The sequence below is a fragment of the Anarhichas minor genome, unplaced genomic scaffold, assembly GCF_050575085.1.
Source record: "Anarhichas minor isolate MPS153535 unplaced genomic scaffold, ASM5057508v1 ptg000031l, whole genome shotgun sequence".
In the NCBI taxonomy this organism is placed as follows: domain Eukaryota; kingdom Metazoa; phylum Chordata; class Actinopteri; order Perciformes; family Anarhichadidae; genus Anarhichas; species Anarhichas minor.
In genome coordinates this window covers 1-209,855 of record NW_027466477.1, presented here as the reverse complement: position 1 = coordinate 209,855, position 209,855 = coordinate 1, and the positions used below count along the sequence as shown (strand labels likewise).

The 209,855-nt window shown below is 40.3% G+C and overlaps 9 protein-coding genes across 9 annotated transcripts; 4 read left to right on the top strand and 5 right to left on the bottom strand.

Moving 5' to 3' along the window:
• Nucleotides 1-10,082: 10,082 nt before the first annotated feature.
• On the top strand, nt 10,083-14,306 carry tmem33 (transmembrane protein 33). The gene is made up of 8 exons (XM_076105254.1): nt 10,083-10,192; nt 11,167-11,239; nt 11,492-11,586; nt 11,675-11,862; nt 12,060-12,127; nt 12,378-12,511; nt 12,868-12,951; nt 13,239-14,306. The coding sequence occupies exons 2-8, from the start codon at nt 11,189-11,191 to the stop codon at nt 13,366-13,368; spliced, it is 750 nt and encodes a 249-aa protein (XP_075961369.1). The 5' UTR covers nt 10,083-10,192; nt 11,167-11,188; the 3' UTR covers nt 13,369-14,306.
• Nucleotides 14,307-14,446: 140 nt separating this feature from the next.
• bbs7 (Bardet-Biedl syndrome 7) lies at nt 14,447-22,619 on the top strand. Its single transcript, XM_076105252.1, has 19 exons — nt 14,447-15,682; nt 16,184-16,249; nt 16,378-16,440; nt 16,541-16,716; nt 16,812-16,992; nt 17,096-17,168; nt 17,262-17,369; nt 17,600-17,730; nt 18,007-18,091; nt 18,301-18,403; nt 18,529-18,721; nt 18,833-18,907; nt 19,001-19,069; nt 19,165-19,304; nt 20,192-20,356; nt 20,576-20,685; nt 20,786-20,889; nt 21,083-21,206; nt 22,051-22,619. The coding sequence occupies exons 1-19, from the start codon at nt 15,647-15,649 to the stop codon at nt 22,182-22,184; spliced, it is 2,136 nt and encodes a 711-aa protein (XP_075961367.1). The 5' UTR covers nt 14,447-15,646; the 3' UTR covers nt 22,185-22,619.
• Nucleotides 22,620-23,988: 1,369 nt separating this feature from the next.
• ccna2 (cyclin A2) lies at nt 23,989-28,914 on the top strand. Its single transcript, XM_076105238.1, has 8 exons — nt 23,989-24,498; nt 25,146-25,392; nt 25,518-25,624; nt 25,787-26,010; nt 26,125-26,329; nt 26,454-26,567; nt 26,697-26,830; nt 26,916-28,914. The coding sequence occupies exons 1-8, from the start codon at nt 24,274-24,276 to the stop codon at nt 26,965-26,967; spliced, it is 1,308 nt and encodes a 435-aa protein (XP_075961353.1). The 5' UTR covers nt 23,989-24,273; the 3' UTR covers nt 26,968-28,914.
• Nucleotides 28,915-35,427: 6,513 nt separating this feature from the next.
• Nucleotides 35,428-49,306, top strand: anxa5a (annexin A5a; the record flags this gene model as incomplete). The annotated part of the gene is made up of 11 exons (XM_076105190.1): nt 35,428-35,530; nt 37,263-37,357; nt 38,857-38,970; nt 40,487-40,577; nt 41,234-41,313; nt 41,629-41,679; nt 43,438-43,531; nt 45,426-45,521; nt 45,889-45,947; nt 46,954-47,076; nt 49,247-49,306. Coding segments are annotated over 11 exons (966 nt in total), but the record flags the coding sequence as incomplete, so codon positions are not given.
• A 6,753-nt stretch (nt 49,307-56,059) lies between these two features.
• Nucleotides 56,060-56,680, bottom strand: fgfbp1a (fibroblast growth factor binding protein 1a). Its single transcript, XM_076105210.1, has one exon. It carries the CDS (start codon nt 56,678-56,680, stop codon nt 56,060-56,062), a length of 621 nt encoding a protein of 206 aa, XP_075961325.1.
• A 2,440-nt stretch (nt 56,681-59,120) lies between these two features.
• On the bottom strand, nt 59,121-59,783 carry fgfbp2a (fibroblast growth factor binding protein 2a). The gene has a single exon (XM_076105167.1). It carries the CDS (start codon nt 59,781-59,783, stop codon nt 59,121-59,123), a length of 663 nt encoding a protein of 220 aa, XP_075961282.1.
• A 6,723-nt stretch (nt 59,784-66,506) lies between these two features.
• Nucleotides 66,507-126,851, bottom strand: prom1a (prominin 1a). The gene is made up of 28 exons (XM_076105237.1): nt 126,623-126,851; nt 103,751-103,809; nt 103,155-103,181; nt 97,637-97,842; nt 84,996-85,116; nt 84,362-84,425; nt 83,960-84,049; nt 83,765-83,788; nt 81,803-82,032; nt 81,506-81,580; nt 81,291-81,354; nt 80,987-81,146; nt 80,685-80,837; nt 79,958-80,081; nt 79,727-79,830; nt 78,934-79,018; nt 75,324-75,470; nt 73,654-73,725; nt 73,136-73,228; nt 72,208-72,225; nt 71,613-71,666; nt 71,447-71,527; nt 71,170-71,238; nt 70,365-70,454; nt 69,604-69,719; nt 68,858-68,881; nt 68,377-68,445; nt 66,507-66,576 (listed from the first exon to the last, which is right to left on the bottom strand). Exons 1-28 carry the CDS (start codon nt 126,849-126,851, stop codon nt 66,507-66,509), a joined length of 2,718 nt encoding a protein of 905 aa, XP_075961352.1.
• A 4,243-nt stretch (nt 126,852-131,094) lies between these two features.
• Nucleotides 131,095-149,760, bottom strand: tapt1a (transmembrane anterior posterior transformation 1a). The gene is made up of 14 exons (XM_076105232.1): nt 149,547-149,760; nt 148,262-148,392; nt 146,883-147,001; nt 141,946-142,108; nt 141,263-141,398; nt 140,801-140,898; nt 140,453-140,522; nt 139,380-139,460; nt 138,390-138,499; nt 138,179-138,238; nt 138,004-138,072; nt 137,778-137,854; nt 136,312-136,481; nt 131,095-131,872 (listed from the first exon to the last, which is right to left on the bottom strand). The coding sequence occupies exons 1-14, from the start codon at nt 149,734-149,736 to the stop codon at nt 131,565-131,567; spliced, it is 1,782 nt and encodes a 593-aa protein (XP_075961347.1). The 5' UTR covers nt 149,737-149,760; the 3' UTR covers nt 131,095-131,564.
• A 2,004-nt stretch (nt 149,761-151,764) lies between these two features.
• ldb2a (LIM domain binding 2a) lies at nt 151,765-198,279 on the bottom strand. The gene is given in 11 exon segments (XM_076105189.1): nt 151,765-153,648; nt 160,317-160,444; nt 161,236-161,289; nt 163,925-164,048; nt 168,093-168,176; nt 173,729-173,851; nt 183,246-183,371; nt 183,373-183,419; nt 197,301-197,376; nt 197,893-198,007; nt 198,251-198,279. Coding segments are annotated over 11 exon segments (1,137 nt in total). The 3' UTR covers nt 151,765-153,417.
• Between the last annotated feature and the right edge of the window lie 11,576 nt (nt 198,280-209,855).

Here is a 209,855-nt window from a genome sequence, read left to right as displayed (position 1 = left end):
GGCCCACTTAAGGTGTATCTTGCTTATATGTCTCACAGATGTCCGAGGTTTGGGAAAATGCAGTTGCTTTTACAGCTCTAATGTCTCTGCTGGATTCATTTCTGGCATGATCTGACGCAAGTCCTCCCTTAACAATCCTGTTTCTCAGTCTACTGTGGGACGCATTTCTCTATTTACTCAATCAAAGGATGGCCATTTATCATCGTGAGGGACAGCTTCGTATTCGCTACCTTGCCTGCTCGGTTCCAGCACCAAATTCAGCATTTTTATGGAAAACTGCAGTCATTTTGATTGATGAAATCCAAAGATGTCCAAAACAATCCGGGGGATCCCCAACTGTGGCGCACCGGCGGGGTGCTCCAGTGTTGTCATTGTTCCGCAGAAAGAAAGGAGCGCGTCCGGAGAACACCAGGGGGAGAAAAAAAATCACGATTTTCAGTTCAAAAGGGCCAGAAAAGCAGCGTTTCTTTACAGGCAGTGGGAAAGTGGAGGAAAACCTTTCCCCCCCCCCCAGCTTGATGCATTCAGCTATAAAAGACACGGGCTGATAGAAACAGGGCAGAATAGTGAATTGATTATTTTTACTGTGAGGGTTGATGTTATTTGTGTTCTCGCCTGTGAGCCGGCTGAATGGCTGGCACAACACATCCCCCTGCATTCATCCGATTTGCGCATATAGCCTCATTGTGTGTCATGTAGCATGCGAGAAGTAAGAATTCCTTGAAGCCGATTTCAGACCAGTTCTGCTCACAGCTTTTATTTACCCCGGCGCTTGTCTCGTTTGCGGTGATTCATAATGTCACAAGAAATGTCACCTGTCTGGCCCTAATTGGCACCTTCTGTTATTAATACCGGGGGAGTGTGGCTCCCCTTTGCACCCGCGGAAATGAGCCTATATTGCGTATACTTAATACAGCATCACCCAAAGGGAGATTCAATAAATCTCCCCTTTAACGGCGTTTCCCCTCGAAACTCCTTCAGGCGAGTGGAGGCCGTGTCAAGATTGCGATTGTGCGCCAGTGCTTAGGACCAGCTGCTCCCAGGACAGACAAGCCCTTGTCAATTAGGCGGTGACAAGCAGGTCCTCCAACTGCCTGCAGGCGCTAGACCAGCCAGCAGTGTACAGTCCCCGCAATTAGTATCAATTTCTGTCGAGACCTCCTTGGAGCGCGCAGACACAGGCCGGGTAAATGGCCAAACATTGTCCAAATAACACCGACAGCCACAAACGACAACGTGTAATGGGGCCAGTGTTAACCGCGCGGCGCTGTGCGGAAAGAAAAACGTTTGAATTTAGGAGGATCGGACATAAACTAAAGGGTTTAGTTTCTAAAATAAACCCCTCAAAACCTGCTGTGACCGCAACAACAGCACGTTAGCACTCATGTTCCTGTTCAGGTCAACACAGTTTACCTAAAACATTGTCATTTTATTACTCAGACTATTGTCAAGAAACACTAACATTGAGGAGCATTATTACCACTTATAAAGGGCTTATGTGTTGTGATAATGGCTTTATTAACGATTAATTATGCATTTAATAATGCTTTAGAGATCAGTTAAACCTCATGGACAAGAATTGGCAAGTTGTCAAACGTTCTGGGCAAAAGTCCACTTAATAACCTTTTATTAACACTTACAACCACAAACCTCATGATTAAAACCCTTATTTATGTATTTCTGACTATTGCCATAAAATACTTGAGCATGAGTGGATTGATTACCAACATTTATAGACAAAACATGAAGATATAACTTTATCGTTTTATCAATTTTGGGTACCAAAACAAGGCAGCCTTCATAAAGATCTTATAGTTAATTTATTAACGCTTTATAGAGCAGTTATAAGACATTAATAAGACCATGTTTTGGGTTGGCAGGTTGGGAAAAATCACTTTGGCTGTTTAGTATCAATGCAGTTCTAAATGCTTTTTGATGTCTGGTGTTCTAACAAGCCATCAAGTCTGCGGTTATGCATGTTAATAAATCATTAATTCAATCATCAGGTTTTGTAGTTGTAAATGATAATAAGAGATTGATAATTGTGTTTTGGTCCAGGTCATCTTCAGACCTGACGCTATGTTGCTCAGTTATGCCTTGCAACATAAGAATACATTTAGAGTTGGCAGGTTTGTGTTTACTTTAAGTAAATTAAGTTAGTGTTAATTAGAGGTTAGTTGGATTTTGGTCCAGATCAGCAGCCCAAGTGGTCAAACAGTCACAGAGAGTTTACAAAATGTGTCCTTATTACAGTAATATAAATACTGATCTATAAAGCATTAGAAAACGATTTAATGATTGATAGTTAAGCCATTAGAGTTTATAAACTATTCTAAAGGGTGCCCTAATGGAAATATTCACCCACTTTAGATTTAACAGCAGCTCGGAGATATTGGAAGCAAACTGAACTCTGTTGCTCACTTTTCAAACCAAACTGGCAGTTTTGGGTCCAATGACAGAGTAAATAAATGTCAAGCCAGCACTGTCACAACACTGACGCATTGCTCACCAAGCCCCCTTTGTAAACGGTGTCACCTCTAGCAGCTGGTGGTGGCATTCCCGGGCCTCGGACGCTGCCCTTTGGCCCCCGGGGGGGTTGGACTCCGGACAGGGCGGCCAAGCCGTCTCCACAGCGCCGTGATAGCTCGGGTCAGCGGGGCCACGTTTTCCAGCAGGAAAAGCTGGGGCAAAGTCGGCGAACAAAAACCCCAGAGCTCACCAGGCCAGTGGGATCATTAGTATGAGCGTTTGTTTAACTAATTAGCAAGCTGGGCAGCAGAGGGAGGCTTGTATAGGCGACATGGACGTCATATATGGCAAAGGTACATGGGCATCCGTCAACCGCGTCAACGCTGGATGAATTGTGACTGAAGCGCAGAAATCAAGTGACGGTTGTTTTGATTTGAAGCCCACAGTTTATAGGGGACATTAAGGACCAGCTATTCATCACATTTACCGAAATATGACAGCCACTATTAGCCAAACAGTGGCCCAGAGTAATATAAAAATATGGAGATACAGGAAGTTGTGCTTTTAAGGAGCTGAAGCCGCTGAGTTTGAGAACAATACTGCGTTATTTTCAGGAGCAATATTGTTCCGCAGAGTTCAAAGTACAGGACGGGGACAGGGCAGCGCACTGAAGTTCAAGAACAGTGCAAACAGCACATGCCAACAAAAGGAGCTGCACAGCATTCAGCTGTAGAGCAGCAGAAGTTGGGTGGGAGGGTGGTGGTGGGGGGCGAGGGTGCGGGTCCGCGTTAAATATGGTAAAGTTTTTGTGGAGCGAGGTCGACGGGTCAAGAAAAGTAAACAAGAGAGCAGTCTTGATGACAGAAGGAATTTAATATCAAAAATACATAAATCTTCAAGTGAGGGCAGGCGCATAATGGGCACAAAGGAGGCGAGTGTTAGAGTCAACACAGTTTTTTGTTGGCGATTAAATGGATCGGGCCAAGTTGTTAACATTTAACACAAAACGTGGGCACTAGAATAGAGGTTGAGCAGAAAAGAGGGGGTTTCCCCGGTGGAGCACGGCAGTGATGACATGCGGAGAGACGGCTCATGTGCAGGGAGAGATCTGGCGCTTAATTGTGCACCAATGCCGCACGCAGTTTGGTTTTTTTAATGATCTTAAATCCCATTTTAGTTGATTTTTTTCGGGTCTGTTGACATTTTGATACTTGCTCTTGTCGGTCGAGTTTACCATTTTGGTGGTAAATAGCGCGCTCTTGGCGTCGTTGCGCATTTACGCACGAATTTCTACGTGAATCCTCGTGGATGCACTGACGGATAATCCCACCTCATCTTGTTGAATCACATTACTGCATGGCTATCCTTCATCTGATACAATTAATCTTCCCATGTTGTAGGAAATAGGCCCACGTTTGTCTCCACGTCCCCTCTGACTGCTGCCACACTGGACGCAGCGCTGAGAACTCTGTCTGACCTTCGCCCTCGCCCCTGCGAAGCCCTGCAAGTTCCCCAGCAGTCGCAAACAACTCTGAATTCCATAATTCTTTGCGAAAAGGCACTATTAGGGAAAAATCCTTCCTTTTTGACAATTTAATAGTGCAAACTAATCATCTGGTTGACACGGGCCATTCATCTCCGTACAAGCGGACAAAGACAAGGCTTTTTCCAAAGGTTCGTCTGGACCCTGCAGTCAGACCAGCCTCTATTTTCAGATCAAGTGCACAATAAAAGCATTGTGACTGCTTAATGGCTATGTTTGTGAAGCCACCCAAAACCCAGTGTATTAAATGCTTTTCTTTTTTTTTGGACTAACGGCTGCATAACTGAGAATAAACCGGTTTCAATGAGAAGCAGAATGATATAAAACTTTGCACTTTAAAGCAATCAAACACGAAACAAAAGATAGACAAAAAAACCGGGGCGCCACAAAATTGCTTGAACCCCCCCAAGTTATGAATTCGTTTCTGAATCAATTTAGCGGTGCAGGCATTTTCCAAACATCCTCTTGCGGGAGTAACAAGACATGGAAATTGATCCGGTGAGACCTCACCTCTCGGTGCGCCTCAATAAAAGAGACACCAGCCTCTCTCGACGACTGTGTAATTTTTAATATATATGCAATAAATGTTCAATTTGTTTCCAGAAATGACGGGAAATAATAACGTAACATCTTAAAGCCATCCATTACAGCCACAACAATGCTCGTGCATACGTGCTGTGACGCAGAGTGCTTTGATTAATTCACGTTTTGATTGTGTTTGATGAAGCAATAACGTTACAAAGCTCGACTTTGGACCAGTTGGACCATTTTCCCTCCTGAAAAACAAAGATGACGGTGGCTGTGCTTTGATTATACATTCATATATACATATATTGATTTTATTTTTTTAAGCACATATAGATCACTTTTAACACTTTCTAAAGAGGTTTTTTCTGTTTGTTTTTCAGGTTTTGTCTGCTGCTGAACTTCAGGATCCTCAAGGGTGAATTTCCACACAAATTATCCAAATTATGAGTGACATCCAATTAAAGGTGTCAGCCTATTTCCCTAAGCAGTACTCATCAAAATAATTGTACATCTTCAGTCACAAAAACCCTCTATAGGATTCAAATATTTGATTTCAAAATGGGCTGCTATTGGCTTGAAATCCGTCAATTATTTGGGATGAATTAAATCTGCTAATTGTATGATTATAATTCCACCATTTAAATAATCAATTTATGTTGATGTGAAATCTGCAGACTATGTTATGTTGTATGTCCTTCACAGTCCTCTAAAGATCATCAAAAAAATCAGACTATTAAACTATTTCTCCTATATATCCAAGGATGGTAATTGCCACATATTCATTCCAGTGTAAACTCGTATTGAAACACCACAAGTCCCTGTAGGAATGTTAAAGTGATCATTTGGGAGATATTTTTAAGGATCCATTGAATAAAAGGTCACAATCACTTCAGTTCTGAGTGTTTTTCAGTCTGGTTGCAGCTCAGACGTGGATGTGTTCAAATGCAGGTATGAGGGGAGGCCGGGGGGGTCTCGGATCGCTGCAGACCTTGACACAAAGTGCATTAAGTTGGCTGATCTCTCTCAAACAGTTTGATTAATTCACTCCCATTCAGGCCCAAGCCAGCAAGGAGTGGAGGGGACGTGACCAATGACATAATAGGCTCTGTCAAGCAGCCTTGCAAAACGCCCAGACCATTTGTGGTGACAATCCTGATGCCATCGGTTCCATTATAGACCCCCATTCAACCCAGAAACAAACATAGCTTTACTCCCAAAAAAGGGAAAAGTCAGCTTTCTGGTGGATTCCCTTTGCTTTCTATGTCAATAGGTTTTGGCTCAAGGCCCATTGTGGGCATCGGACTCCCTCCAGCCCTTAAAGAAAGTGCTGTTTTTAGACCAAACACTAAATTAAAAAAAGAGATTGTGCAGATATATCCCCTCTAGGAATATTGATTACATTTGTTATGTGTATTACATTGTTAGTAATATTATTTTTAAAATATGAAATCATTTAAAGATAAGCACAAGGCTGCTCTTTTTCTGAAAATGCATTTAAGATAGCAATACAAACACAATGTTTGTGCACACTTCTCCTGTTAAGAGATGGATTCATATTTAACTCCTTACTTTATTTAAAACCTGCAGAAAGCTCATTTCCTTTTTTCCTGATTTCATTTCTGTGATAGTTGCATGAATCAGAAACAGGATTTCAGTGAAGGTTTCATCTTTGCACACATGCAGAGACAAGAGATTTATATAAAAGGAGTTCTGAGTTCTAGCACACAGTGAAGACCTTGAGTAAGAAAGAGAGGAAATGTAGCGGCATCAGACGCTTCATAAACCGTAGCCTTCTTTGTAAGGAAAACAAAGAAAAGCTCATGATGAAAGCTAAGAGGCCGAGAGTAAAGCCTGAATCTGGTCCCTGCTCTGTTCTCCCCCAAAAAAGGGTGTTATGTTTTCCTCAAATCAAGGTGGAACAATTTGGATGTCAATCTCCCACAGGATGACCAAACACCAAAATTCAACATGTATATATATATTTTTTTCATTTGAGCACATATGCTGCATGATCCGAAGAAAAGCAGAGGAGCATGTTTGTTTATCTTGAGCCTCTGAAGCTTCACATCTTCTGAAGCAACACCCTGCTTTTCTCTTTTGTTGCAAATATTGGATGTCAACATATTTGTATCAAACAAACTGGTTGTAATCTTCCCAAATAAAAAAAGGGAGTACATTAGGTAAACAACCAACTTAACTAATGAGCTGCAGCAATAAAGGGAGAGCCTTGACCTACATAATGTGACACTTAAAGAGGAGAGATCATCTTACAGGTTCTCCTGCAGTTTTAGTGATGAAGGTGTTTATATGGAGCGAGTATTTCAAATTGTTTGTTTTTTAACATTTTGGAGGCCTCCATTCTAAGAGAGAGCTTTACAGGGGAATTCATTCCCATCATGAGATAATGGTGTGAAACGCCTTCTCAGATCAGGCGACAGAGAGATAAAAGGCAGAGAAGCCTGTTGATAACTCGCTTCATTGTTTCTTTTACCAGTTCGAGGGAAATGCACCGTGTCCTTCTTTTCCTCCCCATCAAACCAGCTCTTTCTTCCCGTCGTCTTCCTCGCTTGTCCCCGATTTTCGTCCCTTCTACCACACCCTGTTTGTTTTGGGCCGAATGGAGCCAGAGACTGAGATAGAGCGATTACAAGCGCATTCCTTTGAGTACACGAAGGTTTATTTCTTTTAGAAAGCTTTCACTTCGGTCCGTCACTCACTCTCTATTCTTTTCTTTCTTTCTCCCGCGAGCTTTGAAGGAAAGGATGAAATAAAATGTAGAATGAAGTGAGCGCAGGTTGATAATCGTTTCGTTCTCGTAGAGAAAGCGAGGATTACTAAATATATTGATGTTATTATTAGGCCTATTATTATCGCAATAGTTTTATTTTTGCTGTGTATATAGTGGTAACAGTCTTCAATATTTCCATTACATATTATAATAATACGAATAATTATAACATAATAATAATAAAATAATAACAAAAATGTTCAGAATAATAACACCATCGTTGTTATTAGTATTATAATGCTGATAATAATAATAGTCTACAAAATAATTTTCTGACTTTGATTTCATTTAATTTTTTTCCGAAAATAACCCATAATTATGCTTTTAATTGTGTTTTCGATTATGGTGTTTATTTATTGTGTTTCTAAAATATATATATTTACCATATAGGATGTAGTAACATGTCTTTGTTCTAGAACTTGACGGAGAAAATAGGAAAATCTCAAAATGATGTCTGAAGAAAAACCTGAAGAACAATTTACCTCAAGTGGATTCTCCTTTCAATAGCATGTTCAACCCTGTATCTTGTTTTATAAAAGGCTGTATCGTCGTCATTATTCAAATATTTAGTTTCCTTTTCAGAAAACCAAAAACAGGATTTTATTTTATTTCCTAAAAGCTAATGCATATCAGGAGTGTTCGCATGATATTCCTACGTTTATAGGCTGTGTGTCTCTGACGCTCCTCGACGACTATTCTGCACCAATGTAACGTCCCTTTAATATCTGCGATACATATTCATTCTTTAGTATTTCTGGACACATTTCTCTGTCTAGAAACGTGTCTCGGGATCTCACAGTCTTCTCAGAAGCTCGGTCAAATTAAAACTCCCGCAGAAAATGTCTCATTTAAATTCTCACCGTGATCTCTCTAGTGACTGGTAATGGTTCGAGAAGAGCTGACGCCTAAAAAAACAAACCATCAAGCTCTATTCTCACTGTGCGCTACCTGTTTGCTGAGTAATGCCCGATGAATTAGACGACATTGTAAAGAACAAAAACAAGCAAACAGAAAATAGAGACAATGTTTTTGCAGCAGGCAGAATCATCAGTTAATAATAGAAAATGCATGCAAGGCAGGACGCTGCAGCCTTACTTACTCTGTGTGCTGAGTTGAGTCTCCGCAGTTTAATTACAAGCCCTAATTCCCAATCGCAGATAGTGTCAAAAAATCTGCGACTATTTCTCAGAGATTCCCTTTAACAAGTGGAAACTTAGTGTCCTCCTGCACCATTTTATACATGATGAGCCGTCAGTAATGGGATTATTAAACAAAAACGTTTCAGGCGCTGGCGTTAACCTTTTTTAATGCCTAATTAGGTTTTGCAAAGAAATAATTAGATTCTACAGTGCTTACACTGCCTATATTTTCAAATGGCATCTGCAGCAAACACATCATCCTGCGACACTCGTGCCAATAATCTGCGGATGTATGCGCTACAGCTGCAGTCAGATGTAAGATTTTAAAACATGTTGCGACCAAATAAGGTGCACTTAAAGCTAAAATAATCATCCGACGCAGGCTACAGGCAAACCTGCAGGAACATGGTAGTCTGGTCGAGTATGCCCTCTGGTGGTAGCCTGCAAAATAACATTTATATTCACCATTGAGGCATGACATCATTTGGATATTCGACAAATCTGTTATTTTGATTTTCTAATAAAAGCCAAATTATCTTTATTCACGCAGTATAGTTCTCGATTGGTGCCAAACCTAAAAAGAAAAGAGTCAGTTTGTTCTCTAAAATTGACGCGGTGTCCATTGCGCAGGCGCACACTGATGCTTTTTCCTTGTTCTGCGCATCTTTAGATGTGATGCACATGAGATCCTGAACACCATAGCATAAGTGTAGCTCTGTAGATCTTAACAATGCCTTTAGTGCAATAACACCATCTTAATTCAAGCTGATGAGGACTTATAACTGTGTAGTTATGTGATCCCTGAAAGAAGTGTCTTGTCTTTTTTAAGCTTCCATTATAATAAAGAAAACAAGCCAATCTCTACCACATATCTTTAAATCGCATGTTTGCCTATACAGCACAATGTAACAATAATATAATAAGTATATTCTGTTCCTTATATACGTTCTATAAATAAATAAAGATTTAAAAACAAACTAAAGATTCTTAATTTCTGCTGTGGCTAGTTTATGGATTTAGTTTAAATTCTGAATCCCACTTGTGTTGTTTTCTTAAACGAGGAACTAATCTGTCTGCTGTGTGTTTGAATTGTGTTTGTCTACACCTTTATACCGTACATTGTATTCTTGTCTCTTTAAAACAAAGCTAAACAGGGACAAGCAAACATAAACTAATAACAGTGTCCAGGCAAGTAGGTGAAAAATAGATACATATAAACTTTACAAACAACAAAGGGAGAACAAAATACATGACTGTTTACAAGTCAAACTGTTACTAAACTGAGTATACAGAGTTACAAAAAGTGCAAAAGTGCAAAGAGTGCTGGAATGAGGAGAGGACAGGTAATACGCTCTTTATATAGATAGAGTAAATGGTTTAGTAAATACAGCCCTCTTGGACTTACTTGTGACAATAATACATAATATTTAAATATAGTTTTTGCTCAATTTACATATTATAGTGTAATTTGTATAATTAGAGCAAAAATAGGGGACGTCTTGTTGCAGTTCATATGTTTTTCCACTAGAGGGCCCAATGATCCAAGAAAACGATCCAGGAAGTCTCGTTCTCAAATCTCGCGAGAGGCACTTTCTCTTTTCCTCCTCGCTCCCTATGCACGCTCTCAGAAGGTCAGCTGATCATTTACTTCATTCAGTGTGGTGAACAAGCAGCCTGTCACTCTTAAGCTAGCACACAACGTAACTGTTCGACGCTATAACGCTGGTAAGCTGTGTCTATTGTTCTCACTGTAACGTTGTATATATATAAACTATCAAACAGGAGTATTCAGTCTGTCTCTCCTTTTAGAGATTTTACGCTAGTAAACGGTATTTTACGTTAGTAAACGTCGCGAGGTAATAGCTAACGTTAGCGGAGGGTTTAGCTCGAATGCTAGTAACGATGGTAACGGAGAATATTCTAGAGGCACCTGCTAACGTTAGCTGGCGTCGCGTTAGCATTAATAAACCACCGACAGACGTCTTAACTGACTGTTTACAGACGTTGGTCTGTATTGATCCGGTTTGCAACAGTCCTCCGTTTATTTTAAGTAACGTTAAGTCATTACTCACCCAAACAAGCCAAGGCTAGTTGTGCTAGCTTAACCGAGCTAGCGTTATAGCTCCAACAATATTATACACATAATAGTCCATTCGCTTATATAGTAACCGTTCATGTGTTTTGTATATAACAATGTTTATTACTAAAGTAAATATTAAAGCTGTCAAGTAATTCTAGTGAAGTATAATTAACAATATTCTCCTCTGAAATGCAGTTATTGGAGTAAAAGTAGATAGAAAAGACTCAAGTAAACTACAGTAATGTACTTGAGTCAATGTATGTTTCACCTCTGCCATAAATATATATTTAAAATGATTTGTTTATTGACAGAAAAGTGATTGTAAACTATTTTGAAGAGGAATTCTTTCAGTCATTGTTTAAGTTTACTGATTCCAGCTTCCTAACTGTGAGGAGGTGGTGCTTCTCTTTGTCAAGTATGATAGTCTGGTTATCTTAAGGATTTTAACCTTTTCTCAGACAAACAATCAAATTGAATATGTCCTGACGGAAAGATAATCTTCTAAGAGAACAATCTTTAGTTGCAGCAGCAGCATAGGAAAGGTTTTAAGTAGTTACTTGTCACTCCTGTTGGTATGAGTTGTCAAATTGCTTCATGATGTAATGTTTTTCCCCAATAGAGCAACACAGGCACTCCCAAAGATGGCTGACACAAACCAACAAAGTCCTCCTCCTCCCCAGCTAGGACTTCTGGTAAGTGTTTGATCAACACACACTTACACCTTCCAACTATGTCTTACCTTGTAAGATGCACTCTGCTGATTCTACAGACAAAGATACTCATCATAAGGAATACTACTCAGCCTACACAAACAGTTGGTGTCCCAGCATTTTGCATCAAACACGAGCACAGCTACCACTGCACTCTACACCCTTCACTCATGATGACACAGGTTCAACTTTTATCAGCCCAAAACTCGTGACTGTATTTTCTTTTCTCCACAGCAATTTTTAATGAGCAACAAGCTGGAAACTGCAATGTGGCTTTCACGACTCTTCACAGTCTACTGCTCCGTAATGTTTATTCTACCAATTTTGGGGTGAGTACGATCAGTGACGGTGCACACCATCAACACACTGCTTTCACCCAGCTATGAATTAATGTCAGAATATATTTGTGTATTTCAGACCCTATGCAGCAGCTAACTTCTATCAGCGAGCCTTGTTAGCGAACGCCCTCACCAGCGCCCTCCGCTTGCATCAAAGGCTTCCACGCTTTCAGCTGAGCAGAGCTTTCCTGGCCCAGGCTCTGCAGGAGGATAGCTGTCATTACTTGCTCTACTCACTCATCCTGGTCAACTCCTACCCCATCACAAGTATCCTTTCACCTACTAATGTTGGGAGAAGATACGTGGATGCACTCAGTGGTTCTGATTAGTCTCATAATGATCCCATGTTTTAATCATTAAAACATATAATAATCCAAAAATATACAACTCTCATAACTGCACCAAATCACTGTGGGTGTGGGTTTCTCTATCTTTTTATGTTAATCCTTAACTTTTGTGTCCAGTGAGCATCTTCCCAGTCTTCCTCTTCTCTGTGCTTCACGCAACCACCTACACAAAGAAAGTCCTGGATGTGAGTATGAAGCAGCAATTATCTGCTCTGACATTTTTAATGCTGTTAGTTAAAAACGTATGACCCCATGGTTGACCCCGAGTAGAAAATGACCACCAGCCACATTCTGTTTTAATTATGTACTCAAGATACCCGAATTCAACCCTAAAGTCTCAGTGAAACTGAAGTTAGAGCGTCTGTGCATCACTGAAACCTTTGACTAACTGCCGCTTTGTTGTCTCGTCTGCTTCTGATGTTCTAATGTTTGCAGTCTGTGGGCCCCAGCAGCCTGATGTTCATCAGAAACCTGCTGGACAAACTTACGTCCAATCAGCAGAACATCCTGAAGTTCATCGCCTGCAACGAGATCTTCTTGATGCCAGCGACAGTCTTTATGCTCTTCAGGTAAAAAATGTTTCTTTCTTTTGTTCTTTTTAATTGTCGAGACATTGCAGATCCTGGATGACGATATGGTAGAAGTAGCGATTGTGTTCTTAGACAGTTTTCAGCTTATCGATCTGCTTACCGAACTTGTGTTGCCAAAGATACCTGGGAGAGATTATGAGGAACAAAACCAACCAGTTTTCCGTGTTGTCAAACCCCTTAAAGAACACACTGAAGTTGCCTTTTAGATTTGAATCTAGAAGTGCAAGAAAATGCAATCCTGGAAATCCCAGTTACCAAAATTCACCCCATGAGTCAGCTTTATTGAATAAGCTACAATTGTGTAATGTCAGTTTTCACTTTTATCTTTTTAACAGTGGCCAGGGAAGCTTGCTGCTGCCTTTCATTTACTACCGATTCCTCACCCTCCGCTACACATCCAGAAGAAACCCATACTGCCGGTGAGATGATGAATAATACAATCATTTGTGTTCGGGTATTTATGTCGATGATAATCTACAACAAGTTAGTCAATACTGCCGAATCAGGGGTGAAGAAACCATGAAAGTTTCTGTATAATTCTCAAAGTTTTTGGCTGCTGTTTACCTGTAGATATGTTTGAAGGTAATTCAGAAACAGTGTCGCAGATTGTTTGTCCATGAGAGTGCACTGTATGTCCTGTCAAAGCCAGTGTTGGTCAGACTACATGTGTTAAACAAAGTATTAAACAAATCTGTTTCCACCCCAGCACCTTGTTCACAGAGCTGCGAATCCTTCTGGAGCACTTCATCATGAAGCCCATTTGCCCCGCCTTCTTCAGGAAGATGTGCCTCAGCAGCATCGCCTTGATCAGCCGCCTCGCCCCCACGGGCGTCTGATTTTAAAACTACGTAGAGGTTCTGTTTTCTTTCCGTTTTTGGGTTTTCCACCATTTAAGATGTGACTTAAACTTTGATGAGGACAGACATTGCCATCAACAGAAGGACCTGTTTTTTGAATGTCAACTTTACAGCCTCTGCTCCTCCAACTTCTCTGTATATTTGAGTACAGTTGAAGAGCAGCCAGTAATGCACTGAAGTCTCATGGTGATGTTTCTTTTCCCATCTTCTTAATGTGACCTCATTCAAGCGGTGGACACCCCTCACTCCGTTACGTTCACTGAATGCAGCACAGCAGACATCAACTGTGATCTGTACCTACCGGCTGTTTTTGTTTTTTCCTAATGTCCTTATTTATTCATGAAAATCACGTATTCTATGATAAAAAAACATTAACAATCTGAGATTAGTAACTTAAATGAAATGTGCTTATACATAACTAATGTTCTTTTTTTAACATGATCATATTGTGCTTGGATAGATGGAGGATGGGGTTTTTATGTGGTCCAATTCCTTTTTCTTTTTTTTTAATGTGCAAAGCATCCAGTGCTCTGATTTGTTTAACTGCCTAAATTAAAATGTATTCTATCAATGCCATCAACACACTCTTTTAACAACTTGCAAAGATCAATGTACGTATGATGTCAAAATAGCTGTTGAATTGAAAAACAAGATATCTGCTGTATTTTATAGAATATTTTACGGTACCAGACATTTTGCTGTAGGACTCATATTTGAGGAGAGTTGCACAATGCCTGTTGTGTCATATTTCACCTTGTTGATCAGTTTGAAAGCTGTTTTGAATTTGCTCCATCTATTTGTTGCTCTGTAGTTTCTGCCGTGTTAAATGTGTTTATTTGCCTCCAGACAAACCACATTTTTATGACACGAACAAAATGATCTCTTAATTAAACCAATAAAAGAAAGATAGGAATGTGGTTTGAGTTTATAATTTGGTTAGATATCTCTAGTTGATCTTGGCCTTACAATCAACATCTTAAATTAATGAACCATTTTGCATAAAATCATAAATATGAAATACATTAATGTCTATGCTGACAGTGTGTATTGATCCAAATATCTACTGAGAGGCAGAAACACTACTTTATTATTGTGTAGTACACTACTACACTTATATTACACAAATACTACACTACTAATACAACACATACACACTACTACTACTACTATACACACTACTCCACTACTACTTACGTTTTTGTTTTTTTTACTTTACCAGCTTTCAATTCCATCTTTCATCAGTGGATGGATTTACAATGTTAAAAGTTTTTTTTTCTTTAATTATCTTATCGAATAGTGTGAACCCCATATTACATTTAGCATACATTTAGGTACACTATGCACCTAGTGGCCACTGTATTCAGTACACAATCTCCAATACAACTGCCATGAAGTACTTTTGTGTTTCCCATAATGTCCAAGTGTTTGTGACACTGTTATGTTAATTAAATATGTTTTAGCATTGAGGTAGTTAGTTGTAGTGTTGTATTGGACTGCATTATATTCAGAGGTGTTTCTAATATTATGCTCACCTCATGGTTGGGATTAGGGGGGATAAAGAATTAGAGTCCAGTTTAAGACCACATTAGTAAATCATTGATACATAACTTATTTTATTATACATAATAAATATATGGCCGATGATTAAAACAATTTAAATACTGTATTTTAATTCAAACATTTACCGCAATGTCATAAAAAACTGAACATCGTAAAAGCAAAGCTGTTATATTGAGTTACATTAGATACACAAGCTCAGAACCGACCAATAGAGCGTCATTGATAGTCAACCAATCAGGACACGGATACAATCTCATTCAGTCTCGTCCAATGGCGTCGCGGCTTGTTACTGCTGCAGCGTTGCCATTGACAACAAGTGCTGCGTTGATCCGCTTCTGAAGTGTTTTGAGAGAACTGAGCATAACTACCGCTAGTATCCGCGTTAAAAGAGGTTTATAGTCGATTTAACAATATTATATATGTATAGTTTTGCTGTTGCTACGTAGATTTAGTTAAAGATTATATATTTTTTTGGCGTGCGAGTAAATCGTGTTAGCCAATTAGCTTGCTAGCTAACGTTAGCACGCCGAGCTAATCTCCTCGCTTTAGATAATCTCCAGTCTCTCTGTTCACCGTTACTTTAAATTGTGAATGACATTAGGTGGACTGTAACTGGTGGTCTCTGCGGTAGTATGACTGGATAACCTGACGTTACTTTTTCATGTTCTAAGATAAAAACACCCAGTGGAGAAAGAAGATGGAAATCCACCTCAATCGAGTTGATTACATCCAGGTAACAGCAGAGTACTTTAGTCTTTTATTCCGACATTTACTGTCAGATCCACTGCTATCACCAGGTCTGTTGGTCTTTAGTCAGTTTTACAGAACAAGTCTCCATTGTTGTGCATTTTCTCATGTTATTGTATATTTCTTGCTTTGTTTTATGTAACTATAAGCACAAATAAATAGCTAAAAACCTAGAACAAGCAAATCTATATTATAAATATGTATTAAAAGACGTAAACAAAAGCAAGCAAAAAAGGTTATGGATGTAATTTACTTGAAAGTCACAGCAAACAATAATGTTTTACTCCCTGATTTAAATGAGCTGAGGTGCTGTTTTGCTAAGTCACCATTGAAGTAGTCTAGCCTGCTGAAAAATAAATGCGTGAACAAATGTATCTGTCTTGTTTCGACAGAAATCCTTTAATTCCTGCATTGTTTTCCAAGATGTTTCCCTCAAGGAACTTTTGTCAGTATGCTTAACACAATTTCTCCTGCTTTGTCCTCACAGGTCGGTGTGACATCCCAGAAAACTATGAGGCTGCTTCCAGCTTTGGGGAAAAAGGCAACTCAAAAGGTATGAATCTGTCAGAGCGATGTTTGTGCTTCTCCATGTGCCTACAGTTATAAGTTTGTAGCTGTGTATTGTGCTTTAATTAAAGGGTTTCATTCTACAGCTTCTTGGTCGTTGTCTCTTTGTTTCAGGTTGCTGTTGCTGATCATGATGGTATACTAACATGTTTTGGGATGAAGAAGGGAGAAGCAGTGGTGAGTGTTCAGATTTTTCTGTCCTTATCATACAGCCAGTTGTATCTTATCTTAATGTGTTAAATTTCAGTTTCTAATGTTGAGGACTCTTCTGTTTCAGCCCGTGTTTAAAACACTGCCAGGGCAGAAAATAGCCAGACTGGACCTTGGAGGAGCTGCAGGAACTCCCCAGGAGAAGATCTTTGTTTGTTCTGGTTCTCATGTCCGAGGATTCACCAAGAAAGGCAAACAGTTCCTCACCTTTGAAGCCAACCTCACTGAAAGCATTAACGCCATGTAGGAACCACCTCTCCCCTCTTCGGTTGACTTACACTGTTTGATTGACTCATGCAGAACTGTGTGAGTTTAACTGTTGATTATCTCTTTTCCAGGCATGTGTCCGGCGCTGACCTCTTTGTGTGCGCGAGTTACATCTTCAACCACTACTGTGACTGTAAGGACCAGCACTACTACCTCTCTGGAGACAAAATCAATGATATCTCATGTTTGTCTTCAGAAAACCTGTCTCGCCCCGTCCTGGCGTGCCAAGATCGGGTTCTCAGAGTCTTGCAGGTAGACAAAGATTATTTCCTATTCTGATTTTGATACGTTTTGTTGTTCTACGTCAAACAATTAGATGATATTTATTATTCTGTGTTGTTATTCTATTCTGTAGGGATCAGAGCTTGCCTATGATATTGAAGTCCCTGGTCCTCCATCTGTCTTGGAACTATACAACAAAGATGGAGGCAAGTTGACCTTCCTGTGTGCTGTGTACTAGAACAATAAAACATAAGACTGCTTTATAGGGATCTCATATAACGTCATTGATTTCTCTGCAGGTGAGGAAGTCCTCTATGGAACTACCGATGGCAAAATAGGATTGGTGCAGATCGGTGAGAGCGCAGCTGCGACCAAATGGGAGATCGACAACGACAAAAAGAAAGGAGGTTTGTTCTTTACATGATCACAGTAATGTGTTTTAGCTGTTTCACTACGAATCACTTCTATGTTTAATACCAACCTTTCCACATCATATGAATATCAACTCTTCAAGGTAGGGAAACAATAAAGGTTCATCCACAATTAATCTTCTTTATGTTTTTTGTTAAGGATACAATATTGCATGTTTTTTTTAAACAGTTTTGACTGTTTTGAGTATGATCTTGTCTCTCATCAGGAATTCTTTGCATCGACACCTATGACATCACGGGAGACGGCGTGAATGACATCCTGGTGGGCAGGGACGATGGGACGGTTGAGGTCTTTGGTTTCGACAGCTCCAGTGAGCCCACGTTACGCTTTGAGCATGTGAGTTTATGCCGAGCATCAATTTTACTCCCTCCCATTTCCAACCCAAATCACTCCGATTTGTATTTTTAAATTTACAATTTAATATATTATATTGTTTAACCACAGATTATGATTTTTGTTTTGTCAGTATCATGCAGCGATACTATACTGCATTCATACTTACTGTACAGTTTGATTTAAAACAGCTGATCCCTGTATATACTGTAGATACCTTACTGGCCTTTTCTATACCTTGTTATTTTGTATGTGTTTTCTGTGTTTTTCTGCCTTCAGGTGTTGTCAGAGAGTGTGACCTCCATCCAGGGCGGCTGCGTGGGGAAGGAGTCTTATGATGAGGTCTTGACTGCCACTTACACAGGTTTGATAAAAAATAAAAGAACTATGCACCTAATGTTCACAAACGTTCTCGCACTGAAGAAAACATGTCTTCTATCTGCAATACGTTGTATTCAATAGATGTACAGTAATTTCTGACTGTCTGACATTTACTGTTAATGTAAAGGAGTTGAAGGAGATCTGATATGCACAGCTTATTCTGCTTTGCTATCCTGTCATCACCTCTTTCAGGATGGGTGACTGGTCTGACCACTGAGCCCCAGAAGGCTGAGGCCGGCCCCGGAGACGAGGTCAGAATGAGCAAGGAGATCCAGTCCAAAGTAGAAGCACTCAGGTAACAGCAAAAAAAGTGCCTCAGTTTCTCATTACACAGCATGTCCTTGTGCTTTTTGATGCGTTTGACCTACCATGCGATGGTTTAAGTTTGATTTCAAGAGAGATCGTGTTGTTCCCTCCCAGGGCAGAGCTGGAGCAGCTGCAGGTTAAAGTCCTGCAGGGCCGAGAGCAGTACCAGCAGACCTCTCAGTCGAGCACAGCCGTCTCTGCTGTGCCCGTCTTCAGCATCAATGACAAGTTCACCCTCTGCCAAGACGATGCCAGCTACAGCCTCACTCTTGAGGTGCAGACTGCCATCGACAATCTGCTGCTGCAGGTCTGCTCAGTATTATAACCCCAGCCCTTTCAAACCTCTGGCGATGCCCTTGACCCCATGTCGGAGACATAAACATGCAAAATGTAACGTAAAGATGAATCTCCTCTGCAGAGCGACGTCCCCATAGACCTGCTGGATGTGGATAAGAACTCTGCTGTTGTCAGTTTCAGTGAATGTGATTCAGAGGTGAGCTGTTTAAACTCTTTCTTCACATGCTTTATAAAAAAAGGTCATGAACCTGCTCCTCCCAGAGGTCTGACGCTCTTATTCTGTCTCCAGCAGCCTAATGGGAACTTCCTCCTGGCCACGTACAGATGTCAGGCAAACACTACCAGACTGGAGCTCAAGGTAACACTTGCATCCAAACTCTGTTCCCTTTGCTTAAACTATTTGATGATTTACCTCAGAGAAATACCGCGTTTCATCCGTAATAACTGTTCCAGGTGAGGTCCATCGAGGGACAGTACGGGACCCTCCAGGCTTACATTACCCCCAGACTGCAACCCAAGACATGCCAGGTCCGCCAGTACCAGATCAAACCTCTGTCCCTCCACCAGCGGACACACAGCATAGACCAGGAAAGGTAAAAGGTTAAAGTTAAGAATATTCTAATTAGTTAGATTTGAATTCAGTAGTTAAGTCCTATCTTGAAGCTTTCTTCGGTCCTTATTTCTGTGTTAATGTCGATCCCACTGGAGTGCTACCCTGGTTCCAGACCTGTAAATGGCTGCACACGTTCCGAATGAATGAAGTGAAATGAAACGGCAATTCAGTCTGATTATAGTTAAAACGGCCAATACGACACAAAGTTATACAAAAAATAGTCTTTAGTTGTTTATTATAGGAGCAATGTATGACATTCGGAGCATTAATCCAGCAGCAAACAACTATTTGCTCTGTAATGATATAGTGGAGTAATGTCTGATCAGAGAATGAAGTCACTGGAGAGCTTTGTTAACATAGTCAGCCGCTGTGTGCATGTTCGTGCATGTTTGTTCACTACATTAGAGTCATTTAGCAGACGCTTTTATCCAAAGCGACTTACAATTCAGATTCTATCACATTTCTACACCGTAGGCACAACTACAGGAGCAATTTTGGGGTTTACGGGAGCAATTTTGGGGTTAAGTGTCTTGCTCAAGGACACATCGATGTGCTCAAGGACACATCGACATGCGACGAGCAGAGCCGGAGCCGGGGATTGAACCGCCGACCCTGATTGAAAGATGGCCTTGCTATCCACTTAGCCACAGTCGCCCACACGTTTGTGCATGTTCGAACGTGCATGTTCGTGCATTGCCGTTGAGAGGCAACCGAAAATACTCCCAACTCATATTATGCAATGTTTTGTCTTGAATCACTTATCATTATAATGAGATCATGTGACATTGGTGTCATCTGTCAGTTGTTTCCCCATGATTTTAACCTTACACATTATGTATGTTATTTGTCCCTCTATCTGTCATACAGGCCCATGAACAGGCTCAGTCTGGTGGGACAGTTCAGCTTCGCTGAGATCCACTCCTGGGTGGTCTTCTGTTTGCCAGAGGTGCCTGAGAAAACACCGGCAGGAGAGAGCATCACTTTCTATTTCCACAACACTTTTCTTGGGACACAGCTTGAAGCCACCTACTGGTAAACACAAGCACGGAGTGGAAAGAGTCTTCTTAAATAGCATAAACATGTGTAGGGATTATGAGATAACTGACATGGGATTGGAGCATTTTATAACCTTTCTGATGCCCGAGAAACATTTTATTTATGTTTTATATATCGTTTCCACTGATTCGGCCGGGACGTGTGTGATAATCTACTTGTAATCAAACGTGCTTTTTTTTGAATGTGTCATTTTAGCAAAGGTGAAGGTCACTTCAAGTCAGACAACATCTCTACCATCTCCATCCTGAATGATGTTCTCTCTAAAGAAGCCACCAAGAGGAAAACCAATCTGAACATTTCATATGGTCGGTGTATTATTATTATTCATTTTTAATGTCTGCTGACAAAAACATTCATGGAATAATCTCTAACAAACTAGACTAACTGTTCTTTTTAATCTTCCAGACATCAATGATGACTCTGTGAGCCACACTCTGAAGATGATACATCCAAAACTGCAGTACCAGCTGTTGTTGGCTAGAAAAGTTCAGCTTATCGATGCACTTAAAGTACGTATTGGTAAAATGTGTCGTCTTAAAGGACAAATCCTCTCATCCCGTTTCAATACATTCACTGTGTGTGGAGATGTGTTATGTCTGGTTTGGTTAAGAGCTTCAAGTTGAACGGCTTCTTTTGAAATTCATTTTGTTCGTGACTCACTTTCCTCCACCTCACTTCCTCTCTGGTTTCTCTGATTGGCAGGAGCTTCAGGTTCATGAGGGGAACGCTGACTTCCTCATCGCAGAGTATCGCAACATCTTGGATGAGTCCGCGAATCTCCTCGAGGAGTACAAGAAGCAGCCGGCGCACCTCGAGAGGCTTTACGGTGCAGCACTATTTATTTACTTGCACATATAGAAAAAAGACAATAAGAATTTAAGGAAATGTTTGTGCAGGAGAGGTTAGAAGTCAAAAATGGATGGTAAAAATATCATCCTTTTCGGATGTTTTTTGACTTACGATAATGTAGATGTTGATTGTAGTGATGAGAGTAGGTTGTTCCAGAGACATGATCCTTGATTGATAAACGGAAGTTCGACAATACGGAAGATAAAAGTCCTTGAAGTGTCTTAGTGATATATTAGTGAATGGCTCAGGAACACTTAAAAATATTCTGGGAAAGTGTCAAACATGTCACGAGTTAGTTGTACATATCTATACATGAATACACAAGTCTGGTATATGTTTACATAAAACAATGACAGGTTTGTATTTTCTGAAGAGAAGAGAAGATGAGTCACATCTTTCAGCAAAGATAATCACCAAAGAAATTATTTTGGATTTAGGAAAATCTTACTGAGATAAGAGTGACATGTTGCGGCTCAAGCAGTATGACGATACATAATATGAAGATAAATTAAGATGTAATAAATACAGTAATGATTAATCAATGAGCAAACTCTGGATACCAATTGACTTCAATCATAGTCTTCTTACAAACAATATGGTATTTTCATTATCCACTCATGTCCAGAGACACTTTCACTGAACTTATTTTCCTTCCTCCCTTCCATGTATCTTCTATTATTCTTTACATTTGTCAAGTTATTGCTAAAGAGACACGAGTACTGTTACCGGAACGGTAAAGTTCTACTACATGAACCTGACATTATGAAGAAGAGCTTGTTGGCTGCTTGTAACTCGTTTCTTTTCTTCTTTATTTCCTGTAGGAATGATCACAGACCTCTTCATCGATAAATTCAAGTTTAAAGGACAGAACGTGAAAACCAAAGTGTCCTCGTTGCTGGAGATACTCGACAATTATGACTTAAATTCTCTGTTAGACTTTTTCAATGAGGCATGATGTCATGTGGATCAGAGGGTATTTATTTACTTTGAGTGGCTTTATTTGTGCTATTTTTGTATTGTAAATACAAAAGTGTTGTTTTATTGTAGTTATTAGCAGTGTCGATGTCATGTTGTTGTCATTTAGCTGTTTTGTCCTAAATATGGTGTACAATATTTAAATATTTATAATATATTTTGATAGCATATACAACCAAGGTTGGTAATTAATAAACCACTACAAGGTTTCCAGATTACTGCAGGTTCCTCTTTTTATTAGTGACCAAATGTAAGCCAGAGAATGTATGTTTTTATATCATAATTATCATAGCACTGTGAGTTCCTCCAGTTGAAATAAAAGAGGTTATTTGTAACCTTTGTAAAAATCATTCGAGTATCGTGAAGAAACACAACTAAGAATATTAAATTCCACAGGAAGGAAAAGCTCATACGATACCGTGAGCCATATGTGACAAATTATTTTTCCATACCGCACACTTAGGTCTGCAATCAATTGATTGTTATAAATTATAAGTCAATGAATCAGTTACCATGCATGTTTCCTTATTTAAAATCTGTATCATCTTCACAATTTTTTAAATTTATGAACTTCCAAGAACCAAAAATAAGGTGGCACCTGGAAGATAGATAGATACTTTATTAATCCCACAAGGGGAAATTTGTTCGCTACAGCAGCATTATGATACAGGTAAGCAATCAAAGTAACAGAGTAAAAATATTGAGTATAAAAATGCAAAATATATACAATGAAATAGAATAATATTAAATGTTAAAACATCAATGTTACTGCAATACAGCAAGTATTTCATTTGAGAAAAATATTGAACTTTTTAATACATTTATTTGACAGCTGTGGTTTCAGTTTATGAAATACGAAGCCGTGTTAAAGACTAAACCACCCAACATGTAAAGTGGTTAAGATCATCCACACATGAACAAAAATAAAATGCTGGATTAATATTAAAGCGTTACGTGAGGATGTTATATTGCCAACAATGTTTCTATGTTAAATAACCTATGGTTGATTTAATTACAACACAACATGTGTTTGTGTGTCTGCATCAATGAACATTATCCAGTAGTGGAACATAACTAAGTAAGTACTATACTTAAGTACCATTTTGAGGTACTTGTACTTTACTTGAGTATTTCCCTCTTATGCTACTACTACATTCTGGATGCCAATTTCATACTAAATACACCACAACATTTATTTGATCACTTTAATTTCTGTGCAGATTCAGCTTGTTAATACAAAATATAAGTCAACTATATTATATATACTGTAACATATATATGATATTTTACTTTTAATTAAGCCAGCCAGCAGTATATAAAGTAAATAAAATGAGCTCTACCCGTATCAGCTTTATATTAATGCATTAATAATTATAATCCAGGGATGTCATGCATGTGATAATGAGTATTTTTTCACATTTTGATGCTCATAATTTGAATGCAGGACTTTACTGGTAATAATACTTAAGTATAAGCTCTGAGTACTTCTTCCTGCAGCTGTTAATTAATCCTAAATAACGTTCGCGACCATTACATTCAAATTTGTCAAACCGGTTTTAAATCTGCAATCAAGCGAACATTGCACTCTTTCGGCTCCCGTACTTCTTGTAACGTCACTACCTGTGTGGCCTATGATTGGTCCGTTTCAATCCTCGCGGGCTACTTGAACTGAGAGAAAGCAACATCTTTTTGTGCATGTTTCTGTGTTAGTGGACCGAGGCTAGCTGGGCTTCATGTGCAGGTTAGTAGTACTAATTTACAAACTCACGAGTATGGCGGCTTAAATAACACTTTTAACCTCTTGTTGAAACTTGTACCGCCATCTGTCCATTTTGTTTTTGAGTGATTTAACTCAGCAGTTCCACGAGTCGTTGCCATCTCAACAGCTTAGTTTTAACCTGCCTCAGCAAGGTAGCAGCTAATGCTAGCCTCCACATAATCGTCCACACGCGATCATCTGAAACTTTGTATCTATTTACGTAGTGTATGTACAAGGGCACACCTCGGCTGTAACGTTAGTACCTTTTAATAAGCAAACAGATACGAGTTTGTTTCTATTGAGCGCAAACATGTCCGGAGCTAACGTGAACAGAGGACAAGCTAGCGCGGCTAGCGAGCTCCACAACCAAGAGAATATGCTGTCAAGACTGAGAGGCTCGCTGAAACCCAGAGCTGCTGCAAACGAGAACCAGGAGAACCTTCCACCGAAACACGCAGCCGGCAGCAGAACCGTGCTGGGAGCTCTGCAGAACAACCAGCGGAGCAAAGCCCAGAACCAGCGCGGCACCAAACAGGTCAGTTCGGGGCAACTATGCTACATGGCTCGAGCTAGTGTTGGCTAATGATGGGACTGCTATTGTATTTATTTTTTAGGGGGCAACGAATTGCAGATGTCTTGCCAGTTAAAATGCATAAAATCTGCCCTTTTAAACGTTTTAAAACGTGTAAAATATATTGAAATGTAGCTTTAAAATTAGCTACGTCTGTTACTCAGATTGTCCGCCATTTTAATATCACAATAAGTGTTACACATTTTACTGCTTAAATTAAACTGCACACCGACCTGTTTTTGCGATACAAATATTTGAAATGATGCATTTCTCCCGCCTTCACTAGTGACAGTGTTAGTGTTAAACAAGTGCTCTCTGACATCCTATTAAGATAGTACTGGCGCAGATTCTAATGTTGTAAATGTTGTGCAATAATTGCTCCTGCCTTTTTTACTAAATAAACTGCCTCTTGGTTGCCTGAACAAGTTGGCACTTTGCTTCATCCCAAAGCATGTTGAGGCTTTAAAAAAAAAAAAAAAAAAAAAAAATAGTTATCACTGAATATTTAATTGTATTCCCCGGCATGTGTTGACCCAGAATCTTTATTGTTCTGCAGAAATGATAACTCTTTTGTGGGACAAGTCTGAACTAACCTTGTTTTCTGCTTTCAGGAGTCGTCACAGTCCTTGTCCTGCAAAAATGAAGACTTGGGCAAAAACTGCTCGGAAAAGCCCCCCACAAAGCTGTCCACTTTCCTGATCCATGTGGACGAGCCCGATGGAGCCTGCATCAAGAAGCCACAGCCGGTGGTCGATGCCGTCAAAGCAAAGTCCATCCCTGACACGATTAATGCTGCGGCACGGCTCCGACAGCCCTTGGCCCCCATTGATATGCCAGCAGCAATGGATCTCAGCTTTGGTGGGTTGTTCCGTTACACCTCTTGGCAACAAATGTTCTCTTTGCACTCCCAAACTTACTATTACATTATTTGAAGGGAAGAATCTAAAGATTTTCACTGTGCGATATCACTTTTCATTCCTCAGACTCGCCCATGGACATGTCTGTGGTTGAGGGGGAGGAGAAACCAGTCGATGTAAACGAGGTCCCAGAGTATGCTGCGGAAATTCACACGTACCTGAGGGACATGGAGGTGAGACATTAAGTGAAAAGCTACAAACTGCATCTCCGTTTTAACAATTCTTTTAGCCGCAGCGTGCAAGTTATAATATACTCGTCATGAGTCCTTTCTAGAAATGCATTTAATAATCTTAAATATCAACTTTGCCTTAAAGTACATTTCGATGCTCCACAGGTAAAAACCAGACCCAAAGCAGGCTACATGAAGAAGCAGCCTGACATCACAAACAGCATGAGGGCCATCCTGGTGGACTGGCTCGTCGAGGTTGGAGAAGAGTACAAGCTCCAGAATGAGACGCTTTATCTGGCCGTAAACTACATCGATCGCTTCCTCTCCTCCATGTCGGTCCTGAGGGGGAAACTTCAGCTGGTTGGGACTGCTGCCATGCTGTTGGCTTCGTATGTAGCCATTATATTCAGTCCGTTTTATTCACGCTACTTAAATTACAAAGTATATGTTACAAAATAGTCTTTCCTGCTGCGTAAGTGACTAATTATAATGTTCAAACGCAGGAAATTTGAAGAGATATATCCCCCGGAGGTGGCAGAGTTTGTGTACATCACAGATGACACCTACACCAAGAAGCAAGTGTTAAGAATGGAGCATCTGGTGCTTAAAGTGCTCTCCTTTGATCTGGCAGCACCAACCATCACCCAGTTTCTCACCCAGTACTTCCTTCACCATTCAGTTAACAAACAGGTGGAGAGCCTGGCAATGGTGAGCAAAGCATTTCGATTTTTTATATATATATATATATATATATATATATATATATGGCCATGCTACTTTGGCGATCAAAGAATAGTCTAGCAAAAGATCAACCTCTGAATTTTCTTTTCAGTACCTTGGGGAGCTCAGTCTGGTTGATTCAGACCCCTTCTTGAAGTACCTCCCATCACATACGGCTGCTGCAGCCTACACGCTGGCAAACCACATCGTGACTGGTGGCTCATGGGTAAGTTTGAGGTAGCATAGTCTAAATGGAGGAGTTAAGGATGTTTTGTGAAAGTGTCCGGTGTCCCCTGAACGGTTAACGGTGGGCTTGTGCTAACAAGCAAGATGACTCCAGTTGTCTCCTCCTCAGCCCAAGTCCATGACAGAGAAGACTGGCTACTCACTCGAAGATCTGATACCGTGCGTTGAGGATCTGCACCAAACTTTCCTCGGTGCTGCGCAGCACGCCCAGCAGTCTGTTCGGGAGAAGTACAAGGGCCCCAAGTAAGTTTGCTGCTCCTAAACTTTCATTCACTGTAATGTTTTTTTGGTCTGGCAAATGTTCTAAAGTGGTTTGTTTCTCTTCCAGATACTCAGAAGTTTCCCTCATCGATGCTCCAACTAAATTGCTGCTGAACTAACTTTCCCTCGTCCATGTAGAGTTTTGTACCCTGTCAGTTGTATCTTTTGTATTTTTTTTTGTTTTTTTTAATGATGTTTTTCAGAATTTAAATGACATGGCCTGCTCTTCTTGGAGTAGCGCTCAATGTTTAGAGTTTTTAAAGTATTTTTATATACTCAATCCTGACATTCATACCAGACGCTACTGTTGGGTAATCAAGCAGTTTTAATGTTTTACCTTTAATCGCAGACAAAATGTAAAAGTCTTTGATCTAGTGTCAAACTCCAATAGACCTGTGTACTAAAACCAAACTGTTCCACTTTTTTAAAGGTTGAGTTGATTGCAGTTAATGTTGCTGGTTCATCTTGAGAGTTGCAACCTTTAGGCCCTCATGGGATGCACATTAAAGTACATTTTGTCTGTAATGGAGTCAGCTGTCTAATTACATTGGTGTCTTAGAATTTGACACCTTTTTCAAGGCACCATCTGCACTGTAAAATATGGCTCTTGTAAATAAAATTCATTTAAAGTAAGACTTCATTTCTACATGTTCTATGGACTCATGGGGGCAGCAGAGGACCAGTTTTGGTCCTTAAAGGTTTCTTCTGATGGAACTAAACATTTTTAACAAAGTGGTGATTCTGTTTTGCGGTTTGGAAAACTAGACTTTGCACTATAGAGTGATTAACAACTGAGGCCACACTAATGCTTTATCCAGAAAATACACCGCCAAAGGTTTCTTTGATGAGCAGATCAGTGTTAAATACATTACAATGTTATGGACCAGACATTTTAAAAACTCAAACAAATGGTGTTAAGACAAACATTTATGAAGTCTGTCATGTTTCCACAATTAAAGGAGATGGGAATATAAAGGCATAAATGGGAAGAAAGCCAATGTTGCCCCTCTTGTCTGCTCATGGCTATCAATTAGTAAATGAGATTTTTTACGTCTCATTCGTCAGTGATTACATTTTCTCTGTGAACGTGAAGTAAAGGCAGCCGGTGGCGTAGAATTCCTCTCGTTATAAATTGGGAGGCTGGCTTTGTGAGGAGCCTCACAGGAGAGGAGGGGAAGCAGCCCAGCTGCAGAAAGCTCTCCCATTTCCTCAGACCATGCACACAATTGCAACAGGTTTGCTTTGACGCCGACTCCTCACATGTATGCCTAACTGGAGGACTGAACGCTGGGAACAAATGGGAATTCTATGACTTGGCCAAACCAGCTGGATACCTGTTTGAACAATGGCTTCTGCAGCAACAGCTCAGCATCTGTGTAACCCCTGAGAAGATCAGTGTGGGGAAAAGAGCTTTTCTTTCTTTTTTGGGAGCGGGGGCGGCGGGTTGCTGCCTTACCCCCATGCCTGCCCCCAGAAAATTTCTGGTGGCGTCCACCTCGCTGCCCCTGGCGCTGGACTGGGGTTGGAACCTGAGCCTGTACGTGGGGATTCTCCTCGGACTCCTGGTGCTGATGCTGCTCCTTCTCTGGATGCTCCTCCGGCAGCTGAGTAACTCGGTGGTGAAATCCATGCTGCAGCCTGGCCGCTCGTTCAGGCAGCCTTGCTATGAACAGAGGTTGCAGCAGGTGTTGTGAAAAATGGGGACAGTTGTGCTAAAACACTGCCAGGACTGAAGCTTGTTTGGAGTGCTTTGCTGATTCATGTAAGGAAATGAGTTTGAAAAATGTTTTGGACTCGATATTCTCTTTAAACTAATAAAAACCTCTTCATGTTAGTATTTATAGGAACCTGTCTGTTATTTTAACAGCTTCATCTTTTTTTTCCCACTGTGTATTTAATATGCACAAAATAGTCTTACCAATATCCTGAGTAATTAAAACCACGGTTAGTATTTCTTTTCATCTCTCAGACACAGCCTAGGTTAAACATTGCAGAGTAAAAAGCACAAGCCAAGATTAAATCTGCATCTTGACTCGTGCTGATTAAAGCAATGCATTCAGGAGGGCAATTTGCTCTCATCTCATTTATGAATTGGCAGGAGGGATGTTGAGGATATGCCACTGATGAGAAATATGAAAGGAGCTGTGTGCCACTTGGTTTCTCAAGTTACCCTTCTGTCCACCATGTTGGGGGACAAAGTAAATGAGACCCTTGAGGCATAAGGATAATATTAACAGGCTGAGGATAACACTATTTCTCAGGTATTTACAAGTGGTTACTATACACAGGTAGGGGCATTTGGTGCTTTTCTCTCTGTGTTGCATTTTTCTTTCATCATTCGTCCGGAGGTGGCCAGGCTGTCTTTGATTGAATGGTCTGAGAGGAATCAATAGCCCTGAGGGGAGCATGTTCATTACACATCGACTGATGATTCCTTAAAAGAGCAGCACAATAACACAAACATGGTCCAGACTCAGTGCTTCTGGGTAGGATGCCTCAGCATAGTTAACATTTCGTAAGGAGTATAAACAGTTTATATATAGGAACGAAACTATTAGTTTTAATCAGTGCGATGAAATTACTTGCACTTTTAAAAAAAATGTGTATGTAATGAACCCTGTTAATATTTTTATAGCATCTATTTTTATGTTTTTGTGGCTTCTGTTAAAGATAATATTTTCGGAAATACACTTTGGAGTTAGCAGCCGCGTAGCTTAGCATAAAGACTGGAAACAGGGGGAAACAGCTAGCCTGGCTATGTCTAAAGTTAACAAAATCCTTTGAGTAGTGTAAAAATGAAAATTTGCAAATTTTTCTTTAGCTCCAGACACACCCGGGCCAGCTAGCTGTTTGTCCCCGTATCCAGTTTTTGTGCTAAGCTAAGCTAATCAGCAGCGAGCTTCATATAACGTGTAAAGACATTACCAATCCTCTCGTGTAATTCTTGGCAAGAAAGCTAATAAGTGTATTTACTAAAATGCTGAACCTGTAAACATTTTCCCTCAGACTCTTTTAATGATCGCTCTAAAAACTCTTCGCGATCTCTTTACTGTTTTAAAATCTTGAGGGTTTTCTCTTGAGCAGGTTCTCTCAGAGTTTGCTGCCTTCAGCAAAAGACCTGTAGATTAATGAGGTCTGACACTGTGTGGATGGATCCCATGACTGCATGATTTTCACCTCTGTCGTGAGCTGAAATAGTTTCCTCTGGCACTGCTTGACCATTTGTGGCGTCTCAATCCTGTAATATATGCAGTGCCTTATGTCCGTGAATACAGCAGACACATGCAGTTCCAACAGAAAAGCCTGTGTCCTCTGTGGTAGCCATTTTTGTTTGTAATGCTGAATTCATTGTAAATATGTTGGTGTCTAGTAAATTGATTAATTGCAAATTTGTTTGGAAAAATGCAGCATCAAATCAGAATATTAAAGGAATAGTTTGACAGTTTGAAAAATATGTTTATTTGCTTTCTTTCAGAGAGATATCCATCTTCTCGTAACTTTCAGCATGAAAACTAATCATGTGTGTTTTCCCAACTGTCAAAATGGGCTAATCCATCTCCAAACATATAGTATATTGTTCTGTACTGAAATGTAATCTAAAATAGCAAACAGGCTACAGGCTATCTAACCAGCCAACTCCAGGTAGTGACTGTCGGTGCAGCTGATTTATTTTGTTGCCTCTCATGTTTTGAAGTAATTCTGTCGAAAAGCTGGTCTTGTATTCAAAATAGCCGCAAGAGAAAATAGAAAACAGAATAAATCCACTCTGACTCTCATTCTGAAGCTGCACGGTTCCTAACGTCAGAGTTATTATTCCCACAAAACTGCCTCGGATATCAGGATGTGCTTTTTGTAGTGGCCCTGAAAGGGTCCATGAGGCCAGGTGATGTTTGTTGAAATGGAGCTATTTTCATTTGATAACACCTGCCCTCAGCACAGAGGGCGATAACTAACCGAAGCCCATCAGTGGTGGCTGGAGAGGCCCATTGATTGATGACGGAGCTTATTGTCTGTCAGTCAGCACCCGACAAATTGAGCCGTCCACAGCTCTGTTTACCTGGCTGTCCCATGGCGCTACGCTCCGGTCTGGAACACTCACAATCATTTAGTTTGGAAGCTGAAAACTCAGGGATGCTAGCAGGAGGGAAAAGCAAAAGTCAGCAGTTTGCAGCCTCTGGGTTGGCAACTTTAGGCAATGGTGGCATGCGGGTAACTTAACCAATGTCACACTAGCAATACCTGTGCAAGAGAGGTTTTTTTCTACTTGTAATGCATCTTGGGAATTTGTGATAGAGACATGTTCAACCAAAACAGATGATGAAACTTAAGCAAATGATTTCATCTTGTGGGAAACATTTGAACCAAACATTAAAGGGATTGTTGAGCTTTTCAATTGCTTTTATGTGGAAGCAGTAAGATGTTTGGATAGGCTTAAAGGAATTACCCCAATTCTTTAGATGGAATATAAATCTCCATTTTGGAGCCTATTTTACGGGAGCTTTGTGATACTGAATATTCAAATGTTGCTGACATTTAATACCAACTTCCGAGTACTCAAAGACTGCTCAATTATGTGGAAAAGAAAAAAAAATCCAGACTTAATCTGATAAATTTGTTATTAGCTGCTCGTTTATAGCAATTAAAGCAAATTGGTTCCACTTCAGTCGGAGAAGCTGTGAGATGAAACGCCGAGCATCCGTAACTGGATACCTGCGAGATGGTGTTCACACTCTCATCTACTCACAAGTGCTCACTTTAATTAAGGTTTGCAGGGACGAGGACGGCGATGATGATATGTGAGCTGTGCTTCGCTCTGCTGATCCCTTCGCTCCTATCGAGCATCTCCTGTTTGTCTCCTGCCTGCCATAAAGACACATAAAGACAGGTAAAAGTCACCTCATCAAAAAATACATGTTGAATTAAGTAAGAATGACAACCTCACTCACAGATTCATATAATTAAGTGGTGGATAGTAACTAAGTACATTTACTCTTGTACTTAAGCACAAGTTTGAGGTACTTTTGTACGTGTGTATTTCCATTTCATCCCACTTTATACTTCTAATCCATTACATTTCAGAAACAAGGAACCTATAAATGATGCATTGGCTCCTCGGGTTGCAGTGATGATATCAGCCGACAGGAAGTACACACAGACCCAAGCTGTTGCCTAGCAATGCAACTCAGTTGAAACCCTCTAGACCTCTGGACCTTGTGGACCCTTGTCACTTTTATGGAAGGTCACACAAAGCAACTGAGTGCACGCGGGTCACGATCTCCCGTTTGACCGACAGCGAGTGAGGAAAAGTGTGTCTTGTGAGCTGCAGCCACCGAAAGGAGAAGAGATCAGGAGGTAAAGAGCCTCTACCTGAGAGCCGCAGATCACCTGTGAGGAGAGAGAGGAGACACACCTGTTGGTAAGAGCACTTACAGTTACGTATTCCTCTCTATTGATGCTTTGTTTTTAGACATGCTAACAATGGTAGATGAAGATACTTAAAAGTAACAATGCCACACTGTGAAAATACTCCACTTCAAGTGAAAGTCATGCTTTCAAAAGTATTATCAGCAAGTATGAAACATAAAAAGTACTTATTGTGCAGTAAAATGTTCTCTGTTAGTGTTTTACTATTATATATGATGTTTCTGGATTAACATTACTGCTGCATTCATGTGTATTTTACTGTATTTTTAAGGTTGTGCTAATTTTTTACTCCCTTATTTTTACTCTTGGCTAGTTTAATCTACAGCAATGCTTCATATTCTATAACAGCATCACATGTTTGTAGCTCGCTGTCCTGTGAGAACTATATATCTCTAAAAAGCCAACTTTTCCCGAGCTCAGAAAAACATCGGTGTGTTTTCTCAACTTTGTGATGATGTATTTTCCAGCTGATCCAAAAGGCTTTTTGCAGAGTTTATTTAGCTTAATGGATAGGATAAAGGAACCCCTTATCCTTAAGTTTATTACAAACATTTAAAATTCATAATCATTAAATTTGGAGATACATGGTATGAAATTAAATGTAATTCTGAAAAGTCACTAACTGAAGCTGCAGACAAATGTAGTGCAGTAAAAAGCACAGTATTTCCCTCTGAGGTGTAATGGAGTAGAAGTATAAAGTTCCATTGAAGGGAAATACTCAAGTAAAGTACAAATACCTTGAATTAGTTGTTAAGTACAGTAGTCACCACTCTTTACTACACTGCCAATTTAATCTGGAATCTGTTCCACTTTCTTTCAGTTTACGGCGGTTGTCTGCAATCAGCATAAAACGATGGTAAGTTCTTCCTTTCTTTGTTTTATTTTCTGTTAAATTCATTAGTGTCAAAGTATGATAAAGTAAAATACGTGAGAATGTACAAGAAACAACTTTGTTTTACACAAAGTTTACTGCACCAGGACTGGTTGTGCAGTGGAGTGTGTCTTGACACTTGAAAGGTCAGCGCCTTTCCAAGCCACACTGAGACCTGAACTGCATGATCAGTCTTGAACAATACAAATAACTGTCAGCACCAGCCTCTGATTGCAACTCTAGATGCTTTATATATTCTGAAAATTTGAATTTCCCTGGATCCTCATTTTTCCCATCTCTCCTACACTGTGGAGACTTGATGCGTACAGATGCTTCAAACTTCTGGATGATCCCTAATCCACTCACAGGACTTTCTGCGACAATACACTCATTAATAAAAACTTAGTGCTGCACAAAACGCAGTATACTCACATTGGCAGAAAAGAAAAGGAGCAGCTTCATTTGATATCCTGGATTTGTTTTAATCCTCTCAAGCTTGTTGAGAGATCTCAGACTGTCTTATGTGCATGAGTAGAATAAGAGGTAATGAAGAACTGATGACGGTGGTCTAATTTGTATCATATTGTATTATCATGTGCATGGAAACTGCAGGTACGTGTGTCTATTGTGTCCCCACCGGGTTTGAATTTCATCAAAGGACAGATGGGAGACAATGTTCCCCGATGGTGTTTGAATAGTTCCTACAACAGTCATTCTTCTTTGAGATTAGCATTGACTGTTATTTAACCATTGCTAAAAAACTACATAGAGTTTTGACTATTTTGATGTTATTGAAAAAGCTTGTATCTCCAAAATGATCAATTTTTGGGAAATTTGAAAAGTACCATTGTTGAGCAAATATTAGCGACTTTAGAGCCATGCTAGTTTCTTTGTGAGTCTCTACTTAAGCACAGCGTGTAGTGAAAGTTTCACTTGATGATGGCGCTAGATGAACGGCCATACGATCATCAAAGTCAGGATGATCAATCCTCTGGGGACCTTGAATATCTTTACCAAATTGCATGGCAATCCATCCAATAGTTGTTGATGTGTCTCATCCTTCAAACTTATGACCTGCTGGTGACGCTAGATTAAAAGCAATTGGGATTCATCCTCTGGGGACCTTAACATGTGTGTGTCTCACGTTTCATGACAATTCATCCAATAGTTGTGGAGATATTTCTGCTTAACATTACCACAATGATATCATGACAGCTTGACAGTTCTAACACTGATGTATTTGTAGAGGATGAATACTAAATGCTGTAATAAAAGAACATTTACTGAGCAATACGGGACGAGTCATCCCAGTAAAGAAATGTGAGTTTAAATAGCTCATGACTAATTTTACTCTCAAAAAATAGAGTGTATTGTGTCTTATTGTGCTTTGTTTCATGATGCATGCAGGCCGTATCAAAGCTGTGACAGTAACGTGTTAGAGTGGCACTTCAAGATAAGCATCGTCATGTTGCAAGAAGAGGTTATTCTCTTGAAAACTAATCAAAGAGATAATAAAACAGAAACCTTTACTGAGAGGAGGAGACAATATTCTTCCACTTCTACCACCTGCTCAGAGTTTGTTATGAGGCTGCAGCTGAGGCAGATATTTTATTGGCTTTTCTTCAAATTACATTTTCCCTGGAGAGCAGAGAGTGAGACGCATTTTTTTAAATTACCTGCGTAACACAAAGCAGCAACAGCTAGACTTGATTTAGAGAGACGACGTTCAAACCCAGGTGGGTTTTGATGGCCTGTAGAAATATTTTTATGTCATGTGCAGTGATCTTTTTTAAAATTATTTATGCCCATGGTTTTATTTTTATGAGGGCAGGGAAGCACTTGAAACTTATACCATCGGAGAGCACTTAAACCTTCTTCTTCTTCATTTTATTTTAGCATCTCTTAAAGGCACAGCAACCCACTTTGCCTATTATTTGATAAATTATTCTTTTTTATTTCCTTTCCAGGTCCATTTAGGGAGATCCATTGACAGAAATGTAATGCAATATTAATACCAGTATTTTCTTTAATGTATAATCATCTAAAAAAATAATTGTTGTGTTTATTGTTACCCTAGAATGGGCTGTTTCTATCTACATGAATAGGTCAATGGCCGCCATGTTTCTACAGTAGCCCAGAATGGACAAACCAAACACTGGCTCTAGAGAAAGCCATTTGCGTTTTCATGTCAGCCACCGCAGTTCTCCCACACGATTAGCACAAGTCTCAGTTGGTTGCAATGTGCAACTTCACCGCTACATGATGTAAAAATGTATTTGTTTGTTTTGCTCTCTTCCCACAGGAGTACAGAGGCAGCGTGAGACCTTTCGTCAACTTCAACGACCAACACGATGCTGAAATTCTCCATAAAGCCATGAAAGGAATCGGTGAGTTTTTATTAACCTTGTCCCACCGCTGTTTACTTTTCCCACTCACACTCATCATGTTATCCCACAGTGATGTGATATCTCATATAGGAAAGATGAGCATATCTACAGTTTCTTTCAGTTTGGAGTGTCATAGCTGCAGCAGGTTTATTTGCACATACCCACGAATGACAGTTGTGTCATGTCTATATGTCATTAGTATATATAGATACAGTCGTTTAAAAAAAAAAAGTATGATAATATTTCTACAGTGCAATTTATTGCCTGCTCTGCTCCAGTTCAGCAATAATAATGACACAGCTGTCCGGAAAGCTGTTCTTAACAATTAGTGCCATCCTCTGGTGCATGGGAAATAATTTCACTCTCTCCAGTGTGTTCGGTCTAATTGGAAGAGAAACCGAGTGTCCCCAAGTTTTACATTTACACTTTATAGCAAAAATACAAAGACATGTCAGAGCTCTAACACAGTTCCACAAAGTGCTCTGCAAAAACACCACGGTAATGAGCGCTTACTGTACCGCCAAACATAGAGACACAGAAAATAATTTATTTAATTTATATCCAGTTATGATATGATGGCAGAAGCAGACGGTGGACTGCTGGTTATAATGGTTTGAAATATTTGTGTATAGGCGTAGTGATAAAGTTATAACACAGGCAACATACAGGTGATACTAAACAAAGAAAGAATATTTTTCTAAGTGAAAATGAATGTATTTTGGTCACCACTCTATCATGTTTTCTGTAAAACACTTCAATAATACTAAAAGTCATGCTTGAGGGTTCACTGGTAAGATTAGTCAACAACCACAACAGCAGTTTATTTGTATTTACTAAGGCTATCAAATTGTCAACATTCTACATTTTAGTGTACATGCGTTGCTTAAAGGAAAAGTAGACGGCAGACAAAGAGCACAAACCAACAAAACTAAATGTCAGAAATCTGTTAACCTAGAGGCCATTTGTAAGAGATGAATAATTTACAGGATATGTCACATCATTTATGTCTTTGTTTGATGGCTGTTAAGATTAATTTAGATAAAGTTTTAAGAGTCTGACTTTTGACACCATTTTCCTCTCTCAATTTTAATTGGAGAGATGCAAAATGGGAAAATGTAATGAAAACGCAGCTCTGCGCTCATTAGTGTAAATCAATGGGCCCGATGACAACCAGCAATTTAAAGGTGTACTGCAGGTTTACATGTGACCATTAAAACCGCTGCTTCTCCTGCTAAATATAACCTTACTGACAATCTTTTATCTTCTGTTCTTGCTTCCTGTCAGTTTAGTCCTTTCACAATAAGAGCAATTATGCAGAATTTACAAAAGGGAAAAGTGAGGAGAACAATGGTGACCCAACATCTATTTATAGTCAGAGCCGTCATTACATATCAGCTGGGCTTCGAGCCATAATTACCTTGAACTAATTCAACACTTTGATCCCTCAGAGGAATTAACATGTGCTGCCCTACAGCCTGTTTTTCTATTGGAGCCGTTTTCTCTGAGGTGCTGGTGACTTTCAGGAGCTATTAATTGTTAATATAGGAATATATTGTAAGCTGTCAACTATTCTCAATAAGGTTTTCTGTTAGATGATGGGTGCAAATAGAATAATGCTTTATTAGCCTTTTAAAAAAAGAAGAATAATTTAGATATAAAGCTGCATGTGATTGTTTGAAGCTCACAGAGTATTTTTACATGTTACATAATGCTTGTTTGACTTCTGGTGCAGGTACACATGAAGATACGATCCTCATGCTTCTGTCAGCACGGAGCAACGATCAACGGCAGCAAATTAAGGCAGCGTACAAAAAGACCTACGGAAAGGTAAGCTGAGCCGCTGGGAACGAAACAGAGAGCTGATGACGACCGGCAGTCACACCGATGAATGGTTAGGGGACATTCTGTTAGTGCATATTCGTGCATGTGAGCGTGTCCCACTGGTTAGCTCACGGCCACCGTTCTGACTTTTTCCACCACCGGTGGCCTCGGCTTCACTAAGGTTTAAAAGTCATTCAGTCGCACAGGGAAACATTCATAAAAGAGGAAGCGGAAAGACCAATTTCTCACAGTCTCTGTGGACCAGAGTGCAGTATACAGAGCCGGGCATTCTTAACGCTCTCCTTCTCTTACTGTGAAGTTATTTTATGACCACCTGTGGATTGAAAGCAGCAGGTTAATTTGATTTCTGTGGAGGTTATGGAAAAGCAAATGTAAGTGCACCCTGAAGTTTAAATAGATGGACCTTGAGGTAAAAAGGTACATCAGAAAATCACAAAGTATAGCTCCTGGTGTTTCTCTGAATATTGCAGTGTTTTGTCAAATTTGTTTTCCAGAGGCTCTTCTATTACATGCTATAAAATGTGGTGATTGCAAGAGACAATAAACTGCTCGTCTGAAATGAGAACTGGTTGCAAAAAGTAAAGAGAAAAATGTTTATGATATTGAAAATGATATTTTAACAGTCAGATATATCTTATTTCTCTGCTACATTTTACTATTAGAGTGCGTCATTTCTGCTACTTTCACAAACCTTTTATGGGAATCTGATTTAAAATCCAGTTTTTATGTGCAAAGTGAGATGAATTATGTAATCTAGAAAAATAAAGATCTTCTGTTAGAGGGCTCACATGTTGAGCTGTTAAAGAGATGAGTGTTTGACCGTATATATTGAACCGGCCAAGCACAGTAGATCCTAGGATCCCTTGGGTGTTTTGTGTGTACAGACACACACACACACACAGATGCTATTACTCTTTTCACAGACTCTACTGGGGTCATACTCCCAGCAGCACCAGAATATGTCATTTATTGCATACAGAAATCAATGAAGCCATCTGTGAGAATATGTGCTGCTTGATTAGCTGGTAGTTTAAGGAACTATATATATATATATATATATATATATATATATATAGTATGTTTTTCTTTTCTGCGGGTACATTTCTCGTGATCATCCTCATTTCTCTGAAAATGTGGGCAATGCAGTGAAATGTCGCTTCATCTCCTTGACACAGGGAATGCTCTCTTTATATGTTCAAGCTTATTTGTAATAATTTACATAAATCTACATTTCTGGGAGCCCTAAAGTGTCCATGTTTCCTGTCACTATGCTGTTATGATATTCCTACTTTGCTGGTATCCAATATTTTTCACGCATTTTAAAGACTATTTCTATGAGTGGAGCTAAAAGCACCACGCAGCTCATTTGTTCTGTTTCTTTAATGTTTTACAGCATTTACGTTATGCAACATTAAGTTCAATACAAACACAATCAAAAATGTTTTTCCTTGCTCTATCATTAATCCTCTCTTCCCCACATCCAGGACCTGGTCAGCGCGCTGAAATCCGAGCTCGGTGGGCTGTTTGAGAATCTGATTGTGGCGTTGATGACCCCGCCCACCTCGTATGATGCTTCCCAACTGCACAAAGCTCTCAAGGTAACTAATGGACATGTTTCCTCAGATGCTCCACTTAATTGCAGGTCTTACATGCAAATGAGTTGAAACCCTCAGACGATGCGGTTTATTCAGGTATTTGTGCACAGATGTTCCAACAGTCATCTGAGCGATAGACTTTTTTAATGGCTCTCACTTCAGCTTGTCAGAGCAGGAAAACAGTGCTGAAGGCTCCCTTCCATTAATGCCTTGCCAATAAACCAGCATGCATAATACCAGTGCACTGCCACGTAGATGGATCTCAGCCATTATTGACTTTCTCAGTTTCAACTGCAATCTTGAAATGTTCAAATGCCTGCCAGCAGAAAAGACTGCTTCATGTTGGTTTGCCATTTAAAAGATGTCTAAATGGTTTATAGCCGTTTATGGTAAAACTACAGTACGTTACAATGCATTTAAAATGGCTAATAAATTGATATTTACAATTACCCAGAGATGGAATGTAACTACATACATTTACTCAAGTGCTGTACTCAAGTACAATTGAGGTCCTTGTACTTTTTAGTATTTCCCTTTTCTGATACTTTTTACTTCAATTCACCATATTTCAGAGGCAGCAATGCGCTTCCATAAAAAACAACCTGCTGGAAGCATAGCACCATGTGAGCCAAGGACTCAAGCAGCACTTTGTGCTCAATAATGAAAATCACCTTCCATGTGGTATAATGTTCTCAGTGTTTCTGCTTTAAATGTCATCATGCAATACGGCCTTATTATCTTTGCGACTGCCTCTCATCACGCGTTTTGTCTCCACAGTGCAGGTTGTGACAGAACAGTGTTGTGTATTAGATGTCTCTTCACATCTATCTACTGCTTCGTTAATTAATGTGGCTCAAACGGATGACATGTCACACTCATGTAGACGCATTACATCTGCGCACACATATTTATTGGTGCTGTAGGCTAGATATATTACCCAATTTATTTAATAGTTATATAAATGATTAATGTTTCAGATCTTATTTCTTTGAGGCATCACATACTTACCAACTGCTGCTTTTTATGCCATGCTGAAGCCATGCTGAAGGCCCATAAGGTCTGAAGGAAGGACAATATATTCAGTAAACTCCTGGATCCTCTTATAAGTTACAAATGGATTTATTGTTTGTTCTCATTATTCTTTCATTGCATTTACTTTTTGTATTACCAGCACAAATGAAATGTTCAATCAAAGTGAAGGCAAAGCATTTAGGACTTGACCTCGACATTCCCGTCACACCTGCTCCATTTGTTTGGCGTGTCAGACGTTTTTCTCGTGGGAGGTTAATTACAGCAAACAGAGGAGAATTGTCTTTAAGTCTTTCAACCGAGCGTATTCATTCTCTAATTGCATACTTCTTTTGTGTGTTGTGCTGACAAATTATAAAGTTTTTCTTCAAAGTTTGTTTTAATCACTAATATTGCTCTTTAACAAACATAAGACGGGATAATAAAACTAAATATTGCTCTGAGAAAATGCTGCCGCACTAATTTGTCTCTTATTGTGTTTGGTTCCCAGGGCGCCGGGACTGAGGACGACGTGCTGATTGAGATCCTGGCCTCCAGGACCGGCGAACAGATTAAAGATGTCATCAAAGTGTACAAGAAAGGTGAGTCACTCAGCTGTGAAAGAGAGCGAGAGAGCCAAAAACAGATAAACATGTCGGCTGTGAATGTTAGTTAGACTGATGTTTCTCTGTTTTATTTATGAGAGGGTGAAATGTTAAAAATAATTGATTCTGTTTTATGGGATTAAAAAACTATCTGAACTGTTGCTTGTAGAAAAGCTTGACAGTTGTTTTTATCTTACTTAATATAGATTTCTAGTATCTATAGTATTTACTCCAGTGAGAAAAAATAATAGAGGACTTCTTGTGCACAAAGCCTGTTTACAGCATATGGTTTCCCACTGTTACATGGAGGAGTTCTGTCTCTGGGGCAATTAATATACTGTACTTATATTAACACCTGTTCCACTCAAATATGTCGCAGCAAGAATGTCTCTTAACATACCAGCTTCAAATTACAACAAACCACAATGCAAAATTGTATGTGGCAACAAGGGCCAGAGGCAAAGAGGCCGGTTTATTTGATCCGGATAAAAGAGAAGGCCACTCTGTCCGTAGGCCGACTAATCAGATCTGTGCTGCCGCAGAAGCTCCTGCAGAACGGAGGACGGCCCACTAGGGTCGATTGCAACCATTAGTGACTGTTGTGGACGTGAAGTGTAAGCAATCTTCTGCCCCTCTTCTCCTCTTTCCTCCAGAATTCGACGGAAAGCTGGAGAAAGATATCTGCGACGACACCTCAGGTCACTATCAGAAACTGCTGGTGATCCTCCTGCAGGTACAGAGAGCAGCTGCTGGAGAGACTCATGTTTTAGTAATGTTTCCTGATAATGAGAGCCTCTGGTGGTGCCATTACGCAGTCACGAGAGGTTTTGGTTCAGCAGCAGTTGATTTCTCAAATGTGTTTCGGTTTAGAGACAGAAATGTAATCTTCTTGGCTCTGGGTCATTTAGCAGATAATGTCATCTTCAGGGATTCCCTCAGTTGAGAGAAGCTCATTGTCTTTCAGTTCACACTGACCTGATGTTTCCCTCCGTTTGTCCACCTGTGTGTCTGTCTCTCCGTTTGGTATGTCATTCGTCCGGCTGTGAAGGGGAGCAGGGAGGTGGGAGTAGACGAGGAGAAGATAGAGAAAGACGCTAAGGTGAGAAACAAGAACACGAGAAGAACATGGGTAATAAAAACAAAACCCAGAGTAACTAAGAAAAAAGTTCATTTACTTACTTACTTTAAGGTACTTAACTTGAGTAATTCCAATTTCTGGTACTTTATACTTCTACTCAGAGGCAAATGTTATGCTTTTTACTCCACTACATTGACTTGATTACTTTAGTAACTACTTAATTTAACGATCCTGATTAACAATACAAAATATACTGTGTTGACAAATAAAATATGATGTATTATTATAGGTTAAATTAAGTAGGTAAAATAAGCTTCAACATTAAAGTAACGAACACATTAAAGCATCAATAATCCAATAATATAATAAACATTATTCTGAAATGGGCCATTGTGCACAATGAGTACTTTTTATGTTACTTCTACTTAAGTAAACAACAAAGTATTTCTACACTGTGGTATTACTACCAGCACATAACCCTCCCAGTCTGGTGGCTCCATTTAAAGAAAAGGAAAATGCTACCGTGAGACCTGTTGAAGCTGCCGTACTTTCATTGTTTACAACATTCATAGTCTTTGAATGAATGTGGTAAGAGTTCAGTGATTATAAAATGCAACATACATATAGCTTTAAAAAAGATCCTGTGCAACCTTGTACAGTACACAACCTTTAAGCTGCAGAGCAACTTACTGTAATTTTACTGTCTTCTTTTAAATGTCACCATGTTGAGGGTGGGATCATATTTGTGAGGCTGCTCTCCGAAGTGCAGCTAAAAGCCAAGACAGCTCAGACGAATAGTCAATAGGATAAATTCATTAAAGCATGTCAACCTTCGGGAATGGAGCATCTTGTTTCCTATTAGACCATTACGGTTCATTGATATTGAGCTGTGAATAGAGATCTAATAATGGTAAACATTAAGGTACATGTATCTGAATGTAAAACTAATTATCAAGACACCGGTACTGCTTGACTCATGACAGCACCACAAAGATGGAAGAAGTACTCCGATCCTTTACTTCAGTTAAGGTAGAAATACCACAGTCTGAAAAATACTCCCATTACAAGTAAAAGTCCTGAATTAAAAATGTTACATAAGTAAAAGTACAGAAGTATCATCAGCAAAATGTACTTAAAAGATCAAAAGTAAAAGTACTCATGCAGAATGGCTCCTTTCACATTATTATTGATATTTTATTATTAAGTTTTTTTCACCAACAAATACACGTAAGAACATTTAATGGAGACAATTTTAGATACATTGTACCCTAGATTAGTAGTATAGTACTGCATCATATCAAATAAGCATGTTATTTTTTTAAATCTCAAACCCAAGTAACTAAGTGTCCAATAAATAGTTCAATATTTCTCTCTGAACTGCAGAGGAGAAAAAAATATTAGGTAGCATAAAATGGAAGCAAATGTACTTACATTCCACTGGTCATCACATAAGTAGAAGTACACAATGGATCCTAATCTAATTATTTGTATGAATTAATTGCTATTTCTCAATTTGCACAAATTAAAACTTCATCATCTGAACAACACGTTCCAAACTTCCACAGATCTGCAGGTGAAAGGACCTGACATCCAGAGTTTGTCTCTCATAACAAAGACAAATTGAGAAAAACAAAATGTTTCCGAGTTGTTTTGGCGCAGCACAAGGTCCTGCGTCAGTGCTTTCATTTGTGCTCTTCCTGTGTTCAAATAAATCACCTCTACCCAAGGTTTGCTGTGACGTGCAAGTTTGCACGTACAAGTGTGTGTCTGCCATTACAGGACTTGTACGCTGCTGGTGAGGGCAAGTTTGGCACAGATGAGGAAAAATTCATCACAATTCTTGGCAACAGAAGCGCAGAGCATCTCAGAAAAGGTGAGCTGGTTTGTGCCAGGCTGCTTAAAGGTTGTTATGTGCAGATGTGTGATTAGTTAGTCAACTGCTGAAGAGGGCCAGATCAAAAGTTGCAAACAACAACATAACATCAGCCTCCTCTCGTGCTATTCTTTATTCTTTTACATAAATAATTCAGACAGCATTTATAGGGGTTAGTTACTGTTTCAATAAATGTTAGAATGAGCAGTATGAGTGACTTAAACAACGTGTTTCTGACAAATGCATCAGTGACAAAAACGTCTCAGGGAGAAGAGTACATCCTGGCATTTCAATTGTTATTTTCACACAAAGAATAAAGAAGGAGAGGCCAATTTGTCCCAAGTGCACAAAACACAAAACTCAGACACACAAGGTGAGAGCTTGACAAAAAAAAAGAAGAGTTTGCAGGGTTTATTGGTGTGATCAACAACAACCACAAGCCCGCCGGCAGCAGTCCAAAAATGTCTCGCTGCAACAAACAGACGTCAGAGAGAAAATTGGTGAGACTTGTTCAAGCTGGTTAGTGAGTCAGTGGCACCACTCACTGGAAACTGGACTCGAGCAGCAAGAAACAGCAGCAATGAGCGACCACTGGAACAACATTGAGTTTATGCAACTGGAACCATAATGATAAACTTATTTCATTCGGTTTCCTTCAAAACAGACGTTACAAAGTGTTTTACGTGGGAAGAACAAAATAATAGAATGTAGTACTGTAATCAAAGCTAGGGTTGACAATCTCTGTACATCTCAAAAGAAATCAATGAATCTAATGCTTTGACAAAAATCAGACACCAGTGGTCATTGCGCATCGCCAGAGTCTTCCACAAGCTGCTAGCTTGACAGCTGTGGGTACGAACAACAGCCATGTTCGTTGCGTACGTTCATAATAGCTTTAGGCGAGTGGCTTCGGAGGGAGGCCTGAAGAGACGAGCTGTCAGAGTTGCAGACTTGGAACCTTTCTTGCAAGATTTAGTGACTTTTGGAGCTGGTGCTGCACCTTACCTTCATTGGAAAAGAGTTTTTCAGTTGTATGATTTATAAAATCTTGTGTATTCTTGCTGGTTTCTCCAGATTACCAACCCTATCTTTAAATAGATACAAATACAGAGAATTAAACAGTCAAATTAATAGAATAAGATACAATAGAATAAGTATGAGATGTGATGCGACCGTCACCTATTTTGTGGACCCAATCCTCCAACCTGACCTCTTCTTACTTAAGATATTTTACCACAGTATAACCACGTCATGATATTTCTGCCTGGAGAGAACACTAATTACTCTCCAGACCATACGAGCCGTTGTATGAGGATGCGTTGGTCAGGAATGCATTAGCGTAGGTTGTGGTGAGAGCCGTCTCTCTTTTGCATTCGCTCAAACATGACCTCGTCATCTCAAGGTGGTTGACTCTAATGGGCTCTCTCTGAATATTCACTCAATAGCGCTTGTTTAAAATATAGTGGAATGGATTGTTTCAGGCACCAGTAGACCACTTAAATAAGCCTCACATACATGTTTTATTCATCCATTCATATTATGTGTGACGCACACGTATCCAAGTCGTCTTGATCGAGTTGTGGCAGTAATATCCAAACGACTACGGCAGTTTTCAAAATCCCCCCTCAATTCATTTTGGTAACATTTGCACTTGAGCTATTTGATAAGTGTCGATCATTAAGTGTTATCAGTCATTTTGGGTGATAATGTTGTGCCTAATAAAGTGGATTAATTACAATACTATAGATCAATAAATGCAAAATTCAATGCAATAAAACTCTGTCAAAATGTCCTGTTCACATAATGTCAAGTCAAAATGGTCCTTTGGACTTTTAAATGCGTATAGGGTTTATTTTACGTTTAAATGTCGCTGTTATTGTTTTGTTCTCTGCAGCGTTTAATGCCTACAAGAAGCTCTCTGGCTCTGAAATAGAGGACAGCATTGAAGGAGAGACCACTGGGAATTTGGAGAACCTCCTGTTGGCTGTTGGTAAGTGTGATTTATCAGAATGACACTTGAGTGATCCCAAACAAAAGGAGGCAAAGAATGGGGCTTTCCCCCCCCCCCTGTTAGTGGTGTCCACACCAACAGTGCTTCTGCTGCCAGCCCTTCTCTCCACATGGAGTTTAACCATCAGGATGAACAGCATGTTTCATTTCATTTCATTATAATTTCATTCATCTTTTATTTTCTATTCTGTTTTATTTGCTATTCATTTAGGGAGCCGTGCAAGTCACGCGTGAGAATGAAATACAGCAGAAGATAAAACGTCAGCAGTAGAAATCAATGCCAATACCATGTCAGATTAAAATGAAAGAAATTAAACCTTGACATTATTGGCTTTTTGTCTCCTCAGTGAAATGTGCCCGAAGTGTCCCACAGTTTTTTGCTGAAGGCCTGTATAAGTCTATGAGGGTAGGTGTCCGTGCTTTACAGTATCATAGAGTTCTTCATACCTCCAATGAGTGTTTTACAGTATCACAAAATGAGACTTTCATTACTGTCCAATAGAATGTGTTTAATTTAATTGGTGCCTTGCAGTTCAACAAGCGTCGAGGAAGTCAGAGAGTCAAGAAATATTCCCCCATAAAACCACAACTTGTCGGTTTTTTTCACTTGAATTGAGCACATTAGATACAAAGTGTTAATTAGTGAGCTTTAGATGTGCTGGAATTCAGATGTGGTTTTTTTTAACATAAGCTGTTTCCCCCTGTGTCTGAACTGTTTAAAGAACCAAATGTGGTTGTGCATGTTTTAGAAATCAGACACACTTTATATCACAGCTATCTATATACAATCACTGCATAATGTGTTTTAGATGTATTTTTCCTACTGGATTCAATTAATTCATACATTATGAAAATCAATTGGCAGACTCTTAAAAACGTATTTGAGACATAATCAGTTGCAACGCTTGTCAAGTCTGCATTAATTACTGTGGTAATGCAGTTTAAATGAATAGTTCAACAGACTGGAGAAGATTGGTACCACTCTCTTAATTTTATGGTCAAGATAAAGCTACAGCCAGCAGCCAGTTAGAAAACGGGGAAGCAGCTAACCTGACTCTGTCCGAAGGTAATCAAATCGACCTGTTAATGGAATCAAGTTTCTCAAATAGCACTCGGCAAGAAAATGATCAAGCACAAGTTGTGATGAATCACTCTACATATTTAAAGCAGGATCTAAAGCGTGCTAATTGATTTTCAAATCTAAATTTGTACAGCATGCATTTGAAAATGATTTGCAGAAATACATACATGATTTTTGCAGTTATGCAGCAGCTTTGCAGTTTAAACTGCAGCATCTGAAAGAAGTAAAAAGAGAGATGTTTTACATTTTCTTCCACTAAAGAGCTGGTTGGAGATGTTGTTGTCTACACTATCAACTGCAGCTGCTAAATTTGGTTTGTTGTTGTGTTTAGCGTGCTGGAACCGATGACGGCACCCTAATGAGGATAATGGTGTCGAGGAGCGAGGTGGACATGTTGGACATCAGAGCCAGCTTCAAAAAGACTTATGAAGCGTCTCTGTACAACACGATCCAGGTACTCAAACACAGAGTTATTAAAAACCTTTTCAGTCTGTCTGTTTCTTTAATGACATGCACTAAATAATCCAATCCTTCTGAAGAAAATAAATTTGCTGTAATTCTCATCACAGTTTTCCCCCTGATGCTCTAAACTCATCTATTCCTCGGCATGTTTTAAAACACCAGCTGGGTGTACTACGGTTATGCTGCTAATACACTATCGTGTCAGCGCAGTGATGGAGTAGAGATTAGTGATTTGCTTTAAATGCCTTGTTCAGCGTGACGAGACGGACACGAGATGATGCTTCTCTGCTTTTCACACAAGCCGAAGTGAATTAGTCTATTCTCCGGGGGGCCAGATGTTCCTGCAGTGAAGAGATGTTGACATCCTCCTGTAGAAAAGGCCAATATTGAATAGATGAATAGTTATTTTTGCATTTTATTATTGCAATTATTAATGCAACAATGGCTTTGGAAGTGCTATTTTTCCCTGTGAAGCCATTTCACATCAGTTTTTTTAACTTTTCATGTTCATGCAGCTGATATTTTGACCTGTCAGCCACAAGTGTAACTAATAACATTAATTATGGCTGCACTCAATTTACAGGTATTTATATATTTCCGTGGCCATGATGGTTTACATGCCATGGCTTACTGGCTCTTTGAAATGAGCCAGAGCCATAATTAATGTCATTAGTTTCACCTGCCAAAAGTCTGTCATTCATGGTAATTGAATCCAGATTTATTACAGATTGATGGGCTGGATTGTTAATGCTGCTACTGAAAAGAGGTCTGCTTTGAAAACAGTCTATTGTTTTCACTGCTTCCTGCCTCCTCAACCGATCAAACCCTTCAGGCTAATTAGCACACTTAACAACTGCCAGCTACATTCTGTTACAGCTAAGAGAAAGAAACAACTCGTGTTTTTATTCATATGCTTAATTTCATATTATTCACATCAAAATTACCAGCTACCGAGTGGGAAAAACTGTTCACATCGTGAAATTCAGAGCCTTGACTAAGGACTTCTGACAGCTAGTGTTTGCTAACTCCCACGTAACGAAAATTAACTTCTGTCTAGTGGTGAAATGACTGCAAAGTGCCTGTCGTAGCAGTTACATCTAAATCAAAACTAAGCAAAACATGTTAGTATCATAAACATTTGTTTGCCACAGAGATTATTTTCTGCAATAATCTCAAATCTATTGGATAAAATCCCATCGGCTGTGAAATCAAGGGAACCAGTGTGATGCTAGCTTCTGGGGAAAAGATGTCATCCCTGCAGCACCTCATTTAAAATAATCTACACGCTGTTTTTACACGGTATCTAAATGGCGTAAATAGACTATTCTCCCTCCAGCGGCGGTAACCATTTTGCTGACATCGTGTGCATTAGAGTTTGATTCACTGCGATGTTTTTGAATTACAATTCTGTACAAGATGCTATTATTAACAGTTAAGTTAAGACTTTGATATCAAGGGGCTGCAGATGAAAACCCACTATTGGGAAGAATTTATGAATAATGTTGATTAATGCACATTGTTACTGATAGATAAATTAATAGATAGAGTTAGTAATAAAGTAAAGTAAAAAAATCTCAGCTCACAACCACAAAACTTGGTTTCACAGCCTTGTTGAGCTTGTCTCTGCACCGCATGTATTAACTGTAGCAGGTAGTCGACAAATCCAGAATACTTACTTCACGCTATTTTATACAATTATGTGGATCTCGCTAATGTGAGCTAGTTAGCTCAATTTTGGTAGCATTTGCTGAGCCTGCTAATAGAGGCTGAGGACACGTGATCGACTGAAGGGTGAGGGTGTGGAGATTCGTGACATCATCACATGACAATCATTTGGCAGACAAAAGCAACAAAGACAATGCAGAGCAGTTTGAGGTTCGGTGTCTTGCTCAAGGACACTTTTACATGTGGGGGGGGGGCAATCCAACCAGCCGAGCTACTACCGCCCACTTGCACAAAACGAGACAGTGTGACATTCATTGGAAAAAATACCAATAGAGCATTTTGAAATTAGAGCATATCTACAATGGAAAATAATGTAAGTGCCTTAAAGCTCAAAATAAGTTCTGATAATCGATCCAGAGTTTATTTAGCGAGTGAAGAGAAACCTTCTGAATTTTATAAGATGGATAAAATAACTCTGCGTCTGTTGTTTTTTGCAGGAGGACACAACTGGAGACTACCAGAAGGCTTTACTCTACCTCTGTGGTGGGAATGATTAATGCTGTTTTATGATGTGTTTTGCAGCCTGAATGATGAGTCATCATCATCATCATGCTCAGTGTTGCCAGATCGGATTGACAGTTTCCAGGCCAATCACAGTTTATAATCTGCCCTGTTCAGTAGAAACCATGCAGCCCGAATCATGAGCCCCGCCAGCATTACATACATGTGCAATGGAAAACACAGGATAAGCATACAAAGCTTCATATCTGCATCAAATAACCAAAGGTAAAATGTTGGATAAGAAGTCTATCGCAACCCACAAAGAGTGCAGTTTAAAAAACAAAAACACAAACTGCCATAATTTGAATGATGATGACGTCAGGGTAAGTACATCCTTCGTTATCTCTTACGATGATTGAATACAAAATCCATATTTCATCCACCAGCTCAATGCTATTTCTCAAGTTTTCAAGTTATTTAAAAGTAGCCAAATTGGGCGGAAACCAGCCCAATCTGGCAACACTGACCATGCTGCTACATGCATGTGAGATGAGCTTATTGATCTGGAGTTGTTGATTCTTTCTGACTTTTGCTTTTTATTGATTGAATTTGTGTGAATAACTCACCTGTCTTTTTTGACTTGTGATATACCTCTACATTAACAGCATCGACTTCAAAGATATTTAATATTTGTTTCCTATTAGACGTTATTTAAACAGCTCAATAGTGAGTGAAGGTGCAGTTTTTATTTTATTGTAGACGACAATGGTGGCGATGTTTGAATTAATTACGCTTTTGGTTATTTTTTAAACACTTCATTTGTGTTTGCCGTGGCTCTGTTGTTATGTTAGCAGTTGTCTGTCGTGCTCACAGCATGTATTGAAATGCAACATAGAAAAAACATCAACCGCTGCTGAATTATTAAAGCCTACATGTCGACAGCTCTCCTGCTCTCATTAATTACAAATGAACAGCTGATCGCGACTTCAATTACCATGCGCCTGTCAGTGATCAATAAGTAATGGGACACTATTAGACATTTGTTGACTCATATGAAGACATCTATTGCTTCCATGTCTTTCTGCATGAACTGGCTTGATGTCACACTAATTGCATCTTCAGATCAATAGATGGGAGATGACCTCACTTTGCTGGAGTTGCACCACAGGGCAGCAGCAAAGTTTAAAATGAGCTCACTGTTTCTCTGCAGTCACAGGGACTTAATATATTCACAGCATTTATGGCTCATTTACTTTGAGGACCATATATCTTTTGTAGTGACAGTGTATTTATTTATCTTCTTTTATTTGTCTTTGTTTTGTCTTTGTTCTGTTTTGTATGCACGTCCATGTGCTTCAGATACATTTTATGTCTTGAAAACTTTCCATCTGAACTAGACCTTAATACAATGTTCTGAGTTTGAGAAGTGCTTGTCCTCACAGCGGGGGTTTGCATTATGCGTTATATGAACGCATCAAAGTGTCGCTGGGATTGAAGACATTAAGATATCACTTGATTTTCATCTCTGTGATTCCAGTGGGATGCATAAACTGCACCGGTTTCTTCTGATTTTTAAAGCTAAATTCAAGACAGAGTGGTGTTTGAGTGGGTTAGAACAGTGTTTTTATGCGTATAGAAGTCTGAGCTCGGCTCCATACATTCATCCTAAAAATCGAAATAAACCTGAGTCAGTATCCCGGTTGACAAGCCTCTCCTCGTGTTCATCAAATCTCCGTCTGCCAGACGTGACCTATTCAAAAACGCCTGAAGGTTGAAGTTGGAAAATGTGTTCATGTGTTTGCATGCTTTCCTCCAGAGGCTCATGCTCTCTCTGCAGACGTGTCCAATTCTACTGCAAAAAGACTTTACTCAAATTGATGTTACCTTATAGCTGTCTGAGCTTTTCATTGCAGTTAATCTTATATGTTATTTTGTTTCAGATGTCTTAAGATAAGAGTGTTTTGCAGATAAATATATTTATTGATTGTAGAATGTGAAGATGAAGTTCAACCAATCCAAACAAACAGAAGTACTGTTCAACCGCAAAATAAACAATGAAAAGTACTTTAATGTCTTCAACCAAAATTACAACAGAATAAAAACAGAGAGAAAAATTAAACATAAGGTAAAAACGTACATATTAATGTTATCGCATGCTTTAAACATGTCTATCTTTAATGGACTTAACAAAAATCCTTACATTGATACAAAAAAACTCTCGTGAATATTGGTTAAGTATTGGAAAGTTTAAATTTATGTGGCATTCATGGAATTAAAATGAGGTATAGTATTGCCTGCTGCAGTCCTCTAATTTAAATGAGGTAAACCAGCTGAGTTGAGTTTGAATGCTCCCTTATTGGACACAACCGCAAATAACAACACAAACTGTATGATTTTATGCTCCTGTTCATTTTTTTTCAACGGATGCAATAGCTAAGATCTAAACCAAACTACGATACAAAATAATTATGATATGCCTCCAGTTTGGGTGGTTGGTACGGCTGTTAATCAATAAGAGTGACTCGGCGTTAATGTGGCCAGCAGCTGCGAATTCTAAATGTCATAAATCACTTGTGCTCTGTGCTGGATGCTCATTTCCACCGCAGGGAAATGCTGTAGACCAGCCACCACTGTCACGTTTCTTTCTCAAATAAAGGAAGATGAAGTTGCATAATTTACCCACAGTTTAGGATGGTTATATAACTTCCTGACCAAAGATTTCAGGTCAATCCCTGCTCTAAAGTTGCTCACTCTTTTCTGTGTTGAAAGTGTGACTCTGCCAGTTATAGTCCCGTTTATGTCGAGTCCTGGTGGATGCTGGTTTCTTGCTTGGTCCAGACCTGCGACCAGCACATGCTAATCAGTCTCATTTCACACTAACAATGTAATATTTGTGGCATTTCATTAATTCCCTTCAGGTCTTTGTATTCTTGGCTCCACCGAGGTGAAAGCTCTTTAAATGCCCAGGCATTCATACGAGTGTGTAAGCCTGGTTTTACACTGGCACACACACACACACACACACACACACACACAAATCTCCTTAGAGTCGATAGTAAACTTTTAGTTTGACCAAGGCAAGGCCCACGTCTCTCAGCCAATCAGGAGCCACAGGCAGTCAGGCCACCTGTAAATCCACAACACCCACAGTCCACTCAGGAAGGATGCTTTGTCTCGGCCTATAATAGGATATGAAGGGTTTTAACCAGCATGAAGTGCCAAACCTGAAAGAATAGCCAACAACGTAGAGCGACGCTGAGAGTCACTGACAGTGTTGATCCTCCAGTCCTGCATACTGCCCATGTTGACAGCAATATGTCTTTTCCACTCCAGTGTCTCTAGGAATTGTATCCAAATTGGACAATTTCACACATCATGATTTATGTCCAATGCCAGAAGTAGTGTGCCCTCGATAAAACAAGAGGGGAACTACATTATTGGAAGTCTGGTGGTGTGGAAAGCCCAGGAGACTAAACACATTTTAAATTGACCTCTTTAGTCATGCGTGTCTATTTCACATGTTTTTGTCCTCCTGGAGTGGTGGGTGAAGTACACCACAGCAGTTTTATGTTGGAGACCAGAGTTTGTGACTCATCACAAACCTGCAATTAAAGTTTATCTTTTATAATCGGATCACTATGAAGCCATAAAATATATACATGTGTACAGTGATTATACTATGGGGATTTATCTGCGTTATATCATAGATCAACATCATTACAAACACATTTCGGAGCAGTTCAAGTGCTTATTTTAGCTCTTGTGGCACAATACAACAAAAATGGAGGGGGATAGTCAGATTACTATAATAAAAACTGATTTTAGATACAGTACGGTATGTAAAATCTAAATTATTTTGGTTAGAACTGTTATTGAAAATGTTCTTATCCATTACCTGAAATTGCTGCACCTGCATTATAACTCTATTGTTCTGAGGATTTAATTAGCTAGATAAATCACAATGCACATAACAACACAGTCACTCTTTATGCTGGACGCCTTCATCCAAGTGTGCTCCAGGAGCACAATGCAGGAGTAGTCCAATGGCAAAAAGTGCCAAAAATAATTATATAATTTCATATTTGGTTTTAAATATGCTTCTCTTGAGAGGCCGCTGTACTGACAAGGGCCCCCGAATGTGGGGAAACTATAATGCGCATGCGCAAGGCTGATTGACTCCCGCCCCCGCTGCAATCTGATTGGCTGTTTGACAAGTATTGTTGTTGTCATTGGCTCGTGGTCGGCAGACCGTTCGTGTTTATTAATTAGACAAAGGAAGTAATTTAAACCATGCGTGACACGTGTGACCATGAATGATACAGATGATCTTCTACAGCACACAGTTAAAAGTCTGTTTTTTTAGAATTAAGTGAGATTAAACATCTCGGTGGGATATTGTTATAAACCAAATTGTTGGTAAAAATAACCACATTTAACATGTAGCGGTTCTTGGCCCAGAGAGGACGTTTTTGCATCTTTCCCGAGAGGATTAACAAACATGAAAGCAGCAGGACAACAGCGCGTAGCATTGCTCCTGCTCTGCAGAGCTAACGTGGCTAACGTCACTCAAACTGAGCAGAAACGTCACGAGGAGGACAGGTATGTGCTCACCTGGATTATTATCATCCGTGTTAAACTGTGTAGGAAATGTGAAACAGCGCATTATTAATAACAAATAGGTAAACTGTGTAATTGTGTGATTTTGCATCTGTCTAAAGTTGTTTGGACAGTATTATTCCCTCACTGGGACATGCTGCAGCATACTGTTGGACAGCAGTTCATTCTGTGTCTTTTTATTCAACATAGTTACTTTCTATTCTGAGAAAGCAGAATGTGGCACCACAGAACAGCTCAGAGTCATTGAAGTGCTTTCTGAAACGGATCTAGTTAAAGCCGAGGCATTAACATAACTGTATCGGAATATAACAACTAAAGCTACTTTAGTGCAGTTGTACAATGATGTATTTATTCACATGTCCTTCGTAATATTTATATTTCGTGGGTTGTTGCATTTGAAAGGACAGTTGGTGCCTAATGTGAAACTATTTTCAACAGCTTTGAACACTGTCAGTAGGTTATTTAATCAAATTATTACACAAAGTTGTTTATTTAATTAATAGGTGATTTTCTGTCACATTTAAAGTGGGAGTTGTTTTTACTGAGCGTCTGCTTTGCATCACATTTCTCAAGCTGCTTTTCTTGAGCAGTTGCTGTTTCAGAATCTTGCTTGAAAGAGAAACTCCTCCCTAAATGTCCTTCTATATTCCTGCAGTTATTCTGTGCGCTGCCCTCTAATTTACTTCTTTTGTTGCCATTTCCTACATGGCCCAGAATGCAACCTGCTGAGCGTTTGTGGATTTGATGGATTTCAGCTGTGGGTAAATGCGTTATGTTGCAGCAGGAGATGGAGCTGAAATAGCCATCAAGGAAAATGAGTCATTTGCCTTTCTCAGATCCCAGCATGATGTGTTCTGGTCTGTTGGAGCTGCTGTGGTGGAGAAAGTCGTGTCTGCCGCTTGTAAAAATCTGGATTGCTGAACGTTGGTACTGACGCATCATGTTTGATGCTGAGGATTCATCTAAATCCTGATGTGATATCACGTCACAAATTGTCAAAATATAGATGAGCTTTATTGTGAAGGGGCTGATTGACTTTTTTTCTGTGTGAGCCCTCAGGTCAATAACAAGTCGATGGTAAAAATAAGATTTCGTCAAACACAAATAACTGATACTAGGGACTCTTTCTCAGTGAGTGTAGAAATAACCCTGTAAAGTGCATTAACTGTATTTAAGTACAGTTTTGAAGTACTTCTGCTACTTGTAATTGAATATAATATATTTTGGACTTCACTACATGTATTTAAGAGCAATAGTTGCTATAAGACTTTAAATGCTAAACATAGGATCCTTTTATATAATATGATCCAATGTTACATATTAATCTACCAAAACTATGAAGTAGTTAAAATTAACGGCAAGGTAGAGGTATACAATGGAGGTATACAATAGTATAACACTGACACTAGCCTTATTATGAGTACTTTTACTTTTGATACTGTAAGTACATTTTGTTGCTGGTACTAAAGGAACATTTTGAATGCAGGACTTTTGCTTGTAATGGAGTGTTTTTATACTGTAGTATTTCTACTTTTACTTAAGTAAATTATCTCATTTCACCACTGAACATTAGTGACATCAACTTGGGGAAACTCTGCAACTATACCAGATTATTGATTTAATATCATGTAAAACAATTGTATGAAATGCAGTGGAAAGGTCTTATGATCCTGATACAAAACGCCAAACACAATGTACCTTGGGTTTAATCTGGCAAACATCCTTTGTTGAACAAGACCCCGCTGCCTTTTTGACTTTGGTTTTTGCAAGTTGAGCTTGTGTGAATTCAGAGGCTTGTCAGAGCCAAAGTATGCATGCCAAGGCTTTCTACAAATTACACTCCCTCTGGTTAAATTACTGTGTCAATACCCAACATGCTCAAACTGCTAATCTGCCAGCGAATACCTTCAGCAGGACTGTGCACACACATTTAGGAAAAGACAAAAGAGCTGAGACATTAACGACAAGACAGGGTTCTCTTGTTCAAGCGGGTTTTTAGTCATCAGCCCAGTAAATGCCTCCCAAATTGACAAATCGAACATTAAAGAATAGATAGAAAAAGTGTTAGTTTAGGGTTAGAATCATATAAGGAGGTGGAGAAATGCATCTTTAAATAATCTATAATAAGATAAGTATTGATGTTACTGCATAGAGAGCTGAATTCATTACTTTAGAAATTCACTTTTTCTGTCTCAGCAATCATCATCGTGCACCATAGTGAAAAAGAATGTGCAAAAACTCGACCAGGAGTCGTTGCAGTGCTCCTCAGCCAGCTTCTTGTTACCAGGCTGACAGGATTTGACAGCTCTGGGTGCTGAAGGTGGGGGAGTCTTCCTCTGATCATCATGGAGTCTGAAATGAGCCTCTCTGGCAGCTCCTCTGCACACACCCGCCCTGACCAACGCACGGCTGTCCTGGCACAAACTCTTCTGCTTCTTCAGCGCCCTGGCCACTTGCTTCCAGTACAGTTTGACGTTGGAGGCATACTGGTGACAGACAGCCGGTCTGGCGACATATTCACAGCTGAAGCTCCTGTCCCCCTTCTTGCAGGTGACACCCAGGGTGAAGATGTCCTCGCCCGTTGCTGCCCAGGTGCACGAGGACTTGTCTTTGGTGACCATTCGGCCCTTGAGGGGCTGTGCAGGGACGGCTTTGGACTGGCGGCCGACCCTCGGCCCCGCCTTGGCTTTGTGTTGTCCTCTGTCCACCCCTCTTCCCCGCCGTCCGTGGCTCTTCTGGCAGCTGCTCAACATCAGCTGATGGGAAATGCAAGCCAAGACCAGCAGGATGGCAACATTGGTGAGGAGAGCCATGAAAGCAGCACAAAACACCCTGCAGGAGGAGAGATTAGGATTTAGATGCATGACATTCAATCCCTTTCGTTTCCCTTCTTACAAAGAATCATTAAAATTCCCTATTAGACCTATATTTTAGACAAAAATGACTTCTTAGAATAGCATCTTTTAAGGCAAGGTGCTCCACTTTAAGATGTATACAAGATATAAAAGAAACACAAGACAATATTGAAGCGACATAAATTGGATGTGAAAAGAGTTAAATTATATAAGATAAACGTAAGCTACAAAGGAATACGTCAATAAAAAGAGGACTAAAAAGTTACAGTGGATTGAGAGATATGAATAAATATCCCTACTTCATCTAAACATGGCGGTGGCAAATAAAGTTTAGTTTAAAAGACAGCCTTGGATGAAACAATCAGAATAAAGGTTGACATGAATATAGCGATGGCATAGAAAGTAGATAAAAATAACAATACTACAATATGAGTGCAGACACACTCCTTTATAGTCACATAATAGTGATTTAACTGGAAAACCATGATGAATTTAATTAGTCAAGTACCATACAGGGCATTTGAACTAACTGTAGGAATTGTAGTAATATATAAGGCAGTAAGTAGCAGCCACACACACACACACACACTATAAGCCCTAATGCTATATTGATTCCAAAGTGATCCGTAATCGGGGATCATTACAGACTGAGCCCAGATGAAACGGAGATGACTTACCTGAAGTCTTCAGAGTAAACGTCAGTGTTCAGTCCCGACACGTGAGAGCTGAGAGTCTCCTTTACTGCACCTGCAGTTACAGTACGCTGCTGCAGAATGAGCCCTCCCCTTCACACACACACCTACACACACACGCACACTGCATGATTGGACGGCTTACAAAGTTTGTTGAGTTCATATTAGTCAGCCAGTAAAATGACGAGATATCTTGAGTTAAATTTCTGCGTGTTATTGTTATTAACTAATGAAATTATTCAGGTTAAATCAGATGAAATGTATTCAGAATCTGCTCAACAGTGAGCAAATTGAGATAAAGACACTTTTAAAAAGGACAAACATAGACTACTCTTCCTCACCGTTTCGTGCACTTTCACAACTATGTTCTCTCTGTTTTAGTTGGTCGCCAGAACTTTTAAATTAAGCAAGGGGCAAATACTTAAAACAGTTTTTGTTGAAACTTGTGAACACCAGATTGAGATATGGGGACTGAAAATAGTCTGTTTTGGTAGATAGTGCTGCCTGCTTTAAGAAGTCTCACCTGCTTTTATGATAACTTCACTTTTAAGGCATTCGTTTGACACAAATTCTTACAACTCTTAGTGTTTCAAACCTTCACGTCACCATCTGTTAGTACGGTGTGCCAAAGATAAAATGACTGAAAGTATCTTGAAACAAGCCAGACGTCCCTGCAGGAGAAAACCACTGATTGAACTTGGCCTGTTTTAATTTAAGCAACAGTGACACTTAATGGTCAAATGCAGTTTAGCAGGTGATTCCACTATTTATTGATGAGCATGATGAGGATTAATATAATAAATATTGACAGTTGTTTTCAATATTGCTGCTCTTTTGCTGTAAAATAGCACCTAACATTTTTGCATGATTTTTGTAGTTTTTCATCGAGACGGAGAAATAAAATCAAGCTTATCAACACAGAATAATTGAGAATAATGTTTATTTCTTTAATAAAATCATTTTCACATTCATTATATCTTTCTGTCAAATACACTAGTACATAAATGACTGCCTTTTTCACACAGTAATATTAAGTGATGCAAGTAGATTATATACAAGTAAACAATATATAATTACAAATACATGGCCAGTGAGTTATCTGTGTACTCTTCCCACTCCCATATATTGTTGAACAGGTTTGTGCAGCGGCAGAAACATTCTCACTAGTTAAAGTAGTGTTTGTACCATTTCATACATGTGTTTCACAGCCTGCTCTGTGAGCCATTTAGTTTGTTCTTACATAGTTAAGATGGATAGAGTTTTTCTAAGGCGTGACATTTGGAGGATGATGCGCGCAGGTTCACAGAGAAATCCATCTTCGTATGGTCACAGCAGTAGCAGCTCTTCCCCTGAAGAGAGCGCTGCAGTTCTTCCATCTCTTCTACCACATGAACAAACTGCTGGTCTGGAATATCCCTCCAAGGGCCGTTTTAATCAGATATCCGACATTATCATCATCAGAATTGTAAATCTGTGAACATAGCAGAGGCAGAAATGCACATACAGTTGTAATTTATGTGCATTAGTTATATTTTGAGCAAGTAAAAGACAAAAGTTTGAATTTTGCGCACAAACGCTGGAGGCAAACTAGATTTAAATATACATGATTTATCTTTCAACCAGAGTACTCTTAGATTAGTCCTGAGACAACACAATAAAAGCTGTGTGTTAATGAAGAGGCACCGTTCTGTAGCTCACCTCCCGCGTTAGTGCCGAACGAAACCGATGAAGTAGGAGCAGATGCCTTGAAGTGACCTCCAGCAGTACTGCTGAGCCATCCTCTTAGCGTTGCTCTCCACGGGGGTGGTTGCTGGTGGCGGACTGGCTCTCGGTGTGGGCTGCATTCGTGGCGGGACTCGAACGGTTAGCCTCGCAGAACCGGGCCTCGTGGGCGAAGGACGAGGCCTCGTGGGTGAAGGTCTGCCGGGCTGTGTGGCCGGTCTCATCCGAGCTGAAGCCTCTGCCACCGACCGGGGGAAGGAAGCGCCCGAGAAGACCATCTGAGACTCGTCGGTCGCCTTCCTGCACATGTGAGGTTTGATCTGCCTCTGCGCCAGGCAGGCGTTGTGGAGCTTTCTGAGGCCCCACATCATCTGGACGAAGTAGTGACGAGGGTTTTTGTTGTAGGGGCTGCAGGTGTGCGGCTTGCCCACGTATTCGCACCAGTAGGAGCGCTTGCTGCTCCGGCACAACAGCCTCAGCCGGGTGTATTCCCCTTGACCGGTGATGATCATGGTGCACACGTCCTTGGCCTGGGTTTTGAATTTGATGGGATCGTCCCAGATGTTTTGTCTCCTGTCGCTCTGGGCCTCGGCCGACCAAAGGCAGCAGGCGAGCAGAAGCATCAGAGCGCTTTCCTGGGTCCACATGGTGTCGGATGGATGCTGAGTGTCGGAGGTGGAGCGTTGGACTGCTCAAGCTGAGGGTCCCTCCTGCTATTTATTGTCTGAGCGGACAAAGAAGGAGTTTGTGGTCCTTCCTTCGGGAGGAGGAGAGCAGCGACTACATCATTTATAGCCGTCTGGAGAAGGCTAGAAGGGCCACATGAGATGTTTACAGTGATGCTCGTGTTTATCCAGCTGCTACGCAATGAGTGTACGAACTGTCGCACCCAAAGAAGAACAAAATAATGTCAATTGCATCTTCTTGAACATTTTCTATCGCTTTCTGTTCCGGAGGGCTTTTTGCAATCATGCAAACATCATTTTTTATAATTATCCTGTGTCTGTCGAGTAGATCTCAATTAAAGAGAAACATGGCATGTCTGGGAATACACTCGTGTAAAAGAGCCTTCTGAAGCCAAAATACTCTCTCACAAGAAAAAGGCATAAATTAATGATTTCACAGTACAAAATATTAACAGATATGTAATTAATGTATTAAACTAAAAGTACTTGTTGGTCCCTTTCGAACACTATGTGACATCACAACACAAATGCAGATTCTTAACGACTGTTTACTGTTGGATGGTTTAATCGACAACACAGGATCATATTTTATATATTGATCATATGTTTTGTTTATAAAAATGAAGTCTATGATCAAATTGAAATACTCTAGTAAAGCAAAAGTCCCTCAAAATTGTAAAGCATTTGAGTAAATGTACTTAGTGAGGACTTTCATGCTCATTCCAGCAGTCATTTTTTTTTGTATTTTAAATTCTTAAGCTACTGCAAAACCAGCAGTGTTTCTTTTCAAAGTCTCTTCTCCACCACCCGCTGAGCATATTCACCGGCACACTTTGTCTGATGCAAGTCTCTCTCTGTGTAAATGCATAGTATGCCGTCCACTGGTGTGCCTGATATTCAGTTCAATACAGCTTTATTCATCCCCGTAGTTTGCAGGGAAGGTTTATGTGGCAGCTCTTAACACTGGGCATAACACACATACGATAGACTAGGAAATAACAACAATAAAGTAAACAGAGGATGATGCATTTATGAGATCAAATCTGTGTGTATGTGGAGTTCATAAATATAAAGCTATTAGAATGAAAGCTCTATAATGTAGTGTGATATGTAAAGTTTTCTTTGCTGGCTCTCAACTAGTGAATTTTCCTCGTGACAGTAAACGGTTATGTATTTCAATTAGAGAATACTTTTCTCCATGCAGAGCCCCTTTTAAGTGCATATTATCATATAGCATGGTAGCTCCTGCTGGCAGTGTTGGTGTATGGCTCAACCCTCAAGCTACACATGGATTGTACACGCAGTAATGTACAACTTGTGCCGGAACTCAGAAATAACCATTCAAACACTGTTTGATGTGCAAGTAAACACGTTTAAATAGTTTTTTTTTTTTTTTCTCTAAACCACTGCTTCTGCTTTTGATGTTCGTCTTCTATACGAGCCTATTTTGAAGCAGGAACGAGGCTGCATGTGGTTTTGCTGGTGGTGTTTATTTACATACTGTTTGATGCCTCAGAAAACCTCAGGAGGAAGCTTATGGCTGAAGATAATCATCTCCTATTGAAAATAGCTGACCAGTAACGCAACCAGTGGGCTCCGACCAGCAGCGGCAGCACCACAAAGGAATGTGCAGTTTGTGTTAAAGATCTAAAATACACCATGAGCAAGACGTTTCATGTCACCAGTGGTGGAATGTAACTAAGAACATTTACTCAAATGCTGTACTTAAGTACAATTTTAAGATACTTGTACTTTGCTTTCCCATTTCTTGTGATTACCCTACATTTCCCAGGGTACTTTTTACACAGCTACATTTATATATACTAGCTTTAATATTAAAGTGATGTAATCATCAATGTATCAACAATCATAATTCCATTAAGTAATACGCATTCATCTGAATGGGACCATCTTTAGTACTTTAACTTTAATACTTTACTACTTGCTAATACCTGTGTACTTTTACTTAAGTAGCATTTAAAAATGCATGACTTCTGTGTTTTATTTAAGTAAAATATCTGAGTACTTCTTCCACCACTGTATGTAACATGTCATTTGTTTTTCATAAAACACATTAATCATGCAGTCATTGTCAGTAGCTTTTCACTATCTTAACATATAAAGCTTTAAATATATACAGTATAATTGCCCATTCTTGCTAAATGCATGTGCTATGCTGTTTTTTTTTTTTGCTTTACCAGAAATAATAAAACCAAAATGCACTGCTGATTCAATGCACAAAAATTAAAAAAACAAAAGTGAAAAAAGTGACGACAATAAATTGAATTTCAAAGTTTATTCACAATTTATACACTCTTCTCTCCACCACATAGGACGTTCCTATGGCTCCATCAGTGCCCAACTTTGGAGCGTCGCAGGTCAAACCAGTCACTGATGTGTCTGTCCTGAAGGTTCGGATACACAATATCTAGTTCAAGCACTTAAAAAGTAAAATCAGACCGTTTTTCTCCCAAGATGGATCACATCCAGACGCCAGCAGACATGAATGATAGTCCTGTAAAGTGAACACACTGATGCTTCGAAAAATGTCCATCTTAACAAGAAAAAAACAAAAAACTGTCAGCTAATTTTATGCTAACTAAAGCCTTTTTAAATTTATACCACAATAGTACTTCATCCAGATCACTGTTGTACCTACTACTACGTATACTGTAGTAGTTCTATGCAGTACTATTGAATGTACAAGTATATATGAGACCCACTGTATGTAAGACAGATAGCTAGCTTTCTAGCTGTAGCTACTAGCTAACAAGCCTAGGTCTCTGTGTGAAAACTTTCATCTGAAATGATTATATGATAAAAATGAGTAATTTGATTCATGAAATTAGTTTCAGTTTAAAAAAAATGTAATAAAAAGTGAATGCGGTTCATGAGATTACATGTTTTCTGTAGTTTCCATGCTAATTTGTTGGTTTTCATGGATCAAGTGGCACAACTTCGATGCTAATGGTGTGGGATCAAAAAGTGAGCATCAAAGTTACTTCGAAATCATCAAAATACATTGAAAATGTACATTGAAATGTACTTTACATTTATAGTATTAGTACTGTAAAGTTACATATGGTACTGCGATATATGATAGCTTATTCAGAGACAATTAGCTAAATACAACTTTCAGTGTTAAGATGGACATTTTTCACAGTTGCATCAACACCATCCATTGTGTAAACCATTAAGCATTCTACTGGTTTTCTACTTTTTGCATTGTCCCATGAATGGATTGTCTAAATCTAACCTGTAAACGTGGAGGCGAGTGGGGTGGGATGACTAGATTGGCCCATTGCGTTAATGATAAACAGTTCAGCATATTCCTCAGCCAACATCATCAAGTTATACAAAAGAAAAGATAGCTCTTGAATACATTCACTCGTTCCATATAGTCTCTCTTTATATATGTATCCATAGCTAGTGTGGGGTTTTAAAAAGCAGAAACAAAATAAGCACATCACTGACAGACCACTAACGACCTGAGACCTACAGTAAATTAAAAAAAATACAATTTGGCTTGAGAAAGTATTTCTCCACTTTAAACGCATCGTCACTATGAAAGCAAGAACTCAGTAGAAATGTCACGTTAGTGAACTCGACATGTGTTGTTAGCTCGGGAATAATCTATCAGCCTGACTAAATATTGCTCCGACTTTATGTAAATTAAAGGGAAAGTCCACCTCAAATACTGAAATCATTTGGGAAAGAAAAAGTAAAAACATATTTCTGTTCCTTATAAACACAATATTGTGTTTGTCTAATTTTTAAGCTGTCAGTTGACACTAACCAATCAATTGAATCAATGTAAGCCGGAAAAATCACTCTTTGGTTAAACTTCTTACCAGCCATTGACATTCACAACTTGTGAGGAGGGGCTACAACTATAAATTGCGTAATTTTAAAGAATTAATTGATTTGGTGTTAAAAAAAAAGATCAATCCCTAAAATGAAACACATTGACATCAGCAGTTATGTTACGCTTTGATAATAAATGATCCCACACTTTTTTATAATTTTGGGATTGTTTAAATGCATTTTGGGAAACTTGAGACGTGACACAAAATTAGATGACACAAATTAAGGGAAAATGCTAAAAACTTATATAAACAAATTTTTTTGGGGGGGGGGAGTAAAGAGTACAAACACTGTACCGCAAAATAATTGGTGTTTTTTGACTTTCCATGAGTGGATTCTCCCTTTTTAAGAAGAAGCACATCTGTCAAAAAAAGAACTGCGTGAAAGAAACTTCTGAAAGGCAACCAGTCATTTGCAATCCGTTCAAAAACCAGCAAAGACGTCTGGATGTTTTGTAATAGTGTAAACATTGATTTTTTTTTATTTTTTTTTTATAAAGTCATGCTAAATTTCTTTATATTAATCATAAAAATCCACCTGGGACAAACCTGTTTCTGTTTTTTTACCACTTTGTTCAAACCATCCAGCCATTTAAAAACACCGACTCACACATGCTGCAGGTAAAAAGGATGAGCCATTCAGAACCATTCTGTGCTTTTTAACACATTAAATGTCACGTTAAGTTGCACCTTTCCTTCCAGATGTATTGACCGACTGTTCCACTTTCTGTATTAGCATGTGTTGAATGTAATGCGTCCATTCTACGTGCAGTAGAAAAGGTTTCCTCTAGCAGCCGCCGTCTTCTTCAGCACTAACAAGTACATTAATATGAACAGGCATCAGAGTTATTGTCACGTACTCTCGCTGAATGTATTTTTCAGCTTGGTTTTGTGTCTGAACAAATGTAAACGCAGACACAGCAGTCCTCTGAAAAAAAGAAGCAGAACAAGCGTGGCTCAGATTGATGCTGAGGGAGAAGAGTTTGATGTCCTGCAGGTAGAGTTCCTTGGATGAGGAGCAGGTAACTGTTCTGTCATCTGCCTTGAGTTGAGTTACAGATAACACCCAAAGGGATTTGTGTGTTCCTCTTGTGTTGTAAAGAAACCAGCTTTTATTGAGCTTCTTCTGGTCCGAGGGCGTGTGAAACAAACAGCTTGAAAATAGATGAAAAGGTTATGATTAGTAAACATGAAATATACTTAAGTACCAATTTAGGAAAAGTTAAGGACAACTGCTTTTCTTTATTGTCTTTGTGTCGATGCTCTCTTACAATAATGATTGCTGTATTACTGTGAGGACTCATCACATAAGCCTGCTCTAATCAATCCTCACATTGAGTCTTGACATTAAATAAATAATAACAAAATGGCAACAAACTAATAGAAGTATCGCACTTGTTTCCAATACAACAGCTTTTTTCTTGAGACTTAAAAACTGTCATTTGGCAGACATTTTCTTCTTATTTTAAGAAAAAATGTGATCTTCAGACTCGATACGAGAGCATATTATTTGATGAATGGACATCTTGAAGGCAGAATGGGTAGGATTTGTGGTTTTTAAAGTCAACATTCAAAGGTGGCCCTTCCTCCCTGACTTCCACAGATTTCACGTCGCTATATTAGCATTTTTACTGAGTTGCATCCACCATTTGGCATCCCTCTTGGATGCTGGTCACGATCTGGTAACTGGTCGCTACGTTTTATGGGTTTAGGGTTATGCCCAAAAACATCCCAAACACTGCAAAATATTATTGATTTATTAATTTGTAGATAATTAATTATCTAGCCTACAAGTCTTAGGAAAATTCCACTCATTCTGCCTTTAACAATGGTTCTGAACCATTGTATTCCTCACTATTGATCCAGGAAAGTTGCATCGATTGCAACAGATTCAACTAAATGGCTTTAATCTAAAATGTAAGAAGGCAAACTTACTTATTATGGTGTATTTCAGTTCCAGTTTCCGAGGGCACTGGGAAGGCAAATATTTGAGAAAAATGAATTAGATTTATAAAATATTACGTGTATAATTCATGTACTGCTTTTTCCCTTCTTTTGAATGGCCCAGGAGATTAATGCAGCTCTGTCTGTGTTGTGAAGTAACACAAGAGTGCAGTCAGTTAAGTCTCTCATGGAGTGTTTTTAAAGACTGCATGGGGCTTATACTTGAAAAATATCTATTATATAGTAGTCTGATACAACCTGCTTTCTTCTCTGAATAATGCATTTAAAAGAGATATTAAAAGCTATAATCCAAAATGCTGTTTCATCTGGGAGAAACCTTGATATGTGACATTCAGGATATGAACAACCAAAAAATGAATGTACTTAAATAAAAATACGTTTTGTAAATGAGGCAGTTTTTAGAAACCTAATTCTGTTCTCAATAAGCATCACACAAAGCCCAAAATGGGCACATTAGCACATCCAGCTTCTCTCCTCTGCAGCACACTGACTAAGCAGTCACAAGTAGTCAGACATAAATACCATGAAGACATTTATGGTTCGTTAGTGAGTCCAAAATTAGCATTTCTCACCATGATGGTTTTCCTGCAAAGTCACTGTGAGCAGAAAAGCACTAAAACCAGCTGTAATGAAGTGTTAAAGAGTTCGGTTAGTAGAAGAAATGCAAAGGAATAAGACTACAAACAGTGGATGGAGATGGAGGGCGTGGTGACGGCAGGCACACAGCAGGACGAGGTGACAGCTGTGCAAAAGAGAGACTCAAGATTGGAAGGAAGGCATTAAATGAAACGGCGTTACAGACACAGAGGTCGGTTTTCAGTACCTTTCAGGAGCCAGAACGAGAGCCGGCTCTCTGTCACCAGTCGATGTGCCTCGGAGGAGCCGAGGCCCGCGGGAACCTGTTCATAGTGTCATATGTAGGGACGCTACCGGCACAGGAACACACACACACACACACAAGGGGAAAAACTTTAACATCACAATTCAACCATCACCATTGTGTGAGACCGTCGTCTGCTTCTCTTTTAAAGAAAAACAGGACGAGCGGTTCACAACGCAGAGAGCAGAACAGCTTCATCGACATCCTACCAAGATGGATAAACTCAAAGGGGCAATAAGTTAGGTTTATTACTGTCTGGAAGCACACGATAATGTTCATATTAGTTGGGGGTTATTTCACCAGGTTCAGAGATTTCTCTAAAATCTTAATTCAAACACTCCTGTTTTGTAAATAATATGGTTTGAAAAGAAACTGGAGGGCGAAGTGTCAGTGTTTCAGTAGCTATTGTTTGTTGATAAATGTCAATAGAGGTAATAAATTACTCGTTGCCCCTTTAAAATACATGCTGGGGTTTTGGACAGTGATTTTGTTGTGAACTTCTATCAATTTCTAGAAAATATAGAAGATAAAAGGTCTTTGAAAATGTTCTCTGTTACAAGAAAACGCTACAAAATGGTAATTTTCTTTTTTAGCTTTGGGTTTTGTATTTTCAGCATTTACTCAAAAACTGGATCGCTCCTTTTGGAATGATACTCCAGTCATGTGAAAGACAGGTTCAATTGGTTTAAAAGAGGATAATTGTGGAAGCAAAGATGTCTGATCTAGCTGTTTTGCTCTCTTCTTCTGTTACAGTAGGTCGTCTGCCCAAACGCATCCTCGTCGAAATGCAACTTAAAAAATACGTAACATGCAGTTAGACGTCTTGTTAGATTAAGAAGAAAATCAAAGGAGCATCATTCACAGCATCACACCAAAGCTTTGCATGCTTGCCTCTCTCTGAACAAAATGATCAGGTGTACATTCGACGGACTTTGGCTGACTCTAAATGAGAAGAAACAGGATGATTTTTCATTCACATGCACACACAGAACATGCAGTAGTTTAGTGAAACAGATCCCCCAGAAACCACACAGCAGAACATCTGGCAGGAAGACGGAGAGAAGTAATCGTAGGCGGACTGAGACGGACTGAGTAAAGAGTTTACAAAAGTAAATCACACCAGTCTTTACGGTAAACTCATCACCTCCTAACTCTAACTCCATACTCTAACACACAAACATGAGAGTGGTACCAATCTTTTCGCTAATTCTCTTAAACACAAACCCGTTCTCACTCCCAACGCGTCTTGGTCAGTGGCCCTCTGCGTCTGAAACCGACGCATCGAGGCTCCCTTGACATGCAGCGGGCTTTCAGCTATTTTAACCAAAACCACAATCTTTTCCTAGGCCTAACCGAGCAGTTTTGTAAGTAAACCTAAAACATATCTAAAAAAACTGATGCTAGAGGGGTAAATAGTGTGAGGTGTAGGGCCACTGACCAAGCTTCGGTATTTTACAAGTTACAAAGATAGCAAATATGTCTATTTCAAACTATTTTTCTAATTATTTCTGGACCTATCTGTCATATCTTATACCATAAAAGCTACCATTACTTGTCAGCTTTCTCATTATTGTTCAGTTGGCTGGCCTCCACATATTGTGTGTGTGTGTGTGTGTGTGTGTGTGTGTGTGTGTGTGTGTGTGTGTGTGTGTGTGTGTGTGTGTGTGTGTGTGTGTGTGTGTGTGTGTGTGTGTGTGTGTGTGTGTGTGTGTGTGTGTGCAATGAATCAACTCCTTCAAAGGCATGCACTGTTCGACGTCATTTTGCAGGTGAACACGCCCACGTCCCATAGCATGCCTCCACCTCCCATAACATGCAGTAACAGGATTATTATATGTATGTTTACCTTGTCATCATAGGGTTTGGGATACCTTGTTGGCTCTCACTATGATAACCATTATTACCAATTTCCATACTGAAAACAAAATATCGTATACAAACAAGGGGATGAAAAGTGTAATGAGGGAGACATGCTGATCGGTTTCCGAGTATAAATGCTTTCTTTTTCAGTAGTCAAACTTGTCAAGAATGTTAAGAGATAAATATTGTTTTGAGTATAAACCATGGTGTTTTATTTACACTAACTTACAAAAGACAGGTGGACTTGTAGGATAATGATTGCAAGAGCCCTTCATGAAAGGTAAGGGGCACTTTTCACAGGTAGCACACGACAAGAAGCCACAGTATCCACCCATAGGAGCAATTCCAAGCTTAAAAACGTAAACCAGCACCAATAATTTAGTAAACAAGTCTATGTACAAGATCCAGAGAAAAGCACAGAGTGATAGAAGTTGAAGAGGAGAGAGGAGGTGGATTGAATGTCTTACGTTTTCATGGGAATTGTCTCAATGCTATAAAGATACACACAAAACAAAAAACCAACATAAAAATGTTATTAAAAATGTCCAGCGATAGAAATGCACCATAAAGTTGTAACCCAGCACAGATCACATGACGAGAGACGCCACTGATGGAGACAATACGTTGTATTTGTGTTGTAAAGCCGTGATTTAGTGGACAAAGGGTCCATGAAGGAGAAATATAGATTGACAGATGCGTCAATGTTTCTTTGTAAAGTGCCAAGTGCTTGACAGAGAGGAATGTAACCAACAAAATAAAGATATGGAAGATGGAAATAGTGGAAATGGTTATCACAAAGTAAAATGCCAAGTCCCAGAAACAGAGGAACTACAAGGAAGAGAAGAAGGATAAAAACCACAAATCAACAATAAACCAGTAGAGCTACTGTGAACCAGAAATACCTTAAAAATAGTTATTTAATTTGTATTTAATCTGAAATTAAGATGCTTCTTATCGAAAATAAAATAATCTCAATGTTATCAAATAATATTCAAATTAAGTACGTGTTAGGAAGTAAATTAGCAATCTACAAACTGAAGAAGAAAAGAGTGTAGAAAATAAGAAGCTGTAGAGAAAGGAGGTCCTGCAACCATCAACAGCATATAAAATATTGATTGTAATGACTACAGACTGTAATTATATCTCGTTTTACTAAGTATAAGCTATGCAATAAATGTATATATGTAGTAGGATAACGAGTACAAGTACTCACTCATCGTAAACATCCTCTGTGTCCATCCTGCGGTAGAACTTGGCTAGTTTCACTGCGAGGATGATGCTGGGGAGCAGGAACAGAGTGCTGCAGCCCAGGCCCAGCCAGAAGGTGTTCTGTAGAGAACAAACAACAAATTAAAGCTCAAATGATTAGTCCATCAATTGATTTGTCGATGAACTGAATATTGATACACATTAATACAAGTATTTTGATAATCTATTAATCACGGAAGTCATTCCTCCAGCAAATATGCCGACTATTCCCTAGTTCCTAGTGATCAATTGTGAGGATTCAGTGCTTTTATTTGTCTTTTGTGATTGTAAATTTCATATTTTGGGATTTCAGCCAGTATTTGACTGTATTGTCTTACATTTTATAGACAAAATCCCGAATTGATTAATGTGGAACATAATGTGCGCTGTAAGCTGCAGTCCGTTTTTAAAAACAGTTGTATATTGAAGTCACACTTTTGTATACCCATATGTTGTATATTTTTGATCTACCTCATCACCGTGTGAAATGTCAACTAAGATTTGAAACAAAGTTCCAACTAAATGAAAAATATCCTGAAAACAACCGTTTCTGTGGCTTTTTATCCTCCATTATAAACAAAAGCATTGTGTTTCATTCAGGCTGTGACAAACAGACGTGGCATGTACCCCCCCAATGAGCTACAGCTAACCACCATAGCCTTTTAATACATATTTCTGCTCATGTTTAAACAGGGTTTGTTTTCCTACAATCCCTGATATCATTACCATGGAGTCGACCAAGAAACTGCACGTAATGATCTCCGCCGTGTCCAGCATGTTGCTGAAGGGCTTGCATGGTGCGACCTCCATCGCCAACTAGAGAGAGAGAGAGAGAGAGAGAGAGAGAGAGAGAGAGACTTATTCTGTATGTTAAATTATGTTTGCTGCTTACCTGTTGTGTCACCTTGCTGCACAATAGATCCTTGTACTTTAAGTGTTCTCGGAAAACAACAAAAACATTGTGATCGAAATAAAAATGTTCTATTGACAGCTCTGAGATCACTAAAACAGCTTCAGGCTTTGTTACTTTGTTTTGAATTTCTTAAGTTAACTACAGAAACCAATGAGCCACAAGGCAAATTCCTCAAATGTATAGTGGTTGTAATTGCTATATCTGTCTTCTTTATATTTTCTCCAAACCTCTTACGCAACATGCAAAGGTACTGCCAGCACTTAACTCTTGGTGTACCACCAGTGTTTGGATTTGACTAAAAACCAACATTGGACTGAACATAAATCAAAACTCAATCACGCTGAAGGAACAGTGTCTGTATAAGTTCTGATAATTTGTTTATTCTATTAAATCCAAAGTGTCAGAAACAAGAAAACTGCTCATATTTTTGTTCTTTCCTCTCCACCACCAGAAGTCTGCCACAGAACGTTTACTAATCCAGCAGGGAGGTGGGGCAGTCAAACAGCATCAGGATCCAAATTAAGATTGTGCGGACCCAGTATTGAGGTGAAATGTTGCCCCCTACCTGTCCAGGTACTACACTGAAGCGAGGTAACAAATGAACACACAAACACTTACTGATGTTTTGACCCATTCTATGTATTGATGGAAGTAGCCAACAATGGTCGCTGTGTATTTTCCCGTTTCCTGTGAAAGATTGAGACATAATGTGAGTCACAGATCATTTTACAGTTAACATTCTAAATGCGTCCCAGTTTACTTCCTGTTGCTGTGTGTGTGAATGATATCAGCTGACAGGAAGTAGACGTGGACCAAAGCTGTTGCCTTGCAATGCAATTCTGTTGCAACGGTCTATAAATTAGAATATAAACAAAGCAAGTGGTCCTTGAGTTACCCGATTGATTAGCTGTGTTGCATTGTGGGAGATGAGGTACTGGGCAGCTTCAATAGCATCAAGAACTGCTAAAACTTTGTTCTGCGGAGAAGAAATTAGAGATTTAGTTTGAGCTGAAATCGAATGCTGCGTGTCGGATTGAGACTGAAGTTGCTGGTTTACTTACTGGCAGGTCTGTGGCTGTTCTTTCCAGGAACCTCATACTCTGGTTCAACGCACTCTTTAAAAGGAAAATTAAGAGGACAAATTAACTGCAGAAATCCCAAAAGGTCATGAGATACAGTCAGGGGTCATAATACACCAGTGACACACAGAAGGAGACCAGGCAAGAACAAAACCCACTCTTGATGAACAATATTCTGCTTTAAGTACAGGCATGCTGAAGAATTTTGTCCCAAAATGAAATATCCACAATGCAAAGAAAGAAATGATTCACCTTTTCCTTGATTTTGCCACAGATGATGGAGAGGACAGAGCTGTTACCAAATGAATACCTGAAACTTCTTCTCTCAAAGTGGATATTTTGTAATATTTCAGTACAAAACCCTTCATGTTCAACACCACTCAGTATGTGACTTTTATATCAATTTAAATACAAGAACACACACACACACACACACACACACACAATATCCAACAATACAATGAGATATATTATCCCAGATTAATATATGTCATCAGAGAGATGCAATATCTCTCTAAGTGTTCCAAAATATGTACGGGGACACTAAATAAATACACAGAATGGAAACACAGCTTACCCTCGCTCTAACATATTTCTTGAAGTTCAAAGTGGAAAAAGAAAAACATAAAAAAGCTGTTGTAAAAGCTGTGAAGTGCATCAATGCCTGTCTGAATTGCCAGTAGCTGTAAATCCGTGGTGTTATTATATTGCCTTTGACAGAGAGAATAAAACTGAATATTCATGGTGTTCTTCTCAGACATGATGTTGGATGACACATCCCTGAGGGTCAAAAACACTCTGTCTTTGATGATAATAAATAAAACACCGAAATATGTTTTTCCCATCAAGGATGATACCATTCTTCTCTTAAATAAGCATTAGCACAAGAATAACACACCAATTACCACATCACAACCTTTCCTCTGAGCATTAGTACATTTTGGAGTAGACTAACTCTATTTTTTTTCTAGCCATTGAGGGTTGCGCAACAAGCTGATAACGTGTCTTTTCCCTCAACCGGCTTCATAGTCTGAAGTTTATTTATGTTCCTACATTTCCCAGAGTGCCTCTAAGCAACCCCTCCAGCCAAGAAGAGGTGACGATGTACTGCATCAACTTGCACTTGCAGCCAAATTAGAACAAGGGCTGTAAATGTTTCCCAACAAAAATCATCCCTTGGTTCAGTCGCAGACACAACGTGCCCTGCGGCTGCATCGCATTCCGGTCTTTTGAGGTCTTTTATCTGGGTGAGAAAGTTGGTTTATTCCTCGTCTACGCTGACAAAATGTTTGTCATTATCCTGATGTCACATTAGTTCATTGAATCCCAGTCAAAAAACACCAGATAACCAAATGAATGCAAAGCACATACGTTGCTGTTTTAAGTGATTTCGGGTGGATGTTTCCTTTAAACTAGACAGAAGATCTAACCAAAAACCAAGACAGCCACCCAGCCAGGCATGACTATCTGGACTGAAAACACAGAGACACACAGCGGGGCATTACCATGGCCTGCTCCATGGAGATGATCTGTTGAGCGTGGATCTGCCGCAGAGTGCCGGCGTGCCCTTTCAGAGCGGTCTGCAGAGCGCCTCTGGGCTGAAAACGCACACAGGCAGAGGAAATTTTGAGCCGATAAACTACAATTCAAGTCATGTCAGAGACGTTATGTATTGTTTCCCCTGCTGTAAATTCTAATCAATGTTTGTATTTCTTCCTGTGTGTAGACTCGTCCTTCTCCGTCCTTCTGGAGGATCCTGCAGGACTCGCCATTTTGAGGTGAATGAATGTGTTGTTACCTTCCTGAAACCCCCTGAAGGCATGAAGCCTGTCTCTATGTAGGCAGAGCTGTTATGTTTTAGATTACAACACCGAGCTTAGAGACTAAAGACATACAAATGTGCCCCCATGGCACTGTAAATAAATAAGTAAACCTAATTATGTGTCTGTGAACTAAGGAAACGATGTGAAACAGCACATGGGATGTTTGTAAATCAGCCGGAACGACACCAATGTCTTCTTACCATGAGGTCTGTCTGGGCCTCCAGCTCTCTGGCAAATGAGAGCAGGTCCATCACAGTGACTCCTTTGTTGACCTGAAGATAAGCCGTGTTTAAAGAGAGAAATAAATCATGAAAACATTCTTCTCTCAGTGGTAATTTTGAGGGCAAAGCACTCAGGTTAAGTGTAATTGTTTTAATGACTATCATCCATAATTACTAGCTACATAATTACAAAGCAGTTTCTTTTATTTCCGTTCATTGTGTTGCTTTTACGTTTAAAATAAAGATCCCACTGCACCTTGAAAATACTATTAAGTTAAAGAAAAATAAATAATCTGCTGTATTAAAAACAGCAGTACATTTTAAAACCCCATCAGTGCATATTCCTCCAGCATTTTCTTAAGAAGAGACTTCAACAACTTCATTTTAATAAAGAGTAGATATTTGTTATCTAAATAACAAAGAAATATAATCCATTTCATCAATTCTGTAAAGCTGCCAAGTAGATTGAAGTCACTTAAATGTTGCTCATGATCAAATCAGTGTTTTTAGCTGCAGATCTTAATTGAAAGTTATCAATAAAGTGATTAGAAACCTGTATACTTGTTTGGGTGCTTTCTGTGATATATGTTTTACCAGACTTTCCTCTAACATTCATACTATTATCTAACATTTGTTGGGCCTAAAACCTCTCATGCTGACTTTCGGAGGGTGGGTTGTGTATCCGGACAGGTGGTGCACTTGAATGGAGTCCTTAAAGCTTTTTTTTTTTCTCAGGAAATAAATCTAAGTGAACCTGACAGGTAGTGTTGTAGGAGACGGGGAATGCCATGTGCTGACTTGTTCCCACACACTCTTTGCCTTGGCAGGAATACTTTTGTGTAATCGGGCTTCAGTGATCCTCAACAGAACGCGGTGTAGTGTGTCACGTCGCAGCTCCTGTTAGGTGAAGCATGGCTGCCTGCTGTATGTTAACTGACAGCCAAGCAGGAGCCAAGCCGTGTCTGATAACATACCAATAAAGTACGCATGTAATACAATAATATTAGTATATGTATAGAACACTCTCTTATGAATGTTTACACTGATGTCTGATGTACTGATGTCATATAGCCAGTGGGGGAATGTACGTTTACTCAAGTACTGTATCAAATTTAAGGTACTTGCACTTGAATATTTCCATTTCATGCTACTTTGTACTTTTAGAGGGATTCAGAGGGAAATATTGTAATTTTTTATATTTTACCTTGCTAATTGCATCATTAACAATAATAAAATCATGCAAAATAAAACACTCACAGGGGTCATTTAAAAAAAAGTGAGTACTTTTACTTTTGGTACTTTTAAGTATATTTTGCTGATAATACTAGCAGGACTTTTACTTGTAATGGTGTATTTTCACGTGGTTTATGTGTTTTTTCAGCATGTTCCTTCAGTTTCTCAATCTGTGTTTGTGCCTGTTTGTCCCTTTTAAGTTCTGTTTCATTCATGCATATTTTTAGTGTGTCTTGTTTGTGCTTGTGTGTCCCCTTCACACTTATGGGCCTCCTCATTCAGTTTGTTTGTTTCCGAATAGATGAGATAAAACCTTATTTATCCCGAGGGAAATTGTTATGCAGCAGTGAACAGTGAACATGCAAATCCTAAATATAAACAAGCAGGTATCGGTTATGTGATGTGTTGTGTGTCACCTCTTCCAGGTAGTCTGCGTAGTTGATTTCTGACAGCCCTGCTTCAGAGAAATCCAGGAGGTTCTGCTTCCCCTCTGCCTCTAACAGGATTATTCCCCTCAGGTCGATCTTGACGCTGTCCAGCTGACTCACCACATCCTTCGTAAACTGTAAACACACAAAGGTACAGCAGCAGGTTGGATGAAGCCTGCGGGTAAAAACATTACATATTCATTGTTGATCTAAATACTAAAGCTTTAAAAGGAAGCTAGAAGTTTTTTACATTTTGTGTTGATTCTCAAACAGTTTTAACCGAAAAAATAACCGAGGTTTCTACCTCTATGTATGCCTTTTAGAAAAGCTTGTGAGTCACAATTTAAACTGAACTGCAGTACGGACACATAAACATTGTTAACATAATGAAAGGCCAACAAAAATGCAAAACAAATTTTGCCACGTATGTGGCTTGGATGAAATATCCCTTGTTGGTTCACATATCCTACTAGAATGGTGTTTCTTTATATTGCTTGCGTGAAGAGTTTCTCCTTGTTTCTACTGTAAATTGTTTGCGGTCCGTTTTATTGCATTTCTGCACACAATCCTTTTATTTAGTAATTTCTTTCATTTTCTATTGTGCCTTAATGCCCTTATGTGAAGCACTTTGTATTGCGTTGTTGTGGAAAATTGCTGTGCAAATAAACAAATTGGAATGCAAAACTCACATTTCTCTACAAACTATTAAACCAAGAGAGAGCAAACTATTCCCACTGGGCAGACATGAAGCAACATTTCTACAACGACTCCCAGTTTATGTGTCAATAACTATAAAGAACTTTGTATTATTGTTTGTTCATTTTTTATTATATTGGTTGTTCTGAAAGCCATACTCCTAGAGCAACATTTGTTGGCAAATATGATTTTTCCGCAAGGGATGTCTTGAATAGTAATATGCAATTTCACCAGCAAAAAAAAGAAAACTTATGCTTTTTTGAGGCACTATAAAGAAAACTCTTTAACTCTTCAAAAAATGTTGGCAATGAAGTTGTTTGTTCTGAAATGGATATACTGACACTGTATGTCCATGGGTCGGATTTCCCCAAAGGATAAAACAATCTCCAACATAATAAGTTATTGTGCTGGGGATACAAATTGTTTTTTAAAACAAGTAAAATCTTTAAGAACAAAGACATTAATAAAGTCCAGTTCACAGATTAGCTCCAAAAACTATCTTGAATCCAATGACAGTATTGTGAAGCATATTGCTTTACTGGTAACACTAAATGTATTATTATTATTAAATCTAAATAAGTCAAACAAATGTATGAATCTGGAGATTGAAGCTTATTTCGTGTAATTGAAATCCTAACAGGGAAATTGATATATTCAACAGTGACGTCATTTACGGTTCTCGGCTGCACGGAATCTGATTGGATGAACTCTGACCAATCAGCCTCGCTGCTGCCCGATAATCAACCAATCAATTCAAAGCACTACGACGCCGTGGCCCAGGGACATTATTCATCAGGTGTGCTCAACGGCTGTAGTAAGTGAATTATGATTCAAGTCAAACCATTGATTATTAAAATGATTTTGACAGTCATGTGACATATCACTAACTAATAACGTAAAATGGTATACTGTATTATCGTAAAAAGCTAGCGAGCTAGTTTAGCGGTTAGCTCCGGTAATGAGGGGGCGTGGTTTGGTCAGAACAGGAAACGCTCCGTTAGCTAATAAACATTAGCACAACATTAGCCTTAAGCTAACGCAGCTAAACAGCGTCAGCTAGCGAGTTAAAGGCTGGTGTTAGCCGCAAGCTATGTGGCCGGTTTGGTGATGTTATGGGAGAGATAACTATAACTCTTGTGAGAAGAACCTTTACTTAACTAACATACCATAGTCTAAAAATACTCCTTTGCAATTAAAAGTAACTAAGAGAAGTAACAAGATAAAGTTACTGAATTAAAAGTACAGAAGTATTGTCAGCAAAATGTACTTAAAGTATCAAAAGTAATATATTTCATACAAAATGTGGTTCCCCCTTGACAGATAAATACAAATAGTTTTTTTATCACTAATGGATATATGTAAGAGTATTTTAATGTTGAAACATCCATCAATGTGGAGCAACTTCTAGGTACTTTGTGTACCACTGTGGATTAGTAGTATAGTACTGCATCATGTGTTTTTATATGTAAATCGTTACAATAAATGTGAAATAGATGTGGAATTAAAAGTACATTATTTCACTTCTGAAATGTGGAGTAGTATAAAGGATACAATTGTAGTACAATTCTGTCAAAATTGTACTTATTGGCAGTACTTGTAAATTTATTTCTGTACCTAATATGTCCTTGTCCTTGTAGGTGATGTGTCTTCTACAAAGACAGCCTTCTACCAGCACATGGATTGGTAAAATATATGGATTTTGTTTAAAGACTTCAACACTGAGGAGAAATACAACACAAATGGACCAAAGGAATTACTCATGGAGCCTCTACCCAACCAAGAATGTCTGGTAAGTACTGTAAGATGATGTATATGTGTGTGTATACTCAAATCAAAAGGTTTCTCACAAAGACCAAGATAACATGATCCTTCTGTGGGTCTGAAATTATGCATGACAACTCGGGTCAATTGCAATCTCAGCATTAGTCCAATATCTCTATTTTCACAGTGAGCTGATAGAGAACCATATTTCAGCATGGGAATGAAATGTATTGTGTTAGTCAGACTAAAAGAAGGGGACCTAAATATGTGAGGTAGACAAGCTTTTACTATTTGAAAATATTCTAGCATAAAAAATCCAATACAATAGTCTTTTTTTGTTGACTGTTTTAAGATAGCCGCATCATTTTTTAAGATGTATTACCATAGCTTATACAGGTGATAAGATAACTCTTAATATGTATATATACAGTATATTGCTAAAATTCTGGCAGGTAGGGTGTCACATTTTTGGAAACTTAAAACATGTGCAGGCGCTAAATGAAGACAAATGACCAGTGTGCAGAAACAGATGCAGCATTGGACATATCAGCTGTTGGCTTAAAGGAGCCAATACATCCTTGCCAACTTGGCAGAAAAGTACTGAACATCTCAGGCAGGCAGGAGTGGCTGGCTCGGGGCCAAGAAGAAACAGAAACTTACATCAGTGTAACGTCTCAGGCATACACCGAGTAAGGGCTAAAGCATGTTAAAGCTATCAGCCGTCAGCACAGACTTTGTTTTGGCAGAAAATAAATCATTAGGTAATGCTAATTAGACGCTGCAGCCAAGGATGGAAATCTCCAGACACTCCGCCGCCTGTAGCTTCTAGAGCTGCATCTCCAAATTTATTCTAACCCTTGTTTGAGCATTTAGTACATTGCATTGATTTATTGAATATTAACTGTCCATAATAGTATTTTTATGAAGATTACGAGAGAGGAGTTTACAGCTAAACAGCTAAAGTACCAAACAGAGCTCCTTAACTGAGAGCTTACTTTAAACACACCATTTTAGTGAGATAATAGTACAATGACCTAGTCTAATATCTATCATATAAGGAATAAATCAATACAAAGACACTCCGATCGACCCTACAACATGGGATAGAATGCTACCAATGGTGTGTCTTGAGTTTACTGACCACTGTAGTGTTCAGGAACAAGGAGATGTTGAAGACTTTGTCCAGGCGCATGGCCGAGTAGATGCCTTTGTTCTCTTTGCAAGTACTGAGAAAGACACACGAGCACATACAAAGAGGTACAACAAAGAAAAAGTCAACTTAAAAGTTGCAGAGTGAAAATATTTGCTGCCATCAAGTGAAATTGACTGGAAGTACACGACGTTCCCTCATAGAGAACAGTGTAATATTCCTCAAAAGACTGGAATATTTGCTAATTTGTCAAAGACAAATATTCCACTGTAATTTCTAGCCAGCTACATAACATATAGACTCAGACAATGTACACAGTATTAGCACTGCTTGCTTTTTAATGGGCAAAGACCTGTTGAAGCAGCGCTGCTCTATTTGGAAATATAATGAATGCATGTCTGCCACCGCAGTTACTGAGGATATGCAGCTTCTCACTGGAAGGAGATGATGAAAGCTGATGTAACCACCGAGAAAGAGGCTGAAGAGAAAGCAGCACAGATAGTGTCGGAAAATCATGCTAATTAGCTTCTCAAGGTCAATAGAAACCCTCGCTCTCATTTGCATCCCCATCAATGGAAATAAAATATTCAGGCTCTTGATGCCTGACCCAACGCCTGCGCCAAAACAAAAATTATTCAAATTCTACAGCCTGTTATTGGATAAATGTCTTGTCCTGCTGCAGAACCCATTCAGTAAAATGTAGAGAAGACAGATGTGCAGTACTTCTGAAAGGTGGCAGGTGTACCACTGTCATCTAAATACATAAAAAAGGAGTTTTCTTTGCCTGTACAAGCTCTCTGCCGTCAGCTCCAGGTCGGAGTCGTTGTACATGTAGCCAGGGATGAAGTTCTTCCAGTCAGGGTTGACCAGATACGGGGTGTCCACAACCTGGAGGATCAGAGAAGGGAAAGAGGGAAAGAGGATGTGAGATTCCCATGGGAAGCAAGTGGGACCATGTGATCAAATGTGGCCTAATTCAATTTAAGACAAGTGTACTTCAAGACCATGAACTTACCTTGAAGACTTCTTTGGTGTGGAAGGGTTCACAAAATAGTTTCTCCATGTTTCCTCCAGCCAGGAAGATGGTGGTCACCACTCCCATCAGCACCCACGAGAAGATGACGGTAAACCCAACGCCGCTGTGGAGAACGACGCACAGGCCCTCAGGTACAGATAATACATAGAGAGCAATAAGAGACGGAAGGGTAGCAGCAGTGGAATGGGGGGAGGTGGAGGAAGAGGTGAACTACAAGGATTACTTTGGATCTGCATCTCAAATTTGATGGAACAAAAATCATGACATTTAAAGATCCATTGGTGGTTTTCAAATGATCAAAACTCAAGAAAAGTTGTTGCCTTTTGTATGAGGCCCCTGAAATCCCAAATATGACACCATTTTGCCATCAAATGTTGATGTTTTGCGAACAAGTTCTTCTTCTTTTCGAGACGGGTTCTGCATGTTGTGTCTTTAATGCTCCTCTTTTAAATGATTGTGATTATATGCTCTGGTCTTTGTCACCTTTTTATAAGTACTGCAGCATGTACAGTAAATAGTGACGCAGCAGTAGTTTTGGCAGTTATTGACGACTAGCAATTGAACAAGTAGTACTCAAATTCTCGTGGTAATGTGTGCCGTCCGAGCATCATCAAATTGACTTCAAAACCTTTTTTTTTATAGCAACACCGTCTTCAGCTTTAAATCTGTAAACGGACAGAGCGTGTCACGTGGACAGTTGACTCACGCCATGAGCATCGTTCCTCCCGTGTTGGAGATGCAGCCTCGCGTCGTAGGTGAGGCGTGCTTGTCGTATCCCAGCGTGCCACACAGCAGGCCCAGGTAGTTGAAGGCCAGGACGAGGACCACCATGCAGCAAAGAGCAATGCAGCCGATCCACCTGTAGGCAGCAGGCAAAGCTATGGAGTTAGAGCTTTCACTGAAGGTGGTGTCATCAAGATAGTGGACTTAATACAGTATTTACACTCTTTACAGTTTATAGGTATCTCTTGTTTCTTTCTTTCTTTCTTTTTTAGGAGGTTTGTTTACCTGTAGAAGTCCATCTTGTCTATTTCAGGGTAGTGGTCCTCAATCTTGGCGTGGGCATGGCTTATGAAGATAGTGAAGTTGGACAGGGAGCTCTGCACAGGGAATACCTTGGAAAAGCTGCTGATGTTATTGCCAATGCCGTCCACCAGACTCTGTACACCTGAGAGACGGATCAATCCATCAATCCATCAGTTTGAATAAATGGCCTGAGTAAAAGCCGGTAGCTGCAGCAGGAAAAACTTCACTACACGATTTAAAGATGGCAAACGCTATACTTTTTAAGTTGGATAGAATTCTCACTTACTCTCCACAAGACTTCTGGTCTGTTCCACCACCATATGTGGCGTGTCGTTTAAAGAGGCGTAGCCCTGTGAGAAGAAAAGGACAAAGTGTTGGGACATGGAGTTTCTGGGTCCATTTTTAGGGTGATTCTTCTTAATTTGAATGAAATGGGTGACACGAGCACATTAAATATCTCCTATTAGATATGATGTATAGATTTATAGTTCTGGCGCTCACCATCTGGACGATAGCACTGAGGTCTGTTCTCAAAACGTCGTTCATCTTTTTCAGCTGAGCGTTCACCTTGGGTAGCTAAAATGTGAACAGACAATGAAACATTAATAAACTTTCAGCAATGCCATGTCAGTGTTTTGGTGCACCCAAACGATTCAGTACGTATTACTAAGTTATCAGATAAGCAGCTGAGAACGTCATCTTCATAAAGGAGCTAGATTTCAGTAGTTCAGCAGTCATGTAGTAAGAATTGGGACACATGTAAGTGAACTTGAATCCCATTTGCATTCAGTTTCGTACCCGTGTATAGTTGGCGCCGATCTGCAGCTGGGACAGTGACTGGCGGATGTTGCGGCACAGCTGGGCAGATGTGGCGTCTGACTCCTCGTCGTGGCAGCCCGGGTCGTTGAGGGTCCGGTTGATACTGGTCCGGACCAGACTCAGGTTGAAGTTGAGCTTCCCCGCTCCTTCCTGGAGGACCTCCAGACCCACATTGACGTTCTCAAGGGCCTCCTTGGTTTCTCGCATGGCTGAATTGAAAGAGAGCAGAGATGAGATTGAACGTGTGTTCATCATGAGGGAAAACCATCAAAACTCTCTCAGAACACAATTTTCCTTCTGAAAAAGTAGAACAATGGAGTGAGACAATTTCCATTGTTTCCGTTGTAAACTTGTTCTTGCAACATTTAATTTAGGTCGAGCAGTCTTACTTACTCCACTACATTGAACAATAAATCAACTTTTCTCATTAGCTAACCTATATTTTGAGGTAGAATGTATATTGAATGAGTTGTACGGAAAGACGTTTTGCTGCAAAATGAATAATGAATATTTTATTTAAATCTTTTAGTTCTGTCCTGGGAAATCATGTGGAACTGTTAAAACAGGAAGTATATAAATGCACTCTCCTATTCAGAGCAGTAAAATAACTTTTTTGACAATGTTTCTGGGGCAAATACAACTTTCAAATACATTTCTGTTTTACAATTTAACAAAATAAATTGGCTTTTAATATCAACATCCACAGCAAGGGACAGTCTGTATGACAGTGGCTCATGTTACACAAAAGCACTCATACATGAAACAAAGTTTGCACTATTTGTCCGGACCGGGCCTGAGCCGAGTTTATCACACAGAGGCTCAGATCCGCTGTTCTCCTGCATCTGGAATTGGACTCTTGACTTTGCTTCTTCTCTTAAAGACGGTCGCTGTCAGTAGCTAACTCGTTCCCAAGCATTTGAATGCATCCCAAGTGAACAGCCACGGTTAGTTAACGATCACGGAGTAGCCTGCAGCAGCCGTTTAACATTAAACAGGATAAAGAATGCAGAAACACTGGCATCCTTGAACATATAAAAGATGCAAGAGAGTAGGAGAGGAAACTAAACTCTTAGCCGTACTGGAGGGAGTTAAACCGGGATGGATGTTTTTTCTTATTATGAATCTCCCGTATCTTTAGCATCTGATGAAACAGTATTCGTACGGGATGATAAGATCCTCTGGCTGCTCAGCTCAGCCCCAGTAGGAACACAATAGTACACACACATTAAGAACACAAACTGTATTCACACTCATCTGTGCTCAAGCAGTTTAACCACCTGAACTGTATATTCCATGTAGTGTTACATCCATATACAGCTGCTTGTTGAATTACATAAAGCAACTCAAAAAAAGATGATACCTACATCGTGAAATATTCAAATCGTTGATTAACTTACATGCGAGTGTGCTGTAATTTGTAATATGATTGGTCACAAAAGAACACACATGTTTACGCTCACTTCACAGAAGGAAAACACACGTGGAGAAACAGGGAGATGTCCAGGTGCAGGCTGATGTTACGTTGGGGTTTGGCAACATCTGGTTAACTTAAAATTGCACTAGGCAAGATTTTCTTTCATGGAAAGAAAATCATATCTGTAGAAAACTCTGTTTATTTTTCTGTTTGCCCATAAAAACAATGTATCTGGTGACAGCACTAGCAGAAACCCATCTGTGCATTCTGCAAGTGGTGCATTAAGAAACTGTAAGAAAACATTTATCCTAAAAGTTAGCAAGTGAACACTTAAATTCTGTGTCGTCAGGTTCGTCACACAAAGTCCGTCACCAGAGTCAGACGTTGCGTAGTGCAGTTTTAATACATTGATTGGTTGTTCATTTAAGACGCTCGGATAGGTCCAAGTACTCAGGGAAGATCACAAGGGAACAGATTAGGGGTCAAAGGATTGAGGGACCGGTGTGCAGTTACTGAGGTACTGTTACCTTTGATGGCTCTCTCGATTTTCACTTCACAAAGAAAGCATGGAATATAAAGGTTAAAAAAATAATCTGAATGATAATTACAACTCACAGCTTTTATTAACTCGCTGACAGCTGTAACCTGCGTTCAGTAGCAGCTTACAATAACCTGATCATATCGTATCTGAAGAGGAAATGAAAAGAAATACGCAGACGTACCTCCAGCCATATTGAGCACTCTGTCCAAGGCAGGACGGACCTCCTTATCCAACTGATCGTGTATCCTTCCACCCAATAATGGACCTATATCTGTAGAGAACACAGCATCAGATCCCTTTCTTTATTGTGTTTGCTGCTTCTGCAGGTGTTTAACTTTCAGGAAAGAGCTGCCTGCAACGCTTACTCAAAAGTAGGATGAATACACAAGGGATCCTCTATAACAGTTCCGGCTGTAGCTATCTAGACCCAGTTATGTCACAAATGTGTTGTGAAAACAAGTCGAGGAACAGTAGACCCAGTGAATTCAGATAATAAGCATGATATACGACCAATAGCAGGAACCCAGTGAATCGTTTCTGTCCACTTACTTCACTATCAGAGGCACAGAGGAGGTCTACTTACTATCTAGGTCGTAGATGACTTTGTTCTTGGCGGTGGCGTATTGGGATATTAGGTAATCAATTTGCTGCAAACAGGAAACACAACAGAGCCGAGCAAAGAGAAGCAAACAGAAGCAGATGAAAATCAGTATATTCGTCTCGTCGTAGTACAGCACAGTTTCATGGTGTAATGGAGAAAATGACAAAATATAAAATCGGTCTTCACAAACGGTTTGTTCTCAGTAAAGTAAAGTGAGAGTTAAAACCTGGGCTCCTGAAATCGAATGGAATGACAGAAGATTCTCTCTTTTCCCACATTGAAAAGATGACATGAATGAGGCATGACTAGAAACAGTATCGTTCTGAAACAACTCTTCTTGTTTGAGTAGATTTGAGCTTTTCATTCAACCATGACTGAACCCTTTTTTCATGCTTTCCCCACATCTTTACATTCGCTAAAATGTCCATAACTAGTAGCTATCTCTTCCTATAATCAGAAAATGATTTGCTGTCTATTTGAGGTTTGTTTTATAGAATTTGTAGGATATTTACACGATATAATGATTCCATTTGTATTGACAGCACATTATCTGAATTTCCACACTTTAACGTCGTGTTTTGGGCTACAAAGAGTGAACGACTCTGGTTCTTCTCACCATTGGCGTGTCGTTAGCGAAGGTGTGCAGGTCCCTCATGTTGCTGTTGACCAGCCTCCGTATGTTCTTCACCTGAGAGCTCAGGTTCTGGTTGGCAGCGTATGCACACAGCACTCCGATCCTGAACACATGACGAGCACACAGAGACACCGTTAACCTTTACGTCTCCATCTGTGCCACCGAGTGACCCCGCTGCTCCCACATCACCCAGTAGCCCAGGGGGGGAGTTTGACAGAACGGGGTGATGACATGCCGTCAACAGTAGGGGGCAGTGTGCACCACCACATCTACTTTTTTAACATTTTCTCTCTCAGCTTCCTCTGAGCGAGTGCACCTGTGGAATGAGCTTAATGTCCTCGACAGCCAGCTCTACCGCTCTTGTAATCACAGTTATGTGTGATGATCAACACATATTTGAAATGTGTCCCTTTCATGATGGCATACAATGTACTGTTGGACAAGCATATTTCTATTAGAGTGGCATACAGCACAATAAAAGCAGAAAAGAAGATCACACATACTCTTAACTGGTAGCACAAGCTGATAAAATGATGATGTTTATCAATATTATGTCTATTTGTCAGCAGACGGTGGTATTGTCTGCATTTTCAAGACAATAGATGACTTTCAGGACGACGTTGTTCTCTAAAGTAAATCCACTCATAGCAGGGGATGTAGGTGTCTCTACACTGAGCTCTGGTGTGTATTATCTGAGGTCCCTGGGTTGTAAACATGTTCAAATTGAATGTGAAAACAGAATTGCATAAAGCAGACCATTAAAGCGAGCCTCTCGCAGACTTCAAACAGACCTGAGTAGATCGGTACGAGGCTTAATTAGCTTGAGCAACATCAAGGGAGAGACGGCCCATAGTATTAAGCCCTTTCCATGACTCACACTCATCCCAGCTGAATCTTCAGCCCAGCGTATCACAGCCAGCGTAGTGTGTCTAAGTTTGTATTCATTGCTGCGTTGATGTGAGCGTGATTGGGGTTCGCCGGGTGATTAACTTCAGAACAGATGGTCCACGAAGCTTCTGTTCGCTGGAGTTGTGAGGCATCCAAACTCTAGACGGTACAGTTGTATAACACGGTGAATCTCATTTTTAGGAACGTTTCAGTGGAATAAGCAGCTTTATGAATGATGTTAGATGACTCGCAGAAAGGACTGACTCAGAGGCTACCGGGAAGGTTTAGATCAATGGCGATGAATCCGGGCGTTGTGACTCACTGTATAATAAGACAGAGGTCTCTGCATGCGGCCTGTTTATATGTTTCTGTGTAGGTGTTGCACAGCAGTTTGTATGCATGTGTGTGTGCCGACAGTGCATGCAAAGTGAGGTTATGCCCCATTCATAGTCTGAAGGGATGAAGAAGATGGTGCGTGTGTGTCCCTCTGTGAATATAATCCTGTTAATCTAACCTGCATTATGCTGCAGACATTTTGTCACATTAGGGATTGTTCAGTGTCTTCATACACTGAATGCACACAATATTAGACACCTGATGAGGTGGAACCAGATAAGAGCCAATGGACCTCATGCTGTTATTCTTTTCATAACTTATTCTTACTTTTTTTCTCGAAAGTTTGCCTAAAAATCCCACCGTCTAAGTCAACGTGTATCTTTTATCCAAGCAGTGTTGTCCATCTATCCAAGAGATTTAATTTACAATGATATAAAGGTATAACATACAGTGAGCGTGTCACGCCCGCCTTTACAGCTGCGTTGTGGATACGTCCGTTCATGCAACCGTGGTGTAGTTTGTTTATAGCATAACGTTAGCTTTTTACTCATGGCGATGGCGTTTACGCTTCAAAAATCCTAAAAGTGATAGAGGGAACCAGTGCGATGCTAACTTCCTGTTGGCCCACAATAATATGTCATCTCTGAGGCGCTCTATACTAATCGTAGAATCCCATAATTGACCAATCAGAATCAAGTATTCAACAGTCAAAACCTGGATGTCAGAGCGTCTTTTCATTAGAAGAACTGTCTTTGTCTAACAGACTGTTGATAAATGCTTGGCACATATCAACAGTGTTTTTTTGTAGTTAACAGGCATTTAAAATAAGCACAAATTACAAATATGTTGGAGCTCCATGTGCTGCCCTCGAGAGGGGAAACTCTCTTCATCTGTGTGGCATCGCGCTGCTCCCCGTCTGGAGGAACCGTAATGATGTTTGCCATAAATAGTGAGGAGGCCGACGCCGAGTAAACGCTGTCATCGTGTAAGTGGAGACTTAATGAGAAAAGTAGGCCAAACAACGAGGCTGGGACACAGTGAAGTGGAGCCACCCGGAACCAGGGGAAGATTCAAAATGGCCACTTCCACAACAAAAGCCTTTTGTCCAACACTTGTCTCTCTGTCTCTCTCTCTCTGTCTCACTCTCACACACAAGAACGCACTTTCAGACTTTTTCTTTTACTCACAGATTCACACTCACACACACCTTCCATCTCTCTCTGTCTGTCTCTGGTTGTCTGTGTCTTTATTGCCAAAACGTCCATTCGTTCCTCTCCAGCCTTTTCTCATTTGTCTTTCCGCTTTGGCTCGTCTGTTTTCATCTACGTCTCTTTCACTACACCTCTCAGACTTTAGTTTTGTTTCCCTCTCTCACTTCTATCTCTGATGCTTTATTTATATTTTTCTCTTCCCCCCCGTCTCCTCTTTTGCCCTCATCTCTCTCTCTCTCTCTCTCAGTCTCTCTCCTTGTATCCACCTCCCTCTTTTTTTCTTTGTCTCTCCCTCCCTCCCAGTGTCCATGCAAGGTCACTGGAATCTGCAGCCAAACAAAGACTCTTTGAGAAGAACGCCGAGCGCTCTCTGACGAGCTGTGCAGTACACGACTGTTCACCTTTGCTTAGTTCAGTTAGGTTTGAGTTCGGTACGCGTTGCTTGGTCGTAGTTCAGATGTGTTGTTTTGAGAAGTGGTGAAATTATATCCGGAGATAAAACCGACAGAAGAGGAAGAAAAATACACATTTGTGTAGGAACAGAAAATGATCAAACAAACAACAAACCCGAGGTGACAAGCACGGCATGCCGGAGCTGAATAATAGAAAATAGTTGAGCGCTGCTGTTGAGTGCGTCTGATTAAAGGCAACAGGAAACATGTCGGCCGCTGCAGATAAAGACAGACTTCCCCCCCGCAGTGGCACCTTTATTTCACCTTAGATTCAATATCTTTTATATCACATTTGATAGAGAGGTATTTCAGTGAATAGCTTTTTATAAGCAATGCCATAAAACTTGCTTATATGAGAGAAAAAAATACATGACAGCAGGCAAGAGAAGATTTAAAGTTTAGGCTTAAAATGAATAAAATATAACTTTTACCAACTTACACTTACTGACAAATTGAGGAGTCTCTTCCAAAATGTGATTTTGAAACTGATTACTGGCACAAAAAGTATAACGATGACTAAAATACTAAAATGTAAATGGATGTACTTAACCACACTTGTTTTCAAAATATTGGAAGGTAATTTTCAGGCAGCTGTTGCCCTTTAAAAAGCCGTTTATCAACTCAGCTGTTCACTTTGTGCAGACGAGTGCTGCTGTGCAGCATCATCACATTTCTCCGTGATCAGCAACTCCTAAACTGACCCGCCAGCTCAACCCTGCGTTCAACGGCTGCATGGCTGCTTGTTGTTACTGCGTCTCTTATTGACCGCGGGGGACAATTCAGACGCAGTGTGAGAAGGATTTACCTCCAGCGACGTTGTAAAAGGGCTGTAATTCCTGTTTGAGCGAAAGCCAAATGACACATGAAAGTCTCCCGCAGGGCGGAAACTCCACAACAGCAGATGAAGAAGAGCATCAAACTAGTGCATGCAGTGCCCCGGTATCTAGGCCACTACTGGGGGCTGAGCAGCGAGTGTTACATGGTCTGGTGGCTCCATAGCTTTTTACAAACTCGCAACAATGGCCCGCATTCAGCGCGGTGGTGGTCGGGAGGCTCGGGCAGTCGTCCTTCAGCTCCTCCCTGCTTTCACACTGCTGGAACTGTACCTCTATTATCCCGTCACTCAATTAGAAAATGATAATGTAGTCATTGTAAGAATTCTAAAACAAATAATACCGCCAACAATCACGCAAAATTGCTAACTAAACGGTGCTGTGCGGGAACTGCTTTTATTGCGATGACATTTTTTAGACCTACACCAGAGTATGACCTAAGGCATTCCATGCACATCTTTGAACATGAGAAGAATGGTATAATCAGCCTGACATCAGCGACCTGTATTCAAAAGCTCCTGAGAGACAGATAACATAGCAGCTTGTTTTTTCTTATGAATTTGGGACAATAGATCAGCTCATTACAGGAGCGTCTGTACAGGCATGCACAGTGCATATTATAATGTGCAGTCTTTGTATTCTGCCACTTCTTATTCCATATTTCCTCTTTTTATTCAACAGTATACACTCCTATTAAAGTCTTTATTCTATTAAGCCCCTGTTATATTTAATTTAGCCACCGATTATTTCATCTAAGCCTCCGGTTAGCTTGTTTATATTCCATTTAACTGCTCCCCCCCCCCCCCCCCCCTCCCCCTCAACCAGCCATTGTTACATCCCTTTTATGCACTGTTATGTTTGTCTTCTCAGAGCTTGCCAGGTCACGGTCTGAACTCGGCTTCCCAGTGCAGCGTTGTGTCCTATAAAGAATTTAACCAGACACTGAGAAGTTCTGACTCCGGGGCTTTTCGCTCCGGGCGTAGCAGCCCAGTAAACACGATGCTATTTTGCTCTGTTTTTCTTTCCGCTCATAAGGACGCCGTGTAAGTTGCTGTCTGTTCCGTCTAAAACTAGCCGCAGCGGTTTGATGGGAGACAACAGAACAGACCATTAATTCCACCGTAAACAGTCCAGGAATGATATGAATACTAAGCTGTGAGCCAAACAGCCTGTAGGGCTCAGGGCTGTGCAAACAGCCACAGAAGGTCACTGGAATACAGCAGTATTTTAAATACTCTACAGGGGCCAAAAGAAGGAGATGGTAGTGGTCGACTCAGTCTGAGCACTTGAGCAAGGCAGCAAAAGAAAAGTATAAATTACATCAGAGGACAGGTTTGGTTGAGGATTTTGGAAATTCGGATTCTACACGACCAGCCGCTGTGTAGTTTGTGACTCTTTTTAAATGAGCATATTAAAAACAGAAGGTGACACATTTGCTCTGCTCAGTAAATCATCCGTGGAATGAATAAGGTTATGAAAAATAATTAACCTTCCAAGCAAAAACTAATGGTGTGATTTAAAAATAAATGTCAGCTTTCCAAAACGAGAAATGACTGTAATTTACTCAGTAAACAGTAACTTCATAACAACTTCTTGCACTCTATTAAGCCTTGACTGAATCAGCTATGATTATTTAGCTCTCAGTCTGTAGTTACAAAGACTCTGGACGACCTGAAGTGTAAAACTGTCTTTGGTGTCAGTATTCAAAGTCTGCTTTCCAGGAAACTTAGAGTTCTGTAAAGACCGTGATTGGTTTTAATAGCGTGGTCTCTTTCCCATTAAGTTAGCTCAGCATGGAGCAAACACTGCCCAGAGGCCAGATGCATTAAACTTAAATTAGATTCGCGACAACGAAACGATGGCTCGAATGTAAATAAACGGATGATGTAAACATTGTAAACATGAGTTTATGGTCTCAATCTCTAGTTTCAAGTCTTCTTCAATACAACATGATGTTCATTTAGTAAATTATGGTCAATTTAGAGTCAAATAGACATAAAGCAGAGTATGCTTTAGGGCGGGGCTACACAGTGATTGACAGGTCTCTACCAGAGACGAATACGAGGTCTCTACGTCACTTTCAGTCAGCAAACCAATGGGTGACGTCACGATGACGACGTCCCCTTCTTATATACAGTCTATGGTCTGCTTCTCTACTTTGCACTCAAGTGTTTTGAATAACGACGTTTGTAAGACTAGTCATGTCACAGTGGAGAAACAAAAGGTTGATTGTGTTTCTGTGGACGTAAAACAACCTAACCAGTATAGAAATATAATTCCCAGAGATCCTAAAGAGGATTGAACAGAACTACAGAAGCCAGAGCAGCTGACCACCAAGCCAGTGAGTCATGTTTAAAAACATAATCTGGTGGCTTGGTGTTTATTCCGTTATCCCTGTATTAAAAATGCTGCTATTTTCTGGATTACAACCCCCCGCCGAGCCAATTGCACCTTTTTAGCTGGAAACGACATCACCGAGCCGTGCACATTTTCCCTCTCGTATCTTTTCTCTCTCTCCTGTGCAACAATGTGCCACATCATCACTTTTGTAACACAAATGTGTCCAATAAATTCCAAAAGAAAGCCTGACCAAGCTGTGAGCATCCATTAGTTTCACTATGTAGAGTTCCTGTTAGACTGTATTGATTTGTGGCCGTGCACACTACCAGAACCCACGGACCATAAAAGACCCCCGGACGAGGGAAAAAAATGTAATTAGTGAAGAAATAAAATGGATTTCCAGCTATAAACCAGCAGAAACAAAACAGGAGAATCAGAATGATTAGTGTGATGGAGGTCTCTCCAGGAGATGTGATAAATGATGGGATGCACAGGAAATACTGACAGCGACCTCTCTACTTAATTAGCTTGGCAGTGGTTTGTGTGAAGCTGCCATTGCGTGGCGTCTTCGTGCTGGGCAGCGATCATGCGTGTGTGCGTGGACGTCATGGTTTGTGGACAGGGAGAGAGGTTCATTAAAGGAAGTTCAACTTAGAAATTCAGCAACATCTCCGAAAACCTAAGACTAAAAGCTCAACACAGAGAATTCTTTCATTGATGTTAAAGTTATTCTAACACATTTAAACCTTGTCTTCTCAGTATCTTCATTAGTTGCTGTGGATGTACATTGAAAACATTTAAAATGGCGTCACTTTTGCTACGCAACATTTCATTTTGTTGGCTTTAACCGCTCCAAAACTCGGCTGAGCCCCCGGAAATGCACTACACGTGATGACACCCGAGTAGCTTTGACATTTAGTCAGCAAGTGACATCTTCATAATCGCTGTGGCTTCCTTCATGACAGAGTGAAGCTCATCTCACTATTAATGAATCCCCTAAAAATAGGCCGGCATGTGATGACTCCCGGCGGAGGCTGTTAACTGAGCGATGTGTGTGTTACAGGAGGAAGTGTGGGAATGTGTGTGTGTGTGTGTGTGACTGATTTGTGCGCCTGCTGTTTTGCATCTGAAAGCATGAAAGAGTGTGTTCATGTATTTGTGTCAACAGTCAGAAAGTGAGTGAGAGGTGTTTTAGTATTACTAGATAGTTTCGTGGCGTTTCGTTGAAGTATCAAATGTCCCTTATTTAGTTGTTAATTGTTATTTGGACTAGAACATTACTAACTTACCTTACATGTTACACACCCACCGTGTAAGTGAAGGAGTGTGTGCACAGATAGATGACATTAGATCTATTGTTTGTCTGTAGGCTGTGGCTGCTTTAGTGTAATAACAAGTGGACCGGTGATGAAAAGAGGTTCCTACTCATTAATTGGGTCACTTTATTAATAATTTAGCAGAATTCTGTGCTAATATTTTTTGGCACATCAATAAGAGGGGAGCTTTTTTAACCCCTGAAGGTCCATGCAGACTTAAGTAGTGTGAAACATACTGACTGAAGGTCTTGGCTCCTTAAGAGGTTATGTTTGAGCTCTATCATGTGATCAATCTTTAGGTTTCTTCATAATTCACTCTCTGGTTTTGCTCTTGAGGTTATGTATTGACATGACTATCCACCTCATGTCACCTCTAAAGAGGAGCAGCTGCAATAGCAGGAGGGTTACAAAAAGCAAGGGCCATCGAAATCAGAAAGGTTCGCGTGACAGTCAGAGAACAGAGCAGACAGTCGGACGTCTGTAGACATTAAAATGGGATCAGACATTTTTCTGACACGACACTGAACACAGCCTGAGGTCCTATTGTCTAGATCACTAGCACTTCAAAGCAATGTTATAAACAATATTTTTTAATTCAGAATATACTACACATCCCCTTCAGAGAGTTTTACATCATGTTGCTTCTCTTTTGCTTTATATGTAAACTAATGTTTGAATACTGAGTTTGTTTATGGAGTCGATTGTGAAACATCTCTTCTAGCATTGTTTTCCTTGTTTTCAACTTCCCACAGCCTCGACGTACTACCCACATTCAAATTAATGCCATTTTTCGCTGCGACGCCTGATCTGATGTGATTGCCGCCTCAGAGCCTCAACTGACTGATTAAGATTTAAAGTGCAGGGTGCTGAGTGCTCAGTTCACTGCCACATACATTATCATTAATTAGAGCACATATGATTAGCATGAATTACTAACCTCATAACGTTGGGACCTTTTGTGTTTAATAGTTCTGGACACCCAGCGACTTAAATAGACTGCTGAAATGCATGCTGGGTAACCGCACGAGGCAGGGGTCTTCCACTTGAACAGAGGGAAGGATCTTCAATTTGTCATTTTGAATGAATCCACGCATGTGGATTCGGAGCTGATTAGTGAAGACTGCAATAGCCACTGCTGTTGATTTAATAATGTCCTGTGTGGTCTTTTGATAGCTGGCGGGCCTGATGCAACATGCCGTTCTACTGCACAGTTCATGTATTAATGCACGAGATAAGACGTTATACGCTAGTAACAAACACACATGGGCTGGCGGGACAGATGTTGTTCATTTAAACTACCACAGCACCCGTGATCACATTCACATGAGGATCAACGGAGAGCAAATATTGAGATTTGATCGTACAGAAAGTAAATGGATCGTCTGCCATTCCTGTGATACAGAAGAAGTCCTATAAGTCCTGTATTTAGACCGGTCATTATAAACTCGCTGTGCAGCCAAGCGTCGTTCACAGCTACAGACACTTGTTTTAAATCTGTGGTTATTTTAAAATAGTGGAGGCAAAGTTTCCCCCAAGATAGCGCCGGACGGCATGCTGGGTACAGCTCGCTCTCCGTCGCTTGCTACATTCCATTCCAGAACAGATGAAGAAAGAGAGAACGGAGCTCTATGGGACATATTTATAAGTTTATAAGTGTATCGCTGAGGACCCAATGAAGCGCATTGTCCAGTGTTAGGTTTGGATGAGCGGAGAGAGACCAATCAATCGGCCCGATCCGAACAGGCGCGTTTTAAACGGACACTGCACTAATGTATGAATGTGAGTAAATGATGCACAAGACATGAAGAATATTCCCATTTGATGAAGCGCACCGCAGCCTTTAAACACACGAGGTCTTGACTTCAGATATTTCCCTGCATGTAGTGTGAACATCAACAGCTTCAACGAAAATCGGAAAGAAAGCAATACAGAAGATTGGAATAAGAGGGTCTTGTCAACGCTCAAGATACTTTATAGGAGTCGAGATGTATTCATATTGATGCAGATCTTCATTAATATGCACCAAATAGTACAAACAAAGCATAAACCCATACGATGTTTTGAGTAAATTGGGTAATTCAAGTTATGTAATTCTGGCTTCATCAGACCAAACATAACCGGGACAAGGCTGCAGACATTCATTATTGCTGCATTATCACTAATACTAACAACTAACAATTCCAGTTCATCTCACATTACACTTGTGTCTGAATGGCTGTTTGCAGAGCGGGATGTAATCTGTGACGCTAACATGTTTCTGGCTGTGCATAGAAACACTTCTGTTTTCTTAATCAGCCACAGCGCCGTGTGCCAAGATTAATAGCTCTGAAAGAAATCAGTCTAATGTAATTAGATGGCGCGGTAATTTGAGGATTTGCAATTAATGCCGGCTTGTTAATCAGGTTGTTTATTTAGATTTCAAGATTCATTCACCTGCTTTCAGCTGCGGAATCAGAGTGCTGCCTTTATCTGGTTCTGATTGAATCAATAGTGTTTTTGTAAATGCACTGATTGAATCTACAAAATTCCATTTATTCTGACAAAGCTAAATTTCTGCCTCTAGCACATAAGATACAGAATGAACTCTGTCCTGAGCTTCACATCTGCTGTGTGTTTTGGTAGATTTCATCACAGAGCATCTGAGCAGGAGTGTGTGCATTTTTCGGCATGACTTGCATCCGTGCGAGTCAAATCCTTCCAGCACTGCTCTAACCCAGTGAACATTATTCATTCATGTTTACAACCACAGCTTTTTGGCTGCTCCTCTGGGATTTGACCCTGCCACTTTCAGAGTAAAGGGGTGACGCAAGAGTTTTAGTTTTTCATCTCGTCTCCTGCTCTGATTCTGTCACATAAACCCCATGGAAAATATTATGAATAAAACTATGTGCTGGTCATGTGTTTGGGAAATTAGATAAAAGGGTTTTATTGGGTGAAGGGCATTAAGGTGAGAAACAACTGGAAGCATTGTAATGTCATGAGGGAGTGATTGTTACTTGTACAACAAGTAACTCATGGATTACATGCAGAGTGACAATAGTAGTTTATTGACCGCTGTACTGTCTGTCCTAAACGTCTGTCAAAGAATGTCCTGGTGTGATAAAACTCATTTTGTTTTTGGCATCTTCCCCCTCCTCTCTTATCCTGAAACATGTTATTGTCCCCCCCCCCCCCCCCCCTCGCTGGGTGTCTCTTACCCCTCTCAATCCGATGTCAACACTTCTTGGAAAATACCCATCACCCCTTTCCACTCCTCTCTGCCTCGCTGTTAGCTTTCTAGTGGCGGTAAAAAAAGCCGCCTGGGCTCGGTGCTCATCACTCTCCCGCCTGTAATTGCTTCATTAGAGCCTCTGCAGCGTCTCTGCCTGGTAGCTGGGGAGATTTAATAAGAGCTCCGAGGATGCTCTCAGACTCTCGCGTCTGGGCTTCTAGGATATTGCCTTGGAATTTCTAATAGCCGGGCTTCGTTCCAACGGAGACAAAAAGTCAAAGAATGTCAAACTAAGTACACTCCTGGATCCCTTCTGTTCTAATACGAGAGGCAAACGCAGCTCTCCCCAGCCTTTTGTGCTGTGGCTGCATCTCCAGCGGCTCCTGCTTCTTCTACCGCTGAGACTAAACAGAGTGGAGAGAGGGTTGAGTTTCCTCTGGTCCATTTTCTGAAAGATGAGATGCAGGAGGAGCCACATGATGTAAGAGGCAGAAGAAGCACAAAGTAAACCTAAAGCTTTGCTCCCAAAACATGTTTTAACCCACTCCTTTAGACGAATCAAGTGGTGTGTTCTGATGTCTTTTTAGCATTTAATTACCATTGTGTGTTTCTCTGTTGAGCTGCAGTGGTGCATATCCATAATTTATGACAGAAATATACAGGTGCATTAGAAACTGGATATTTTTAGGCTGCTCTGAACAGGCTCCGTAGCTTTCAATGTACTGTACACATAACTTTGGGTCTTGGTTGGTCACGACCAAAATAATTCACTAAAATAGAACTTGCTCTGGAGAAGTCTGGAGAGTTGGGACCATTTTAAGGCAACTGTTTTAAAACACTCCAATAAGGAATGTGAAAGTTCAGCAAAGTCATGACATTCTCCTTCAGTCATATTACTTAATTTAGCTAATGTCATTGAATGCTTTTAATTGGCCTTGAGCTGCCTGTTTACATGTAAAAGAAATCCACTGTAAAGTTGAACCAAACACTGTCTGTACTTGATAGCAGATGATAAAAGGAGTGGTCCAGGTAGAAACATTTCCAGTCCAGGAAATCAACCTATTTACCTCAATTTTCCAACATCAACAATTTCACTTCATGCTGTTTCTCTTCACTGCCATTTCTCATTTGCCAAGATGTTGGCTCTGCAACATTAGGGGAATGCACCCTAAGCAACTGTAGTAAAAAAAATAAAAATAAAAATTGCATCTGAAGTCACGATCTTCCTGCTGGCCGGTTTCCATGTATCCAATATGAATAAAATGTATATTATCTCAGTTTCTGTGCTGAAAATAGCAGGAGGTACTATCTATTGAATTCATAGATTACAATAATTATCACAGTTACTACAGTTTGAAACAGTAGGAATGTAGGAATTAATTTCTAGTGCTAGATTCACTGTGTTTCCCACGGGATAAAATCATCAGCCATGTGCTTAAAATGTGCATGTTAAATGTGGAAATGACAGCTGGAGCAGTTAATAATAAAGCCTGGAGGCAGAGTAGGTATTATACAAGAGAGCCAAGGAGAACAGGAAGGTGTAGAGACCATTTAAAACACATGATACATAGTCCTATAGATTTGATTTATTCGTACTTTAGCCAAGCGTTGACGTGAATGAAGACTTCCCACCACAGTTAATGAAAGCTCTGTGTGTGTGAATCCCCCTGCAGATTATAATGACCAGTGCTTAGACTGAATAAGTATGAAGGGTGCTGCCACAAAGTATCTACGGTAGGAAATTACTATATATAGCAAACAGCGTGGGGGGGATGGGGAAAGCTGATGGCCGTGCGTGTTTGTGTGTGAAACAGACTCACAAGATGACCAGAGGTGCATGCGTGTCCAGTGTGTTTTTGCCTGGATGTGTGTGCATGAGCACGACACTGTAAAAGACAGGTGTAGCTTGCATTTAGTTCCAGTATGCATGATTGTGCACACACTGTTTGCACCAGAAAATACACACATGCGTGCAAGCTGATACCCCCACGTGTGTCTCGTGTGTGTGTGTGTGTGTGTGCATGCGTCATACTCACGTGATGACCAGTGAGGTGGCAAAGAGCAGCGTTCCCAGCAGACCACGCTGGCAATCTGCGTTCTTCCTCTGGCGCTGGTGCATCTCGCCGCCGCAGTTGTCACAGCAGCGGCACATGCAGAAGAAGATGCCCATTATCGGCACCAGAACGGCGAACAGCAGGCCGACCGCCGCACATACTAGGAAGCCTATCTCGTAGTAGATGGCCTGTGGTCAGCGGGCGGGGGTGAGATGAAGAACGAGGGACAGTTTATTCAGGAAACAACATCAGAGGTGGGAAGGGAAAGGAAGGGAGATGAAACAACAAGAAGGGCAAATGGGATGGAGGGTTTGTAGAGCGAAAACAGAATTGGATAAGGAGAGGTGAGCAGATGAGTTGGGGAGTGAGGGAGAGAAGAAAGGATAGATTAATAACGGCATAAAGGAGAAGAAGGGAGGACACAAGGAGGCAGAGGATAAAAATGAGCTACAAATCTAAAAATATCAAGACGGATCCCACCGCTGGAAATTCTCTCTCTACTCTTTGTCCAAAAGGGATTTGTGGTTAAACAATAGACACACGTTGCGTAACACTACTCACTGCCGGAGAATCCTTTCTTTGTAATTCTTAAATACTACGAGTCAATTCAATGCACGGCTCCTTAACTACATTATTACACAACGTAAATGCCAAGACTCTCTTTCTTAAAACCGTTGAGGGCGACAACACTTTTCTCACATACAGTACCACTGTGAGCGGGTTGAGACTTACAGTAGCTTAAGCTTAACGTTGCTTTTTACATAAATTTCCAATAAACCGCAATATGCACTGAGAGGATAGCGACACGTGAAGGATGATGGGAAAATACTCAAAGGAGTCAGAGCCATCCATGTTGCCCTGTGGTGCGGTTTTTCCCTCTCTAATGAAGGAGAAAGACAGCATTTCTGATGAAAAACCTGCTTCAATAGGAATAAACTACAAGGCAGCACTGCTGCTCTGAGGAACTTCAAACTGGAATTGAGTCTTAAAATCCAGATACAAAGAAACAAATCTGCCCTTGGGTGAGATAATTACACCTGTTTGAGTGCAGTTCATCCCTTTTTAATTATTTTATTGCATTAAGTTTAGCAAAAAACAAGGTGCTTGACTCAACCAGTTCCAGTTTATTACCAGTTATCAAGAAACACGGAGAAATTATCTCGTGGCAGATTTCTGTCACTTGGTGCAAGATAGGATTTTAGTGATAAGATGTTGGACAAAAAACCTTACAACTCCAGCTGTACGCCTTAATTTAAAAGTTACATTGTCCCATTATAAAGGGCGAGTTCATTTGGTACACCCAGATAAAACTAATGCAGTCTGATATAACAGCCATAGATTCTACCTTCATGGAGGTTAGAACAATTCATCAGTCCCATTTAAGACTAGACCAACGATTAGATACAAAAATACTCATCATAATCTACAGCCTCCAAAATGACTATAAAGTAGAATCAACACATGAAGCATTGTGGGCCCGATCTTACCCAGCGCAAAGCGGTGCACTGTGCAGCTCATCTGTGCGCTCATCTGTGCGCCCATCGGCGTCTTGGTCTAAAAATAAGGTGTGGTCCGGCACTAAAGAAACTGGTCTGAAGTACATGAAGCAGTATTTTCCTGCTATTTACAACTGATATACATGCTGCTTGCTTCATGTAGCGAAAGCAATTTCCTCGTTTGAAATGCTAATGTGCCAGGTGCAGGCACACCTGGCTTTTAAAGTTAATGGGCGATGACACCCTGATTGGTTTAATTCATGTTATGCCCAAAACACACCCATGATTAATTAAGAGACTAAATACAACCCCTTGCCTCAGATTATGCGCCATTTAATGAGCGGAAGTGGAGGAAGACATGCAGCAAATTCACTTAGATTTAGTGTGTCCCAATACATTGAATGTCAAATTCTGTATGCTGAAAAATACAAGGACGTTCTACTGCATCCGGTCGCATTTTGCAGGTGGCAAGAGCGCATCCTTTTCTTGCCATTTTTACCCACAATCCTCTGCGCTATTAGCAAGAGGGTCAACGTTTAAGATGCAATGTTATGACAAAGTAGTACGTCCCAATTCAATGCTTAGAGCATGCATCAGTCCGTACTTTGTAAGGGCAGCGGTGGTACGTACCTAAAAGTAAGAAAAAGTATGCGGTGTGGAAGTCAGCGGAGAATCTATCGTGTGCTTGTTGTATTAGACCACATTAGTTTTAGCGAAGTGTAGCTAATGAACTGACAACTGAGTGTACATTACCTGTGGGACTCTAAAGAAAAAAAACCTGAACTTGACGGGACAAACTAGAAAATGGAAAGTTGTCAAGCTGAAGTCTTCTTTCCTTTTTTTCAAGAAATATAAGTTTTTTAAATGTACAAAAATTTGAAATGCAGGTACAGTATCGGCAGTGAACAGTTAGACTGTTAATAATAGTTATTGGACAGTTAGTAGGAGTGTAGTGAGGTCGTTATGGTGAGGAGCAGTAAGATTAGGATGGAGGAGAGAGCATAGGAATGCTGACTGTCATATTCGTCTATATGAATACTCTGTATTTACAGTTTGTTCTGCTTTGCTTCTCAATCGTCAGCTCTGAAATCCGCACATCCGTCATCACAAAGCTTCAATAATCCTCGACTTTGATTGAATATTAGAAATATTCAAGGTGACTCAATTTCTTTCAAATGTGCCCAGCTATATTGAGAGTGTTGAAATTGCTGCTGTTGGCAGGTTGTACAGTACTCCTGTCATGTACCACAGTGCTCCCTGTTAATCTGCCCCGTTCTGAACCACACTCGGCACAGGCTTTGGAAATTGGCAAAATTGAATAGGGGATTGGCCAATTCCCACACCGCATGTAACGTGTCACAATGATGTTCAATAGCTTCTCGTTATGAAAGGATCAAAGCGGGGCTGCTATCACCGCTCCTGAATGGACGAACTGCTCTCCCGGCTGATTCACACTAATCTTAATCGCCTCCATAAGTCAATGACCCGGCCTTCTCTAGAGACCTGCGGCTTTTCAGCTTTTTAACATGCAGGGTGAAAAGAAGTGGCTTCTGAACTCGTCAGAGAGGAGTATTCTTCTCTGGTTCATCCCTAAATCTCTGTGCAGAGTCTCAGGCGGTGGACATAATCCAACCTCCGAAAGCGTGTGTTTAGCTGAGTGAGGTTCCTGGATGTGCTATAAACATAGTTTATGAGATGTAGGAAGAAAAAGACCCCAATCAGACCGTTTCTGACCTAAAAGTTACTGCAAGGAACTTTCATTTTGTGTCGATTACGGTGGTCCCTGTGGACCAAAGTGGTTCAAGTGTTTCCGAGCACCAGATTCCCTTCAGGAAACCTCTCATTTTACTTCAGGAGTGTCTGACAGTGGGCTGAATCCGACCCAATGACAATTATTAAGAATAACTATATAGAAATAACCAATCTACTCGCCCATTGTCTGGTTTAATTATGTAGGTCCTAAAGAGACGTCGGTATTAATTTGAGACGGTTTCATAACCAATTAAAAGTTCCTCACAGTAACTTTAAAGAATACAAACAGGGAGGAAAAGAAGAATCCAACGTTTTGACGATATTGAGAGGCAAAGAAAGAAAGAAGAGAGACACTGTGTGTGTGTGTGTGTGTGTGTGTGTGTGGTCTGCCTTCTAACAGAACCAATGTCATTTTGCAAACTGAACGCTTGCATTGTCATTGTGCTTCTGGGCTCTGCTTGTTATTGGGTGAATCTTCACAAAAAAAAGGTCAAAAATGTTTTATTTTTGTTCCACCACCACTCTTCAACAGCCCGCAGCTCTGACTATTTTTGGACTAAAGCTTTGTGTTGGCAAATACCCAAAAGAAGAAGGTGACCTTCCTATAAGAGCACACCGAATGATGAGGTGGCATCGTGTCTGAGGGCTGAAGATTTTAAAGTGAAGATTTTAAAGTGACATCCTTAAGATGTCAGACCGGGTTGATTTCTCTTTGTGTGAAAGCAGTGGAGTTGTGCTTAAAGTTTAGTAGTCTGGAGTCTTGAATTCTGAATGAATTGACGTCATGGTTCTTTGTGTTTTTAGTGCTTCCTGTTTGGATTCATTGTTGTGCCTCAGATCCTGCTGCTTGATAGTGAATTGGATTGGATGCCACTTTGGATCCACAAGGGAGAACATCAGGCTTTATTCTCCATGATGTCTTTTATTAGGTAGGGAGGAGAAGTCAAGACTGCAACAAACATCAAGCCTTTGATCACAGCTGGACTATTTCAATCCACTGCAATGAGGCTTTTATTTAAACCAAGATTACACCGGGACATTCACTGATTAACCTTCTACTATCAGGGAAATGATCCACTCTACTCTGGGTTGAAATGGTCTTTTAAATCAGGACGGGTCTGATGTTCCGTTGTTTGGTGGAGACATACAGGAGATTGAATGTGAATTACACAAACCAATAAACCCTTTTGCTTGATTTAATATGTTTGTTGGTTTATTTTACATAAGCAATCAAGGGAATTAGCTCTTCTATGTATGTCATTGGATAACATTTCCATTTTGGGCAACGTAAATAATGAAAGTTGATCCTTTTCTGCCCTTTAAAAGAAAAGCTTTGGTGTCAGTTTTGACTTGGAATTACTGTCTTTGATAAACCAGAGTCATGGATCTAATTCATCTAAAATCCATCGGCTACAGAGTCAACACTGTAGATGTTGAACTATGAGTGTAGAAGTGTGATTGATCTGTCCTGATTGACATTAACATTGGTTGTTTGAGTGTATTTTTAGCTATTGTCATTGTACATCACACATTTCAAAAGAGACCAGAAAACTTGTTATCTCCTTCTCACTACCTATAAGGTGCAATGTGATGTTCATGGTTTAGTTTTGGTTATTTCTTTCTAGTGATGTGTTTGAAGCTCGCGTTTACGAAGCCCTATGAAGCTGTGGCATCGCTGTGTGTCAGAGGATCCACGTCGCTGTGTAGTAGTAAAAGAATTCTGCCGACATCAGCACACAAAAGATCAAGCGTTTGTGTTACGTGCTGGATTTCTAAGGGCCACAAGTCGCTAGTAGGAAACAAAAGATGCTATTTAACAATACGCATAACTTAGTAGAGTCGAGGCAACGACATTAGTGTGAAAGAATATTACAAATGGTGTGTAAAATGCATAGATTTCATTCTAGAGCACTAACACGCTTCCTTTGTGATCCAGTCAGCATGTTGCTCCTCCAGGAAGCTGAAGAGATCTAAATCAGGACTTAAGTGAGACAGAAGCTACAGTTTTGGCAAAGCTGGTGTTTGTAAGGTGGATAGGATGGCTGGGTGCGAGTCATAGGGCTGCACAACTAATCACACGTATTCAAATGATAAAGATGTTAAAAATAAATAAAATAATTAGTATATGGCAACTAAAGTGAAATGAAGTTAGTAGATTTAGCTGGAATTGTGCAGCCCTGGTGACTCGGGACAGTGGAGCATGATACAACGGGGGATGGGTTTCACTGTGAAGTCCAGTGTGCAGACGTTACCTGAAGGGTCAGCACTATGTTCTCTGGCTGAGGGAGATCAGATCAGATGGAGAGGGCATGCAGAAGACAAAGGCAACGCAGCGTCAAAGAAAGAGCAAAGCCACCAAACAAAAACGTGGATGAAATAGAACAACAACATAAAAAGAGAAATCAAAGGATTCTGGCATGCTTATCCACATAGTTGCATATTGAAACGCTGCACACAGACACAAAATTCTCCCATAAGTGAGAGGAAGGTGCAGAGCGAACCTTTTGATCTCAGGCAGTGAGAATAAAAATAGATCTTTGGTTATCAAGGTTGTTCCTTGTGAAATCTAAAGTGATGTTAAAGTGATGATCTCGTTAAATTCACAGGTTGTGCCAGTGAAAGAGATGGCCTTGCCTCGGCTTGTAAAAGCTTTAACACCTGAGAAGTGATGGACTCAGAGTGTCTCAGAGGTACATCTCTTCTGTAATATACATCACCAATCAGAAAAACATATTGCAATAACATAAAATAAAAAACATAAAGAAAAACAACCATTTTCTCACACACACACATACACACACACACACACACACACACACACACACACACACACACACACACACGTTACCTTTTGGTATTCCGTCTGAATGGCTCCAAACTTGTCCTTTGTCAGTTTGACAATCAGATCTGTAACGACAGAGAGAAAACAAACGCTACATAAAAAGACTGCTGTTTTCTTTATGCATCCATAACTGCATTGTATGCATTTAGCGTCTTTTATCTGCTCACACAGTGTGTCAGAGATGTAACCAGTCTTGTGGGTTATTAGCTTGTAAAGGAAAAAGACTTCAGTAAATGACGGCTACCTTGAGGGGTAGTTTTCTGATGAAGTTATTTGTGGTGTGCATAAAGCTTATGACTTTATTTTACAGCCTAATTCATGGTCATTTTCATCTTTTATATTACTAGTGAAGTACCCGTTCAGTCTTTCTCAAGGACCGTTCACCCACACAACCTCACACTCCACACTGGGTTTCCTTGAGCAATACACTTGGCAAGCTTCAGTCGATCGGATGAACGTTTGTTGAGGATATTACAAATAAATATGTCCCGTATATCTGCGGTCTGTCTTTCTTTATCTGTTCTAGAATGTCCTGTAGCGAGCTGTCCCCAGCATGGCGTTCGGCGGTGTAACAGTTAAACGTGGCCCCCTCTCAATAAAATAGAATCGCCAACTATTTTGATGATTGATTAATTGGTCGGTGACTTTTTAAAGGAAAAACAAAGCCAATATTCTCTTTAAATGTGAATATTTTCTGGTTTCTTTACTCCTCTGTGACAGTAAAATGAATATCTTTGAGTTGTGGTCAAGAAAAGACATTTGAAGACGTCATCTTGGGCTTTGTGAGACATTGATGGACATTTTCCCCCATTTACTGACATTTCTTAGACCAAATAACTAATCGATTAATCAAGAAAGTAATCGTCAGATTAATCGACAATGAAAATAACGTTAGTTTCATCCCCACAGTGAGTAGATAACGCACTAATAAATATGTTCGTGGATCTCACTCGACTCTGCACTTCCTTCCTTCAGCAATACAGCCGTCAAGTGTGAAGTCGATCCAATGATTGGTTGTCCAGAAAGTCTTACGGACGGACAGACGGACAGAGTCTCCTTCCATGTTAGTTCGACGAGCTTGTTATGGAAACTTTCCTCAGTCAGCTGCAGGAAAGTGCCGAATATAGTTAATGTCGGAAATTATTGCTGTCAAGCTGAAGCTGCAAGTTGTCATCTTTGACAAGATGGTGTCAGGAAATTCAGAGCCCAACTCTGACAGTGCAGTGCCCCTTCATCCCCATCTCTCCCCTCTGGGTTTAGACCGGGGCGACTCTGACACAACTCGTACTTTATTTATTTCTGGCCTGGCATCACGTTAGGATCCCGATGGTGTCGTTGACATTCTGGTTTCCTGTGGATCTCAGCGGAGCTAACAGTGAAACTCTATTTTCAGAATACGGGATTCTGGATGTAAAAGTAAATGCAATATTTTACCTGATTATAATGATAAACGGTTACAAATGTGTGGCTGCGAATGACATTCTTTCTGTAACAACAACTGATAAGACAACTTCAAAGAAGACGGAAACATTTAAAATGGATACTGCAAATTAATAATCTTAATCCAAATTTCCAGATGGGAAAAACACTTAAAGAACTTGCAACTGACGTGGTTCTGTTCACATGATGCTGTATTATCGGTTCATTTTGAAACTGTGGTGGGACAAATTAAACTATGGCGGTCTGCCGTCTCGTTAATACATGGGAAACACTGATTTTTATACTTAAATTATTATTTAAAAAATGATATAATGGTAATGGAGACACTGAATAATAGTTGTTCATTAAGGAAAGTGTCTGAAATTACATCACTTTTATTGTTGCAAGTCATTTTTCAACAATTCACTTCTATTCAACCCACTTAAACAATGGAAATCATACAGATTCAACCCAAACAAATGTATTTCCTATCAAACACTGCTCGTCTCCGTTCTCTTTCACATCTACACCTGGAGCAGCGCCGGCTGTGACTCATCACACGATGATGACAGAGACAGCAAGTCTTCTCAGAGGCAATCAGGCTCACGAGGGCTTCTTCCTCCTCCTGCAATGCAGTGTTTCTCTCTCTGAAGGAAGAACATATCCTGCAGATAAACTGTTGACAATGATTGTTTTAATTCATCACAAACAGGCTGATGATCCCTGCCTGGTATTCAAAGCATGAGACTTGTTTTAATGGGGGGGGGGGGGGTGCGCTCCGGGCTCATACTTCACCTCGTTATTACGGCTGTTTAAGAAGAGATGAGCTTATCTTTTTAAAGCAGTCGCGTCTAATTGCCTTTTATTCAAACATTTATTAATGCAGGATTATTTGACTGAGAGGGCGTTTAGTTTCTCAGTCAGTCTTCTTCACACTCGTATGATTCCACGCTTGGCCTGTCCGGTTCAACCACAGACTGGTTGTTACAGAACTAGTGCAGGTGCAGCTCAGGTGCCTTGCTTAAGGGCAGTTTGATAGTTGTTACAGTAAGCAGGTTGAAGGTTGTCATGCACTTTTTCCTGCCAGCATTTTCGCTCCAACAGTCCGTCACTGTTGTGTGTTTCAGCACTGAGCTGTAAACCGATCCGAGCTTTGAGAGGAAAATAGAGCACAGCGAGCCGAGCCCGGCTATCGTTTTGTCTTGTCGCGATGGCCCTTTTGTCTGCGTTACAAAGACGCTCCTGACCTTGTAGGGAATAGAAACTGTAACGATGGTAAATAAGATCTCTACAACTGCACAGTCAGCCTTCAGGCCCAACCATTGCAGTAATATACGTCAACATATGAGAAGGGCTGCTTCAGATTTGTGCAGACGTTTAGGAAGAAGATATCGGCTCTAAAAGAGGACGATTGAAACACAGAGACGGATCAATAGCACATTACTGTCAGCACTTTTGGGGAATATATATCCAGTGGAATAAGTATTCTACCAAATGATTACTGAACCCCGTCTCCTCTGAATTAAATACATATTGCAAACCCAAAACGTCGAGTCAACCTACTCGGAGTGAGAGAGGAAAGATAAGGCGGCTCCAGTCTGACCGAGAATGAATAAACGAATGAACAGCAGATTGATTACCAAAGAAACAAATCAACAGGTTTAACTCCGCTGAAGAGGCCGTAGGAGAAATATCTGCACGAGCAAAACTCCCAGCGTCTGGAAATATAATAAAGTAAATGAGCTTGTCTCTGCTGTAATCACAAGGAATAAAAGAAGCAGTACAGGATGGAGGGATATACGAGACGGGAGGGAGAAAGAAAGGACAGAGGAAGATCAAACACAGAGGGATGAGAGAGGAGGAAACCAGGAGAGGTGAGAGAGAGAGAAAAGCACCAAGGCGAGAGGGCTGGATTAGATCCAACCTCCGATTCTAGTGAGAGGCGTCTAATCCCTCTCCATGAACCAAAAGCTCACTCGCTGCTCGTTTCCACCCACGTTAACCACCCCCCCCCCCCCCCCCCCCCCCCCCCGCTCTGCTGCCACTCGTCATTTACAAAATGTGTTTGTCAGGACGCTGTGGCCTTTAACCCCCGCTGAGCTCACCTGTTGTTTGTTATAATGACACTATCATAGCTTCAGAGGTCTCCGCCGGATTGTAAACGGCTCTCTCAGTAAAAATGCACGGACAGTAATGAAAGCGTTCACGCAAATGTGTGAGTGAACAAATGTAAATGCGTAGCAGAGACCAGCTCCGGTAGCTTCTGAGCTCTGAACCAAATGGAAGTGGAGGTTTTTATAGCAGACCTAATGAAGCTTTGCAGGGAGCTCGAGATAAAGCAGAGCCTGGCGAGATGAATCTTTCATCAGTTTCACTAGAAGGGAGTCGCCCGCTCAGAGGAATCCAGCCGGCCTCTGTCTCAGTTTGGCTGCCGGGTTTCAAAATAGCAGAGGAAGGAGCTACCTTGATGGCCACGAACACTTTGTTCAAGGTTTCCCAGGGTGCACCTGGACCAGAACTTTATTCTCACCAACGTGGCTTCATAACTTGTGCAATTACACAGTTTCTATTTTGTTTGGTTCAAGCTACATTTGGACATTTGGTTTGTGGCGTTGTTTTGAAGTTGGTATGTTTGTGAACCGCGGCTTCTTCGTAGAACATGAGCTCAGCATGTTTATTGAACAGGTTTTGGTCGATCCTTCGTGATTTTGACAGCAGGGAGCCAAAACAAATCAGATTCCAGTCCATGTAACCTTATCTTAGCATCTGCATGGATTCGTCCACACTCCTCAAATTTATCATCTGCAGTGTTCACAAAAAGAAATAGCTTAATACGATCAGCCCAGAATGCACTTCACCCCTAATTGATTACATTTTGTTTATGCTTTGCTTTCCCTCTATCTGCCGGATAACGACATTATTTTCTATGTGCTAGAAGTATGATAAAATAACATATCTACATTGCTATAATGAGAGGCTGCTGTCTTTGAGGACACAATTCAAACTTGGAAAAAGACAAAAACACATTTTTAACCCAAGTCAAGTGTGAATTATAAATCAGATTCTGATTATTATTTATTAATTTAGGTTGTGATTTATTCCATTGGGAGCCAGTTTTCACTTTGTTTTAAAATAGTCTAAAAACTTTTCTTTTGTAAGCTCCAAGTTGTTTTTTGACAGAATACAGTGCTTTCACCTCATCTTACACCTCGTCATACGTCCACTTTTCATGTAACCATCACTTCATATTGAAAGCTATACCATAATCAAGTTCATTTTTATGATCATAAACTTTTAAAATCTCAACACTATGAAACAACTAGTAGATGAATTGATGAATCAGTAAACAGCAAAAATGTCGATGATTCTCGAGTTCCAACGTTACAAATGTGATGACTTTTTAAATGGAAAAGATATTGTAATTTGAATATATTTTGGTCGGACAAAAGAAACATACTGAAGATTTCATTTTATGGGAAATCGTTAAGTATTTTTTAGACTAAACAATTAACAGATGTATTAACTTTTTTATTTTCTTGTTTAATCAGTAACACAAATAATCGTTATTTGAAACCCTACAAAGATTAAAAACAAATGAAATAGGAGTTGGTGAAAGTAATTGACAGCTGCCATGTATTTTATTTGCATACAATACAACTTGCATAATAACTGTATACTGTACAATAAGACTTTGTGTTTAATTTGTTAATTAAAGAGATACAAGAGCAAAATCATCACAGCTAACAAACTGCGATGTGTGACCGCTAATCCTCCCAGCAGCCCCTCTGGGTGTCCGTGGAGACAAAGGCGATTAATGCCGCGGATTACACGATTTAACAGAAGAGTTGCAGCCTCCGCCTTCACTGACTGAATACAATAAACACACATGTCCATCTATGTGTCGATCGTCTATGAGGAGCAGCAGAAACACGCACAAACATTTACATACACCACATACTATGTAAACTTTTAAGAGTTTGATCAGAAGAGCTACAACAAGCAGAGCTAATCAGAGTTATCCGTATATGATTTTATGTTTGCTTATCTTCGTTCAGCTTGTTATCTTTGTGTAACTTTATATTTGTGTCCTCCAGTGTATTGAGAGTGACTGAAAACCGAGTAAAACTATCTTTTGTGTGTCGACATATCTTTTTCATTAAAAGCCAAAGTTGCCAAATATTAAATGTGGTCAAAATGCAAGAAGTCATACGAGACCTCAGCTCTAATAAAATAGTACTAAAATTGATAAAATTCTTATTTATATCAGAAAATATCTCGTCAAAGTTAGCAAACACTTTGTCTACCTCTCCAGACATTTGACGCCAGCTTTCAGTATTAATAGAGTACGACACCTCCACTCTGACCTGTTTCAGTAAGTAGAGACCAATGCATTCGCCTGAATCTAACGGCATGAGAGCAGAGCGAAGTGAAAACCAACGAGGATCTCGGGCGATATTGTGAAGAACACGCCGTCTACGACGCACAGCTTGACGCTTCAGTACAGCTTGACAGCGACACTCGCCCCTATTGTCTCTGTTCAGTGATGTTTATGTTTTTGAGTCTTTCCATTATTTGATAGAATTCCTTTACAGTTTTTGTTCTCATGGCAGTAGTTTGCACAGAGTGGCAGGGGAACAAGGATGTGTCTGTTATGAAGCAGTGAGTGTAATCAGTTGGACATCCTGTGGTTGTTATTGAAGCAGAGCTGTTGAGATGACTGACCTTTGTAAAGGCTGCGCTGAGGCTGCATGAGCTATTCAGGAATATCATGTATCATACCGTCCATGAGAAGCCAATAACCTCGTCCCCGTGGGAGATTAAAGCCCTTTTTCTTCTTCTAATAAACGTCACACAAAACAGGTCCGATTGACAATGAGGCTGCCTGGAGGGCGGTGAGACGAGTGATGAGTGTTGAAGGGCGCACAAAGCACTTTTCCCACTATGGTGCTGAAAAGAAAACGGATTTCTACTGAAGCTCGGTTTTAACCTTTCCCTTCTCTGCCAGACAAGCACATACTCCGTCTCTTCTACTTGGTCCAGTCACCGCTGTGACTTTGACACTCGGGCGTTCCCTCTTCTAGCCGGTAATGTTCTAAACCTGCGAATCTGAACCTCATCTGCAGCGGCTGCACTCGCTCTAAATCAATTTGGAAAGAAAAAGCCATGTGAAATTGCAAAAATGTATCTTTGTTAGGCCGTGCGTGACACTCATTCAGATGGCATCTTCATCTTGCTGCTATATAAAGACAGCGCAGCATAATACCTGCACTGTGAAGATATATTCGTTATATTTCAGTCAAATTCTTTACATCTGGTGATTCAATAATGAAATCCACTTTGCGAGCTGTGTGAAGCCTCTCTTTGTTTATGATATACTAGATATCAAGTCGATATCAAGCAGTTTGCAAATCCTGTTTAATACAGTTTAACACATAAAATGAACAAACAGTGATGAGGATCCCCTAAAAGAGGACTCCGTGAATAAACGATGTGCAGTTTAAAAAACTAAATATCAAAATCAATGCGTACTGCAGGAACTGGAATGGGAGCGGAGCAAATCTTACAGACGAGCGCTGCTTGCTGCTAGACGCTGTTAATGCTGCTGGTGTCACAACTGAAGCTTATTTTACGTCCTCAACTATTTTAAGTTGCTTAACCACCCCGACCTCCTACACACAAAGACTTTCTCTAGAAAGTGGCGTGTTACCTGTGCACCATTTGTGATATCAAGCTGCCAAGTCTTTACCTCCGTCTCTTCCTCTTTTACACTTTCTGCAGATTCTACATTTTCTCAAGCAAAGTCAAACAAACACAGGACTTTCACCAAGGAGACCGCTGTTTCCGTTTGAAACTAAAAGTCAACTGTTGACGTACTTACGTATGTAACTTAATTTACGTAACAAACATACTTATTCAAACCCAAACCTTGATGTTTTCCCAAACCTAACCAAGTAGTTTTGTTTGAATTCACAACATTAACAACATGTTTAAAACTGTGACGTGTTGGGACGGAGAACGGGGCATTAAATGTGTAGCCGTGACACGCGAACGGTCCTTAAAAGTGGCGTCTTATTTAAACGCCTTCCCATTAGAACACACTGCAGACGGACAAATAAAACCACAAGGAGAAATAATTCACTCTCTTAGAAGAGGAAGGACAGAAAGATGGATCGATATATCGATTAGTAAATAGATGCATAAATGATAGTTGGGTGGAAAGATTTAAAGATAAACAGATGAAGTTGGAAGATGATTGTCATGCTGTCTGTGCTGTATTTACTGACGGCAGTGTGGCTGGAACTAAAAGGGGGAAACAATTCCAATCAACTTGCTCCAGAAGCCAGCAGCCGAATCGACTCTGATATTCCCCCTCCTAAGCCCCGGCAGTTGTCTGTGACACCGTTGCTAACAGGCTTATTACAAATATAAATAAATAAGTAAGGAATTAAGCCTGGCCATGGGGATACACTTCCACACCACAAAAACTTCCTTCAGCCCTGCTCCGCTTGTAAGGCACAACAAAGCAGACAGACGGTCAGGGATTTATTTTTTATTTTCCTGAACAGAAGGTTGTGAACAGAAGCTGTTGCCAACTACGTAGACGCTCCCTCACAAAGTTATCTGGGGACACGCACTGAAAACGGGACAGGGCTTTATGTAAAGAATTAAATTCAGCAGGAGTTGTAACACTGATGTTTGGCCTCTTCGTCGCTTTAGTGACATCAAGGTGCCCTCATTTTTTACACTCCTGTGTAATAATGCACAACATTTTCATAAAGATACTATTATTTAAAGCTGATACAATCAATATGTTTGTATTTACAATGGATCAAATGACCACATGTGTGAGATCTCTACAGTTTCCGTCAGCTCTACGGAGTGTTTTGGCGTCTTTCGGCTCATAGTTTTGGTTTTACAGCCTGCAACTTTAACTGGTTCAGTCTCACCACTCGCATCAGCGTTGTTTCCAGATACAGCAGTTGGTGACTAGCTGGTGAACAAAGTGGAACATTTTGCCGCTAAGGAGCCAGATATTTCCCTCAGGAGTGTGTGAGAGCAAAAACAAGCCTAGATCAATGCTAATGTTGCTCTGGATCTCCTGCATGTGTATGAAGGCGACTGATGACTAAGACGTTCGACTTATCAACTTATCTTTTGTGTTTACAGTTTCTTACCGCAGCCCCCAAATCACCAAAATACCATTAAATGCAGATTTGATCCTCACACTTTAGTGAGTGTGCCGACAGCAAAGTATAGTTTTTACAGTTTATTCAACAGAAGTCAGGCAGGTCTTCTTCTTAAACACAAGACGCAACTCTGGTTTGTTTGGAATAAACAGAATAGTAACCGAGCAGAAGAAAGGAAATTTGAAAGGAAATTTGAACTTAAATTTGAATGAAAAGAGAAGTCAAGCGGAGTACCACCTCCGCTTTTTGGCAGCATTTAGAGCTCTGCGACCAAATTGAATATGTGTAATTAAACAGAAGATTTCAGCGTTAATAACTGCATATGTCACGGCAGTATGTTTAGCCTTTTGACACCTTCTGGAGGTGTCATGGCGGCCTCAGGCTGTGATCAGACACGAGGCTCTTCTCAATGTCGAGCAACAGAAGGAGCTGAATCCTTGCCAGGGATATTTCGTCATCCTTGTTGCTATGCAACGAAAAAGTCTTTCAGTATTTTGGGATAATGGCTTTTTTTTTTGGGGGGGTGTTTTCTAGAAAAGTCTTTACTGGAGTGAAACAAAAGGAGACAAACAAGAAAGATGGAGAGATGAGAATTGTGCAACTACAGTAAAGTCCTTAACATTATTCACATACTTTAAACAGCTGCATAGTTTACCAGCAATACAAACTGTATTACTGCATTTACAAACAACAAAAAACATGTATCTTAACCTCGGCTCTGTCGATTTTGACCACTGTGGGAGTGATGAAGAGACTACTGCCGTGGTTACTGTTGTCTTTTCAATGTGACTTTTATGATATAAAACTCAGCTGTGTCCCATAGACACTTCTTATATCATCAGAAGCTTTATGGTCTGTTTGACTCTAAATGGAACATAATTTACTAAATGAACATCATGCTGTATTGAAGAAGACTTGAAACTAGAGATTGAGACCATAAACTCATGTTTACATTGTTTACTGAGGTAATAAATCAAGAGAGAAGTAGAGTCATTTTCTCATAGACTTCTATACAACCAGAGGAGTCGCCCCCTGCTGGACAGTAGAGAGAATGCAGCTTTAAGACACTTCAGCATTGGCTTCACTCTTCATGACCGGAGCTTGCAGCCTGCTGTGTCCTCACTTGACACTTCAATGCAACCTGCCTGATCAGATATCGATCGTATATATATTGGCCGTATAGTGGCTGTAAAACAGTGGATAAACACATTTGGTTTCCGATAAATTCTTCCCACTGAAAGTCCTCCGTCGTTTTGTTATTTAAAATGTTTTTATTTGAAGCAGCAAAATCAGGAAATGTTGGGTTTCCCTTCTGTCTCTCGTTGGGAGAGAATAAAAATATCTAATTGAGATTATTTTGACTGTCATTTTCAATATTGGAGGGGAATAATGCTTTCTACATTAATATTCTCATTTCTGTTGAAAAACATGTTAAAGTGATGATGGTGTGATTTTTGTGGGGATCCGTCACAAACAAAGATGTTTTCTTCAGTCTGTAGATTATTATGTGTAGGCCCTCACATTAACCTGAGAGTACTTGGTTTATTTGGTCATAAACATTAACAAATAGGGAGTGTGAACTCTGATTTGGTGGGTTTTTCCTCCACTAGATTGATGGTTTCATCAGATCCGGTTTTGCTAAATGTCTTCCAGTGAATGTTAGTGACTTGACATTTAACTGAAATGTTTCTGATAAAGGACAGCAGGCAGGCCTGTGTGTGTGTGTGTGTGTCTCCTGACTGTTCGTATCAGAGATAACTTCCCATGAGCTTAGTGCAAAAACACCTCAGCACAAGGTAAACACTCTTGTTACCATAGAATCTGTAACTATGGAGAGAGAATCAGGCTCAGCTTTACACAACCAACAGACAGGAGGACACACACACACACACACACACACACAGACTTACACAACTACAAAGTGGAAAGGAATTTCATTTAAAACTGTTAATCTTTTACCTTGATGACTTGGTAACAGTGTGACTACCGGTGACATTTGCAGGATCAAGTTGAGAGAGTGAGAGAGAGATGTTGAGAGAGTGAGAGAGTGCCTCCTTCTTTTGTACCTACGATGGTGTAACTAATAAGAACGGTATTAGTTGGTCTTAACCTGTATCAGAAAGTTATCCCTCACATTTCAGTCGGTTTTGTCCTCAGCCTTTTGTTAGATATTAATGTTAATGCATCACACGAGACGTTTTCCATCTGTGTACATACAGTAAATGTATGCGAGTGGGTGTATGAAGAGCACTTTGTTGAGTGCTGGAGTCTGACACTCCGCTTAACTCTGTTTCCACACAGGAGCCACATGAGTAGCACACACATAACAACCTAACATCCTCGTCTCTTATCTGCTCACATGCGTGTTGTTGTGCTGTAAATACAATCCGGTCTGCAGATTTAGTATGTAAATAAACTTGACAGCCTCCCCTCAAGTGGAAATCACATTGATGGGTAGAAATGCATGACAGAGGGAGAGGCACAGACACACACAGACACACACACACAGATAAAAATAAATCTGGGCGACATGGCAACAGACGGTAATAAAGAATGATATGTTGCACAGGGACTTCAATCTGCAGTCTTATCCACTGACTCCTGTGAATCCTGTGTACCGAGGCTCTGAATGATAAACACGAAGTGGACCGATATGCCCGCATAGATGAGTAAAGTGTAGTCTGCTGTGTGTCACACTGTGTAGTTCAGTAGGATCATTAGTATTCTGCAGACGGCTGTTCATAAGAGTACTAGTAAAGATTAATCTGTTCAGTTCAGAAAGTACAATGAAGAAGTGATGCTCTGGTCTCGTTACATATTTATCTACGTTGACATTTGTTTTGTATTCTGTTTCAGGCTTCCGGCTCCTCGGTGCTGATTGAAGTGGACTGGACAACTTGTTACATCTTGAGAACACTGAGACGAACATCATCCAGGTTTAACAGGTAAACGTGGGACGCCTACACACTGTTCTATCGGGACATACCATAGTTTACCTTTATGTCTCAGAGCTCAGATTCATGCTTACGGTGTTCCTCATGGAATGCGAGAAATCCAGTAAATCAACATTTTTAGAAGCCATATCGCTCAGCCAAACACTCACCAGATCATAGTTTTCTCCTAACTATTGAATGGTGAGCTTTCTAAAGCTCTCTACTCTTAACCGTTAGGCTAAGAAGTTATTTAGGAGTCCAAGGACAAAAGGCCAAGCAGTCTGGTCAGTGCGCTGACTTCCGGACAGACAGCCAAGAGGATTGTGTCTGCGGTGTGGCCTCTGCAGGTAAACAACGTCCCAGATTACCACCAGATAATCGAGGCTGAAGCAAGGTTGCGAAGGTGACAATGACGGACAGGAAGTGTGTCCTGCAGACCAATCCGAGGAGACAATCTAACATCTTACCGCCGACAGTTAACGTGAGGAAAGGAGACGTGTTATTAGATTGTCTAAAGCAGAACTTCCTCAACAGGACCGCACAAAAAAAGCTAATTTTAGCCTTTTAGATGGTGTTATTATCACACATACTTGTATTGTGCAAAAGACGGAGAAGCTTTTGTGCTTTTCTTGTACTAAATAGTGTAAACTAGACAGTCGCTGGTTTAATTCCCTGGTCCAACAATCAACAGTCGGTCATCACTTTGCTAAAAGATTAATTAGATTAATTAATAATGGGCACACTGAGTATTGGTGCATCTAGTTTTAAGTTGTGATCCCATTCAAATAAAGGAGAAGTATCAGATGCGGTGGCGAAAAGTATCTTCTCTGAAAAGCAGTGCCGTTATTGATGAACTCAAACGGCACTCATCGTTTCTCGTGTGATGAAGTCAACCAGGGCTGTTTGGGAATGACCCTAAACACCTTATCATCAATGTTACCTTTGCTCGACGGAGCACATCTTGACACGCAGCTTGTCATTGTGAGCTACATCACGTGACACAGCCATGTTCCTCCTCTCCAGGGGAAGCGTCTGTTCACCTCTGAGTGACGGCTACAAACATCTTGTAAAGAGGTATGACGAGCGTCACCCCCCCCCCCCCCCCCCCCCTTATCACCACACATCTGCAATTTCAACTCGGCACGTCCCCGGAGTCGACTGGCAGCGGGCACCACTGCACCCGCCAATGAAGCGGAAAGAGGGGACACAGGACGCATGACTTGCCGTCCATTGAGCAGGACTGAGCCGCTCGCCTCTCCTGCTTGGCTTACCAGGCCTGACCCAAATATGACGTCCCCCGAATGAGACACGGCTTGAGCAGCACCCAGGGAAGTGGCAACTCTTACACCAACGCACCGACTCTATTTATTTCTTTTCTCTCTCCTCTGTCTTGGTTCTTTAAATAAGCTGATCTTCGCAGCCTTTTCTCGCTCCAGCGATCTTTTGATTTTGGCCTCTACCTGTCTACCGCCTGGCTTTGCCACTTTTCTCCGTCAGATAGCTGTGAGCTTAAGCTAATGGCGGCATTATAATATTACCTTGAAATGTCTCAAACTTTCGACAATCTTAATGCCATGGCTCTTATCTCCCACTTACTTAGTGTGCTGATATGCCAGCTCCTGGTGAAGCAAGCTGTCTAAATGAGATGCAACACTTTCCTCTGTGGCTTGTTAAGTCTATTGATCTGCCGCTTCCCCTTTTTACTGTGAGAAAGCACTTCAACACTGAAGCTCCGTGGCACAGTGAACGGCCTGTCACTGTTTAGATGTGTCATGCAAAACAGTGTGATGGAGTAATGCGGTGCTGCTTGAGTGTCTTAGTAAATGTTGACCAAAGCTTTATCGGTAAGAGAAGCACGTCCAATTATAAAAGCTTTTGTTTCAAGCACTTTCTGTCCCTTCACAAACACTTCATAACCACTGTGTAGTCATTTGAAAGCAAACAAAGGTCTTTGAGTCTGGAACAAAGCTCGTCTTAGGTTCTCTTTTGAAGGAAAACTGTGGCAGTAAAAATAAAATATTTTTAAAAAAAGGAAACAGTAGTACTGGCAAAGTAAAGGCCCAGACACCAAACCGACATCTAAGGACTGGCGGTAATGAAAGCTAATTATCGCGGCGCCTCTAGTCGCATGTGTCTTAGCCAACAAGTTGCACTTGGACACACCGCAAAGACTACAGCCAGGTGATTATGCAATAAAGAAAACATTCATAATAATATCATATTTCATTTCTGCCAATAGATCCCCTAAATACTACACAGTGTACCTTTAAGCTGAACAGTGAAGAGTGATTCCACCGCCAACTCAACATTCTTGAGAATAACAAATGAGTTGGCCGGGTGGCAGAAAGCTACAGTAACTGACCTGTTTATTATAGTACACCGATATTATCTAAAATAGCCAACGTCTTCTTCAACAGTTGCAAAATGCTAGAGGTGTTTGCTTCACAGAGCTGGTGAGGCATTGCAATACAATCCAGGACGTCCAGTTGTATGAGGTAGCAGGAGATCTGTGGTTTAAAGGCTTGTGAGAGGCACAACATGCTGTTTATGTGACTACAGAGGGATTTTACAGCTCATGCACTGATGTTACACACATCTGAACTCTTGACTCTTTGATGGTCTCATTACTAAACAAGCTAGCTTGAGAGCCATGGCACTCGTAAAGAAACGTTTGATGATCCCACAAACAATAACGAGCTCAGAAGTAGTGGTTCATGTAAATGGAGACATAATAGCTTAATGGACTGTAATTGCTAAATAAAACTACCACAGATTTAACGGATCCATAGTTTAGGACGAGTCCTCAGTCCATCTTAACTCTCCAATGAACCTTTGAGATGCTCAGCTTTGGCCTGTCTGTAGCCGTCTCCATCATTACATCAATATCTTTAAGCACAGGCATGTGTCGGTAACATCGTGCTCATTTTAGGGAACGATAATGTGTCATCAGGTGTTCTTGGGATCGTTAGTGTTTTGTATTATTTAAATGACTGAATAACCATTTTGGATTGAAGCGCTTCGTTCACAGCTGGCCACATCGTCTGGCTGGCTGAGCCTTCAGAAAGACTAATCCCAGATTTGTGGATCCATTTCAGGAGTAACAACATGTAGCCGAAGGCTATTTTGATATCTTTTCCCAGGACTGTAGCTGCGGGCGAGGAATTAAAGAGCCGTACAATGTTTCTTTTTGTGTTCTGATTATGCAGCGTGATGTTCTCCCACAAAGCCCGGGCAGCCGCAGCTTAAATGTGAAAGAAGCCGGCGTGCGACGAGAGCGTTACCGGTTTATATCTTTCAACCTGCGAGAAAAAACCCTGAAAAGCATTTCTCTCGCAACGACCAGCCGAATGCAACACAGCGTCCCATTTATTCTAAAACACAATAACACAGATAATTAGAAGATTATCATCCCCCACCACACAAGGTTTTTATGACAATAACACACATCAACATGTGCAAGCTGCAAATAATTTTATCTATCGATTAATCTGATATTTTGTGATCAATTTATCAAACGTTTAGACGATATAACAGCCCATCACACACATAGGACTTCATATTGAATTTTCTGTTGGTTCCACAGTCCAAAATACAAATATATTAAATTCACAATGATAGAAAACATCGTAACAAATCATCACATTTATGATGCTGGACGTTTTGCCGATTTTGCTTAATGAGTTGAACAATTCATTATCAATTCTGCTGATGGACTCATTGATTTAGTTCGGCTTTATGAATCTACTTCACGAATGTACACACGAGGGAAAAACGGAGACTGTAGGATAATTACCCAAATCTTGAGTTCCTGGTGAGTTTTCCACCACAACAAAGGAAAAAAAAGATAAAAGTTTGACATGATATAGATAAAAATACATGATATAATAAGTTAGTAATAAAATACAGGAAGTCAAAGTTTTGAATCACCATCTCATCTCAGTTTTGACTCCTCATGAGTATTGTTTTTGTCTACCATAGCCTTTAATAAATATCTCATTCTGTGAGAAATTAAGTTTTGAGATCAGAGGTTTCTGCCACACACACACACACACACACACACACACACACACACACACACACACTCACTCGTATACTGTTGCTATCCAACCATTAGTCGATACAAGAGGATGTTTGGGGCGAATATAAACAAGTAAAACGCAAAGTATCAGAATGGCCTGCACCGTGTAATCCTACTGAGGTGCAGAAATCCATTCATCGTGCACGCCGCACTTCATCTGCAGTCGAGTTTCATGAAATTTCACGAGATTATCCTGATGCCAAACGCACAGAAATGGTTTTTGAATCTTCAACTAGAGCGCGTCAGAAGCCAGCAGTAAATGATTTAATAGTAGTGAATGTGTGTTGTTTGAATGATAAGCAGAGCATCGGAGCGTAGAGTTTATCCAGCATTTCTCGGGTATGTATTTTGTACCACTTAATAATATATCTGTAAATATGAGCAGTAAGATAATGTGTGTCGGTTCTGTACGCTTTCACCTGCGACGGCCTCCTCACCTCTGTGCAGCAGTGACACATTGCCTCGAGTGATCAGCTGGCTTTATGTCGCAGGCCAGTGTGCCCGTTAGTGGTGCCGAGGGCCGTCACTGTCAGTGCAATGACATGACTGCATGTGGCGGCTCTAAAACACTGCAGAGGAACCACACACGTCGCTCTCTCTGTCGGGAAGATGCTACTACAGTATGACTGGGTCATGCTTGTGAAGATGCAACATTCATAATCAGTTTATTTATAGAGGGGGTTTATGGGTTTGCTTGGATTAACAATTGCAGATCTTAAATGCATGTTATTTGTTTATATCACACATGTCAGGATTGGTGAAAGATCACGATGTCTGGTTGGTTTGATACATAATTAGATGTCATATTAACCGGCCTTTTTTGCGCTTCTCATCATTTTCTAGTTTAGTAACAGATGGAAGCTGAGAGAAGTTTAAAATATTGAGGACATCCAGACATATTTGTGCCGTCGGCCTCAGGGCAGCGATCCAATCCCTCAGAACAATGGGAAGCAGCAACATGGTCCCATTTTCAGGATGTGTGGACGACCAACACGCTTAAACACCAGCAAACATTTGAGACAAAAATGTAAAAAAAAAAAAAACATCAGGGTTTGATCATTAATGGGAACGTAAATATTTTCCATGTGTGTCGTCTCTTGTTGGCCATATTTCAGCCGGCCTGAAGACAAAAACATGAAAGTATAATATGCATTGACAATGTTTTAATATTAAGAAGCGAGACTGTCCTCTCAAGACAAACGTCTAAGGAGCTGTTTGTTTCCCCGTTTCCAACTGACAGTCAATGCTGCTTTATTTTGACAAAGACCACAACTGTCCCCAAACCTTAACCATATTGTTGTTATTGTAACATTCTTTTATAATGCACAGCTGCAGCTTTACTTGTTATGCATAGGAAGTATCCACCCACACCAGTGAGCAATAGGCAGTGGAAGTGCAACACAGTGTTGGTCATTCAAATATGAACAAGAATACCTCACAGCATTGCAGTCTGCAGCTGTAACTCTACAGTCTAACTCCAAGAGGACGGCCTGAGGGCCAGAGTGAAACTTTTGGGTTTTGTTTCCAAAGTAAGAAAATCACATTTACACTGAAACTTATATCAGCCCTGGAACCACATAACCCTGACCCGATAATAAGGTGTAGAAGTGTGCGGACGGCAGAGATTACAGATTAAAAAAAAGATATTAAAAGAGCATCGGCCAATTGTATATTCATGGATGTTGTGATGATGCAAGAGCCAGCATTGCTGCGCTGAAATGAGTGTAAACTAATTAATTATTTAACTTTATGGAAATCACTAAGGTTTAAACTTCTGATTGCATTTGCTAATTCTCTGCAGAAAAAAAGCTTAATTATGGACGGGAAACCTCAGTAACACGTTTCATTTTTTCATGCGCAATTCTATTGAGTTACTGAAGCCATTTTGAAGAGAGACAAGTGTGAGGCTCAGTTCAGGATTTCGGCTTTCTGTTACCACCATGATAACTTGTAACGTACGACCTCAAAGGCCTACACACAGTTATGCAGTGTCTTTTTGTCCCCTTGTGTTTGTTTTCCCCCTCCAGAGGGCTCTTGTGTGTCTGAATGCACTTTTAAAGTCTTCTTAAACTGCCGATGCCATCTGCAACAAGCTGTCCACAGACTGCGAGTGTGTCTATATGCACAGTTCAACCTGACCCGACCTTTTAACCCTCATGCACCTTAAGCAACTGAGCTCCCGCCGCACCAACAAGAACATCCTACTCAGCAGGACACGTACACATAACTTTGCAACAAGGTGATCTTGACTGAGATGTACACGCCTTTATAGAAATATATATATATATATATATATATATATATATATATAATAGAAAAACCAAACACCAGCTCATCTTTACAGTACACACGGTTCTGCAAGTCATTGCTATCCGCTTGCTTTTGATATTGTAAAAGGAGAAGTGATTCAGATCTGCCAGAAAATGTGTTGATTGCAAATGTAAGCCCTTTTTGGGGGATCACCACAGCATCTAATGGTAATCTCCACAGATGTGCTCGCTGCCGGAGAAATCTCTAATTAGGAAAATGTTTGTAACTGGCTGAAAAATACTGAGTCATGACTGCGTTTCCCTCTTCCGACACTATCAACACTCCCACCGTTAAAAGATTTCCCCGTCCTCCACTGAGATGTTAAAAGCGCACGGTCAGCAGCACGGCGGCGCTCAGCGCGTTGCTCAAGGACACTTCAGCAGAGCAGATGCTTGCTGTCGTGGCGCTCGAGCGCCGACCTTCCGGTTGAAGGACGCTCTCTTTAATCACTTTACCGCCGTAGAGTAGAGGAACGGCGCCCGCAGCATCAACCATCATCCACACGCGCTACGACTGACCCGCCTGGTCTCTCCCGATTCATTATCCATCACCAGGTTGTTTTATTCTGGCTGTCTGGTGCAGTCAAAGGGAGCTGCGTTCACCTCTAAAGTGAAGTGAAATCCTGACAACCTTCCCCTCATCGTGAAAGAACTCTTATTTTGCTCCCAAATAAACATGTTGCCGAGTGTACAATGCTGCTAAAATCACTGTTTGTTTCCGTTTGTCTTCACCATCACTCGGCGGTTCTTGATATTTCTGCTTCGGCTGTAAAGTGCCAAAAGGCGCCGTGTGCAGACTAATCCACTGACAGTGATTCGCCACGCTCGTAATTTGGTTCTTGTTCAGTGTAATGGGCTATAATGATGTTAATATGCTTTTTGCAAAAGATTATGAGTAAAATTATGATATAAAGTTGTAATTTGGAGAAAGTACACTGTACGAGTGTAAACAACAATTAGTGTTATTGTTTTGGATTCTTTAATAAACCTGAGTCTTTGGTTAATTGATCCATTCTGGGGTTTACTTGGAGGCCACGTTAAGTTGCAATAGACAACTTTTCAAACTACAAACTGTTGCGTTGCTCTCAAACAATGTTCACACTTTGTGATCGGTCTGATTAATATGTATTTATTACCCGGAAACATTTTTTTTTACGTCCCTAAATAAAGACGCGTGATGCCTCTAAATGTTAGAGGCATCACGCGTCCCTTCAAACCTCACAACTTTGTGGCGGTCCACTATTCATTCTGTGAAATACCCATTTAGTAGTTAAACAGTACATATTTTTAGTCAACCTTAACGATTTTGTGTGATTTAGCAACATCGGATTGCGAAATGTTCAATGTTTACTATCTAGGAAGGGAGGGAACTTTAATTCAGCAGCAGAAAACATTTGAGGTTTCAGGTTTGAATCTGAATTAAATCTGAATAGACAGAAGCTTCACTCTTATTCACATATTTCTCCCTTTGAACATGAAAGACATCAAACCAAAACAACGTCTTCTACTTTGTAATTCCAGTGAATCTTTGATGCACATCACGAAGAGCTTCGTGCATTATGGGGCCAAAGCCCCATAATGCACCTGGATTCCCTTTTGATGAGCGTTAAATAACAATCATGGCCTGAGATTGTTTCACCTCACTGGTGCAGCGAGGCTTATTTATTGTGAACCAAAGCGCACCACGACGGCTGCCGTCTTGAATTAGTGCCAGACTTTCAGCCTCTGCCGTCTGTAGGTGTGGTGTCTCCTCGAGCAGAGGGAATACAGTCGCTAATGAGAAAATGCTTCCAACAGGGATCTGCTGCATGACGGTGGCTGGCAGCAGCTCCCAAGCCGCGCTCCCCCACCGGCGTGAAATGATACTATTCAAAGTGCAGAAGGAGCTTAAAGCACCTCTGTAAGTGATGGCTGATTAATTCAGAGACTTGGAAAAGTAAAAGTAAAGTTTAGTGTTTTTATTTGTTAGTTTGGGGAGAGTCGTGGATGAGGACTTTAAATTCCTCGTAGCTAAAGGTGACTGATGTGTGTCCACCTGAAGTCATGTTTTAGTCTTTGGTCATTATGTTGTCCCTCGTGGTGCGACGAGGACAAACAGGATCACCAGATACAACCAAAGTTACAGCAATCAGCTGTCTCCCTCCTTGTATTTTCAACTTTCATCCGCACCCACTGCATGGGTGAATTAATAAATAATCGGCAAATAGGAATTTAAAGAGGTTCCCAGCTAAACATCTTTCCATTCTGTTCTCGGACATTATAATTTATGTTGCAGAATTCTCTACCTAAGAGATTTACTAGAAGAGAATAACGATGCGACTGTCTCTCGGCCATCGTGGCTCGATCCCTAAATGTCCGGTCATGTTTGAATGAAGCTGTAATGAAGATTCAGGTAACAGACACCAAAGTCTAGATGAAAAAACAAATAACAGCACTTATTCAGCTTGTTGAAACCTGCAATGTTTTGTATTTAATTTCTGCAAAGCGCTAATGATCCTGTACATCAGTATTGGCAATTAGCAGTTGTGTGTTGGTGAGAGTTTGTGTAGGAGGGAGGGAGTGAGGGATTGTGGGTAGGTGTTATCCACACGGCAGCCAAAAGCCGTTGAAATCGGTAAAAGCGAACACGTCACTGTTCATTTGCTCGGCGTGGGCGTCGGTTGAAGACGTTCGATGCCTCTCTAATAACGCCTCCCACGAGCTCGGAGCCGGCTTGATGCAGAGAATGAACGCGTCGGTCGACTGCATCAAACATTCACGAGATTATAAAGACGTTTCACAATGTGAGATGTCACGCAGCGACTGTGGAGAATGTGGTGATGGGGCGTTGCTAATTACACACCGACGGAGACGGTTACAACAATATGTCAGGCCGAGATTGACAGCTCGTTGGTTCCTGACTTTGTCAGAATATGTTCCTTTTACCGCGAGTCTCATCCGTCCAGGTAGTGTTGAGGTGTGGAGATGTTGTAGGCGGTTAATACTGAACACTGAGCTCCATGTCTGTGGTGCTTAAACCTCCTAAACCTTACTTGTTGGTTTGTTTTTATGTTTTCTACCATATTACATGGTCTTTATCAGAACTTTGGGTTTGCTCTAATATCATAGATCTGTTGACGTGCAATCTCTGGAGGATTTTGAGTTGGTATTTTGTCTAAAAACAATATTCGTAAGGAGACGGTGCAGTTGAGTTTTTGAAATGTAAAGTTTGGAGCTTTAGGAAATCAACAACAATGTAGATAATTGTTCAGATAATTGATGCGTTTGCTTTTTTAAATTTAATATCTGTGGATTATGTTGATGTTATGCGAGATAACAGTCTGTTGGTTGATCGATCCAGCTGGAGATGTCGCTCTGGTGCTCTGTGATGTATTCTTCACTATTTTCTGACATTTTATAGACTCAACAATAATGATAATAATTGATAATGACAATAAGTTGTTGCCATAATTTCACAATAATGTCAAACGGATCTGTTCACAGTGAGATTTGAGCGTTTTTATCTCTGTACTCGTAAAGAATCCTTTTTTTTTTTTTGACTGTCAGAACGACTGACGATAAGATGAACATCTCTTGTTAAGAACAATTTTTGCGCTTTTTTCCCCCTCAAGGATTCAGTGATTCATTAGTTAAATGTGTGCTGGAAGAGGCTAACACTGTAGTTAACCACAGGCTGAAGTGAAGAGACACCCACATCCGCACCACCTCCAGTCACAAACCACTCGAGAGCAAACTGTTCGCCCATTCTTTTTCTTCACTTGTCTTAAAGATTTTACACAGATGTTACGCATGTTTCCCAACCAACGGCGCGGTGCAGAGGGACTTCCTGTTACGCGTTCTTATGGAAATGACAAGCTCTGCAAGTCCCACAGGGTTTACTGCAGACCTGTATTCATCCAGACAGACCTGACAGATCTCTGGATGCACCGTGCTAAATATCCACGCGTTCACTGCTGCTATTAACCCCAAAATAATAACGCTTTCTAATCAAAGCAATGACACAACCAGAGCGTTGGTCTGCTGAACCACTGCCTTCAAACCAACAGTTTCCACATGATTTCCGTCCTTTCCTTCTTGCATCATGTGGCGGTTTTGCACCCATGAATGAGTTCACTTCGCTGGGCAGAGGTCTGCTCTGTGGGATTAGGCCACGAGCCCCCGAGTGCTGGTGACAAACTGGAAACGAAAAGGCCAACAACATATGGAGCAGTGGTTTATGGGATTACCCAATTAACAAGGTGACTCAGAGAGCTGCTAATCTGCAAAATGCTCAGACAGAGTATGGACGCAGACTGTGACGCATGGAGAGGAGCCGCATCTCTTCAGCATCCGAGACCCATGAAGACGCATCCCTCGTGTGTGTGTGGTACCACTCCGGGTGTTTGGGGTCAGACACTCACTCACGCAAAAATATGGTGTGCAAAGACGTCCACAGAGCACGTGATGCTGTCAGCGAGGGGTTCATTAATTGTAATTATCGTGACATAAAGTGCGGCCGCAGGCAGAAACACCACCTTCCGGAGCGCTGTCAGCTCTGCGCGCAAATCAAAACGCGCGCGTGGCACGGATGTGCGTGATGCAACAAATGCGCGAGTGGACACCTTTTTCGAGACAGGAGACAAACCGGATATCATCGGTTAGAACGGGCGCTGTCAATCACAATCACGAGAACTAATTAAAATACATTTGCACCCAGAGTCTCTGTGTGCGGATAACCAATCAGTCCCATTAGGGATCCGCTCTCATACAGGTCTGAGTGGTAAATCCGATACATGCGCGAGAGATACTAGTCTGTAGTAACAGTTAAACACGAGTTAACCAATTAAATGTTTCCAAAAGTGACATTTTACAATCGCATCCCCTACAAATGTCACGCTGCTGCCGGTCTCTGCCGGATCCGCCGGGGATCTGGTCTCTCTGCTGCCCCTGAGAGACTGGATGAGGGCGCTTACCTTGCGGGAAAGCGTTGGGTTGCACCACGTAGAGGAAAGCGTGCACCATGTGGAACAGGATCCCTATCGGTCCCGGTTCGTAATGGGCCAGAGTCTCGTAAACTCCCGCAGGCACATAACCGAAATCCAACTTTCCCGGGGGTGGCAGTCTCCGCAGCTCCGGCTCTTGTTGGAGTTCTCCGGACGCCAAAAACACCCACAGCAGCAGGAGGATGCCGGTCTTCCACATCGCGCTGAAAGGAAACCTACAGACTCTCCGTCAGAACTGAGGTGAGAGAGCCAAAGAGCTGGAGGACGAGTGCCTGGGTTCTTGTCTCGAGAGTAGAAAGTGTCCCGGTGGATGGACCGCAGCTTTTTTTAAGTCCTGCTGCCCGCGGAGGGACTCAGTCTGAGCATCGTTGCCCGCGGTCTGAGGCTTCCAGACGGACGCAAACCGGGTTGATCTTCTCCGCCCGTCTCCGGTCTTCGATGCGTTCGGTCCCACCGAGATGAGCGCGCCTGTCGCTTCCACTCCAGCATCTGTGCGCACGGAGCTGCGCTGCGTCACGGGAGCGAGCGGGCGGGCGGGTGGGTGGGAGCGTGCGTGCGCGCGCGCGCGCGCGCCTCCGTCGCATCCATACGGGGAGGACTGGTCCCGAGAGAAGCGCTCCTCCTGCCGGGGAGAGGAGGGTGGAGCTCAGGGAAATAGGGCAATGTTGTATCTCAATATCTGATGCACAAGTTCAATGTACATAATGATGAAAGAAGTATTCAGAGCCAGTACTTCAGTCGCAATACCACCGTGTACAAATGTAACGCCTCCAGTCATAATTTCACCCAAGTAAGCGTGAAAGTATTACCATATATAAATACTCCCTATGGAGACAGAACGCCCCTTTCAGAGTGTTATACTATCATATAATATTATGTATTAGTACCACTGATGCATGTGAGCAGCATGGTCGAGGTGAAGGTTATTTAATTTGAGCTGTTAGTTATTTTAATCTATAAAATTGTGTAGTATTTAATACGCTGATCATGTTTTACAAATCTGCAAAGTAACTGCAGATGTTATATAAATGGAATATAAAGTACATTATTTCCAGCTGAAATGTAGTTGAGTAGAAGTAGCACAAAATGGCGATATGATTCTTGAGTTAATGTACTTCGTTACTTTCCACCAATTGTTTTACTTTATGGAGTATCTCCATATAATACTTGTACTTCACTACATCTCAGAGGGAAATAATGTACTTTATACTCTGCTACATTTATCTCACAGCTGTATTTACTTTATAAATCTATACAGTTCCTCTCCTGCTTCACTGTATTGCACCTTCTGAAACACGTCCCTCAGCTGTAACATCCGTCTCTCCTGCAACAGGTGCTCTCTGTCCTCAAGACTTTGACCCACCCAGAGGGCAGACAGAGGATACCTGAGGTGCAGCCCAGATGGGAGATGCGATTGGTGGAGCAGCGATCAGGTGGGCTCTGCTTTTGTCTCTCTGCACAATAACATCGTTGTCCTCTCCGCGGAGCACATGGGGCCCCCGGCTCCTGGAGACAATGGGGCCTCCTGTTTGTGGACCTTTGATCAGTGATGGTGAGGAGCACCTTTCTTCACTGATCACACACTCCTTAGACCTGATGGGACGTTTAGCTGGACAGACACTCAATTCACTGAAGGGGGAAACAATGTGGTATGTTGAGGACTTTGTTAAAACGTTATATATCAGCCTTCGACTCACAATGTGATTTTGTTGTATAAATCAGGTATCAATAAAGTTTTTAAAACATGGTTGTGGGGACAAAAAAGCAACAATCGGGCATTTTGGAAGACAGGAGAAATAAATCATCCTATTTTTTTTATTATTTGGGTTACAGTAGTGGAAAACAAAACTGAAGTTTGGGGAAAATTGTGTTAACAAAACTGATATTTTTCAAGTAATTATGTGCAGTTATGACATGCTTTTGTTTCCCCAATACTGTACCCCAAAGGAACCCAGTATTTACAACAGAATGATAATACAAAGAGTAAAAATAGATTCTCCTTTCCTCTAAAATGGCTATTTGTTCCCCATAGTCTTGTTTTCTTCCTCTGTACCTACATTTATGTAGCTGTAGGAAGCAGCAAGTATCTTATTAGTACCTAATTCATACAACACAATTATGCTGTAAAGCGTGGGCTGTGTTATAGAGCGTAACCAGGATTTCCTTAAAGAACTCTGATATAAATAAGTGTAATAATGCATCAAAAACTTGCCAGTTCTCCCTCCTCATATTTAATTAGTCCCGTGTATGCTGCTGATATCTTTACTCTCCTCCATTTATTTCACGCCTCTTTTTTAGTCTCGTCAATTTGTTGTCTTTTTGAAGTCGAGATCTGTCTAAGCCCTGTGTCAGAATGAACCATCATGTCATCTTCAACGTCTGGGTGACGTTCTGGACCCTCTCCAACTACTGCTACTACTACAACTACTACTGCTACGACTACAACTACTGCTGCGACTACAACTACTGCTGCTACGACTACTGTCGTCCTGTTAGGAAGCTCGTCTCAGTCTCCAGCAGTTATAAGCAGATTAGCCCTCTTAAGAATGTCTGCAGATTTACTCTACCTGACCTTAAACCAGCAGCAGATATGGTGGCGCTCGTCCTCAACAGAAGTGAGGTCATCAACTTACGGGCAGGGATATAAAAAAATAAATAATAAAAAGCTCCTGTAAGCTTTAACATTGTCAGTGTATTCGGTTTGCTTCCATTAGGAGGAAATCTAGATTAATTTAGTTTGACAAAATCCCAACTCTGTGTCTTTAACTAAGCTTTTTACCATATCACATGTGAAAAAAGTAACATTTCACATGCAAAAATCACATTGTTTGTGTTCACTAGAAAGGACGGACTGTCTAAGCAGATGAGACTTTTTATATATAACAATAACAATACAGGCGTAAACACCTGGACTAAATTACATTTTGTAGTTTTCCATATAGTAGCTTCCAATTTATTTTTGTATAAGAAGTAAAAATTCAGTTTGTAATTTTTCTTCAAGCTTTACAGACTTGTGCAAAAGAAACTTGTATGTCAAGGATCCAGACAAATAAATAACTAATCTCAGAATCTGGGGAAGTGAATCAAACGAGCTGCACTTAAGTGACACGTAGTCGTAGTTTCACATCTGTAGAAAGTTTGTCTCATCATGACTCCAAATCAGGAAGCCGGCTCAAACAGCAGGAAGTCTGAGGCTCAAAATAAACCCTAGAGAAACAGACGAGAGAGCAGCAAGGAGGACGGACAGATATCTTCTAATAATTGTACTGCTTATTGTTCCAGTAAAACAACACTCGTAAAAAACAAACTTTTATTAATACAAAAGGGGGCATTTTCATACAGTATCGAGGTAGCAATTAAATAAGGACCCAAACTGAAGAAACAAAGCAGGCAGTGTGCTGGACCAGCTTGCATAAGAAGACTTCGGACTCGTCTCCGTGAACCCAGCTCGGTCCAGTTGTGGTTCAAGTTCAGTAGAATATGAGGCTCCACTTTACATCACGACTCCTTTCAATGTACAGCAGTATCAGATGTGCGATTGTGTCAATTAGATATTTGGCTGCTGGAACTTTATGTCCCGATATTGAATTGTTAAGAATATTATATTTTGCACTCAATTACGTACAGACGAAAGCTGGCAGATATATCTGATCAGTGACCGATTGCATTTATAGATTTATTTTTTTTTTTTATGATTTCAGATTATGATTTGTTATTGTGTATGAAGCGATTAGAAAGATGTCCCCTAAGCAAGAAGAGAATAATTTTATTAAGCAACGACACGTTTTCTTCGTTCCTAGTTTTAAATGAACCTCTGAAACACGTCTGGCTGGTAGAAGCAGCAGATTTAGTGTCGGCAGTCGGCAGCGTTTTACCGGCAGCTTCTGTTAATGTTGTGCACCGACGGCTTCCTTTAATGAACAGTCCTTTAGCCGCTGAAGGCGCCGCAAATGACTTTATCCGTTGGCTGTGTAAACCAAAGACTAATTAAAAGTCACGTCCGTAACTCAAACGATGACGTTGAGAAGTACGCTTCACTTAGTGTTGTCATTGTGTGACTGCTTAGAGCTGCGTTTCACAAACTTTATTGGCCTTTAAAACAAACTATTTTCTGTTTGTTAGCCCGAGTCATCAGTGGTGTGTTTCTGTTTAATGCGAGTACCCGAAAAGTTAAAATTATGCAGAAAGTAACAAGACGAGTCTGACTAAACATCATTTTAAGAAGCATAACTGTTTTTTCTGCTTCCTTAACTTGTTGATCACCTTGTGACCCACCAAATTTATCTTGGACCCTGTGCAGGTCAGGACCCTCAGGTTGGGGAAACACTGACTTCAAGGCCATTATTGAAGAAGCCGTTTAGTCGTGTTCCAAAAGTAACCCCAATGTCCGATTATGAAAGCTAGTGCTGCAAAAGGAAATAAAAAAGTGATATGACAGCAGATATCTCACATTTTTTTAATCAGGTGTAAAAGGAAATAAAAAGACCTCCAACGTAAGAGGAAGTTTGTCTACTGGCTGCTGAGCGAACTGAGAAGTTTCTCTCTTTCTGGTCCCAGCGATGCTCAGACAGGAAGTGCTTGTGTGCTCTCACATACGCTGCCCCACACACACACACTCACACCTGCATACTCACTCCAAATACTGTACCATCCTCTCTCACACACACACACACACACACACACACTAACATGACAGTTCATCCTGAGGACTGAGCTGCCACAGTCTTCTCGACTCCAGTCCTCCTCCACAGCAGCAGCATCGTCGCTGTTCACAATAACTTAGTGTGTTGCCACCGACTTAAATAAATACTCAGCTTCCTGCTGCTGTCGGCCAGAACAAAGCCGGCTTGAAGAGCCCTTCGCTCTCCGTCTGTCCCGAGTGGTCAGTCGCTACGTCAGCGGCTGCCGCTGGTCAGTCGATGCGGTTACCACAGATTGTGAAACGGTCGATCTCCAGCAGGTCTTTATTGGGAGTCCTGTGCTTCAGTTCGGAGGTTTCTTGTGGCTCCTCCTCCTCCTCCTCTTCTTCTTCTTTGGAGAGCGAAGGTGCAGGTTGTTCAGGCGGTGGAGTCGGGGGACGGCTGGCTGGAGCAGCCGGAGAAGGATCAGCGGGCGGGGGGGGAAACAAGTCAGTCCTGGGAGTCGGCTGGGCGGTCACAGAGGAGGAGGACGGTGGTGGTGGGCTGCAGGGTGTGACGGGCTGCTCCATCTTGAATTCACCTGGAAGGAATAATGGGAAAGAATGTAATTTAGTGACGAAAGATATATCACACGGATGAGTGAATTTTAGGCTGCTCAGCTAAGTAAGCTCAGTTTCAAAGCAGCACAGAGTGAGAATAATGAAACATGGACCTCGAAGAAGAACAGTTGGTTCTTTTCACAATTCCACTTGATTGTATTTAGAGAAAACTCTGCAAAGCCTTGTCAACTTTGAGCAAAGAGTGAATTAAACAGAATAATTCATCATATTAGAGAGACTTGAGCAAAGTAGCTTTAGAAATGAACAAGGCCGTCCACAGAGACAACCAGCCGAGCTCTGGGCTATCTGGCTTCAACAAACCTCCATTTCTTACTGCAGAGAGGGTAGAACAGAAATACTGCATCCCACTGAACATATAGAGTGTTTGAGTAAGGCATTAAAAACTATTTCAAATATGATTGAGGCCATGAAAACAGACATTGTAGACCAAATGAATATTAGCAAACGCCACGTTTTAGTGTTGTATTACCTTTGTTTCTCCCTGAATACTTCAGTAGTGAATAACAGTCATGCCTGTTAATAGTCAATACATAAATAAGTGCACACATCCCTCACTTTACTCATTACTTCTTTTCAGAATCAATGTGATGATCTGGTATTTTGAGGTGACTTGGTCGGGAGACGTTAGACTACATGATGGACCTCGGCCAATTGTAACTTGGTGTCTTTCAAGACTTGTACAGGTAATTATTAAGCAGCAACGTGACTGTTCCATTGCTCCACCATTTTAACGACATCACAAAACACATCATAGAAGTTGTCAAACTAGCCAAAAGAAAACAAAATAATTGTGTACGTAAGCTATTTTCTCAGGTTATTTTGTCAAGCATCTCACAACACAACAACAATAAGCAACCGTCAGTTTTGTAGTGTAGGGACAGTTTAGGACTTATGAACGAAGTCTGATGCTGCTTACATAACAACTATGTTACTCCAGTATGTGTAGTATGAGAGTAATTATCACAGAACTGTGGTGTTCTCCTCTGCTCTACTAGTTACTACTCTCTTTTTGTATCTTTTAGCTCATTGTCTGTACATCTATAACTTTACTGTTGTGGTTCAGTCTCAGCTCAAAGCCGTGATAAAGCCTCCGTACAAAACCTGTCAAGCACGAAACAACAGACAGACGAGAGGAGTAAGCGACTAGCTTGTGAACATCGCAAACATCCAGCAGCGAATGAGCAGAAGATATACTGCTGGAGGTGTAAATAGTAACTGTTCACCATATCAAAAGCTTGTGACCAGAAGAAATCAATTAATGCAGGTTTGTCAGCAGAAGTTCTTTTTTTATTGTTTGTTATTTAGTTTAAGAGTCAAGATAACTTTATTCGTACCTAGGGAAATTTGACTTGGGCATAAAGGCTGCTAAGCTGTTTTTTTTCTTAATTACACCCGTTTCTGTCTGGGTTGTATCATTTACATGATTCAATAAACTCTTTGGAGTCCTTCAGGGTGCACATTACAAAAGGTTTAGAAGAATCACGCACTGCAGGAAAGAGCCGTTCTCCTCTTCCTCTCTGGAAGATCTGTGAGCTTTAATAACAGCTAACTACCATATGGGGTTTGAGATGGCTGATGTGAACCGGCTCATTACCCATTTCTGCCCTCCGGACTAAAACATGCAGTATAGACAGATGGCATATCTAATGTTATGTGAATCCAGATCAGTGCTAAGACAAAGACATGGAGATGGACAGAATTGTGCAGTGAATCCACTGGAGCAGCAGGTGAAGCTGGAGGCACAGACCGAGCTAGCTTGATGTTGGTAAAGTGAGTATGTGCTGTGAGGTAGCTGGTTCAAATCCCAGCAGCTAAATGTGTGGGAAGCAGAAGGAGACTCGCATTAGTATGCTCACTCTATATGTACGCTATATGTCGGAGCGTCGCCGCCTTAAGCCTGGTAGCTGCAGCTGCTTTGTGAGGAACCACATTGATTGGAGACACAGGCGCTGCTAGCAGCTTTGATGCGTCATGTGACACGATGCACCGTCGGGATCTTTGTCATTTTAAAGCTCCCGGCTCAGAGCCGCAGGCACCCGGGAGAAAAGATCTGCGGGGATTTGGCTGCGGATGACAGGGAGATACCGCCACCTTCAAATCTGTGTGAGGTACAAGGCCTGTTTAACAGTTTGTCAAGATATTTACATAAATGTTAATGAGGAGATTCATAAGTACATATTTCAATGTTGGAATGAGGTTTTTGTTTACTTGTTGATGTCTGTCATATAGAATGACTTCCAGCACATCACCGTGTGTCTAAAGTCTACAACGACAACCAACAATGACTTTCCTTATTGATGAAAATGAACTTTAATAGAAATGCCATGGCAATGTCTTAAAGCCTTCATATGTCTCAGCCAACAGTCCTGAACCCATTTATATTCAGTTCACCAACACATGCAGCGAGACAGAAGAGCTGCAAATCCTCACAACTGAGAACCGTTTTGCATTTGTGCAAGAAAATTAGATAATGAGATATTTGGTTGCTGATTAACTCTTGCTGTTAATTGATCTGGATCTTCTATCACAGAAGGGATCAAACACTTGCTATACATCTACAACTATCCTTACAAAGAAGTGACTTATCTTATGATTAACGTCAAACTGTATCAAAATAACAACCTCCAGTACTGCTGGTACAATTGTGGCGGTACGATACATTTTGGAGTCCAGACAAAGTAAACTCATTGGCCTGATGGAAGCGCTGTAATCGGAGGTTGAAACTCCAAAATGTCTAATGCCATACCTGCTCCATCCCCATAATCTAATGTCACATAGCTGATTTATATTTAAACCTCTCAGTGTTTTTGATTTAAACTCTATTTCTATAACAAGTTTTAGCCTGATGGGCAGGTAGACTCATCCACCACTAAAAGGTCACAAGTTTAATTTCGGCATCACCACAAACCAAGTGTTTCTATTGGCTGCCTGAAGCTGGACACTGAGCTCCTACCTGCTGACAAATCTGTCTGGATACAAGTGTCAGCTAAATGCCTAAAAATGTAAATCAAAAAGTCACTAAATGCCTAAAAATGTTAATATAATCACGATTCCTCTCGAAGGCAACGCCAGTTTGGTAACGTGCTGCATGCAGCGGACAAACACCAGATTTAGAAACATTCAGATAGTATGTAAATTACTATGTTTTCTCTGTGTATTTGTTTCTTAAGATCATCGGAAGACAATGTTTTATCAGACACAGTATGTCAAAGTGTGGAGAGACGGGAAAGAGCAGCAATGGAGTGGGAGGCAAAGAGCAGCATCCACATTATTCATGAGGAATATGAAATCCCAGGACGCCTCATTTACACGATATCTATTCCTGAGATGCACCAGGATGCTCTCTCAGGTCTTTTCGATGTTCTGTGATCAGAAGCTTTTGTGTATTTCAAAAATAATTACACTCGATATATGTTCCGTCATTGCCTGTACAGCAGCTGCAAAAGCTGAAACACTTTTTTTTCAGCATCTCTACGCTGCATTTCTTTTGTACTTGGATCCAAAATCAAAGTGTCGTGTTCACGCTGCATCATGACCTCCACTGAGGGCTCCTAAAGGCTCTCTGGACTCCTCATGCTGAAGATATGAGTGCACAATAAAATCTCAATGTCTAATGTGCCAGAATTTATTTTTGGATATTGGCTAAAACATTTATGTATTCAACATAGTCGGCTCGAGGTCTAACAGCTCGACATGGAAAGGAATTCATTTATTATGTTATTGTTTGTAATTATTTCGTTTATTATCTTGTAAAAAGCAGCGTTCCTGGATTTTCATTAGAATACTGATGAGAACAAGGAAGAAAGTATTATATATTTATATACTGAAACGTACATATTTCAGGACTTATTGTGGTTTTCTTCGACTGTAGGAAACCTGATAGTTCCACACGGTATAATTATCAAGATGTATGTAAGGGGATTGGGAACACTCTCCTCTTTTACTGGGTCAATCTGTGTTCTTCTTTTCCAATAAACCTCCAATCATAAACATGTTGACATACAACACATTGCCATGTTAATGTCAACCTGCAATAACTTATTTTTTGGCCATTTGCAGCAGAGCAAACAGGTTGAGAACACAACATTGACATCTCACATCCGGCCCGTACGGAGCACCATTACCATGCGTTTGTGTTCTCTCTCTTTTAGCTCTCGGTTTGGTCTCCACCATATGTCACTATATGTTCAGTATAAATATGTCAGGTTGAGATTTACTTCTCTGGTTTCTGGCTTCGAGAGCGAGAGAAGCTCATGTTCACAAATATTGATTTAACTTTCCTTGGCCATGGAAATAAGATATATATGAATTCTATATTTCCCCTTTCATTATTATTTAATGTGAAGGTAGTGCATGGGTTGGCGTTTACAAGATATTCGTTGAAGTGGTCCGTGTTTACCTGAAGGTGTGGGACATCTGGTCTGGTCAGCTCTGCTGGGGGTTTTCCCAGCGGACGATGGCGCGGTAGGGGGCCTCTCAAACAGTTTGTCCTCCATGTTGGCCCTCTTGACGTAAACACACGACTTCCCCAGCAGCACAATGCTGTTCAACACTTTAAGGGTCACCAGCCTAAAGACGGAGAAGGCTGCTGATTAGAGAGATGCATGTCTGCAGTCTTCTACAGCTGAAACTCACTTTGTTGGATGACTAAAAATAACAATAACATTTTGACAAAGCATTTCCAAATCTGATGTAAAACAATTACAGATAACATTTCACTTTTGCGTTGTCTTCTATTGCTTCTGACATCTAATGTATTAAAATATTATTTTAGCAATTTGAGCGTTTTTTGCCAGTTTGGTTGATGGATTCAGCACCAAGATGAACTGTAGATTTTTCTATTTTCATAATATAAACATGATGAGGATGATCCTTGTAGTCATAACTTAACAGCCTATTCCATCTTTCCTGCTGTTATTAAGTGCTGGTCTGAAGCAGAGATATTACAGTGCAGTCTTGAGCGTCAGTTAAAATCAATCTCTTGGATCGCCACTGACACCAGGATGTTGATGTGAACCATCCTCCTTCGTTTCTGTGCTTTGCTACGAGGCCCAACCTCTGACACTGTGACATAAGAGAGACGGACACATTTGGGTCTGTGGACCACCGCTCCCTGTGACGGGGTGTTTTCGGACTGAGAGCGTGTCAGCGCGGCTGAGTCTTTGCCAAGGCACAGCGGTCTGTTCCAGCCAGAGTTATTTTTAAATCGGGGGGTGGGGAAGGCCAGAGACGGCACTCGAGATGACAACGTTGTATTCTTCGCCCTGAGGGAAACTCTTCGACGGTACGAGCCCAACGGGATCCGGCAAATGAGAGCGAGCGGGGCAATCGGCAGCTCAGCACAGGGACAACGTGAGGCCACAGTGTTAATACTTATGTAACGGTGTGTGTCTCTGATTCTCAGTGTGTGTTTATTGCAGCGCCTGCTTGTGTTCCTGTGACTCTGCAAGCGTGACAGCACATGGCAGTCTGTTTGCACATTTAAAACACTACAGTCAAACAAAACATTTAAATATCCACCGATATATGACGACATGATTCCAGTGTCGAGATTAAAAAAAAATGGAAATTTTGACTTTGACCTAAATCTGAATGGTTTAAGCCTGAACTTTAATAAGAAGAGGGACGTGCACGAACAACCAAAACCATTTTCAGCCTTTAAATCTCCTTTTGAGCTACATGTTTACAGTCAGATTAAAATACATGCAGCATATGGAAAATGAAAAGGCCAAGTTCAGTATAACAACGACAGTAATGCAAGGCTTAAAAGCTCCCTCAGTTTTGGCTGCTGGGCAGGAGGATCCACAGTGACATCGTGTAATAACAGTATTATTTAATTTGACAGTAAAACTTCAACAGACTTACCCAAGATAACAGAGGAACACACACGTGTATGACAGGGCTCCCTGCACCTTCACCGAACTCATCACCACACGGATAAGCTGTCAACAAATGACATAAATGGACTTTACAAAATAAAATGGCAGCTAGTACAAGTTTTCAGGAAGTTCTGGATACGGTTTATGTGCCGATGACTCACTCTCTTCTGGTATTTAATGTCTGAATAACAACAGAGAGCAGCCTTTCTTACCAGAACCGCCAAAGGCAGAGGGATGAAGCCCATCCTCCGGGCCACTGAGTCACTGTAGTCTGTACAAGCCTACACAGTGACGGACAAGCACACGTTACAGCACTCGACAAAACTGCATCGATTAGCTGCGTAGGCTCAGCGCTGTTTATGTAAGTGTAATGAGACAGTTGCTTACGTTCTTCTGTCGACTGCTGACGAGATCAAAAGCCAAACTGGCTCTGTACTCACTGTACACCTGGGAGAGAGAGACAAGCCCAAACATGGAGTGTGTAAGTCTTAATCAGGGAACAGACCACATACAGTACTGTGTTGTACAAGTATCGTGTGTGACCAGTAGTTTGTTGGTGAATTTTAGAAATAATGAACATCACGCGCGCAGTCCTTACATCTGCAGTGATGTCGTTGAATTTGGTGATGAACGCATGTTTAATGATGTCGACAGCAACTTCGGAGGTGACGACCATGAAGACATCAGGGAACAACACCCACAGGTGGTCTGAGGAAAGAAACAGGTCACAAGAAACTCTAAGTGTTATATGTAAAACAATATTTAATCTAATTTATGAGAGAGTGAACATGCTCAGCAAACCTTCGCTGGATGTCGTCGACATTCTCACCACAACCAGTTTACTTTGTTGGACACTTAACAGCTGTGGTTAGTTGTGTTCACGGTAAACTCCTGACATATTCTAACATAAGGTTCAATATTGAGACACACATGCAAATACCATGAACATATATTTATTAATCCCGAGGCAGTCTGCACAATGTAGGACCCAGTGGCTGATGGCAGCACAAACGCAAACAGACGTGATTATAACTAATATTTAACTACAAGTTGCCAAACTATTTCTTAAATACGGATTTGGCTCTCATGTCTTTAGCAGGTAATGAGCTGAGAGCAGGTGCTTTGGTTCTGTGTAACGTCAACAAAGCAGTGCTGGCACCACCAATGCTCCGTGGAAGATAAGTAAATTACTGGCGGCTTGTGATTTGTTCACCTCTTTAGCAACAGAAGGCTGTAGCGCTGCCAGTATTAACACATCAGTGTGTTTTGATTCCAGCTGACAGGCCACGTCTGTCATCCACTGTGTGTTCTGGCTCTGAGAGTGACAGAAGGAGCGGAGTGTTTTCAGACGGCTGTCACACAGAAACATCCTTCACTCTGCTCAGTCACAGTTTGTTTGGAGAGAGAAACATCCCCAAGGTGTTGCAGTGCAGAACAAAACCAAAGCAGCAGGAAAGAAGCTGCTCAGCATATTTCTCTGAATTCTTTACCATGACATGCACTGACCGCAGATGTCATAACTATCAAACCTGCCACTGTTAAATGGACTATAGTATAACATGAAACTATTAAGGTGCAGGTTGATTACCTGGGTTCCATGAGAACTGCTCCATGTTCCTGAGACAAACGATGAGCAGGAGGATGTAGCTGGTGAACCGTTCCTTGATATCTGCAGGATAAAATGAACACATCTGTGATTACAATCGCTAAACTCTGGAACAACTTGGTTCAGAGGCATCACAACTTCAGTGACGTTGCATTCAGCCACATTTCGTATCCTCGTGAAAGAGGGTTTTAAATTAGACTTTACTGTAAAAAAAGTGTGAAATAAGTCCCTGTTAGCTACATTACATCAGCACATCAGTCACACGGCCTTGAGTCGTTAGGAATCATAGTATTGCTTTAAACACCAATCTACTATCATTTAAAGACACAGATGTAGACGTTTAGCATGCCATCATCTATGCTAGTTAGGACCACGCTCAGCTGCTTAAACAGGAAATTACTCCATGTGAGTAAACAGCAAGAGGGAAATGGCAGCTGATTAAGGCCTATTGTCTTCTGCTGTCATTAGAATACAAGAAGAGTGACTGAGATAATAAAAAAACACACACGCTGCCTTTGAGAATAAAAAGGGAAATGCAGAATACATTGAATATCTCTGTGTTGTAGCATTAAACCCAAATGGATAGATTCATAAAAGGCTTGTAAATAAGGAACATTAACCGTTTGACTTAGGTTTCATTTTGATACTAAAAATCAATCAGTCATGTTAAATACATGTCAGTCATATGTCCAAAAGAAACTGACGATAAGCGTATGCTTCATCTACATCAGGGGTGTCAAACATACGTCCCGAGAGCCAGAACCGGCCCGCCAAAAGGTCCAATGTGGCCCACGGTGAGAAATTTGCAGATAATTTATTATTTTACATTTTTCAAAAACATATTATATTCCTATCTGTTACATTGACCTAATAAGAGTAAATTATATGCGGACTGACAACATCACATAAGAAGTGAAACACATTGATTTTACTACTCTGTAAAAAAAACAAAAAACCTACAGATGTTTTTAAATAAAGCACAAGATTTGTTTTGTTCTCTTGCTCTTTTCAATAATTAAAATGTGTGATTTCTGATAGGACATTGAATATCTTACCACTGTTCGACATTTGAAATAAGTTGTTCTTCTCAAATTTCTTGAACACACTTCCTTTAATCTCCACAAACTGTGATCGAGACAACAGAAGAACAAAGAAAGAAACTCAGTCAGCAGCAGTTATGATCCAGAAAAAACAAACATGTAACATTAATGTTTCATCACCACAAGACACGTGCTGATACATCTGCATACAAATTATTTAAGTTAAATGTGGAATGTTTGCATATATTTAGTTTGCAGGTTGCAGCTGCTTAAACAATCTCATCAGGCAGATTGTTGTGAGCTATAATGTCGTATCTGTAAGTGTGTGTGTGTGTGTGTGAGTGAGTGTGTGAGAGCACTGACGTTGTTGGACATCATGATGGTGAGCAGGGACTTGTTGTGTGAGTTGAAGGCGACGTTGAGGGTGGAGGCTTGGACCATGATGAGGATGGCATGGAGGACTGAGGAAAAGCCAGTCAGGAAAACACCAAATACCACTAAATGTTTATTAAAACATAATTAAAGTATAAATCTTAACAGTCAGACAGACCACCTTTCAATAACACTAAGACATAATGGGATCTCTTTACCTGTAGCTACAATATGTTAAGAAATGAATATTTATATTGCATCACAGATAGGACATCTAAATAATAAAATAAATTATAAGGCCCCCGCTGCATAAATAAAGGATAAATAACTAAATAAAAATAGCAAAATTGTGTACGTCTGTTCTTTCTTACATGATAATTCTTATATTTTTAATTCAGGCTCTATTTTTCACTCCTCTCTCATAATTCCTGTAGATGTTAACAAGAAGGATACAGACGTAGAAGACGGCCATTAAGAAGTGAGGAATGACTCCGATACTGTCTCTTTTCCGATTTTTGGGTTCAGTGGCCGTCCAGTAGAGAGCGTCCAGGATGTCTTGACCGAAGGAGGAGAAGAGGCGGTCAGCCACCTGAAAGAGGAAAGACGGACAAGATCAAAACTTATTAATAACGGCATGTATTTCAACCAGAAGGCTGGTTCATTTCCTCTCATCCACATGAGGGCATCTTGGTATTATTCGGTTTTTGTTTTGTTCCCTTTTGAGATAATATCCAACCCTTTCCTCTACAATAATCTGTTGGCTGTCTATCATAGGTCACATCAAGCTGAGCTTTATCACAGTTCATAACAACAAATATCACATTATGTCTAAAAAAAGAGGGTTCCAATGACATTAAATGTGCAGTCTGACATGTTTTATACGTTTACCTTTTGCTCCATCGAGAATATTCTACTAACTCTGTGTGATTCTCACAGAGATTCACTCTATGCAAGTAGTTTTTGGTCCATTTAGGTTTTAACAAGTGTCCCAGTGGCCAGAAGTATGTACACCACATGCACAAAACTTAACATACAGAGAATCATAAGAAAAAACTGAGAACGCACTAGAAGTTTAAATACACATGCAGTTATTTTACCACCAGATGTCTGAAGCGAGCGTATGAACAGTGAGGTACCTCCAACATGTTGTAGATGATGTAGAGCTTGATGACAGACTGTCCTCTGATCAGGTGGTACATCATGGAGTAATCGACATAATGCATCATGGAGAAGCACAGCACCATGATCAGGCCCTTCAGCACGTCACACACCTGCGCCGGCTGCAGCAGCCGAGACCCACTGACCACACACACACAAAACACACACACACACACACACACACACACACAAAACACAGATCAACTTATGGTATCTGTATTTAATATACAAACCTTTCAGAACATCTTCAGGTACTTGAACACACACACACACACCTGCATGCTGATAGTGCAGTATATCCATATAAGTAGTGTATTTGCATGTGCACACAATAACCATTGGGTTATTATATTACCTGAGTGAACAATAGAATGCGTTTGTACGCAGATGTAATGCTCGTGTGGTGACAAACACCGAGTGAAAAGTATGACCGTGACTGCAACACTACCGACTACTGCCGTCTACAGAGGCTCTGAACGATCTCTGCTGTTCATATCATGCAAGAACACAGATGATAAATAAAAAACATAGAGGGGTAAATAATTCATTTCTGTTCAAAATGAGATACCCCGCATAAAGGGAAAGGCTACAACTACTGATAACACACAAAACAAGACACAATATATAATATTAAAGTTAGTATCTGCTGTATATGAAACGGTATCTCATTAATAACATTCATCTCCTTAATGTGTTTGAGTTCTGCGCTGCTGGTTTTATAAGGATTCATTCTTTGTTGTTCTTATCTACCAAACAGACACAAATTCATATGTGTTTGAGCATCTATCTTTATGGAAATATTTCAATTTTGTTACCAAAATTGTGTTTTTTTTGGGGCTTTTATTGCCTTTATAAGAGCAGCTGGAGAATGTCAATAAAGGGGCAGAGAGAGGAGATGATGAGCAGCAAAGAGCCGCAGGCCGTATACACAGTATATATATATATATATATATATATATATATATATATATATATATATATATATATATATATATATATATATATATATATATATATATATATATATAAAAGCCTACATGGTGCACACTCTACATCTTGGACAGAAATGTTCAAAGAAGTGTTGGGTGGACAAAATAAATGAAAGGAAACACACAGGCTAAGCCGTCACATACTGCAAGAACAGCAAAGCATGTCTTATAACGGGTAATAACGCGTTTAAAACATGTGCAGCTTTCATAATTAGTAGCAGTGGTTGGCAGTGGCAGCTTGTTAAGAGCAGGGCTGACAAATCCATAGGACCGGTCATTTAGTATTTACTATGACAGGGATAACCGCCAAGAGCCAGAGAGGGAGCTTAGCTCTAAGACAGCCTGCACACTTCACACGTCAGCTGTGTGACTTGGACTATACGTCCACAGCTACCAACTAGAGCCAGAGGAAGGGGTTTCATCCACTCACCAACTTTAAGATCTACAAACATTGTAGTTATTGGCTGTTTGTTTTACCACAAAGACTACAACCACCTCTCTTAATATTGCACAAGTTGAACCCTGTCCTACAGAAAACAACTCTCCATTAAATCACACAGACTAATACTTATACACTTATACTAAGACAGACTAAATCACTAGAGCACAGGACAACTGCACAGGACAACGGTGAGCTACTCGAACAGCCATCATTACCTTAATTAACTTCAGTGGCTGTTGATTAGTCTTGCATCACAACAACGGGGCTACTCCTCCTCACCGCGTTACACTTCTTTAACACACGAGAGAGGAAAATAACATCATGTCTGACTGGGATAGAAGCGAAGGGGCCCGGAGGCCGTGGAGCTATTTTAGGAGCCGAGTCCGAGCTGAGCGAGATGAGAGGATGGCCGGAGGTTTTGGGGAAGATGAAGTGCAGATGAGCTTAAATCAAGTGTCTTCTGAACTGTGTGCAGCTGTGAAGACAACGGGATGAGATGAACATCTGGGCCTTTTTGTACAAAGCATAAAAGACATTTATTGCCTTCATGACCAATGAATAGATACACTGAAATCACTACACTGATGAGGTGAACTTACATAAAAGCCTTTAACACTTGATTTCTCGACTATCTTTACATAAAACAAAGGATAAGATTCAGATTAAACCGTTCGAACTGATATCAGGAAGGCGTCTCCATGATATTTAACATTTCTCGTGGTTTTCCTGAAGCTACAGCTCCATCCAGTGGCCCCATCATGTAAAAAAGGCTCCAAAACAACAAGAAAAGCTTGAGGGATCCGACACATTGTGTTAGATTTTCCCCTCTTGGTATTAAGTTTTTGTTGTCCAGTGCTCAATGTACAATAGTTTACAATAAATGTAGTACTAAGACAAAGTGTGCTGTAGCAGAAGAGTGACGTAAGAGATAGAAGTATTGCGACATAGATAAAATATATGATAAAACAGGATCGCTGCTCAACTAATACTCAGTTAATCTATTCTTTTAAATAAAAATAAATGACTAAAACATGCCCAAATTCCAAGAGCCTAAGTAGATGTCTTCACATTTCTTATGTTGTCCGAAGACAAAAAGATATTGAATGTACAATCACGTAAAACAGAAAATGTAAAAGTAGGAACTAGTTAACCACTTAAACGATTAATCATTCATCACAAGTGTTGCTGGTTAACGTTCTGTCAACCATCTACTGAATAACGCATTAACAACATTACACCTCTCTTACACACACGTGCTGGTAAACAGCAGCTGGTTACGGTGCTGATGATGCATCTCGACTCACACACGGCTCCCTGGAGCCTAAGCTGCTGCTAGTGGAGCCTACAAAGCAGCCTTCACTATCTCTATTCTGCAAGCATCGTCTCCATAAAAAACACATGAATAGTATGTATGCTCCAGTGCAGTCAGCTATGTGCTGCATTCCAAGTAGCCACCACTGTGTGCCATTCATACCGTATTAGACTAACAAGCATTAAGACTCTGCCCCAGAAGGAGAAGAGAAGGCGAACCTGCTACCTGCAGAGCGGGGGTGGGGTGGGGGGGGGGGGGGGTCTATGCAGGAGAGTCGGATATGTTTTCCTCTTCTTTAACAACAACCGACTTAAAGACAAAGGAGCCCAGAGCTGCTCCAGAGCTGCTGTACAGTAAGCAGCCCTCCAGTTTAAGCTTGTGCAGCTGCTGTATCACTGACAAGCAACACGGTGATGAGAATAAACGTGCACGCTCAGCAAACCTTCCCCCGGATGACTTCAAAAAACAACTCGGACTTATGTGGAACCAACATGGCTGCTCCGGCTCGGAGAAAACATGGTGCGAGGTGCCAAGCTGTACATCGACAGACACACAATGGAGATGAAGAGAGACGGGTGAATGGACGTGGAGCTCAGGACAGTGATGACATTTATGGAGCCCTGACAGGCTTTAGGGAGCGTACCTGCTTCTTCTGCAGTAGGGGCATGTGCGTGCCCTGCAGCGGGGGAGGAAGGGGAGGGGAGATTCAGACAGAGGGTGAGACGAGCGGGTAGACAGGTAGTGTCCATCGGGGGGGGGGGGGGTCCGAGTATGTTTACTGCACAGTATTCAGATCTTTTACTGAAGCAAAAGTAGCAATACTACAGTTTAAATATATTCTGTTACATTTGCATTCAAGTAAAAGTGCAAAGATTTCCACACACAAAATATACTTAAAGTACCAGAAGTAATTATGCAGAATGGCTTATTTCAGAGCCATATATATTATTGCTTCCAAAAACAACTATTACGCATAACCTCAGAATTGTACTTAAGGACAGTACTTAGTTACATTACATCACTGCTGTTTTTCAATTTCAATACAACATACGTTGTAATAACATGTTGTGTGTTCAACGTAAAACATCTGTTAATAAAAACATATCTAATCATTTTCCAGATCTTTTGTACAAACCACAAACTTCTGAAGATATATTTCCAGACCTGTAGAGTAAAGTCTACAGTCCTCAGAATGCGTCCATGTCGACAGAGAGACAGATGATCCATGTAAGAGACCCGGAACTAGACAAATCTAGACAGCTGATGTACAATACGCGAGTAACAGAAACATCTTTGCCACAATGTCTTTAAGGCCATGTTCAAAACTACAGTATGTGCTGCCTGTTTACAGGGAAATACACAAACAAAAAGACATGAACTGGTGACATATAACTGCGGTGGATCAGCAGTATTATGCTTTCTTTTCACATTTTAGCATATTTTACAACCGCACAGAATGTGGACGTTTGCTGTTAAAAGTAGCAATCGATGGTTAAACAACACAAACGTTTCTTACTCTGCCTTTTTTTTTTTGCAAGATTTAAAATCAAGAAACATAAAGGAAGACTGTAAATGTTTCGTTACTTCAAGACAAATCATGCTAACATACCTTTAATATGTCCATTTTCCTTTCAATGTATATATGCATCTATGGTTCAGCTCCATTTATATGTATAGTAGGACTGCACGATTAATCATCATGAATGATTAATGTCTTTTATCAAACAACTGATACTTCGACTTCCTCTCTCAAACTGATATGGCATTAGTAATAACCGTTTACAGGTCAGAGTTGAGCGAACAAGGTGAGATTCATCAGTTAAAGGGAAACTTTGCAGATTTTCAACCAGCTTTGTGACATCGCAGTGTGTGCAGAGCCAGAACCCAGAGCTCCACGCTGGCTGATGGGCGTGGAGCTGGCAACGCAGAGCCCAAAAAAAACCAACAAAATAAATTATTTTGTTCCAAAAAAACCCACGATAATCAGAAGCTATCAGTTTAGCCGTAATTGTGAAGCCCACACCTCTGAATGCTACCGTGTCCAGACGTATACCTGAGGTGTCTATACCTCTGTGTGACTGTATCTTACATTGTATGCAGGTTTATGTTGTGCGTTTCCTTTGGTATGCATGTAAGTACTTGTTTTTCTTTGGTAATGATGACGGCTCTCACCTGAAGCCACAGCATGGCAGCGTGAGGAGGCGGAGCACGGCCAGCAGCACCCTGAGGGGCAGCAGCGTGAAGACGTACAGGAAGGCGTCCGCACACAGGAAGAAGCCAAAGGTCATCAGCTGGAGAAGAAGACACACAGAAACAACTCCAAGTCAAACCACGGACGACACGCAGTCTGCACAACCTCCAAGTCAAACAAGGACAAAGATACCGTGCAGCCTGCAGACACGTTTACTCATCATCGTTAAGTGTTTATCCGTGACAAAGGAAGACAACAACTAAATAAAACAAGACAACGGGGAACATACAAGAGCATTATATAGAGAAGAGCTTCTTCACATCCAAAAATGATGACTTCTCTTATTGTTTGAGGACGTCACTTCCCATCAGAGGAAAAGCCAGGTGACAAATACGAATAACCACATGTGACAGTGAAATTAAACAGATTAGACTAAAGCAATGATGCAGCAGACACATACCTTCACAGCTCCCCACATACAAACAGTCATGGCCTTGTCATTTTAAAAAGAAGTCCATTTAAACCAGGTGTCGTCTTCTTACTCCCTCTTCTAACTGATGTACGTTTTGGTAGAAGCATGTGGGGGAGTTTTGACTCATTGGTGGATTCTGTGACTTGTCCGGTTAGTCTGCTCAGCATAGTGAAGTCTCAGAGCTCCTTAGTGTTTACACACATTCCTCACTCGCCCCCAAAAGGGAAAACGACACCAGTGAGAGCGCAGTTAGTCTGCAGAGAGAAGTTCTACTCAACCGAACAAAGACATAGATTGTAAAATGTGTGGTTTTAAAGCACAACTGTAATTAATAACTTGGGTCAGTCTTCTGTTAACTTGTGATAAATTATCGTTTATCATCATAAAGTTTGTCACACATTAGAGAGAGGAACCACACAGTTTAGATTAATAAAACCTTTATGTTTCAATACTGCTACCTGGTGGCTCATGAGAAGAGCAACACAAATAAAATGTTGTTTTTATCTCTTATTGTTTTACATAAATCAATCATTTGTACAAAATTATAAAACAAATAAAAATGTGTTTGTGTGTGTTCTTGAGATTGAAACTAATGTTAAACTAAAGCTAATTTTCACCACTGATGAGACTCTACATGTCAAAAAAATGACCATTACTTCGTTTAACAGAGTCTAAAGTAAAGATTTAAAATCCCAAACTTAATCTGACCAGCTGCTAATAAAAACAGTGGGCGGTGAGGTTTAGGACTGACTCGGCGGGACTCCGTTATGGGCCGACTGTGAGCTGTAAACGGAATGAAAAGGCAGCCGACAGATGGAGATAAATGAAGAGAAAGAGGGCAGATGAGTTCAGATATTTCATCATAAATATACTTGTATTGTGAAGTACCTTCTCCAGCTCCTTGGGAATACGCATGCATGTGTACACTCTCTCTCTGCGCTCGGTGTACTTTGCCTCATTGTGTTCCAGGAAGTAGCCTCTGGTGAGCTCTGCGCTAATGAAGCGAGTCAACGACGGATCTGGAACAACATCAGAGTGCCAGTGTTACCACGAGGCCATTGTGTGCAACAATCACATCCACAACAATGAGAGCGCCGACGCTCCCACCGTCACACCATGAAAGAGAAGGAAACTTCTCTGGAGGGTTAACAGCATTCTCAGCTCACCGTTTGATTCAATGCACCACGAATACATCTTTAGAACGGATGAACATGCTAAATAAACTTTTCTGTAGTATACAGTAGGGTTAGTCACGGCTAACATGACTCTGAGAGGAAGTGAGTTCAGTGATAGTGACTTTAAAACTAATCTGCATTGAATTAATGTATTAGAGACTCTTAAAATGAAAACAACGTGATCTCTCTTGTTATAAACTAGTTTCATAAATGGCTGTTGTATTGTCTCAGTCTGCCCACCGTACTGTGTTGAAATCACTTCCACTTGACTTGAACCTGTGAAATGCTAGAGCATTAACGGACAGGCGAGGTGTCACAACAGTAGGTCTGCAACTAATGAATATTTTCAGTATCTGCCAATCATCTTCTGGATGTATTGATTAACCAACTTCTCCGTAAAATGATAGGAAATAGTGAAACATTCCTGTTATAACATATGTGGCTTAAATGTCTTGTTTAATCAGACATGCAGTCCTAAACAAAAAAGATATTTAGTTGTAACACGTGTGAGGATTATTTCACTTTGGAGAGGCTGGAACCAGCGCGTGTTTGCTTAAAAAAAGAACTGGAACAAATATAAAATTATTATAAAATTCAAAAAAATAAATAGGTGTTCAGTCTATAAACTGATCCAATAATCAAATAACTGCTTCAGCCCTACATTTATCTATACAATCTCTTCCCCTCTGTGCATTTCTGGAACCAACATGTTTGCAGAGGCAGCACACAGTTGACAGTCATCAGGTCACGTGATCTGATGGGTGACAGAATTTGTCGTGACACCTGTGAGGCAAAACTGTGATTAGATAGTGTTGTAACGTTATCTTATCAAAATTACATAACATTTACTGCCCACTGAACTTTACGCAGACTAACTTCAGGCATTACTGCTGTTGTTGTCGTTATAATATTACATGTATGAAGACACTGCAGTAGTAAGGCAGCGAGCTAAAACTAATGTTTATCAGCTGTAACGTCAGTAACGTCAGTTGGTTTACCTGCTGGCTGCTCACGTTGCTCCCTCCTGACAGCGCTAATGTCGTAAAATCCCAACGTTTCCGGCAGTTCCGGAGTCAGACCGATTTTAGCGGACTTGTGCAAATCCTCCCACGGTCTTTTCTGTCTTTTCTTTAGCTCAATTTCAGCCTCTTTCTCCTCTGACAGCTCGGTCCCCGATACGTCCGCCATCTTTACTTTGGCGGCGGCGTCGCGCTGTGCAACGTCACGGCATTGTGGGTAAAAAACAAACGACGTCACGAGGTAGATTCAACAGTTTGTTATTGTAATGTATCGATTTTAATCAGTTATTTTAGTGTTTTTTTTAATAAGGAAACATATCAACATTAATAGCAACGCTCTGATAATAACTATGAATAACTGTAGCAATTTCATTAGAAGCAGTTTTGGTGAACATTTTATCTTATTTTGAAAATTTGTACTACTTCTGTATCTGCAACAAAAAGTTGACTTCACTTTTTTTGGTTGAAATTAATTTTTATAAAGCCACATTTACAGGTAAACAGTCATGGTATTCACAAAGGAAATCTACATTAATTAGATTGATTTATCTAGAAATCCAAAGTCTGTGAAAATGAAAAAGACATTTATTTTGTAGGTACTTCATTTAAATACGCAAATCCTTTTATGGCAGGTAATTCTCCTTCAGACTAAAAGTATTAATATCTTCTGTACAACAATATCTTGTTTTTTGTAATACATAATACTGATACTACCATTGCTAATAATAATAATAATAATAATATGAATAGTAATAGTCATGATAGGAACATTATTGACGAACTCCAAGTCATGTAAAATATGCCGTTATTTAAAATAAGTAAATAATAAAACTGGCTTTGCAGTGAAACTGATTTGTTTGCCAGATTATTAGTATTTAACTGTCAGATAAAAATCTTGCACATTTTTGTTATTCTTGCACTTCTTAGCAACATGATGTCACAGAGATAGTGAGAAAGCAATGACCCAAGAATTATAGTTTGATGAAATGGTGTTGCAGTACTCCCTATAATCCACGTGGTGTCGCCAAAGGTCCATCAAATTGTACAGGATTTAAAGTCTACCCAACAACAGTACCGAGGCCTGATCCTATACTGAGTTATCTGGAGAACTTTGCAGACTAGTTCATACATTTGTTTTCCTGAGCAGAATTATTCAGATAACTCAGGTTAGCAGATGAGGGATGGATAAAGGGATGATTGATCAAATCCAGGTTAGATCTTTCAGAATATACCTTTATCTTAAATGTTTTATTGTTCGATATCCTTGTAGACAAGAAGAAACTCTAATACAACCCACCTATTGATTTTGGGCCAATAACATTTTGTTATCTAATGCTGTTGTTTAAACAGTTAGTGTCCCACTACAGCACACTCAAGGACATAACTGTGATGTATTTATATACTGAAGGCTGCTACACATTAAAGAAAAGAAAGAAATCTATACCCAGATTCACCACTAGATATCATTTTCACATCTTCATCACATGCCAGGACTTATTTAGATATTTAGTGATTGACTACATTTTCCAGTACTTTTTAATAACCTCCAATGAGCAGGGCAGAAGGAGCATGAACCTGTGGTGAAGATGTTTCATCAAAAGCGAATTTTTGAGCACATGGAAAGGAAAGGAAACCAGTTAGTGAAGTTTGAAAACTGGTTTCTTTTACAATTAATTTCACCAAAGATGATCATTAAATATCAGCAGAAAATGGCTGCTCTGGAAAGCCTTAATTTTTGAGAGACTAACGCCAACGCGTGATGTTTCGGTTGGATCACTGAATCCTTTTATAACCAGGAACAAGAACAATATAGCACAAAACGACAATTTCAGTATAGAATATGTGGTTTCCTGAAGTGTTAGATGTTTGTCTTTTCCAAAAAGATCAGTCAAATCCACCATTTTTGAACTGTCTCATCAATCCCATTCATCCACGTAGCAGCTGTTCAGGAGCTCTCGATTGCTCTACACTTTCTTCCTCAATAGGTCTGGAGATGTCCACTTCTTATGTTCAAACTACGAACATTTCGCTCATGTTGGACGAGACAAAATGACATTAGTTGTGTGACTGAATGGACTTTGGGGAGAATGAACTTTCCAATGATTTGTCAGACTAATCACAGTTAATAGTGAATAAAGTGAATCAATAAACAGATGCCAACTGCACACACGATGCATGTAACCAAATCAAATTCAACTCCTTTGTAAGCACGGTTTATTGGCACACATAATGGTAAAGCATACATACCAGACATCAGATATGACACTGAACACCTCTGCTATATAATGTACAAATGGTGTCTAATAATACTAGGCTCAAACATATTTAGAAATGTGTTAGCTTCCTTACAAATGCACAAATAAATACCCATAAGATCCAATTGTATAAAGACACATGTTGCTGTCTTTTTGCTCGTTTTCAAACAAAAGTCCAACAAAAGAGATCAGGGATATATTATCAATTCAATTAAAGATTAAAGAATAGCACATATACAGGGACGTCAAACTATTTCTGTGGGGTGGATGGGATTTAATCTGTGCGTTACTTTTAAAATGTAAAATTGTTTTCTTCTTATGTCACACAATATTCAAGAAATAGGACTTTGTGAGTGTTAACTTTGTGGCTTTGGTTCTGCACTAGCTCAAGAGGTCAGGAAACAGTTTGGGTCTCGACCGAAGCAAACCAGCGTCCATCCAAACCACCCGACAGAAATCTGATCCTCCTGTACAAAACAAAACAGCTGCCATATTCAAACTGGTTTCAGTGGCTGATTTACAGTGGACAAAACAGATTCCACCTCTATTTACAGAGCTACAAACCTTGTAACAGTGTTCCCAAACTGATGACCCCAAAAGCAAAATCAGACTGATGTGTGTGTGTTTTTTTTTTGTGTTTTTTTAAAGTACATATACCAAACAAAATTAAAATCCTATAAAATCATGCAGGAAAAGGCTTTAGTATCAGTTTGGGAGTAGGTCGTTAAAGGGAGAGAAGTCCAATTTCCGAGGAGGGAAAAAATAAAAATAAAAATCAACAATAATGCATCAATGCCTGTCGGCAAAGTTCACATACTGATCGGCGCAAAATTACAACGTGACTGCAAAAGATTCTGAGAGAAGCAAAATACCAATAGACTACGAACACAATCAAACTGGTTTGCATGAAATCACAATCTGTGACGACCGCAGTAATGTGGAAAAAACAATCCTAGTACACGATTTTCCCTCGTTTGAATAGGAGTCCATATCGGTAGACAACTTTTATTTCCTCTTAATTGGAAATGGAAATAAACAGCAACAGCAGAAACAAACCAACAGCCGACTGAATTTCCAATAAAAATGCAATTTTCTCAAACAATGTTTCATTTGTCTCCAACGTGGTTAGATTCTTCCATCGGCTCTGTTTAAAAAAAAAACACCTTGCCTTCTCACCGGTGAGCTCGCTATTTTGTTTGTTGTTTTCATTCTTCTTCTCTTCTCCCCTCTGTCTACTGTCAGCTGTAGTATTCCACCAGACGAGAGCTTTGTATCTGAGGGAGAATTTGATCCGCAATTTTCCACTGGAAGAAAAGAAGAAAAAAAGCCTCCGCCTTGGTATTTTTAAATTACAGTTGCATACAACTTATATGCCATTGTTCTCCGAGATGTTGCAGTGATCCAGAGAAGAAGAAAATACCCAGAATATTTTTGGCTGGACATGCCAGTGGTGAGTTTGCAGATTCTGATTCAGTACAATGTTTATGAGGCGTAGAAGCACTGCCCTCTGGGGGGGAAGGGAGAGGTTAAAAAGTCCAGTCCACATGGAGTCAAGGATCTGTTGTTTTGCTCTTCTTCTTCTTCTTCTTTTTGTTTTACTGCGAGGGCTGGGGCGCCGTGCTCTCGGGCTTGCTGTCCTGGGCGCCGGGGGGTTTGCTGCTCCAGGGAGCGCTGTTGCCCAGAGCCGGGGAGCTGTTGAAGTCGTCCTCGTCGTCCAGGCCGTTGGTGGCGTCGTACTGCGTGTTCTCCAGACGGGTGATCAGACGCTCATCCTCGTCCCCGAACTCGCCGCCCATCAGGGTCGGCTCGCCGACCACCATCACGTCCTGGAGGAAGGCAGAGACACGGAGAGCAAGTTTACAGACTGAAGAAGAGGAGAGGAAACCACAGATGTTCTTGACCGTTGGTGCACACTTTTTAAAAAAAGGTCACGTTGTGTTCAAACTGCGTCCCTTTTTTTGTTACACTTTTTATTCACCTACTTCCGCTATTTCAATGTTTTCAATAACATACAATCAGGTCAATGATGTGTATCTCAAGAGCCATGAAACCTCACTTTTTTCAAGACCACCATTACATTTTAGTTTGTCCACTGGGGTTTTGAATGTGTTTCACAGACACAAAACTGTGTGTACATTCTCAAAACAGAAAACATTTTCCCTTTTATCTTCTAAATTAATTTGCTTGTTTCTTTCATTACTAAAGACCCTTTCAGTTTATCTTACTAGTTTTTCATTTTTAACTCAACTTTAAAACTGGTTCCACAAATATAATCCATTTTTACACGGGCACCCGTGACGTGTTTTCAGTTTTGCGCAGGCCCGACCATATTTAGCCTTGGGGAGACTCAAAATGAAAATGCTTAAGTGAGAGAGAAATTACCAGAGAAGAAATTAATGCATATCTGTTTCATCTGAGACCAAATCACCATCTGAATATCAAGTGAACGCACATCCAACAAAAAAAAGATCTTACAACATTTGCATTACTTCAAATAAATTGATATGCATGTCCTCTGTCTCATATAAAAAATAAATATTCAACCACCTTTTAAAACTGAGGGATAAAACTACAACAAAGTCATGAATTTACTGGACCAGAATGTTATTCAGGAGCGAATGTGTCCACAGTTGCTGATCTATTTCTGTTTGTTTACAACGTTTTTATGTTACCCAACTGAGCGAGGAGCGCCCGAACCCCCCTAAGATGGGAGGTGTGTACTTCCCCCGCTTAAACACAACCCCCTGCTTCCAAACACTTTGTCTGTGTGTGTGTGTGTGTTTGTGTTGAGTGTTTAGACGTTGGTGTATCCAGTGAACCCATCCCCAACGGTCGACGCCTGTCCGAACACTCGCTGCGAATGAAATCTGAAAGCGGATTCCCCCAGCGCTCTGTACCTGCCCCCCAATCAATACTCATCATGTAAGACATATTTCACTGAGATGGCCCTCTCACAGCGGGTCAAGGAAGGGAAGGGGAGAGATTTAGCCATTATCCAGCGCTATCTGTGCTTCTTGTGATGAGACTTTGGAAGGAGAGTTTTGCTTGTTTTATGCATGTTTTCAGGAGCAAACTCTTCATGAACTCTTCATGAACTCTTCATGAACTCTTTATGAATTTCTGCTGACAAATAATCACTGGAGTGTAATGATCAATAAGCTCGGAATCACGGCTGTATTTGTTTGTGTGTGTGTGTGTGTGTGCTGAATCTCATCTCATCTCCCTTTGAGTAAGCGTCTCCCTGCTGGCGAGCCCCAGCGCCACCCATCGTAACCTGGGAAGAAGCTGTACAGTTAAATGGAGCGCACGCTTCACTGACCAAGTGTGTCAACGCGGCCCGGCTCGGAGGGATCTCGCTCTCCTCGGCCATCTCCTCCCTAACGCGCACAACAAACGTGCACGTGCACTGGCACACAAACCCAGATCTCTGTACAATCACACACCTGAGCTCAAACACAGACAAAAGCACGATTAACCCATTAACCCTGTGTGTGAAGCTCATACACTGACCAAGGGGGTTGCACACGTAGACAAACACACATGATGACTTCACACAAGCACTGATGTAAACAGACAAACAAAACTAGACAACTTAGCACACTTCAAACACCCCTTAGATGAAGTACAAGACGCAGTTTATTTATCGAAGCCATCCCCAAAACCCCCCTAGCGACCACTTCTACACCCCACTATGCCTTAATCAGGCTAATTAATTTAGGTGAGCTTTTCAACTAAATGACAATATCCACACTGATTTGTCAATTTGCATAGCTAATTAAGTCATTAGCTAAAAACGTGCTGATTGCTAACAAGCCATGCACTCGCCATCTGTTCCTGTGAGGAGGCCTGTCAACCTACCTCTGGCCAATTTTGGGCCAAAAAAATTTTTTTAAATCCCTCAGACGATAACAGCTGGTGGCTAGTCTGAGACTGGGGAGCGCTAATTGTGAGCTAATTAATACTGTCAACTCGTCTACTCATCTCGTTAAGAGTTAGCTTTAGCGCGAGCTAAGCGGTGACGCTTTGAATGGGATGTCGCATGAACGCCTCCCTGCTCCCTCCATTCACTGAACTGTCATTAGCGTTTCTTTTTTTATAGGGATCAGCAGTGAGAAGCCCGGAGGACATATTTGCTGCTCGAGCCTCCAACAAGTGTGACTTTAAGGAAGAAGTGGCGGGAATATGGCAGCGACAAAGGGAACAAAATGGTCTTAAAGCAGCAAAGATATTAGATGTTAAAAAGTTTTTATTAAAGTTTAGTCGTTCCTCTCGTCCTCCTGTATTTATGCAGACAGAATCTACAGTTTCAATATTGTTTTCATTGTTGGTTTGTTTGTTATTTATTTATCTTTTTACTTCATGCTAACAACAAAATACAACTTTAAAGTATAAACCCGGTGAACATTGTGGTCTGTCTCTAAATGACTGTGGCTCTCAGCTCCAAGCACATTTTTGTTCCTTTTGAATAAATCTAAACAAAAGCTCACAATTACATGGATTCATTTTTTAAAAAGACAATTAAGCAGCAATTATCAATGATTTCGTATAAAGTGTTTAGCTAATGTTATAGAGTCAAAAGTGCATTTGTTGTGGACTATTTTCAGGGGCGGATTAAAACATATTTGGTTCTCTTGTGAGTATTTGAGCACAGAGTCAAAATAAACTACAGCGTGTGTGTTCATGTTAATGAAAGAACATGTTACCCTGGGCAACAGTGAGGTTCATCGTTGTGTTTTTACTAGTTTGTGGACAACAGACAAATACTTGTTACAAACATCAATGTTTTTTGGTATTTTTATAGGATTTGTTGACAATGACAAAAACATAGAATACCACCACTCTTAAATAACAAATACAAAACTTAACTTAACTTAAAACTTAAGTAATAAAGCTTTGTCACCATCTGAATAAAATTACTAAGAACACACTCTTAAGTTTTGGGGCAACTATGCAACATAAATAAGACTCTGTCTGTGCCTATAGATAGTGATTCAAGATCACCATCTATAGTGCCACACGAGCACAACAACTCCATCTTAGCTCAATGGAGAACTTTGTAAATGTAACCCTCAAAAGATCCCCAATCTACCAATTTAACAAACAGGGTTTGGACAGTTAACTACGGGTTCAGTCTGTAATATGTGCTTCAAATTCACTGACTGACTGACAGCATGACAGACCTGCTGCTAGAGGCCCGCTTGGTTAGAGAAACACATTTTTTGACACCTAAATCAGGCCAATAGAGGTCAGTGTTGCTCATTCTATGGGGTCCCCCCCCCCCCCGCACCTTCTCTCCACCAGCCGCTGGTAACCCCCTCCCACCCCCCCACCCCTTCCCCTGTGCGAGGGTCCACTCCTTATTGTCATTGGGCTCACGTAGGCTTGAGCTCAGCCACAAACGAACAACTTCTCAGACAAAGACAGCAGCCGCGCAACATATGTAACCAGCATGTTACCGACCACGCTGCCGGTCTTTAAGAGGCGTGTGAATGCACGGCATGAGTGGTATGGGTGATGTGTGTGTGTGTGTGTGTGTGTGTGTGTGTGTGTGTGTGTGTGTAAGGTGGTGGTGGAAGGAGGGTGGGGGTCAGTGATGGAGTAGAGTGTGTGCATGTGACGGAGGAAGGGGCTGGGGGGGTGGAGAGGGCTGTATACAGATATCGGTGATAATGAGAGCTGGCACAGAGCCAAACTGCCTTCTAGGGAGAAAACAATTGCACACACTGTGTGTGTGTGTGTGTGTGTGTGTGTGTGTGTGTGAGATGTACATTATGAATGTGTGAGACGGAGAGAAGGAGGTAGGAGAGGAGGGTGAGGGCAGCAAATCTGGAAAGATGACGAGACAGCTAACCACGAGACGGTACATAGAGGGACAGTACAGCATGCTTGTGTGTCGGTGAGAGACAGTAAAAAACAAAAAAGCCAAAACAAATGTTGTTTTCTACCGTTAATTATCGAGCAGATGAACAACCTCAACCTGGTTGGAAACTGGAGAAACAAGTCCACACAGTATTTAAATGATTCACCCAAATAGAGCTTCTACAACTTCTACAATGTCCCTATATTCAATCTCCTAGAAAGTATGCATTTTATTTGTTTTTCTTGCAATATTGTATTTGCTTATAGCAACTAAAGCATAAAAAACATTTCTTTGGTTAAGTTTAGGCACTTAGTTTGAGTTATGGAAATAATGTATTAATGGTTAAATATTGGAAAAAGTGGCAGCACCACAGACATTTAACCGAAACCCAGATCTTAAAATAACTTATTAGCCTTAAACTAACAACATACAGCACTGAGGTCTCTGATGTTAAAGGAGGAACATTATCAAGGCAGGAACTATGTCTTTCTTTCCAAATGTAACAGGAGAAACAAACTACTAGTATATAAACGTGTCTTCTGGTGGGCCGGGGTTGCAACACTGAACACGCTGTGAGTATAGAAAAGCATCAGCACCCTTCAATTTCCCATTAAGTAGAATTAATCCAGTGTACAAGATGAACACACATGGATGCCAACCTGCAACCCTTTAACGCTGTTTGGTATCAGCACAGTTTTAGCTGAACTGCAATGACCTGTATTAAAAAACAACAACAGCAGATTGCTGCACCAGTGTGGCAACAGAATAGTAAATTGGATGCCGTAGTGTAAATACAATACAGTGTATAATGAGCAGTGTATGGAATAAGGTAAGAAAACTAGAGTCCGTGCAGACAATACACACACAGCAGCATCAAATCCTCCAGGGGAGAGCCAGACATGTGGTGCAACACTCAGCTGTTTAAGAGGCTATTTAACCTCGAACTGTGTCAAGTGGGCTGTTACGGAAACACGAAGCAAAATCAGACGCTGTAACACTGCATGCAGAGTCACAGAAACATGGGTTTTAAAGCTTCTTATCTTCATCCAGGTTACTTTTTCTGAATAAATAAGATAGCTACTGGATGTTGGGGAGTCACATAGTCCACTGCTGAGGTAACGCTGTTAAATAGTTCACTAATAAAATGATCCTAAACTAATTTAACTGTTCTGGTTTCACTGTCCCGTGTCTGCAGGACGTTTTAGAAACAATTCCATCACAAAACTGTTCAGTACTTTTTCAGAAAGAAGGAACAAAACAACTTTACTTTCAGCGATTGAGACGACAACTGAACGCACAAAGATACGATTTGAAACAAAGAATTCATCTAAAAAGTTTTTACATTTGTGGGTAACAATAGACTAAAGTAAGTCAAAAAATGACAAATTTGAGAAAAAAACTAAATTGTCTCCGACATCAAAATCACAAATCATTTTAAACATATTTTCACTTCTGAAACGCTGCACAACTGATTTTATCCTCCATTATTTTGTTATTGTGTTGCATTTCTATCTATTTCATTTACAGGAACGATTAAAAAAAAAAAACTTCAATCTCCATCTTACATTTACTGTTTACAATAAGAGTACAGTTTATTGCTCAAAAGTAAAATATCAGACCTCAGAGAGCTGATATTATATTATTTATTGTTTTTTACCGTCAAATATTCAGCTTAAAAAATCCCTGAGATCGAGCTTGAGTTCTTACGACTTCATTTCGCCCCCACATCTTCACTGGAGGCCACTGAACAGTGCTACTGGAGCAGCTGGGATTCACAGATCTTTCACTTTGACCACCAAACATTCATCAGAAACTTTTCACCAGGTGCTGCTGCTAAATGTCCAAGGAACAAAGTAGCTGTAGTTTAACTCCATATGAAGCTTTTTGAGTCTTTGCCAAAGTCCCATTTTTGTTTAATCAGACTGTATTATTTGTTCGGTGCACTACAGTAACACTCCCCCGGGCTCACTGAGTTCAGTGTCTTGGTCAAGGGCATTTTCAACAGAGGTGGCTGAGAGAGGGTCACTTTCCTCACCCACATTTTCCCATTTGGTGCAAATTCAAAGAAACCTTTTAAAAAAACACAAAAAAATAAAAATAAAAGCTCTAGGCTACAGCCCCTTGGATGAGCAACGGGGTCAGCTGGGTCTTTTTTAAACATACATATTCAGAAGTACATGTCGAGTACTTGGAAAGAAAGAGTTAGAAAACTTAATAGAGAGCTAGTGATGTGACACTACCTGCACCAAAGGGACACTTCTATTCACCTTCTTTACATGATGTTTATGAATTTAGCCGTTCTTGTGCTACTTTCTGCTTTGATGATTTTTAATGTCGTTTGTGTCGCCCTTTATGAGGTTTCATGTATTTTCTCTTTGTCTTTCTGGCAACATGTTTTCACACAAATCCCTTGAGGTTTCTTTGTCTCACAGCACAGATTTGAGTTTCTTTTCTACCCTCTCCTCCCTGGTGTTTTTTTGATTTTTTTTTCTTTCTCTTTTGTGCAAATAAATTAAACCTAATAGCTGCAATACCATTAGGAATACTACGTGCCTGTGTGGAAACCTGCAAACATGCATGTAGAGTCATAGAAAAAGAGGAGGCAAACCGAGTGGAGCTGATGCTTACAGGTACCTGACTGGAGAGGCTGAAGTTGGTGGCGGGGCTGCGTTTCTTGCTGGCGGTGGTGCCGGCGCTGTTGGCGCTGCTGGCCGAGTTCTTCCGTTTCCTCCTCTTCGTGGTTGTCTGTCGGGCAGGCTCAGCTTTGGCGCGACCAGCAAAGAGAAACAGAGGCAATGCCAAGAACATAAAGCATACAGACGGAGACAAGGTGTAGGGGTGTGTGTAGTGTGTGGAATGTGTGTTTTAGGTCACAGAGTGGAGCGGCTCGGACGGACGGCATCATATGTGGAGGCACAAAAGCCTGCAGACAAAATTGTGCAAAATGCTCATATACATTCATGCACACACACACACACACACACACACACACACACACACACACACACACGGAAATGCATGTTACAGACACAAGAGCGACTAGTCTACACTGATCCATGCTTTGTTTTCTTCAGAGGTGAAACCGCACGAGCGTTGACAACTCCCAAGACATGCACTAGTAAGAATGAACCCGTCTCATTTGCATAAATGCTCCACAATGGACCCCGATGCTCAATGTAATGTAAATTTGTTAATGATGTCGTCGCTGCACCGATTGCGACGCTCCTCAATAGCATGAGCCAGATTAAAACTGCTCTTCTCAGGCAGAAAGCACATTCCTGTTTGTTTTACTGAACGTGCAAATATACTATAGATTCCATTTGCTGAGCATGAGTGTGTTTATGTTCTAATCATTTCGTTTAAGCCAGAGAATTATGTTCTTACATGCATTAATCTGTCGTATGCAACCTGTTTGTTGTATTACAGGTATTAGTGCTATTTTGAAACATGCAGATGAACTTGCACACAACAAAATGTATTCCAGGGCATTCCAGTGAGCAATTAAAATGCCCGCTTTCCTAAAAGACTACAGACAGTGTAACAGAAAAGATACCTTTTTTGTTATTTGTGGGAAATATTTCCGTTTTGAAGTTCTGTGGGTGTCCAGCTGTAACCAGAGCCAAACTTAGTTTTATTCTACTCAGGAGGTTGGACAATCTCTTAAACAATTTCAGACAGAATGAGACCAGAGATGACAACAGAGAAGAGGAAGAGAAATAATTGAACTTTCAATGCCATGCAGATGCTACTTTACACCACTGGGAAACTTGTGCTTAGATGAAAGATGTTTTTTTTCCAACTATGAGTTATAAATAATTCCTGAAGGTGCAATTAAATCACAAGTGAAATCATTATTATTAAAAAGATACAGTACACAGGTTAAATAGAGATCTTGTTGCTTCTAGTATTTACAAAATAATCCATGTTAGTGCATAATTTATGAACACAAGATTTAGCAAATTCTGCCAACATTTGTTAGAAAATCATTCCCTTTAATCTCGAGGGGAACACGAAAACACTGCTGTGATCTTCAAACAGACGACTGAAAATGAGATATAGTTCTTCGAGGTTCTTACTAATCACACCGAGGGAGATGCTTTCATATTCAGTTACAATAACCACCGACTCATGATACAAACAAACTGAAACTATATATCAGAGGCAAAACAATAAGGGGATTTTTTATCAGTATCTGTTCTCTGTTGATTCCTGACTTTGACAGACGTGTCTGCGAAAAAAAAGCGTCCCTATTGTCAGAGACAATCATTTCTGTTATCCGACTGGTTTCCTTCAATGCTGAACTGGTGACGCACTAAAATCACTTCCATTTCCACCAAAAGGACTTATCAGAGCATAAATGCTCCGGTGGCTTCCTTCCTGGCAAAATCCCAACCAGTTTCCCAGCTGGAGAAGAATTGCAGGAAAGGGGGAATAGCCCGTCGCAAAACCGCAATTCCAGCAAACCTCATGTGAAAATACAGACAGATGGGCTGAAATGGTCCTGAAAAACACAGCGAGGAGGCCAGACTTCTGAGACAACATTACACCAACTAATATTTAAAAAGGTACCATGAAGCAACTTGTGGATCAAAAAACTGCAAACCAACCAACCAACCACATAGAACGATAAAGCTGCATATTATATCAAAGTAAATGACACATTAAAGGGATAGTTTGGATTTTGTGGGGTTGCATAAGGTACAATGTCAGTGTATTACCTACAGTAGTACAGTAAACGTATTTTAGACACCTATAAAAATCAAGATCAGTTTAAGTGCACGTTATATTTTCACTGCTCTACCTTGGCGTCAGATGAAGCCGATATCTATGCTCTCTTCAAAACCACCAGACTCCATTGAGAGAAACAGTCATTTTACCTTACAGAACACTGGAGTTGCTGGTCTGCCGCTGCCTCGATCTGTTACTTTGTTTATGTTATTGTGTGACTTTGGTATTTCAAAGGGTTAGTTCGGATTCACCAAAGTGACACACTAACCCAGACAAACTAACTAAATGAGGCAGTGTAAGACCTGCAGCTCCCGTGTTCCGCAAGGTAAAATTACTGTTTTTGTCAATGGAGTCTTGTGGCTTTGAAGAGAGCATAGAAAGGCAAGGTAAAGAGTTGAAATCTTCTAAATATAGTGTACACTTAAACTGATTGATTTGTTCAGATGTGTAAAATAGGTCCACAGCAGTGCATTGCTTTCGTCTGTTTCTCCAACTGTAGTTACTACACCGACTATGGATAAGAAGATCATACAATCACACATCAATCCAAACTATCCCATTAAGCTGTTTCTCATTAATCCCATATAGGATATAAACCTGCAGCACCCATATAGGTTCTCACAGCTCTCTTTCCATAGACATAATTAATCATCAATACAAGAGCTTCTTTTTTCTCCTCAGACTTTATATTCATAAAATGCTTTCCATGTTTTTCCCCCCCCCCTCTCTGTTTTTTTTCTTCTTCTTTCTTTGAAGACGAAGTCGACACTGGGGAGCCGCTGGCCGGGGAGCTGGATCTACAAGTCTGATTACACCCGGCACTCTTAATTAAAGTTACACAGGTCTGAGTCAAAGGCTTTTTGACTGGTGTTGGTTTTTAAAGACATCTCGTCACGCCTCGCTAAGCATTGCTGTAATTTGCAGCCACTCCGATGTGTCCAAAAAAAAACTCGGCTTACTCTTTTTTTTTTTTTTTTCATCTTAAGACGGCACAGCCAATTTAAGTCTGGTACTTTTCAGAAACCGCCCTTAAAACATCAATCATAGAGAGCTGAGAGGCCTGTTTAGATTGGCAAGGTTGAGATTTAAGGGGCAGCCCTGAATTCCGATGAATTTCACACACCTGACAGGCAAAACATATTTAAGGAATTAAGACATATAATGGCAAATTTGGAAAAATAAATGATGCAATAAAAACACGGTCTGAGAAAATATATTCCTATTCCTACAGAGTGAGTGATGGTACAGAATTAAAAAACTTTTTTTTTTTTTAAGTAAAAGTGTAACCTCAGTAGAGGAAACGATTAACGCTTAAAAATAGATCTGCAACATTTTCCAAGATGCAAATTATTTCTGTCGTCATTTGATGCCGTTTTGGACAAAAAAAATCTTTGTTGAGGGAAAACCAGAAAACCTCTTTTCATTCTCGTCCAGATTTTTGGGTTTGACTTGATCCATTTCTTTAAACAGGCGTATGGAAAGTAAAGGCACGTGTTTCAACAGTAGGTAGTTACCTGGTGGGGCGACCATTCTCTGCCATTTTTGGAACAGGCATGTCTTGAGACAGTCCCGGGGGCTGAGGTTGTACGTCTTGTGCCTTGACATGAGCTCCTGCATGGGCTCCAGGATGACACACAACTGCTGACACCACGGGAAAAACAGGAAGTTCAATTAAAGCAGATTTGTATAACACAGTGATGAGAGAACAGTGTGCTGTCCACGGATGCAGCCTCTTATCAAGGTAAAGCAAAACAACGCACATAAACACTGAGATTGTTGCTCAATTGATCACCCGCCAACTGACTTTGAGTGATTAATTGTTCCGTAAATCTACTTTTTATAGACACTATTAATAAAATACCTTTAAAAAACAGGTTTATTGTCAAGAGCTTTAGAGAGAAGACAGATAGAGAGAGCAACATGTACATTTTAATATGAGCAGCCTTGTCATGCGTCAAAAACACACCCACTTAGAAAACACAGAACAGTCGCTTGTTCCCACGCTGAACACAAACAATATTCTCCAGTTGAAGGTACAATATTCACTCTGGAGAAAACTGTAAATCTCTGGTGATCAGCAGTGAGAGGAACCAGGGGTCAGCCTGTCATCTTAAATACATCAGGCTTAGTTTATCTAGTTAACATCTGGATAACATTATCGGTCAGCCATCCCTTCTTTAATCCAAATGCTTGATGGTGCAGCCACAGGACAGTGATTGGACGGTTATAATGCTGTTTTATTGCTGGACCAATCGCAGAGCAGCACTGAGATCAACTCAAACCGCCTTCTTCCTCTAACCGGATAAAACGGTTGTTCCTGACTTTTCTCCATCTTTGACAATTTGACCATTAAATCCACTTGACTCCCGCAGCATCTTTTGTTTTTTAACTTAAGGTTAGGAAACGATCGAGGTCATGGGTGAAAGGAAACCAACGTTGAAGAGAAGGACAAGAAGAAGATATTAGAATCTCACATAATAAAGGTCATTAATCTAATGCAACAGAGGTTTGGCCGACCAGGGCAAGCAGTCGATGTGGTCGCTGTTAGCGTTTCCCGTTCAGAGTGTGATGTAAGGTCAAAATTTACTTGAGTGAAAGGAGACGTGGGTTTACTAACTTGCTCAAGGGCACTTGACAGTCGTTACTGAGAGAAAGGAGACTGTTAATCATTCGCTGCATGCTCACATGATCTCATCTGACCTTCAGCATCCCACCACCCCTACGCTTCTGGAGTCAAATCTAATCAACATGCTCGTGTCGTCTTCAGCCGTACTGTACAGCAACTTGGAGGTGAAAAGGGAAAACAAGGGCAGGTATCATGTACTGTATATATTACCTACTACTATGTGTTTGGAGGCTTTTACACAAATCACCTGACAACACCAGGAATCCAAGCAGACATGTTTTATCATGATGGATATTCAAACCAGGGATGTTCACCGGTCCTGGGTTTCAAACTAGGCATTCTAACAACTGTGGCTGCTTACTCCAAATTACTCTACATAAACATAGTAATGTCGGCTCCCTGTGTTAGGACGCCGGTGTTTTGCTGCCATGCAGCTCGAGGTAAAGTGAACATCCCTGTAGCAGACTAATCCCATGTTCTCCTCTGATAGTTCCCTCCTGACACAGTAATATACCTCCTCGGCTCAGCCAACAAGCCCTGGCTCTCAGCCTGAAAACAAGGGCTATTTTCAGGCTCAATAGTAGGAAGCCGGCAGCTCCGATACATAGAAAGGCTTAAATACTCCAAATGAAAAAAAAAAGGAAAGATTGTGTGTTTGTGAGAGTGAGAGAAAGGCCGGTTGTAACCCCTTTGCCAGGAAACAGTCAGTCTCTTTCGGAAGGACTGATATATGCTGGGAAAGGCCAGGGACACATTATTGCCAGATTAATGTGAGGAAAGGGTGTATTTTACTTTGACATCCTTCGATAACAGTAGGGGGAAATAGGTTTTGCAAAGTGTGTGATATGATGAATAACAGTGGTCGCAAGATGAATCTAAAGCCGAGGTCACACTGCACCACATTCAAAGTGGTGGGATCGCTGTACACACTTGCCACCTTTTAATCGGGAGTCTTGAAGTCGTTGTGGTTTTGTGGAAACAGAGGGTCACACAAGACAGGATTCTTCATCTGGAATCCCTGATGAGGTCTCCAAACTAAGTCACGGAAAACACACGCGTGATGTTGTCGTCGGCGCACCTGTTTCCACACAGTTAGGCTACAGGCGAGGCGACCCCTCCGCCAGGTTTCCCCTCAACCGATGTCCTGTGCTCTCATTGGCTGTAGCTCGCCAACAGACTACCCGACAGATCCAGACGTTTAGCACGCGAGATATCTGGAATGCGTCAGCAGAGCTCGAGCGCCGAAGTGCGAGCGCCAAGTCAAGTGCGGATTTGCTTCTGATCTGGGGCTTTTGGAGCTGTACAAACTGTCTGCGAGCGGAAAATTTGTGCTAAAGTCGTGTAGTGTGAACTAGGCATAATGGCATTGTGGGAATATTTTTAGGGAAAAAACGTTTGTCAGACTTTTCCGTGATCTTGTCTTTGTTCTTGTGAAAAGTTTGATTTCCTCAGGCTTCAAAATAGTAGCCAAGTGACGGAGTCGATTAATCAGAGAGAGGTTGCAAGTGGATATTGATTTGTTTTAAGGGTCACAATAAGGTTGGGAACCACTGCTTTATTATACAATGATGTCTCTATGAAACACCGAATCTGTAAAGAAGCCTCCAATTATTTCTTCTTGATGCTCTTTAAAACTCACACGCTTAAAATACAAATTCAATAAACTAAACATTGTTGCTTTTAGACTACTAGTGAAATACTCTTTGTAGTTTATGGTGTTTTAAATTTTACTGAAATGAAAAAAAAAAATACTCAAAAGAAGGTTAAATTATATTAACTGAGTGAAGAATTTAACTGAGTGAAGAAAGGTTAATGTTTTTTAATTAAAAGCACATTGTGTTCTTTGGAAAGTTCCTAATTTAGCAGATTTATTTGAAATATTTCATTTCGACAAACACGAACAACCTCCATAAAACGCATGTGGTCAGCGAGCAGAAAACACAAGGCATGATCCTTGTATTAATGTTTGGTTTTGCGCTGACCATCTGAATCACTGAAATAAAGAATGAGCAGAAGCCAAATCTTTTAGTGTGTAATTACAGATACTTGAATTATGTGTTTTCCCCCCTTCAGCCGCATTACAGTTGCTTTCTGTATAGAAAATCATTGTTATAGGAAAACAAAAACAGCCTCCCTGCCTCCTCTCCCTCTCTGTGTCTTTCTTCACTCAGTTAATATAAGCAGCGGAGGTGCCGTTCCCTGATTCGCACGCCATTTCACAATTATGAGTCTCAACAGGGAGCGTTCATTAATGTTATGCTAATTTTCTGTATCCAATTAATTCTTCTCTCTCCCCATCTCTCTCCCGCTCGCTCTTGTTCTCCCATTTGGAAATCGTAGCTGTCAGTCAACTGTGGCGTCGAGAAACACAAACAAACCCTGTGAAATAATCACTAATGTATTCAGCCGGCTTATACTTCCTATTTCCGTAAATGACATTGCTGCGGTCAGGTGGAAAAGCATGTATATGCAGAGAGTAAAGAAGAAATAAGTGCTTATATTTTTTTGTTTTGATGCCACACATTTTTGAAATTATACACTCTGGTTTCAAACGCCTGAGAGTCATAAAACGTGTTCGGCACATAAATAACAGCATAAGCTTTCAATTCCAGTACGACAGAGAGAAAATATTTACATTTACAGTCACGATATGACCTTAAATAAACTAAAGAAATAATAAGGGAATGTAGAAAAGCACATCTTATTCAAACACTGAATATACCTATAATTTAATGCAACATTTGAAATATAACATTACAGATTTACTGCAGTGCAGGCAATGTAATCGTGCCATATTAGATATGACAAAACATAAATATTCTACATTATAAAAACATCTTTATGCTGTCTAGACAGATCAGTATAAGAGAGTTAGTTTAGAAAGTATGAGCAACATGAATAACTTCATTTAAAAATGGACATGAATTGTTCCTCCGTCTGCATTAAAGTGTGAGGAGATAAGAACGAAAACAAAAGCAGAATGACAATCATTGACATTGTCAGACACACACACACACACACTCACACACACACAAACAAACACAGAGAGTCCTTACCCTGAGGTAGTTGAGGGTGAAGTTGGTCAAACCCATGCGAGTGATGTTTTTGGACAGTTGTTCCAGCACCTGAGGGTCTTGTGCCTAAAGTCCGCAGAGGAGAAATGAGAACAAATAGATATATAAGATATATAAGCATATATTTGTATATCCTTTTTTTGTTATGTTTGCATTCAAGTGACAACGAATAAACTAATTATCTACAGGCAATTAGGCTAATTGGCATTCATCAGATAATGCACATTTCGACACATTCACACCCTCGAGTCATAAATGCAACTCCTTAACATTGTTATCGCAGTGGTGCCGTGGAGCCGACTGGAAGTATTTCAGGCCTTCATTTCACACTGTTGTCAAACTGTGAGGCTAATTAATCAATATTATTTTGTCATTCCATTTAAATTTACACGCATTTTCAATTCCGTATCTTCACTGGATTTAATTATGTAGCCCGGTGTATGTATGTATGTATGTATATATGTACGTGTGTCTGTATGTATGTATGTATATATGTATACTGTATATGTATGTGTGTCTGTATGTATATATGTACGTGTGTCTGTATGTATGTATGTATATATGTATACTGTATATGTACGTGTGTCTGTATGTATGTATGTATGTCTGTATGTGTGTATGTATCCATGTACGTTTGTGTGTACTTTTGTATGTATATATGTGTATGTATGTATGTATGTATGTATGTATGTATGTGTGTGTCTGTATGTATGTGTGTGTGTCTGTATGTATGTATGTGTGTGTGTGTACGTATGTATGTGTGTGTATGTATGTATGTATGTACGTTTGTGTGTACGTATGTAATACATACATACACACATAAATACATACGTGCATATGTACACACAAACGTACATGCATACATACTATGTATGCATGTATGTATGTATGTATATATACTGTATATGTATATATCTACGTATGTATGTATGTATGTATGTATGTGTCTGTGAATGTATGTATGTATGTATATATGTATGCACATATGTATGTATGTATATATGTATGTATACTGTATATGTATGTATGTATGTATGTATTTATGTATGTATATATGTATATATACTTTATATGTATGTATAATGTATATGTATGTATGTATGTATTTATGTATGTATATATGTATATATACTTTATATGTATGTATAATGTATATGTATGTATGTATGTATGTATTTATGTATGTATATATGTAAATATACTTTATATGTATGTATAATGTGTATGTATGTATGTATGTATTTATGTATGTATATATGTATATATACTTTATATGTATGTATAATGTATATGTATGTATGTATGTATTTATGTATGTATATATGTATATATACTTTATATGTATGTATAATGTGTATGTATGTATGTATGTATTTATGTATGTATATATGTATATATACTTTATATGTATGTATAATGTATATGTATGTATGTATGTATGTATTTATGTATGTATATATGTATATATACTTTATATGTATGTATAATGTATATGTATGTATGTATTTATGTATGTATATATGTATATATACTTTATATGTATGTATAATGTATATGTATGTATGTATGTATATATGTATATATACTTTATATGTATGTATAATGTATATGTATGTATGTATTTATGTATGTATATATGTATGTATACTGTATATGTATGTATGTACATATGTATTTATGTATGCAGGGTCTGGGGCAGCAGGTAAAATGTGTTTGATGATGTTAGGTTGATGAAAAAACTGACCAAAAATTGTCACTAATAAAAACATTTTTATTGTTTTTTTAGTGAAGCCTAAAATAGCAGCAGCTTGATGACGTCCACTTGACAGTTGCATCATTCACCTAAAAGATTAAGAACTGACCACTATCTTTGAATATAATCTGAAGATCAGCACTGAATACATAAATTGATTGTAAAATAGAAAAAAACACGTGAATATACAGTATGTGTAGGAGTAAAGAATACATCTTAAATAAGAACAAAGCTAAGATAGCAATTACAGGATGACATCTGAAAAAAGAGGACAAGACTTTTCACTAAACTCGTCTGCCGCTCCAACAATAAGCAGTCAAATCATAAAAAAGCTGTAGGTATTGACAGAGCAAAACACAGCCCAGACTGAGGAGAAGCAGTGAGCACGCTCGCCTTCACCGCCTCATGAAAAATGCATAATTCTATCTCCAGTAGCATCTCAGTGTGGAGAAAGTCAAGAGGGAAGCGAAAAGAGTTCCTCTGTACCGTCAGCAGACCGACGTGAGTGACGGGGGAATTGAATTAGTGTGCACTATTTGGCCGACGGCGGATCAGAATCTGAATTACTTGACTCATCAAGTAGAATTAGTCTGAACGCGCTGTGCAGGAATCCGTCTTGGCAGCACCGGTGCAGCCGTGTGACAACAATGGGTGGAGTAACACGGGTTAACATACTGACACATATGGTGCAGGCCGGGGACGACAGACACTCGGTTCAAGAGGCCAAACACAGACAAACAACTGAGAACACGCTCTAAGAAAACACATTCAGAATTCAAGAGGCGTGGCGTTGGTCCAAATAAGATGTTTAAACAGCGGAGGAGCTCTACAGCACATTAAACCTAATGTTAGAGGAGCCTGCTCCGCTGAATAAATACATTTAAGTACATTTTTGAGGTTGAGTTTAATGATGCTCTATACTTCTATTCAACTACATCTCAAAAGGAAATATAGCTCTCTTTAGTCCACATTTATTTACATACAAAAATATACGTATGACCATCTTACAACGTGACCCGTTGTTAGGGATTTAATCTACACAACTTTATATTGCGTCGTTAAAATGTTCTAGCTTGAGCCAATAAAAGGCTGCGACCACATTAATGCATCAGTATTAATAATCAAACAATATATATAACAAACACAAGAGATGATTATCAGCAAACAAACACTGACTTTTAATACTTTGAGTACATTTTCTTGATAATACTACTATATGTAATACCATTATATTGCTGACTACTTCTTCCAAACAGGCTAACTGTTTATTAACCATAAGGATATACTGTAAAAACAACAGTGCAGTGCATTTAATGTTTAAGTATTAATATCGCTCTTTAGATGGTCGGCTGTATTACTGCTGCTAGTGGTGTCTTCACAACTATTGCATCGTTGCCATGCTGCATTATTTACTAAATGTGTTATCGTCATGAATTTAAATGTATCGATATGCAACTGTTTGAAGTCCACTCGTCTGCTCTACCTTATGTTTGTTCGAGGGTATGCAGACTGTACGAGTGGGATGGAGGTGGGTGTAGCAGATGTTCGCGAGGGGAAACTTCCATAGTGTTTTATCCGTGTGTACTTCACTATTGTCATTGTGTAATGTGTTAAGTAAGTACATTGACTCTAGGACTGTAGACTTTGGAGCTACTTTATACCACTATTTCCATTTTATTGCTACTTTACACTTTCACAGTTAATGTATTTTACTGCTAAAGAATAAAAATTAGCAAGTACGATTTCAAAAACATATATGAAGCAAATTATGATTAGATACACATTTGCAACATAAACTCTACTCTGTCATCTCATCATACAAAGTACTTCCTGTTTATCTCATGTTTCTCAGAAATATTCACTTTGGGTACATTTTAAATTGAGTTAAAATATGCTACATTTTTTACAGTACGTAGGCTTGTTGAACTTATTCTACAGCTCGTGTGATTCTACGTCAGTTAGATAAATAGCTTGATACTATTTCCATCACAGAGCAAACACCTCCAGCATCTATCATACTAATATCAAATATAGGCCGTTTCTTTATACACTTCTGAAGACTAAAATAAGAAACAAACTTTATTTCTTTTCCAAACAGTTCCTCTTGAGCGACTGTAGTTGAGATCTCATCAAAAAACGGGGCCTTCCCCAGTGTCTACATCTGCACTGCTATCTGCAGTTTCAACTTTTCTCTTCTGACTCCCATGTGTGCGTATCTGCTTTCATTAGTCCAGGCAACGATCAAAAGGCTGAGCTCACACTCGCGCACAAATCAGCGAACAGCTGGCCAGGATCCACAAAAAAAAAAAGCCCACAATATCCCACTCTCCAGGAATTAGTGTGAATACCCAGAGGGGCCAATTTATTGGCGAGGGAAAAATTCATATGAAGATTTGGCCAAAAAAGAAGCCGCCTATAAAGACGAAGCTGCCTCTTATACACACCTTTAGGTCCACGGGGGTAAGTGGAAAATACTTGGAATGAATCTCGCTTTAATCATCAATCAAATGTGAGGAACTGCAAGTAAAGAAAATGTATTGCATACGGCTTTTTTCCAGACATGGCAGGACGTTTACGTAAAAGAGAGGAGGCTTCATCGCTGCTGTAAAACAGCTGTGAGTTGAGAAGTTTAATGACATGAAGGAAGAAAGTTTATCACAATCTTCTAGTGAATCGCCCAATAAACGTTCTCATCAATTTCCTCATTTATTAGGTAGCGAACTCTGCTGCCTGGTTTATGAAGTCTGACTTTAAGTTGGGAATTTCTCTTCGCTCTCAAGCTGAGGGCGGTTTGCTGGATATTCTTTTAAGTTGAAAGCTGAAAATGTCAGGAAGGAGACAGCTGGTCCAATTATTGTGGTTGTACAAGATTTGTTTTTGTCCCGTTTTCACCGCGAGACAAAAATATAAAATAGACCCCAATCTCCCAAATAAAGTAAAGTTGGCTCATTCAAAGTGGTTTTAGTAAAGTGACTTTATCTTCTTTGACAGTTGGAGATTATACAGCGGAAACATGTTGCAAAGATCTTAATCAAGCAGATAAAACACACATTTAATTTCTCTTTGTGTATTTAACTATGTGCTGACCAATATTGCATTGTCATGACTTTAATGTAAAAGTGACTCGGGCGCTTATTATGACACGAGACCAACATGTAAAGTTGTCGTCACATTCTCGCCAAAATGAATATACACTCAGTTGCCAGTTTATTAGGTACAGCTAGCTAAAGGTAATGCAGTCTAATTCAACAGTCCTGCAACGAATCCTCCCTGCATGAAGGTTATAATGTTCATTTTTGTGCCGTTTTGTGGTGCTCTTATACAGAGAGGAGTTTCTGTAATTTAGCCGTATTGATAGGAATGGAGTGGACAAAATAATACAAACACCTGTCACTATGTTTGATTTGGCCTCCTTTAGGCCTATTTATAGAAAGATTCCATGATTTTTCTGTAGCAGCTGTGCCGTTTTGTACAACTTCAGTTCTGAATCATTTGAAAACAGAAGACCTGCGAGCGCCAGCTTCACTCCACGGTGCCAGTGACTAAATGTGTGTTACACTTAGTGGAATTAAGCAGATTATTCATTCGACCTTGTTATTTTTTTCTCTCTCTCTCCCTTTTCAGACAAGGGCCTTTTTTTTTTATTTTTTTTTTATCCTCGGTGGCCTTTGATGTCTGCAAATAAATTGGTTTGCAAAAATCCCTCCAAACTTGCTTTGTTGGCGTTTAAATTTCATATGCTCATGAGTAGGTACTAAACAGTGTCTTTGGCAGAGTGCAGAGCCCCTATTTAGGATTAAAAATAAAGAAAGAAATAAGAGGGGGGGGGGGGGGGGGGGTCGCGTGTTAATGATGTCACACTCACGTGCATGGCCAGGATGCTGCGGGGGATGAGCTCTCGGTACTGCCGGATAGTAAAGTGCCACGTCTTGATCCTCATCAGATCATCAAAGGCAAACTCCAGTATCAAACGACCCTCTGTACAAACCTGCACAAAAGATCAGATAGTTAGTGCTACTTTACATTTCTCATCAGCCGGATATCTCTTCCAGTAATCTTTAACCGGCTGGCAGGAGGCCGTCAGCTGGTTTCAGAAGCAAAACAACAAACAAAAAAAAGAAATCTGTGTTTATTGGCCAGGCGTGATTTTAGATTTATTTTTTTTTAAACGCTGGAAGGGTTTAGTCGCCGTTTTTGGAATTTGTTCAAGGACTTTGTAGCACGGAGCGAGCTATTATGCTCCCAATATTTACTGCGCTTGCTTCCCTCATTCAGAGCATCTGTCCATGGACCTCTCAACCATCCAGCTATTTCTAAAATGTGAAAATAAATGTAATCTGGAGAGGGGTGTGTTTACACCAGAGACAAAAGAACTTCAGGTCAGAGAGAGTCGCCAATTAGGAGGAGAGAGAGAGAGAGCGAGAGAGACAGAGAGAGAGACAGAGAGAGAGAGAGAGAGAGAGAGACACAGAGAGAGAGAGAGAGAGAGAGAGAGACACAGAGAGAGAGAGAGAGAGAGAGCGAGAGAGATGGGAAAGAAAAAAAAACATTTTTTCGCCCCTTTAGCTGAATTCAGCGCTTGCCGGGGCCCATGTGCTTCTCCCATTTTTCGTTGCTGTGACAACGAGGGAGAGAGAGGAGAGAGAAGGGGGAAAAAAAATCAGCTGATTAGTTGGCATGGCAACGGCAAAGATGTAATCCCACCAGACACACTCTAATCAATGCCCCCAGCGCAGATGGTCTCCTGAGGATCAGCAAGAAAGAGGCTAGCGGCCATATTGCCCCCCGCCCCCCCCCTCCACATCCCCACCACCACCAGGTCCCCCCCCCCCACCCAGCTTCATACCTTGCTGGCCACGTGCTACACCGCTAAGTCAAACACACACACACACACACACACACACACACACACACACACACACGCACACACAAAAAAAGTATAAATAGAAGCTTGACTGCCCCAAAACGGAAAAAACAACAAAATACATATCTGCTTCTCTTGACTGTAAAATGTGGAAACTGTATAATGTTCACACTCTTCTTGCAATGGAGCGTTTCCAGATTTGTTGGACTGACTGAGATTTACGATAAAGTCCATATAGAGAGAGCTTTGCTCCTTAATGTGACACCAGCTGTTAGAAATAAACTCATTAGAACAAATGGAATGACAGAAACTTTTGAAAGACAGTAACTGTTATCACTATTTTATTATACAGCTTATATCAATACCTAATAATGGTTTTCTTCATTTCAACTATATATCATATACAGTATATATTTTTAGAGCATTGTATTATTACTGTATATTACGTCTATACTGCACATATATATAACATCATGTATATATATATATATATATATATATATATTAGAGAGTTGCACAACTGGATTTACACTATGTATTTCTATAGTCTAAGGCAATCATTCCCAAAGACAGCTAGAAGAGAATTTATTTGGGTTGCCAAAGTCCATAAAGTATAGTTCTATATTTATATCTGCAGTACACCTTTGTGCCACACGAGGGAGCCTGCATGTTCGTATTGTTCTGATAATTGTAGCCTATTTAATCTAATATGAAAGGCTGGTATACTTTTACTGATGAGAGGAAACACATAATGGATTGTTGACTCCGTCTAAATGCATGTATTATATCTCTCCAAAAAGACAGGTTTACCAAGTCAACATCATTTAAGGTTCTTCTTAATACAGACATACAGCCTTTTGGAAATCAACACTTCCGCTCACTGACTGACACAATTGAATGCTGGTCTTCCGTGCAAACACATCTGGGATCTGTGCGGATAATGTGCTTGTCTGAGCTAGATAAGTGTGGATTAGACTAAAGCAATGTTTAAAAATAATCCTTGGTGTTTAATGGACACTGAAAATGGTCTTAATCGTATTTTTTTAAATTTTTTTAATTTAGTCTGATTCTAACAGCAGGTTATCCAACAGCTGTCTTCAGAGTTCAGAGTGAAAGGAAGGATGCAACACGACTTGTAACAACAAAATATAAAACAATACCTTCCAAAGAAGTGCAAACCATTGCTGTCAAGTGAAAACCATGTATCTCCACATTTGACTGGAAGAAAAGCCTTAATCACATTTATTAATCATTTTGCAAAAGAAAGTACACCGAGGATTAAAAACAAGAAATAGTATTTGTGTATTCTAAACATATATATATATATGCATAGTATTGAAGTTCTGAATCCAAAATGATCAACACTTAACCCCCCGGGTTTCTCATCCTGTGCTGAATTATAAGAAGGAATGTTATAATTAATCCACTAGTACTCAAATTGCTGTTGAGAGGTGAAAAAAAGTGACTTTGGTGTTTTTCTTTTCCTTCTTTGAACTGAAATGCATCATGGTCATTATGTGTGTGGATGAGTTTTCATGCCCTTTGGGAAACCTATTAAAAGAACAAATACTTAGGCATTTTTGAGGAAGTAAGTACTTCTTTACATCATTCCTGAAAGTGTACTTTTTGTAGACGTATGGTATTTAGCCACCAGCAGTGGAATAACTTCAATTATGTCCGGTAGTGAGCCTCTGTCTTGTGATGCTTTCAGGTGCTGTAGCCTAGAGTGAAACAACGCTGCACTATTGATTTGTTTTTCCGTAGCGGCAACTGGGTCTTTAGCATTGCCTCTTATTTCCCTCCACAAGCTCTCTGCTTCTCTGTAACCGATAAATAAATTGGCAAACCAGCTGTATCAAAACCAAAAAAAGAATCACCTTAATCGCAACATCCAATACATGTGCAGGAAGTTGTCTTAATGGCACTGCTGCAGAGACGCATTAACCACCAATCCAGACTCCAGTGCAGAGTCCATCACACACAGCCATCTATTTCTACATACTGAGAGAGAATCGGTTAAATATCAAAATATTCCTCACCGTGGCCCCTTTTTTCTTTTTTGCTAAATAGTTTTCCATTATGAAAACTAAAAGGAGGAAAATCTTCTTGAATTAAAAAGTGGACCATTAAAAAGGTAGAGCCCCTCACAGAGAGTCCCCATTGATTTAAGAGCAGGGTCATAAATCTTCCACACAACGGGTTCAGGGGATCTCCGGCTCAAAAGAGCGAGAAAAGAATAACAGCGACGTCCTGCTGCTGAGGCACTATTCAATACTGTACCCAAACACGACAATCAATTAACAACAGAGGAGCTGAAGGTCATTCAATTGATTATTATGAGCACTCATGACTGCTTCTGATGAATATAAATAGGATCAAAGTTGACTAAATGTGCTCAATTATAACAACTGGCTGCTGACAGGCTTTATTGTCCTGCACATTAACTCCACCTTCTGTATGAGTAAGACTATAGAGTTAAAGATTATAGCATTATATATTATTTATAGGTAATGCACATTTAATCAAAGTGTGTTGCTGTGAATACGTTGAGTTCACAGCTCATAAAATGAATCGATGAGTCACCAGATTATCACCAGAATGTCAATCAGAAACAATTTTGATTCACATCTAATTTGCTATTTAAGGAAAATTCACTGGTTTCAGCTTCTCACATATGAATATTTGCGGATTTTCTTAGATTTCTATGATGGTTAAGTGAATATCTTTGGGTTTCGGACTGTTGGTCGGATAAAACAACAATGTGATGATGTCAGCTTGGGCTCTGGGAACCTGAATCTGACATTTTATAGACCAAACGATTGATCAGTTAATAGATGATGGCTGTAAGATGTTCCCTCAACATGACATGTGATTATGTACAGCAGGACATATTTTAAACTTAGGGATCGTATATAATTGGACTTTCCCAGTGGTCTTGCTATCAACATGCTTCAAGAAGTATTGCTGGTTTGATTGCAGCATTTATTGCAAGTCCTCAGGTCTCTCTCTCTCCCAATGTTTCTTTAATGTCCCTACTGTCTTCTGTCAACAGAGGTTAAAATATCAAAACATCTAAAACTAATCTCTAACAAAACAGCATATAATGTACCGCCCACTGTCAGACAAAAGAAATCAAATTAAAAAAAGTGGTGGATTCCGGCACACGGTCGTTACAAACTGTACTGAAAAATCAGCTGCCTAATGATCATAGACATTCATCAGGAACACAACAAACTAATCCAGATATCAATCCTGATGCAAACAGAAGACATACATAAAGATCAATTCACGTCAGAATAAAAACCTGAGATGATAAAAAAACAGGTACAAGGCAACAAAAATGTACTTAAATCAATTATTAAATAAAGGAAGCAGAGTGGAGAGTGTTAGTCCGTTTAACGACTAGATCTGTTATCATAACACTGGTGATAAAAGTATGAGTAAAATGAAGCAAACTGTACTAAAAGATACAGGTGGTCATGTTAACTCTCTTCAGTTAGTCAACTCTTAAATCTGATCCTATTTATATTCAACACAGGAAGTCATGAATGCTGTACATCTCATAATAATCTAATTAATAACCGGTGCAGTATTGAGTCTCCTGCTTCGATAATATTTACGTACCTTACAATTAGGATTTACTCGTATTTTAAAAAGTACTACGAGTGGATTACTGCAAAATATAATTTAGCATCTACATTTATAGCAAAAGTATGGCAGAGTGACAATTCAAACATTCCTGAAATACTACAATCCAAGCAAAGCTCTTAACACACACACACACACACACACACACACACACACACACACACACACACACACACACACACACACACACACACACACACACACACACACACACACACACACACACACACACACACTCCACTCAGGGAATTACATTTATTTGAGCTGAGATCACCATGTCACGAACTCCCCTTTTGCTCTTTGCTCGCCTCCCAGCGTGAAGAAACCCCCAACTGGGCACCCGGTAACAAGGGCCGTGCCCTCCGAGCTAACACACACTGGCCAGGGAGAGCAAAGCCTGCTGGGTAGTGAACAGAGGCGCTGGGATGCCGGGGGCCGCTGGGAGGTTGGGGGCTTTTGGTCAAATTGGTACCCTGTGTCAACTTGTCAACACCTCGCCGCCCAGAGAAACCCGCACAGATTGTCCACCAACACCCGGGAAGCAGCACCACCCGCTCTTAGCCCGCCACTAACTCCGCCCATTCGTTAGTGTGCAGCATCCCGCCAGGTGAGCAACGACAGGGAGAGAGTGAGACGAAACACATGAGACTCTGCTCAGCTCCTTTACTTCATCGCTTTCCAGCTGCAACATTGACTCTTCAACTATTTCTTATACCATTTATATCTCACATATATTCCTTTTTTAATGAGTTGTTTCAATTATTTGGTTTTCTTTCATTATAGTACACCATTTGTTTTATATATTTAGAAGAAAAAAACCTGCACAACATGCTTTGTGCTTACGGTTAATTCTGCTTTATTATACCTTCAGTGTATTTTGTTCATAGGTGTGGCAATTATTTCTATTGGTGATGCTACGGGAACACAGTGACATGATTTCACTACAGTCCTGTCGTGTCAGGAGGAGAACCACAAGCAAAGACATGCTCCTGTATTATAATGTTTTGGAAGACATTTACAGTAACCGCTAACCTATTATTTTTCCAAATTCACCCAAACAGAGATCATGAGAAACCAACACCAGATTAAAAACCCTGTTAAATATGCAGTTAGGCTGCAGCTCAGATTGCATCTTTGCTACTGTATGTTTACTCAAAGGATCACAATGGCAATTAGTCTTCATTCAGACTGTATTGTTTTACCCTTGACCTTTATGTCGCTGGGTGTTTATTTGATGTTCTTCTTCTCTTAATGTCAAATAAAGTAAAGTACGATCATCTCTCTACTGGTGTTTCTCTCCCTGTATGACGTCTTTTTAGCTTCCCAGATCTCAGCAATTAACTTGGTGACTACAGTGTTGTTATCACTGACAGGAATGACGGTTAAAGTTACAAAAAATAAAGACAAAAATTATAATACACCAGAGGTACTTCTCAAATATGGCCATGTCAATAAAACCAAATCAGAATTTGAAATTTTGAGAGAGAAAGACAGATAGAGAGAGAGAGAGAGAGAGAGAGAGAGAGAGAGAGAGAGAGAGAGAGAGAGAGAGAGAGAGAGAAGAGCAAAGAAAGAGACAGATACAGGCAGAGAGAGAGAGAGAGAGAGAGAGAGAGAGAGAGAGAGAGAGAGAGATAGAGGGAGAGAGAAGAGCAAAGAAAGAGACAGATACAGGCAGAGAGAGAGAGAGTGTGTGGGAGAGCAAGAGAGCGGGTTGGGAGCTGGGGATGATTTCTCTAGGGATGAAGGATGTGAGTGTGTGTGCATGTGGTGTGTGTGTTGAGGGTGTGTGTGTGGGGGGGGGGGGAAGAGAGAGGGGGGGGGGATGAGAGAGAGCGGTGGAGTAGTGAGAGCGAGGAGAGAATGAGTGAGCGAGCGAGCGAGTCAGGCTGGGGGATGAGAGAGAGGAGGAGGAGGAGTGCGGGGGAGATGTGGTGGTGGTGGAGGAGGAGGATGGTGGGAGGAATGGTGGTGGTGGTGGTGGGTGAGGAAAGCGAGGCGAGGCAGAGCTGATTGAGATTCGGGCCTCCAGAGCTGCAGGCTCGCTGCTGCTGCTGCTGCTGGGAGCTCAGGGAGAACACGCTCAGTTATTGGAATTCTTTTTTTCTCTTTTTTCTAATGAATTAATTCTTCTCATCCAATTTAGGTGAAGATGAAAAGAGAGCAGCGCTGCGAGCATCAAATTTAGCTTTTTGTTGACCGGGCCTGGGCCGCTCTGTTTCTGTTCTGTGCGGTTAATATCGGACACTTGTAATATATTATGTTGCTTTTCTTTTGGGGAGCCTTGTTTACAAAAACCAAACAACAGCAACCTAAAAAGATATTTCCTGTGCATGTTATTGGGGATGTTTCATAACCATTTACTGATATGATAAGACAAAGACCCCCCCCCCCCCCCCCCTCGACAGACACACAGACACACTCACACAACCACTACATGAATACAAAACCATCCCCCCTCCAGATTTACCGAAAAACTGATACGATTAACCCATTCGACACAAACCCACATGTGTGCAGTCATGCATATAAATAAACATCAACATGCACTGGTACTGAGGTAAACACCAGTCTCGTCCAAAATGATGGTAACATTTGACTTTGGTGTGTTAAATAAAGGCCCTCCAATACACGAATCAAAAACGTTTTCCTGAGTAAACAATTTCTTCTTCAGAATCCAAATCACAATGTGAAGTGTTACGATGTTTCTTGATTGTGTCGGAGTTGTGCTTTAAAAACAGGTAGATAGATGTAGGGTGTTGGTTTATACGAAATATGTTTTTAAGTCTCCAAACTCTTAGTGCAGATCTTGTCAAAATGACCATTAATTAAAAACGATTGAATACTTTGGTATAAAAAGGCTATTTCTTTCGTTCACCAAGCATGTGTATTGTGTATTTTTAAAGTAGTGTGAAGTAAAACCACCAATTCATTGCCCAATTTCATCTTGGTTCTGAATCCTTGGTAATTAAAAAACAAGACTGGAAAAGGCAAATCACTGCTTTAGTGTCAATAACAATTACAACCAATACAAAGACATCCTTGCATCAACTTAATTTGTCTTAAAAACTAGTAAAATAATCTAATTTCTTTTCAGAAAATAAGATTTTAGATCTCAATAAATGACAACATTACTTGCTCCTTACTTGGAGATTTTTAATTTCAGACTACACACACTTACACACACACTTACACAAACACACAAAAGTGAGTGCATACTGTCAAGTCCTTAAAAAGAAGAGCGCGTATCGCTGTTTAATGTCAGAACCGTCCGGTCCGGTGCTGCGGCTCAGGGTTCATGGTACAGGGAACATGGAATCCCTTTGGCTCTGCTGCTCGGAGCTGACAAGGTATCTGGCCTCAGATTCATTTAGACAGTCAGCAGAAGAACACTAAGAGTCAGCTAGCCATCTGGATCAGACTGTGGTGAAGCAGATATTCACTCCGGCTCACCAGGGGATTCTCCCCCCAAAGACAAAAGCAGATGAGCTCAGCTTTAGTGCCTTCACTAGACCTCGGTGTCAGGTTTGGATTATCTCACCTGTGCAATTTGTGTTTCCCCAGCTTCAATCTGTGCTCCACTTATATACTGCAAACTAAAGCGCACTCCTCAAAGATCTTATTCAAGTCGCCTTAGCTTTGCCTTTCGGAGTTCCTGAGGGCTTAAGAATCTGCCGACATCTTTAACTTGAGGAGTGCCAGTGGATTTTCGGGGTCTGGTGGAAAGGCCGAAATGCTGATAAGCAAAGAGGGTAAATATGACGATGCGTGACATTTTCTCTCCAGTAAATCTAAGCCCTGATTGGTGCAGATATTTGGTCATAGGAAAATACAGGTAGGGTGCATTTTTCAGCTGAGCTATTTTAATGCTGCAATTCAACCTGCAGTAACAGTCAACGTGAATGCAGTTTATCACATTTTCTTAAGTCTGTCCTGAAACAGTCAGGTTGCTGTAATCATCCCCATTATTTGGAAAGCGGAAAATAACTTCTGTTGTGATGAACTCTATAGACTGGGGGCAGATATATTTGATTATATAATAAAGTACATATAATTGACTAAGTTGTATTTAGTGTTAAATTACTCTTTAACAGCGGTGGAATGTAAATAAGTAAATTGACAAAAGTACTGTACTTCTACTGTACTTTACTACATTTCAGAGGGAAAGATTGTACTTTTTACTCCACTACATGTATTGGACCAGTTCATTTGCATATTTATATTATGAATACAAAATATAAATCAACTAATAAATCATGATGCATTATAACAGGTTAAGACAACAGCATATAAATAATTAAAATGAGCCCCACATTTACCAGCTGCATCATTAAAGTGATATACATATTAATGCATCGCTTAATTATGATCCAATATTATAGTAAACAAATATTCTTTAACGGAGCATTCGACATAATGAGTACTTTTACTTTTGGTAGTTTGAATACATTTTGATGCTGTTGCTTTTGTACTTTTATTTGAGAAACATTCTGATTGTATCAGAGTATTTTTACAGTGTAGTATTGCTACTTTTACTTAAGTTACAGATCTGAATACTTCTTCCACCACTGCTCGTTAAATTGCTCTCTAGAAATCAGGGATATACATCTAAAAAGGTTTACAAACTTAGCAGATAATATATCATTTTATAATTCATGCAACAAATAAAAGAAAGACCTTTCCATATTTGACAGTGAGGCCACCAGCTACGACTTGAAAACACTCGAACAAAATGAAACCTGGAGCAAAAAAAGAATCAAAGGGGTGCAAATGGGATTGATCTCTAACCAGTTAAACACCTCGCTTGGTCCATTATCATAGCTTGTGATCAATTATTCATGGTGGGAGAAGCTCGGGGGTCAGGTGTTACCTTTGTAAACATTGGCTTCCCGTGCTGGGTGACCATGGTGCACTGATCACAGTCCAGGGTGATGCAGGAGTTGTGGAGGGACTCCTTGGAGTGTTTGAGGATATAGTGGAGCTCGGTGACCCCCCCCCTCGAACACCGTGCTGAAGTAACGGGGGATCAACGTCCGGCCGATCGCTGCGAGGAGACAAAAGAGAGCAATGAGATGCTGAATGTATGAAGGAGAGACGGCAGTGGGCCACTGACACAGTATCAATAGACTGTAATGACGCTACTACTCGTATTGGGCCTATAACTACTACTTCTACTACTCCTACAGTAGCTACGGTGCATTTTTAGGGCTACTACTGCTACTACTGTAACTACTGATTTCTAAAACCTAGAAATGGATCAGCATTGTTGCACTTCCGGTTCCCTTGTCTAAAAGTAAATCCAAAATACCAAAAGTGATGTTTGTTCATGTGCGAGGGAAATTATAAACTGCTTCATAAGGACATCTGCTGTAGATTCATTAATCAAGATAAATATTTTATTGGCTGTCAAAAGCTCCTTGGAGGCAGAAACTGATCACATGTTCAAATGAATGAAATTGATTAAATATTTGACAACGAATATGTTCTGCTCTTCCTATTAGACCCTTTTTCTATCATACAAAATCATTCAAAGAACACAGGAAGGACTGTTGAGTCTGCTGTCTATTGATTTGACTTTAACCTCCGTGCTCATTACAGCGGGTTGCTCGTAATACTGCCAATGTCAGTTTTTCAGAGCATCCGTTCCATTTATATTCTTCCCTTATTTCATTAACAGCTGAGAAGCCTTCTAATGGGACTAAACAATAAGTACATAACAATGGGCACAAATCATTTTGAGCAGCGCTGTAATAATCATTAGAAATCTGAATGAACTCACAGATATGCTATCGAGCAGCAGCCGCCCTGCTGATTGTGGTGAACTTATGAATCGAGATTTTCCAATGCAACAGGCAAGCTAGAGATTCACAGAAACTATTGGATTGCCTGAAACCTTTCGAACACTGGGCAGCCTTCAGGAAACCTGTTCCCCCTCAGAAAAAAAATGCCAAAATCCTTCATCCTGAGTCAGATTTCCCCCTGAAACAAGTCGAATAAATCTCAGTGCAGTGAGGTAAATTCAACTCCATCCAACACATCTGAAGATCAAAGCTTTTCCTGCAACAACTGACAATATCATGAATTTGGACGTCTCGAACCACGTCTTCATGTGACACTTCATATAACATAACTCTCACTTTTGAATATTCCTCATATGAGTGAGACTGCACAGGAAAGTATTTCCAGAATATGATGAGATTCCATGACTAAGTTTAGTGTTAAACTGAATTATTAAGATGGACGACTCGTGCGGTGCAAACTTTTTTTTTGCAGGAGCCTAAAGAGACAATGAACAGGCTGCATGATGAAGACTAGAGGAGGAGTCAGGGAGGGAGAAAGTGTCTTCAGCGTTTTATAGCCCTCAGGCTTCGTCTGGTTTCTATCTCCTCTGTGTTAGCTGGCTTCAAGGAGAAGAATGGATGATACACACAGAGAGAGAGAGAGAGAGAGGCTTACATTTCCCATTGCATTATGGATGCACTGCGATGGCATTCAAGATACATATTCTTGAATAGTTGAATGTATTTTATAGGACGAAATCATGTCCTCAAACACCTTTCCTTCTAAGCTTTTAACTTTCGATTATGAAAACATAGCCCACTGTTTTCACACAGGAGCTTCCTCAGCAAGGGTTTCAAACCAACACCATTGCACCTATACTTCAGCTTTGCAGCTTGGGGCTTCTTTTGTCTCAGAGCTTCTCTTTCTCTGCAATGTCAATGAAAATCCCAGTAAGAAGCTGATATCCTAGTACACGCCTTCTATCCACCAGACCAAAGTGCAGGAAGTCCAATTCTTTGTATATTAGAGCTCCTTCTACCATGAGAGTTGTATGATATTGACATATATCAACTTTATACTTATTTAAACTATGAAACCAATCTCCATGATCAAAAATTCTCCATTTTATAAACTTCAAAAGGATATTGTAGCCTTTCTAAAGAAAAGTAAAGCTGCAACTGATGATTATTTGTCAATTAATCTGTAAATTATTTTATCGATTAATCATTTAGATTTTTGAAATGTCAGAAAAAAAGGGAAAATTCTCTTCAGTTTTCAAGGTGAGGTCTCCAAATGTCTTGTCCCCATAACAGTCAAAAACAAACACAAATAATTAAATTGCTCTTATAGAAGATTAAAAAACAAGCAAATATTCACATTTGAGAAGCTGGAACAACTGCCTGTCAGCATTTTTTGCTGAAAACATGAATGAAAATAATGAGACAATTATATTTTTTTCCAATAAATAGAATAACTGATTATCATCTAATTGTTTCAGCTCTAAAAAAATGTCTGATTATAGTCAATACTTCATTACATGACTAGTTAAGACGGATACTTTTGCAGCGTAGGCGGAGCTTTATTTCAGTGGAAACAATAATGAGAGGTGAAAAGTGAAAAATGAGATGTTAATGCACGAGGTTTACTCTGAATATAAAGCAAGACAGTCTTCAATGCACAACTTAATATGTAGATCAGGGATTCTGCACAGCACCAACAGAGAGCAGCTGCGTCAAACAGCTTTCACTTGAGACAAAAAATTACTAACTGCAGAGCTCAATATTGCCGTTTCTGTTACTTGTTGAGCAGCTGTGCGCGGTCCATCTGCAGGTCGGCCCGTAGCGTCTCCAACCCCCCACATCTTAGCAGCACACTCCTCCCTTTTTTTCCCCTAGCCTTTATTTTTCAAGCTATAGGGTTCCTGCTGAACACAGATACTCATTTTCAGCACCGCCTTGCTTCACACGGCTGCACGCGTGAGAGCTGCAGTCCAACCGCAGGCTTCATCCAAACATCCCTGGGCAGTTCCACTTGAGCAACTCGACTTGCTCAAGGGCAGGGACTGTAGTTACTGAAGGGCAAAGTGCTTCTCATTCACTCAAATGCATAGATCTCAACCAGCGACAGTTTGGTCTGAAACTAACATGTGTACCTGAATCAATGTTTCCTCTTCTGAATATTCAGATCCCATCTGAGTTTTCTTTTGAATATCTTTGAATTAGACTTAAGTGTTGTGCCATCTTGTTCATCATCTGATGAGCTGTACGGGTATGTCAGCTAAAGAAAAAAAGGCAGAAAAGTCCTCCTAAAGACACCGTGTAGATTATTTTGTTTTCTTTTGTTTTGTTATTCTGCATCGTTGGTTCAACTTGAAATCAACCCTCTAATCCCACTAAGTGTCAGTGACCCAGTCTACCCACGAGCTACGCCAGAATATTAAATAACAGCAAAAACAAAACAACCATAAACCCTGACGTTGGGATTATGAAGGCGAGCACTTTGGGATTTCCTTTAGCCTCCCGTTTCAACGCCTGGTGGAACAAGTCTGTCTGTTCCTCTACATTTTGCTGCCCGTCAAATCTCCGTCATTAGAACACTGCTGGGAGAAAAAAAAATAAAATAATAATCGGGACAGCCATATTATCCAGCAGCACATGGCCTCTGATTTCAAGCAGAAATAATCCATTTTAGAGTCAACACTCTGTTGGCGAGAATTATGCTCTCTCTCCCCTTCCCCCAGGGTGGGTGGTCAGGAGGAGGTGTGTGTGTGTGTGTGTGTGTGTGTGTGTGTGTGGGGGGGGGGGGGGGGGGGGGGGGGGGGGGAAGCCTGGGAATAAAACTTAAACTTAATTTAGAAGTGAAATGTCCCCAAAGACAGTGGCTCGAGAGGCTCTTGAGGTCAAACCTGGATGGTAGAGTCTCAATTGAGAGAGAGAGAGAGAGAGAGAGAGAGAGAGAGGGAGAGAGGGAGATGAGGATGATGTTGGCAGTTGGGTGAGGGTGTGGGGGACGTGGAGGGGGGAGACAACAGGGGGACGGTGTGGGGAGGGTGTACCCGTGACTGGCATGTTTTTCAAATTCGATAAAGTCAGGCATGACTAAATAACACATAAAATGTTTGGCATCGTGAGCAGTGGCTGGGGGAGGAGGGAGGGGGAGGGGGAGTGAGCTGCAGGGTCCGCTCGGCGTGGATGACTGTGTAAATGATGCTCTCTCTCTCTCTCTCTCTCTCTCTCTCTCTCTCTCTCTCTCTCTCTCTCCACCACGGTTGAAAAACAAAGTACGTCTAGGAGTGGAGTTGACTGCTAATGCGGAGGAGCTCTGAGGAGACGAGGGGGAGGAAGGGAGGGTAGAGGGGGAGGAGGTGGTGTGTGTGTGGTGGTGGTGGTGGTGGTGGTAGGGGGGTGTAGAGGGATCGGGATGGGGGAAAAAAGAGCGAGGGATGAAAGAGAGAGAGAGGGAGAAGAAACTAGGAGGGAAGATGAAAAAATAAGGGCTTGTCAATGAGGGAGAGAAGACTCACTGTGGAGTAATGGGGGAGAGAGAGACAGCGAGAGAGAGAGAGAGGGAAGGAGACAGGGGGAAGGAGGGAGACAGGGGGAAGGAGGGAGACAGGGGGAAGGAGGGGGGGTGCTCAGGTGAAACGCAGATCTGCCTCTTGCCCGCCTCGCCAAGCCATGCAGGAGTTTTGGTTGCGTCTTCTCAACCAAAACTATCCTAATAAAACCCAGTGTGCGTAGCCCAGGGTGACAGAGTGATAGATAAGCATGTAATGGCAGCCATGCTGGCAAGTTTGGGATCATTTCAAGCACAGTAGTCGTGTGTTTCTCTTCAAATACTTGCTAGGCTCCCTCACTCTGTATGTACACCGGCATAGGCCGACGCTTTAGCTGAGTTGCAGTAGTTCAGCGGGCCTCATTGTCTCGCTCAAGGGCCCTTTTAAAGGATATTCGACTGTAACTATGTACTTTTCTACGTTCACTCGACAATGTTCAGAAATAAAACAGGAATGAAAACAGAAAAATCTTTGAAAATTGGGTTTTCTGCTTTTCTCTGCTTGAAGTAATACAACATTGTTTGTCTTTTGGACTGTTGATTGGTCAAAAACAGTATAATTTGAAGACGTCGTCGTCATCGTGTCGTCTTCACAAATTGCCAGATTAATCTTTAATGACAATAACCGTTAGTTGCAGCCCGACAAGGGTCCAAGGTAACGTCTTCAGATTCGCAGTTCAAGCGCATTCAAAGATAGTCAATTTAGATTTGTATAAAACAGAAAAAAGCAGAGACAGATGCTGAATGTTTGGATCTTGATAAATGACTTAAATGATTAATTAGTGTTGAATGATTTTTCTGTTGACCAAATAAGTGATTAATCAACTTATCATTGCAGCGCTAGTTCCAGGAAGTAAAGGCAAGATTTGATCCATAAAAACAAAACGTACACTGCCACAATAACCAGTGGGAGGAGAAAAAAGTTAAATTCACATTAAATCATTACCAATAAAAGGCACAAATTACGTCAAGACAGAAGATGTACAAAGTGTGGACAAAAGGAGAAGTCCACAGTGGGACAGTGGCACAGAAAGAACAAGGAATCAACACAATCATTCAGCACTGCCAACAAAAAGAAAAGGCTCCTCATCAGCCCCATGTTGTAGCCCCATGTTGACGACACAATCATTTATCCTTTAATAGGCAGTCGGATTACACACTCACCAGCAAGCCAAACAAACTTCAGACAAAGAACGGCAAAAAAGCAAACAAAACTAGCATGGAGTCCAGACGAGATCAAATATATTTGCTGGCGATCCTACTTGTTTTTCCTTTCCCTTCACCTCACCCCACTTCTCTCTCCCTCTCTCTTTCCATCTCTTCTTCTTCTTCATGTTTTTGTTTTTTTCCCTGCACCGTGCTGATTGGCCCGTCTTCAGACGCGGGGCACTCCAGAGATACAGATTAGCTGGCACTTGTTTGGGCGAACACGACAAGCAGCATATGCCTCTCAAGTAACGTGTACCCAAACATGCAATTTACAAATAATTAACGTGGTGTTAATTAGTCACATTAATTCATGCCACTTTGTTGGGATTGTTTCCCCCCGTCGGTCCCCAGGACTCCTGCCAGCAACGTCAGCCAGCGAGACGGCGAGAGAGCGGTTCTTCTGCTCCGAAGCGAGAGCAGGGCGTCAGAAGAAAGAAGGGCCGCTGGCTGGTGTACACACACACACACACACACACACACACACACACACAAACAATCACACAGAGAACACACACAATCAACCACACACAATCAACCACACACAAACACATTCAACCAGAGCTGTATGCATACATGGTTATTATTCATATTCAAGAAATGCATTCCTTATGCTCACATGTGCACACCCACACATCAAACCAACAATCACAAGCCGTCCAGATGCATGTGTGTGTGTGTGTGTTTGTGTTCATGTTGGAGATAAGTGTAGAAAATGCAAAATTCTATATTGTAGTAATTCACAACAAATCCCATCAAAAGAACTTTTTGGACGTTTGTCTATCTCGCAGTGCTCTGGCACATGCTTCCTACTGATGGCATACAGTATATCTTTAAAAATCAGGCCACAAATGTTTAGTTTCCTTCTTTCAAAAAGGCTCAATAATCTTCTTAAACAGCTGGGCGCTGTAGAGGAGCAAATAGTGCATCTGTTGGGGACTATTTTCAGCTGTGCGTTAACACACATAAATGAGGCAGCAGGTCAATGTATGTGGCACCGACTCCATGCTGATTGTAATGAAGGGACATAGATACATAAGATACATCAGGCACAGACAATACTTCTTACTTGATTCATTTATTGTTTTGGTCTTTTCACAGGATTTGTTGACAGTAAGAAAAATATCTGATACCACAAACTGCAAAAGACTTAAAAAAAAAGAATATATAGAATATATGTATGTGCATGTGTGTGAATGATTGTGTGTTTATATATGGAGGGCTTTTGTATATGAATATATGTGCTTGTGCATCACTCTGTGATTCTCAGTGTGTGTTTGTGTGTGTACATCCTGTGTGTCTAAGCGTGATTCTGTCTGTGCTTGTTACTGTTTCGTATCGGTGTATAAGTTGACATCCATGGTGCACAGGAGAGCAGAGGAGCTACGTATATGTTGTGAGCTGGCTGAATCTGAGTTGTCCACTCTAACACTCACACACACACACATATATATAGCACGTGTACAGTAATGATGCACCTAGGGAGTATAGAGGCAGCTACGTCAACAATATACACACCCACATACGTGGAGAAAAATAGATACATGTAAACACACAGAGATGCGCCAGGAAAGTGAACTACCATCACCTCCACCGTCCCCTATGAGTAAACAGACCAGCCATTCATATTTTTATGGATTTGAATGCAAGATTTTGTATTTAAACAGGTAAGCCCTTTGAAATGACTGAATAAATTAAATAGTTTTTTTAATCGTTTGTATATTTATATAACTACGACTAAAAGATGAATATTTAAGCCATCTCTTAACGTTAATATTTAAGCCATCTCTTAACGTTATTTTTACAGTCATGTGACTTGTCCAAGAGCCCTGAAGCAAGGCACTTTATTTCACCAGCTGTAAGTCACTGAGGGCAGACATGAGTTTAATGCAAAATGCCTTAAATATTCAAACTAAAAATGCTTCAACTCAGCAGTCAGAGGTTTCTGTATGAAACAGGAAAGAGCGAATACTGTATAGTTCTTGAGGCAAAGCAGCGCAAGAATTACATGCCGAATCAATCACCAAGTATCAATCGCATTTTTCATGAAGTTGAGAGTAAGAGGCTGGAACCATGGCTGGTTTAAATCGTAATAACGTGGCCGCAAACACAAGAAGACTTCTACTCTAAAAGGAAGTCATGACTTAACCTCTTCCACTTCACCCCTCTTTACCACAGACCCTTTTTAGGGGGGGCAGGGGATCTTTAGGGGGAGATAGCAGGTCAACAGTAGATGCCACATAGAAGTGGTGTACATCACCTGAACACTGGGAACCTGAAGATTAATCTGAGATGCAGCTCAGCACTGTTTGTCAAGTTGTTCTAGTCATAAATCATAAATAAATAAATATTGATTTATGAAAATAAATGGTGAAAGTGTAAAAGGGCTAAGTACATTATGATGAAAGTATATGATGGTCATCCCCAAACAACACATTAAGCCACCAAGACCTTGAGGAACTCCACAGAAAAATCTACGGCTGATCAACCAAAGAAATTCTTCGTCGACTAACACTCATACATCAGATCTTTGGACTTATCGATAACTTGATTTATTTAAGCTCATACGTTTCTTGAAATAAAGCATGAAAACGCATACAAATTGACTAAGCGTCTAAAGAAATCTTAGTCGACTAATAAGAAAAAGCGGCCGGTTAGTCAACTAATTGAATAAGAAAAAGCCCGAGTAAGATCCCGTGCTGTGAAAAGCTTTTGACATTTGAAGATTTCTGTAAGAATTGGATGTCCTTTCAGCGATTCGATGGGGAGCAGTTCTGTTCTTAAAAACTACTACGACACCCCCTTATTGTCAATATACCTAGGAAAGCCATACATTGATTTTTGCATCAAATTGCATAGGATTAGCATAAAGTTGGCATGTCTGTAAAGGGAAGATTTGTAGGTACAATAGGACCCATTTTCATTGATATCTCGAGGTGAGAGGTCAAGGGACTCCTGTGAAACTGTAGCCCATCTTCGGCGCATTATTTATCCCCCTTTTCTACAAGCTTGACACCAGCATGGTGTTTCTTTAGGCTTTCTAGTTTCATACAATACCAGATATTTTCACTCTAGCTCTAAAACTGAGCCCGCTACAGCCTCTGAAAGACAGTAAAGTTGACCGAGGGCGCAAGGAGCAGAAGAGATTAAGGTTCATCATCCACTATCTGCAAAGTATAGACAATCTACTGCATTGAGGGGTTGATTATTTTGTCAGCCACAGATTAAAGATAAATCTGTCCTTTGAAAAGTACCATAATGTGTGTCTAATTTTTAACCATCAATCATTTTTGCAAGGTAAGACATTTTTTTAATTCTAAATGGCATTATCTCAAATTAGAATGAGACGAGTCAAACCCAGACCACTCAAGACTTGTCAGCAGTGTTCGTCCAACCTGTCCAGCTGGTTGATGATTAAATCCTCATGCTGGTGGAGTACAGACAAATTAAAAAGCACGGAAGGAAAAAAGAAAAAAATAGAAACAGGCTAGAAAGTCTGGAGATACTCAGTGGGCGATTATGCAGCAAACGCAGCTCTCCGCAGTGCAGGAGAGAAAAGGATGGAAATGAGAAGGGGGAGAGCAGGTAGAAATTGTGTATGATCCATAATGTCTGCATCCTGCAAATAGTCAGACAATCGCTGGCTCTTTTTTTGAAGTGTAGGTTTAGGGACGGTCAATAGATAGAGCAAGGCCCCAATAGGTAAGGGGTTCAATTCCCTTTGAGGTTTTGTGGCAACCCCTCTCCACTAACATTTACAGGGTGAGAGGCTCCGTTTCCAAGTTAATGCTTTAGATTAGCCTTCGTTTTATACTATAATGCAATGATCCTTTTTTTTTTTTACTTCTAGGAGTGGCTACTATGGATAAAATCACAGTATATATAATAAGTGTATATATATATCTCATGAATCTTTTGGAGATATATTTAATAAATACAATACATCACACATTAATGCAGTTATACGCAGCAATTATAACTTCTCCTATAAAAACATGTTTTAAAATGACTGTGTTTTTTACTTTATTGTCATTCATTATCTGTTCATACACCTGCCTCCACTGATGAAATAGAAATCCTGTGTTATGCTGTAAGCAATGTTTTCATAATAACTCCCTCTTTTTGTTATGTTCTTTTTTATTTTACATTATTATGATGTACTGTGTGTATGTATTATGTCATGTCACATCGCGTCATGCTAAATGAAGAGCAAATACAAACAGACATCTGGGATCACTGGCAGAAGCTAATGTGTTGACAGCACTGTAATTGTTGGAAGCATATGTTTTCCCAGGGGACGATATCTTGATTCCTAACACTTCTGCTCTACATTTTTACATTTTAAGGCTTTCAGCGCTCTCTTCAAGTGATTCCAGTCTCAAGTGGTTAAAATGACTGAGCAGGGTCTCTCTCTCTCTCTCTCTCTCTCTCTCTCTCTCTCTCTCTCTCTCTCTCTCTCTCTCTCTCTCTCTCTCTCTCTCTCTCTCTCTCTCTCTCTCTCTCTCTCTCTCTCTCTCTCTCTCTCTCTCTCTCTCTCATATCTCTGACTTTCCAGCTACTGAGTGGTGTCTGTAACCTCATAGCGTATACATGCAGAAAGGTTAGAGTCAAGCAAACAGATTATGGGACCTGAAAAACCAAGATCAACAGACTCAGACAGGTAATATTGATTTTCTTTCAGTCTGTGACGGGTGTACAAACCAGCGCTTGCTTGGACCTACGGTATTTGTTGTAATCAATAAGCTAAGCTAAAAATACTATTAAAATCGATTATTACCCCTCGGTGTAAGCTACTGTTGATGATCGCTGAGAGGAGAGATGCACGCATGAAATCCAAGACATATCGATCCGTGAGCTCAATCGATGCTCGAGGGGAGCATACACTACTTGGCAAACAAATGTCTGTATTCATCGACTCATATCTCTGTCTAAACACCCATCATGAGCTACCATTACTGGGTCAACGGGGACGGATATTAGATCATCGGCAAACTGATTAAGTCGACTCAAGTTAACTGTTTGTCAAGCCTCCGATTGTCGCAAAGAGCTTCACACGAGCAGAGACGCAAGTGACAACACATCTTTTAATGGATAGGTTCAGATTCTATAAACTCCACTTTAATACAATACTCACATGCAAAGACTCAAAGGCTCAGTAATCCTCTTCTTTTCAGACACACACATCTAGCAGAGACATCTCCATTGCAAATCCTCTGCTTACCTTCCTCTATGAATTAATTTAAACACAATGATTGCACAGTAACCGTCTCATATTCAGTCATTTTTGCGCTACATCAGTAAAACCCAACCTGGTGGTCGGACCGGCAAGGGATTATAAAATAATGATGATTAACAGAAACAAAGAGCCAACACAAAATTGGAATAAAGTACATGGCCTAAGTATTATTATTTCATTATCACCATTAGTGACTACTATCTCCATTAATTGGGTTTATAAAATATCAGAAATTTCACATCTTTACATGTGTGTTGTCCCAAACCCCAAAGTATCTGTCTACTGTAATAAAAGACTAAATAAAATAGAAAATATCACGCCCTGGTAGTTGCATGTAGGCTTGTTGCCAGGACAAAACACTAACAAACACGACTACCAGGACAGAGACCACTTTATTTGGCTAACTTAAGACTGCGTATGACATGTCAGTATTGTAATTAGCATAAAATCTGAACCTGTCCTTTACGATATCAGACCAAAGCCAGTTTACATACGGGCACTGACAGCAGTGTCCCAAAACACTGTGGAGAAAGGGTTAAAAACACCCAGCATGTATTCCAGAGACAGACTCACACATACCAGGGCTCATGCGCACACACACTCACACAGGCATGAACACACTCGTACAAACACACACCAGAATGTGGGAATCACTGCCCAGAACATGAAATATTCATCAGTCATAAAACTTTAATTCTCTCTCTCTCTCTCTCTCTCTCTCTCTCTCTCTCTCTCTCTCTCTCTCTCTCTCTCTCTCTCTCTCTCTCTCTCTCTCTCTCTCTCTCTCTCTCTCTCTCTCTCTCTCTCTCTCTCTCTCTCTCCCCCTGTCATTTTGGGGGCTGCTGTATTCTATTTTGTGAGGTAAACACTCCCCCCCACTGCAATGAAAAACAATAATAGATTTCATTAAAAACCCTTTTGCACAATTGTCCAGATGCACATCATTAAGACGCCGCTACATTTGGTATTTCCACATTACATTTCAAAAAGCAAGGCTGCCGGGTGGCAAAGAGAGGAGCGGTCCACTTTAATAATGTGATGCTGAGTTTTAGAGGTCCCCTGCTATTAAAGTTATTGTCCCTCAAACAAGAAGGAAGAAATAATACCAATGGCTCACTATATATTATAAAAAGAAAAGAAAATGTGTTGTATGTATACTTTATAAGACAATAGACATTTAAACTAAAAGGCGTGATCACAATGGATGAAAGCTTCTCAGTACAGCATGTTTTCTGAGCATGTTCTGGTGTCCAAATAGTCAGTTACACATGCACACATAACGCCTGTGTGTCATTTTCTTCTTCAATATGGTATATATTAATGCAGTGGCCCAATTAAGATCAAGGGTCTTATAAGCAATCCTCAAATTACGCTAAAATCCTGAAGAAATCAGATTTTCTAGACGTGATAAGAGTTGATTTTTCAATGAGTTCGAGATTTCTGTTATTCAGAAAGTATGTAAATTGCTAAATTACCTTTGATTTTATAAACACCAGTGTTGATTTTTATTTAGTAATCCATCTATATTTTTGTCAACGCCATGGTTCAAGGTTAGGAAATAAACATGGTTGTGGTTTATTGTCGGACAAACAAACACATCCTGCTTCAGGTCACAGTTGGCCTTATAAATGTTTAACCAACACCTTTCTGTTACTTTAACCGAGTGCTTCGAGTTCCTAACACGGTAAATCATATTTAGTTGTGGATAACGTAGGTAAAACAAATGATATATGTTGCTGATGAACATTTTACAACTTAGCATACATAGTATTTATGCTAAGTGTCTTTATTATGTTGATGAGAGACCTCAACCTGGCAGCATTACATATCGTTCAGACAGACATGATGTTTGATTCAAAGATCCTAAAAGATACGAGGACGCAAAGAGTAAGAAAACAGCAGCTTTGTGTTTCTCAGAAATATGACTCACATGCAGCTGCTTCATTACTGATCATGTAGATGTTCATATGCTGCTGGACAGATCCTCACTTTGAGTTCATTTGACAAATACATTTGAAGAAATGCCATAAAACTGGAACACATGGAGCAGCCTTTTTCTCCCTGGTCTTAAAACCACTAAAAAGCGGAGGGCTGAGTGCACCGCTGGGAACAAAAAAAACTTCTCTGTACAGACGACAAAGCTGCAAAATGTCACATACATTATTATATGACTTCGGCACCACAGTCACCACTTCCAAAATGGACCTTATGTCTTTCACCGCTCTTCAAAACCGATTGTATTGTTTAGTTTGTTTGACAAAACGTAGAACAACGGCTACAAAATATGATTAAACTAGCACGTAAGAGACTTAAATTGGGCTTCCTGGTGGCTGAGTGGTTAGGGGGCAAACCGCATGGGCGCAAATGCCCCGAGCAGCGAGTCCCCGGTTCTTTTTGTTTGCTACTCTCTCACCCAACATTTCCTGTCTCTCTCTTCACTATCACTTTCAAATAAAAGGTATAAAATACCCAAAAAATAATGGTATAAAAAAAGAAAATGACTTAAATTAATATTTCTTTGTATTTGAGTTTAAAAACTAAACAAAATTATTTATTAATACAAATAAACTATACTGAATATCTATTATCTATCTATTATATCACTCCTCACAGTACATTTTCCGGGTTTTGCAGAATAAATAATCAAACAAAAGCCAAGAGAAGCCCTTTCAACACCAGCCAAATACTGCTGGCAATTCACAGAGGAAGAAAATCAAGATACTGTATGTCTTTGTCTTGTTTTCTCAACATCTGCAGACCAGTTTCGGCTGAACGGACCTCTATCATTTTGACTTTCCCAGCAGAAATCTGGGAGGGGGGGAGAGAGAGAGAGAGATAAGGACGAGAGTGTAACAAGAGAGAACAGCAGAGCAGAAAGACAGAAAGAGAGAGAGATAAAGAGAGAGAGAGAGAGAGAAACACATCTCCGGTCACCCTCATCAAACCTTACGCCACGCGTGGATGGTGACTGTTTGGGCAGAGAGGGAAGCAGGAGGAAGAGGAGAGGATGGGGGAGGGGTGGGGGGAGAGTCGGAAGTGTTGGGGATGGAGGGGGGGAGGGGGGTATGTCCCCTCGAGGCCAGCCCCTCATCCCCTCTTCACCTCCATCCATAATTCAACAGGGGCCGCCCCCCCCGCATGCCTTACCAACCCCCAGGGCGCAGCTCCGCAGGGAGGACACAACACGCAGAGGAGGAAGAGACAAAGACACCACCACCACCACCTCCACAAATAGTGAAACACCAAATCAAATGCCAGAACTCAGTGGTGAGAAGCATCGTTTCCCCCGTAAGTTAAGTCAAACTCCAGTCGCACATATCGAGGCATGAGGGTAGAGCATCGTCACACGCTGTGTGACGTCAAGTGTTCAGATAGACGCCAAACGTCTGATCACGGGATCCTCATAGACGGAATTAACAGCTCACACGAAACAAAACCACACACACAAACGTGCACTACACAGTCGGAGTGTGACTCAGACTCCCGCTGAGACAGAATCAATGGTAATGAGCATCGCTTTGCGCTGTTTGGCCTCTGATAATCGAGCTCTGATCTAAAAGAGGCAGCGATACCTGCTAGGCTCTCAGCAGCTCACCTGAGGGAGGGGCCAGGTGTGGGTAAGGAGGGGGGGTTGAATCAATTCAACACACCGGGATGCAGCTACAGTCTAAAAGATGGCTGACTTCTTCTAAAGCAAACATGTTCATATATATTTCATACATGTTATTCGCCCATTCACCATCAGGAGCAATTTGGTGTTGAGCGTCTTGCCGAAGGACACTTTCACAAGTTCACAGAAGGCGCTGGGGATCAAACCGCCAACCCTGAGATTAGTAAACAACGACTCCCTCCACCTGCCGAGCCAGGACAGATTTTAGTTGCTCAGAATCGGTGTTACAAGCAAATATATTGTCATTTTTGTGCCATTTTCAGTCTAAAAGACGATGAGAAAGTCATTTTTCATATGGTTATGACTTGAATTTCTCATCTGATTTGGGAAGCTGTTACTGCCATTGTGAGCTTGTGTGTGTGCGTGAGTGCATGTGGAAAGAAGGGTTATTGAGGGATGAAAAAAGCGCCACATAAACATTTAATACCTTAAGTAAAGCGGTGCAGGCCCTTTCATAGACTATGGAGACTGATGGTTCTCCACCACTGTATTATATATAAATATGGATTTCTCCATGTGTCAATAACTTTGCACTGTGAATGTGCTCTTCTGCCGTGTGTGTGTGTGTACACACTGCATGTGTGTTTTTCTACATATGCCAAACACTTTTTCTTATTTGTATTTGAGACCAGGTGTGCCCTCTCTCTGTGATTTTGTGTGTGTGTTTGCAGATGTGTATGCTCACAAGCTCTTTCACTGCCTCACTGTGTTTGTGTTGTATATCGGCAGGAGCTTACCCTCGCTTTCACTGTGTGTATGCATCTGTGTGCCCGTGCCAGTGTGTGTGTGTGTGTGTGGGGGGTATGCATACACTGCATGTTTTCCAGGTGGAGTTCTTCTTCTACTCTCCAGTGTACGGATGAAAATGCTATTCATTATTAATAAAACCTCTCTGTCTCTGTCTCTGTCTCTCTCTGAGCTCATCTTGTTGACCTTTCTGGAACGTTATGCTGTTAAAAGCTTATGTTGCACTTCACTCTTCATTTTTTCATGAACTGTGTTTTTGTCATCATGACTTGTAGCAAACATTTACAAAATTACATTTTGAGCAAAAACAAATCGCAGACGTGTCCCGTAAGAGACCTCATGGGACGACTTTCCCAGGATGCTTTTAACGCAATTTCATGCATTACAAAAACGTAGGTTCACAACGATTTGAAAACAAAGTAAAAGTAGTTATACTAGTAATATTCCAAATTCTGGAGATGCTGCAGTATTTTTGTCATAAATAGGAGAGAAATGAATCCCCCCCCCAACAAAAAATATATTGTGTTGCACAGAATTTAATTTATTTGTCTCAAGTTGCATGTTTTGTATGTACAAACTATAAATGTGTGGCTTTTTTCCGTCCGTCAATACAATTCAACAAGCCATCACACTGACTGCATTCATCATCTAACCGCCATGCACGCACACACAATAACAAAGACTGTACATGTTTAGATACATATACATACTCTAACTACACAACCAACAGACAGAGGAACATGATAAAGGAAAGAAGTAGGTTGAGGGAGACGGAGGAGGAGAATAGGGAGAGGAGAGTAAAGAGGAGATGAGGGAGGACAACGTGGCAGAAGAAGCAAGGAAAGAAGGACTGATGAGGATACAAAAGGAAGAAGCATGATCTGGAGAAGAAAATGAGTCGAGAATGGAGAGCAAGAAGAAAAGAGAGGAGCATAATGTGGTAGAGAAAAAGACGAAGAAGAGGTGAGGAAGGAGGACTAGAGGGAGAAGAGGATTGCTGCTTGCAACATCTATTGTTTCTCAAACTGGAAAGGGAAGCTGGTTTTGTTTTGCTCCGGGGCACACGGAGCATTGAGAAACAGGAAGCCAGTGGACCTGCCCATCCTCACGGACAGCTGGTGCCCTCCGATAGCTGTTCCCTACTTCCTGTTAGCTACATACAATGGTTCCCACCCTGATCCAGGCCACCTGGAAACCAAACCGACTGACAACTCACCAAGTCTGTACACAGACTCTACCACTCCAGACGATACCATTGTGAAGGAGCCGTGGGTTTGTGTAGGGTAGATGCGCCCCACCATAGCTAAGACTAAATAACAGATTTATCAGCGATTAGATAAATTGATAAATGTTTCTCTGTTTTGCATTTGCATTCATGTATAGTTGGTCAAACAATTACCACACTTGCTTTAGTCTTTCAGTGCTTTATTGGCTTCATGCAAATGTATCGGTGTATCGCATGTACGTCAGCCGACGGGTGACAAAAACTGACAAGTTGATTTTTTTAACTGCAAAGTATTAAGCTCAGCATATCTCTCTCACAATTAGAAAATAATGATAAAAGCAAACCAAAGTATCTAAGGGATCCATATCAAGAATGTGTGTTTATGTTAAATTATTTTTTTCTGATCTTAAACACCTAAATATCAATATCTGTATTGACCTCAAAAATCCAGTATCGGGCGGGCTATAGCACATGCCATGACGACTTTGTTTTTTATATTTAGTAGATTTTATATTTCCAATAACTTTCCAAGAATAACTCCATAACAAAGTAAAACACAAAGAAATGCAAACATTTCCTAAAATAGAATAAAAACTTAATAATACACTTCCTGTTTAACACACAACACTCCTCTTTGTAGGAAATGTGTATGAATTCCAACATAGTTAATCCCATAAAAAATACACTTTAGAGAGTGTAAGAAACGTATTAACACATACCCAATCAAAATCTAAATATCAGCTTATATAGATGTATTACAATCCTATTCACAATGTAGTGCAACAACATCACACCACTACTATCAGACTACGCCAAGTTACTTGCTTGCAGTCACTCCTAACCTCCGATATGCCCACACACAGTAGATGATGTGCTTCATCAACTTAAAGGCTGGCTTCAGACACCCAGCTTCAGTTTTCAGTCTGACATATTAGCACTGATGATGTAAAAAAGCCGGCCATGTAGTGTTTCCACTAGAGTGCCATGCCTTACTCTTCTGGTAATTGAGAAGCTAATTTGCTTCAAATTCTAAACTTACTGTGAAGAAAAGTTTTTAGCCATTAGTCATGTATTGTTAGAAAAAAGTCCAGAACACATTTTGTATGGTAAATTATGGGCCCTCCTGCCAGCGGCTAAACGTCATAGCTCACTGCTTGGCTGTCATGCACATAATCCCAATAAGGAAAGGACCTCTCGGAAACTAGGTCGGGTTCAAGTCCCTTTCAGAGAAAATTTAGAACTTGAGAAACTTAATACACTGTTTTCCCAAATTGGACTATTCTTCTTACTCCAACACTTCCACACATATTGGCACAAACTGGGAAGTCGGTTCTTTCACATGTACTATTTGTCTTTCACGTCCTTTGTTGTCAGAAGTTTATTGACAGCAGTCAATAAATAAAATGTACTTGGTGCACATGTGGTGGAATAGTACACATGAAAATAGTAAGAGCCCACAAAATATCCTTTTTCTCCTCCGTTTTCTTTTGTCGAAAAATGAATTGCAGGTACGTCCTAATGTGCTTTACTTTCATGCCGGCGGGCTTTTTTAACAAGAGTATAGGCGTCAATTATTTCAGACATCGTATATTGTTTTTAAACGAAAAGGCTATGATTCCCGGCAGCCTCAGAAGAACCACGTTATGTCTTTAAAAGGCCTAACTCTTTCTTCTCTGGTCAGACAGTGCAACAAAGCCACAGCGCGCGCCTGCTGCTGTATATTTTCATCAGACTCTCAGATAAAATGCACACTGTGCTTACACCCACAGATTCACACATACTGCATTAAAAGACCGCCAGGAGAATAACAAAAATCAAAACTGGATTCACATCAATTTTAGCCTCTGTTATTGATTGGTACGACTGCGAAAGGTGGGTTTAGACAAGAGAATAATAAAGGCAGAGAGTTTCACTCCTTTATCACTCCTTCGTCTCTTGCTTCCCTTTGATGGTGATTCCTAATACTTTTAATTGCATCGTTTTTTTTTAAGTTACACGGCTAATTTGAGGCCGAAAGTTACAGTATATTATATTCAAAAATGGTTTTCCACTGAGCACAGAGAGTCGGAGTCTGAATGCTTAAAGCAAAGAGACTCATTTAAAATATTCATTATCACAAAATGTTTAAAATACTCAAATTACACACCGGGATACGTTCAATCATTGATGATGAATGGACTTCAAATATATGATTGAGCTAATTGTATACCAGTCCAAAGTATGTTTCTACAGTTACAGCTATTCTAATAGTTTCTCCAAGAGAGGAAAGGAAAAAGCGGGGGAAATCACAAGACAGCAACACGTCCCCTTTCTTTTGTCTTTCCAATACGTTAATAAGACCCGATAGTGGGTTGTCAGCTACATACAGACCATCTGCAATCGAGTCAATCGAGCGATTGCCCCCGATTATTGTTGCTGCCGGCTTGATCTGCCTCACTTAATAATTGCCAGGACACGGTATAAGATTGATTCATCATTTTCAACCCTGGATATGTAGCCTCTGTGATGAAATAAGCATCCCGTTCTACTATTTGCTTGGTAATGCGAAGTAGCCACCGCCGTGTTCACCTTACACAACTCTTAACTCAGACCGGTGGCGTCCGATCTGATTGGTTGCACAAACCACACACGGAGAGGAGGGGAGGCCAGTTGCAGAGAGGAAACGATAACGGGCTTATCGCTGGGTGAAAAATAGACAGAAATAGAAAAACCTTTTACGTTCTGGCACTGACTAAACATCAACTGGCCAAACTCAATGTCTTAATTGGCATCAGGCAGTCAGAAAGTGCATAAATAACAAAAACATAACCAGCAATTGGAATTGATTCCCCATTAATAATTATTTAATAACACTAAGTGTGAACTTTTAAAACTTTTTAATGGCCAATTTAGGCAAAGTTCCCGCGATGGGACTGGAATGTCTAACTGGATCCAACACCAATGTTGTGGGTGCAGGATAGTTTTACTACTATCCATTTGGAAGCATGATAAATGGAAATAAGAGAGACTGCTGTAGTTGCATTGGTCTTAGAGCAATCACAGTCAAAGTTCAGCCGGGCAAGTGGGTCAGAATTGGACTTACCCAAAGGCAACTTTTACTCGCCCGACAAATTGTTCAATTTATTAGCGTTTATTAAAGACTAAAGTTAAGTAGGCGGTTAAGCTCACTTCAACCGCCTCAAAAGGAATTGAAGACCTGTCCGGAGCTCAAAGACTTGTATCAAGAGAAGCTTGGGTCCAAAATATACTGGAGCACATGGATTAAAGGCAACAAACTTTATTAGAAGACTAACTTTTTGACACCAAGTGTAAAGTCATCGGAGTCCTAAAGACTAAAAGGTATTTGTAATGTTTAATCTTAATTTAAGCAAATGATTCACGATCCCGCTCTTCTGGTAAAGAACAATGGCACCGGAGTGAACAACTGCACGTTTTCTGAAACATGACACGCGGTGGTAATCAGTTTTGCGATTCGTTGACTTGCCTCGGTGTTCGTGTTTCGTAAAAACACCGCCGGGGCCCCTGAGGACGGGTTGTCATCAGCCATCTTAGCTGCCATGCAAAGTGAGATGCTGTCAGAAACTTGACATGCCTTTTAAAAAACGATCCTGTTTTACTCAAAAAATCATCCTCATTAACAATTGGAAGAGAACCACAGTACTAAATGAATATAAGTTTCAGTTTCGCTTGCCCAGCTGTATCTTGAATACTTCATCTACATTTTTGAATGTTTCCTGGTTTCCACAAACACCCACAAAAGAACTCAAGGCTTTTCTCTTCATAAAAGGCCCAATATTTTACAATAAACATTGATAATTAAATGAAGAGCTAGCAATCTAACAAAATAGTGGTGTTAAAGTTTTAATCATTCTAATTTAATAATAACTTTTCTAATTGCTTGTACGTCATTTATTAAGAAAAATGCCAAACCTACTAACGGAAACTTGATTCTGGCCTCTTTCACTTCAGGATTCAGCTTTTTCTTCTTTGTAACATAGAATATTTTTGGGTTTTGCGATTTTTGTAGACGGGAACAATTTGTCATCACTTTTGGCTCTGAGAAGTTGTGATGGATAATTTTCTATAGCTTTTTGCATTTTATAAACTAAAAAAACAATTAAAGAAGAAATATATAAAAAATGTTCAATAATGAAAACAAAACATTAGGTGCAGCCTTCGGCTCAAGCTATAGTGAAGAATGAAAGTAGATGTTTGTTATGCAGAGATGCACTGCAGACCACTTACTTTACTTTGCCTGCTCACATACATTTAATAGATTTCTACACCCTCCCCGGGCTTTCCTTATGACTCATTGTTCGTTTCTGTGAAGGGTTTGCTGTCATTCGGTTGTCTTTCCTACTCTCCCTTCATCATCCCCCCTTTGCACAACACAGTTAAACACATAGAAGCTGGATTAGCACGTCGTCAACCGTCAGAAATATTGTGAAAATACACCACAAGTGTAGTTTACAATAGATGGCAGTATCGAACTATCCAGGAACAGAAAGCAAAATGTTGTGACTACATATTTTTGGTTTAAATCTATAATTTCTCCCCCCTTTCTTTCTCTCTCTCTCAGTCTCTCTTTGCGTCCGATCCAGCGCTGTGGTTCCCAGGCTTGGCCCGACTGTCAATCAGCAGCAGCCTACATCTCTGCGCTGCAGCTGAGCCAGGGCCGCATCATCCCGCCTGCCAATCACCGCTCTACACCTTCAATCCATCCTATCCATCTCTCTGTAAAGCAGCCTCGCACACCACCACAACCCCCCCCCCCCACCCCTCCCCCTTCCTCTTTTCAAAACAACCCCCTCCACAGAAGCATCCCCCCTTTAACTCTCACACCGACACATTCACTCGCACATTCACGCACAAACATTTGCTCGAATAGAGATAAGCTACAGATACGGAGGCATAGATACACCAGCACACACACATACAGACAGACAGCCAGGCCCGACGCTGCACCACTCCCATACCTTCATTTGGGACTCCACCTCTCCTTCTCTTCATTCCACCGCCCAATTCAATAACACAGCCTCCCTCAAACAAGCCCTTCCCAGTCGTCCGCTGTCAATCTTTTATTCAACAGTAAGGGAGTCAGATCACAGCGCTGGACTTATCCTTCCATCTCAGACCTCCATTCAGGTTCTTTCACACAAATACCGCATTAACTCTCGTCTGTAAACATCATTTAGTTCATGTTCAGGGCCAAAGCAACCTCTGTTTAATGCTGGGCTGAGACTGGCTGGTAATATCATTAAGATATGGAGAGGTCCTGACACAGACTAACATCATTATAAAATAATATACAGAGGACATACTGGACATCAATAACATTATGATTAGTGTAGGAAGGAGCCAAAGTGTTGAAGACACAATTATATGAGGGGCTATGCACTGTATTATATTTCAGAACTGGGGACTTAATCAAATTAATAATGTCTTATTAATAGGAAGTCAAATGACTCAATGGGAATGATGTAATTTGCACTGATGCAACCACAAAGAATGTCTATGAAACCTTGCAGCTTTATGCAGCGTTTTAGCCCCTTTTGGTGCACCGTTTCCATTTTACAGCACATTTACCCCGTTTTACTGCAGAGTTTGACACCGATATGTAACAGAACATTATGCGTCTTACACAACAGCAACGCTTTAAAGATTCAAAATGTTTCATTGGATTAAAATCTGTGAAGAAGTAATGTTTTACTGTACGTATAATAAGTTTATATTCAGATGAAATCAGACTTAAGTTGCTAAAACTTAGTTCTTATTATTTTGTTGGTATGTGCAACACTTGCCTAAGAAAATATATAAAACATTGATTAAAACCTTCCCTGTTTGAATTCCTAAAACTAATCGAGTCCCTTGTTAAGCTTACCTCACGAACGTGTTAAAGCCGTGTTTCCTTCCTCCTCATTATGCCCTCACGCTTGCTTAAAGATTATTAACTGTGGTCACTTTATCGCTGCAATTATTGCGAGCTGCAATGCAAGAATAACTAGATGAATTGTAAATGTGTTGTGAATCACTTTTGCAGTTTGCCCTGAATCAGCCCACTAAACATGCCGAGTTTTCCCTCTCTTGTTTGAACTAGCTACTTCTAAAATGAGCCTTGCTCTTTGATTGCATCATGGAGTGCAGCTTTCATCAGATGCCTCATAGATTGCAGAGCCAGACAAGGTACTGGGGCGAATGTTAAGGCCATGGCAATTGGGGGTATAATTAGATAGAGTTGCTGAATATTCGTTGTAGAAAACAATAATTGGCCTGAACAGATGGAGAATTGTTTTACACCCGTACAGGGGTGCACAAAAATGCACCAAAACACTCTCCCTCCAAAGATAAAACACGATGCAGACATTAAAAGTATTAACTTTTATCAAAGCAATATATTGTCATAGCAATACAAGGCTTTAATACATTTTTATTTCCGAAGACGCTATAAAATATTACGACATGCTGGAGACTAAAAATGCTCACTGCTCACATTTAGCGCTCTTCAAATCTTTGCAAGAACAAGGCGAGGCAAAAAAAAAGAAAAAAAAAAGTAATCTGTCTGGATAAGCTGCTTATGTCGTCCTCTGACATGGTTTTTGTTACCGATACATGTAGATTACAATTAGACACAACAGACGATCTGGTGCTTTTTATTGGTGACACAGGGCGGGGAATTATTCAGACAGCAGCAACATGCTCTGGCTCTTAAGACTGTCGAATATCTGTCATTTCACCAAACTGTCATTTGAAGGGTTTTGAAGTCTCTAGTTGGTAAAGCAATACATTTACCAGCCAAACATAAATACCCTGTCCTTGAAATTAAGGCAGCAAATAATTATCATTTTCATTATCAATTGATCCGATTATTTTTGATTAATCAAATAGTAAGTTAAATGTCAGAAAGTTCAATGAAAACTGTCCTCAAATTGCAAAGCTATTCCAATGATTTGCAGTTTTAGGAGGCAGAAATTGATAATTGAGTTTAACAATTAAGCAGTTCTCAAGTCATTGACTAATTCTGTTGAATCTACGAATAGTTTCAGCTCTATATGAGATACAGTCTAAAGCCACAGTGAGGTGGATTTATCATGTTTAAAGCAAGAGTAGGTTTGATGGGAGTTAGAGGAAGAGGCTTGTGTGCATAAGGTTACTGGTTTGAATCACACAATCACTAGGAACGTATACTGTAGTGGGGAAGATGTTCTCTAAAGGCTTTCAACAGCCACCCGTTCTATGCGTAGTGTCAGATTCAGTACTACACTTCTGTTTAACTAAAACTGTATGACCAGCGGAGCCGGCGTGAGGCTGTATCACTAAACTTTGCAGGTGTGTAGATCAAATCAAAGGCCGAGTTCCACTACACGCCCCTGGCCTGATGCCCGATTTGACGTCGCAGCTGTTGTGATCCCATCGCCAGATGTTCTCCAGTGTTTATGATGCGTTTGGTTGTGTTAAGTTTTCTGTCTGGGAAAAGTGTCAGGAATTTAGTGAAACATGCTCATTAAAATTCCCCAGAGCATGACGTGAAGTTTTAAATAACTTATTTTGTCTTACATTACCCATTATATTCACTTTACAAACATACAACAGAGAAAAGCAGCACATCCTGAGAAGCAGAATAGAGGGAATGTTTGCCGTTTTTGCTTGATAAATGACTTAAATGATTCATCGATTATCAAAACTGACAAAAGTTGACAATGAGATGTCTGTTTATCGATATCAGCCCTCGTTAAGGGTCAAAACTGATTTCTGCATAAAGAATTGGAGCCTCAGGACGGACATGCACGCATAAAGGGTTCATCCCCCAACAATTAACAGACAAGCCTTTCCAATATGATCTATTTCCTCCTAGAGGCCACAATGAACACCAGCTGGAGACGAGTTACAAACACCTCACACAGGTCCATGCAATACTAAAAACAGATTAGGTAAATTGGCTTTTCTTATTTTCCCTCCGCTGAGCAGTATGAAATTAGAGCACCTCAGACTGGAGTGAAATGATTACGTCCTTGTAATTATCATATAAGCTACTGTATGACTCAAAAAATATAATTCAGTTCCAAGAAGGATTGGAGTTCTTACATTTATACCTCTATATATTATACTTGAAGTGATTGTTTTAATGGAATATCAAATATGCAAAAATATTTTTGTAGACGTATAATAAAAGACAAATGTTGCCCTTTTCATTTTCTTAGTATGTTCATCTTTAAAAATAGAAATATTCTCTCTATAGTTTAGAAGTACCATGACAAATGTGTGGTACTGTAGAGCTAAAAAAAAGCTCCATAATATTAAGCACAAGGCTGTCTGGGGCTTCCAAGCTTCGGTGAGAAATATACGAGGATAATGGAAGAACATAACTATTCACCCTATCCATCTAAATATCCATCTGTCTCACACACAATGCACGCATTACACACACACACACACACACACACACACACACATAGAGGAAGAGAGAGAGAAAGCAGGAGAGAGAGTTAAAGGAGAACCTTTAGGTTCTTTAGAGAACCTTCGGTCAGTCGGTCGGTAAGATCTCAGTCAGATATACAGCTGCTGTAGCTACACAAGCTGGAATACTTTCTTCCAACTAGTGGTCATTATATTGTACTTTACTTTGCTGTGATGTCTAAGGAGGTACGACGACAAAAATCGTCATTTTATTGAAATGTGCAAGAATCAAATAATTTACAGCCATGGCCCATAAAAATGAATTTGCTCATAAGTAGGCCTATAAAGAAATTAATAAATAAATAAGCAACAAATAATATAAATTTTTTTTTTAAAGCTGTCTATCGATCTCCTCCGCTGCGTTTCTGTCCCTGGACACTTGCACCTACGATAAACAGCGCAATCTGTCTGATACTTATCAATTAATGTTGATGCATAATGAATAATGTAATATGTAATATGTAAATAACAAAAAAACAATGCATTGGACGTCGATTGAAGCACTCGGGTCATACTGCTTCTCACTGACAACTTTTTCAAACATGTTGTTCTACTTAGTACAACGGTCTGAAGAGACTGAAACATCGTACAACTTTTTGTTTTGTTGTAACTCCTCTAACATGTAACTAACTGTGCTCCTCCCCACACCCTCACATCTCCACTGGTCAGTGTTGTTGTGACCTGCGTGGTGATAACCACATGTCAATGCACACTTTCACAGGGCGGCGAGCAAAGATTACTTCAGACTGAGGCCACTGTTGGTCACATTTACATTTTATATGCTAGGCTTTTAGCTGATGCTCTTGTTCAGAGTGACTAACAATGAGCAGAGTGAGCTTAAATTGCCAAACTGCCAAAAACTTAAATAAAACAAAGGATTGCAGGAGTAACTGATAACACACAAATGTCCGTGCAACAAGAACGATTCTGTGTAAGGTGAAGAAAAAAAGCCTCAGGGAGAAAAGATAAAAAACCAACATATTCAAATACTGCAACTCTGCTAGAAATGCTGAGCCACATATGAGTACATTTACATGCATTATTCTTCTGTGTGCATTTCATCACAAACATGTTCACATTCTAAAGTGACAATATTAAAAAAATAAATAAAATATCAACACGTCAGCTTGGGATTTGGAAAATGTGATTTTGGACAAAATGATTAACTGAATAATTGAGAAAATAATTGGCGGATTAATCTATACTAAAAAAACTCATTGGTTGCAGTCCTATTTACTTAAACGTTATTACATTTTCTTTTAGATAAGAGCAGAGTTAGCTGCAACAAAAATAAGCAAAGTGTGTTGACATCGAACTAAAATGGAAAGAGTCTCTGTCTGTCTGTCCTTTGACTGTTCCTCCGATCGACTTCACACTTGACGGGTGTATTTCTGAGGACGTGAGGAGGAATCGGCAAGCAATCAGTAACTTAGAATATACTACATATCAAAGTTTAAAAAAGGGTTTTTAAATCAATATTTGATATGAAAATAAAATATAATGATGTACATGTGGATTCATTTTCTCTACTGATATGAAACCAGCAGTTGATTCTCGATACTTTCTGTCTACACTATCTAGTTGGGTCGATTTCTAGTTTGATGCA

Coding starts and splice junctions, on each gene's coding strand:
- tmem33 (XM_076105254.1), top strand. CDS start 11,189: ATGGCTGACACAAACCAACAAAGTCCTCCTCCTCCCCAGCTAGGACTT. Junction 12,512..12,867: donor ACAGTCTTTATGCTCTTCAG/GTAAAAAATGTT, acceptor TCTTTTTAACAG/TGGCCAGGGAAGCTTGCTGC. Junction 12,952..13,238: donor AGAAGAAACCCATACTGCCG/GTGAGATGATGA, acceptor TTTCCACCCCAG/CACCTTGTTCACAGAGCTGC.
- bbs7 (XM_076105252.1), top strand. CDS start 15,647: ATGGAAATCCACCTCAATCGAGTTGATTACATCCAG. Junction 17,169..17,261: donor ACTATACAACAAAGATGGAG/GCAAGTTGACCT, acceptor ATTTCTCTGCAG/GTGAGGAAGTCCTCTATGGA. Junction 18,908..19,000: donor TCAGTGAATGTGATTCAGAG/GTGAGCTGTTTA, acceptor TTCTGTCTCCAG/CAGCCTAATGGGAACTTCCT.
- ccna2 (XM_076105238.1), top strand. CDS start 24,274: ATGTCCGGAGCTAACGTGAACAGAGGACAAGCTAGCGCGGCTAGCGAG. Junction 24,499..25,145: donor ACCAGCGCGGCACCAAACAG/GTCAGTTCGGGG, acceptor TTCTGCTTTCAG/GAGTCGTCACAGTCCTTGTC. Junction 26,831..26,915: donor GAGAAGTACAAGGGCCCCAA/GTAAGTTTGCTG, acceptor TTTCTCTTCCAG/ATACTCAGAAGTTTCCCTCA.
- fgfbp1a (XM_076105210.1), bottom strand. CDS start 56,680: ATGGCTCTCCTCACCAATGTTGCCATCCTGCTGGTCTTGGCTTGCATT.
- fgfbp2a (XM_076105167.1), bottom strand. CDS start 59,783: ATGTGGACCCAGGAAAGCGCTCTGATGCTTCTGCTCGCCTGCTGCCTT.
- prom1a (XM_076105237.1), bottom strand. CDS start 126,851: ATGTGGAAGACCGGCATCCTCCTGCTGCTGTGGGTGTTTTTGGCGTCC. Junction 84,426..84,995: donor TCGCTAACGACACGCCAATG/GTGAGAAGAACC, acceptor TCCTGTTTGCAG/CAAATTGATTACCTAATATC. Junction 66,577..68,376: donor CCAAACCCTATGATGACAAG/GTAAACATACAT, acceptor CTGTGCCGGTAG/CGTCCCTACATATGACACTA.
- tapt1a (XM_076105232.1), bottom strand. CDS start 149,736: ATGGCGGACGTATCGGGGACCGAGCTGTCAGAGGAGAAAGAGGCTGAA. Junction 142,109..146,882: donor CTGCCATGCTGTGGCTTCAG/GTGAGAGCCGTC, acceptor GTGTGTGGTCAG/TGGGTCTCGGCTGCTGCAGC. Junction 131,873..136,311: donor CAGATGTCCCACACCTTCAG/GTAAACACGGAC, acceptor TATTCCTTCCAG/GTGAATTCAAGATGGAGCAG.